The sequence below is a fragment of the Cyprinus carpio genome, chromosome B16, assembly GCF_018340385.1.
Source record: "Cyprinus carpio isolate SPL01 chromosome B16, ASM1834038v1, whole genome shotgun sequence".
NCBI classification, from domain to species: Eukaryota; Metazoa; Chordata; class Actinopteri; order Cypriniformes; family Cyprinidae; genus Cyprinus; species Cyprinus carpio.
In genome coordinates this window covers 26,677,454-26,887,729 of record NC_056612.1, presented here as the reverse complement: position 1 = coordinate 26,887,729, position 210,276 = coordinate 26,677,454, and the positions used below count along the sequence as shown (strand labels likewise).

Here is a 210,276-nt window from a genome sequence, read left to right as displayed (position 1 = left end):
ATTTTTTCATGTTAAAACCACAAACATTTCTCATAGCAGCCGTATACTGTACATATACTGTGCTCAGCTCTGTTTAAATGCTCGGTGTGTTATCTTCTCATCACCAGATGAAGGAAATAGTAACGATTTTGTCTTGATTATGCAAATGGAAAGAACCAAGGGAACATTTTGTGAAGTTGCTAAGAGTGGTGCTTCCCCAAGCAAAATGTGCCGTCGCTGGGGTAGTTTATTGATTGGCAGCTGTTAAGGTGCAGCGAGTGTTTATTATTAGACAAATAGTTGTAAGGAATTATAAGGTGGTTGCTGTTGTGTTGCTAGGATCGTTCTGAGTGGGTGCTAAGGTGTTGCTAAGGTTTTATGGGTGTTTGTTAACAGCTAGAGCGTTACTAGTGGTTGCTAGGGTGTTTTGAATGGTGCAGTATTGTAAATGCAAGTCTACTGTGCATTTATAATAAACAGAATGTTATTTTTCTTTAGTGTGGAGGCTAATGTAGCTATTCTTATAATTATCTTTATATCTATAGCTCTTTTTTTATTTTTAAAGACCAGTTTACTTCAAGTACAGTAACTGTTATAATTGAGTTAAAGGGATAGTTCACCCTAAAATGAAAATTCTGTCATTAATTACTCACCCTTATGTCGTCATCCGATCGGCTCCTCCGTTTTTCAGTCAGTTTCTCACCTTCCCCCTTCTTTTGAACAGCAAATGTTCGTACACGATAAAAGCTCCTTGTGGTTTCTCGGGTTGACCGATTTGAGCAACCATAAACAACTCAAAACATAGGCATTTCGTGCGTCATCAGAATCACGTGATTGCAAACAAGCTATTGTTATAGTTATCGTTCTTGATGTGAATGCACCTTTAGTCTGAGTTTTAGCAAAGTAATAGCAGATTTCTTCTGTCTTAAGTTGTGCAGTGTGCTTATTTACATCAGTAGGCTAATTCCGCTAATTTTAAACTTTAGCAAACATCACTAAAAATACCAGCATGCCTAATGACATGGTGGTCGCTCAGTATTGGTGATGTCCTGCTCTTGATGAGATGGTTTTGCTGATGCACAATCATCGGATCAATCAGTAGTCCACGCGGTGTTCAGGTAAATGGCATTCCGCCGTGTTTTGATAAACACTGTCCTGCCCATTCACAGACTCACACACACAGCAGATTTCTGGGTAATTACAGGGCGAGATGCAGAACAGGGCAGTCTAATTATCACATAGATTCATCTTTTAGCACGCGGGACAGACCGCATCCGCTGGAATGTCAGAGGAGGCGGTGCTGATTGTCACAGCCTCTGATTAAACGGCAGGCAGCGATTCATTGCGACGTGATGAATCTGTCACATTTAACTTCCTCTCACCTTCACCTTCGTTTCTGAAGAGGCTCTCAGTGGCTTTTGCTTGTCAGCGTGACATGAAGTGCTTCTGCCGTGCGTCTCGTCACAAATCCATACACCATTAGAGAAGTTCTGTGGGCTTTTGCAGGCATTAGTTCATCCTGTAATGAAAATTTTGACATTTCAAACCTCAAAGAAATTTTGTTTTTTTGAAGATTTTGAAGACATCCTCTTTCTCGTGCAATGACTGTGGCTGTCAAAATCAAGGTAGTTCAGTAGTTTTATTGGTTTGTAGTTGGAAATGAACCAAAATTGAATTAAATTTGTATTTATAAAGTATCACGATGAATGCACTTGCTTCCGCTTGTGTGTGTTAACGTAAGCAGCAGCGCCATGCGCATGCATCGTTCACATGAACCAGAAGCAAACGCATTCGTCGTGATACTCTTTACAACGGCAGCGCACCGCTGCAGACGGGATGAGGAGGAAAGGATTGTTGAATAAAGTCATTATTTTTGTTTTCTTTGAGCACAAAAGTATTCTTGTAGCTTTGTAAAATTACAGTTTAACCCTTAATGTCACATGGATTATTTCACAGATGTCCTTGCTACGTTTCTGGACCTTGTTCATGGTAGTTACCTTGCTGTCTATGGGAGAGTCAGAGAGCTTTCAGATTTGATCAAAATATGATACATTATGTTCACAAGATGAACAAAGGTCTTACGGGTTTGGAACGACATGAGTGTGCGTAATTAATGACAGAATTTTCATTTTTGGGTGAACTAACCCTTTAACCAACAACATTACCTACCAATGAGCATTACATTTCTTACAGAGTTTATTAATCTCTGTAAACCTCAGTTAATAAAATACAACAGTTCAGTGTTAGTTCATATTAGCTTCATTAAACAATATTAACAGATACAACGTTAATAATGTATGAATACATTATGAAATTAACAATATGATTAATAAATGCTTTAGAGGTATTTTCAGAGTTAGATTTATTGTAAAGTAGTAACAAAATTGCTAAAAATTAAATGAAAATGATCCTAGAAATATAAAAAATAAAAACAAATTAAAAGTATAAGAAATACTAAAATAGTAGTAGTAATACATTTATATAATAATACATTTATTTAATAAATGTACAATTTTGATGTTTATTGATATTTCGAATGTTGATATTTTTTAGCAATTACTGTAATCAAAAGTAGTAACAAAATAGCTAAAAATAAAATAAAGCCTGAATATATAAAAATAATTTTTTTTTCCAGTTATTGTTTTAATTAACAACAGCACCTTTTAATATGTGCACGCATAAATGAGATCAGACGGACGGAATGATTTTAATTGAATATTAACTTAAATGAAGCTCTGTTCCTCACATCAAGCTGTCGTATAAGTCGAATGTAGAGCAAAAGTCATATGAGCTACTTTTATGGTTCATTTATGGTGTTGATTCTCCACAGCTTCAGTCACGGCCTAACTTTGGTTTTACACAGATGAACAAACGTTATATGGGTCTGGAATAACATTAAGGTGAGTAAACGATGATCTGTCGAACTATTTCTTGAATTTGTGCTTGAATTTGAATTTGTGCTCGAGTCATTTCTCTCATCTGTCAGGCTAAACTCAATTAACCCATAATCTCTTGGAGGTCTGAAAAGAAAATCGCTTATTCTAAACATGAATGTAAACACATTTGTCTTAAACAACATCCAGTTAGAAGTGAAAGTACATGTCAGATATATTGAAATGTGTGTGAAATGTTTCATTGTACACTATTGCACAATCCTGAATTGCCCTCTATTGTACAATCTTGAGTTTAGCAAAAGAGGAAATGTGTGAAGCCACAGAGCGTCCATCACGTCTCACACACTTTCTCCTTACAGTGGAGAAAGGCATTTTGCCTATAATAATTGGCTTCAATAATACAGATTATCAAATAAATAACACTGTCTCTGTAATATTAAACTTTGATGTATCATATAGATACGTATTTATTTTGCCAGTAAACAACCACCTAAAGAACCTTAGCAACTGCACAACAACAATCAAAACAACAGAAAACAGAGTCTTGTGAAATAAATAAATTTAAGATGAATTGATTTTAGGCTGTCTAGAGCGAGTAAGTGAAATATATATCAGTTTAATATTTATATTTATATTAAAATTGTTATTGTTGTTATTGTGTGTGTGCATAAATAATGTTTGAAATGTCAGCTTCGTCTTGACTGAAATAATATTAATATTATTATTGTGTGTGTGTGTGTGTGTGTGTGTGTGTGTATATATATATATAAATAAATGCAGCTGAATTCATTTTCAGCTGTTTTGAGTGAAATATATTATTTTTATGTAGATAAATGTATGAAATAAAAGCACGTAAGCTGAATTAATTTTCAACTGTGAAATTTTTCTAAATAAAAATTTAGATATTGTACTATTATATTGTCAACATATATATTTTATGATTATTGATTATTAATTTGTGTGTACGTTACTATTGTACTATGTGTGTGTGTGTTTAATGATTAAACTTGTTCGGAGTAAAAAAGGAAGTAAGTATTGCTTCTTTCCTGTTGTGCCATTATAGGTATGCGTGTCACTGTGACCTCATTATAAGAAGCATTATGAGTGACAGAGAACGATATTGTGACTCCTGAGTCTGTGGTAGTGGACTGACTTTCTTAAGGTATGAAATCATTCTGCTTCTTTCCTTTCGTTCTGTTCATGATTGTAGTGTGTCATTCCTTCACTAACTTTAAAATGGTGCATGATACTTTGGGAGTTTATTTAACAGAGATCATTTTATAAGGCTAACACATGCATTTTTTTTAATGTTCAAAGGTATGTTAACTCATATCTAGAGTAAGTGTTTACAGAGGGAGCTGTAAACACCCCTTAAAAATGCCCCTAGTACCTGACAGATCATAAAAGCTACTATGAACTTCAGATTAAAGTGATCAGGTTAGATTTTGAGAAATCTAGAAATGAGCTTCCATGTTCAAAAACACAGCTACTAGCTCATGATCAGATGTTTGTATATATATATATATATATATATATATATATATATATATACACACACACACAAGAAGACTTGAATTGCTATATTTAGAAATAAGGAATCTTTCTAGAATGATTTTGTTGGGGAGTGAATCTTCAAGAATAATAATAATAATAATAAAAAAAGCTAAAACATAAATTTTTACTTAAGACTTTTTCTGAATGCGAACCATGCTTTACACAGAAAAACGTGGAAATTAACAATATATTCTATGGAATACATTGCATATTCACAGTATATATATTTTTTACTAATTCAGACCTCTTTCAGCAACCATAAATTAAACAGAATTTGAGCAAAATTGAGAAAAAAATAAGTATCTTTCAACCACCCGTTCTGGCTAGAATTTTTTTTAATTTATTTTTATCAGATTTTATTTATTGTGATTATTATTAGATTAAAATATAGAACTGTATGGTAATAATACTTATAGTAAAAAAATAAATGATAAAAAATATGAGTATTCAATAGCAAAATTATATTTGTTTAAAATAAAATAATTATTTGTATCATTTTTAGTACAACTGTAAAATGACAATATTAATATTTACATCTCAATTTAGACATTAAACCAAAATTTATTTAGGCATTTTTTCCCTTTTGTATTATGCAGCCCTAATGTAAATGATTTAGTTTGAATATGTACAGTATATCTAACAAATGACTGTTTGATATTTATCTGATATTTTTCTGGTTTGAAAAAAAGATATTCACCAAAAATGTACTCTAATGCTAATTTATAGACAGATGATAACCATAAGAACCTCATTACTCCCTTCACTTTTCAGAATCATTTATTAGAAATATCTCAAAAGCTTCCATGATGCATTTCCTGTGCTGCGTTATCTAGTTAGAATCCGACCCTCATCCAGATAACTGCATCCTGAATGTGTCACGTACAACTGTATGTGGTTTAGTCACACTCATACTGTATTGTGCTGCATTCTTTTGGCATTAATAAATGACCTAATTTTTTATCTGCCCTAAAGCTTCTCTTGGTCAAATTTACAGGACACAAAAAAAAATCTTGCTTCTTCAAAAACAACATTTCACCACAATTTAAGACTTGTCTTATAACATTTTCTGCAAATCAGTGCAAAATGACGGAAAGGTGTTTATGTTGTCAGTCAGCACTCAAGTTGCAACTGTGTATTAATTTGTGTCAAAATGCAATTTTGTGAATCTTAATAGGAAATATAATCCTTCACACACCAGAATCTATTATGGCTATATTTTGACCTTGGTCTTTCAAAAATAAAGGTTCTTTATGGCATCTATGGAACCAGAAAAAGGTTCTCTTGTAGTGTTCTTTTGACATTTGATGTTTATCTTGAATTACATCTTTGTTTTTCTTTTACAGGTTTGCATCATTGACATCTGCATCGACGATGGCGTGGACGGTGTCTCTGAGTAACCTGGTGTTAGCAGTCTACGGATTCACACTGATCACAGGCCTTCCCTCCAATGTCTTGGCTTTCTACACCTTCTTTAAGAAGATCCGCCAGCGCTCCACCCCGATGGACGTGCTGTTACTCAGTTTAACCATCTCTGACCTGATCTTCCTCTTCTTCCTGCCGTTTCGCATGGTGGAGGCAGCCAACATGAAATGGACGCTGCCTTACTTCCTCTGCCCGCTGTCGGGATTCATCTTCTACTCCACCATCTACAACAGCACCTTCCACCTGACGGCCATCAGCGTGGAGCGCTACCTGGGTGTGGCTTTCCCCATTAAATACAAGCTCAAACGTAACTCTCGAAACGCCGTGATAGCCAGCGTCATATTCTGGGTGATCTCCATGGCGCACTGCAGTATCGTCTACATCATGCAATACCACGATCATATGAACCCCAACTTCACCGATCCGTCAAAACGTAACACCTGCTATGAAGAATTCTCTGAGGAACAGCTCAAGATCCTCCTGCCTGTTCGCCTGGAGCTTTTCGCGGTGCTCTTCGTAACGCCATTCCTCATCTGCTGCTTCTGCTACATCAAATTCATCCACATCCTCTCCAATCTGCCCAACATCAACGCCAAGAAGCGGTATAGAGCCATCGGGATGGCGTTGGGCACGCTTCTGGTCTTCATTATCTGCTTCATGCCCTATAACGTCTCACACGTGGTTGGATATGTAGGCAATTACAGCCCCGACTGGCGAGTGTTTGCGCTGCTCACCAGCACGTTCAATGCGTGCCTCGATCCATTCATATTCTACTTCTCTTCTTCAGCGCTTAGAGGAACTTTTAAGAACGTCTTCCAGGAGCTGTCGAGGAGGCTTGCCCATATCATGCCCTGCTGTCGCTCGCCTCTCTATTGCCCTCTGTTGAGCTGTTCAAGTACAGAGGAGAAAACTCAGAGCACGACCGACAGCTCTCTGTAACATCACAAGCCGGGACTTGCCAAACGTGACTTAATCCGAGAAGTATCAGAAGAGCACCATATGGGCCAGTATTTTTCTGTGTTTTCTTCTGACTGCTCATGACGATCAGTCCAAAGCAAATGAACATAATTCTGATGCACAGCTTAATGGACCTGTATAATGGGCCACTATTACTATGAAGGTTCCAGTGTTTTTTCCATTCATTTTTCCCATAGGGATTTAAAAAAGTCTTTGTTAAAGCACTATAAGCTGTGAATCAAACCAACCAGCTATGAGGGGGATTCACAGCATTACAAACTTTGAAATGAAACAAAACAATTTAAAAAAATGAGACAAAAAGACAAAGGTACAAGATTTAACTTTACAAGATTTTATAGAGGGGGAACTACCATGAAGCATTGTGAACTACAGAAACAAATTTAAAATGATGGAGAAATATAAAACTATTAATTTAATGTTGAAACAATATATTTAAAATGTATTACAAAATATGCATATATATATATATATATATATATATATATATATATATATATATATATATATGCATATATATATACAGTATATGAGATTTGCTCACTGTGACTCGCTGATTGGTGGAATTTTCTGTACAGCATCATGGGTACTAGTTTTTTTTTTGCCACAAATTCAGCTGTTAAGCAGTTAACAACCTTGAATCTCACAGTAGTTCTGTCTTTAAAGGTTTATAAGTTATCATTCAAAATATTATTTTTTTTTCTGTGGAGAAAATGAAGGAGTTTTACTTCTTGAACCCAACTATTGCCTGCTATAACTTATATAATATTACTTTTGCATCTATTGGGGTTCAACATGCCCTCAACTTAGACTTTCTGGTAAAGCTAGTTGACCTTGGTTGTCTTCCTGGTGAAGCAGCCTAAAGCGGGCACGTTTTTTAATGCTGATATCGATCCTAATGGAAAATGCTCAAGCAGGTTTATTGAGTGTTTTCTGCCAGGATCAGTATCATTATCAGGTAAATGCACCTTCGGGGAGCTTATGCTGTCTATAGCTGGGCATTCAATGTATGCAGCTCTAGCACCACCAAATAAAATAATGACATTTCACACTTCCTCAATTTCACACCATTGGTTGATCCAATATTATATCCTGCCACTCAAACAATCAGATTGCAAACCACCTGAATGTTTTTGCGTTTCTCTTTATAATAATAATTTTTGTAAATCAGTTCTCCTGCTGCATAAACTTCACAGCATACATATAATAATTGTATGAACTTTTCTCCTGACACACTATATCATTTAAGTTCTTATATTTTGCTTTTTCTTTAAAATTGTATTGATTATTGATTATTTTCCATTTAAGTTTGTACTGTGAATATATGAATTGTTACCCCTTTCTTTGCATTCAAATGTTTTTTTCTTTTATTAAATACATTTCATATCTAAGTTTATTTTAAAGTTGTTGTGGATGTGAATATGTAATCATTAAATTGTTAATTTTATACAAGAGCAGATAAGATAACCTTATTTGGAGCTGCAGTCTATAGACTTTTTACTTTGTCATTTCTACTAAATAAAAATATGCAAAAAATAACATAAATGACTTTTTTTTTTAATTGAACAAATGTAATGCATGAGCATTGAGTGTTCTGTGTTCATGTAACTTATTTTATGTCATATTTGTGGGTATATTAAAGGTGCTATAAGCAGTCTTAGCCAGATTCTGACTTCCTACAGACTTAAACCATCCAAATCCTGCCCTCCAAACACATGTGAGCAAACCTGAACATGACTGACAGGCAGAAAGCTCCTCAAAGTCCTCTGATTTTACTATACAGTAATGTTACATCACTGACATCGAGTTGTTTTCTGCATGCTATTCCATAAGAAAATGCTTATAGCACCTTCAACCAAATCCTCAAGTTTAAAAACAGATTCTAACTCTTCTAACAGATGTACTAACTCTGGAATTATTTAAATAAAATCCATGCATGCAATGTTTACATCATTCCAGAGTGATTCACGGCATTGTTAGACACGCATATGCGTGACCTTAAATCATGCTAAACCTTCAGCAATATTTACGTCCCTCTTCCTTTCTAGAAAATAAATGATGGACTACAAAATCATACATCTTAATCTAGAGACTGTCACTCGGCCGCTCGCTGTATATGTCATTGTCAGTGGATGTATATTAGGCCTGTGCAGGGCCGTCGCTATAATTCACAAGAGTCAGTAGACTTTAGTGGGCCTCCTTCATTATGAAACATTCCTCGTCTCTCTCTGATGACGACAATTGTTTTCTTAATACGTGATTAACTTGATCAGTGCTGCATGGTGAATTTATCATCCATCTCTCTCTGTTTTTTGGCATGCATTTGATAGGCGAACCACTTTTTCTATGGCACAGAGAAGTAGGAACCGAAGTGAGAGGGGGCGACAGAGTAAAGCACAAGGAGCTGCTCGGAAAAAGTTGGTCACAATTCATTTTCAATGAGAGGGCCGAGCGGACGGAGAGCAGGCACAGTCCCACCAAACTGGCCAAGATGTGGAGTACATATGAGACGTGTGGAGGCAACGGCCCATGTCACCTCGAAGTTTACAAAGGTACGTATACAAAACAACAAATCCTTGTTTAGTAAGTCTTTTGACTTTTTTTCGATTACACAGACATTGATTTTTAGCAATGCATCTGTTTCAGGCTTTTGAGGTTTTAATATTTTAATACTGGATGTTTAGTGGGGAATTCACATAAGAGAAAGACAACATTTACAGTATGTGTTTACTCAAATGCTTTTGATTACTTTTTTAGGGATGGATGATAATGATGATGATGTTATGCTCATGGTCATCTCTTTTTTATCTATGATCTGACCAGCTGGGATGAGCTATTAGTGTACAAGTCTTCTGACTCAGTTTTGCTCATTTCTTCCCAGCATATCTTATAATAAATGAAGGAACTAATGAATTTTTGTCTGATACAACCCTAGATGGATCAGAAAGTTTGCACAATCAAACTTTTAGCTATGAAACACAGCATTGTCATGTTTAGTAAAGTGTATTGCACGTCATTGCGAAAGGGATGAATTTCCTAATTTCAGGGGGTTCTGTGCTGAACGTCAGGGATTTTCCGTGATTTAACTACTGAATGAAGAATATACCCGAAAGACTGTATTACATTCAACCTGGAAAGTCGAGATTTTCAAATTCTGACTTGCAAAAGTGCAACTTAACTTGCAGAAATTGCTAATTTGTCCAAGATGACAAAGCATGACATCATGCAAACAGAGACTGACATAGCCCATGCTAGATGTTCCCTTTCAAGCAAATAGAATGCACCAATCCATCAAAGCCGGTGATATTAAAAGCAGTTTAGCAAAAGTGTAAAAAGGCAGGAGTGTAAAAAAATGTAAATGATCCTCAGGTGATTATCGTACACCTGTAGAATAAATGCTTGCATTGAACAGCATCATTTATCCGCCACAGTTTGGTTGCTAGGAAATATCTTTGTTGACAATCGGACATCTGCAAAGTTAACACCCCCTTTATTGGTGATTTGAAGCAACATGGATTGTGAAACACGCTGTATGCATAAAAATTACGGTACACTCTTAGGCTCCAAAAGGGGGTTGAAGATCCATTTTTGGTTCCCCAAAGAACCTCAGTGAACAGTTCTTAAAATAACCTTATTTTGTAATCATGGAAACTTTCCACAGCAAAGAAGTTTCTTTAGATTATTTAAAAAATTGTTCTTTTAAGAACTGTTCACTGAAAGGTTCTTTGGGGAACCAAAAATGGTGCTTCTATGGCAACCTCCGTTTAGGACCTTTATTTTTAAGAATGTAAACAATCTTTTTTCCACTATAAGGAATGCAAAGATTCTAAAGGTTCTTTGTGGAACCAATAAGGAACCCTTATTTTTAAGAGTGTTGCCGTTCCAACTTTAAGGTCAGAGATTTCAAGCAGGACATCCAAAACATCAAACTATAGCATTATTCCCAATACTTATCCTCTTTTTAAATACACTTATGATTCAGGGGATGTTTCGGGATTGTAAATATAGTCACATGGTTCGCTTTGAGAGGTTGTAGTCTTGATGCAGAGTGTTAAAGTGAAGGAGAGACCAGACTGATTTATTGCCCTCCCAGTCACACTCACATATGCAAGCGCCCACCCATCATCTTTAAACACATCTCCCACACACCCTGAAGAAGTATAAATCCCGATAAGACGGCATAGACTTGCTCACATGTACACATACAGCACCAGAGACTGTGCGTGAGGAGCATGCCAGGTTGGATCCAGTCCATGTTTATTAATTTTCCCTTATCAGTGTTCAATATTGAAAATGGAATGCAAACAGTTGGTGCGTATGCTGTCAGCAGATAGACCTTAGTTTCTATTAAAAACAAGAGAGAGTCAATAGAGAAGCACAGCCGAGAGGTCCAGTGTGCTTTGCGGTGAGTTCGCCTTTTTGTCTCAACATTAGAGCAGGGATGGTTTTAATTGTACTAGAGTTGTAAAAGAGTTCCCTTATTGCGTTATTGACACTTTTTGATGCTTGCGTAACTCTTTTTTTCGTTCTTCATAAAGCGTTTAAATACTTCCTCTAGACGTATCTCTGTGAAAACTGCTAATTCTGGTCATGATGTGTCATCATCAGGCTGTTCTATGCTTAATTTGGAGGATAATCTTTAGGAATTCTGCACAATGCAATTCAATTTAAACAAAGTAAAACACGTTGAGCGGAGCCAAGAATTATACACTTTTAAATCATCATATTCGTCAAAATATTTATGCAAGGAGTTGGGGATGTGTTGATCGGGCGCGGATTCCAGGCCTGGTCATCATATACAATAGTTTTCTAGAGTCTAGTTATTGTTTTACAGTTTGTATACCATCACGGTGTGCTCTGTTAGATCTACATAAGGGTGTCCGATCTTGCTCCTATACTGTAGGTCCATTGTTCTGCAATCCTTATTAAACATTTACAATTTGTCAAGTCAAATTGATTTGTATTGTGCTTTTCACAGTATGCATCGTGTCAAAAAAATTTCTTAGCACTTTACCATAATGCAAGTTTTAGGGCTGCATGGGCGATATGACAGTATAAAATAATTATACAAGTGATCCTCCAGAGTTAAGATCTAGCTATATTGTATTTATAGCGTTGTCTAGCACACATATCTGTGCTGCTGTGCTCGCTTCTTCTGAGCTTCACTTCTGAGCATTCATAGGCAAATAAGTATTTTAAAGGTTGGATGGTTTTTGATATTTAAATATTATTTGGTTTTGTTCCATTAAGAGATTTAAATATTGGTTGTTTTGTTCTATTTAGAGATTTAAATATTGGACAGATTTATTTTTTTTTTTTCATAGAGAGATTTTAAATATTGGTCGTTTTTGTTCTATTGAGAGATTTAAATATTTTCTGGTTTTGTTCAATTATTTATTTATTGGCCGTTTTTGTTTCATCATTTAAATATTGGTTGGTTTTGCTCCATCAAGAGATGGAGCAAGTTTTGTTCTATGGAGAGCTTTAAATATAGGTATTTTTTGTTCTATTAATATATTAAAATATTGGTAAATTTTGTTGGTTTTGTTCTATTTTGAGATTTAATATTATTTGGTTTTGTTCCATTAAGAGATTTAAATATTGGTCGGTTTTGTTCTGTTAAGACACTTAAGGATTGGTCAGTTTCGTTCTATTTAGATATTTAAATATTGGTCAGTTTTGTTCAAAGCAAGAATAAGCGATTCTCGAAAAGTATTAATGAAAATAAGATCAGATTTCGCATTGATTGCAATAAGATTGATTTAATTGGTAATGACTAAGAATCTTTAGGATTGCTAGAAACGTCCAGGCATGTGTGTTGGGGAGTTTGGTCCTCTTGATCTACATGTGTATTGCTGACATTTTTCATGATTTTAACACAGCATCAAATTTCCAGGACTGAAACGTCCAGCTCTACAGAGGCCTCCTTCTTCTGTGGACTGTATGGAACACAACAACCATGCAACGCTGTGATTATTATCTGTGCCTCACCATCTACACCTTCACCTTCATCACCGGCTTCCCGGCCAACATCTTGGCCTTCTACACACTCATCCGCAAGGTCTGGAGAAAGCCGGCACCCATCGACATCCTCCTCCTCAACCTGACCATCTCAGACTTGCTCTTCCTCATCTTCCTCCCCTTTAAGATGCAAGAAGTGGCCAATAATATGGTGTGGAATATCCAATACTTTCTATGCCCGCTGTCTGGTTTTGTCTTCTATATGACCATCTACAACAGCACCTTCTTCTTGACCGCGGTGAGCGTGGAGCGCTACCTCGGCGTGGCGTTCCCAATCCAGCACTCCCTGTGGAGAAGACCCATCTATGCCGTGTTCGCCAGCATCTTCATTTGGGTGCTTTCCATCCTCCATCTCAGCATCGTCTACATCGTGCCCTACTATGACCCATCCGGGATGGTCCCGCCTTCCAGGAACATCTGCTACGAGGGATTCAGCGACGCTCAACTCGAGATCCTCTTGCCCGTACGCTTGGAGTTATGCATTGTCCTCTTCTGCGTTCCCTTACTTATTTGCAGCTTCTGCTATATAAACTTCATCCGCATTCTTTCAAAGCTGCCAAACATCAGCCGACGGAGAAGGCTGAGGGCGATTGGATTGGCTTTGGGGACATTGTTGGTGTTTGTGTTCTGTTTTGGACCCTACAACGTTTCCCATGTTGTCGGCTTCATAACCAAGTCAAGCCCTGCTTGGAGAGACAAAGCTCTTCTTCTCAGCACGTTCAATGCTTGTTTGGACCCGATTATTTTTTACTTCACCTCTGCGGCTGTTAGAAACACACTTGGGGCGATGATGAGGGGCATTTGGGGTAGATGTTGGTGTCCACAAACCCTATGGAGCTCCAGGAAGGAACCTCCTGAAACTGAGAAAAACAGTCTCCCGAAGCCACAGGAGATCACGAACGCACTTTGACCAATGGTTATTCATTTAGGCCAGGGAACGACCGTGCAGTTATGTTTTGTACACAAATGCAGCATGGTAAACATTACTCCACTTCCTTGTAAGACGGAGATGATAAGCAATGCCAAAACATCACAACTCACGTTTCTTAAGAAAAGGAAAACACTGTATCCAAACCTGTGCACATAGAGACTGAATTAAATGTGGGCAAACAGAGGATAAACTTCCTTTTGTATAGTGTGTTTATTCATCCATAGTGTGAGCTCATCTTTATAACAAAGTTGTCATCATTCACTTTATTGAATATGAACAGACAGCAGTATGAGGACATTGATCACCAGGATAAATGATCCACAGCCGTCGGCCGTATGAAGGTCAACAGAAGCGCCGCTCTCAAGCACGTCACGTAAATATTTGAAAGGTTTTCACATCTAAAGGCCGATGCTTATCTGAAAACTGACAAGTGTGGTTTTCTGATGGTTTGTGTACGTGTTTGATGGAGGGTGCTTGATAGAGACTTCTTTTGAAATGTCCAGGAAATGACAAAACTTGCACCACAGAAATTAATAGTGAAAGAAATGAAGAAAATTAGCTCTGTATAGTAATTCCTGATAGATTTAAAGATGAAGTGTGCTGTTATTTTGATGTTAAAACACTTGCTTTCATGTTAAAATAAGTAAGCCAATATATAGATTAATTCCCTGAAGTGTTAAGACCCATGTGGTCTAAATAATTAATTTTTTTATTATGTTAAAATTAAATTATGTTAATAATTGAAATACTTACTTTATATATATATATATATATATATATATATATATATATATATATATATATATATATATATATATATATATATATATATATATATATATATATATATATAAATAATATCTATATATATATATATATATATATATAAATAATATCTCAATAAATCCAGTTTTTCACATAAATAATAATATTACAATTATAATTAATTAATTTAGGATTTTTTATATAGTTATTGTAATAAAACTATATAAAAATCATAAACAAATTAATAATTGAATCATAAAAACTTAAAATATTTTTAAATATGTATATATATATATATATATATATATATATATATATATATATATATATATATATATATGTATATATAAGAAGTTTCTTCTGCTCATCAAGCCTGCATTTATTTGATCAAAAATACAGAAAAAAAATGTAATATTGTGATATATTATTACAATTTAAAATAATTGTTTTTAAATTTATCATACTTTAAATTATCATTTATTTCTGTGATGCAAAGCTGAATTTTTAGGATCATTATCACATGATCCTTTAGAAATCATTCTAATATGATGATTCATTATCAAAGTTGGAAACAGTTCTGCTGCTTAATATTTTTTCAGAACATGTGATATTTTTTTAGGATACTTTGATGAATAAAAAGTAAAAAAAAAAAAAAAAAAAAAAAAAAAAAAAAAGAAGCTATGTTTTTAAAATATAAATATTTTGTAATAACAATATACACTACTGCTCAGTAATTTGGGGTCAGTAATTTTTTTTTTTCTGTCTGTCTTTTTTTTTAAATAAAAATCAATACTTTTATTCAGCAAGGATGTGTTAAATTGATAAAAAGTGATAGTAAAGAAAATATATTATTAGAATATATAGTATTAGATTTTTTTTTTATTTTGAATAAATGCAGTTCTTTTTAACCTTTTATTCATCAAATATATTAGACAGCCGAACTGTTTCAAACACTAATATTATATTAGATTATTATATTGGTTTATAAATGATTGTGATAGACTGGATGTTACATGTGACACTGAAGGCTGGAGTAATGATGCTGAAAATTCAGTTTTGCATCACAGGAATAGATTTTTTTTTTTTTAAAGTATATTCAAATAGAAAACTATTATTTTAAGTTGTAGTAATATTTCACAATATTACTGTTTTTTCTGTATTTTTTGATCAAATAAATGCAGGCTTGATGAGCAGAAGAGACTTCTTTCAAAAACATTAAAAATAGTAATGTTTCCAAACTTTTGACTTGTACTGTATATATATATATGTATATATATATATATGTGTGTGTGTGTGTGTGTGTGTGTGTGTGTGTGTGTGTGGAATTTTTTTTCTCTAGCTTCATATATTTTTTGCATATTTTGGCCAGAAAAAAATTAATACTGAGTGGTGAAAACATTGCATTCTGAGTGTTTTGTGAAAGCTGTTTGAAAACAAATGATCTTAAAATCAAAACTGCAAAGATAAGGACTAAGTCAGTCAGTTAATAGATCAATTGACTTTCTGACACTTTCAGGATATTGTATCCCTGTGTGTTTGAAAACTTTAACCTTATTTTGGCAATTTTGTCACTAGTAGCACAAACTCCACCTTTAAATGCATTATTTATATATGTAAATAATGACAATGTGACTGTATCATTATTGTACATATTGTTCCAAAGAAACTGTACAAAGTGTCATTTAATAGAACGTTAACTGTATTATAATATTTCAGCAAGACTGTGCCAAATGTTTAAATCATCTGGTGTCTTTCTTCATCCTAGGTTATATCATAAAATGTTTATGGCATATTTCATCTCAGTTCATAATAACCATTAACCACTAATCTCGTGACTCTGTTATAAACGCGACAAATATTTGCAAAGGGTTATTGTCTTTGACTACCGAGCCGAGCAGGAGTGTACATACAGATCCAGGAGCACATGTGGAGACGGGAAAACACTTGAATGTTTGGTTTAGTTCCTTATAGAGCATCATTCAGGAAACACGTTGATATACACAGTTATTGCTCCAGGGGAATTCTGTAATAAGGAGCGAGTTGGAAGGATGTTTGACTCACCACATATACAGAAGTGATCTGGTGTATTTCCTCTCATTTCACTTCAGCTAGTTTCACAATAGCCAGACGTTTGACTGCCGGCATAAATTCTGGCCCATATTAGAGCTTATTTGGGCAAACACATTCAGAATATGTCAGTCTCCATGAACAGATGTACATACAAAGCAATGGAAATATGGGTGTACTTCTGTCTGTGGAATAATCAGTACTTTAAGTACATTAAGACAGACATAAATTCTGATTAAAGTGGAATATACTCATAGTCTGTGTCCTCCTAAATACCTCAGACTAATTTTGAGTATCTTTCTTGAGTATCTTTTTTTTTAAGAAATATATATATATATATATATATATATATATATATATATATATATATATATATATATATATATATATATATATATATATATATATATATATCTTTCTTGAGTATCTTTTTTTTTAAGAATTTGTTTGTTTGTTTGTTTGTTCATTATTTTATTTTATTTTTTAATTCAATTGAAATTCATTTAATTTCATTTTACTCCAGGAAGTGGATTCAGAACTTTCTCAATAGAATTCTTATTCAATCTTTATTATTTTTATTATTATTATTATTATACATCAGGAATTAAATTCACAAACATTCTTAATACAATTCTTATCACTTTTTATTTTTAAACATTTTCTTATCAAAAAAAAAGAGATCCTAAACATCATTATTAATAATGTAAACATGGTATAACATCCTATTATCTTAAATGCCCAAATGCATTTTTTGGGTTGCTTCAAATAATTTATATTAAATACTACTTAAATTACTAATACAAGATTTTATTTACTGTATAAAATCTGTCAAGTAAATTCTGATATTACAGTTAATTTTATTAAATGAGAATCTCACACACTTTACATTAAATAAATGATTGGCAGGTGGTTGCAAAAAAAAAAAAAAGGTTATAAAATGGACAAATACTTAAGATTTACCAATGTATTAGAAAAGGCAACCTCATGTGTAGGATAATAAATGATCTTCAGATATCAAATGTTGTTATTTCATTCTTATGAAAGAAATTATGATATTCTTAAGAAATGTATGGGAACTTTTCAAGAACGGCAAAATAACTTTCTTAACAGTTTTCGGTAATACTTTAGTTTGATGCATTCTGTTGACAATCAGTAACTTTGCACCTACTGTACGTCAACAAACTCTCGTTAGAGTGTTAGAAATCTGTCTTATCTGCTAACTCTTTATTGTGATGGTGTCCCAACAGACATTCTACAGACTACAAGTAACTTTTCAAGTAAATGTCAACTTATTCTAACCCTACCAGTCTACTAATGCTCTGCTAACAGTCTAATGAGAGTTAGTAGACATGTAGGTGCAAGGTTACTTATATTCAACAGAATGTGTTAATGGGACCATTGAAATAAAGTTAAAGCCATTTTTCTTACATTTTTCTTGTGGATCCAACTCCAGAACATTAATGCACGAGTGTGTAAAATGTGGAGTTATAACAAGTCTCATTTCACAGACACATCAAATGTTTTCTGTATATGAGCATCTGATTTAACCGAACTTATCTGGGATCTCATTTACACCCGTTCTGTTGAAGACATCTAATATTCTTTAACGTTTCTGCACCGCACAAGATTCATAATGCTGTCAACTTTATTTCAGGATCTAACCGCTATACGTCAAATAAACGATTTCCATTTTCTCACAGCTACCACCATTACCTGCCCACCTGCAGTAATAAATACACTCAGCCTGGAAATGTCTCTGATTTTGAGCATACTCAAGCATCCAGTCACCTCAGTGGGTTTTGTTTCTAAAAAAAACTCAAGGTCTGAGTGTGTGAACGACTTTCAGAAGCTGAAGAGATGAATTATTATAGTAAAAGGTGACTTAATATCCTTATGCCTATGGAACAATGAGTTTCAATGAATCATCTCAGGTTAGACCAGAAATAACTGCATTAAAATACTGTTACTGTGAATTTAATCTGAATTTTAATCTGTTACTGTGTAATCTGTTGCTCATCCACCCTAGAGCATGCACATTAAACTCCTTAAAGGAACAGTTCACCCAAAAACTAAAATTTGTCGAAAATGTACTCACCCTGAGGTCATCTGAGATGTAGGTGAGTTTGTTTCTTCATCAGATTTGAAATGTATTCGCTCACCAATGGATGCTCTGCAGTGAATGGGTGCCGTCAGAATGAGAGTCCAAACAGCTGATAAAAACATCATTTTAGATCTTAACTGATGGACCGGAGTGCTGTGGATTACTTGTGAATTATTGTGGGGTTTTTATCAGCTGTTTGGACTCTCATTCTGACGGCACCCATTCACTGCAGAGCATCCATTGCTGAGCAAAGGATGGAATGCTACATTTCTCCAAATTTGATGAAGAAACATCTCAGATGGCCTCAAGGTGAGTACATTTCAGCAGATTTTCTTTTTTGGGTGAACTGTTCCTTTAAACACATTTCCTGTGACAGTGGTGGCGACAAGCATTTGTGTTATTAGGGTCAAACTCTTTCTGCGTGGATCTGGGAATTGCTATCCTGTCCACTGACAGACCTCGGTAAGCATGAGATGTCCGGCGAAGTCTTTTGTCGGTGGATGACACACAGCAGGCTCCTCTCAGCTGTGTTTGGATTAGTGGGAACCTGGAGGAGAAAATGGGCTCTGGAGGGTGAGCTGGAACAAGCCAAAGATAAACACAAACGTGTTCACAGCAGGAAAAACTGCAGAAGTTGAGCATCCTCCGCCGCTTACGTAACTGCTGATTAAATATCATTGGCTAATTTGATGTTGCTTTTAGCTAGTGCAGTGCTTTTGGGTCCATTGTACCATATTTAAATTGATTTTGCAGATTTTCCCTCACAATCAAGTCTCCAGGGATGTTGGGAAATCATAATTACGGCGTGATGTGCGTTCAAGTGATTTTGTTTGGAATAAAATGGACATGTTCTTTCACTTCCCGACAAACGCGGGAAGCTTTTAGCACCAGCGCGATATAATGAAGAGCAAAGGGTGCGCATTAGGATTGTAATTGATGCTTCATCTGGGTATTTTATCATTCTCCTGCAGCCACAGAGAATGATGGGAAACGTACAAACCGTGCACAAAAGAAAATGTATTCAACCTTCACTGTCTGTAACAATTTGCTGTAATTTTCTAATTAACAGACAGCAAGTTTAAAGAAAAATCCCATAACTGCAACATTGTTTTAATGAGACAAGTTCACATGAAAATCATTCTGACATGAAATGAATGCAGAATCAGAATCAAACTTTTGTTCACATCATTCAAAAGTTTAGGATCACTTCGACTTTGCATGCATTAAATCTGAATACATTAAAGGGATCATATAAGGCAATTTCAGTTTTTACAAGCTCTTGGTGCGTAAAGAAGATCTGTAAAGTTGCAAAGACTAAAGTCTCAAAACCAAAGAGATATTCTTTATCAAAGTTAAGACTCTGCCACGGCCCCTAAAATGGCTCGTTCTAACACACCCCACATCTCTACGTCACTAGGTGGAAATATTTGTGTAATGCCGCCCAAATATTCACTCAAAGAGAGAGAAGGCATGGTTTCAGTAACTGCAGTTAGTGTTGAAGCAGTCATGTCAGGGAGATGCTGTGTGTATCTAGGTGAAAGCACTTTATTTGGCCTTCCGAAAGTAGATGCATTTAGGAAGCTTTAAGATTACTTACAACAGAACAGCAACACATTTTATGGACTTAGGAAAGGAGGTAATTCTGACTTTGCCAAGACACTGCCTCTGAATCAGCTACTGTAAGTATGTTTTGTTATTAGTTTAAGCATTTGCTATTGAATGTTCAAATGTGGAGTTTTGCCAATAGTATCTGCGCGTCGTGTGTGTGTGTGTGTGCGCGTGTGAGAGAGAGAGAGAGGGTCACACAGTGGAGTCAGTTGTCTTAACCGTCCGTGGCTTGTGTACTGCAAACACATACAAGCTTCATCACTGTTTCTGTGACCCCTTTAACATGACTGAAAATGGAAGTAAAGACATTTATAATGTTACAAAAGTTCTCTATTTCAAATAAACGCTTTTATCAAATGAATAGAAATAAATAGCAGCAATGATTTCTGAAGGATCATGTGACACTGATGACTGGAGTAATGATGCTGAAAATTCAGCTGCGCATCACAGAAATAAATTACATTTGAACATATATTCAAACAAAAAACAATTATTTAAAATTCTAATAATATTTCACATATTTTAACTGTTTTAACATGAAAATGCTGCTTTGGTGAGCTTAAGAATCTTCTTTCAAAAGCATAAAATCTTACTGAAAGCCAAACTTCTGAACATCAGTGCAAGCACAGACCTCGCAGCCTCGAAGAGAATAAACCTAACAGCTTTTGTTTGAAGCTGTAATATAATATGAATCAACCTGACTTTGAACAAAATGAATCAAAGAAATGGAAATGAATTCTTCTTAAAATGGATATTGCAAAACTCAAATGCTCACATGTAATTTTAATTGAGGTTCTTTGACAATAAAAGAATGGCTTTTGCCATTTTATGCACTAATGAAATCAGTGGAAAGAACAAATGCAGGATATGACACAGGACACACACCTACAGCTGGATCATGTCAAACACACACACACACACACACACACACACACACACACACACACACACACACACACACACACACACAAAGTCGCATCACTGACCTGACGGTAAATGAGTCTTGCGGAAGCGCTGGTGGTTTTGTTGAGTCGACTGAATGTAGAAATCAGATTAGCATCACATTCAGTATTTTAAAGCTGTCGTTTCACTTCCCTTCTTGAGTCAGTCCGGATTATTCCGAGCTGATCTTCAGTTTCTGTCAAAATAGAGAACTAAAAGCATATCAGTGGCTTTTATTTGTGATGTGGTGGTTTCTGTGAGGTTCAGCCTTCCTGTTTGTGCACAACATATTTACGGTATACTGTCAATATATTCATTTTGACTACTGGGGGAAAGTATAACAATGTCTGCTCCAGACATGTATACAATGTGTTTAATTCTTTATAACCAACAAAGCTGTCTTAAAAGAACTGGCGATGTGTTAGATCAGGGATTCACAAATATGGTTTTGTCAGCTGAACACCTTCGACCAACAGTATTTAACCCCTGAATTTTAAAGTAATTTAATAACACATTTGCATGTCCACAGTTGTCTGATATTGGTTAATTAGTAACCAATATCAAATTCATTTTTATTATTATTGTTGTTGTTTTTATTTTATTATTATTATTATTATTATGTATTTATTATATATATTTATTTATTTATTTTTTGTATGTTTATTTTATTTATAATTTAAATTATTTTTTTTTTATAATAATTTATTAATTATTATTAATTGTAATTACTATATGTATATATTTATCTAATTAAATACAAGTAATTATTATTATTAAGTAAGTATTATTATATGGATTATTAACAATCCAAATTGAGTGTTTTTTCAGTTGTTTTTATTTTAAAATGATTTATTATTAATATTAATATTATTTATTATTCATTGTAATTATATGTATTATAAGTATTGAATTAAATATGAATATTAAATGAATTATACATTATTATTATTATGGACTATTAACAATCCAAATCAAGTATTTTATTAGGATTGCTTTTATTTTAAAATTATATATTGATAAAATTATTTATTTAGTTTGTATATATAATTTAATTTTAGCTATTTATTGTGTGCATAATATATAACTTTTAAATTAAATATAGATATAAAATTAATTATTATATGGATTACTAAAAATTCAAATACAGTTTTTTTTATTTGTACTGTTTTCATTTTAAAAAGATTTATTATTAAATTATATTAAATTATGATTATTCATTATTGCAATTTCAAATACTTATTATGTGTATATAATTATTTAATTAAATATAAATAATACATTTATTATTATATGATTTTTACAATTATTTCATCAACTCATGAACCCATTTGGGAAACCCTGGATTTGCCGTATATACATTTTAACCTAAGTTCTTTCTCAGAAGCACATATTGTTTGATGGGAGTTTCTTAATTCTCCACTATAGTCACATGTTTGACCTTGACGCTTCCTACCTCAGAAAACCACAAACAGCACAACATGTCAAATGTCACATAATCAGGTCTGTTTTCTCTAATGAGCCAACTAAAAAATTACAGCATCGTTTTCTTCCAACAAATGAAGTGGGGATGTAAGTACCGCTCAATGCTGGAGATGAATGATAGCTTTTCATGAATTTACAATCATTTAAAACAAGATGAATTGTGTCACTGTTTAACCAACATGCTGGATGTGTCTCTGCAGAGAAAACTTCATGCGTGGGATCTAAAATATACATGATGTCATCATGTAGCTCAGGCCTAGAGACCTTGACACTGTTAACCAAAGTACAAAAACCTCATTTGATTTAATTCAAGTTAAGTGCAATAGAAAAGTTAAACTGGACTTTTAACCCATAAAGTCTGACTGAAAGCTGCATTTTTATTGGGCTATTTGATCCTGTTGACCCAAATCTAAATTACTCCTGCATTTGAATAAAGTTGATAAAATGCATTCCACCAAATATTCTGAATTAAATGTTGTGAACATTAAAAGGTGAAAGCTTTTGAACATAATTGGATAATTTTATGCCCATGCAGCATTATTCTCAATGGCGGCTTGCCAGATAAATAAAGATGATATCAAAGGATGTGAAAAATACAAATGAAGCCACAACCCTGCACTTAGAGGAAGAGATAAAAAAAAGAAAGGGGGAAAATAAAATGCCATGGTTTGTGAAATTCTCTTTCGAAGAATCACTTGCTAAAATAACATTCCAAAAACAGATATCATCAGATATCATTATTGGATGCCAAAATACTTTGCAAGATGCAAGCGTTGTGATGCTTTTAAAACACTGATAAACTTCTGACTTCAGTCTGTTTGTTTCTGCTAATTTAAAGCAATATAGAAGTAGTCTTCATTTGTTCCAACCCTGTATGACTTTCTCTCTTCTGCAGAAAGACTCAGAATGACAGGTTTAGCAGAATCTCTGACATTTGCACACAATGAAAGATGATGGGGCTCCAAACATGTCAAAAAAGCATCATAAAAGATGATTGATCTATGAATAATGCTTTAAAAATTTATCGTATGACTATCAAAAGACCTGAAATATAATGCACACCACTTTAAGGTGGTTTTAGGGCATTTTCTGGAGTGTGACAGACATGATTAAATTTTATCATAAAAAATTCTATCAACTTCCAACTTAAAAACTTAAGTTCAGTTGCTATCTTTAATGTTTAAGCATCACACAGGCCTGCATCTTGAGAAAGAGAGAGAGAGAGAGAACCTAATGCTTAGTTCAATAAAATATCAATAAAAATTATTTAATGCACTCTTCAAAATAAGTTGCAGTCAAATGTTAAAAGTTTACATTTAGCATTTAACTTACAATGTGCAAAGGAGTGGAAAAATACACCATTTAAAGTCAAAAACGTTAAATAAACACCCCCCCCCAAAAAAAAAAACAAAAAAAAAATATCAATAATATTTCAGTTTATAAATAGTTTTCCACAAATTCTGTTTGAATGTAGTAAAACACCCACAGATGTAGAAGAAAAATTGTAACGTTTGCATTTTCCTCTGTCACTGGCCAGAATTCAAACCATGTCTTTGTGGTGTTTTTCTGCTGATTAAACGACAACAAAAGATGTCTTCACCGCACAAATGGCTGTGTGTTGAAGGAAACTACAGCAGCGTCGCATGGAAGCCACAGACACATTAAAATAACTGCAACACACCAAAGAAAACACAGCGACTCACAGCAGCGTTATGTTAAAAACAAAATTCGCTTTATTTTTCTCCTTCCATTTAAATTCTTGACATTTTTCTCCTTTTCGTGGATTAAAAAATTTACACACACCTAAAAACAAAGGACAGGGAGAACTGTAAAACAAATGACGTTCAAAGAAACGTTACATCACAGCACAGAATGCGTCCTTGTGGAAGACAACGTTCTGTTATTTTCCGCTGTTCTTCAGTTGCGTCATTGATTTCTCAAAGACAGTTATAAGGGGAATCAAATCCATTTGTCTGAAACAGAATCACGACCCATCATGCCTGCCGTGAGAAGGCCGGAGAATGTACAGACATACACACACTCACACACACAAACAAACGGCTATATTACAGAGATACTGAGGTGGAGGTCTGAGGACGCTCGGATAGGGCCGATTTTGGCTGGAAAGGCCACAAAGTCCTTCAGAAAGCAGCCGAAAGTGACGTCACAATCTGTGCAGAAACAGCATGTGTTGCCTGTGTCGGAATAAAGCACTTGTTGAAATGCGCCACGGTGGCTCCATCACCCGCTGCTTTCCGAGGAACTGGCCCTCTTATGTCTTCTTAATGCCTGTGTGCTGTTCTGACAACTTAATTAGTCCTAATTATGCACATTAGTAATTAGTGAATTCTTATCCAAACACGTGCAAACGATTGACATAAAACCATCTGTTTCTTGCAAATCCCTCTGATGGAACGCAGGACAGCAACATACATCTATCTATCTATCTATCTATCTATCTATCTATCTATCTATCTATCTATCTATCTATCTATCTATCTATCTATCTATCTATCTATCTATCTATCTATCTATCTATCTATCTATCTATCTATCTATCTATCTATCTATCTATCTATCTATCTATCTATTCCGTCTGTCTGTCCATCTCCGTCCATCCATCCATCCATCCATCCATCTATCCATCCATCCATCCATCTATCTATCTATTTATCTATCTATCTATCTATCTATCTATCTATCTATCTATCTATCTATCTATCTATCTATCTATCTATCTATCTATCTATCTATCTATCTATCTATCTATCTATCTATCCTACACGCATCACATACTGTATTGTCATGCATCATATAACTGCACTCAAAAAATAGGCCTAAATTTAATATTTATGCATCTTAATTGCATATGAAACTTCCATACTTTTGAATTGCACAGTGTTAACATAAACAAACTAATTAACTTAATGTGATGCATATTTGTCAAGTATAAAAAAAAAAAAGATGGCATAATTCATTATAAACTATTCTCAGTGGTACTGTAGTATAATTTAAATACTTATTATAGTTTTTATTGTTATGTTTTTTTTTTTAAGTTGCCTTGGTAACTAGCTGAATTTTTTTTTAAAACTTACAATTTCAATTTTTTTTGTTGTTAATTATTTACTCAAGTTAACATTTATTTCAAATAAGAAAAAAAAATAATTATTGATTATTAATTATTTGCACAAATTTCATTTTATTCAAATAATTATTTTTCTAAATGAATTTGTTCCAATTGTTTAGAATTATGTTTATTTTGAAAATAAATACATTTAATGAGGCAAAAGTATGAACGTTTAAAATACAGCTACAGCTGCGGAACAAGCAATAGTCACTTTTTTTTCAATTAGTTCAAATGTATGAAATAAACAAATTAATTCAAATACATAAATCTTAAATTCAAGGCCTTCATATTTTATCTATATTGAGTGCATCTTTAGCCTGTTTTTGGCTACTTTTACTCAAACCCCTCTCTATAAGGGCTCTAAAGAGATTTTTTTTACTTTTTTTATAGCTAGAGTTCAAAATGCACAAAATTGCATAAAATGTTAAAAAACAGCAAGATATCACAACAGTCAAAGATATCATCCTGACACGTGCAAACAGACATATACGCAGTCTTTAAAAAGCAGTGTCTATGGTGCAAGACACACCACAATGTTCTCTGCGGTCATTTTTCTATTTCATGTTGAGGCAATACTGTTGAGAAAGTGAAGTAAACTGTTGACGTTTTTAGCTAAGTATCTCAATAACACCAAACATTCACATCTGCACGTCTTTGTGTATGTTTGTTTCTGGCCTGAAGCGGTTTTATATTTCTCCTGAATTTGTAATGAGAACAATCTTGTGACATAAGTGATACACAGTACCGATAACAAGCTTATATTCTCACAATTTATATTCTTTTCATACAATTTACAGTATCTGACTACTTATAGTTGGACTATCTGTCATTCTACATGCAAACTGCCTCGATATGTTGTCTCCAGATACACAGTATCAATAGACACTGACATTCAGTTTTTAAAAGCTCTGTACATATTTCAGTTATTAATGTAACTCGGGCTAATGCAACACAAACAAAAACACATGCAATACTGAAAGCAACTGCGTAAACTGGTTTAAAGTGGCTGTTTTCCACATATCAGGCTGAAGAGAGGTTATGAGAACTTGTCAACTGCTCAGGTTGGTAAACCACCGGGTCAACCAGCTTGGTCAGGTTTGTATACCAAATAAACCAGGTATAAAACCACTTATTTAACAGGGAAAATGCTAGTGGACAAATATCTCAACCTAGCCATCTTCTGTTCCTAAATATACAAATTCTGATTTTAATATAACAAATATATATATATATATATGAATATATATATATTATATGATAATATATATATATATATAATATATATATATATATATATATAGATTTGTTATATTAAAATATAATTTGTATTATAATATAATATATATACACACACACACACACACACACACACACACAAACACCACAAACTCACACACACATAAAAAAAAAAAAACACACACACACACAAACACCACAAACTCACACACACAAGCTACTTGTGCACTTTTTTGTGAATTAAATACATTTACAATGTACATAAAACTATAAAATAATCATGCAGAGTGATTTGGCACTGCCATCTAGTGGCCAACTGGATAAAGCAGCTTTATTGTCTCAACTTTTACTGTTAATTAACACTATGACAAATTATAATTAGTCAGCACTAGGCAGTACTGGCATCTAATCTGGAATAAATCCACTTTTATATTAGCAGACATGAGCAGCATTTGAAAAACGTTATGATTTTTACTGTTCCATCACTGAGTTTTGTATGAAAGTGCCTCCAAAGTCAAAGTAAATTGCAAACAAAAGCACCATAAAATCTTGTGCAATGATCTAGAACAAACCTGAAGGAGTTATAGAGATAATCAAGCAAATATTTGAAGGCGAACTGTTAAACTACTTCCTTCCATCTCCGTTTAATATGCACAGACAACTATAAGTAAGCCGTTAGTAAACACAGACAAGGGAAGTGTTTGGGAACTGGACAGAAAATGCATTTACAAGCAGGGTTTGTTGGGCAAAGTTTTATTTAAATTTGTGATTTAATTAAAATATTTTATTTATTTTTTACAGCTAGTTTCAGTGTTAGACAAACACTGAGTTTTTATGTGCCTTGATGCTTTCTACTTTGCTTGTGTAGAGCATTTTCTAGCTTCCATAGACAGCCAAGGTCATGTTTCCACCACAAAATATAAGAGAATATAAAAGATAAATGTGTCTTTTAACAGTTTATATATATATATATATATCTATAGATATATATATATATATATATATATATATAGATATATATATAATATATATAGATATATATATTAGTATATATATCTAGATAATATATATATATATATCTATATATATATATATAGATATAATATATATAGTATAGATATATAGATATATAGATATAAACTCACAATTTTAAGAAAAAAAAACACAATTACCTTTATTTTTGATGGCAGAGAAAAACCTTAAATGTAATTTTAATTGCATGATATAAACTCAGAATTACAAAATATAAACTTGCAATTGTGAGGAAAAAATCTGAATTATGAGATAAAAACTGGTAATTCTGAGAAGAAAAGCCTTGAAATGTGAGATATAAATTCAGAATTGTGAGATATAAACAGAAAAAAGTGAGAATCGCAAGATATATTTAGATTTTTGAGAAAAAAAAAGTAATTTCTCAATTTTGTCTTTTTTTTTTCTCAGAATTGCAAGATATAAACTCAGAATCATGAAATTCTGAGAAAAAAGTCAGAAATGTGAGCTATAACTGCAATTCTGAGAAGAGAAGTCCAAATTGTAGGATATAAACTCACAATTACCATTTATTTTTTAATATGTGGCAAAAAAAATTCAGACGTAAATTGAGAATTGCAAGGTATAAACTCAGAATTCTGATATGTATGTACTTGCAATTCATGAAAAAAACTGAAATGTTAGATAACTAGCAATATTGAGAAGTCTGAATGAACTTGCAATAACAAAATACAGAATTGCAAGATGAAAAAAATAAATATAGATGCAATATTTTGAGATGTAAACTGAATTCAAAAAAAAAAAAAAGAAAAAAAAAAAAAGAAAATCAGAGCTTACATTCACAATCTGAGTTTGACTAGACTCACAATTCTGAGTTTATAAAGATTTGGATTTTTTTTTTTTTTTTTTTTTTGTGGCAGAAACAGGCTTCCTTATTATCCGGCACTGAGATCACAGAAACCTTTCAGTCAGCCCCTGTCCGACCCGTCCTCCACGCCAGACCTCTATCTCAGTCCCCTCTGAATGTGAATCTCTGCAGTTCAGTGCGGGAATCACGAGGGGAAATGATCCCTACACCAGCAGCACTCCATCACGAATCAACAAATCATAGAAGAAACTCCACCCAAAACAGACATTTACATGCGTTATACCCACACCGAGAATTGCAACAACATTTCATACATTTTGTTCTTTTGTTTACTTATATTTGAGGAGAATACATGTACACAGAGATGATCGGTGGACCTCGAGGGCAATGTTAACGTGAGTATAAGAAAACCGTGAAGCAGACAACGAAAGCGGACTGACAGCAGGATAAAAAGCTTAAGAGACGAGAAAAAAATCAGAAAAATCACCTGCTTTTGTGCTTGAAATCAAACCTCATACAGGGATGGAAAAGGTGTTTCGACACTTAAAAGTCATTTAAATGCCTTCATGTCAAAGCATTAGATTTATCACTTTCCTAAGCCATTTTTGCAATTATTTATGTCAAAGCATTAGATTTATCACTTTTTTTTTTTTTTTTTTTTTTTTTACCGGGGATACTTGCGGCCTATATCTTGTGTGCGAACTAGCCCACCGGGAACCATAAAAAAAAAAAAAAAAAAAAAACTGAAATAAAATATAAAAAATATTATTTCTTATTTTCATTTATTTTAACTTGATGTACCAAAATAAAACATGAATAAAAATAAAATAAAAAATGAAATAAAAATAAATTTTAAATATTAATAAAAACTCTAATAATATCTCAATGATAACATTATTAACTAACGTTTTACAACCAGAGAGTGTTCAAATATTTTTTAATTTTAATTTCCAACACTACATCAATTGTTTTATCATTTCTAATGCAAAGTCAATCAGATATTTTTAAATGTCATTTAAGCATCCAAATACTTTTTGTGGCCACTGTGTAGCCCACTTATACTAAGCAGTATGCAATATCTTTCATCAGTGCACAGCGTACGAAATGCACGGTCTTCAGCATTCATTAATAACAGCATAGTGGCCCTCAGACTTTAAATTGGACTTTAAATAGGTTTGGGCTTTATTCCGGGGTTATTGCTGGCTGGAATGCAATAATGAAGCACATATTCAGGGAGAACATAGTTTCCCTCAGACTTTAAATTGGACTTTACTTAAACATTGAACACAAACTGAACGGTCAGTGCTTATGCAGGGTCATTGTGATCGGCTGCATAAAGCAGCGCAGCGGCCGCAGTGCGTTACAAGTCTCGGACACCAGCCACTGCTTGACGTCTTCAAGGCATCTTCGCGTGTTTGCGTGTGCTCTTAAGTGATGGTTAATTAGCCTGTAGGGGATCAGACTCCACATCGGGCTCGAGACTCAAAGGCACAGCTGTCCTTGAAGAGGATTCTGTCAGCGCCTGGACTGAGCTTGATTTATGAGCTCTGCCGCTCACCAGATGGGGGACGGAGAGAATATGGCGCTCTGCTTGCTTAGCGAGTCGCAGTTGCTGGCTAATTACATCTTTATCTCCCGCTAATCTGATTCTGAACTGGGCTGGCTAATTACATCTTCCGTGTCGCCTCTACGTACTGAAGTGTTCAATTCCCGCTCGGACCCGGTTGGAATTTCCCAACAACTGGAAAATGTGCCATTCAAAGAACGGGCAACACCTAGTAAGCCGTGGATTTTGGACATTTAGCTGCAGCCCATGAATGCACAGCGAGGTAGCCGGCGATCACTAACAATGCACTGAGTGCTGAACACATCCGTAGATATAGGGACAAAATTAAGAAGCCCTGCACATGTCGGACAATGAATTAAAAATGCGTTCCCTTGTTAAATAGTGGCCACAAATTAAGAATTGCCTCCCATGATTTAATGTTTAATTCGTTTTATCAAATCATGTTTCACAAATTTTTTTGTCTTGTTTTTATTTAATTAAACAATATAACGAATTAGTATGACATGGCCATGATTTGGTAAAATGAGGGAATGAAATAGTACGTTGTGGCCGTGATGTACTAAAAAGGGAACAAATTAATACAATGTGTCAACGATTTACTAAAAAAACAACGAATTGGTACAATGTGCCCATGATTAACTAAAACAAGGAAATGAATTAGTACGACATGGCCATGATTTACTAAAACGAGGGAACAAATTAGTACGAGCATGGGCCACGGTTACTAGGATAAACGATAGGGAACAAAAATTAGTACGACATGGCCGTGATATTACTAAAAGAGGGGACATGAATTAGACGAGCATGGCCATGATTTACTAAAACAAGGGAACAAATTAGTACGACATGGCCATGATTTACTAAAACGAGGGAACGAATTAGTACGACATGGCCATGATTTACTAAAATGAGGGAATGAATTAGACGACATGGCCATGATTTACTAAAACGAGGGAACAAATTAGTACGACGTAGCCAAGATTAACTAAAACGAGGGAACGAATTAGTACGACATGGCCACGATTTACTAAAAAAATGGAATGAATTAGTACGACATGGCCAAAAATTACTAAAACGAGGGAATGAATTGGTACGACATAGCCACAATTAACTAAAACGAGTGAAAATGAATTAGTACGACATGGGTATGTTTTACTTAAATGAGAGAATGGATTAGTACGACATGCCCACAATTTAAAAAAAGGAAACAAATTAGTACGATGTGGCCACGATTTACTAAAACGAAAAAACAAAATAGTATGACATGGCCACAATTTACTAAAATGAGAGAACGAAGGAGTATGATGTGGCCATGACTTAATGAGAGAACAAATTAATACAGCATGACCACGATTTACTATGACTAAAACGAGGGAATGAATAAGTACGGCATGGCCACAAATTACTAAAACGAGGGAATGAATTAGTACGACATAGACACGATTAACTAAATCAAGAGAAAATGAATTAGTACGACATGGGAATGTTTTACTAAAATGAGAGAACGGATTAGTTCTCTCATTAAGTCATGACCATGACTTAATGAGAGAACAGATTAATAAATTATTACAGCTTGTTTGATTTTATGTGTATAAAGAGGGAATGAATTAGTACAGTGCATCCACGAATTACAAAAAAGGGAACAAATTCTTAATTCATGTCCATGATATATGTATTATTTCGGCATGTAATGAGCAGGGCTCTGTACAAAATGTTTAGAAAATATGTAGAAAACACACTGAATGTTCTTGTCTGTTATCCGCACACCTACGGAACTAATGCTAGTATTGCATAGCATCACAATTTTGTTGTGAAAAAACTGTTGACAAAAAACCCCTGTAAATTGCCATTTTCTTTCTTTGTATGTCATTTTCCAAACATAGTACATGCAGTAAATGCATGCATTTTTTTGTTGCAACTTGATATCACAGGAATATCCAACAATCGTCTCTGAATGGAACGCAGATTCACACTAACACGACCGTAACCGCAGGATACTGAGGGTTTTGGTTATGTCATCGAGGCAGACATGAGCATTACATCATTACTGCAGAATATATCATACATTACAGTCATCACCAGCATGGAAAAAAATACAGTACACATTTGAAATGATATTAAGACGCCTACACGCTAGAGTTTACAATGCAAATGCACTGAGCTCAATGGGGATGGTGCATGACAAAGACGGTGGACAAATGCAACGGTTTGAAAAAGCAACACTGCACTTTGTACTGTATATTTGTTCAATTTGTGTTTCTACAGCCATTGTCACATGCTCAAAACAGATCCGTCTAGCGTGTAAGCGCCCTCACATTTCACTGATTGCTCTCTTTTACGGACGAGTCGAAATTACTTCCGTTTTAAAAAAGTTAATCATGGTAAAACAGAGCACGATACTTCAAAAAGTTTTTTTTTTTTTTTTTTTTTTTTTTGTTGGATTAATTGATTTTTTGTTTAGTAATATTTTTTTTCACATGGATTGCTTTCGGATCAGCTCTAACTTTTTTTTCTCACATGGAATTACTATCATATTTATTCAAATACTTATTAACATTGTCATCATCATTATAATCATTATTAACACCAAAAAAGTAATAGCAGTTAACCTTGCAGATTAAAATGTACACAGTGCAGGGGGTTAAAACGGGGTCGGTGCAGGAAGTGAGGTCACAAGAGGGACATTTCTAACCAGTACATGCTATCCACAAGCAACAAGAAGTCAATGAACCGTTTCAGGCCAGGAGATGCCAGAAACTTCTGCTGCCTTCAAGTCTTTGTGGAAAGTTCCTACTTACGAGTTGCAACGATGCTTTTGAATAATTCTGAAAAGTTGCACTTTTATGAGTTGCAGTGATGCATTTAAATAATTACGAAGAGATGCACTCTTATTTGTGAGCTGCAATGATGCATTGAAATAATACTGAAAATATGCACTCTTATGAGTGCAATGAAGCATTTTAATAATTATTAAAAGTTGCGCTTTTAAGAGTTGCAGTGATGCATTCAAATTATACTGAAAAGTTGCACTCTTACTAATGAGTTGCAACTATGCATTAAAATAATTTGGAAAAGTTGCACTCTTGAGAATTCCAATGGTGCATTCAAATAATTTGGAAAAGTTTCACTCAAGAGTTGCAATGATGCATTCAAAATATACTGAAAAGTTGCACTTTGTTTATGAGTTGCAATGATGCATTTAAATAATTATGAAAAGTTGTAGTCTTTCTTATGAGTTGCAATGATGCATTCAAATAGTTCTAAAAAGTTGCACTCATTCTGACTTTTCTAAACTATTTGCAAGTTAAAAATGAGTTTTAGCAGATGAGTGACATCTACAGCTGTAGTTTAGTTTATTAACCAACATTCGACAACCAAAAAGTGTCCAAATACTTTAATTTCCAACACTACATCTATTTTTTTTTTATACTTTACAACAAATTTGAAAAGTAATTTAAAGCACTTCTCTTTTTTAACTTTCCGTCGAACACAAGAAAACAACACTAAATGTGTACAAACTAAGCTTCTTACGATCAATACCAATGATTCTCTGCTAATAATGACATTTCGGTTGTGAATCTCGTAAATACGATCATTCCATCGTGACTTAAAGGCAGGAATATCATCCGAGCCGAAAGGCTGAAACAGAGAGGCTGATGGGAAATGTAGTTTTTGCCGCTGGAATGAGGGGCCTCTACTGCATATATATTTACACTGAGTGTGAAGGACTGACGATCTAAGTGATGGACAGACTGAGGACAATATGAGGGCTGGACACGGGTCAGACGTTTGCTTTGGGTCGAGAGCCCCAATGAATGCAAACGAGGGGCCGAGATGACACGGCCCTCCTCGCTAGAAAGAAAACATGTGGTTTGACATCATTCATAGTAGCTACGCACGTCAGAATGCACCACCGTTCAGCTCGGATCTCTGCATCAGGATCCGACGGGCCGCTGGTGAACAGCTTCGTCAGGGTCACCCGGACATCGCAACCATCATTGTCGACACGTCACTTTACAACCAGCATGTCCAGCACGCACATCAAGAGACACCCAGCTGGCATTACACTTGTCGTTCACATCATTTGCATCACATTTCAGGTTTGGGCGATTAAAGGTGACCATCGTTGGTGATGGGAGGGAGGAGTGAAGCGGTGATATGTGACTGGGCGTGAAAGGGAAGAGGAAGGCATGACCGAGTGATGTAGCGATGGCTCCTGGATTAATGCATAATTTATTTTTGTTCACAGTGATGGGTTCGTATTTAAAGACTCCTTCCGAAGTGGGAAAGTTTTAGACCTTCATCAGAACAGAGATGGAGAGGCAGAACCACAGGCCGACTCCTGATAAACGGCCGTTCAGAGATGCGGCTCCACCGTACACGGCCCCGGGCCCTAGAAGAACAGAGAGAAGCAGACGTGAATAAGGTGAAAGGTGAAATTTTTTTTATTATTATTTTCCAATTTGCCCCACTTCTAAAAGATGTGAATAAGGTGAAAGGATGCTTTATTTTTTTTCTTTTTCTTTTCTTTTTTTTTAATCAATGAATGAATTTTGTGTTTCACTAGAAAATGAGTCAGTTTGCTTTTTTTTTACTGAATATTGTTTTCATTTACTTTAACCTAATTAAAAGTATTTTGTAAATGCTTGATAAATTTGTGTATAGTGCATATAAAACATAATTCAAATGTATTAACATAAAAAATACATTCAAATAATTTTAAGAGAAAATAAATTTTTATGTGATTGTTTTTACAAAAATAAATTACAACAACAATTTTGAAATAAAGTTATAAATTTTGTAGAAGTGCGGACAATAAGTAAAATACAGTAAAATGATAAAAAAATTAATTTAAAATGTCTTTGATATTTTACTGTATCTCATGAACAGTAACTAGAATAAAAAGTATGGTTATTTATATGGTATAATGCATATAAAATTTATAAAATACATTATATGTATATACAATGACTAAAAAGTTTATTTTTTAAATGATTTATTTTTTATTAAAATTAAAAATAAAAATGAACTAAAATAAAAAAATTAACACAACAAGTAAAATACAGTAAAATAAAACAATGAATTTAAAACTTTGTTAATAATTAACTGTATCTTGCATGAAAGTAGCTAGAATAAACAGAATAGTTATTTATATGGTATAATGCATATAAAACTTAAAAAATACATGCATATGAAATAATCAAAAAAATATATTTAAAAAAAATAACTTTTTAAATGACAGATTTTTAAAATTCTAAATATTTACATAAAATCAAATAAAAATAATAAAAAAAATGCAAGAAGTAATACACAGCAAAAATGATAAAAAAATACATTTAAAATAATTTACTATATCTAACACAAAAAGTAGCTAGAATAAACATGGTATGGTTATTTATATGGTATATTTTAATAGCATTCCTGATGGATTGTTATAGTTTATTTGCATGATATTCATTCTAAAATGGTGATTCATGACAAATCAAATTTTCTTTTATCTTTCAAACAAAAATAACTTGAAGTATTTGTGAAAACATACACTACTATAGCCATAAAAAATGGAAAATTCACCCCAAGTGAAAAAAATTATTATATACACAATATGCAAACCATTCCTAAAAAGCAGAAGATAATGATCATGCAAAAAATAAAAAAATAAATGAAAGAAAGAAATTAGAGGAGAAAATAACAGCACAGGGGTTCGGAATGACATGAGAGTGAATTGCCAGGGTTAGAATTATCGTTGGGTTATCCGTGGTGGGAAAGATGTTGGTTAGTTGTTAGTTTTAGGTAGGGTTAGGATAATGTTTGATGGATGTGTGTTGGTAAAGGCTGGTTGAAGGTGAGTCGGTGGTTTGGGCAAGAGAAGATGCATAGAAGTGACAGCAGGTGACTCATCACGGGAATAACTCGAGACGGAATGAGATGGACGGACTCGCTCACAATGGTATATGTGAGGGGAGGAAACGGCAGGAATCACTCACTGCGGACTGAAATGTGAAGAATGGAGGGAGAGAAGCCACTGATGACTTCCTGGGGTAACAGGACACAACGGAGTGGGAACAAATGAGAGGAGAGAGGCTCCGACATAATGGGCCGGAGAAGAGAAAAGAAGGATGCAAGAGGAGAGAGGCTCCGACATAATGGGCCGGAGAAGAGAAAAGAAGGATGCAAGAAACTGCAGAATTCCAGACCAGCAGGACAAGAAACAGATGAGATGGATATGGAGCATCATGACGCAGCTGTATGCCAGTTTTACTAGAGCTGTTTGTGCATTATGTAATTGTTTTTGTTTATAATGAGGTATAAACAATCACACAACTCTCTGGAATATTTCATTCTGATTGGTCAATCACAGCATTCTGCGGACAAACATTTTTATATAATGACACCAAACTGTATAATTGTTCACCCGGCCAAACCTTTTCCTTCATATCTGTGCTAGTTTACTGTCTCTCATAGCAATCTGCATACTAGTTGTGCTTATATTATAAAATGATTTAAATTCAATTGATTTCAAATCTGATTCAGTGATTGATATCTTTCCCTGAGGCTGTGACCCTACTGAACTCCACACCAATCTAACTTGCACCTGCTCTAATTCTGCATTGCTTACAGTACTTTACAAACATGTACTTGACGTGACATACAGCCAAGTTTGGTGACCCATACTCAGAATTCGTGCTCTGCATTTAACCCATCCAAAGTGCACACACACACACCCGTGAAAACCACACACCGAGGAGCAGTGGGCAGCCATTTATACTGTGGGCGGCCCGGTGAGCAGTTGGGGGTGCGGTGCCTTGCTCAAAGGGCATCTCAGTCATGGTATTGCCGGCCCGAGACTCGAACCCAAAACCTTTAGGGTTAGGAGTCAAACCATCTCGGAAACATTAGGCCACGACTTTCCCTTCATATGTATTTGCACATGTACTTGAAACATGTACTTCATATTTTGCACAGACTGCAAATTGTTTAAGCTAATACACTGTACAAAGCACAGTAACTACATAGAATATAAATCTATGTAATACGCTATACATTGTTTAACAGTACTATTGCACACACAACCATTTGTTTTATCACCACTGTTCTTAACAGACTGCTGTTCAAACTATAAAATATATATAATATAAATATATATATAGATGTAAAATATAAGTATATAATATATATATAATATATAATATATATATGTATATATATATAGATATATATAAAACCTACATTTGTACCTCCATTTTTATATTCTGCACTATGTGCACTATTTATCACAAAGGTTTTGCAATCAATTACAAATATTTATATTTAAATATTTAAATGAATAAATACTTAATAAAACTATTTCTAAAGTAATAAAAAATAATTTAAATAATTAAATAAATAAACAATTATTAATAAAAATACTTATAAATATTTTTTTTAAATAATAATATTTTATAATTAATAATATAAATAAATAATAGTAATAATAAAACAATAAAATAAATTATTTTTGAATATTTATAAATATTCTATAGTCTATGCCATGTGAGCCATTTGTCACACATTAATACAGGAAAAATATCATGCAAGTAATGTATTATTCAAAATGAATTTTGCTATGCAATGTTATTTTTGTGCATTCAAATCTAACTCTTTTAATATTATTATTTTTCTTTATTATAAAATAAGAAAAATATATGCAGTTAAAATATAAAAGATTGAAAATAATGAAGAATAATTTAAAAATGTTTAAGTGTATTTTACTTGTTGCATTAAACAATTTTAGAGCATAATTTTGATAAATATGAGATTTATATTAAATATATAAATAATACTGAGCTTTAATTTTTTTTTCACTGTAGGTATTTATGACACAGCCCGAGTTTTGAAAGAACAGTGAAGGTTTGAGGGTTTTGTTTGTTGTTTTAGGTTTTATGTAAGAAGCATCTGTTCATGGTGTGAAGCAAAATGTGTGAATGGTAAGATGAAAGCCTTGCATAAGCACAAACTCTCTCTGTGTTGTGCAGCTCTATATGCTCAATCACTCATTGTTTGGCTCCTTCCCATAAACACAGCTTTTCCGTGACCTGTTCCTCCTCCTCTCTGGGTTTTGCTTGCTAAGATCTCTGCATTGAGCGCTCCAGCAGAAACTTTTCCATTTATTCATTGTTTGGTTCATTAGAATATTTTCCACCGAGAGCTCTCGCGGCCCCGAACACGACCACCCCCCAACTCTGAAGTTATGCTGTTACGTACAGTATTTGACTTTGTGCTGCTGCTCTTGTTTTTGTGCTTAACAGCACCTTCATAGGTTACGCTTAGGGTCAGGAAGAGCATGAACCTCAAATTGAGTAAATCTGCCTGTTCTCAAGAGGAACTGAAACATAATTTATCACCAGAGACTAGAAATTCAGAAGTTTAAAGGCTTAAAGGCAGATGTCAAAGGTTTTTTTCAGTACATAATGCATAAACAGAATAAAATTCTGCACTTAAATATTTTAATAAAGCAATTACGCAACTCACTGGCTGGTTGGTTGAATTATTTATTATATGATGATTTATTGTTTTTGTGGGATTTTTTTTTGTGTGGAAAAATATAAATAAATAAATATTTTTTTTTTTTTATTACCCTTATGAAAATGTAATATATAATGTCCTATATCAAGAGTGATATTTTCACTACCTATAAGGCAATATATAAATTTCACATATGTTCATTCTCTGGGTAGATGAAGATAAAAGGTTATAACATATAAAATCACCACAGTAAACTCTGTCCATATGTTAATAATGTTTATATGATCTTTTTGATAAATAAATGATATTTTATGAAGCAACCATATGTGTCAACAATATAAATCTTCTTTATATATGCAACATTATTATCATATCATATGTATACATAAAACTGTGTATTTATATGTATATGAATAAATTTAATATGTGAAATTGTTCCAATTTCTAATAGGTTTCACATGTTTTTACTTCATGTGAAAATATATTTCATATATTTAAGTCTATTTGTGCCATTTTTCATAAAAATTAGTTTGCTCTGAAAATCTTAAATATTTAATATATATATGTGTGTTAGTGTGTGTGTGTGTGTGTTTATAAAACAACATAAATAATTAAATATATTTAAATATAAATAATTGTTTATAAAGATTTTAATGTGCCATTTCTCACAAATCAATAAAGGAAAAACATAATATAAGTGAATAATAAAAAATAATTTTGCTATGTATTGTTATTTTTGTGCATACAAATCTAATTCTTTTTAAACTATAAAATAATATAAAAGTAAATATAATGTAATAAAATAAAATATAAAATGCAAGTAAAAATTAAAAATAAAAACAAATTATAGAGAAATTTAATATATGTACATATATTACACTTGCGTATGAATAGAGCAAAGTAAATATGGCTGAGCAAATTTAAGGACCTCGTAAAGCAGATTTAAGAAAGTAATGAGGCATAAGTACAACACAATATCTGAATGGAAATCAAACAGCACTATGTGAAATACTAATGCTGATCATTTCTACAATGATTGCAGCGGCAGAACTGACATACTCGCCACGCTAATTGGTTGTTTATGCTGTGTGTGGTTAATTTGGCTATAGATATACAGAGCAGTATGAAAACATTCATCGTTAAGTATGTAGGAGCAATCAGGATCTAACTGCTACACAAAACGAGTAAACGGCTGTGGTAAATTAGCCTCAGCTGAGAAAGAGGCTTAAATTAATGAAATATTCACAACCAGTTGTTTTGTACATAATTTGCTAACTAGCAGCAGTTTCCTGTTGCCTGCATAACCTTCCTCTTTCTCTACAACCAGTCACTTTCCCTGAAATCACCCAGAACAAGTCATTACAAACATCCTCTCCTGCTGCACAAAACTGCTGAAACCAGACTAATGTGGTCTGCTGGTCTCAGCCGGTCACCTTGGGTTGGTTTAAATAGTTTGATTTTCAACATTATGGAGACATTCATTTTTGGGTGAACAGCTATAAACTGAAGCTAAATAAATAAATAAATAAAATTTTAAATTAATATTTTACTTAAAATAAATATAAACTGAAATAAAATAAAATAGAAAAAAAATTCAGCATAAAAACTAACTTAGAAATAAAAATAATAAATAATAATAATAATAAAAAAATGCTTCAAAATATAAAATAATATGAATACAGTTTATTAATAATATAATATAATATAATATAATATAATATAATATAATATAATATAATATAATATAATTTTAATAAAAACTATAATAGTATCTCAATGATACTAAAAACACTGGGGTGAAATATATAAAAAAAGTCAAGAATATGATGAAGTCATGCTTATTTCACCCCCATTGAAATAAATTATTTTATTCATTATGACATACATCTTATTACAATAAGTGCACATTTACACACAATTGCCAATATAATAATGCTGCCATTACTGTAACATGAAGTTATAATAATAATGATATTTAGGCATCAGTACATCCTGGTACTGTCTAAAATGTATGCTCATTTAATCAGAAAAGTCTTTGTACTAGAGTAATGAGAATCACCATTGAGAATAATGGGAGTTATAAGAAAACTCCAAAGAAAAGCATTACAGTAATGAGAACTTTGGGGGAAAACATGCTTAACTGTCATGAACATAATGCATACGCAGGACAAAAATCTCATCAGGCTTCATTTTCTCTGCACAATATAGTTTCTTATTTCTTTCTTCAGATCTCAGGGTGAAATGTTTTCATGCTTTATCACTAAAGCAAGCTGCTCGATTAATGCCGCTAGCGCTAGTGCATTAAACAAATAGTCTCTCTGTCTAAAAAAAAGAAAAGAAATAATAATATAGTAATATATATTATTTAGAAAACAACAGTGAAAAAGCTCAAGTACAAGGAAATCTGTAATGCTGATGTGATTTGTTCTTGTGTCCTTGTAGTTTCATTCAGCCCTTGAATTTAAAAATCCCTGAGGTTTTTCTTCAATAAAGCAGAGCTATGAGAGATGAACTGTTTTCAGACTTTTTACAGTCAGACAATGGAAGCTTTCAGTAAACGCTCAAAGCGCATTTTCCACAACAGAACATGTTTTATAGGAATCCTCTTTTACTCAATACTGATGTTCTGCAGTGGACAAAAATCTGCTGTAGAAAAACTTTTATTCAGTTAATAAACACTTTGGGTGCAAACTCTCACGCAGCCTTCAAGCTGTGTAAGTCTGGTCGTTATTCATTTGAAATTGTAAATGTTCGCCTCAGTACACATTTTGTGTACTGAGGAATAGGCATTTCCCATCATTCTTCATCCCAGCTAACAGGGAACACTCCCAGAACTTTGGCAAATGTTTTCTCAAAGTTATGAAATGTTCTTCTTGAAACATTAATAGAACGTTCATTCAAAGTTGTCAGAGTTTTAATAACAAAAATGTAATTGTTACATTGTCACAACTGAACATTTACTTGCTACTTGTTTCAGAATGTTCAGAGAACATTTAAAAGTAACGTTCCCTTAATGTTTTCTTTAACATTCGCATAACCAAGAATGTGAACATTAGAGAAAACATTAAGGGTTTTACGTTTTATAATATTGCAAAGTTATGGGAACATTACTTCTGAATGTTGTCTAAGCATTCTGAAACACGCAGTAATAACATCAAAAATTATTTTCTATGAATGCTTTGCTAATGTTCCCATTAAAGGTAATTTAAAAAAAAATGTTTTCTAAACATTCAAAAGATCCAGTTTTTAAAAAGGTTATTTTTGAATTTTCACTGAATGGTTAAAAAAACATTTTCATAAATTAATGGGAACATTAGCCAAGCATTCTTAGATTTTTGTTTTTGTTTTTAATGTTATTACTTACTACAGTACGTTTCAGAAAATGTATTGCAAACTACAGAGAACATTCAAAAGTAAAGTTACCATAATGTTTGCAAAATGATAAAATGGAACATTCCTTTAATGTTTGCTCTAAGAAAGAATGTTTTTAAATTTGTTTAGAGAACATTCAAAAATAACCTTTTCATAACTTAATGGGAACATTAACAAAACATTCTAGGAACACATTTTTGTTAACAAAAGACTGTTAAAATACAAGATAAAGCATGAATTTCTCACTTTATGCACATCTTTGCTTTTTGTTTCTGATGCATTGGTAAACAAGCTTCCTGGCTTTATGAAGAAGTCAAAAAGAGAACAAGAAGCATGAAATCAGTCCACTCATTCACAGTTAAAATTAATTCAGAAACTTCCGAGCTTACGCATGTGCATTTTCCCAGCAAGGCCGCAGCAGTGCACATAGTCTGTGTGTGTCAAAAGTCACAAACACTTTCAAATGCTTCACGCTGCTAGCAGAGGTTTTTTTGTTCTTGTTATTTATTATTAAAGGTTTTGAAAGATGTGCTTTTTTGTGAGTATAGTGTTATAGAATTTTTTTTTTAGTGTAATATAAGGGGACACTGCTATTATCTGTGAAAGCTAGCCTCGGGGTGCTGGAATTGCACGTTCACTTATTTTGTACAGTGGAAAGTCACTTCCTGCAGGGTGTTTATTTATCCTTGACTTTATGCCTTTGTAGATTTACGAATGTTTCGAGAGCACAAAAGAGTTGGAGTGGAATAAGGTACTCACTGAAGAGTAACATGCTGGCATTGGAAGCCCCGAGGCGGTTGGAGGCGAAACAGGTGTAGTTGCCAAAGTGTTTTTCTGTGACGTTGGTGAAGAGCAGCAGGGAACGTGTTTTCTCGTTTTTAATCTTCAGCGTGTTATCGCTCTCTACCGGCCTGAGAAAGAAGTAATATGACAGATCACACGTTAAAGTAAACCCGGTGTGTGTTGCTTCCCATGGTTCACAGCGTCTGTTTCGCTCGCTGTGTTAATGCTAGCTTACCTTCGGTCATCCCGGTACCATTCGAAGGACGCGGTGGGCACCGCCATAGCTTCACAGCGTAAGATTGCAGTTTTTCCCACCTGGGCGGGCATGTTCTTTACTTCTGTGATTACTGGTGGATCTGAAGACCAAACAGACAGTGTACTGAAGTTAAAGTATTAGCACTTGTTGTTCAATTAAAGCAATAACAAAAAAAAAAAGTGATCTCAGCATCGTCATTTCAAACCTGGAAGATGTATTGTATTAAAAAGCTTTTCTTAATTGACTGCATGATAAAAAATAAATAAATAATAAAATAAAATAAAAAAAACGGAACGCAGAGGAGATTTTGTTATTAAACTGTGATGCAAAACGTTGTAATTTACGGGAGTCCTAAGAATTCATGCATTATTATCACTAATATTATTATTATTATTATTTGTCTGATTTTATCAACAGATGCTGATTTTGTAGTTGTTTGACACTAGGAAATAGTTAATAGTATAAATAGTTCAATTATTTTATTATATTGATCTTATTATGCTAGTATTATAATTGTTAAGCATAAGTCCTATAAAATAAGAAAACATTATTGGTCAGTGAAATCAAAGAAAGTAAAATCAATTCAAGACATTTTGTCTTAATATTTTGCTTCTTGAATTATCTTGTTTTAATGATGTTTAGATATTTACTGGAAAGCAAAAAAAAAAAAAACTACAGTTCAAAAGTTTGAGGTCAGTAAGTATACAAAAGCTCCATTAATTTGATAAAAATAATCTAGTAATATTGTGATATATATTAAGTGTTTTCTATTTCAGTGTATTTAAAAATGTAATTTATTCCTTTGATGAAAAACTGAATTTTCAGTCTTGAGTGTCCCATGATCATTCAGAAATTATTCTAATATACTTAATATTTTTGTGAAAAAATACTTTTGTTGAATAGAAAGTTCAAAAGAACAGTGTATTTATAATACAAATATTTTGAAACATTACTGTATGTCTTTAACATCATTTGATTAATTTAATGTGTCCCTGTAGAAAAAAAAAATAATTCTTATTGACCCCAAACTTTTGAATTGTAGTGTACTATATATAGTGTACTTATATATGTGAAGTTCTACATGAAACTGTAAAGAAATACAAGAATGATTTTTGTTGTGGAAATGTAATAAGGTTTCTACAGTATTCATGAACAGGTCAAATTCTCTGAAATAATACTTAAGCGTAATAATAAAGTACAATTACTCAAGTTCTTTAAACCCTGTGGAGTTGAGAGGACACAATGAAAAGATAAAGAGTTAATTCTATATGCAGCTGATCACAATCCAATTTATATTTGCATTAGTCAATCACAAAGTGTTCTGAAACGCTCCCAACGATCTCATTAGGATGTCACTGTGAGTTGCTGACAGGAGCAAAGCGGCTCGACTTACAGTTGACTGTGACCTTGACGCGGTGCGTGTCTGGCGGCGCCACGCCGTTGTTGGTGATGCATTCAAATTCCTCCGCTTGATGCCGCTTGATTTCTGTGATTTCCAGAAACTCGCCTTCGCTCATGAGACCGTCTGTGAAGACAAAAGACAAGAGGGTGATTGAATACCGGCACCATGGTGCACAATGTCATATGTGAGTGTAATTGGGTTGGTAGGTGTTCCAAAAGCAGCAGTATTGTTCCACACTGTCATGTTAAACAAAAAAAAGGCCAGAGGACACAGCAGCAGGAACTACCGGAATGACTCTCCTTATTCATCATGTAGCAGACACTCTTTATCCGAACCAACTTTCGGTCGGTGCACCACAAGGGACGGTCCTGCTGGAGTAACCGGCTGTTGAATGTCTTGCCCTGGAGCACAATGGTGGCACGGGAATTCAGTGATCTTTAACCACTACACCACCTCCTCTAACACGACAAAACCATTTAACCACTTTTAATTTTCACATAAGTTTATTTCAACAGTGTTCAAGGTTAAGTGTATGATTTCTGAACCACTAGTGGCACTGAATGGAACTCTATATATATATATACCAATTCCAAACCACATCAATCGTAATAACTACTATTCATTTTGTATTTAATTATTTATACTGTAAGTGATATATAATTGTCCATGCAGGCTGGAAGTGAAAAACTCCTCAGGTGTGCATAATTATTAGGCAGGTTTCCTTTTACAGATAAATTGAGCCAAAAAAGAGATTGAACTCAGACTGAAAATCAAAAGTTATTAAATGCTCATGACAAGGATGCAATACTAATGCATTACTAGAATTTGCAAAGTTAAGGGATGACCATTGGATGGAAAAATACTCACTGGGACTATCAACTCCCTAGCAACAAGTCAGAGCCTAGCAACCACTCAAAACATCGTAGCAACAGCCTTGCAACCACTTAGAACACTTTAGTAACTACTTAGCAACTCTCTAGCAACATTTTATAAACTATTTAAAACACCTTAGCAAGAGCTTACACACTAGTTAGAACTTCTTAGCAAGTGCAACTAGCAACTCCCTAGCAACAACTCAGAACCTAGCAACCACTCAATAGTGATCAGAATCCATATGAATTAGTCACAGTTATAGAGTGACTTATCAATGAGGTGCATAAATTAGTAACCACCTAGCAACATTCTAGCAACCAATCAAACATCTTAACAACCACCTAGCAACTACTTACAACACCTTAGCAACCACCTAGTGATGTCTTAATCGCATTGAACGGAAGATTGTCTTTTGGTCTATCTATATGCATTTTCTTTGCTACTGCTTAGTGGCCACTCAGAGCATCTTAGTAACAAGTCAGAAATCACACAGACTACATTAGGAAATGTGCACCCAAGCAACCCCTCAAAATAACCACTACCTGCACACAAAACTAAAGCAACCACATATCAATGCAGAGCCTATATAAAGGCTGCTGTCAACCTGCCTTATATAACCTTCACACTTCACATCTCTCCTCAAACTACACTTATGTAACCTTCAGACTTCAAACTCAAATTCATACGATGAACTTTCCTTTCTTAGTTAGTTGCAGTTCTGTTTGGTGCTTCCAGTGGAGCAGAAACCACATACTTCACCTTGATTAAAATTAATTTCAACAGAATAAAATTTATTTATTTAACAAGAGCGGAGGCGAGTGACAAACGGTCCACGGAATAAACTGAAAGGCTTTGATAAGAAACTCAAGTCTGCGTCGCTCTCAGATAAACATCACAGAACGTGTGTTGGGGAATGCGTCACTGAGCTTTATTTACCGGACATTGTGAACTACAAAAAGCCTGTCTTGCACCTCTAAGGCACTTGTTTCCCTTTAGCGAGACTAAACAGACAACAACACAAATCTGTTGTAACAAGGACAAGGGTGGATTTGCCTCAATGTGATGAAAGTGGCTGTTATTAGTACAACATTGACAATGCAAAAAGATACATATAAAAGCGTGTTTCTGCCACAGAATAAAAAATAAAATAGGAAACTGTGAATTTATTATCTCAAAAATCTTTTTTATTGCAATTGCGAGTTTATGTCTAGCAATTCTGACTTTTTTCTCACAAATTTGAGTTTAAATCTCACAATTCTGATACAAACATGCAGTTCAGAGAAGTTAGAACAGCAGTATTTACTTTTTCTTAGAACTGCATATTTGCATCTCACAATTTTGACTTTATAACATGCAATTGCAAAAGAAAATTGTAAGATGACTTTTTTCTTCAGAATTGGACTTTATAACTCACAATCGAGTTTATAAATTACATTAAACTCGCAATTGCAAGAAAAATTCAGAATTGCATGTTATAAACTTGCAATTGCAAGAAAAAGTTAATTGTGAGATATAAATTCACAGTTGTGTGAAAAGTCAGAATTGTGGGAAAAACTCACAACTGCATGAAAAAGCTCAGTATTGGGATAAAATTTTAATTATGGGATATTAACTCGCAATTGCGAGAAAAATGTCCGAATTATGAGACAAACTCGATTGTGAGAAAAGAAGTCAGAATTGCCAAACTTATATATACAATTGCTGGAAAAAGTCAGAACTGTGGGATATAAACTTACAATTACGAGAAAAGTCAAAATATCCCATAATTCTTTATAACAAAATTGTGAGAAAAAAAAAATCAGAATTGTGAGACTATCAATTGTGAAAGAAAGTCGGAATTATCTTTTGTACAGTATGTTCTCTTCCGTGTTGGAAATGGGCTTCTATAGATTCACGCTAGCTTTCTCATGCAACCATTTTCCTCCTAACAGTCAGAACTGTTAGGCACACAAAAATCTCAGTGTCAACAAGAATAATCCACTTCTTAGTAGTATCACTTTGGCTTCAGCCAATGGAGAGACAGAAAACCACAAAGGCAACCGCACACCTTTTAATTCACAACCGCCGGGACTTTATTCCACAAATTCGGCACCTTTTCTAATTGAAGATTATTCCGGAGGATTATTAGCACAGCTACTGAACTGGAGAGGATTATTTGCAGCTGCCGATGCCACCGACCGAGCACACGCTAGGGTTTACAGCAATGTTATTCACTCATTTCATTAGCGTAATAAATATCGTTCCCCCGTGACATCTTCGTCAGGCCGTGTGAGCACCCGTGTCAACCTGCTGCGGGGGAAAAATCATCTTATCCTGACAAAGAGGGTTTACGTAAAGAGACTGGTACGTCTCGCACGCTTCGAGCTGAGATGCTTACTAAGTAGACGCTATTTGTATTTACTTCTCACAGTTGTGACAAGCGCATTCCCAAGTGGCCAGACGCATTTGTGCTCCGCTGCAACTGGAAAATTTCAGTGACAAAATCAGCTTTAGAAACACTTAGAATGGCTGGATGGAATCAAATCAAACAGGTATCTATCTATCTATCTATCTATCTATCTATCTATCTATCTATCTATCTATCTATCTATCTGTCTATCTGTCTGTCTGTCTATCTATCTATCTATCTATCTATCTATCTATCTATCTATCTATCTATCTATCTATCTATCTATCTATCTGTCTGTCTGTCTGTCTGTCTGTCTGTCTGTCTGTCTGTCTGTCTGTCTGACTTTGCTTTTTTATTTAAAAATGACATTTATATGATACATTCCAATTCTTCATTCTGTTTACTACCTCAATTTAAATTCTGTAATTGAACTGGAATTAACCCTATAAAGCCTGACGTGTGACATATTAGTTAAAAAAGAAAAAGAAAAAAAGAAATCTGGTTATTGAACCTTTAGACAAATATAATATATTTATGGCTGTGATAAATATGGATGAAAATCTTTTATTTAGAGGAACAAACTTAAAAATTGTGCAATTTGGTGCAGATGCTGATATTTATATGGCCCAAAATAATAATAAATAAAATATATATATATATATAATCATACTAAAATTTTAATGTATGTATGTATAAGGCTTTATGGCTATGATATACTGGGAATATGGTAAGAAAAAAAATATATATATTTTATTCAGGGGCCCAAATGCAATTTAATGCAGATGCTGATATTTGTATGCAGAAAAAATAAATAAATAAATAAATCTCAATAGCAAAAAAACAATGAGATCTTTATAACAGTATAGCAGACTATTTACATAAAATAATATACAATTCAGCTGTCACTCATTATTGCCAGATAAGGTTTTCAGCAACGTTTTACCATGTTGATCATTTAGAGGCCTCAGAAATGTGTGCATCAAATCTACAGCAGGCTTTATAGGGTTAAAAGCATTCTCAATTTAAATGAGAGTCTCATAATGCAGCTATATTTCAGAAATCACATTAGAGAGGGTTTTTGTTGCACAAAGGTACTCAGTGTTCACAAGAATCAACCATCATCCTGTTAGGATTATATCTACATTCTATTCAGAAAAAAGCCTCACTAGTCGATAGATCTTCTGCTGTCACCTTGAATGACATTGTAACCAGCGATCTCTATCCACGTCTGTGGACCCTAACATGAGCATCTATGTGTCTTTGTGGGATTTATTTTATATTTTATACATCTAAATGCGTATGTCACAGCCTGGATCTGCTAGTTAACATGTACTGGACAGACTGTGTGTGGGTGGTCAGTCTAATGAATGAAACTGACCCATCGAATGCATGATTAATGCTGGTTTCAATCCACATGGACGTGCATGTGAACCCTAAGCCAGTCGCTCAGCAGTACCGACGGAGTGGGCGTGTCACCTGTCAACGGCGCATCAGGTGTGTGATTGTGATGTCATCGCACCCTGTCTGCTTCCCCACAGTGTGATGTACAGATCCAGATGGCTTTGTGTTTCTTTGGCCGAATCTATACGCCCAATTTCTCGCCCGGCTGCTGGCAACCAATAGCTCCACCGCAGTGACTCGTGCTGAATAACAATGTGGCTCGTTCTGTCTCGCTTTACGCCCCTCTCTTTATTTCTGCCATGCCGGTGGGTTATGAGGTGCAGAGGAAGTGCTGAGTGGGGAAAAGCACAGACCGAAAGATCTGCAGACAAGCTATGACTACAATTATATGCAGAGTAGGAGAAATTTTATATCATGATAATGGTATATGTCACAGTGTGGTTATTTTTGCTGAGATTTCAATGGAAAAAAATATTTGATATATGCAATATGATACATTATTTATTTACATTTTGCAGCTATACTTTTAGATTTTTAAAATCTGTTTTCATTTGTATTTAATGGACACAAACCAATAGATCGGATTATTTATATTTAAAACTAAAGACTCATTATTTATATTTAAAACTAAAGCAGAAAAATCCCTTCGGTTGACACATTCTACACATTTCACAGCAAAGAAATATAACTAGGTCACCTTGACCTTGTTTACACCTGGTACTAACATCCATTTCAAACGATCTGATCAGTGTCAACTAAAAAAAGTCCAATATGTTAAATTGCCAATACGTAATGCCAAGACTGTCTTAACGTTTCATTGTAAGTTTAAATGCTAACACATCTCAACATTGCATCCCCATACACTCATGTGACATATAATCACTGTGCCTACATTTTTTTTAAACTTTGCTTTTAAAGTTTAAAGTCTTTTAAAAAAAGAAAAGGCTGTACATATACAGGTGCATCTCAATAAATTAGAATGTCGTGGAGAAGTTCATTTATTTCAGTAATTCAACTCAAATTATGAAACTTGTGTATTAAATAAATTCAGTGCACACAGACTGAAGTAGTTTAAGTCTTTGGTTCTTTTAATTGTGATGATTTCGGCTCACATTTAACAAAAATCCACCAATTCTCAACAAATTAGAATACTTCATAAGACCAATAAAAAACAAAAACATAAAAAATTCATTGTTGGTATTATGGAAAGTATTTTTTTTTGATTTGTTTGTACTCAATACTTGGTAGGGGCTCCTTTTGCTTTAATTACTGCCTCAATTCAGCGTGGCATAGAGGTGATCAGTTTGTGCCACTGCTGAGGTGGTATGAAAGCCCAGGTTTCTTTGACAGTGGCCTTCAGCTCATCTGCATTTTTTGGTCTCTTGTTTCCTCTTGACAATACTCCGTAGATTCTCTATGGGGTTCAGGTCTGGTGAGTTTGCTGGCCAGTCAAGCACACCAATAACATGGTCATTTAACTTTTGGTGCTTTTGGCAGTGTGGGCAGGTGCCAAATCCTGCTGGAAAATGAAATCAGCATCTTCAAAAAGCTTTTCAGCAGAAGGAAGCATGAGGTCCTCCAAAATTTCTTGGTAAACGGGTGCAGTGACTTTCAAAAAACACAATGGACCGAACCAGCAGAAGACACTGCACCACAAATCATCACAGACTGTGGAAACTTAACACTGGACTTCAAGCAGCTTGGGCTATGAGCTTCTCCACCCTTCCTCCAGACTCTAGGACCTTGGTTTCCAAATGAAATACTAAACTTGCTCTCATCTGAAAAGAGGACTTTGGACCACTGGGCAACAGTACAGTTCTTCTTCTCCTTAGCCCAGGTAAGACGCCTCAGGAGTGGCTTAACAAGAGGAATACGACAACTGTAGCCAAAATCCTTGACACGTCTGTGTGTGGTGGCTCTTGATGCCTTGACCCCAGCCTCAGTCCATTCCTTGTAAAGTTCACTCAAATTCTTGAATTGATTTTGCTTGACAATCCTCATAAGGCTGCGGTTCTCTTGGTTGGTTTTGCATCTTTTTCTTCACACTTTTTCCTTCCACTCAACTTTCTGTTAACATGCTTGGATACAGCACTCTGTGAACAGTCAGCTTCTTTGGCAATGAATGTTTGTGGCTTACCCTCCTTGTGAAGGGTGTCAATGATTGCCTTCGGGACAACTGTCAGATCAGCAGTCTTCCCCATTTTGAAGGCTCAGGAAACCTTTGCAGGTGTTTTGAGTTGATTAGCTGATTGGCATGTCACCATATTCTAATTTGTTGAGATATTTTTTTATTTTTATGCAGCATGTCCAAACACAGTTATGTGGGAACATTTCACGAAAACCTGGTTACACCCCCCCCCCCCACAAAAAAATTAATTTCTATGAATATCTATGAATTATTTATGATTTTTGCATAAATACAATTTGTTAAAAAAACAAATATTAAAAACAAAAAAATACTTTTAAATCTTCTATTTGAATTTTTATAAATATTATGCATATTTACACACACGCACGCACACACACACACACACACACACACACATACACACACACCACACACACACACATATATATATATATATATATATATATAGATGTAACATGTAATAAATAATAAATGTAACAATATATAACTATGTAAAATACTGATACTTTTTATACATTTACATTTTATTTCACTAAATTTTTTTTTATATCTATTTTTATTTTGAACTTGATGGAAACAAACCAATCTATCGGATTATGCATCATAACTGCCTCAAAGCAGTCAAACAAATATTATATACATACACATACAAAAATATACACTACAATATAATATAAAAATATTTTTAAAAAAATCTGAATAAATTAACAGATACAACAATACTGTATATTTTTTAATAAGTTTAAACAATAAAGCACTTTTTTATTACGGTATATTTTTGGCATTACAGAGATTTGAATTTATAGGAAAAAATGTTCTTAATTGTGAATTATGCTTTTACTTTTGCATTCCTGTAGCTCATGATGTTAACAGTCCTAAGGTCATAAGTTTGATTCCCAAGAAATGCAGTGCCTGATAAAATGTTACAATTTATCTCATTTTTGGTATGGTAAATGGATTGCATGTTCAACATCAATCATACAGTATGCTTTCATAAATCAAAGACCTTTCCCTTGATAATAGTAAGTGGTCACTGGACGGATTTGAGATGCGTGTGAATACCAGGCGTAAAAGACGATATGCTTGGCTGACCATTTGTGACCAGATCACTTGAATGTGTACAATAAGCACATAGATATAGTGAGTGTAGAGTTTAGTATCTGAGCTCAGCTGCTCCATTCATGTGACGCTGGTCCGTTTCCAGGCAGAGGGACTCTTGAGTTGATTTCAAAGGACTAAGGATCAATTGAAAAATAAATGACAGTAAATGAAGATCCCCACCATCCTGTAATCATATCATGAAAAGATTAAATAAAAAATGCCCTCTCCTGTTATGCATTTCATCACAACCACTCGAAATGAATGCAGCTAATATCAACGGTAATGAAAGTTATAAATAGTATGTTAATGATAACTGTGATTATTAATATTGTGGCAGGAACAATAATGGTGACAAAGATGATGATGATAGCACATGTTGACAATTATCACCCTGGTTGTGGCTGTAATTATTTATAATGAAATCTGAGCAGTACATCGCCAAGACTATGTTCATAATTGCATGCTACTTTTACTGTTTCTCCAGTATACTGTGTACAGTATGAACATTTTATACATGAGACACCCATACAACATTGGTCAAAATGTGCAGTATGAAACCAGAATAAGCTGTTTTAAAAAAAAAAATTGTTTGATTAAATGCATTTGGAAAATGCCATACATGTGCATGCACAAAATTACATGTAACAATTTTGTTATGCAGCACATCCAAACACAATTAAGTGATGTAAGCGGAAAAATTGAATGAAAAGCTGTTCATGTAAAAAAAAAAAAAAAATAATAATTGCATAAAGAAAAAAAGCATATTAAGTGATGAAAAACCTTTTCACCATAAAATCAAAAGGAAAAAGTAAGAAATAAAATTTTAGCATAAATTAAATATAAATACAAATATTTAGCATAAAAATAGAAAATATCATGAAAACCTGGTCACATTTCATCCGAAAAATCTAAATAAAAAAATAAAATAAGACTTAACACATTAAAAATGTGGTGATAAAAATGATGCATTTTCCTTGTATTTCCACCAAAATAAAACTTCAGAACACACTAAACTGTGTAAACCTTCTCCCACAATGCAATGTGCATAACTTGTCCTTCATTTACAGTATAACAAACAAAAATGACAGAAGAGACTCACACTTGAAGTCCTTCCAGGTGACGGTCGGCTCTGGTCTGCCCACCGCCAGGCAAAAAAGATTCACGTCATCGCCTTCATTCACCGATTTATCCTGCGAGATGTTCACTATCCGGGCCGGCACTGCAAAAGAGATGTTTTAATTATGCTTAATAATAACAGAGTGAATATATTACATCTTAACTGATGTCAAAAATCAACCATAGTTTAGCCGAATAAATTTGCTGGAGACGGGTTGTTTGTTTCAGGGGTTATAAATGATTCCAATCAGCTGTTTTGGCTTAAATTCCCAAAGCAGAGGGCAATGCATAATGCCGGCCGGATAATGAGCCGGCCCTTGAATTTAAATGGCCTATGATCAGAGCTTTAATGAAGATGGCCACAAATTTGGCCTGCGAGGCATTCTCAAGCAGTCCATTTTTCAGGTTTGTAACAGGACAAAATACTTCTGACGATAAACTTAAAATTAGAACCAAAGCAGATCCATTGCTGTTGGAGGAGTGACTGGGGGGTGTAATTATTTTCGCTCATATCGCACTAAGACTAAAATTGAGGGCACAATGGTATCGAGCAAATACGGTCATCTGTCTGCAAAGCTCTGTGCGGCAGATAAAAGCCTGTGTTTGGCGAGATCGTTCTGGCCTGCCGGTTGGCCAGCAACGTACTCGAGATGCATTTTGAAAATGCTTCCCCTCCTTTTCATACTTCTTCACTTTGATATTTTCAATCTTGTGCTACAGGATGCACCACGCACGGCGCCATATACATAACAATTGACAACTTTCAGCCGGCGGGGTTGGAGTAAAGGGAGGGATGCAGGCAATCCATCAGCGGATCGCTCTGCTGCCAATAAATCACGTCAGGCTGGATCGCAGGACCTCTTACTCATGTTGCGTGTCCCGCTCCGCACCACTGGGCAACTAAAGGCCTTCTGGAAGATTACTGAGCATAGCCACCCCTCTGATCCTGATCACATCTTTGTCAGCCCCTCTTGTTTCTTTGGTACCAGCATTCATTTGTGCGATCGTTTCGTATGAGTTCCATGGCAGGAAGGAGAACATCATGGCACATGTTGACAATTATCACCCTGTTGTGAATATAATTATCAGAGCTGTAAATCACTAAGACTATATTCATAACTGCTTGCTACTCCTACTGTTTCTTTATTATGTATTAATTTGTGTGTGTATTATGTTTTTTTTCTTTATTAAAGAATGCTCTGCAATTTTATGCTTTGGTATCAAATCGGTCATTACATTGTGTAGAATACGACCAGAACACAGAATATTGTTCGATCAAATAAATTTGGAAAATGCTATATATAGATGCACAAATTTACATAATGCATCATGTCCAGATAAAATTAAGTGATGTATGGACAAATCTCATGAAAAACTGGTCACATCTCAACACAAATTCAAAATAAAAACTAGAAATTATATTTGCATAAAAATAAAAACAGTAATTGTGGCTTTATATATTATCTGAATTTGGACTTTATTTCTTGCAATTTTGTTTCTGATTTTTTTCCTCATAGTTTTTAAAATAAATTAATATTTTTATTCAGCAAGAATGCATTAAATTGAGCAAAAGTGACAGTAAAGACATTTAGAATGTTACAGATTTATATATATATATATATTTATCTTTCTGCTCTTTAAACAATCCTAAAAAAAAATCACGGTTTCCAGAAAAAAATTGAAATCAGCATTTTAGAATGATTTCTGAAGGATCATGTGACACTGAAGACTGGAGTAATGATGCTGAAAATTCAGCTGTGCATCACAGCAATAAATTTAATTTTACAATAAATTCAAATAGAAAATATTTATTTAAATATATTACTGATGGAAAACTTTTAAACATCAGTTCATATACAGTATATCTCACAATTCTGACTTTAATTGTCACAATTGTAAGATATAATGTCAGATTTAAATTCGCATTACATGATATAAAGTAGTTTTTGTGAGATATCAAGTCGCATTGTGTGATATGAAGTCAGAATTGCAAACTATATACAGTAGTGTGAACTAAATACATCAGATTTAAAACTGTGAGATTTAAAGTTGGCAACACTGGTTACTGGCAACTTTTTTTTTTTTTCCTACAGGCTTCTATTGAAATTCTGATCACAAAATGTACACACATTTCTGCCAATTACTTATTTTTCTGGACAACTGAAATGGGAGGAAACCTGTTTTAGAAACCATTCATATTTTTAGCCCCTATTGCATGTTTTCTTTATTATTGCAATTATTTTTGTGTTCATTAGTTATTTTTAGACGGCATGCAGATGAACATACCCTGAACGATGAGGTAGACGTGGGCCGTACGGGGCTGGTTTCTGGCCTGGAAGCTGCATGTGTAGGGTCCCTCGTCTGCCACCATCACTCGCTCAATCTTAATGGAGAAGTCGCTGTTGTTGTTGTTCACCAGAGAGACGCGGGAGTCCAGGGACCACTTATCTGTGCCCGTAAATAGGATGTTGGAGCGGTTCAGCCACGCGTTGTGTTTTGAGTGATCGTCTTTGTTTATTTTGAGTATGAGAGGGGGTTGAGATTGAAAAGAACAAGTCTGTGGCAGATACAATTGACTCGTTTGAGAGCATTTATTCAACTTGACGTGAATAAAAACAAGGTTGTGAGGGGCAGACGTGTGTTAACGTTCACAAATGACATTTTCCCCTCTATTTCTATCACTCAAAGCTTTGTTTTTTTATTTCTTTTTAATAAAATAACTTCCAGTGGCAATTATGTACTGTCATTGAATGAGGGCTAGTATTACATTTTACATTTAGCAGATTCACTTTTATGCTTTTATACTTAGAGTGTTTTAGTGTTATAATTTTTTATTTTTTTTTTTTTTTTTTTTTATTTTGTGTGTTTGCTTGGTCCCTGGGAGCCCACAACCTTTTACGCTGCTAACGCAATGCTCTACCACTGAGCCACAGGAACGTATGAAACAGCATGAAACTTTCTGTGTGAATCTTTCTTTCCTAATCGTTAAAAATTGCTCATCAGGTCAAAACATGCAGTATACAACTAGAACACACTGATTTAAAAAGAATTTTGTTTGATGCATTTTTTTTTTTTGCAAAATGCCAGACATAATTTACATGCAGCATGTCCAAATACAAAATAGTAATGTATGTTGGCAAATCTTATGAAAATCTGGTCACATTTCACCACAAAATCATAAAAAAAGAAGAAGAAATAAAGAAATTATATTTTGGATAAATATATATATAAATAAATGACGCCACAATGACACCAAAATGAAACGTTGATCACATTTCACCACAAAATCAAAAGAAATAAATAAGAAATTATATTTTGTTTTGATTATTTAATTTATATTATATATGTAATTTTGAATTTGTATAATTTTGATTTTTAATTATAATATATAAAGTTATTTTTGTTACATTTTTATGTTACATACAATAAAATGTTGGTCACATTTCACCATGAATTCAAAAGACAAAATAAGATTTTATATTTTGCATAAATATTTAGAATATACAAAATCAATAAATATTTAGCATAAATAAATAATTTACACAAACAAAATTGTTTTATTTTTAAGAGTTTTTTTATTTTAATGACAAAAAAGTTGGCCACATTTCACCACAAAATCAAAAGAACAAATTAGAAATTATATTTTTGCATACAGACAAAACAAAGCATATTTTGGATCCACTAACATTTTAAGAGAAGTACTTTAATCACAAATGAGCTTAAAGGTTAAGCGTGTAATTTTTTTTTTTTTTTCTTGTTGATGATAATAAAGGATTGTTGTGGGGTGGTAGTGTTGTTGTTGTTAAATTATTTTTTTTTTACTCAAAGCCTCGTTTTCATTTGTTTTAAATAAAATATTGCATCTATAGAATAACTTCCATAGGCAATTACTATGATGTCATTGAATGAGTGCATGAAACTTTCTGTGTCAATGTTTCTTTGGTAATCGTTACAACTCGCTCATAAGGTCCGGGTCATTAACTAGCTCATTAAGCTGACTAATCAGACCAGTAATGATTGCTTTCAAACTACAGAGTGCCACAAACACACAGTGACTCGACCAGAAAAGCCCAAATTGCCATCTAAAAACGTGGTGTGATGTTTATCAGTGCATAAGTAATCAATATACATACATGAATCCTCTACTATATGTTAAGGAAGAATATATTTAGGACTATTTTCAAAAGGAAGTGCAAATTGTATTTTCAATTCCGTTTTCCATTTGTGGATGCATAAACTGTGACATAATCCAAATGCAATTGCAAATCTTGCATTATCGCAAACGCAGTGAACACAGAACACAGTGACTGCCAAATTTCAAATGAAAAAGCAAAGTCCATTTGCAAATGTATTTTCTATGTCTTATGAGCTATGAGTTTATCATATTGCAATTCCTTTTGAAAATAGTCTGGAATATCCTTCCATAGTATGTCAACTCAAATGTTAATTCAGTTCGCAAGCACATAAGATGGTAATAAAATGGTTAATATTAGAGGGATGGCTTTGAATAAACCAATAAAAAGCTTTTTCTTTGTCACTATGTCTGGCAGGCATGTTCAAATCTTTTTCTGGCACTGTACAGTATGCCATGCGGAGGATGCAGTTTTGCTCTGGAGATCTGCCCTCACAGAAGCTTTTCTCCTTTATCCAAAATATGATTCACGTTTGCTGATGAGTAAACCCCATTTTAAAACATTTAGAGTCATATAAATTATTTGTCATGAAAAATTGCTGGAACATATTTGTTGCCTTGAAGCAACATTGTGTGGGAGTGGAACTATAGAGATATAGAGAATACTACAGTTATCATATGTTTTTATTTAATATTATTTTTTTTTATTTTTTTTTATTTTATTTAAAAAAAATCACCCATTTATTCATATTAATTTATTTTGGTATTTACTTTTTCTCCCAATTCTTAAATATAACTTTACTTATGTATGAAAACTGAATCAAGCATTTTTAAACTTTTTTTTTTCATAATGCATGCAAAAATATCATTCTAGGTTAATTTCAATAATTCAGTGAAAAAGTTAATTATTTTTATTAACATATAACACAGCACTATCACACTGCTTATCAAATGATCATTTATCCATATAAATTATTTAGGTAAATTATTTATAATTAAAAAAAATATATATAAATTATTCTGTATTTACTTAATTTTTCATAGCATGGAAACGGAATAAAACATTTTTAAAACTTGTTTTTCATAAAGCATGGAACAGATGGTTAATTTCAAGGCATATTTCAATATTTATGTCACAAAGTTTATAAAATATCACAGTACTTCTGCACTGCTCATTGCATTGTCCTTTTTTCATATGAATTATTTTTCTGTATTTACTTTACATTTAAAAGTCCTCCCAAATCCCATTTATAACTTTTCTTAAGAATGAAAACAGAATAATTAATTAATAATTAATAATTTAGTGCAAAATGCGTAAAATATCACACTGCTTATTCAAAATTATTCATTTATCCATATTATTTTTCGGTATTTACTTTAAATTAAAAATTACCCAATATAAAGTTTCTTACACATAAAAATGGAATCAAACATTTTTAACCCCTTAACTGTCACCGTCCCACCTGATTGTAATTTTGGCACTCTTTTTTTTGTTGTCCTTTTTCTCTATAAAATCTTTTAGTAATCACCATTATTATATATCATTTGAAAGCTTAGAAGCCCAAGATTCATCCTGTGAAAACCATTTTTTGAAATCGGACATTGCGTTACCATGGAAATGGTACTTTAAAGTCTTATGGCGGTCTCCTCCCCCTTAGTGGGGCAGTGTCTAGTGTCATATTACAAAATGCATTACGGTCTTTTTAGAATCAAAACTTTTTATAATCTTGGCAACAAACATATCATTGGAAGTGTCTGAGTCTCAGGATTCCATATTTGGTGGGTGGTGTTATTTTGAGTATTGAAGTAAAATTGTGACCGAAGAAATCTAGGTAAGAAAAATTCATTAAACAAAATTCAAGCAGAGTTCTGATGGCTCCCAGTGGCTATTTGTGGTATGGACGCCCTAAATAAAATCTCACAGAAACCTCAAATCCTTTTTTCATATCACTTCAAAATTTGGAACATAACTATTTAGACACAAGGCATTAATTTTATACCAATTTTAGAGTTAAAACCTGTTATGTAAAATATTTATAATAAATAAAATAAAAATAAAATTAACTATAGCGCATTTTTATTTACAGTACATTTAAACTTTCTATAACTCTTTGATACATTAATTTTTTGAAAAAATTCCACTTTTTGCCAAAATCTGCTAATTTCTTCTTTTAAAAGAGACCAACCTTAGGTCTATATTCCAAAGTGTTCATAAAATACAACAATTTAAGTTTGGATAGTGCACTTTAATGCCTATTTTAAAAAATGGGGGGTGACAGTTAACATTTTTTTTAATAATGCATGTAATAGAGGGTTAAATATCAGTGTAGGTACATTTCAATTATTTAAAAAGTTTAAATTATCACAGCACTTATTCACAACCCTTTAAACAAAATAATAATAACGAAAACTAAATGTCTGCCATTAGCCACTGGCTATTAAATGATTAAAAATGCATTTTTGTCACATTTTAGTTATAATTACTAAAGTTCTATCATAAAAAATGCTTGATTGCCTGATTATTTTTCCGAAAACTTTAGCTGTTAAGTTTTCAAATTATATTACACTAAAAAAAAAAAATAAATACTAACCAACAGTAGACTTATTGACAACTTGTGCACAGAGGGTTGATTCAGTAACGTAATCGGTTCTCTCTCAAATAAATATGTCTATTTGCTGACTTCAGTGGGGTCTATAAATACATTGATTTCAGTGGTGCAAAGATCAATGTTCACTGGAGAAGAGGCTCTAAACATGTCATTCTGGGTCTCGACTGGATGCTGCGCTTCACTGAGAGTCTATGAGAGCATCATGAGCACCATTAGCACCAAATCACCTGATTTGTTTATTGGACAGTGAGGCTTGCATTGAAGTATTTTCATCCTGAGAAGTCTGAAAGCTTCTCTACACAACCAATGATTGAGTTTCAAAAGGAACGTTGCAAAAACTAGCAGTGATGCGGATGACTGACAGCATTTGAAATTAAAAGCACTCCCGAGTCTGAAGTTAGTTGAAGTCTGTCTCAACACATTCGGGTTAGTGCTCTTGTCTTTTGCCTGCCGGCGTTTGTAAATAATGCAAAAATGCAATTCAGAGATTGGTTAATTTTTTGCATCAAGTATTGCCACTGTTTAGTTTAAGAATAAGCAACACTAAAGACAGCAAAATAAATACACAGATCGAAGAACTAACGTTGCCATATAACAACTGCGCTTCACATGCTTTTGAATCAGACCACATACTGTAACGCCATTGGTCGAGTGATATGCAGGAACCACAGTTGACCTCTAGATGTCACTGTTATGCTCTGCTCTGCTCTGCTCTTTAAATGGAGAAGTCGTGACACATTTAAGGCTTAAATATCACTCACATTCATGTCAGCTTTGACTTTCAGCGTATCAAACTGTGATATCACATCAATTCCCATTCCCGGTGCAGTTGTGTGGAATAATAATATGGTGCTTTTGAGAATATGAACCCCTGACGGCAGGTTCAGGAGTTCAATTGCTGGCTGATAGACTGAAACCAAGTCATTTCTGCCTGGAAACCGACTAACAACAAGACTAGAGAGAGTGAATTAAAATGTTAGAAATGCACCCTCCAGCGAGTGAGCATGAAAGGAGCAGTAGGGCTGGGCAATATGACCGTGTATACTGTGTGTGTGTGTGTGTATATATATATATATATATATATATATATATATATATATATATTGCTATCAGTAGCGGGTCTGCCTTACATTATTTAAACATGACAGCACTGGAAAAACACAGAATATTGTGAAAAAAAGGGGCATGTACCAAACGATTCAAGATGAGGAAGAAAACGGCCAAAAGCTTGGCAGTGTTATTTTAATATTATTTACATGCTCTTTTAGTATTATTATTTATATTTTTTCCAACTTTATTTCTCGTAATGTGTCTTAATGTCTTTATATTTAAAACTTTATTTCTCATAGTTGTGACTTAATTTGTCACAATATGGCACAATATGGTATCTCACAAACACCACTTTATCATAATGACTCTGTTTCTCATAATCGTGGTGTAATTTACCACAATGTATCTCTATATCTCATAATTGAAACTTTGTTTCTCATCGCTGTGACTTAATATCTCACTATGTGTATTTATATCTAACAATTGCCACTTTATGTCTCATAATTGTGACTTAAATTCTAAAGTCTTCATATCTCACAATTTATGCTTTATTTCTCATAACTGTGACCTTTTTTTTTTACAATTGGAACTTTATTTCTCATAATTGTGACCAAATTTCTCACAATTTGTCTTTATATCTTACAATTGCCACTTTATTTCTGACAGTTGTGTCTTATTATCTCACAATGCCTTTATTTCTCACAGCTGTCGGTTTATTTATCAAAGTTGACTTAATTTCTCTCAGTGTATCTTTATATCTCACAACTGTCACTTTATGTCTCTTTGTGTATCATAATTGTGATTTATTATCTCACAATGTGTCTTTAAACAGGTATGTCACAATTGTTGTAATCGAGAGTTTACCTTCCGTAATTGTGACTTTATACCACAACATTGTGACTTTTTAGTTCTTCTTTCACATTTTATCTCACAATTACATGTTTTATTAGGTAATTTGGTGAGTTTTGGGCCAAAACTGCCCCTCCCTACGGATCAACAGATCATTTCAAGAAAGTAAAAGAGTGTTTTTAAATCCATCGGGGAAAGAGCAGTGCAACTGAGACATCCCACTAGAACGACGCTTTCTCCTTCCAGCACGGTAATGTTGTCGGGCAAGTGTCCGAACTCGGCCGCCTGAGCACCAGTGGGTCCTGCCAAAGAAAACGAGAGAGAGACAGTGAGCATACAGCAGTTATTCAAGCAACAGAAGGTCCACTCTGTCCCCGAGTCCCCCGGGCGGCAGGACGCCGGGTACTGAGTACCTCATTGATCCTGGTCAGGCAGGATTTGTTTTTGTGGTTTTGCTTAGTTATTTGCAAGGAGAGAATAATAAGACCGCAAAGCGACAACATGGAGCCATGTCAGCGCTGGACCGGAGTGGTCTTTGATAATTAATTGGCTCGGTCCCCGTGCGCCGCGTGCCCACTTCATGCTCGTCGAACAGAACCCGATACTGAGAAAGACCCCCCAGGAAGAGGATTCGCACGGAGCGGCAGGAGCGTGAAATGAAGCGAAACCCCGCCACTGCAATGGGAACTAGAACCTACACACACACCCCACACACACACAACACACCCACACCCCACACACATGCAACACACAACACTCATAGCGCGTCGCATGATCAGTGTACAAACACATACACGTGCGTTCAATATGCACTAATCAAACTACACACGTGTCGTGATACAACAAACTCTGGGACTCAGAGGAAATTGGGAATTTGCTCGGGCTGTTTTGCATGTGGACCGACCACGTCACATTCCTTCTCAGTTTTCAACGCCATTCTTGTTCTTATCTATGCACTTCAAATACTCTCCAAACTTTCCTCTGCAAAATAGTGATTAGTGTGGCTTCCGCCACTAACTCTTCGTAATTGGGCTCCAGTCATCTAGCCACGTTTAACCGCTGCCAGATGCAGCGGGGGTAGGCACCGTCTTCCAGTCCTGCTCCATAATCCCCTGTCCTTAAATATCTGCTGGCCAATATTGGCTTCAGCCGGCCTTCGAGGTTTAATATATGCGACCACAAGTGCAGTCAAGGAGCACTAAGAAGCACACCCGGAAGGTCTTGTGGTGTATTACGCGAGTGAGCGTTCCGACATGAGTTTTTGTCCGCTGAGCTTAGCGATGTAACGCACAATGCATGCACAGGAACCCGACGGCTTTGCCAAGTGTGATTGGACAGTGGTTTATTGGACAGGGAGGAAGACAAAAGGAGACATGCGGCAATGCGATGGAGAATTTTTGGTGTTTTTTTGGTTTGAGGTGGGGGGAGGGCGGAATTGCACAGAGTAATGAAAAGAAGCGTGGGCTGCATTGTCATTCGTGTCATGGTATCGTACACAAATTGCATAAAGCTACTTTGCATTATCCGCTGAAGTGACCAGCAATGACATTGCTAAATTAAGTTTTCTCGACTTGGCGGTGCACAAGGGCACGGACTGATTTAAATCAGTAATTGCTTAATCATCTTTCATTATTTTTATTTTTTTTATTTTTTTTTTATTTTTAGTGCTTTAGTTCTTGGTTTTGTCTGTGCATTTGGTGTGGGAGTTATTATGGTTTGGTCTGTGCATTTGTGTGCAGCTAGTATGATATCTGCAGTATGCAGAAAATGTAGCTTATAGGCCGGGCACGCAATTTCACTACATGCAATCTATTTTGGTTTATAGGAACAGTTCACCTAAAAATGTAAATTAGCTGAAAATTTACTCACCCCCAGGACATCCAAGATGAAGATGAGTTTGTTTCTTCATCAGATTTGGGGAAATGTAGAATTCCATCACTTGCTCACCAATGGATGCTCTGCAGTGAATGGGTGCCGTCAGAATGAGAGTCCAAACAGCTGATAGTGGTGCAGATTGCTTGTGGATTATTGTGGTGTTTTTATCAGCTGTTTGGACTCTCATTCTGCGGGCACCCATTCACTTGCAGAGCATGCCATGGTGAACAGGGATGAACGCTACATTTCCTCAAATCTGTTCTAATAAAGAAACAAACTCATCTACATCTTGATTGGACTGAGGGTAAGAACATTTTCATGAAAGTCCCCCCCCCCCCAAAAAAAAATATTCCTAAATTGAGAACATTGCATTGTGGGATATATTGCATGCAATTTATATGCATACAGACATTCTGCATACTGCGCACAATATACATACTACAGTACTCAGAAATATATTAGTATGCACTGCAAACAGTCCATGAGTGGCACTTATAAATAAAATGAATGAATTAACTGAAAATATAAAAGTGTTTTTCTTGACTGACAGACATATAAGCCAGAAAAGAAGAACACTGATGGAGACTTTGGGCCTTAGACACACTTTGCATTACATTAAATTGAATAAAATGAATCACAGAAAATATCTCTGGCTCTTATAAATTGAAAAATTGCTCATTTATTCCATCAAGAACACTGCTGTATCTTACAGCGTGACAAATCCAGCATGACCTTCTGTTTGTGTTATGATTTCTTTTTTTTTTAAATCTTCTTCACAGCCCAAAATTAAGACATTTAAATGCAAAATAACCATATCTATTTCTAAGATGACCAAACTCACTAAAATTAAACTCGATGATTTTACTAGCAGCAAAGTACCATACCACATTTTCCATCATAAAAAAAATTAAATAAAAAAAACAGCATGCAATACATAGTTTTCACTGTGCAGGTTGCAGTTATTGGCACGCAAGTATTGCATTCTGAACATTTCTGAAATTCTCTGGCCTAAAAGCACATTTAGTTGCTATGCACTTCAGGATTCTAGGACACCCACATTTTCCTCCCACTCTCAGATGTTGGGAAAAAAAAAGCCAAGGTTCCTTTACTAACTGTTGCTCTTTGTTCCTTGATGTACGAAACAACCTTGTAGACGTCCTGACAAATAACAGCACGGTTCAATGAAACGAGCATTAAACTTAAAGCATTAAGGGTTATTTTTCTCATTTTACTTATTTTTAATTTCCGTTTCTTCTCTTCACACGCACACACACACTGGAATACTTTGCATCAAACAGATGATGCATGCACAAGGTAAAATCCCAATGCATTATGGGGAAGGTTATAAAACAGAGGGGGTTATTCCCTATTCCCTTTTCAATTCTTATCTTCATAGCTCAACTCGGCAGACTCAGAATTTTTAATACCTGGCAGGTTCCGCTCCCCAGCCTAGTCGTTTTTGTTATATCTCTAGCTGGGTCAAACACTCACATGCCGCGTGCGATGCCACAAATACGCTTGATTATGAAGTGCTCCATGCTATTTTTTTGCTGTCATGCTATTTTCGCTCTGTTGTGCAAACCACATTGGTCTTTTCCCAGGGTGTTCCCTGCAGAAATGAGATGACGGACCAGATTTGCTTACTGGGATAAAAGAATATTTGGGGGCAGTGAGGAATCCAACTTACATTAACATAATACAGGCAGAAAAATTAAGTTAAAATCACATTAGCTTGTGGTCTAAGATCTAAAATCACCATAAAAAACGAGGGTGAGCTTAAAAGGTCTGTGTAAATGTACCAGATATGTTCAATGCAGTGTAGCATAAAAAAACTCTATATTTTTAAATATTGTACATGTGAGAGGATATTGTGTGTTGTGTATATTGCATACATCATAGGTTTTTCAATATCTTAGCTGTCAAAACTCAATCTAGATCCCTGCGGACCAGAGGCAGCGCGTGAAAACAGCCGTGAAAGATTCAGTACAAAGTCACCATCTCTCAGAGAACGTCTGTCTGATTGACACACAAAGCAAATGGATCAAAGTTGATGCAGTTTTAGCGTTCATTTTAAGGGTCTATGTCGAAAAGGATTGTAGAATTTTTATTTTTTAAATATACATATAATTTACATAGATACTGTTATTTTAATTAATTAAAAAAAATGTAGTTAAATGTAACAAATACTAACATATTTTTAATGCAACTTTTATATTGCATTTAAAAAAAAGGCAGCTTAATCAATGAAAAAGATAATAATTTGACAGCTATTTATTTTCAAATAAATATATAAAATTATTAATGTAATTAATGTTTAGTTAAATGTAAAAGATAATAAAATATTTTAATGCATCTTTCATATTGCATTTTTTAATATTGCATTTTTTAATATATTATTTTTTTTTTTATTGTATTTTTTTTAATAGTAGTTTTAATCTATTAGATAATCAGTGAGAAAAAATGCTTGAGAGTTTATATTTTTTCCCAAATAATTATATAGTTATATACATATAAGTGTTAATTTAATTCATGTTTACAACATGTAGTTAAATGTAGCAAAAAACAAACTGGTAAATAAATAACATTTAACAATTAATTTAACATTAAAGTTTTTTTGTAACTTAATAATTATTGAAATGTGTGGTTAAATGAAACAATAAATTATTTTTTATGCAACTTTTTGATTTTGCATTTGCCAGTTGTTTTAAATTATTTTTGTGATTTTTGATTTTCCAGTTTTTTTATATCATTTCATTTTAAATGATTTTAGGTTTCCTTGGCATATGTTTGGATGATTTTTATTTTGTTAGCTGTTTGTGGATTTAAAAATTTATTTGGAAAGGTAATGATGTTTTATTTTTTCTTTTTTAAAACATTTTAAATTTTTTGTGAAGAAAATTATGATTGATTGTGCTTTTTTGTGCAACTTTTTAGACTTTGGTTTTTTGATTAGACTGACAGAGGATGATTTTTTTTTTTTTTTTTTTTATTTAGAACAAAATGCAAAATATTGTACTAACATGATAACTTGTGCATAATGCAAAGTGACAATAAAGTGATTAAGGCTATGCCCCGTAGCACTCACACCCATCATTATGAGAACCCCTACATTTGACTTTAGCGATTGGTCCCTAGCACCCTCAAACTGACTGCCTCCTCCCCCCCACACTGGACCCTCATCAATTTGCCTACCGCAGAAACAGGAGCACAGAGGATTGCAGTATGCACAGTGCTGCACTCTGCACTCACACACCTGGACAATAACAACACATATGTAAGGATGTTGTTTGTTGACTTCGGAGCTTTCAGCATTTAAACACCGTCATTCCCTCCAAGCTGACCACAAAACTTGGACACCTGGACATTAACACCTCCCCTCTGCAACTGGATTCATGGACTTTCTGACCAACAGGCCTCAGCATGTTCGGTCAGGCCACACCCACTCCCCACCATCACACCTTAACACCGGAGTACCACAGGGCTGTGTGCTGAGCCCATTCCTCTACTACTTTCTCTCTACACCCACGACTGCAAGCCTGTTGCATGGATCAAACTCCATCATTAGTCTTGCAGATGACACCACGGTGATTGGCCTCATCAGTGACAACGATGAGACTGCCTACAGGGATGAGGTTCAGCACCTGGCCACATGGTGCACTGACAATAAACCTGCTCCTTAACACCAGTAAAAAAAAAAGGAGCTCATTGTGGTGGACTTCAGGAAAGAAGAAAGGAAGCACGCTGGACCCCATCCACATTAACGGTTTTGGGTTGTTGAACGTGTCCCCCCTCCAGCTTCAAGTTCCTGGGAACCACCATCCGGAGGACCTGTCCTGGACCACAAAAAACACCTCCAGCCTGGTCAAGAAGGCCTCAACCACGCCTCTTTCTTCCTCAGAAACACTGAAGAAGAACCACTGTCTTCAGCCATAGTGGTGAACTTTTACCGGTGTGTGCGATTGAGAGCAATCTGAACCACGCTGCATCACAGTCCTGGTATGGGGAACTGCACGGTGGCTGACCGCAAAACACCTGCAGAGGTGGTGTGAAAACTGCCCAACGCATTCACAGGAACAACCCATTTCCCCTGCTATTGAGGACATCCAGAGAAAAACGCTGCTCTACAGTCGATCTCGCAGCATTCTTAAGGACTCCTCTCACCCTGACCTAGACTGTTTAACCTCCTGCCTTCCGGGAGGCGCTCCTTCAGGAGGCCTCCGGACAAGGACCATCAGATCCAGGAACAGCTTTTTTTCCCCTACAGCTGTCTCCTTGCTGAACTCTGCCCTCTGACACCCCCACACCATACACACAGACTCCTCCCCCACTTCATCACTACATCTGACTGATTTACTTTTATTTATTTATTTACAACAAAGCAAAACAGCAAACCTGCTATTACTTGCATACTGTCCTGTTTCATCCAGGAACACTGAATAGACCCATTTGCACACTGAAATATTTTTCTATGCACTTTACTTTCCATTGCAATAGTGTAAATTGTTTCATATGCTTCATAGGTTCTGCCTATAGTGTTTTTATACATTACACTTCACAATTTTCATCTGTATAATATGTTCATACCTAGTACACCTATCGTATATCATGCTGATAGTATTTAAAATCTGTAAATTTTGTCCATAATACTTATCTGTATAGTGTATTGTACATGATGTAGACCTTGTATATTCTGTACTTTACTGCTTATTGCACTTCTGGTTAGATGCTAACTGCGATTTTCCGTTTTTGCCTTGTACCTTACATGTGCAGTGACAATAAAGTTGAATCTAATCTAATCTAATCTAATTTGATTTGAATTTTATGGCAGTATAAAGAAAGAACTAAATAATTTATGAACAAAAGGACTAACTACACTGAAACTGAAAGCCACGATACAAAACTAGATTAAAAAACTAGCAAAGTGTCAACACTACAGCAAGCGTGGAGCCGCAGGAGCCGAAGCAGCATGAAAAGGCAGTTTTCACAGTAGCAGCTACTTTCTCCAGATCATTAACACCATGATGAAGCTCTGGCATTCATTCAGCAGCACTTACATTTCATCTCTTGGTCCAACAACTCAAAGCTCTCTTTAGCTCTGTCCTTCAAAGTTAAATGTCTTCCTAAAGCATCTAGAGACACTAGAGACACTCGCCATCCTTTAACTGTTCACTGGGCCTAAAACAGATGCATCATTTGCTGGGTTCGGAGCTTAGCCTCACGGAGGCTTCAGGGCTGGATTCCCTGAGACCTGTGGGACATTAATTCAAACATGATTTGTACCCCCTTGACTTTTACATGCTCTCATTTGTAATTGCACTTGCTTGTGGCGCAAAGTTATTAACAAAAGCGAGCTGGAGTTCGACGGCGGAGAGCCGCGGCGCCTTTGTACTGCACATCTATTGCTCGCTGCCCTTGATCATCAAATAAACACTGAAACTTTTGAAAGCCAAACCATCACGAATGCTGAGGACTGAGGGAAAATAATAAATGTGTGATCATAACCTGCTGAAAACAGTCTCAGGAGGAAAAGTAGGAAGACATTACTCTATTTCTATAAACCACATGTGAATATCTATTTAGTGAATCATGCAAAATAGAATATAAAAACGTATAAATTTATATAAAAATATGAAGAAATAATTTTACAAATAAAAGGTACTTTATCGCTAGTTTTTTTTATTTATACATCTCTATAAAAGATGTGGATATATCTACTCAGAGCATTGTAATACATAAAATTTACTTATAAAGTTATGATTTTTTTTTTTTTTTTGGTTTTATTTTTATACATAATAAACAGGAATTTTGTGAATTATCCGAAAGAGAATATGTATATTAAAATATATAAATAAATAAACTTTACAAATAAGAAATGACTTCATCTCATTTGAATTTTTTTTATTTTTGTTTAGATGTATACATAATCATAAATAAATATCTATTTAGTAAATCGTCCAATTAAAAAAAAAAAGATTGTATAAAGTATGAAAATGTATATTAAAATAAAGAATACTTTACAAATGAAAGTACATCATCTCATTGATGACATCTTCATTGTTTTTTCTTTTATTAATATAAGATTGGTAATCTAACAGTTTCAATGTTTTGTGAATTTCTGCAGCCACTGAGTTGCAATACTACAGTTGACCACTAGTCATTGATGGAGCATGACAGTCATATGGACAAAGACCACAAGAAAAAAAAAAAAAAATCTGTTAAAGGGAAGACAGTGGATGAAGAAGAGAAGTGGGCGGCACACCACAACCAGTTAAAAGTTTACAGAGGCGCTTCCTTCTGACACCTTGATGATGAAGAGAGGCAGCCCAGAATTATCAGATGGTTGAAGCCGGAGACTGGAGCGGATTAAACATTAACTGGCAGATAGATCCATTTTTTCCACGTCTGATCCCATTAACTCTGGCTGGGCCGCGTGAAGCCCCTGTACGCTCTCAGTCGAGTTCAGATCGCGGCTTCATACCTGCCCTTTGGCCACCTGTCACATCCACAGGATTCAACCACCTGGTCACCGCTTACTCAAGAACAAGACGGATCGCTCAGAATTTCACATGAGTAGAGATTTGAGCTTCCTTATTGAAAAGACCAGCATGTTAGCATCATTAGCCACTTAACTAGCTGAAAGGAACAGTCCAGCCCAAAATTCAGTCTTTATTTACAGCAGAGCGTAACAACTTTCAGTGAAAAATGACAAATAAAGTTCTCATAAGACTTCAGTACAGATGTCATTTTAATTTATTTTCTTGTTCAATGAGTGATAAATGGCAGATATTATAACATTTATACAGTATACAGTCCTTTTTAACTGCTTTCTATGTAAAGTAGTGCTAAATGTCTCTTAAAATATGCAGAAAAAATATGCATATAAATAATAATATAAAAACCAATATTGGCTTTTATGCTTACCAAACCTGCATTTATTTGATTAAAATACAGTAAAAATACAGTAATATTATGAAATATTATTATAATATAAATAAATGCTTTCTATGTAAATATACTGTAAAATGTAATTTACTCCTGTGATCAAAGCAGCATTTTCAGCATCATTACACTTTCAGTGTCACATGATCCTTCACAAATCATTCTAATATGCTGATTTGCTGATAAAATATCATTTATTATTATTATCAGTGTTGTGACAACAGCTGTGTTGTTTCAAGTTTTTGTGGAAATCATCATACATATTTAATTTTTCAAGTTCAAAAGTAAAGCATTTATTTCAGAAATATATATAAAAAATATTAAAATATATTATAAAGTCCTTACTGTAACTTTTGCTGAAAAAGAAAATCTCAAAAAAAAAACCCATCAAAATTACAAATAATGCTATACTGACCCCAAACTTTTGAACAGTTGCACAAACAATAATGTGTAATTATTTATTTATTTATTTTTACTATACATTTAAGCAGCAAAACTACCTTGGTTGACCAGCTAGTGACCACTTAGACCAGCACTGCACAGCATGAACCAGCAAAATTATTTGATACCTGCTGGATCTAAGGGAAACACCTTTGCGGGCTGGTTGTAAAGTATTGGGCAAAAGCGGGCGGAGTGGTGTCATGGACTGAAATTTGTTGTTTAAACGGATTCATTTGAATTCACATCTTAGTTTACATCGCCCTATTGATGGTAGCTGGTGTCATGAGATACAAGATTTGGCTTCGTTTGCATCACAGAATTAAGGGATTTTGTACCTCAGTTTAAACCCCAACACTGCTTTTGTATTGATTACACGTGTAGCCTACCAGCCTATATGGTGCGGAAACCCGCGGCGCAGTAAGCACTGATCTTTCCTACAAAACACGTCACGCAACGTAATGCATGGTCCTGTTACCTGACGCTGATGTCTTCAATCTGTTCATGTAATGTCTGTATACTGTTCAGTTCTCCAGATGCATATTATTTATTGCATAACACGTCACGGAACGTATCTGTTAATGTGATGTCTGTGAAATGTTATGTTCTCGATATGCTTATGCAGAGATCTTTACCATTGAACCTTTCAGCTCTGTCAGCGCAGAGGTCCGCATCCCCCAAGACCTGTCAGTTTTACCCCCATTTCTGTCTTGGATAAAAGCCCAAAACCCAAAGCAGTCCGAGATCAATACAGCAGTTAAACTGTTACCAGGCAGCCTCGCAGAAAACCTCACATGCTCCGGCCCAAAGACAAGACAAAAACCCATCCGCAGCTCAGTTTGACGGATTTGTTGAAAACGGGTTGTGTCAGTTTCAGTTTCAGAAGGGTTGGATTAATGTTAATATTGTAAAGTGTCGTTTAAAGTTTAAAATGGTGCGTACAGAACTGAGTTTCTTTTTGTCAAGGTGCTGAGTGTTGAAAATTGGTTTTTTTGAGGAAGGTTTAGCATTCAAGCTGGTGCTGGCATTTAGATCTTATTTGCCTTTTGTTTAATTTTCTATGCATAAGCGCTGCAGTGTATCACAATGGAACGAGCTTATTAATGACTCCTGAATTTAATGCGCTGAACGCTTCCCAATAATTTGATCTTTTACTGTTTTTTTTTTTTTTTTTTTTTTCTGCACCACTTGGGGGAAAAACTTGGTGGCTAATAGTGTAGGAAACATTAGAGAGAAGTGGCAACCACTTAGAATGAAAATGCATTGTTGTTTATTTTCACTTGGGTTGATTTATTGTCATGTTATGATCGATAGCATATACTGTTATCGGCAGATATTATAATTAGAACTCCTTTAAAAAAAAAAGGTAAGAAAACAAAACACATTAGAGTAAAGTAAATAACATGATAATAAACAGTATGAAAATCTGATTCCTTACATTTCTGTTGTTTGAATTAATAACAGGTAAGAAGTATGAAAATATTATTGTTTAGTTTTTTGTTTTTTGATATATTGCTATCTTATAATCTAAAATCTTAACATATGTCAAAATTACATCGAAAAACCCTGTCACTAAACGTATAGGAGATGCTAGAACGCCCGAATGCATTTGCATGCAGGCGGTTATAGTTATTGAACTGACAGAATGCATTTGCATTCATATTTATTTATTTTATTATTATTATTTTTTTATAACTGATAAAATATAATAAATAGTTTTGTTTATTATAACATTTCACTTTTTTAAACCAGATAAATAATATTTAGTTGCAGAATTTGGTAAGCTTTATTACTATTCCTCATCATCTTTCATTAATAAACCATATATGGTAGAAACTAATGTATGACTTTTGCAATGAATCACGCAGAATAAGATTTGAAAATAACTATTAATCGCGATTAATCGCATCCAAAATAAAAGTTTTTGTGTACATAATATATGTGTGTCCTGTGTATATTTATTATGTTTATATAACTACACACACATCCATGTATACATATGTTATGTTTATATATTAAATATATTTATATATAATATTAAAGTTATCTGATATAAATATAGACACTGGAACCATACACGTAATATATTTATAAACAATATATACTTATGTTGTGGGTCGTTTATATATACCTAAGAAGTAACACAGTTACACACATTTATATAACAGAAAACTTTAGTCTTGGATCAATTTCATTGCAATTATCATTGCTCCGCACTAAAAATCATACAAAATCAACCAACTAACAGTATGAAAGTCATACGTATAACTTGCTGAAATATATACATGTACAATAATAATGCTCTTTACACATTTCTACAATCATTACTGTCCATTTTGAGAAATGCTCTTACATTTCTAATATTACTGTCCTTTGAGTACAAGATGTTTTTCTTGTTGTATTAAACAGTGATGTGTTGTTTTTTATTTAATGTTGTTTGTTATTACGTTTTTAGTATTCCGCATCACTTCCTGTCTCATCTGAAGTAACCAAACACACAGGATATACAGTGTGCATGTCCCAGTGGGTCTTCAGCAACCATCTTCACTTTGACACTGATAAATGAAACTTTCTTTCAGAATTATCTACCTGACACTGACGCGGAGCGTGGCACGCTCATTCCTGAAACGCCATGCTGCAGCGATGCATGTCTGGGACCGGCGCACAGTGGCCATGATCACAGGGGGAGAGAACGTGGGACGGGAACGTGGGCGGAAGCGCCCTGCTCTGGGCATCTGGCACGGTCCTTAAGGAGGAGAGACAGGGAAATGCGAACGGGCCGGAGGTTACGACGTGGGCGCCTGCTCTGTCAGATTCATGAAGTGAGTAGCAGGTTACTGGCATACATTTAACGTCATTAATTGTATCAATTCTAGCGATTATTAATTTATTTCTCTTCGACGTCCGATACCAGATAGAGTCTCTAAAAAACCGGATCTTAAACATGTCCTGGGGGCTTATAATTCGGCACTGGCATGCTAAGAACAAAAACCCCCCGAGTTACTCAGAGAGAAATCAACGACACCTTGCTGTATAGATCGAGAACTCTAGAGTTACTAGCGCGGCAGGTCGGCAGCACTGCTGACATTAGGAGAGCGAGAGCTCTAGGGTTTCTGGGAGCAGCGGCAGTGGCAGCACGCTGACAGACCGTGGTAAGAGAGAGAGAGATATGAAGTAGTGAGAGATTTTGCTATTAATGTTGTGTGGACAAAAGGGACCAGGGGCATTGTTTTTTGAATATAAAAATTCCAAAATTGAATTTTCTCTTCAGTTGACTTCCTTTTTTTACATTTTTCCAACCACAGGACAGCATGCAATCATCTTATTATTTTTTAAGGAGGATAGATTGCTGTAGTGTGCATAGTGTGTCATATTTTGTATGTTCTTGTATGTTGCTTGGATGGTTGCTGTTTTTTGCCTGTTATTTGATTGTATGTATAGGTGAATAATAGTGCTAATATATTCGTAGCTATAAAGGATGCATAGTGTGCATACTATGGTGTTCATTTCTATGTGAATTTTAGCCAGGATGTGTATGTTTTGTAGCCAGGATGTGATGTTTTTTTAAAAAAATGTGCTGTGTGAATGAAAGATATTAGTTTATGTGTGTTATCAGACATGATTTCTAAAGGATATGAGAGATTATTTTAATTGTTAGGAGATACTTTTATGTTTTTTATGAAGTTTATTTTATTATTTCTGTAGTATAGTAAGATGAATTTTCTTTATTAATTAAATGTATATTTAAAAAAAAAATGCTTAGTGCATGCACTGTATCCCACAATGCAATGCTCTTCACTTGACCTTCCATTTCCAAAATGATGAATGAACACGTAGTGACATCAGACATGATTTTCACCCGCAGGACAGCATACTATCACACTACTCTACATATAGTGTATACTAAGCACATTTTCAGCATAAAGAGCCAAGATGTGCAGTTTTTGTCAAAATGTGAATTTAAAAAAAAAATTGCAGTTAAAATAAGAGAGCTCAATGTTTGCAATACTGCATCCCAGAATGCAATGCTCCTCACTTGCTTGTCATTTTTATTTGTATTATTTTTGGTTTTGAATAAAATTGTGGTTTGATTATGAGTTGTCATTGTTTGAGATATTGATATGTACAAAAAATAAAAAAAAAATTTTTTACAGCATTTGTGTGCCATATTAAGCAAGTAGAAAGTAAAGAATAGTATTTCATTAAAAAAGCAGGCCATGCAAAATAAAATGCTCATTCTATATATGGTAGAAGTAGTATGCTAGTATGCTGTTCATCAATGTGATTAATTTTCATTCTACAAGAGTGGCTTGTTTTTACTGCTGATCATGTCATAGAGAGCAGAATAAAGCTCTTGAAGCTAATATTTATTCGAACCCTGAATGTTCAACACTGATCTTCAACATAATTCTCTCCATAAAACTTCAGACACAAGCGCTGCCACTCCAGAAGCCTGTCTGTGCTGTGAGAGTTTCCTGGCTGCCTTCCACACGATGCACGGGGGGGGGGGGGGGGGGGGGGGGGGGGGGGGGGGGGGGGGGGGGTGGTGTTGTTGTTGTTTGCTTCTGCCTTCTGCCGGTTTTGTTTTGCATGGATGAGACGAAAACACTTGGCGTTTGCGACGGCGGCTCAGAGTTAACACAAGCGCCTTCCCTCGATGACTGCTTTTAGCTGAGCAGACTTTCTCAGATGAGCCACCCGCACACCCATTCCTTCCCAAGTGGCCTCATAAGACAGCCGTCAAGAGGCATATTTTTGGTTTTTTGCTTTCGAGGCGAAGGCGCATTAAAGGGCATCGATCACGACTGGGAGAGTGGAGAGCCATTTAATCTGCTTTCAGAGCCTGGCTTAGAGTGGCTGGGCAATTGGGAGATCACAATTTCTACTGCACCCATCTTTCGGACAAGAGACGTATCAATGTCTCGCAGCCTGGATTTACACGCGGGTTATGATGTCATTGCACAGCACGGATGTACATCAGGCTTATGGGCTGTTAATGAAACACAAAAATCTATTAAAATGGTCCTGAAATGGAGAATCAAAATATATAGAAGATTCTGTACAATAAAAAACATACTGCGAGTTACAAAATTCAAAACTCCCCATTTAAAATATACATTACTCGGGAGTATTGTGATGCATTTCATCATGACCTGTGATCAGTGTAATATGTAAAAGCTCAAGTACAGACATTCTTTGCCACAAAGTGGTTTAACGGGGTCCTATTATGCTTTTTTACTTTTTAAACTTTAGTTAATGTGAAATGTTACTGTTTGGGAATAAGAAAGATCTGCTACATCTGCAAGGTTACAAAGCTCAAAGTCCACTCCAAAGAGAGCTACAGAGCGCTTCTTCCAGATATTATGACATCACAATGTCACTCATTTAAATAATCCCCGCTCATGGAATACTCGTAAGGGTGTGTGGCTTGGTTGAGCTGTGCTAGAGAAGACTAAGAAGAATAGTTGCTTTAATAGTGTGTTGGCACCATGGCGAAGAGATGCTGTTTTTTCCACCTCAGTTCCAAAAACCCTTTGTTTGGCCTTAGAAAGGAAGACGAGCTTATTGTTAACACTGTTCCTGAACATGATAACCTTAGCGCTTATCTGTGTGTTGCACATTTTATGGAGGACACCATTGTTATTATTTACAGCTGAGCAGAAGAAACTGGTGGTTATGGTAAGGGGCGTGTCATTTCCAGAACATGCTCTTAGCGGTCCGGCAATCACAACGCAATGGGCCAGCTAACCAATCAGAGCACATTTCGTGTTTCAGAAGGAGAGGCTTCATCGAACCTGGAACTAAACAGGATGTTTGAAACAATCAAGCATGAAAACCTATTCTGGAACACCAAAAAATAAAACAAGACTTTCTTCAAAAAGGCATAATAGGACCCCTTAAATGCTGTTTATGCATTAATAATCCAAGCCAGTGACTGAATGCTAAACTACACACTGTGTGAAAACTGTGATTATTTTATATACAGAAAGCAAAGATCTCTTTATAATCGCTGGAGCATCAATTCAAGTTCAGTGTAAATCAATCAATGATTTCATTTCAGCATTTTTGTGAAAACTCCTGTTGTAATAAATGACAGTTCCCACTGCTCAACGAGTTTCTTATTTACACCGTGTTTTCATTGTGAAAGTTATGAGTTATGAGTTCATTTTTTGTAGCATTGCATCACATGCTCGGTAGACGTGACTGTGTTCACTCTTCACCATTAGTTCATCTTGGTTGGCTGTTACAGTAAAAACGGAGTAAAAGTCTAAGACAGTTCCATATACAATGCTCATTTCACATGCAATGATGTTAGCCAATCACAGCAGTGGGCGTTTCTATTGAGCCTCACAGCAGACACACCCCTTCCAACAGAGCGTTCAAATCAGATGATAAATTAGAAAGGTAGAAAATCACTATTTCTAGCTGAATTATGACTGTTTTTGAGAAAAAAGCAAATGTACTTGGATTGTAAGTGCACCTCAGGAAACCTCATATAATAATAAAGAAATGCTTTTCATGACTCCTTTAAAACACCTAAAAGACTAAACTCAACAAATAATGGATTGTGTTTAATTATGTGCATGGGATTTTGTCCTCACCACATTATACAATAGCTTGCGGCAGGATGGATCTAAAGCACAGGAACTGTGTCCAATTGTCAAGCAGGAGTTGCAATTTAGTTATTGTATTTCATGCACTTCAATTTGTCATTTTTCATGTTTTGCTGAATTGTCGTTGCGGTTATCAATGGAGAAAATCACATTAGTAAGCTCTCTAGTTTGTTATCCATTTGAGTGAAATCACAAAATAAAATGCAAACAAATCAGAAACCATAAAAAAACAAACGCTGATCAAAACTGTATTTCTGGATGGCAGATTTCATCGTTTTTATAGCACATATAATATGCTGCATCCTTTCAGAAATCAAAGAGATAAATTTGAATAAAAGCATAAATGCAAACTTTGTATGTTCAGTAAATCACCTTTACTGTTAATTTATATTTAATCAGTGGTTCAACCGATTAGTATTTTGCAGACCCATCTATTAAAAGTTTAACGAGGCAAACACATAAACCTCATGAGCTGTATTTACAAGTGTTAGATTTATGTGCACATAATATTTGAACTTTACATTTGCATAAAGACCTCAAACTCTTTTGATGACAACTTTCTCACAAAAGTGTGTTCCTGTGATTCATTTACTTTCATCTAGTTCTTTTGACTTTATTCTTGGTGTTGTGATCAATTCCTTTTTTTGCATTTTTATTAAATTTGGTGTTTTTTTAAATAGCACCCTTGGTGTTAAATAGACCTTTTTGGATTTAATAATTATTATTGAGTAAATCTGTAATTAATGAGGTTCATTTATCACACTTAAAACGGAAGGTCAAGTTGAGTGCATTGCATTGCAGGATATAGTATTTAATGCAGTTTGCTTTATTTTGGTATATCTAGTAAATGATTGTGTATCACACTTAAAACGGAAGGTCAAGTTATTACACATATGGACATATATATATATATATATAATATATTATTATATATATATATATATATAATATATATATATATATATATATATGATATATATAAGCAGATTTTGTTCTAAACACAAATATATAACATTCCAGTGCTACTATCAAACTGCATGATGGTAAATCACAAAACACTCACCCAAACTCGTTTTGCACATTTTTACTGATTGGCCAAATTATCCAGCCAATTATATAATAAATGCCATGAATGCAATGCATGCTGTGTAATGTGCAGAGCTGTGGTTTGTTATTATTATTGTGGTGATTTATTTGTTTTTTTTGTTTTGGATCTAAGCATCAGAAAATAAAGTTTTGAAGTAACTATAGAAGATTAAAAAACAAAACAAAAAAAAGAAAAAACAAGGAAGAAGTGCTAATAAATGATGAATTGCTTATTTAATTATGCATGGCTTATTTTGTTATATATGAGGATGATTTGTTTCTTATCAGACTAATTTATTTCATCAGTCTGAAATGTGCAATATTAGAGGATGTTTGATGAAGTCCTGCTCTAAAAATGTCAATTCATTTTCTATTGGAGTTGAGCAGGATTGTGGGAACAGCTTGCACCAAGAAATGGCCAACTTCATGCATAGATGCAAATGAAAAGTATGTTTACCAAAACTGTTTTAACTGACTGCTCAATCGGATGTCTGAAATGATAAAAAAATAAATGCATGGAAAATGAATTGTTATTATTATTTTTTTTTTTTTATTTTGCAATTTGGATTTATGATGTTTTGAGTTGTGATAATATTATTTTCTTGTTTTTTTTTTTTATTTTTTTTCTTGTGCATTTCAGCAATTCTAATCGTGCTCTGATGTCATGGCAGTCAGTGCATGTCTTGTTTTCTGTCTGCTGTGCAGGAGAATCAACACTCAGCATTTGATACCCCGTTTCCTATTATTGTGATTCTTGTAAATACATTTATGCATTACAACTGTGAAAAAACACGCTTTTTGACAAATAAAAATTTAAAGGTAGTTACTTGGAAACCAGGAATTTTTTTTTTAAAAATTAAATTAAAAATATTGTGATAATATTTTTGTCCATATTACCCAGCACTAGTGTAAATAAAAGCCTATGCAATCATGTAATCCATAAAAATGGATAAAAAAAACAAACGTGGACGAAAACATTTTAAATTTATGCTACAGTAAACATATGCTGCAAACAGTAAAGCTCAATGAGATATATTTTTAAAGACACATTCATACTGTATACCAAAATATATTTTAAAATGTATTTCAGTGGCAATAAAGAAAATATGTTTCTGATCTTACAGTAGATAATATTTAGGTTAAATGCAAAAGAGGATAATTTACTAGAGATCAAAACTAGATTGAGTTTTTTTTTCAAATGCTTTTAAAATATATATTTATATATTTTTAAATATATTAATAAATATATTGGAAGAAAATCTATTTTGTGTATATATATTTTGAAACATTTTAGCAAATGCATTTTGTACATTTTGAAATATATTTACAAATATATAAGGAAATATATTTTTGCTGTATGGGTATAAACAGTTTAAAATGTAATGTAATTACAAGTACTTTTGAAATGTGATTATGTAACTCAAATTACATATACTGTAACCAGTAACTCAGTTACATATAATCAGTACCCTGCACTGGCAGCCATTATCTTTGCAAGTGTTTGGCAAACAAATTCTGGAGGATAAATGATAAATCACATCTTGAGAAGACTGAAATCAGATCTGTTCTTTTGCACTGTTGCAAGTCAGAAGTTGGAAATTCTGACTTTCTGAAAGGAATAAACCAGCAGGATTCTCTTTTAGTCGAGAGCCTGTTTTATTTCTGGCCTCTTTACTTTTTAATTCTCCATTTTCATGTGTCTAAATGGCAATTCCTTGAGACTCGAGCATGCTTTTAGAAGTGTCAAGTGCCCAGAAGCTCCTCAAGCATGCGTCATGCGGTTAAAGTGGGTTTTAAAAATAAATGAACAACAGACGATGTTGTGATTTATTTCAGTGTTGGCTCGAGGCAGAGGAGCTAATGTGACCGTTCTGTCATACATCAGTTGGTACTTCATCGGAAATATCTCTAAAGATTTAAGGGAGGTCGGATTAACTTGCCATCTGACAGCTCCAATTAAACTCTGATATTACGAGCCCGAGGGCCGCCTGCGAGCGTTTAATCAATTCTTAAGTCCAACATGACTCTCTCACACCCAAATCTTCTCGACTTCTGCAAGGGCCATGTCCATATCGCCCTTGTGCTGTGCTGTAGTGTGAGTGTCTGATGTTAATAGCTGCTAGTGAGAGCTGTGGGCAAGAGAGACCATGTCTGCTCTTCCTTCTCTTCTGGTAATGACAAATCCGACTGCTTCTTTCACACACTATATTCATAATGCAATACAAAACTTAATACTTGTTAAATATTGCTGTGTTTACTCTGTAGTACTCACTCACAACACTCGCACTCTTTTTGCTACTGTTGAGAGACTGACAAACCCCCCAAGTCAGATTCCAAGTGAAATGCTCTCTGACAGCAAATGCAATGAGTTTGCTTCCTTCTTTTCTGAGAAGGTCAATAATATCAGAAAGGCGATTGGCACATTCTCAAGTTATGCAGAGGTCAGACAGACTCGACCGCAATTTCAAAAGTTACTATGTCTGTTTCTGAAGCAATTGATAGCAAAATTTTGGAAGAAATAGTACAGCACCTTAAATCGTCAACCTGCTATCTTGACACACTTCTCTCATCTTTTTTCAAAAGTGAAACACCTCACTTCTTTCTGGGACTTTTCCAAACTCCCTGAAAACTGCAGTTGTTAAGCCCCTTCTGAAAAAGAGCAATCTTGATAACAGGTAAAATATAGGAAATCATTAGTCTAAGTGGAGGCCATGACATGCGGAGTCCCACAAGGCTCAATTCTTGCACCGCTCTTGTTTAACTTGTAGGGTCGTGGCCTAGTGGTTAGAGAGTTTGACTCCTAACCCTAAGGTTGTGTTTAAATGCAGAGCATGAATTCTGAGTATGGGTCACCATACCGTGCTGTATGTCATGTCATGTCACGTCACTCACTCACTCACTTTGATATGCCCCCCCCCCCAGGTCAAATAATGAGAAAGAACCAAATTGCCTATCGCAGCTATGCTGATGACACCCAGATCTACCTAGCCTTATCACCAAATGACTACATCCTCATTGACTCTCTCTGCCAGTGCATTGATGAAATTAACAGTTGGATGTACCAGAAATTTCATCAGTTAAACAAGAAGAAAACTGAAGTCATTGCATTTGGAAACAAAGATGAAGTTCTCAAGGTGAATGCATACCTTGACTCTAGGGGTCTAACAAATAAAAATCAAGTCAGGAATCTTGGTGTGATTCTGGAGACAGACCTTTCAGTTTCAGTAGTCATGTCAAAGCAGTAACTAAATCAGCATACTATCATCTAAAAAACATTAAAATTAGATGTTTTGTTTCCAGTCAAGTCTTGGAGAAACTTGTTCATGCCTTTATCACCAGCAGGGTGGACTATTGTAATGGTCTCCTCACTGGCCTTCACAAGAAGACCATTAGACAGCTGCAGCTAATCCAGAACGCTGCTGCCAGGATTCTGACTAGAACCAGAAAATCTGAGCATATCACGCCAGTCCTCAGTTCCTTACACTAGCTTCCAGTTATATTTAGGATTGATTTTAAAGTAATTACAAATTTATAAATCACTCAATGGGCTAGGACCTCAAAAAACATTGCAGATATGCTCACTGAATATAAGCCTAACAGACAACTCAGATCATTAGGATCGAGTCAGTTAGAAATACCAAGGGGGGTTCACACAAAACAAGGGGAGTCTGCTTTTAATTATTATGCCGCCCGCAGTTGGAATCCGCTTGTGCTAAAACATTAGCCACATTTAAAACCAGATTCAAAACTCATCTGTTTAGCTGTGCATTTATTGAATGAGCACTGTGCAATGTCCAAACTGATTGCACTGAATTTGATATATAATAATTTTCTATTTTTAACTGTTTTAAATACATTTTTAAATCACTTTTAAAGTTTTTAAATTGCTTGTTTTATTGCTGTGATTATTTTTTTATGATTATTTTACTTCCTTTTATGTAAAGCACTTTAAATTACCATTGTGTATGGAATGTGCTATATAAATAAACTTGCCTTGCCTTGCCTTACTGGGGAAGAATGTGCTTCTAACTAAATTCTACCTACAGTACATACAATTTTTTTATGTTTTTGAAAGAAGACTACTCTGCTCACCAAGGTTGCATTTATTTGAGCAAAAATACAGTAAAAATAGTCAAGTTGTGAATATTATTACAATTTCAAAGAAGTGATTTGTATATTAATATGTTGTAAAATGTAATTTATTCCTGTATTTTTGATCAAATTAATGCAGCACTGGTGAGCAGAAGAGACTTCTATCAAAAACTTGAGAGAAGAAAAAAAACACAATTATTCCAAACTTTTCACCAGTACATATCTTTACATACATTTCACTGCAGTATCCAGCTGGAGAGAACAGTATTGGCAGTAACACAACAACCACCTTCATTCATTTTCACAAATATTATAATTACAGGGCAGATTATTGATTAATAACAACTTATTTCCTTGCACAATGCACAATCCTTATTTCACAATACTTATATTACAGTGCATGATTTGTAAACGAGCACATTTTGCATCACATAGCCAGCAACACATACAACATATACAGAAAACTTGTCATAACATAATTTTGTTAAAGCATGTTTTCTGGCATCCCGGCGTGTCACATTACACGCTCTAGCACGCTCTAATAAAGCCATATGCAGGCACAAACTGCTGTTTATTATAGGTTTTCGATTAAGTTACATTAATTATGGTGCTTATTGTAATTTCATATGTCCCAGTTGAGTTTGTTGCTCCCACCCTGATCAATGTTCAGGCCATGTAACAGTAATGTCCTCAGCACTTTGACTGAAAATACCACTGTGACAAATATTGATTTGGTCAGACATAATGCCTACATTACAGCTGTGCGCCTAAAGCACATACAGATGTGTCTCATGTGTCTTAACGTAAACAAGAATCAACTTCTACAGCAGAAATTATTCAGCTCATAACAATATAAAAGTAAATTGGATTATAAATTCAATCTGCATTCACAGCACTCAGCAAACAACACTAAGTCTTTTACATCTCTTTGCAGAAAACGGTTTTGCATTTAATAAAATGCTATTAAATTAAACTTGAATCCACTTCTGCACTGAAACATGGATATTGAATGGGAAAAAATATAGGATAAGGCTTGGTTTTATTCACTGCAAATGCATGGGATTGTGAAAGTGGTCTCAATATGACCATGTAACTAAAATGAGAAAAACTGATGACGTCAGCTAAAAAGAAAAATTTAGGAAAAAAAAGAGAAAATATATGAAGATAAACATTTGGATTTTCAAGAGCATGATCACGCATAATAAGACCAGGATTGTGTATTTTAGACTTAAAAGGATTTATTCTTATTTATTTTTCATTTTTTTGTATAGTTTCTAAGTTTTAGTTTTTAGTTTTAGTAAAGCAGACCGGTTTTGTGAACCAGTGTTATTTTAGTATTATAGTTTTAGTTAATTAGATTAGAAAATTAGATTTAATTTTTATATTTTCTGTTTTTATTTTAATTTGTTTATTTTAAATGTTATGTTTAATTTTATATTTTTAATTTTACGTTTTTTTTTTTTTTAAATAAATAAATATATAGTTTTTTATGAAATATGTCTACATAGTTTTTATTACTACATTTTTTTTTTTTTTTTTTTTTTACCAACTAAACTGGACCGGTTTTGTGAACCAGTGATATTTTAGTAGCACAGTTTTGTAATATATACAATTAGATTTAATTTTTATATTTTCTGATTTTATTTTAATTTTAAATATTCCAATTTCATGCTGTTAAAACTGTCAAGTCTACATTTATTTCTGTTGTTTATTTGTTTTAATTTATGCTATTCTGTGGGCAAAAATTGGTGAAATTCTGATAGCTTGTAATTTAATTATTTTTTAACAGTATAGCAGATACTTACATAAAATTAAATACATTTCAGTTGTCACACAATATCTCCCAATAATATGTTTTAGTAAGATGATATTTAAATGATCAAAACATATAATGCAATGCAACAATGACTGAGAGATGAACAAATAATCATTATCAACATGTTTTTTCTAAAAAATGATTCACAGATAATCATGTAAACCTACATTGCTTCAGCCAAGTAAGTGTTCATCTTGAAATATGAAAGTTATTCTTATGTTTACTTGATAAAAATCAGTAAAGAATTCACAGCAAAAAGACACGTGAAGCACGAGATGAAGGTAGACGTCTGTACAATTAAACTAAAAGGTCCTTTACTTGTTAAAAAAAGGATAAACTATCAATCAAACGACAGAAGGCATGATGTAATAGATTATGTGCAACAGGTTTTTAAGCAAAGTTTTGATCATATTTGGGAATCTGCACCATGATCTGAAGGTCTGAAATGATAAAACATGTATACCTTGAGTCATTTCCGATAAAAGCATCTGCGAGATGCATAAATGTCAGTGTAAAAGTGACACAGTGACTCTGCTCACATGATCAGAAGTGGGCGCTCCTCTCATCCGCTCGCTGAACTCTCGCCTGATCTTCTGCTGCTAATTCTCCAGCTTATCTGAGCACAGGAGTTCCCTCGGTGCTTCACAGTTCAGCCCCCCAGAGAGAGAGAGAGAGATAGAGAGACGGACCCCCTGGGCCAGACATAAAGACCGACAGGAACTGTGTGATGGAGATTTTGTAGCGATGTGTCACACAAAGCCAGATCTTTAGTCAGAGTCTGACAGGCTCAAAGACAGCGCTGAAGATCCGTCACACAGATCTCACGGCTCCTTTCTCACCGCCTCGTCTTCCTCCTCCATTCCTCCCATTTCTTTGTCTCTGTCCTTCTCGCCTTCGGGCCGTTAATGAAGTTCGCTAATGAAAAGTTGCACTTAAATGAATGGCTCGCTCGGAAATTTCAACCCTCGTCGGTAGGAGTTTCTTTCTTCCATGGAACACAAAAGGAAAAGTTTTGAATGTAATTACAAGGAAAAAGGGACAAAAGCTCTATAAAAGTGGTCCATATGACTCACAGACTGTATTAAACACAAAATAAAAGACATGCAATAGTTTAATTTGAGGAACAGACCCAAATTTAAGTCATAATCCACAACTTCTCTTAAGCTTATTCATTCAGACCGGTTCTGTGATCCAGTGTAATGATTGTATTATAAGTTTTGTTAATGTTTTTCATAAAATTTTAGTTTTATATTTCTGTTTTAATTTTTATTCATTTTTAATTGTAATTAAATGTAATTTTTAGAAATGTTTTTTTTTGTCTTTTTTAAATATGTCTATATATATTTTTTATTATGTTTTAGTTTTAATAACTTTAGTAAATCAACTTAATTTAGGTTTATTTTTTATTTTATGTTTAATTAAATTTTTTATATCTTGTTTTATTACGTTTTAATTTCTAGTTTTTGTTATTTTAGTAAATCAACTTGAACAAAGGAAGACCCGTTTTGTGAACCAGAGCTATTTTAGTAGTTTAGTAGTTTTTGTTAATATTTAAATTTTTATTTTATTTTTAAGTTCGTTTTATTTTCATTTATTTTTATGTTTACATTTTTTTTAATTGTACTGTTTTATTAAAAATGTATTTAATTATTAAATATGTCTATATCATTTTTACTATTTTTTTTAGTTTTGTTTTGTTTTTAGTTTTAGTAATTTAAACTGGACCAGTTTTGTGAACCAGTGCTAGTATTATAGTATTGCAATATTTGAAATTAAATTGTATTTTTTATATTTTCTTATTTTATTTTATTCAAATGTTCTTTTGTATTTTTTTTAAATATTATGTTAATAAATAGTATTATATTTCTAAAAAAAAAAAAAAAAAAAAAAAAAGTTTTTGATTTTAGTTTTAGTTTTTAACTAAACTAAAATGAGAAATGTTGTCCTGGCAGCTAGCTGAAATAAAATAAGTTTACATTATTTAAATATTTTATTTTATTTAATATTGATTTAATTTGAATTAACAATAATAACCCTGTAGTGAACTGGATCTATAAATCTAACATGTAGCATGTAGAAAATGATTTTACTTTAATCTAGTGTACTGTGTTAATATGATGGAATTTTCTGGATTGATATTTCATTGCATTGTTTTGTGTTTTAAGGTTAAGGAGAATATCCATAAACATAGACAGATACTGGACCAAACAGATTTTTTTCCACGGTTCGACCAGCTGACAAGTGCACAAAACTGCCCTAAAACCAACAAACCAGACGAGCAAAGCATCTCAGGCAGGTTTCAGCTTTATTTTTGAACTCTATGAGACTGGCACAAGCAGCCATCGAATCATCAAAGCAGTAAAGAGAAGCTCCAGCCATCGCTGCTCTTTCAAACCTTGAGCCAAGCTGCGCACCGAAATCAAATTGACCGTTCTGCAATTCCATTATCCCACACACACACCTCCATCTGCTTCTCCCTCCTGACCATTTCCTGGCCTTTGTCAGGCCCTTGTGCCCATTCTTAGCCCTTTATCCTGTTACTCTAGTTAATTGCAAAGTGCTGTTCGGCTCTCTGCTGTCTAAAAACAGGCCTCCCAGAGGATGTCCCACAGTTACAGGAACCATCAAGAGTTTCTTTTTACACCCTTGCTCTCCACCTCCATTTTTCATATTCATTTCAAAACACATTTCTAAAATTTCATGCCTCTTTGCATCCGCTCCTGGCATTCAGCGAGCAGAATGAGTCCAGGTGGGAGTCTCCTCCGTCGGCCCACCCATAAACCGCCCGCAGTCCATCTGCACACAAAACTCAAAGGCACTTGGGAAAATTGCAAGCCCTAATCAAATTACCCGACAGCAACGGCGCTTCCGGTGGACGTGGTGCACAGGTTATTTTAAAGAAAATTGTGCAATAAAATCATGCTTAAAGGATAAAATGATGAAGAACTAGTGAGGTTTTTAAGTTTCAAATCTGTATTACTTTTAGACTGACAGAAATTTTTAAGTCTACTCACATTTTACAGCTTTTTAATTTTTTTGCTATATTATTAAAAATAAAGTTTATTATTATTATTATTATTATTATTATTTAGTATTTTTCTATAGCTGTCTACAATCATAAATTATTATAATAAGAAAATTATGCACTTGAATTGCATAATAAATTATGCATGGATCATTTTAATTCAATATTTTTTAACATGAACTAAAAACCCTTTATGTGATGCATAATTTTCAGGCATACTTAAATGAAACAGCTAAGATTTCTGCATTCAAAAAGTCATGGCATGGTTTATTATCTATCTACTTCTTTTTGATTTTATTTACATAATCATATTTTCAAAATGCATTTCTTCAATTTGCTTAGAAGTTTTAGTTGTTATAGTATTTCAACTTAAACTAAACTGGACTGGTTTTGTAAACCAGTGTTATTTTGGTATTATAGTTTTTATTTATTTATTTATTTTACAGTATTTTGAATGACATTTTATTGTTTTCATTTTAATTTTAGTTTATTTTAATTTAGTTTTGTATAATTTATAATATTTATAAAAATGTATAATTGTTTAATTTAATTTTATTTTTTTTGTTTCATTTTTAATCTCTATATAACTTTTATTATTTTAGTTTGTTATTTTAGTAATTCAACTTAAACTACAGTAAACTAAAATGAGAACTGCTGAAATAAAATAATTGAAAAAATAATGAAAATATTTTATTTCATTAAATACTTTGCATATTTCAAGTAATTCGTTTTTTTCAATTGGTTTTAGTTGTAATTAATGCCTTAATGCTAAAAAACAATGGCATTAGGCATCACAGATGAACTCTGTGTAATGCATATGTTAAGACTGCTATATATAAAATACAACCACAAAAATATCACATGACAGACTTAAAATATAATGCATGCATTTTATAGGATACACATATGGCTTCTCTGAGCTGTTTTGAAGCTTGACAGCAAAAGCCACTATCCACTTTTATTGAACCACTTCAAATCTCCTTGAGTCTTCAACAAAAGAACCAAAGTCATGCAGACCTGGAATGACACGAGTTAGAGTGTAAATGATAAAACCATTTTTTTTTTTTTTTTTGGTGAACTATGCCTTTAAGGCATTGAGCAACCATCATTGCAGCGTTTGTGGGCTTCTTTGCCAATCTGCATGCTTTAAATTATTGATCAGGCCTTGAGAACTGCAGACTTTAGTCTCTTTACACTTCTGTTCTCCCCATATTCCACAAATCCTCTCTGTCTCCTCATGCTATATCTATTCTCCGTTCTCAAAAACACTTCCTTTTGTCTTGTTCCTTTTAATCCTGTTCTAGCTTTCATTTTCGAAAGTCCTCTTCATGTACCATTAGAAGCAGACAGGCTTTATTTTCCACTAGTATTGTCTCCTTCATGTACAGCTGCATATCACAGTGTTTTTCTTTAAATAACGCTGTACAATAGCTTGTCGATACCGCTCCACCTGTCTAAGACGCTTGCCGTTTTTTTCATGACAACATAATCCCACCACAGTGTTGTCTGTGATTTATGAAGCTCAGCAAAAAAGGATGCTGCAATGCCTCCCTCCTCTCTTTCCGGAGCGCTCGCGCACACACACACACACACACACACACACACACACACACACACACACACACACACACACACACACACACACACACACACACACACACACACATAGACATTGATGTGTTTCAGAGACTGGACAAAGCACTATATGGGGCAAAGGAAGGACCATGTCACCTGAGCCCTTTAGAGATTTCTCTGTGTTCACCCATTGCACCAGAGCACTGCAGTGTGCATTACTCATATATGCACATAAACACACACACATACTTTCATGCACAGGATTTTTCCTGACGTATGTGTGCATTCATGCACTGAGCTCCTGTAAAATCATTATGAAGCAGTCACCCGTACGCAAATGTCTGGTTTGGAGCATATCATATTAATGTCAAATCTTTAGTTTAAGCCCAGTGTGTTTCTGAACACCTAATTCTGGTTTATTTGGTTTGCATTAATTTAAATAACTTTTTTTTTTTTCGCTGCAGATTTTTACATTTACATCTTCAGGAGAGGTTTCTGCATCACTAGCATAGCCAAATACAATTGCAAAAATAATGAAGCAGGTATCCCGATCAATTCTGACCAAAATCACAACATTGGTTTAGCCAGTTCTGCATTTCAATCTAAAACTAAAAACATAAATAAACATTTTTTGATGAAAAAGTTAACTGAAATAAAATATTAAAAACCTTATGACTTAAAAACATTGATATGTTTCATTTGGATTTAGTTTAACCTGAGGTATAAACTAAAAATAAACTTAGAAATGAAAAAAATAAAACTATATAGACATATTTAAAAAATAAATAAAGATAAAAGCACACAAATTATAAAAATCATGCACTCAAAAAGTAATTTATATATATGATTGATTGATTGATTGATTGAACTGTAATGCTCTTTGCCAACATCAGGTATCGTGATCTGCAGTATCTCTAATACTAAAAGATACTGGCTATTTAAAAAAAAAAAAGAAAAATAAATAAAGACATGACCTTTGGTTTCAATAGGAAACAAGTCAACAAAAGGACAGAAAAGTCACATAAAATAAGCATAATCTTTTAAATAAGCATAAACTGACTTGAGAATGAATTACATCTCAATGGTAATCGTCACAGAGAATCATAACGCTAAAATGCTTTACAAACACACTAAAAATTTTATCTGTAAATAACTAAAGACTTTTTCGAGAAGGATAGAGTCAAATTGCCTGCAATTAAATTTTAATAAAGGCATAATTTCCCTTTCCGAATGCAGTTAAATGGGAGAAGAGAGATACTGATGGAGCGAGTTAATGAGAAGAAGAAAAAGAATAATGGAAATGATGGATTGGAGCTCTAAATCAGGCTGATCGCAAATCAGCAGCTTCTATTAAAACTTGATCAATCAATTCATGCTTGACGAACCCACAGAGTGTGAAGAGTTACAGCCCGAAAAGAGCGACCTGTACGAGCAAACCTGGAGATCTGGGATGGTGCGTTTCATTTCTCAGTAAATTCACTGACTGTCAGACAATCATCAGTTCCTCAGCCCTTCGCTTGAAGGTTAATTATTCATGAAATCACTGTACTTAAAGCAATAGTTTACCCAAAAATTAAAACTATGTCTACATATTCATATCCTTCCAAACCCTTTTAACTTCGTTCTAATTTCTTATTTTGTATTCTACAGAAAAATGAGTGAATAAAGTCAGAATGTTCATTTTTGAGTGAGCTACTCCTTTAAAGCAATTTTCCTGATTGTCTGTCTTAGATAAATCACTGTAATATTCATGAAAGGAGTTTCATCAGCGTTAAACCATGTAGACACGTCTTGATTCATCTCGGCTGAGCTGTGGGCCGCTTATCTGCGGGTATCAGCTGCTCTTGTAATCACTTCTGCGTTCTGGACCAAAACCTAGAGCTGCCTACAAAGACTGCACTTTAAGACAACATAAGCACACTACAGACACTTCATGACCAAATTTGAAGAAAGTACTGAGTTTATCTTTTGAAAAAGCAGGGATGTGCCAAAATTCAGAACTGACGAATTGGCCACACCAAAGGAATTTGAATTAAAGGGGTCATATGATGCTATTTCAATTTTTCCTTTCTCTTTGGAGTGGTACAAGCTCTTGGTGTATAAAGAAGATCTGTAAAGTTGCAAAGACTAAAGTCTCAAATCCAAAAAGATATTCTTTATAAAAGTTAAGAGTCAACCACACCCCCCTAAAACAGCTCGTTCTAACACGTAGCCTGCAATGAATCTGTGGCACAACATTTGTTTCTATAAAGTTGGGCAGTTCAGACTTTGCAAGGACAGTCTGGTGCTTCTGACTCACAGCCTGTAAGTACGTTTTTCATATTTAAATAATTTGCCAATGATGTAGAGTAGGCTTGTTGTTTGTTGTTTCTCAGATCACAAATGCAGACATGGTTTTATGTTTACGCAGTGCGATATGCAACGGAACGTCTAAAAAGACAGTATAAGTCATTATAATCAGTTATTATGTCCCCACTGGATGCAACAAATACCTCATTTGTAATGGGTTTTATCTCGTCTAGTGATGTACAGATCGAGAACAAATATTTCTATTTAACTGGATCTTCTTAGTGAACCGTTTGAAACAGTTCGCATCTCCAGTACGCACTAATCCACAAATTACTTAAATTATTCGGTTTATAAACGTGCCTGACACTCCCTCTGATGCGAAATAAGCCAATATCCCAAGTTATTCAGTTTCACCAGTACATTGACTGAACTGCTAAAAGAGAACCGATGATGGGATGTGCACAAGCAGAGCAGCTGGACTGAGTCTCGTGCTGCTTGCTGGGAGACGGCATAGTATGTTAAGAGGCGTAACATTTCCATCACACGCTTGAGGCATTCAGCCAATCGCAACACACTGGATAGCTGGCCAATCAGAGCATGCCTCGCTTTTTCAGAACAATGAGCTTTGTAAAAATCGACATGTTTCAGAAAGGCGGGGCATAGAGGAGAAACAATAATGTACATTATATGGAAAATAATGTGTTTTTTTAACCTTAAACCGCATAAACACATTGCATTACACCAAATACACAAAATAATGTTCTTTTTAGCACCATCATGTGACCCCTTTAAAACTGATCGTGCATTTTTGGAAATCATGGGCCCTATTTGAATGATCTAAGCGCATGGTCTAAAGCGTACAGCGCAGGTGCACTCAGGGCGTGTCCGAATCAACTTTTGCTAGTTTAAAGACAGGAAAACGGTCGGCGCGCCAAGCGCAAGGTCTAAATGGGTTGTTCCTATTCTCTTAATGAGTAATGGCTGTGTTTTGGGCATAACGTGTAATAAACCAATTAGAGTCTCATCTACCAACCCCTTTAAAAGCCAGATGCAATGTGATGTAGCCATTCTTATAATCATTGGAAGCAAAATTTGTAAATTAAAATTGCAAAATGAAAATGTTTAATCTCCCAACCCTACAGTATATAAAGAAATATATCAACTCTGTGCAATAAACTAGAAGCATCTAATAAACCCTTTAAACTTCAAAGCTTTTTGTTGACAAATTTAGTTTAAATTACTTTATTTAAAAGTTCAGTTAAAAATTAGTTAAATTCAATTCAAATTGCAGTTCTACATCCTGTTTGCAACCTCAATTTGAATTAAGGAACTGAATTGGAATTCAAAATTCAAATTTGAATGCCATAATGCATTGCAAATACCCATCTAAGGTGGCATGCAAAGCAAGAGAAATGCATTCAGCACTGAAAAGTAGTTTATGCATTAAATGTTGTTTGTTTATCATAGTATTGCATCATTAGCTTAGCAACACTCCCAACTGTAAATCTGAATGAGTTGAGTCTCCTTAAGAGCAGTGCTGTTTGCATGAGGTGTAGAGTTGCTGTCTGTGCAGAAAGCAGTCAGTCAGTGGCTCATGAGGTTCAATATGTGCCTGTGTAGTCAGTGAGCAGCAGCGCAGCACAGTCAGGGATGCCATGTCAATGCGGACAGCTGCGCATACAGTACGTGCATCCTGGGAGAAAGCAGCAACGGAGCTGGATTTTCCCGTCTTGCTTGGCAATTACTATTATTACTCTGGGCCCCGGCAGAACGGGAGCACGGCGGCGCGTAAAGCAGAAATGTCATGGAGGACAGCCGTGGGAGTCTCGCTCAGGTCCGAGCTTGTCCTTTCATATAGAGTGTGACACGAGAGGCCGGCGCTCATGAATAAGACATGGGCTGTCTGGGCCGCGGGGACTTGCGCTGTCCATTTGCCATTTGCACGCTTGGCCAAAGCCAAGGAAGAGGTGAAAGGGGGAAGAGAAGTCAATACAATCCGCCTACAGTGCAGAATTTAGGAGCCGCTGCCGCAGGGAGTCGCAGATTCCAAACGGAGGGTTTGATCAAATAGCGCTGAGCATTAACTGGCTTTACAATCGACGGTTAGTATGGAGATTTAAAGTTCACTGTGAAGACTGTTGATCCTTGAGGAATGAGAGTTTATGCATGAATTTTTTTCCTCATCAGCGTCTCCAGGTCTTTCTAGAAAGACACGCAAACTTTTCTAACAAAACAAGCAACAAAAGAGGTCAAAACAAGCAACTCATAATCCCAAAAAATGCAATCCATGACAAACAAGAACAATTATAGTTGATTATAATAACACTATTCCTCACCTGTCACTCGATATGTCAACCCTGTCAGATACAAAAATAATGTGCATTGTCATGTCAGATATTTTTTAAATGAATCTAGCATTCAACTTCGATTAGGATTTACAAATTGAAACTAGACTAAGGTTTCAAAATGACAGTCTTCTATTCAAGAATTCATCTATTGAACAACACCTGATGTGGCTGAGAGCTGATGGTGATGAAATAATCATAAAATTGATCAAATTAAATATTTGAATAAAATAATAATACAATTCTAATTAAATTATAATACAATTTATTTAATATTTTGATGAAATAAAATAATACAATTATATGAGAAATCATATTTTGAATATTAAAATTTTGTTTTCTAAAGTTGCTAGATTTTATATAACAGCTTTTATATTATATTTAAATAATATTACATATAAAAAATATTAGATTTTAATCAAATGAAATATAAAATCATTAAAAAAAATAGATCTAACAACCATTACCTTTTACAATTTGGTGACGGTACTGACTTATCAAAATCTAAACAGAATATATACTCAAAATGACAAATGAATGAATTCAAACCTATAACCTCAACATAGCTTGGGTAACCTAGTTCAGCAGCTAAAATGTGGAAAGACTGGCTATGATATTGCATAATTTTATAAAGATTTTCATAAAGACACTTTAGAGCCTTATAAAAGAGATCACTAGCACGTTCTCAACACAAATGAACCGTTTTATTCGATTTTACTCTTTATTTTATCAAAGAGAAATGAAATAATCACTCACTTCCTCTAAAACAACCTCTCCTCAGACAATAACGCAATACTTCCAGTAAATTGAAACACTTATGTAACACAGAAATCTTAACATGTATTTTTCAAAAAAGTACTGTTTCCTTAAGTGAAATATTACATGAACTATTGCGTTATGGTCTGAGGAAAGGTTGTTCAAATGTCTGATTTGTGTTAAAGTCATTCTGTGATTAACTTCAAAGTGGGAAAGCTGCTCAGAACTGACGGCAGTAAAGTTGAAGATGTCTAATTGTTTCTAATTTAGCTCATCAATAGATTTGGGCTTATATGCCAACAGCAGATGAGGAACAGGAAGAGGCGTTTTTTACTCAGCTTGAGTCGTGTGGCTGCGCCGTCTAGACATTTTCTTGTCTTTGTGTCGCTCTGCGCTCAGATATTGATGTCCCACAATGATTCGAAATAATGGGCGATATCTTACAGTCAGAGCGTTTATGAATTCAATAGGCGAGTGAGGGGAAAAAAAAAACAAAGCAAAAGCAGAGAAATTAGCCTGTTGGGCGATCGCTGGGGAATATGCAAGGGAAAATGATGAGAAGTGATTTGACTATTTCTGCAGGAACTGACAGTGTGGAATTGGTTAATGATCGCTGTGAAGAGCGAGTCCGATACCCCTGCGGGGGGTCACGCCGCCATCGATCCGTCTTTCTGTGCTCTTCTGACTTTCTTCTTCTTTTCTGTCAGAAGATGACACGGGAAATCAATGGGAAACAGATAGCGAATAAGTTGTTCTTAAAACGCTGCTGAGTGAACTTTTACTTCAAAGCAACTTCTGAAATGAGTTGGAAGGAAGGGCCGTTTGCTGACGACTTTGATGCTCGGGCTGCGGGACGTGTAGTGTTAGATTGGGGTTACGAGTCAGAGGAGGATTAGAGGTCAAAAAACACTTTTGATACAATGTCACAAATGAAGGCTGCTCTGTTTTCTAAAGGCCTTTGTGTTGCAAGAGCCCACAGATCGCCCACTAGAGCAGAACACCCAAAGAAACTAAACCATTCTGGATATGATTCCGCTTGATTCTCGAATGGTTGCATTAAATTATTCTTTTGGTATTTTTTGAAAGAGTGGTATTTAAAAAGAGAAATTCAGTTCCATTCATTTGGAGATTATTCATTAATTAATCATACATAAATCATAAATTAATAATAATAATGATATTAATAATTATAAATAATTATTAATACTAATGATTATTATTATTAAAATTAATGTTTAACTATTAAAAAATTTAACTATTTTAAAATAATTAAAACAAATAAATGAGATATTATTGGTGATATATTTAATTTACTTTTATAAAATATGACTTATAAAACTAATTATAATAAATATGTGTGTCTATTATAATGACATAAATTGTATAATTAAATTTAGCGTTGCCCAGCACTAACTATATTATATTATATTTAGTGCTGTCAAACGATTAATCGCGATTAATCACATCCAAAATAAAAGTTTTGTTTACATAATATATTTGTGTGTAGTGTGTATATTTATTATGTATATATAAATACAAACACATGCATGTATATATTTAAGAAAAATATGTTATGTTTATATATTAAATGTATTTATATATAATATAAGAATATGAGTATATAAATATATAAACGTAAATATTTTCAAAATATATACTGTATATATGTGTATTTACATATACATGATAAATATACTCAGTACACGTACATATATTATGTAAACAAAAACTTTTATTTTGGATGTGATTAATCACGATAAATCATTTGACAGCATTACATTATATTATACTATATTAGATAAATGAAATATAAAACAGATAAGCAAGATAAATGTTACTACATAAAACATAAAACTACATAAATCCTAACTCCAAATCCACAAGCAACATTATTGTAAATATTATTGTGGTATCATCTATTTCAGACAAGCATGTCTTTGCCTACACAAAACAAGCTGTGATATATCAGTCAGTTGGTCTCTTCTCGTCTAAGTGCTCTTGGTCAGAACAAATTATGATGTGGATCAGACTCAGCCTGTAGTCAAAAGTCTGGCTACACAAGTCATTCAGTCTGAACAGTAAGTTAAACTTCACCGCACAATAACTGGGTGAAGCAGACTTCACTCATATCTGCTACATCTCCATGATTGACGTCTCCCGTGCCTACAAACCCACAGGCCATGAAGCACTTCCAGGGAAGCTTTCAATTAGGAAAGTGGCATAGCAGAGGAAAGAGTAAACGCAATTCTGACCTGCAGGCAACACGCCGCATTTAGCCAGGCAAGAGACCTCAAATTATCCAGCAGCACAAAGCCAAACAAACAGGTACAAAGATACAAATACACTCACTCGCCCTGGAAGGCAACCGGGGGAAACGAGTCTACATACTGTAAACTCCTGTCTGACAAAAAAACAAGTTTTAGTGCAAATTATAATGTCAGTATAACAATTTGAGTGAAATGTTGCATTTTAAAGAAGTTGTAAATTTTTTTTAAAAGTGAATAACTTATCTAATATAATAAATAAAGAATAATAAAAATTATAATTGCAAAAATAATATGAATAATAATTGTAAAAATAATACAATTAAAAAATAATAATAGCAAAAATAATTTTTAAAACTTCATTCAGTTTTTTAAAACTATTTTTATAATAATCACAAGTTCTTAAGCATTCAGGTACTAAGAAATGTGTCATCATAGTTACTGCCAAATAAAATTACATGATAAAGTGCAAAAACATGTTGACACTTGTACATTTCCTCCCGGGCTACGTGTCAACATTAAACAGCCCCTGTCTGGTGTGCATCAGTCGGCCAGCTGAGATTTCACTCTCCTCGTTAGTTCAAGAAGGAAAATGAATCCCGATCGCTGACAGGATCACTCACAACGGAAACAATGGACGAGAAATAGCTTGAGCACAAATATCCAGCTCAGCTTGCGTTTATTAGCCCCTCTAAAACAGACACAATCATTAGTGTGTCAGTGTATGTGACGCGCGTCGTATGAAACAAGAGAAGAGTGACAGCGGCCCCAATAAGGGCTAAAAGAGCAGAGAATCTTTCTGAGATATAAGAAAATACCTCCGATCAGATCAGTGTATGAATTATACAATGACTTTTACAAACTTTTTAAATTTTTCGGTTGGCCTCTTTTTATGTAAGTATGTTTTTATATAAAATAAACATGTAAATAATATTTTTTTTGCAAAATAAATTAGAAGGGATAGATAGATAGATAGATAGATAGATAGATAGATAGATAGATAGATAGATAGATAGATAAGATGACATAGAAAAGGATAGAATGACAGAATGATAGAACAATAGATGGAAGGATGGATAGATAGTTCCTGTGTGTTGTGACCAGTTCAATTCAAGACTGATGAAAGGAGAGCGAGGCCGTTCTTCAGTTCAATCCCTGCCTCTCTCGCCCGCCACAGCGCTGGAGAGTGCCTGCAAAGGTTGAGCGGAGATGACACAGCTGGGAAGCATCGATGAACGTCATACACCCTCTCGCTCGCTGATCTTAAGTACTTCTTAAGACTCCATTAATTGGGAGGGGGATCCTAGAAATGGCTGACTCCCTGTGTAGTACCGAACTAGAAGAAACCGGTGGAGAGCCGCCTTAATTAAAGCAGAGAACAACGGCTCAGAAACCCCGGAGAGGATACCGGAGGGAATTGAGCATGAGGGAGGGGATGAGGAGACGGCTCCAGGAACACCGGGATAAAAAGAGGCTAGTGTGATAATTGTAATTGTGTTGGGGGGACAAAATGAGAAGGGCATGAAGTGTGAGACAGACGCAGGAGTGAGACAATCAGCCGGGGCTCGACGGGGGGCCGGACCGCGGCGGGTTGGGTAATTGGAGGTGATGGCAGTAGGGCTGCTTCGATTCGAGGGTGTCGGAAAGCGAGAGGGAGGTGGTCGCTGCAGGGTTTGCGGGGGAGGCACCTCAGCGAAGACACCCAGCGGCTGGTAATTGGGTGGCAGGCGCTTGGCATCAGGAGGAGAGACAAAATAAGCATCGGATTTGTTCAATTCTGCAGAAAACTTAAGAGAAGCAGAAGTCATTTCTCAGAGGATGCTCTTTTGATTGCTCAGGTGTTCTTATGGTAAAGAGTTCCTAAAAATAGTGTTCTTACGGTAAGTGCTTAAAGCTATACAATTAATGTGGATAACATAGCTAAGATAATGATAAGACACGTTTGATTTCATTTTGAGATCATATTGTAGACTTTAGTGTCTTGGCAAATGTGAGACACTAAGATCTGTTGTGAAACTCAAGAGACACTGGGGTCGTTTCTTCAGACTTCATCCATTCCTTACATGTGCTGTATGTAATTTTTAGACTGTACTAAAGCATAAAATACCATAATATGTTTGCAGACATTTAAGAATCAAGCTAAGTCACTTGTTTCTCCGATTAACAATGCTACAGCCAGTTATTCTACTTTGAAATTCGTTCTGTGTCGGAATGTCTGTTTTTGTTTGGTTTGTGTGACTCCGCCCACTGCCAATTTACCCAATAGGATTTCAACATCCTGTGTTGCCAGTTGGTAGAAAACAATATGCATTGCACCCATGGAAGCCAGCAAATAACCTGGGTCAGAGATCACAGATTCTACCCGCCCCAAAAACCCTCAGCATCCATCTGAAAAGCTTTTCGACCAAAGGAATATTAACGGATAAATCAACTTATCAGCTTACAGCGTAAGGATTGTCACCCTTCATTGTTAATTGTGCTTGTTCCTGTTGCATGTCTTCAATCTGGCAACCCACGTAAGCATCAAGTCTGAGGAGGCGGCAGTGGTAGAAACAACTCTCTCCAATATTTTGACCCATTTCAACCGTAATTCGTAATTCATAATTCATATTTCATAATCATAATTACTTAGGTCACCATTAAGATCTCCATTTAAAACAACTGAGATGTTAGAGAGATATTGCTCTGCTGTTCAATAGGAAAAATAAAAATGGACACAAACAAGACAAATTTTGACAAACCGTGAGAGTATAGAGATGTAAAATAAGCATATAGCCAACATGATGAGAAATATTTGAGTTCATATTGAGATTTATGGGTTTTAATTGAAAATTAAGTAATAATAGTATAATAGTTAATTGTCATGTAGAAAAAGAATAGAAATATAAAGCTAATGTGATAGCATTTTGAGTTCTTATTGAGATCTTTGACTTCTCTGTGTAAATTTCAGAAGAGATGGATGGGATCTCTTCTTCTGTAACTCTAAGATTACTGTGGTCTGAGAAGCAGGAGATTTTGGCAAAAGTCTCAATTTAATCTCACTGCTATCTAGGAGAAGCAATTGAAAAATTAAAGAGATATCACACACACAATTCTTCTCCTGGAGAAAGAGGCAAAATCAGCTTTTGGATTTGCTCAGTGCCGCAGAATCTCCAGGAAGCAGGACGAGAGATGGAGAAGCTACGGGATTGAAGCTTTCAAGAGGAGCGAGAGACGAATAGATTGAATACAGGGCGGACGGGGGGCACAGTGCTCGAGAGCGAGAAGAATGATATTGGACTTTGTGAAAGGAGAAGTGGAGAGGATTGGAGGAGGCCAGTAATGAGGCAGAGGAGGAAGAGTGGCAGAGGAGGACAGCAGCAAATAGGAAAACACACACGGAGATGGAGAAACACTGACTCATGAGGGATTAGAGAGATGCAGCTGAGGGAAAAAAGGAAAGCTCAATTAAAAGAACTGGGTCAGAGGAAACATGAGGAGGCTTTTTGAAGTGTTGTGTGCTGCATTTCAAAGCGCCATGCAAAGGTCCTTATGCAAGACTAAAGATCTGTGACCTTCTGGAGGCCATGTGTCATTGTGGACTTCATCTGAGAAGACTGTCACAAAGAGACTGGAGAGCACTTGACATGACAGTGAATTAGAGAGAATATCTCAGTGTCTCAATACAAAATAACTCTTCACTAACCTCACTTCTCATTGCTCTGTGTCTTTGAATCAGCTGGTGTTTTGGTGAATTTTAGTGACTTTATAAAGTCAGTTCCCTTCATGACAGTACTTATATTGTTATAATATATAAAGCTAAAATTAGATGAAAGTTGAACTTTAAAAACCTTAATTTGAAGTACAAAAATAGCTAAAACTGAAATAAAAATAAATCAATGTTGAATAGAAATATATTTAAAAAAAATTTATAAAAGCACATAACAAAAATGACTAAAATTTAAATGAAAATTAAAATAAAAAACTGAACATGTAAAAATAAAAACTAATTTAAAAAGCCAAAATAAAATATTAGTGTTGGAGTAGTAAAATTACTAAAACTCAAATAAAAATAAATGAAAGCTAAATAATAATCTATTACTATAATCTATCTATCTATCTATCTATCTATCTATCTATCTATCTATCTATCTATCTATCTATCTATCTATCTATCTATCTATCTATCTATCTATCTATCTATCTATCTATCTATCTATCTATATATAAACATGAATGTGAAAACTGAAAAAATAAAAATTCTTAATTCAAATCCTATTCAAAATATTATTAAATACTATAATAGTATAACATTGGCTTTTTTCAATCAAAACATTACACAAAATAAAGTTTACTATTAAAATACAAAGTAACAAACAAACAAATAAATGTAAAACTAAAATAGGCTGTCAAACTTTTTCACGTTTAATGATGAATTTCACATGTGTAAACTTGAGGGGAACTGACTTCATACACCCACTAAAAATGACACCCAGACAAATTGGGAAATTAAAAATATTGAAAAAGTTGCTCAGAAAAGTGACATTTGTTTATTAGTTTGTTTGAAGATGCTACATGGTTTGACATTTAGCACCTAATGCAATAAAATTCAGACTTTTAAAGTGTGACTTAAGTTTCTAAAAGTATCCAAATACATTTAGGGGCCACATTTTCAACATTCATTGCATCATTTCAAGTTTATTCTAAAATCCTTTTCATGAAAAACACGTGTTTTGGTACTCAAAGGGTTAAAGTCTGTCTGTCCAAAGCTAAATATTCCGAAACAAATTGTCAAAAGCTCACAGAGACCAAAGTATTTGCAGGCAGGAAGATGTTTCCTAATCTCTCAACATTTCCTTCAGCTGCTGCACCATTGTTGGAATCTCAGAAGCCATCTTGCTCACGCTCATGTCGCCTCCTGAACCGTCTGATGAAGTATGTAAACATGCAAATCCATCGGGAGGAGGGAGCAGGAGATGCACTGACACAATAAAGAGTGGCACATTAAAGTCCTGTGTACGTTTTGCTTAAATTCAAAAAGTGTTTTTCACTCAAGTGTTTGGGGACTACCCTTGATATGTCAATCAAGTTGATTTTGAAGTGCGCTGGGGTGTTGGGAACGGGGCGGATGGGGAAAAGGTGGAAGACCAAAAAGGAGCGTGAGGTCTGTGATGTCTCTAGCTCATTCGCTGCCTCCTCCTGAGACACGGGAATCGAGAATTAATGGGTCGGAAAAGAAGAAAGGATGGAAATTTAGACAAGAATTGCAGGCATTAAAGAGAGAGGAGAAACTCAGAACTTAATTAATTCTTCCAAGACTTTGGACTGAGATAAAGACGAGACAATGTTCAGGGGAGAAGTTTCATCAACATTTAAAGGAATAATTCAGCCAAAAACTCGCTCGCAAAGTCCTTCCTAAATCTGACTTACTTTCTTCCACGCAACACACACAAAAAAGTGCATTTCTGAAGAACTCTTTTCCACACAACAGTTTTAGTTTAGTATTACTGATTTACTATTATAGTTTTTGTGAATACTTTGAATAAGATTTAATTTTCATATTTTGTCTTCACTTACATTTCAGTTAAAGTTTGGGTAATTTGTTTATGTGTTTTTGTAAGATTTATTAGTTTTATTTTTATTATTATTTTATTTAAACATGTCTAAAGTTTTTCTATACTGTACATGTCTGTATAGTGTATAGTACTTATATATTATGTATTATGTTATTTGTTATATTTGTTATATTTTAAACATGTCTATATATAATTTTATAACTTACATAATTATTATTTATTTAATTATTATTATTTAGGACATTTTTATTGATTCTTTTTTTAATTAGTTTATATATATATATATATATATATATATATATATATAGCATTTTGTTGTATTTATTATTTTTAGTTTTATTTAGCTTTAATTATTTTAGTATTTCAACAAAAATGAAAAATGTCTAGTATTGTCCAGATAGTATTGTCCATACAATGGACCATGGTTATGTTTCGCAAATGCCAAAATGTATTAGTTTACAAATCATGTGCTTTGGTAAAAGTGTTTTGAGTACATAGTGTAGTTTTCTGCAAAGAACGGCATGAAAATAAGTCTTTATTAATCAATAATCTGCCCTTGAAATTATAATTTGTGTGAAAAGTAATAAAAGTTATTGGTGTTTTACTGCTATTAGTGTTCATTTTTAGCTGGAATCTGCAGTGAATTGCATGACTTTGTATTTCAGTGTTTCAGTAAGAAAGTAAGTCCTCATCTGAACCTGTTTTAAAAGATCAGATCTGGGGTCTGATTCACAATTGGAAATAGAAGCAATCCAGCCTAACTTAAAGGGATAGTCCACCCCGAAATGAAAATTTTGTCATTAATCACTTACCCCCATGTCGTTCCAAACCCGTAAAAGCTCATTTCGTCTTTGGAACACAATTTAATATATTTTGGATGAAAACCGGGAGGCTTGAGACTGTCCATAGACTGGCAAATAAATAACAGTTTCAAGGTCAAGGAAAGTATGAAAAGCATCGTCAGAAATCTGCCTTCAGACTTGAAATCTGGGTTATATGAAGCGACAGGAACACTTTTTGTAAGCAAAGAAAACAAAAATTATGACTACGCTCTTCTGTGTCATCTGCGCCACAAGGGTGTGCTGTTTTCTTTCAAATCAAAGCTAAATACACATATAAACAGCGCATCCTTGTGGCGTGGATGATACAGAAGAGCATACGCAGCATACAGTGATATGGAGGGACACAGAGGAGACCGTTGACAAAGGAATTGTTAAATTAAGTCATTATTTTTGTTTTCTTCGCTTACAAAAAGTGTTCCTGTCGCTTCATATAACCCAGATTGCACGTCTGATGGCAGATTTCTGACAATGACTTTCACAACTTTCCTTGACCTTGAAACTGTTATTTACTTGGCAGTCTATGGGACAGTCTCAAGCCTCCCGGTTTTCATCCAAAATATCTTAAATTGTGTTCCGAAGACGAACAGAGCTTTTACGGGTTTGGAACGACATGGGGGTAAGTGATTAATGACAAAATTTTCATTTTGGGGTGGAGTATCCCTTTAAGTACGTGAACCATTATTGAGTATAATTTGCATGTTTGAAATGCTCACCAACACTTAATATATATGCATGTCTCATTGCTGCCTGTCCTGAATAAATTGCCATTTAGGAGCAATCTTGCATTCTCTGCAGCAGACAAACACAAGTGTCACTCTGTACATGTTAAGTTCTGGTGTTAAATCCAAAGGGACGAATACTTCAATGACATGTCTTCTCGTTAACTAAATACATTGTTAAACAGATACTCGCACTGATGATGCACAAGTACTACAAGTGTGTTTTTGGACACATTGTGTTTTTTAGATGCCATTAATACACCTCTCATTGGCCTGTTTTCATCACATGGATGTTTTCTCTGCACTGGACTCTCTTCTGGAATAAGATTTCTGTTTTCTCTCTGTGAAGTGACCTTGAGCTTTGGGAACTTAATAAATAAAACTTCATAAAGCTTCACAGCACAGGATTGCATTTCTGTTCACTTAAATGCTTCTAACATTCCTAAGCATGAAAAAACTCAAATAAGACTATAGATCACATACAGTGAGAGTATAGAGATGGAAAAAGAACGTAGCAGATCAGAGTATGATAACTGATTGCATCAGATCAAAATCTTTTGATTTCTTTGCTTACATTGTATGGAACTGCTCAGATTTAACAAGATATCAGCGCTGAGATCTTTAAAAAAAAAAAAAAAACTAGGGGAGAAATGTGGGAAAGAGGAACTTTGCCTTTCATTTAATCTCACTGAATTTTGGTCTTCTGAAATTGAATTTGCTAAAAAAAAAAAAAAAGAGTCAAAAGTTTTCATATAGTAAAAACATAGGGTAAAGCCATAAAAAAGACAATGAGAAATGTTTGTAAAAGTTAATACAAAATGACTTTTGAAAATTAAAATTAATAAAAATATTTTTAGCAAATATTAAAATTACAGGGGAAAAATGAAAACATGGAAAAATGTTTAAATTTAAGATATTTTAGGATATAAAAGACAGAAATATTTAATATGACAATGTAAAATAAAATTCTAAATAAATTAATTTTACTTTAAAATTTTTAAAATAAAAATAAAAAAATATTATTTCTAGCAAATCTAAAAATGCATTGCTAAAAAAAATAAAAAATGTATAAATGTAAAAGACACAAAATGGTTTACGTAAGTAAATATAAAACACAAAAAAAGAATTATTTGTATAAAAATACAAAATAAATTACTTTAAAATTAAGACTTAAAATAAAATATTTCTAGTAAATATAAAAATGCTAAAAATAAAAAAAAACATGAAAAACATTTACATTTAAAATATAAAAAACAAAATATTTATATAAAAATGTAAAATATTAAAATTAATAGTTATAAACAAAAAAACATAACTTTAAGAAATAAATCTGTAGAAAAACAAATAATGACCTGTCTTAAAATTTTGCATTACATTTATGGACTTTTCCTTCAACCCTAAAACGCTACACAGTCCAATGCATAATTCACAATAAAGGTGGAACACCTATAAAAAAAAAAAAAAATCAATATGGGAAATTCCTTCATTTTAACAGCAAATACAAAATGAAACTCTTTAAGAAACACATAATATTATTGGGATCTTACTCTCAAGAGAAACATCTGAAAACGAAAAGACTCCAGCTAAAGCTGTCTGAGATATTAAAGTGATTTCATGTTTGATTTTTCTCTCTGTAGAAGTTGTAGAGCTGTAGGATAAAGTCAACAGGAGCCGGGTCTGTGTTTGTGAACCCTTGACCCGTGCGGAGCCCGGAGGCCAGCAGATATTTACATAAGGAGTCAATGTTTTTGGAGCAATCAGCACCCCGCGGTGGACCTGTACAAACACACGGAGGAGGAGTCCACACCTGCTCTGGTCCACACCCCTCTTATTATCCCCACCGCCCCCCGGAGACGCTCACACTTCCTGTCAGATTCAACTTTTCAAATCCAGAAATCCGGAGCTTGTTGCCATGGCAACAGCCACAGTGGGGAGGAGGGAAAAAATCTGCCGCATTGCTGGACTTGGCATGAGCGCAATGTGTGTGTTCGTATGTAAGCGTGTGTGTGTATGCATCACACATGAGCTCTCAATACACATTAGCCGTGATTGGAGCGCTCTCAGACAGGAAACACACACGCCACCGGCTCATTCGTAGGCGCTCCACTGGAGGTGTTTAGATACACGTCACATCTTCAAGCATACTGCACTTGTAAGAGTACGTGAGCGAGCGCGCAAAGCTCCCGTGGGCCACTGCATGTCATTGTGAATGACGCTCACAAGCCATTTGCTTCCGTCATCTGACGTATTTATGAGTAAAATAGTCTTCATTTACTCATTCTCATGCTGGTCCAAAGCCTTATGAAGAACACAAAAGAAGATATTCTGAAGAACTGACAGTCAGTGGAGTGCAAAACAACATTTTGAGACATTTTTCAAAATTTTTCAAAAAAATGTTCTTTAATGATCCACTTGAGAACTGAAAGTTTAAGTATGTGTTGAAATCTATGTTCTGCATTGCATGCAAAAGTTTGAGAGTTACATTTAAGGTGTAATTTTTTTTCAGTTTGTTTACAATTTTGTTTTGAAAAGAAAAAAAAATGTAAAGACATAAATATATAAAAAAAATTATAAACATATACAGTAAGTATAAAGTATAATACAAAAATATTTTATAGAAAAACTGTTATTGTATAAAAAAGTTTATTCAAAAAACATTTTAAAATTTTATATATTTTTTTATTTATATAATTTCTATCATTTTATTTACATTTCTATATATATTTTTTATATATATTTATATTATGTTTCTATAAATTATATAAATTTTACTATATTAAATTACAATTTATATAATTGTCTTTATATTATTTTATAATTATTCAATTTTAAAGCAAATATAAAAATGCACTATTAAAATAAAAATGAAAATATAAAATGCAAAAAAAATAAGATGAATATAAGATAATGTATTTTTTAAACTTTAGATTAAAATAAATACAAACATTATTTTATATTACATGAATAATATTTCATATAATATTAAAATATTATTTCTATCAAATATAAAAACATACACTGTTAGGAATAAAAAATAAAAATATTTGTAAAAATATTTTGTATAATAAATAAGATTAGTACAAAATAAATAAAATTAAAATATTTTGTATGAAAACAAATAAAAATAAATTCATGAAAAAAATGAAAACTTAATATTTGACCACAATTGAAATAAAAAATTAATCTTGAATTAAACCACCCAAATATTTAATAAAAATAAATAAAAATGTTATTCTAGCAAATATAAAAATGCACTGTAAAAAAGAGGGGAAAAGATAAATATAAATAACAAATATAAAAAATATAATAGTGATATAGTAGTGTTTTTGTAGAGTATTTATAGTAAATGTTAAAAATAAAATGAGTAAAAATATTTTAAATATAATATAAAATAAATGCAAAATGAATAAATTTTAAGATTACAAATTTACTGCAAAATATATATATGTGTGTGTGTGTATATATATATATATATATATATATATATATATATATATATATATATATATATATATATTATTATAATATTATTATTATTATTATTTTTTTTTTTTTGGTTGTACATTCAACATGTGTCAGGGAACAAAAATCAAAAGTACTGGCCTATCTGTACTTGACTTTGGAACAATGTGCACTGATGGATTGTTCATAACAGGACCAGGAACATGTACATATATCAAGTGAATTTGGATTCAGATTTACTTTAAATGTGCTGTATATTAGAGGATCACAGCGCTCTACTCTCATCATATCACCTGCAGATCGTGTCATTCACTTCACTTCTGAATGGTCAATTTACCATCTGCCGGTGAGGGCATACGGACGCTTCCAGATGGACAAAGTTTGGCCTCTGGGTTCCCGGTAGGCCTGCGCAGGCTTCGCTGTATAAGAACATCAGTTAGCCGAGTGCTGGGATATTGTCATTCAGCCGATCCCATTCTCTATTGATCCCCCTCTCTCATCAAGCACGTTTCCTTGAAGATGCAATTTCCAGCACATCAAGACCAGGCTGGAGCACTTTGTTCCAGACACACGACGGAGCGATTGATCTCAGCCTTTCACCACGGCTGCAAACGCACACCTCACACGCTCATCTGATGCCGGAGTGAACCAGCGGGCCACAAGTAGACTACACTAACATTACACAAGTACACTCACAGTATGCCCTCTGCAGAAATCACAGCAGAAAGGGTGCAATGATGTAACAGCTGGTGAAATCTGCATAAACACGCATACAAACAAAATCACAGCTTAACGGATGAAATGCTTGTCATAAAAAACAACAGTTTGCTGCCCATGAAGTATCTATTTTATTAGCTGCCAATCTGTCATATTGAGTTTTGGCAGTGACCAAACTGTTCATATCTGCTCTCTGAATATTTCAAAGAAATACTGACGTTAAACATTCACAAAACGTTCATTTTAATAGGAATTACCTGGGAATTTTCAGGGTGCAACAATACATTGTATGGGTCAAAGTTATCAATTTTTCCTTTTATGCCAAAAATCATTAGGATATACCAATTAAGTCAAGATCATGTTCCATGATTATTAGATATTTTGTAAATTTCTATTCCTACCATAAATATTATCAAAACTTAATTTTTGATTAGTAATATGCATTGCTGGCGTAAGATACTTCATTTTGGACAACTGTTTTTAAAGGTGATTTTCTCAATATGACTTTAGTTTGATTGCGGCTTGCTGCGCAAACTGCTGTCTTAAGGGTTTTTTTTTGAATATTTTGAATTTTTTTTTATTAATATTTAGGTTTTTTTTTATTTATATTTCTGCATTTCGAAAATTTGTAAAACTTTATTTCTAGAAATTTTTGTGGTCTTGGGTCTAGTTATAATATAATATAATATAATATAATATAATATAATATAATATAATATAATATAATCAGAACCCCTTCTTCTTCAGTAATCCGTCTGTTTTTCTCTTTGTAATCTGGTGGCAAACACATTACAGATAGGACTAACACCTTCCTCCAGTCATTTCAGCTGGGCTTTCTTCTCGCTCCCCCTCGTCTTCTCTTCTTAATTACCGAGGCAATCATATTTACTGATGCCCCTCTGCCATATCCTCCCCACTGATGTCTGAACGCTCAAATTCTGATGATTTATTTGTCTTCTTTTTTCTCCTTAAATAAAAAGAATAAAGCGGCGGACAGAATTGGTCCAGAATTTAATTGAGTAGGTCGGTGGCTTTGGGAGACGTTATTAAGCATGAAACAAACAGCAGAAATCTGTGGCGCGAATAAAGCGATTGCATGCTTGTTACGCCTGTCCTTTACTCATTTCCACTCGCCGTTCTTTCTTCTCCTCGCTGGACATCAGAACTGTCCATCACAAGCCTTTATAATCGAGCACTGTGTGTCTGTCTACAGTAAATCACGAGTAGGCTTTTAAATACAGCATATATGTCTTGCAATTGCTTTAATTGAATATACAGGCCCATATGTTTATAGCAATTGAGATAAGTAAGTGCTCACACATCTTATATATACTTTTACATTGGCCACCTGTCTCTCATTTAACTATTGAGAAACTCATATCAGTCAATCACTATTTATGACAAATCCAAACTAAATCATTTCCATTATAACCAATATACTGATACAGCTGTGTTTAATGCAGTGGTTACCACAATTACAATTTACTCATCTTTTCATGTTATTTTGTCCTGTGAGGGGTCGAAATAATAAGAACTGTTATGAGTAATTGAGCAACAATAATAACTTATAATAATTAAGCAGCAAATCAGCATATTAGAATGATTTCTGAAGGAAGACTGGAGTAATGATGCTGAAAATTCAGCTGCGCATCACAGAAATAAATTACATTTTAAATTAGAATCAAATAGAAAACAGTTCTTTGGAATGGTAGTAATATTTCACATTTTTCACATTTTTACTGTACTTTTGATCAAATAAATGCAGACTTGGTGAGCAGAAAAGTTTTCAAACTTTTTATGGGAGTTTAATATTATGCTCTTATAATATTATTACTCTCAGGCTAACCAAGACTGAACTTAAAAAAAAAAAAATACAGTAAAAATTCAAATGTAAAATAACTGTGTTCTATTTCTATTTGAATATATTTTAATGTAACGCTGAGCCTCACAGGACAAAATAACATGATAAAACAATGAGTAAATTATAATTTTCATATTTCCAGCACATTAGGAGTTAAGCGGTTTTGCTTTCATTCAAACTTACGGCTGACTGACTGATCTGAAGTAGACGAGCAGCTTGGTTTCTTCAGTGTCACAGCATGACTCGCGTTAATGTCAGTGTTTATTTTTATACACGTACAACACTTGACGAGTGATTTGCCATGAACGAGAGCAAGGAAAAAACAGACAGTGAACACACAACACTCACAGCCTCTGATGTTCGACTGCCGTTACCTGACGCAGTCGCCGCTAACATTAAATGAGACGTTCTAGGATTTAAATAGAACGTCTGCTGAGGGAATTTATGATGGATTTCTGCAGCGACTCACCACCAATCTTACTATGAAGACATTCAATTAAAACGGCCTTTAAAGTGCAGGAGTTTTCAGCGATGAAAGGCGAGCAAGCGCTACCCAATAGAGACGGTACTGGCTGTACAAATAAGTAGATGATCCATCTTGATGATAAATAATATAACTGTCAATATGATGAACGAGCGCGGTGATGCAGACAGTGTCGGCCCTTTTACGCCGAAAATTAAGCATGACGCAGACATAACAAATTCCATCATCTACAAATATCATCAGTGACAAATTCTATCAGGAAGGTAGAAGAAATAAATGTGCCAGGACTCTGAAAGCAGTTTGACTGGTTAGTTATAATGTCATTGTGTTTTGCTGTGTTAGTTGCAGCGCGACCTTTAAATCTGTGCTGTACATGAACCCAAAGACTCTCTGAATGCATACGTTACAGAACGACTCGAGTGCATGATGAGACACCAAGGACTGTAGACTAAAAACCGCGGCCTATGAGACAAAAGCGCTCTTCCTCGAGGGCCGCCTGATGCCTCAAACCTCATGTGCTTTCTGAGGAGACTAAAAGATCAAGAGTAGATCCATTCATTCCAAGATTTGTACAAATGAAACTCCGGTAATCTCTCTAAAATGAAAAGCTCTTTCTGGTAATCACAAACTATACTGCTGTCTAGATGCTTATTCACCAGCAGAATAATCACACCGAGATATGTTAACAGCCACTGAGTTGGAAAAGTATGGTGAAAAGATCTCTCATCAAAACATTTACTGGTCGCTGCCCCCTCAAAAAATAAATACAAAATATTTTACATGATGACAATTAAATCAATTATTTATTTATTTTTTTTACTGTACTGCATTTTTGTTTTGTAATTCTCAAAATTCCCAAAAGATGAATATCATTGGTTAAAAAAAACAGCATAAACTATACAACCTTGATATTTAATTTTTTACAGTTTTTAAATCTATACATTTTAAATATAATATAATATAATATAATATAATATAATATAATATAATATAATATAATATAATATTTTTCTTTTTGCATTACAGTAATGACAGTTGGGCAAAGGGCTTAAAGTCAACATGAATTACTATTTGCAACCAATTTTAATTTGTATTTTGATGTATTTCTTGGTGTTATGCATGAATTGGATTGTAAAAGAAGTGAAAGCTAAAATATACAAAAAAATTAAAAAAAAAACCTTAAACTTTTCAACTGGTTGGCAAGAAAATGTTTCTCATTTTTAATTTAACTGATGTACTAAAAGAACTACAACTAAAATAAACATTTATAAAAACTACATAGACATATTTAAAAAAAATTAATCATTCAAAAACTAATAAAAATTACAAAAACACAACATTACTAAAACTTTCAAATTAAAATGAAATATAATTAAATAAAAAAACTCTTCAAAATGTAATATGTGTGTGTGTGTGTGTGTGTGTGTGTGTGTGTGTGTGTGTGTGTGTGTGTGTGTGTGTGTGTGTTTGTGTTTATCTATTTATTACATTATGAATGGGTTTTTAATTTTTTTTATTTAATTATTTTTCATTTTAAACCAATTTTATATACAAAATGCAAAAAGTCTGTTTTTTCTTTTCTTTAAGCAAGATATATATTTTTTTCTGTTTCTCCTTCTGATTTTGGGTTGAAATATGTCCGGGTCACAGTCTTTTAAGACATTCACCCAATTACCCTTCTGCACACTTGTACTCTCTCACACTCTGTACCTGTTCGGACCATAAGGAGGATTGTAACACTTCCCGCTCTGTTCGTTCTGTCCTCTACCGCCCTTCTTTTATTTTAATCAGTGAGAGACCGGGATCGGCCGCCTGTCTTAGGTAATCAACATCAGAGGCCGTGAACTGCTGCTAATTGAATGCTACCCTCATTGTCATGCATGGATGTGTTCTCTCCTCCTCTCTGCTCTTGTCTTTCCACCTTTTCCAGCTCTCTTCCCCTAATACCAGTCCTCTTGTGGCCCTCAATTGCCTGTTCTCCCACAGATGTAGGAAGAAAACAGGCCTTGTTTGAAGTACAGAGAAGGGGAAGGCTGGGAAATACAGGCCGCTGTTGTAGTGCTGGGCATTTGAATTCTTTTCTCACACTTCTTCTGAATCACTCCCACTGAATCGTTTGAAGTTCACCAAAATGATTTGTTCAGATCTGTTCACTGATTCGCTCAGTAACTCTTTCAGTCAGATACATGTTTTTTAAGTCATTCAGTTGTTCAGTCCACAGATTTGTCTAAAAGCAAAATACTTCACAAATGAAACAAATCTCTGGCAAATGTCTTTATATGAATATTTATTTTGCTACAGTATGAAAAAACCAAATAACATATCTAACATTATTTAATATATTGTATATATTTGTATATAACTGTTATTGTTTGAAAAAAATGTATAAATGTTAATTTTTTATATGATTTTTTATTTTGTTTTGAATTTTTATATTAATTAATTTAATTAAATTTGTGAATATTTTTAAAATCAACTTTGGGAAAAAAATGACAAAAATTTAATTACATTAATTTTAATCAATTTACAGCTGGTTTTGAATTCTGAAGGTCATATTCAGCCACTGAAAAGCTCCTTATATATTTTATAAATTTTATTAACATTATTTTATTTTTTAAATAAAATATATTTTCAATTCAATTTCTTTCTTTCTTTTTTTTTGATCTGTAATCTTGTAATTTGTTATATTGGATACCTTTTTATATTGGATAAATGTGTTATGTTTGTTTTATGTCATTCCATTTATTTATATATTTTTTGTATTTCTATTGACAGTCTAGACTCAGTCTATGAATATACTCAGCTCCTTCACAGCTCACGCTTAAATGCTATTTATTTATGCAGTGTTGTTCCTTTCCATGCACTGATGAGTCGTTCACTCAAAAGATTCATTCAAAACCGATTCATTCACAAACAAACAAAACACAGCACTGAAGGTAAGGAGAATGCCACTACACAGGCTGAGGAGGAGTCTATTACTCTTCTAATTCCTTAACAAGTTTGCCTCATCTTTCCCCCGAGGTCACAGATAAAGCGCTCTGAACTGCGACTACACTTATTTGCCCTTTCACAAACAGATGTTAGAAATGATCAGCTGTGCTTTGGGATCACAAGAAAGGTCAGCGGAGATAAACCGGGCACGGGGACGAGAAGAGGAAGGTTAACGTGACACGAGACGTCAGAAAGAGAAATAATTGAGGATGCATGACAATCGCTGCCCTTCTTGCATTGAAAAACCCAGAACGCCATCAGTATGAATAATGCAATGCACAAGAGAGCGACATACATAGCCTCCACTTGCATCCACTTACTGCAGACCATTTATCATTTATAGAGTTGCACATGCTTTTAATTAATTCCCGCACCGTGCCCAACTAATGGGAACACTGAACTCGTCCCACTGAAAATTACACCTCTGACCTGCCGCTACAAGGTCAGACTCTCAGCATTGCATCTTAGGGACCTTCAAAACAGGCGTCACTTTGTATTAGAAAGTGCTGGGGACAGTGGCGGAGGACGCTGAGCTCATGAATATTAATTAGGCTTCGCTGAAGTATTTTAATGATCTTTTGCTGTTTTAAAAAATAAATGTGAAGTATAAAATGGATTGACCAAGAGATAAGGTTTGCACTAGAGTATTGGGTCATTTCTAATAATAATGATAATAATAATAATAATAATAATAATAATTTATATATATAAATAAATATTTAATAAAAAAAATTCACATTTCCAATTATTTACAAATCAGGTTTGCATTATATTATTATATTATTTATAATTTAAATAATAATAATAATAATAATATATAATAATAATAATATAGTGTAACATTATATTTATATATAATATATTATATATCTTTGCAAAAGGGGAATTAACACATTAATGGTATTGTTCACCCAAAAATCAAAATTATGTCATTAATGACTCACCCTCATGTCGTTCCAAACCCGTGAGTCCTCCGTTCATCTTCGGAACACAGTATAAGATATTTTAGATTTAGTCCGAGAGCTTTCTGTTCCTCTTGTCCCTCCATTGAGAAAGTATGTACGGTATATTGTCCACGTCCAGAAGGGTAATATAAACATCTTCAAAGTAGTCCATGTGACATCAGAGGGTCCGTTAGAAAATACATTTTGGTCCAAAAATATCAAAAACTACGACTTTATTCAGCATTGACTTCTCTCCCGGTGTCTGTTATGAGCGCGCCGTTCACAGCACATCCGGTTTCGCGAACGAATCACTCGATGTAACCGGATCTTTCTTGAACCAGTTCACCAAATCGAACTGAATCATTTAAAACGGTTCGCGTCAACAATAAGCATTAATCCACAAATGACTTAAGCTTTTAACTTTTTTAATTTGGCTGACACTCCCTCTGAGTTCAAATAAACCAATATCCCGGAGTAATTCATTTACTCAAACAGTACACTGACTGAACCGAGCCGATAACGAACGAACATTGACTCGTTCTCGAGTCAAGAACCGTTTTTCTGGCGGACGCGTGCGATTCGAACCGAGGAACCGAGGATGACCTGATGATACTGCGCATGCGTGATTCAGACTGACACACAGCGCGTCTGAACTGAACTGGTTCTTTTGGTGATTGATTCTGAAACTGATTCTGTGCTAATGTTATGAGCGCGGTGTAAACCGAAGGCTTGAATCAAGGGCAATCATCGCCAATGAAGTCATTACGTCGAGCGCAAAAGAACTGGTGAAACCGTTTTTCGGCAACCGGTTTATTGAATCAAACTGTCCGAAAGAACCGGGTTCGCGGAGAAGAACAGAACTTCCCATCACTACCGGTGATCCGAAAACCGATTCAACCGGTTCTTGACTCGAGAACGAGTCAATGTTTCGTTCGTTATCTGGCTCGGTTCAGTCAGTGTACTGTTTGAGTATATGAATTACTCCGGTTATTGGGTTTATTTGAACTCAGAGGGAGTGTCAGCCATGTTAAAAAAGTTAACAGCTTAAGTCATTTGTGGATTAATGCTTATTGTTGACGCGAACCGTTTCAAACGATTCAGTTCGATTTGGTGAACTGGTTCAAGAAGATCCGGTTACATCGAGTGATTCGTTCGCGAACCGGATGTGCTGTGAACGGCGCGCTCATAACAGACCCGGGAGAGAAGTCAATGTGCTGAATAAAGTCGTAGTTTTTGATATTTTTGGACCAAAATGTATTTTTGATGCTTCAAAAAATTCTAACGGACCCCTCTGATGTCACATGGACTACTTTGAAGATGTTTTTATTACCTTTCTGGACGTGGACAGTATACCGTACATACATTCTCAATGGAGGGACAGAAAGCTCTCGGACTAAATCTAAAATATCTTATACTGTGTTCCGAAGATGAACGGAGGTCTCACAGGTTTGGAACGACATGAGGGTGAGTCATTAATGACATAATTTTGATTTTTGGGTGAACTATCCCTTTAACTGTAATAATATTTAATTTTAATAAAATTTTTCTAGTTTTACTTTATATTTATATTTTAATAAAAATGTAAATTTTGCACATCTTCATTTTACATCATACAGTTTCTTTGTTTTACATTTTTTAAAACACTATAAAATCTTATAATTCTATCGTTAAATATAATTATATTCATTAAATACAATATATCATTAGTCTTTTTATAAGTAGCCTTTTTTGACTCATCATACAGTTAAAAATCATTAAAAAGACTTAAGAAGCAACACTGCATAAGACTTGTTTTCACAGGCAAGTATATTTGATTTATATTACATTTTTATTTTAATAAAAATTTGACATTTTTAAATGTGATTCAGGTCTGCACTACATGATTAATATCTAAGTGTAAATAATTTATTAATGACATTACAAATAAAATATATTACAAATAGAACATACAAAAATATTTACATAATTTTAATCCCACATTTGGCCTCTTTCACCCTACAAACATCTGCATACATCATGAAATGATTCTTATGTAAATTGCTACACTTTGCACTGAAGAATGGCTCAGTAAACAACTGACACTGAAATCTGCGTTTGCAACTATTTATGCAAGAATAGTTTTAGAACAATTTACACAGAAATCCATTCTGCTCATTTTTCAGAAATGAGGTCCACGAGCGGCTATTTTTCGACGTTAGACAAAGTTCACAATGATAAATCGTTCTTTTTGACCGATTCAAATGCTGCATGAACTTCCAAAAAATATCATTTGATAACTTCATCTCTACATCTGCCGTAGTGTCAGAAATGACCTTTTGCTGTAGTGCTAACATTTTCTTTTTCAATACGAGAGATTCTGGGGCTGACAAGCGCAACGATGACTCAGGAAAACATTAAAAAGAACTAATTTGGTGGCAGATCGTGTCTCATCAGCACATGCTAATGAAACGACTCAAGCTTACACACTTCTGCTCCAGAATTACAGATGCATTAGCAGGTGCGGATCACAGGAGTTTGAGGGGTTCGGACCACCTATTTAAAGCTTGAAGTCCAAAAAGGATGTATGTAATGTATGTTTATTGAATGCATAAAAATGATGATGATGTATTTTTGATGTGTTTTTATTTTTTTTTTAACCCAAAATGGCAGCAGCACTAAAGAGCATCTTGTCCTTCTATCTTCATTTTTCATCATATTGTTTCTTTGTTTAGCGGTTCTCAAAATGCTAAAACTTTCAGTAGAAATCACAATCTGTCAAAAAAAGAGGAAAAACTAAAAAAAACTTTTCATGTTTCTTTCATTCAAAAATGCTGTATTGTTTATATTTGATCTCATATTATTAAATGTTTTATATTTCATTATCTAAAAAGGATTATATTTCTAAAATTATATTTATTTGGAGGAAAAGTTCCTTATGTGATTTGATTTGAACATCATTTTTTAAATTATATTATGAATTAGTATCGTTGTCTTTTTTTTTATTTTTCTATATTTATATTTATTTTTTGTATAGTTGTTTTTTTTTAAGTAATTAAAAATAAATAAAATAAAACGAGTAAAAATAAAAAAAACAAGTCTCAGTATCTGCAGTATCGCTTCTTGATTTTTTCTAAAAAAAAAAAAAAAAAATTGTTTCATTCAAGAAAGTTAATAATAATAATAAAAAAAATTGCATTTAAAATAAAGTTTTAGTGTATATTATAATTTTTTTACAGCCAACATATATTATTATATTACAAGACTTTAGAATATTATATATAATATAAATTAAAAACAAAGAATATTGTAATGTTTTACATGCATATAGCCATTTCTTTGTACAATTTACTAGCAATTTCTGAATTAAACTTGTTTCTACACCAAATTGTTGGTCAGCGTACTTAAAATAAAATAAAAAAATAAAAAATAAAAAACACTGAAGGACATCATATAATTTGCACTCTGCGCATTAGAAACATCCCACTGTAAATAACACCAATTCTTGAATCACAACAACCATGGACACGACATCCTGCCCACTGCGTCTAACAGCACCACTGCTGCAGAAATTGATTATTTTCTTCTCTTCTTTTGGCCATTTTCACCTGGGTGCTTCACAAAACTGTAATCATTGTCCGGACCCCCTCGGCCCGTCTCAAACGCTCAGTGAACCATCTGGAGAAGCCCGGTGAGTCTCATCACCTCCTGCTCCAGCACACAGCTGCTCAAGACAGCCAGAGTGGATGAGAAAGCCTTGTCCTTTATGGCTCATAAAGTGTCTTTCAGAGCGTCAGCGTTGAGCTATTGATCTGAGAAAGACAAACACACCCCTCTGAGCCGAGCGTGGCTCCATTCGCTCCCATCCATAATGTGTCCCATTCACTGGAGTGCTGAAATGTGGAGGAAAATCTCTTCTGTCATTCCAGTAGTTACATGCACATTTTTCATGAATTTTCAACTTCAGTACATACAGTGTTTCTACAGCCAGTGCTGAAGTCATGGGTTTGATTCCCAGGAAAGTCCCGGGAAACCGGGAATAGGATAAGCAGCACTTTGGATGCAGGCATCTTCCAGATGCATGAAGAAGTGTCCAGGATAAATGCATTCACTATTTACCTCACGTTTGAGAAAATCAGAAGGCAAAAAAATCATGAAATATTCATATTAATTAAATGTGATTTTCCCAATCATAATTCTACAAATAAATAACTAAAATCATGTTCTTTTTCAGTTAAAAGATCTAAAAAGGCTATTATTAAATATAATTATAATTAATTAAAATATACATTTAATTATAGTTAAAAAATAATATACATTTAATTAGCCCTTTTGGGGCTCATTTCACAGTTAATATAAAAAATACTTAAAATAATTTAAATTGAAAATAGATTAAAAATCTTTCAGTTAGTACAAAAAAAAAAAAACAAATCTTAATATCCATAGTGTTGCTTCTCAAGCAAACTGATCTTTTTTTTAAGGATTTTTTTTAATTTTATTTTTTACAGTTTTGTATACTATTTGATCTCATTACGTAAAACGTATAATCTACTGTATATATAGACCAAATTATTAATTATAACTATTTTATTTATTTATATTTTACATACATTGTAAAAATTCATTTTAAACACAAAGATTTAGAACATTTTACAAGAAAATACAATTCCAGTCTTTTTTAAAGTTCATGTTTAATTCAGCATTTCTTTGTAATTATTTGTGATATACTTGTTTATAATATATCACCCTGGTAAGAAAATAAATGTCTTGTTTTAAGATCTTGTTTTAAGAATTTTTGCAGCTGTAAAACAAGCAAAAAAGACTAATAATAAATACTTTATATTTAATCATATTCGATTCTCAATTTTTTAAAGTATGAAAGACAGTTGAAGTATGAATTGTCAGCTCTGTTCAGATCTTTTCTCTGCATGCTTGCGAGTGCTTCACGGTCAAGTGTTCAGGCAGTGAGAGGCTTCTCTGTCTGTGTGTGTAACGAGATGTCGGTGTGTCAGTCATTGGGCTGAAGGAGCCAGGCATCAGTCAGAGTCAGTCGGAGCGAATCAGCCGAGGTGTCAGGCAGGTTAAGAGCAACAAAGTCCAGTGTACATCTCCCATCAAGTGTCGCAAATCTCCACACATTGACTGAGATTAAATCAAAGTCTAAGCAAGCAGAGCTGTTTATGACTCGCAGATCTGTCTGTTCTGTCGGGCTGGGGATGATTTGCCCTTTAACTTCCCACAGGAACAGCGCAATTAATTCCCCAGCAGAGATAAGTCCGTCTGAACCGTCTCCAGTCTGTAGGAAACATTTATTAAGTTTTACCAGTCATTATTTGCACTAGCACTGAAGTCTCACGTTTATATGTAGTCACTATGATATTGTGAACTGTAAACACGCCTTCTTTCTAAGTTCTTTTGTACATTGCACTAATTAACAAAACTCGTTCACAAAACTAACATCAAAACAACCACTAATTTATTACAAATAGATGAATAATATGCACATTTTCTACAGAGATCACAGCAGCAATAAGACTAACAGATGATAGAGTGTGCAACCAGGAATATATCTAGACAAGTGAATGCAAGCATACTTTATGCATTTTAAAAAGCTTTTAAAGATCATTTTTATAGATTCATTCAATAATCCATCCAAAAGTTCTGGGTCTGCTCACTGAGGCTGCATTTATTAAATAAAAAAATGCAAAAACAGTAAAATTGTTTAACATTACTATTTAAAATAACAGTTTTCTATTTGAATATATTGTCAAATGTAATTTATTTCTGTGATGCGCAGCTGTATTTTCAGCATCATTACTCCAGTCTTCAGTGTCACATGATCTTCAGAAATCATTCTAATATACTGATTTGCTGCTCAAGAAACATTTCTGATTATTATCAGTGTTGAAAACAGTTGCACTGCAAAATATTTTTGTGGAAATTGATTTTTTTATTTTTATTTTTTAAAAATCTTTAATGAATAGAAAGTTCAAAACAACAGAATTTAGTTGAAATGGAAATCTTTTCTAGCATAATAAATGCATTTACTGTTTCTTTTGATCAATTTTAATTCACCCCTTGCTGAATAAAAATATTAGTTTCTTTAAAAAAACTTTTTTAAAATACATTTCTCAAAACTTTTAAACAAGGCTTTGTCAAGATTGTATTGACAAATTTTGCATTTCTAGTTAAAAAAAAATACATTGTGAATTTCAGTTCATTTTAATTGTACTTTATTAAAATTCCATTTGCAATTCTGCATGTTTGCAAACTTAATTGAAATTCAGGAACTAAATTTCAAATTGAAATGCATTTTCAGTTCAGTTCTGAATTTCTATTTTGGTTTAATTTATTCATTTTGCATCACAATAATAAGAATAATTTACATTACAGTAATGAGTGTTGGTACTGTGAAATCAATCAATCAATCATTCAATCAATCAAAGAACTCTTTCTCTAAAATGTTTAAAACATTTCTATAAATGTGTATATATGACAATAATTCATCATTTAAAATGTAAATCAGCGGGTGCGTTTCATTGCTAGTGAACTCCCCGCTTCATTTCCTAGTGTGTGTGTGTGTGTGTTTGTTTGCTCTCTGCACGTGGTTGGTGTAAGTGGTTCCCGGGGAGAAGTCTTGATTAGATTATGCTGTTAGCTTTAGAAGAAATCTCTAAGAGCGGCTACTCTGTTATTTGGGAGTGTGTTCATAACCGTACTTAACCTGTGTGTAAATTGCTATCCCGATGATTGTTGTGCTTTATTTAGTGAGGGGGGGTATCTGAGAGTTTTTCATAAATACTTTATTTAATTCAATGTGTGACCGGCTCCTCCGAGACCCACATCACTCGTCCCGCCGGACACTTCCATGCGTCTTAATTACTAAGTTCAACTTCTTATTCATATAATCATTCAGAGCAGATGTTTTTTCTCCATCTAGTTGTAATGAGTTGCTAATTAAACGGCACCCAGAGGATCGCTCGCATGGATGGAGGGAATGATGAGATGGTGGCTCTGTGTGGGGGTCGTTAGTTTTTTAATCTGATGCATTCTATGTCAGGTATGTGTTGTTTTTTGTTCATCGTTTCTTTTTTAGTGTGTTACTGACAGGAAAGTGAGAAAGAGCAACTGCAGCAACATGTTTGCTTTCTCAGAACAGAGATAAAGTGCTTGCTGTTTTTCATCTGTAACATGGATACGATTCAAACTGGGCGGCTGATTAATGTTATAATTCACCCTAAAAACAACTAGATAAAATGAGATATATTTTAATTCAAGAATATTTTAGGAACATTAAAGTGTTTTGCATTGTGACATTTTCATGATGGTTCTCATGACAGTAATTGTTTAATTAATTGTTGATATTTTACGTTTTTTATTTTTTGTTGTAATTTTCATTATTCTAAATGGTGAATGTATAATCTTGATGACATTTTGGTTTATTTATTTATTTTGCATCACAATGATGAGAATGATTTACATTAAAGTAAAGAGAATTGGGATTGGAAAAGAGCTTAAATGTCACAAAGAAAAAAAAGGTGTGTTTCTGCAAAATGTGAAATAACGATAATGATTAATCATAATATATCATAACATTCATATATGATATCATTATATAGGAAATACTGTAATACAATTATATAATTGCAAAAAAATAATAAAAATATAAAAATAAATCAATTTAATAATAATTCATAATAAATTAATTATTTACAATTATATAATAGATCAGTGTTATTTTAGTATCATTGAGATACAATTACAGTTTTTGTTAATATTTTGAATTAGAGTGTATTTTATATTTTCTGCTTTTTTGCTCATTTTAAAGTTTTAGAAATTTTGTAAAATGTCTTAAATATGTCTGAATTAAGGTTCTTTATATTTTATATTTCAGTAAACATAAGTCAAAAAAAAAATTCAGTGGTTTTTATTTTAGTTTTTGCTTAACTCTCTCTCTCTCTCTCTCATCTCTCTCTCTATCTCTCTCGCTCTCTATATATATTATATATATTATATATAGTATATATATATATTATATATTCATATATATATATATATATATATATATATATATTATTATATTATTATTATTTTTATTAATTAGTGGCACTTTTTTATTTTAAGCTTTTATTACCATGTGTTGTCACTACTTGTTTTGTGTACAGTGCTTTGGTGATATTGTATGTTAACTAGGGGTGGGTGATATGGCAAAAATATCATATCATGATTTTTTTTTTTTTTTTTTTTAATATCACGATTCGTGGTTTTATCATGATTCTTTTGTCATGTTGTTTTTTTGCAAGTTGTCTGACACTATATAGATTGATTCATATTAAAGCAACTGTATTTAAGTTCTTCAGTCAAGAACAGTGAGTGATTTTTCTCTTTGTGTTTTGTTGTTTTATTAACATTAAAGAAATATTTCACCCAAAAATAAAAATTCTGTCAGCTCTCTGTCAATTCTGTCACAGTGTTTTATTTTTACACCATCATTTACTCACTCAAAAGTTGTTTTAAACCTGAATGAGTTTCTTTCTTCTGCTGAACATAAATGCTATGTTGAAGAAAGTGGAAAACCAAACAGTTGCCAGTCCACAGTGACTTCCAGTTTTTTTTTTTCTACTATCAAAATCAATGTGGACCAGCTACTGTTTGGTTACCCACATTCTTCAAAACATCTATTTTGTGTTCAGCACAAGAAAGAAATCACTACAGGTTTGGGACAACAAGTAAGTGAGTAAATAATTACCTAAATTAAATTTTTAGGGTGAAATATCCTTTTAATGACAGTCGGCTGCATGTTTAATGCTGTCCCTTTAAGACCTACGCGCATCCATTTTTCTCCTTAACTGTTTACTTTAATTTTAGAAATTACCAACTGAGTCTATATGTAAACCTTGTGTGTTTTGACAGTATTAGTGCGAAGGTAATTTAGTTTAGTAATCAGGCGCTGTTTAACAGGCTTTTTAGTGCACTCTTTGGGTATGCGCTCAGAAATTAAACTGATAGAATATGTTCTGTGGCACGATACTACGATATTTCTTCAAAAGCATATCGTGGAGACATTTCCTCTGGCCTTGGATGCTGCTCTCAGCTATCAACTAGAGCGTAATACTCTCATCTCCATTTAACACATTTTAACTCACAATCAGCTGGAAAATGCCAAAAAAGGTCCAGTGATTGTGTCTGGGCCTAGAGAAATGTGACAGGACACGTTCTGGACAGCTTTGGTGGCGTGAGCAGAGCAGATTACTGACCCAGAAAGGCCAGAGTCCAGCAGACCGCAGAGACGTCCTGCTTTAACGAGCCCACTGTAGTTTATTAGCGGCCCTGCATGAAGATAAAGAGCCACCCGGCCAATTAAGACATTTGTTAACCAGCTTAATTTTAGAGAGAGCGCTTGTGTTTTTCCTGACCCTGTTCTCCGTGGTTCCAATCCAACATTATTTAAAATAAACAAAGATTATTGGAGTAAGTTTTACATGAAAATCATATTTCAGTACTTCTAACTCAAAATCTCATGTTTAACTGAAATTTACTAGGAATTAATAAATAATATTAATATATGATGGAATTATATAAGAAGTACTGTTAATATAATCAGATAAATAAATAAATAAAGTGTGTTAAAGAAAAGGGAATAATAAATTAGTAGTAAAAAATAAGTAAATTTACTGTAGCTAGTAAATTGCAATAAAATGTGAGATTATATGTATGTATTATACAATAAAGGAAAATGTAAAATACAGAATAATGTAATAAATATATATATATATATATATATATATATACACACACACCCCCACACACACAATATATATATATATATATATATATATATATATGTAATGAATTACAATTTAATTACACATTTTTATTATTTATTTATTTACATTGTGATAAATTGCAAATTATAATAATTTATAATATTTTTTACAGATTTATAGACAATCCAAATGACAGAAGAAGGTGTTGTCTCATATATAGAGAAATGTGACAGGACACATTCTCGACAGCTTTGCGTACTATATTTGCGTACTATATGCTATTTTCATCTTGAAGTGGGTATTATGGGATTGAGGCTGGAAAACTGTAAGTAAAAGGTCCTAGAAAAATATAAGCTGTAAAAACAAATGACATGTCAAACTGTGAGCTGTTCTGTCATTGAGTCACCCTGTGATGCTAAAAACAGCTTCTCTTGAGCACTGATTCTGCAGCGAGACGCTTTACGCTCCTGTTAGTGGCACCACTTCATTTTCTAATTACAGCAAGTCTTTAGCCACCAATACGTCCTGTAGAAACACCAGCTCGTCTCCTAATGAGGGCATGTACCTCATCCGCACCTCATCCGCTGCGTGTCTGTCAGCATTAAATAAACTTTATTATGGCTTTAGATTCAGATTGATCTGGACTCGCAGCCTCCCCAGGGGACAGACAGGCATTCTGGGAAACTGATAGAAGTGTCAACATGAGCTACAATTAGGATGAAACAGCACTCAGACGGACGTATAAATATAGCAGATTTGTCAGTGTTATGTAAGACCGGCCGATATGGCTAAAACATCTAAAATAGATTTTTTTTATCCTTTTGATATAGTCAAAAAAATATAGATAGATAGATAGATAGATAGATAGATAGATAGATAGATAGATAGATAGATAGATAGATAGATAGATAGATAGATAGATAGATAGATAGATAGATAGATAGATGTTTAGCCATATCACCCATCACATCCAAATCTAGGATAAATTATAGAATTATCTATGATAAATTTATAAATATAAACAGGTCAAGATTTTTTTTTACCTTGTGTGCCAAATGTTTTTTAAATAATTTATTATTAATTTTAATTAGCTTAATATAATTTTAAAATACAATTTTGAAAATGAATAATTTATATAAATGTATAAATGTTATATAATAACATTACTATCAATTACTTCTAAATTTAAATTTATACATATATATTTCTGTACTAAGTTAATGCATGAAAATTGTTTTTTTTAAATATAGATATATTATAATGTATATATATATATTATAATATATATATCTATATATATATTATATATATATTATATATATAAGAATTTAATATAAGTAAAACGCAAGCAAATCTTAGAATTAGAGATTTGAATTGATTCAATGAAATAGTCAGTATGAACTGGTTCACTGAAAGGAATAAAACTTACCAACTGTAATGTAGCAAAATCACAAATATCTTCTTAATATTCGATAAATATCATCTAGTCCTCATTCTGACCGTAGACACAGCAACAACAACACAACATCACGCTAAGCAGGAATCAGCGAAGAGCTGTGTGTGAGGAGCTGTATACAGCTGCTGGTCAGCCGAATGGACAGAGCATGATACCGGAGATGGACAATCCCACAGAGACTGTTCATCCCTTTCTCTCAAACACTCTCTCGCTCTCTCTGTCTGACTGATTGGATGTGAGAGGAGTCCAGGCCGCTCTCAGAGCCACACATCAGACCTAATTAAAGCCGCTGATCTGTGAAGCAGACCCCGGCGCACACCAGCAGGGAGGTAAGTCATGCATTAAATTAGAATAGAGAAAAGTTATTTTGTTCTGGAAAGATGTTTTTCAAAATTTTTTTGATGGTCGAGCAAAAAAAAATGTAATAAATAAATAAAAACTGTGGACCACCCACATCACAAACCTGGAGGCAACTACAGGCTACTGTACCTCAAAACAAACCTACAGCACAAGTAGTAAAAATGACTCCTAGAAACATTTTACACTTTGAAAAGATAATATTAATACAATCAGATGCAGCATTATACTGTTAGAAATAATATTAAAAAGTAATAAAAATGCTTAAAAAAAATAAAAAACTACCAAAAATAAAAACATGAATACTTAAAGCATATTTTATTATATAAAAATATATATTTTTTTCATATATTATATATGTATGTGTATGTGTATATATATATATATATATAATATATGAAAAAAATATATATTTTTATATAATAAAATATGCTTTAAGTATTCATGTTTTTATTTTTGGTAGTTTTTTATTTTTTTTAAGCATTTTTATTACTTTTTAATATTATTTAATTTTACATGTACTGTATTATGCAGTTTATTATTAAAATTAAATATTAAATAAATATTTTATGTTTTATATTTTTTATTAGATATTTTAATAATTATTATATTTATAATATATATTTTTTAAATAATATATTTTTATATTTTAATATAATACAATTTTTTACTTAATTTATTTTAATATAAGGCCGTATGAAATTACCTGCTGACAGCGACACAAGGAAAGTCTAACAACAAAATGGCAAGAAATATCATCCAGCTAATTGGTCCAGCCAATGTATCGGTCTATCACTAATTTGTTCTGTCACTTTTAAATTTATAACAACACAAGAGGCCTTCGGGATTATTTACCTCAAGTAATTTGTGACCCTCATCACATTTGGCCATTATATTTCCATTCTCATGCCTTCATTATTTTCCCGTACTGATTCAGAGTTAGCCAGTTTGTTGCTACTCTTATTTCCCCACAGACTCTTTTGGTTTCTCAGAACCCGTTATACGCCAACAGAATCACAGTCAATTAGACGCAACACGGTGCACGGTGCTGAAGCCAAAGCTAGCGTTTTACAGATCATTTGCAACCGTGCCGCTGTTTGTAGAAGTTTGTCTCTCAAGATGGCTTATTATTAAGTTATCATTAAAAACAGAACTCCCAGTGCAAGCCAGCCATCTGAATTCAGCTTATATAACAGCCTGCTACTTGTGAAAAACCCAAGCATGTGTGGGTGGGCTTACAGTCAAGTGCAAACATTTTGGCCTTGAGAGGGGCATCTGCCAGTGATGAGGCATTACTGACGCCTCCGCCGTTACCCGCGCTGGAACGCGTTTCTCCATCTGTCCACCCTGAGCATCTCCCACATCCCTCATGCAAACCGTCCCGGCACAGCCACCGTTCACCACTGAGCACTCAAAAGAGCAATCGCTCCGGGCACGCTGAGAGACGTCCTGGCCAGCGATGATCGCTTAGTCAACCGCTCAGTCAGACCAGTTTTTGTTAATGAAGCAATCACACTGATTTGCGTATCAGATTTGTGTATACAAATGTTCTGTATGCATGGATTGCCTGGATGAGCTACAACTTGGCAATCTATACATTTTTAACTCAATATTGATCATATGCCTAATGCCAAGACGTTTTACACAAAATGCATTCATTTCCAAAATGACAACTGTAAGGCTCTCACGTGCAATGCAGTGTTGTTTTCCAAAAGTCAAAACAATTACAAAGTAAGTGTAATAAAGCTGAAAAAAAAAAAATAGATGAGAAACATAGAAATGTTGCTTTGGCAAGTTCAAGTTCAAGTACTAAAGTGATTAAAACTAAAATAAAGTAAAAAAGAAAAAATAAATAAATTAAAACTGAATATCCAAAAATAAAAAAAGCTAATACAAAATATTAATAAACACTATAATAGTAGATAAATAATACTAAAATAATACTGGTGCAACGCTGTGTAATAAATATCATTTAAAAAAATTGTAATACTAATCACGTAATACTAATAAAAATGTAATGCTAATTAAAATTAAATAAGAATAATTAAAAGTAATTTTAATTTGTTTTTCAATTAATTTAATAATTACTGTTTTAATACATTTTAAATACATTTTTAATTTTTTTTATTCTTTGCTTTTATTGTTAATTTTGTGGGGGGTTTTATACTCTTTATCATTATTTTTATTAATGGATGTTGTGATTATGATTATTTTAAATCCTATTCATGTAAGGCACTTTTATGATTGAAAAGTGCTATATAAATAAACTTGCCTTGCCTAATTTAAATAAACAAATAAACAAATAATAGGCTGTATACAGTGAATAGATTAAAATAGAGTATATTTAATAGCAGAAATTGTGCATGAATCATATGTAAAGCTTATGACAGTTTGATCACAACAAAAAAATGTTTATTTTTAATATGTACAGAACATTATCAGGTTTGCTCATTATCAGGCCCTTGCTGTTTCTCATAAAGTTGCTTATAACACAGTTCATTATCAACATCTGTTCAACACAGTAAAGTTGAAGAATATCTGCTTTGGAATATGCCATTAATCCCAATTACTGAGCAACAAACTGAACCGAAGCAACAGAAGCATACTTCATTAAAATAAAAATCAATATGCACATACATAGAAATGACTTGTAAAAATGTCATGGGACAATTAATTGTTGTTATAGGACTTCTACTAAAACGGCTACTAAACATTCTTGCATTCCCTTTATAAACCACCATCTAGTGCCTTCGGTTCAGTAGCAACGTGTCCAGTGTGAACGGACACTTCGTCTGGCTGTAAACGCAAATTTTTCAGCTATTGCATCGTTTCTGCATGCGTCTTGGCAGGTGAGTTAATGCAATCTGAGCTAAGCAAAAGTGGGTTTAGTCTTTAACCTGATCATGAAGCGTCTTAACACTTCATCAGAAAGATTAAGTAATTGGCGCGTCCCTTAAAGGATCGGGATACGCTCCCACCCTCCTTCAATTTACCTTTTCAAGCCTTTCCAAGTCGGAGCTCTAAAAGCCTGTCAATCCCGATAAATCTTCTCCTATCATCTTTGTCCCCAGCTACGAGGGGAAGATGTAGGAAGACGGATGAAGGAAGGGGGGGAAATATAGAGAAAAAAGAGCTATGTGTTATAAGAGATGTTATTGTGCAGTGTTGTGGATGTCGGGGGGAACAGTTTACTGTTTTCATTATGCTGCTCCTCGTAATTGATTAATTACTGTAGTTGAGCTAATTGAAAGTCACCTCTCTGTCTCCCGGCGCGGCGGCTGTAAATTGCGGACCGGTTGAGGGCTGCCGTTGATATGCAAACTCATGCATCGATGTCTTTATCTGTGGTTTCGTTCTCAACCTTTCCGATCCTGAACATCAGACAAACCGCAGTCGCTGTCAGGACCATGCCACTAATAAACCAATTAACTTATTAGGAGCTCATTTAGGGCTGTAAATGGCAACAAGGCCACTTGTTTGTATGAATAAAGGCAGGTTTTAGCGTCCTCTCAAGCACGGATGGCTAATGGAAGCTTGCATTCTCTTTTCACGCAGATCTGTGTAACCCTTGATTGCAACATTATGCGGGAGAAAAGCCCATTTCTCCATTGACACTAAAAAGAAGCCATTAAATATTAGCCGTGTATTTTTGCAAGCAACATATAAATCACAAACATGAAAATAAATTAAAAAAATTCTATAAAATAAAACAATAGCAACTGTTGTTACTGTAAACTAAAATGATGAAAGACCATTTTCTGTAACTGAAATAATGCTGAAAAAATTTGAAAAAACTTTACTGTAAAACTGTAAAATCAGAAAAGTTGTCTTGGCAAGTAATTCAAATTAATTAGTTTAAGCTAATGTACTAAAACTACTAAAGTTAAATAAAAATAAATCTAAATAGACATATAAAAATAAAAAAAATTAAAATGACAATATATTTTTGGAAGCAACATGCACAAAAAATGTTTTTGTTTTAATTTAAATATAAAAAGAGATTAGGTGCAACAGAGTTTTTAGTAACAATGCTATTATTATTGTTAACTAAAACTAAATAATTTTTGGTAACTGAAATATAGCTATAAAATATTAGATGAAAAACATAAGCTAAATTAAATAGAAATGGTTTTATATGTGTATATATATATATATATATATATATATATATATATATATATATATATAAATATAAATGACAAGTGTTTTAAAAAAACAAACAAATAAAAAAATAATTAAACAAAAAAACAAACAAATAAAAATAAACCATATTTTAAATCAAATAAAACAATAATAAAATAAATTAATTTAGTAATATAATAACAGAATTTTAGAATTTTTTAAATGCAATTAATATAATAAATAATATAATACAATTATAAAACATAATAAAATATAAAAAGATGATTAAATAACACTACTAATACTACTACTACTAAAAATAACAATAGTAAAAAAAAAAAAAAAAAAAAAATCCAGTCAATTCATAACTGAACATTGCCATCTTGGAAATGACCTCAAATGACTTTTCTCATTAAAGTGTGATTGATCAATCAGTCCTGACTTTACAGGTCAGATATTCAACCTCAACTATCATTTCTGTAGTCACTTTCAAGTAGGAGTGAACATGAAGCAGGGACGGCAGGCCATACCACAGAACTTCTTTGCTGAAACACAGAAAGATTTATTCATCCTAATGATAGAGCCAACCAGAAAGGAAGATCTGTGCTGATCCGATCGGGTGCTGTTGAAATGGACATTCAGTTCTGTGAAATCATACGAATCCCATACATAAAAAAAGACCCTTACATCCTAACGCTCTCCAACAGCAATTCATCCCACCGGTGGGTGCTATCAGCCACCTCCAAAACACAGTAAAGAAAATGTTCCATACATTAAAGATGATCCATTACTGGCAGATTCTGTGAACTGATATACAGTAGTCTGAAATAAACGAACAGGATTCTCTGTCACCTCATACCTGCAGCAGAAGTCCTAGTCCTGTCAGGAAAACACCAATGCTAATTAACTGCCTTAAATTCTTTCTTCTTTAAGCTGCATATGTCTGTCTGTTTGATGATTCATTTATGTTGATAATGGAGAAATACTGAACGCTGGTACGAAAAGTGCTCTGAATACAGACTCGGCCTCAGATGGAGGCTGATCTGACCTGAATACACAATCTGCTGAGAGCAAACAGAAAACCCCACATATCAGACTCATTTAAAGGGTTTGTTCTTTTTACTCAAAAATGACAATCTGCTCACCTGCAAACAAAAACTGCACATATCAGACACATTTAAAGGGTTTGTTCACTCAAAAATTAATATTCACTTAAATGCAAACATAAAACTGCATGTATCAGACCTATTTAAAGGGGTTTTTTAAAACTCAAAAATGACAATTTGCTCACCTGCAAACATAAACCTGCACATATCAGACTCATTTGATGGATTTGTTTGTGCAAATATGAAAATGTGGTCAAATGCAAACATAAGACTGCACATATCAGATGTACTGTATTTAAAGAGTTAAGTTGCTCAAAAATGAAAATCTGGTAAAAGTGGCTCATATCAGACCCATTCAAAGGGTTCGTTCACTCAAAATGACAATTTGCTCACCTGCAAACACAAAACCGTGCATATCAGAGCAATTTAAATGGTTTGCTCACTCAAAAAACGTACATATCAGACTCATTTGAAGGGTTTGTCTACTCAAAAATTTTAATTTGTTCAAAAATTGCACAAAAATGAAATTGTACTTAAACGCAAACACAAAACTGAACATATCAAACCCATTTTAAGGGTTTGTTCACTCAAAAATGAAAATTCACTCACTTGCAAACATAAAACTGCACATACACACTGTAAAAAATTCAAAAGTTGAGAAAACTTAAAAGTTCAAGGCAACCAGCTTCAGGAGATTTTTGAGTTTTCTCAAATTTTTGTTGTATAAACTGAAAACAACAAGTTGAGAAAACTCAAAATGTCCTGAAGCTGGTTGCCTTAAACTTTTAAGTTTTCTCAACTTTAGATTTTTTACAGTACAGTATCAGACTCCTTTAAAGGGTTCATTTGTGCAAAAAAAAAAAAAAAAGAAACATTGCACATATCACTCATTTAAATGTTTTTTTTTCCTCAAAATTAAATTTTTTTTTTCACATATCAGTCTAATTTAAACGGTTTGTTTACTTAAAAATAAATATTTGCTAATTTGCAACCATAACACTGCACACATCGGAATCATTTAAAACATTTTTTAGCTTATATCAGACTCATTCAAAGGGTTCGTTCACTCAAAATGAAAATTTGTTAACCTGCAAATATAAAACCGTGCATATCAGAGTCATTTAAATGGTTTGCTCACTCAAACATGAGTATTTGTAAACATTTGAAGGGTTCGTACAAAATTAAAATTTGCTCACTTGCAAACCTAAAACTGCACATCTCAGACTCATTTAAAGGGTTTGTTTGCTCAAAAATTACAATTTATTTAAAAATGGCACATATCAGACTCATTTAAAAGGTTTGTCCATTAAAAAATGCAAAATTCACTCAAATGCTTATCTGTGGAAAATTTGCTAAAATGCAAACATGAAACTGTGTATATCAGATTTCTTAAAAAGATTTGCTCACTTAAAAATGAAAATTTGCTCACCCAAATTTGTCATTTGTTAACCCTCATGTCACTCTAAACCTGTATTTCATCACTGTATGTTTACAGGCCACTGTGTTTCATACAATAAATGTTCGTTTGTGCTTTTAAGATGTGCATGTTGAGGCCTGACAATAAAATCCATTCACTTTCATTGAACATCCCCTCGAAACATCCGCTTGTGTGTTCAAAGACAGAAAGAAGGTCATGAAGGTCGAGTGGGTTTTGAACGACATGCGCGTGAGTAAAGCATGACACAGTTTTCATGCATCCCTTTAAGCACCCCTACATATATCTGATGAAATGTCTGAAGTAAATCCTGCAGCTTTAGACGGCTCTGTTCTGGGACCAGCGGAAAACCCAGATGAACTTGAGCTTTAATCCGCCTGCTGTTCAGACGCTGACGACGACGAGGCTGAGGAGGAACAGAACATGGGCAGAAAGAGGATGAAAGAGAATTGAAGGCAGATGAAAAAGCTGAAGATGGAGTGTGATGGGAGGACACAGGAAGTGGTTAAAATGGACGGCTACAAGCAAGCGATGCAAAGCAACGGCTGGCTGTTTGGAACAAGAAATGGGAGAAGTCTAAAAAAATATATATATATATTTAAAAAAATCACATACCTATATATTATCAATATAATATACGTTTTAATATATCTAATGAATATATATATGCATATTCCATAAATATTTTATTTTATACTTTAGCTATTTATCTTATGAATTTTTATTTTATATACATATACAGATTTATACATTTATATTGTCATATTTACTAAATGAACATTTCTTATTTGCCTCAAAGCCAATTAAAAAAAAAAAAATTAATTACAAATAACTTGCATACTTAAACCCTATATTTACCGGACACTTAAAAAGTAAATAAATAAATAATCTAAAAAAAAAAACACTAGCCAGTCTCTATTACTTAGATTCTTGATAGAATGATAGAAATATTTAGTTTTGTCTCCAAAACGAAATTCCTCTTCCTGTTATTTCAACTCAAACTCCACTTCAACACCCTGTAGGTCGAGGCCAATTCAATTCACATTCACACTCATGAATTGTATGGGAGCCGGTGTTTCAAGTCTGAATTTTGCCCAGCCCTGGTGGATGAGAAGGGCCTGAAGGCAAAGCAGGAGGGTGAAACACAGCAAACTGCATAATTCTGGCCTCATGTTTTTTTTCCAAACAGAGAAATATTGCGAGGTACAGAGAAAGAGAGGGATGAAAGCTGTGTTTTCTTTGCTCCCTTCATTTATTTGCACACAGTCAGCAGGTTTGGCTTGGGTCTGCAGGGAGCGGATCGATGCCACTTTCTATAGCCCCAATGCTCTCATCCATCTCTGACATCAAGACAGTGTGATGATGGACCAGAGAGAGACTCATACAGCATCACTGATGCATCCCAGTGCTACAGTCTCAGAGAAATCGCAATAATAACAATCATTTTCATTTATTTACATCACATAAATAATTAAACAAGGAAAAAGCTTTGCGAGAATAATCCGTGGCTTTAAATAATGAAGACAAATATAAAGAGTGATAGTTTCAAACACTTTTAAACTATACTTCTCAACATGATGAATTAGTATTCATATGTAAGCGCATAAATATTTCTGTATGTTTGGACAGACAGTGATATGTACAATACTAACTTATAAAATGAAAAGATTTTTATGCATGAAGTGCAAATCTTTACAAACCTTTATAATGAATGTGATTATTTGAATATGTTTAACTGCATCACATTTATTGAACACAGTTAATGTATCTACATAACACGCATTGAAACGGTTTCATTACGTCTGTGTGATTTCTAAAATCTGATACACCGTGTTGAACCCTAAAATTTAACAGAGTTTCACATGTATTTCTCACTTGTTGAGATCTGATGATAATTAAATTCATCCATAAAAGAGTGCAAATGTATTTACTTTTAGTAGGCCCATCTGGATTTCATTTATAAATAAATCTGCTATTAAAAACATATTTCTCTGATGTTCCCCATTATTTGCTGGTAAATGAGAGTCCCACTATGGGTATTAAACTCACCTGCTTTTGCACGTCAAGATTCATACAATGTTGTGAAAAATAAACCCAATTAAAGTCTATTTTCAGCATAAGTGTGCAAGTTTGAGATTTCTATCAGGTTTAGCTTCCTCTGTAATAGTTTGAATTTGATTGTTATTTTAGGCATTTGATGCACTAATAAATGTACAAGGTGTATTACATTTTCTCACACAAGAAATGGGCATTTCTGCTTATTTAAGCAGTACAAACCATTACAAAATGCACATTACATGTCATTTGTTAAATTATAATGCCCTTTACCTATTAAAATTGGTGAAATGACAATATCTATAAAACATGGGGTGCACTTATATTTATATATATATAAGTATATATATTTTATACACTTATATATATACAGTGCCTTCCATAAGTATTGGAACAGTAAAAACTAAATTTCTTTCTCTGCTGTGGAGTCAAGACATTTGCAAATATGATCAAAAGATGAATATGCGACAAAACTACAGAATGTCACATTTTATTATTAGGTCTTTCAACACATAGATGTTTTACCAAATAAAAAGGACAGTGCTATTAGGGTTCATCCCACTATTTGATGTGAGCATAAGTATTGGATCAGTTGAATTTAAGGCAGATGTAAAAGATTAAAAGCTAATATTTAGTTGCAGATCCCTTGCGTGCAATCAGAGCAGTGAGTCTGTGACCCCATAGACATCACCAGACTCTTGGTCTTATGCTTTGAAATGCTTTTCCCAGCATTTAATGCAGCCAATTCCAACTGTAGCTTGTTTTGAGGAGTTTCTGTCTTTAGTCTCCTCTTCAGCTGGTGAAATTAATGTTCAATCGGATTTAAATCTGGAGATTGATTTTGGCAATCTAAGACTTTACATTTCTTTGCCCTGATAAAGACCTTGACTGGACTGGCAGGGTGTTTTGGGTCATTGTCCTGATCCAATATGAAGTGCTTTCTAATGAGTTTGGTGGCATTTTCTTGAATATTGGTAGCCAAGATGATTTTGTACCCTTCCAAATTCATTCTGCTACTGCCATCATACGTTAAGTCATCATTAAAATGAAGAGGTCCTGTTCTAGAGACAGCCGTGCATGCCCATGCCATGACACCACCTCCACCAAGCTTCACAGATGAGGTTTTATGCTTAGGATCATTTGCAGTTCCCTTTTTTCTCCACACTTAGATAAAGGTTAATCTTTGTCTCATCTGTCCATCAACTCAGTTCCAAAACTCTACTGGCTCACATTTGTGAAGAATCTTGCCTTTCTATTTTTGGTGCTGATCAGAGGTTTGCATCTTTCTGTGTAGCTTCTGTAATTCTGTGTCAAATTCTCCTGCGGACTGTAGATTGACAGAGCATCACCCCAGTTTTCTGGAGGTTGTTGGTGAATTTTACAGACATGTATTTTAGGGTTCATTTTCAGCTTTTATGATTTGTCCGTCATCAACTGCTGTTGTTTTTCTCAGCCGATCAGGTCGTCGTTTGTTGCTGATGTCACCGGTAGTTTCCAAACTCCTGATTTCTCCATGCCATTTGTTTTTCCTATAGATCTAATTGACTTCCTCTTTTCTTTTAGCATCCAAATTGCTTGCTTTTCTTTCAGAGTTGGCTTCCTCGTCTTCATCCTGGTTTGTGTGTGTCATCATCTAATGCAAGACTTAGAATGCAGAAGCAATGGATATAACTGATAAGACACATTCTCTGTTTTTAATATCTGAATAATTAATGCAACAGGACACAGCTCAACACTAAGACCTGTGAGGCAACTGTTCCAATACTTATGCTCACATCAGATAGGGAGATGAAGCTCTAAAAGTGCTGATCTTCTTAGCAGGTAACACATCTTTGTGTTGAATCACCCAATAATAAAATGTGACATTCTGTAGTTTTGTCATATTCATCTTTTAATCATATTTACAGATTTCTTGAATCCACAGAACAATTTTGTCTTTACTGTTCCAATACTCATGGAGGGCAATGTATATATATATATATATATATATATATATATATATCAATTAATAATATATGATAAAAATAATATAAAATATAGTATAATAAAGGTGCTATTCAATATATATATATATATATATATATATATATATATATATATATATATATATATATATATATATATATATATATATATATGCTATTTAATATATCTACGTATTAGATGCTGTCAATACTTAATATGATCAATACTAACATGAAAAAAAAACAAGTTTCTGTATGAATACCAAAGACTTCACACTGAAAAGCTTAACAAGTTTCTAGAGGAGCATTTATGCTGATTACCCTAACATGCAGGTGAAGATCTTTGGCTCTCAAGAGGAATGATATAAAACTCTCTTGTACCTGTGACTTAATAGATCTCATTTAATAATGCATGTGCAATTTTTAAGAATGCTGAACATTCAACGTACATCTTATGTTAAATTGCTCAAAAGCCTTTTTGGACTGGCCTCGTCTCAGGCAAGCTGAAAGGTTACACATGGAGCGCGGGAGAAAAAAAGCAGTGAAGGAAATGCCAAAAACTGTGACAGGAACCTGTAAAATGAGAGTGTCATAGTTGCCCTTGAGCAAGGTCCACATCTCGCTCCGCTCAGGCGGGACTAAAGCGCTAATGTGCACTGTATGAAAAATGTAAGTGGCGTAAATCGTATTAGATTAGGCGACCCGCTGAGTGAATAAATGACAGAATAAAACAATGGCTCTCGATGGAGGAGGGCAGTGGGGAATGTGGCATTGCTTGGGGTTGAAATAGGCCTCCAGCTGTTCCCATCATCCTCCATCCACAGCCTCGACCAGGTGTGTACATGTCATGCTTCTTACTAACTTTCCTAAGTTAAATTAACACCCCTTATTAGCCTCTTAAAGGGGTAGTTAAGACCATTAAGATGTAGGGGACTTTTTTCTTGAGTAGAACAGTAAAAAAGGTTTTTAGCTGAATCCGGAGTCCTTAGTGATTCATAAAATCTAATTCAGTGGCTGTACATTTTTGAGAATAAAAAAAAGCATATCAAAGAACACAAAATTAATCCCTGTGGCTCCTGATGATACATTAAGGTCTTACGAAACAAATGATCAGACTGTGCAAGAAACTGAACATTATTTACAACATTATTACCAGTAATCCATAGTCTCAGGCAAACAGTCCAGAGTGATGTTCGGTTCACAAACGAATCATCCGTTTGAATCGGTTCTTTTTTGTGAACTAGATGAACCAGTTGACCAAATTGGACTGAAGCGTCTGAAACAGTTTGTGACTTGAGCAGCACAGATCAACAAGTTAATCAATCAAAACTCACTTTTAGATGCCTGACAGTCACTCCGACTCAAAACGTGCCAAAATACCAGCGTATCTGATCCTATGACAAATGAATCATTCAGAGCTCTATCCAACAGACACTGAACTGAGTCACTTTCTCATCGTTTATGTAAAAAGGCAAGCTGATGAAGATGAGTCTATTCACTTTATACACTAGACATGTTTTCACAACCACGTTTCACATTATTACCGGGTGCTTTAATAATGTAATTGTGTATACTGTATGTTACGTCATTGCGTAATTACATAAACAACTAGCAAATTGAACCAGTTCATTGAAACAAGCTGGCCAGAAGAACCAGTTAGCGAAAAATAATCATATTTCCTCATTTGTATGAGGATTTGCCTCTGGATTACACATAATTATGTTGTAAATAATGTTCAGTTTCTTGCACAAACTGATCGTTTCACTTCATTAGACAAATAAATCATCAGGAGCCACGGGTATTAATTTTGTATATGAATCACAGTTTCTGCTAAAAATCTTCTTTGCTGTATTCCTGAAGAAAAAATGTCATACATCTTGGATGGCAAATGTTCATTTTTGGGTGAATTAGCCTATCCCTTTAACATCTTTATCTGGCCAGCAATTTTCCAGAGGGCCACAAGAAACTGCGGATCACTATTCCTGCTCAGCCAGGTGCTGCAACCATGGCCTATATATCACGCAATGACATGTCATCTAACAATGTGTGTCGTGCCCTCGCTATCCCTCTGAGGCTCGTGATCGCCAGCAGAAGCTCATCTGTAAAGGGCCAGCAGAAAGTCATGGGGTAGAAGGAGACTGTAATCAAGACCCGGAGTGAAAACACACGTGTGTCTGGGAATGTCATGTGGAATTGTGCTTGTGTTGAAAGTGAGGCGAGTTGAGAAGCTCGTGTACACCTTGAAGCACTTGAAGTTTGCAAAAATTCACGGCAGACCCCCTAACGGGAGCCTCGGGCTGTTCGGGAACTCAGGGAAGCTGGGAAGTTCAATGATATATTATTCAGTATTCAGTATGAAATTAGTATTCTTGCAAACAGGATTTAAAACTGAGAACCAGCTTTTATCATTACAACCACTAATAAAAAATGATTATGTTTAAAATATACCTACCAGGGTTATTATAGTTAACTAAAACTGAAACTAAACCATAAAAAAAAAAAAAAAATCAACAATTAAAGAATGAAACCATAAAAAAAAAACACTGAAATAAACTTAAAATAAATAACGATAACTCATTAAATAATATTAACAGATACAATGTTTGATTTTAATAATGTGTAAGTAAATATTGAAATGAACATTTAATAAGATTTTTAAAATGCTTTGGAACTATTTTCTTTGTTAATTAATGTTAACTAATGTAGTTACCTAACGTTTAAAAATTGTAAAGTGTTACCACAAAAAGTATAATATTTTCCTACCTCACTACTCAATCTACAAGGCCGCAAGAAGAGAAATGATGTTTCAGTTTGAGAAAGTGAAGTAACACAACACAACACAGACAATACATCTTTCATGCCTTGCTGGCAAGAAAACAAATATACATAGTCCGGTTCGTAAACAAAGGACTCATATGAGGCAGCCACTGGTCACGACTCATGAATCATTCTAAAGTATGAATCAGTCTAATGTGCCACTGACAATCAGTCAGAGTGATTCTTAAATTAAACCAAAAGTCCGAAAGTCACTGCTTTAAAGGGTTAGTTCACCCCAAAATGAAAATTCTGTCATTAATTGCTCACCCTCATGTCGTTCCAAACCTGTAAGACCTTCGTTCATCTTCGGAACACAAATTAAGATATTTTTGATGCATTCCGAGAGCTCTCTGGCCCTCCCATAGACAGCAAGGATCCTTACAGGATCAAGACTCAGAAATGTAGCAAGGAGATTGTTCAAATAATGTTATAAAGCTATGAGAATACTTTTTGTGCACAAAGAAAACAAAAATAATTACTTTATTTAACAATTTGTCTCCTCTGCATCACCCCATAGCACCATTTTGAAGAGTATCACGTACACAGTGATGGGCAGTAGCGTCGCTACAAGTAGTGACGCTAGTAGTTTAACTACATTTCTTAGTAGCGTGGTGGTAGCGTCGCTGCTTTCTTAATCAAATAGCTTTTTTAGTAGCTAAGCTCTTTTTTTGATCAAGTAGCGTGGTAGCGTCAACAAAAGCTGACGTTACATTATCCAAAGCATTTCTGAAACTCAAGCTCAAATCGGAAATATAACTGCTAAGGATCACTGATCCTGGACCAGTAAAAGTGACGCCACCGCCACTAAACCTCGTAACGTCATTGGCTCCTCAAACTGTCAGTCAAACCTCATTATTCCTCCCGCCTCTCTCGTGAATGAAGTGCGGCGCGCAGTTTGGAGGATCTTAGTTTGTTTGCAGTATGAAGGTAAATAAAATAACTGTTGAATGAATAAGTACAGCGTTCAATAAGTACAGCGTTCTCTTTACTCAAAGAAACACTATATTTATAAAGGCTAATGTTTTTTTTGTATTTGAGGAGCGGAGAAGAGTGTCTTAGCATTTGTTGTGAAGTCACAGTCAGATAGCTTGTGAGAAGCGCTGAATCTTTTATAATATGATACTTTGGCCAAATAACAGAAAAAAAAAAACTGAGCGCCCACATAGCGACAGAAAACTGTACAACCTGCAAGTTCATGATGCCCTTAGATGCCCGTACTGCCTTCGAATGTGGCGTTAATGACGGGGGAAAACATTCGAAACATTCAAAAACGTAGTATTTGGACTTGATTTTGGTGAAACGTTAATAATATAATGAATGACCATGCAACGATGCAAATAACGTAGCCTAAGTTATTTGTAGGCCTATACATCTGTACAGTAAGATTTCATTAATGTTAGCTAATGTAAACTAACATGAACGTACGATGAACAATACATTTATTACAGTTTTTATTCATCTTTGTTAATGAAAATAGAGTCGTTCATTTGTAGTTCATGTTAGTTCACAGTGCATTAATTAATGACAACAAACACAGCTTTATTTTAATAATGCATTAGTAAATGTTGAAAGTATTGTTCATTTTTAGTTCGTGTTACCTACACTAGTTAACTAATGTTAACTAATGAACCTTATTGTGAAGGGTTACCATTTACATTTAGTTATTTAGCAGACACTTTTATCCAAAGCAACTTACAAATGAGCACAATGGAAGAAATCAAAATCAAAAAAGAGCAATGATATATAAGTGCTAAAAAAAAGTCTCAGTTAGCTTAACGCAGTACATGTAGCAAGGATTTTTTTTATTTTTATTTTTTTTTATTTATTTTATTGTTTTATATATTAAAAAGAAAACAAAGATAGAATACAAAAAGATTAGAGAAGCAAGTGTTAGTTTTTTTTTTTTTTTAAGAAAACAAGCAGTTAGTAAATAAATATTTTTTTTTAGAGTGCAAGTCTTTTATTTCTTGATTCTTGAAGATGGTTAAGACTGATTTTTGTTGCCAAATTGATTTGGAACAGCTGTTGAATAAACAACTAAACTGAACTATTATGCCTGTCTATCTGCTTGACTGACGGTTGTATTGATCACTGAGAGAGCATTGACTTGGTATGATGTTGGTTCAATATAAAAATGATTTTTTTTTTAAAAATAGCTTAGATGTGGTAAACTACTTTTGCCGTGTTGTTGTAGCTTAGCTTGCTACATTTCACAGGGCTGTAGCTTTAGTGTAGTGAAGCTTCATTTAATGAAGAGTAACTCTTAGCTTAGCTTACTACATTTTCCAAGTAGCTTGCCCAACACTGGAAATAAGAACCAAAACCGCTGACAGTGAGGACTATGGTGCGGTTGTAAGGCATTATGGGACCTCAGGGTGTCCCTCAGCAGTTTCCTCATATGAATTTGACCAAAGCTTTATGAATGACCATCACTCCTCTTTCATTCGCCAGTCATTTGCAGTCCACTCACTGTCTGCCTCCTAATGACGAGTCTCCTATTTGTAGTCATTTCAGGAAATTCAACGACCTACTTGCCAGGGTCACGCGCAAAATGAACTAGACAAGCATCTTTGAAGATTATGATAATAGATTCGAGGGGAGAAATCTGGATTGCCTTGAAATTCACTAGCACGGATCCTCATCTCATTACCCTCTTGCGTCGCAGCCTGTATCAAAAGCGTGATAAAAATACACAGCAGATAACATTAGCATTGTATATTTCCACGCATAATATCCTTTGTCCTTTTTTTTCCTGCTAAAAGATAGCATATTGGCCGCGTCTTTGAAGTGCAGGCTGAATAACACTGAGGGAACGTCCTGTTCCAAAGCACAGAGAATAACGCCGCCATGCACACGCTGATGCCTTTGGGTGGAAAATGATAGCTTTTTTGCTGCACGCAGGCGATCTGAAAGGCCTGACGGCGACTCAACGTACTGCGGAGCAGCATCGCTTGGGAAAAGCAAATTCATGCAAATGAGTTTATCTAGGAGCCGTCGAGTCGTGCATTCAAAGGTGTGTTTACCGCTAACAAATTGAAATGTGGAGTTAATAGTAGAGTTCTAGCTCGCTCCCAGACAGAGGCTCGCTTTTCCCAAAGAAAATATGGACAGAGACAGCGGCTTATCTGCGAGAAAAAAAAAACAAAACAAAAACAAAACCAGCTGTGAATGTTTTATGAGCGGATCTTTGAGCGCCGCTGCTGTATGTAGAAGGAAATAAACACATTCATTATGAAACACACGTTATGGCCTATAAACCGGTGGAAATTATGGCTAAGTGGGAGTTTAGTGGGATACTGGGGCAGGTTTGACTCCATGATAACCTTAACAACACATTTAACCCTATAAAGCCTATTTTTAAGGTATTTAAATAACAAAATGATCAAAACTTTGCTGTTAAAACCTGTACACACAATCTGCAACATGCCGTCATTTAATGGACTGAAGCAACCTACTTGCTTATCCAAAAAAATCTGTCTAAAATATGATCATCAGGCTTTTGAGGAGCATTTATTTGTTCAGCTCTCAATTATCATTGTATTGCATTACATTATATGTTTTGATCGTCAAACTAAGCATTTAAATATCATCTCAAGATTTTGGGTGGCACTCAGTGGCTTTTATGGTATAACGCCTAAACAAAATTGCATATGAACCTCAATTTTTTTTTATTTTTTCTATTGGAGATAGATTGATGATTGATATTTCTATCATTTTATGTATGCAGTCTATTATATCCCCTTAATCAGAATTGCTTACTTTTGTCTATATAAATAAAAATATCTGCATCATATTGCATATTTTTGCAAACACTGAGAGTTTTTTCCTTCATGTTCTCAAAGTATCATACTACATGAGCCATAAAAGCATCATGTATGAAATATGATACTCAAAAAAAACATATGCAAATTTCTTTTAATTATTGTCTAAAAGTTTACCTCTCAACACAGTGATTTTTTTTTTTTTTTGCGACTTATTTTCCAGAAGATACCATAATACAATTTTATAGTATATTTTAATATTTTAAAAGACCATTTATTAGAAAAATGAGTCAGTTGTTTATTTAGTACCCACTATATGCCAATGATAGATGAAAAATGAATTGGATTGATTTAAACCACTATCGTTAAATTCAGGAGTCATTTTGACTGATTCATTTAAAGAACCAGCTCAAAAAAATCATTTGTGTGTGAATCAGTTATCACTATTGGTCACTATTAAAATCAGTATTCTCGACTTGAACAATCAAGCCCATTTTATGTGCAATGTGCTTTTCACAAAGCATATTATTTGTACAAAATAGTGCATTAATGCACCCAAGAAAACACCCACTGTATAGCAAGTGCAACAAACACGGTTTGGCCTGAAATATGAAGCATAAGTCAAACACTGCATATGTAGTTCTGCAGCAGATCCAAATGTTCATTTAGGCTTTTTATAATCTGGACTGAGCTATAGACGAGCCTCTGGTGAATAAGGATGTTGACAGAAGCCAGTGTGGGTCCAGCAGGAGTCTGGGTCGCTCACTGCTGAGGGGGCGTAAAGTGCCCAGGTGCTGTGAAGCGCGAGGCTCAAGATTAAAGGAGGGCGTAAGAGCCATCGAGCCTCGACCGGACTCCAGCTCGTGTCCAGGAGCAGCATGCAAGTCGAGCTGTCAGAAAAGATGAGCCGCCTTTGAACACATAACGCCAGCTCAGTGTGTCAGTCCTGCAGAAGCAGCTATGGCAGATCAACATGATCTCATTAGTAGTGTTGTTATTTGTACATAAACTGTGGTTCAGGCAGGCACAAATACATTTTGAAATCGGACATTGTGTTACCATAGAAATGGTACTTCAAAATCTTTTAGCAGTCTACGCCCCCTTAGCGGGGGTGTCATATTACAAAATGTATTACGGTCTTTTAGAATCAAAACTTTTTATAATCTTGACAAAATACATATCAACATATCACTGGAAAGGTCTGAGTCTCAAGATTACATATTTATATATATTTTGAAATACATGTAATATTGAGAGAAAAATGTATAGATTTGTAACATCAACAACAACAACAAAAAAATCCAATGGATTTTGGGTGGCACTCAGTGGCAACTCCTAAACAAAAATTGCATATGAACCTCAATTTTTTTTATATCAACTTCAAATTTGGAACACAACTTATGTAGACATATGGCTTTAATTTTATTTTGTATTTTACACTTTTTTTAAAATATTTATTTTATATATAATAAAAGAAAATGCATAATACATTTTCTTTACAGTAAATTTAAACTTCTATTTTTTATACTTTCAATTTATTAAATGATTCACTTCTGTAACACTCTGCTAATTGTCTTCTTTAAAAAGAGACCAACCTTAGATCTGTATTCAAAAGTGTTAATGAATTATGATAATTTAAGTTTGTATAGTGCAAATTTCTCATGATAAATAAACAAATAAACAACTTCAGAAAACAATATACATCCTTTGAGGATCAACATTCTTATTTAATTTTTTCTATATAATAATTTTATAGAATTGCAATATTTTACAAATTTTTTAACTTAAATATATTTATTAAATATATATTTTTTTTAAATCAAACAGTCATTTAAGTAGTGCCAATGAGTTTTTATCAAAACTATATTTTATTTATAAATACATATGCTATTAAAATATACTTATTTATAACTTATAAAATATAATTTATAGATTTAATATTAAATGGTTTAACACCATAACAGTTACTGCATTTGCTAAAATAAAATAAATTCTAATGTTCTTTTCCACATCTGTAATTAATTTATGAATAAATCTGCCATTTAAGTCAATATTTTCTATATATTTTTATTAAATATTATATATATTATTTAAATTTAATATTAAATTATTATTAAAACAAAAATATCATATAAAATTGTTATAAAATAAAATAAAATAAATTAGAATTAATACATCTGCCAGAGATAAATGAGAGTCTAACTATATGTTTCACTGTCTATCCAAACATGAAAATGCATGTGTGCACTTACATATGAATACGAATGAGCCTGAAAAACCCTCAACTCCTCCAGCAAACTTCAACAGAGAGACTCAAGTGAGAAGGATTTAAATAAGAAACGCTGAGCTTCTCCTTCCAGGATACACGGCCCAGATAATGCTAATGATGTCCTCTGGGATACGGCATTACCAGGACATGCATCTCCATCCTTGGGGAACCCCTCTTACAGTCTTTTCTTCTCTGGCCCGAGATAACATAAGGCAATCGTGTTCTCATAATGGCATTAATTTTTAGATAAGATGACTAACATAAGATGACTATCTCAGTGAACAGTTTCATTTTGCCATGATCCAAAAAACCCTCGTTCTTTGTACAGAACGAGTGCATTAATTTCGCAAATTAACCCTAATAAACTGTAAAATTACCCCATAGTGAGTGAGAATACAAAAAATTAAAACATTGCACATGACAGCTGCATCCTGCAAACAAAGCACTGGAGAAAACGGCAAAATCCAATCCATATTACATGAATTAATACACAACATCCAGAAGTCAAAGTGCACATTGTCCCATTAGGTAACAAAATCAAGTGATATTATATGAACACTTCTGGGTATTTCTTCTGCCCATTGCTAAATTTAGGCCATGTTCCTGCAAGAACTGTAAATTAAATCTCACCACAGCAATGAGCTGCTTCTCATGTTTACATTAACTGCATTAACATCTTTGTGGTTTAAAATTAAGGATGAAAAGTTGTGAGCTGAAATGAAAAGGGAACTATATTTCAATTGAATTAAACTTTTTAACCTCTGTAAGAAGTTTTAACCCCGACCGTCTGCTTTAGACACAAAAGAGAGCATTTTTTTATGGCATAAAATTATAGTTTTTGAACAGGTTCATTGAACAAGAAAGGAAACTAGACTTCATATGCACTATTACAAAAATGCACAATTACACTATTCATCCATCTGTAAAAAGTTTGAACACTGACTGCCTACTCTAAGCACAAGAGAGAAGATACCTGTGAACAATTTATGCTGTAAAATAATAGTTTTCCAACAGGTTCATTGAACAGGATTAGAAAATGTGCAAATGTGTCAGACTTCAACACTACAGGAAACCAGATTTCATATGCATTAAGAAAAAAAAGAAAAAAAAAAACCCCAGCAAAATACCCATTTTTAACTTCTCAAACTGGTGAATTATTCATGGGCTTCTCTCTGACTGTCCGTTCCCGGCAACAACTGTTCGGAAAACCGCCCACTCCCACCTACAGCTGGGAAAATGAGTCCCGCGCCGCAGCTAATCTAACCGGGTTCCGGCGGGTTACGCAAACCTCTAATTTGAGCGGCCCAGAGCACATGAAGTACATGAAATTAGCTGCAGGTAAAACAGCTTACATGACACATCAAGCACTGTGAAAATAAAAAAATAAAAATAAAAAAAAATGACGCAACAAAGAGGAAAGTTTCTAAGATACTTTGTGCAGTCAGTATTTAATACAGGGCTTCGAATTAGAGTGCAAATGACTTTGATCACATCTGTATTTAATTTATAAACATATCTACCATTAGAAAGACTTTATTTATCAATTTTTAAATGTTATATAATATTATATGTTGAAATGTTTTCTAAGCTTTTTTGTGTGGTAAACATTTAAAAACATTAAAAAATAATACTTTTCTTCAGCAAGGATGCATTGTGTTGCTCAAAAGTGACTGTAAAGACATCTATAATGTTGCAAAATAGTTCTGTTTCAAATATATGTTGTACTTTGGAATTTTCCATTCATTAACAAATCATCAGAAATGGTTTCCACAACAATATGACGCAGCACAACTGTTTTCAATATCGATAATAATCAGAAATTTGAGCAGCGAATCAGCATATCAGAATGATTTCCGAAGGATCATGTGACACTAAAGACTGAAGTAATGATGCTGAGAATTCAGCTGCGCATCACAGGAATAAATTATATTTTAAAATATATTCAAATTGAAAAGAGCTGAAATTGTGATATTACAGTATATCACAATTTTGCTGGTTTTTCTGTATTTCTGTTTAAATAAATGCAGCCTTCTTCAAAAAAAGAGACTTCTTTCAAAAACATAAAAAATCACACCAATGATGCAAAAGTGTAGAAATATCTGAGAATGCAGTAAATTACACTCTCCTGTTGTTTTGACCTTCACTGAATACCGTAACTAAACCTACATTTCTCCGTGTGCAACCTGCTGAACCTTCATTATGGACTTCAGCGTTTTTGCCAAGTTTCTGAGCAAAATAACAGTCGGGGGTTCGAGTGCTGCTGGCATCACATCTAACATAAAAGCAAAATTAAATCAATAAGGAGAGACTGATCTCACAAACGGCTTGGAATCACAATGTGCTTCGTGATGCGAGCATCCAGAACACACAGCCTTCTGTAACACACACTCGCACCTTATCGATCCCAATCAGGACATGAAGCATTTAGAGCACTAATCCCATCCTAACAGCGCTCTATACTACAATTAACCCAGAAAAGCCTGCTGTCTTATATCTGATGTGCAAATTTCAAAGGCCTCTAAATGATCAACATGAACAAAACTTTGCTGAAAAACCTGTTGCACACAATCTACTGCATGCATTCTCTCTGATTTTTACAAAGTAAAAAAATCTTTTAGTAATATACAAACATGCACCTTCAGCTCTTTTCGCTGTGAAATCTTTACTGATTATATAAAGTAAATGTAAAAATTACTTTTATAAGCTATTTTAAAATGAACACTTACAGAACTAAAGCAACTTTCAATTCAGCAAAGATGCATTAAATTAATCAAAAGTAGGGCTAAAGATTACATTTTTCTGGCTGTTAGTATAGTGCTCTTGTACTATCACTACTTTAAATTCTAAGGAAGGAAGGAAGGAATTAAATAAATTAATACTGGAAATCATCTGATGTTTTTTGGACTCCTCCATATAAACGACCAGTCATTTTTAAAAATAAATTAATACTTTTATTCAGCAATGATGCATTTAATTGATCATAAGTGATGGGAAAGACATTTATTGTGTGAGAAAAGATATGATTTTTCACATTTTTTCATATGTTAGGCTTTACAGGGTTAATAGTGTTCTACAAGCACTGTGTAAACCATGTATTTTCTTGTTTTGAATGATAAATTCTTAAGAACACCAGACATAAAATCCGGTACGCCGCCATTCCTTATTCCCCCAGAAACCTGCGAAACAAATAACAACAGATTCGGTAAAGATCTGCGTATCGACTGGTGATTTGGAGTGCATCCTGGAGTATTACTCCACAGCTGTGCTGAGATCCTCCCTCGCAACACAAAGCTCCCCAGAGACGGGAAACCCTTTTGCTCCACTGCCTTGTCCAGCTTCGGCGTGCCGCACAAACCAGCGGCTTCTCTTTGATGGTAATTGACTGCGGGGTCTGGGTGTTTGTCGGCGCTGTGCACCTTTAGCATCTCATTTGGAGGATGGCAGCACTGTGTGCTCTGAATGTCACACTCTCCTTGGGATAATCAATGGGGGCGATCAGATAGCGGACACCTGAGGGACGGCTCCAGCCGTGTGGCTCTGGCAAGGACTGAACCCGCGTTGATTAGTCATCAGTCGAGGTGCGATCGATAGCTTGCTTTCCATTGCTAAACATCGCCACCTATGTGTTTAAAATCCCTTTATTGCAGAAAGATGTATGGTAAAGATAAGGCAGGTAACGCTTGGCTTGTCTAGGAAACCAAACGCCTGTTTTCTTACTTGTTTAAATCAGCAGTTTGTTTACTTTGAGTTTTTGTAAAGCCCACACCAAATCTGCGCCCACTGAAAGCTCTGCTGATGTCCACGAGGCATTTGCAAAGTTACACACATCCCACACTTCTTGTGTGTTTGTTTATAAAATACTTTGGCTAATTTGATTATGATTTCTGCCTGGGCAGGGCGGAATATGAATATGTGAGGTAGTAGAAATGTGTTGCTATATCATTACCGCGGTAAACAAGTGTAGAAGGTGTTAATGTGAAAATGTTTTTACACTGATGGATAATCGGTGCAAAAACATTAAGAATTTAGGTAAGCTATGAACTGTTTGATCATTTAGTTTGTGTCCATCAAGTTCCAAATAAAAAGTAATCATAAAAATAATCTTCTTTTTTGTTTAATTTCCAACAAAACTGATATACTCCACTTGTTAAAAGTTTTAAATGGGCATGTTCTTCTGCTCACCAAAGCTGCATTTATTTCATTAAAAAATACAGAACAAAAAATGAAATATTATTATAATTTCAATTAACTTTTTTAATTTAAATATAGTATTAAAGAATATTTTATTACTATGATCAAAGCTGATATTTCAGCATCATTACTCCAGTCTTCAGTGTCACATGATCCTTCAGTAATCATTCTAATATAGAGATTTTCTGCTCAAGAAACATTTCTTATTACTATTACAAGTTTAAATCAGTTGTTGCTGCTTCATATTTTTGTCTTTAGCCTAATTTTTGACCAATTTAATGCGTCCTTGCTAAATAAAGCACTAATTCCTTAAAAAAGCAAGGATGCATGAGAATAAAAAAGAATAAAGTGTTGCACATTTAGCTCAAATTCTATATTTTTGTTTTTACTGTCACTTTTACCCAAATTACTGCATCCTTGCTAAAAAAAATTCCTTGATAAATCAAGAGTTGCATGCTTAAATTCTGCATAATTCTGTAGATTTCCCCTCAAATCATGTCAAAAACTATACAGCAAAAGACTGTGGATCTCATCTGAGATGGTCTTTTCTTCAAAGCATGGCAACAATGCATCTCTTTGCCATGCTTTTATATGCATCTAAAGTACATTGGTGTGTGTCAGCGAGGCGTGAACACATTAAGCACGGCGTGATTATTGATAATGAACTGAGAGGAACATTTAATTGGAATTCTTGTATGCATTAATAATCAGATCATATTAAAGATTAGTCAAGTCTGTGGTCATTACCTAACACTTTCTATCTGCTATGAATCAGCATATTTCACGCCACAACCCGAAAGAAATCGCAGGAAGCACAGACTCATTTTGGACGTTATCCGTCCGTTTCACATAAACAGAAGATCTAATGACCAGAGCTCGCGAGCCAGAGCTGCGAGACGCGCTAGTAATTTCTCAAGCCAGATTCATTTGACAAGGGTGTTGGCTCTGATTTATTTCGCAGCCCTGCCAAGAGGCGACGTGCCGCACCTGCATGTCCTGCGCCGGACGGTGGCTCATCATGCAACAGAAAGGGTCAGAGAGCAGAAAGTCCAGCGCATCATCTTTCTGAGCCGCAGCGTGCTGAATTATGAAATGAGTTTCTTCAGAGACATAATCATGTGTTGATCGATGACTAAGCCCAAACAGGGAGGAAATTATATTTTACTGTCCTTTTAAATCATGAACGGAATATTTCATGCTTTTTTCACGTTCTCAGTCTCTTTGTAAAGTGAACATATCTGCAGGCAGCAATTACGATGCCGAGCACACGCTGCAATGCCCATTGTAAGGTCACAATGTGCAAATGCGTTGCCGAGATATGCCTCTATTTAAAGTCTTCATTAAGTTTTCATTAAGATGAATTGCAAAAGAATCTATTTAGTTTAGAGTTTGAGGGGTTTTTTTTATATAATTTGAGGCAATTCAAATGAATAGTTCACCCAAAAATGAATATTTGCTGAAAATGGCCATTTAGGATGTAGATGAGTTTGTTTCTTCATCAGATTTGGAGAAATGTAGCATTGCATCACACCAATGGATCCTTTGCAGTGAATGGGTGCCGTCAGAATGAGAGGCTAAACAGCTGTGGCCATTTATGATAACTTAAAAAATTAATATAATCCACTCCAGTCCATTAGTTAAGTTATGGTGTGGTGAAGTGATGTGTGTTTGTGTTTGTAAGTATCGTTTCCTTCATTAAGGTGTTTTTAACTTCAAACCGTCAAGGCCTGTATCCATAATACTGTTTTCTCCATTGAAAAAGTCATCTGATCTAAATCAGGAGAAAATCTACACATATCAAGCACCGTTTACAAGAGAAAACGGTCCAAAATAGCACTAAACAAATATGTGGCTGGATTTTGATGTGAGAGACAACAGGAGATGGACTTTTTCACTGGAGGAAGTGTTATTATAGACTTGATTTGTTTATTACAGATGCTGTTTGGACTCTCATTCTGACGGCACCCATTCACAAGTGATGGAATGCTACATTTCTCCAAATCTGATGAAGAAACAAACTCATCTACATCTTAAATGGTCTGATGGTGAGTTAATAATAAGCAAATTTTCATGTTTGGGTTCAGTAATGGGGAATCTAATAAAATGGTGTAAAATGGTTAAAATCACATTACCGTAAGCCAAAAAAATATATAATAATAATAATAATAATAGTCTGGATAAGGGGGCGGGGAGCAGCACCTCATTTGCATTTAAAGAAATTTCCACTCAAAATAGGCATTTTCAAAATGATATAATAAATGATCTGTGGAGTATTTTGAGCTGAAACTTTACAAACACATTCTGGGGACACCAGAGACTTATATTACATATTGCAAAAAGGGGCATAATATGTCTCCATTTAATTATAATAATATATCAAAATATTGCATTTTTGATCATATAAATGCAGCCTTTGCTGAGCATAAAAGACTTCTTATGAAAACAATAAAAAATCCTGCCAACCTTACACTTTTGAATGCTAGTGTATCTCGAATCAAGTTTATTTTTCTCCCTCCACTGGCGAATTGTTGTTTTTCTTGTTCGAAGCATAAATCTTTAACAATTTGCCAACGGGGTCAGAAAAATAAACTTAACTCAAGATAAATCCTCTGAAAACATGTCATAACACACTATATTAGGCAATTTTGCTCCTCAAGTAAATGCATCTTATTTTAAAGATATTTAGATCATTTTTCTTTGAAAACAAAACAAAAGCACAGATTAAGATACAGAAGCTCACTTTCTCAGCTCAGTCCCTAAAACACACGGTGCGTTCATCTGTTCAGGGAGCGCACAAGTGTTTTCTGTCAGTCTAAGTGACCCATTTATTTCGGCGGAGGGCTGTGTCTCGTTCCTGGTGTTCATGCTAATGACTGAGGGGGGAAGGTTGGTGACTCATATGTTTAACAGCACTGTCAACATCCTCTCATTTTCAAGCCCCCGCATTCTCCCTCTATATTCTCTAACACTCGTCTATCTCTCGCCGTCATTTCTGCCCCCGCTCAATCAATACAGGTCAGCAATAATGCATGAGTCAAGCCAGGCTTCTCCGCTCAACCAATCCTGCCGTTCTCTGTATGCTGCTGCTGTCGAACATCATGCTTCCGTTTTGTACCTTCATGCATTTCCCCGAAACCACCTGAATGTATTTCTAGACATCATATTTATTTCTGCAGCCCGAAGTGCCGCGAGGGAAAATCGGGAAATTATTTTCCATCTGTGTTTAACTCGACTCTCCCTTGCTTTCTTCTCAGCTAACAAATGTATTTTCTGAAGACATTTTGCTCCATTTGGGTTGTAGGATTGTTAAAATGTCAAGTTTTACTGAATGCTATTCATGCATGTACGATGGAGGGGAAAAGTTCATGGAAAACAGCATGAATTTAAGACTTTTTTTTTTTTTACATGCTGCACTACTTATGGTGTTCTTGTCATTTTCTGGAGCTCAACAGCTACTGTATTTATTCACATCCACTGGACTGGATGGACAAAGAATGCTGTGTTCCACCAAATAAATAAATAAATAAAAGAAATTAAAGAAAAGAAATTAAAAGAAAAAAATCTTATGGTTTTGTAACGACATGAGAGTTAGTAAATGGCACAGACAGGATTGATACTGTTAACTAAAACTAAAACTGAAAGTAAAAGTAAAACCAATACTTTAAATTGAACAAACGTTAACTGAAATGAGAAAAATTTTTATTAGATTAAAAATTAAATTAAATAAAATTAAAAATTAAATTAAATTAAAAATTAAATTAAATTAAATTAAATTAAATTAAATTAAATTAAATTAAATTAAATTAAATTAAATTAAATTACACTTTATTTCAGCTAATGATCAAGGCAACATTTCTCATTTTAATTTAATTTAACTAAAATTACTAAAAATGTACTAAAATGACTACAATGGAAATAAATAATTAACATTTAACTATATAACTAAATAGACATAAATAAAAAAAATACTAAAAAATAACAAAACACAACAAAATTTCTAACAATACAACTGAATTAAAATTGAAAGAAAAAAAATTAAATTAAAAACTGGTTTAAAATATTAATAAAAACAACAATGGTATCACTGATACTAAAATATCACTGGAAGAATCAAAGCTGAACGCAAAATTAATTTGCATTGAAACGCAAATGAAGGAAGTGGTTCTCACCCAATTTTAAGTTCTAAACCTGGAAAAGCCATTTAAAAAAATGTGCTATATGTGGTTTTAATGAATATACTTTTTATGCAAATCTCTAAAATATTTTGGAAATTGAGTACACTGGATTTTTCGAATTGTTAAAGTTCTAAATTGTAGTACGTTTTATAAGAAAATACTATTTTAGTGTTTCTACTTCAAAATTTCAGTTTTAATTCAATGTTACACTGTAAAAATATGATCAGTAAGTCATGGCAACTTATGTTTTTACATTACTTAAAATAAGTTGAGCAGTTTCACCTTTTTTATATGTTTTAAGTCAGTTAAATGTAATTTAATTTGAAATAACTTAGCTGAACTTTAGTTTTTTTAGTTGAAATAGGTGGAAAGTTTACAGTTTCTTTGTAATTGTTTGTGAAATTTGCTAGCCATTTTTGAGTGAAAAACAACTTCTACACCATATTTCCCCAGTAAAAAACATTGTTGAAGATCCTGATCATCAAATATTGCTGTTATCAAATATTGTTTTGGACAATGAGTTTGAGAACCACTGCTTTTAGGAAACACTTACTGCAGCCAACTTGGCAACGCTCCCGAGCAGCTATTTTCTGTCTCAGTAATAGTCGTGCTCGTACAGCTCCTATCAAGTTAACTGGGGAAAAAACAAGAGGTTTTCGGTTCAATAACACATCAGCAATCAAATCTGACAGCAATAATGACAACAGCGGTCTCCTCCTCCCAATACGGTCTCTGGTGTTTTGCTTCTACACAGTACTTGAACATTAGAAGCCATTAATGCAGCACTCAGGACAAACCAGAATGTCACTAGCAGCTTAAAGGGACAGTCTACCCAAAACTGCATATTCATCCTTCATGCACCCTCATGTCTTTCTAAACCTGTATGCATTTCTTTCTTATGCAGAATACAAAAACACAAAAAAGTAAAACCCAACAAAGCTGGAGTTCATTGACTTCCATTGCATGGACCAAAAAAAAAAAAAAAAAAAAAAAAAAAAAAAACAGACATTTCTCAAAATAAAGTCTAAGTTGTAATTTATTTCTGTGATGCAAAGCTGAATTTTCAGCATCATTACTCCAGTCTTCAGTGTCACATGATCCTTCAGAAATCAATCTAATATGTTGATTTGCTGCTCAAAAAACATTTCTGATTATTAGCAACAGTTGTGCTGCATAATATTTTAGTGGAAACTGTGATGCATTTAAGGTTTTAGGATGCTTTGATAAATAGAAAGTTCAAAAGAACATCATTTATTTGAAACAGAATATTTTGTAACATTATGAATGTCTTTACTTTCAATTTTATATATATATATATATATATATATATATATATATATATATATATATTTAATTTAATTTATAAATATAATTTATAAAATATAAAATAAAATAAAATAAATCCATCTGTATTTCTCAACTCTCCTGCCCTCCCACTTACCCTATTACACTAATAATATGGCACACACTTTTTTTCTAAAACAGCAGTCATTCCACATCTTTCTCTGTCTCCGCATGCAGTCTGGGATGGGCACACATAACGTGCGGCATCCCACAGGGACAGCTAACACGTCCTTAGAGGGATTACGGCCCTGCTGATGTGCCACACATGTCTCTTAATTAAAAACAGAGCTGAACACGGCGAGCGCGGTCCGGAGAGCGGCAGCCCCTTGCTCTCGACCGCAGAAGCCGCATCTATTAGCCCATGCCCCGCTGCTTTAAAATGTTGTTGGGTATGAGTATGAATGAGATGCTGTATTACTGGCGAAACAGATTTAATTAAGCGTGACGAATGAAGTGATGTAGCACTTCACGCTAAGACAGAGCAAGACGGATTAGGAAGTCATGCTAGAGGGATCACAGGACCCAGACTTCAGACCTTACCCGGTCTCTACAGGCACATTTTTAGCTAAAATTATGCATGAACCTTGTGTGATGCCTATGTAGGGAGAATTTTAAGGCACTATAGGATGCAAATACAGTTATGATCATGCTTTCTTGTAAGATAAACTTCTTTGGCCAAATTTTAAGGAAACAGAGCATGCGTCTTTCACAATGCAATTCCAGAATGCACTGCAAAGTTCAATAAAAACATCCAACAGCATTCAAAATGGCAAATAAAGCAAGAGACTTGCAGAATTTCCGAAAAGTACAATTGCATACTATAGCAGAAATAGTAAGCATTAAGTTTTAATAGAAAGTAGTATGCAATTCATCAAGTACGTTTCGAATAAAATAGTTTTATTTATTTATTTTTAGATTATTTATGTATTTTTAATACCGTTTATCAGCAAGGATGCATTAAATAAATCAAAAGTAGCAATAAAGATATTTATAATGTTAATAAATAAACATTTATTTGGATTAGAAATCATTTGTGACATTATAAATGCTTGTTTTGAGAGTGTTAGAATGTCATAACTTTCTATTTTAAAAACAAACCACAAAAATATTAAGTAGCACAACTGTTTTTTATGGAAACTTGTTTCTGTCAAAGGATAAAATAAAATGAAAATGAATGAACGAATGGTAATTGTGCCTTTTTATTAATTCTCATTTTATACCTTTCAGTGTTGACTTTCATCTCATAATTGCGAGAAAAAGTCAGAATTGTGAGATAAAAAGTCATATAGTCATAGTTTTCAAAATTTATAAGATTTTTTTTTTCTTGAACACCATCAACACAGGAATACAGGTAGGCTACAGGAATAAATAACATTTAAAAACATATTCAATTAGAAAACAGTCATTTGAAATTGTAATATTTCACAATTTTGCTGTTTTTACTGTATTTTTTTTAACAAATAAATGCAGCCTTGGTGAGCCTGAAAATACTTTTTTCAGAAACATTAAAAAAAATCTTACCAACCCCAAACCTTTGAACTGTTTGAATGGTTTTATTAAGTATACTACTTAGTAAAAAAAAGGGAATAAAGTATGTGAATATGTAATGCAATAAAAGAAGAATGTTACATTGTTGTCATTGTTATTTCATGGAGTTTATGAAAATACTATTAAATACTAAAGTCGACAGATTTGCTTCATGTTCCAAAACTGGTCACTACTGAGGGTTTGTGACAGTCAGGATGTGTCTATGTAGGCGATATAGAGCAATACAGCTTACTATGATTTGGAACACAGCCAGTGTTTTCCCATTACACATTAGATTTCATTGTGCACCGTAACAGCTGACTGCTTCAGTAGTAACGTGATCAAGACGTGTGGCAAAACACAGTCATGAGCGTTTCATTTAAAGAGAAAATCTGAATCAATAGCACACCTCCCATCTTCAGCAACAAACACAGTTACCATTTGATTTACAAAACTAATTTGGTTTGTTGTTTCCCGGGCCTTACTAGACACAAGGTGCACTTCTTGTAACACCAGCGCTCGTAAAATGGTCACGCCATAAGCGTCGCACATTATAGAGGATCTCATCACATTAATATTGCATTAGAAATTAGGCACGGAGCAGGAGAATGGATGTACTTTCAGTGATTGGCTGAAATGCATGTTTTTGCTCAAGCTCACTGTCTGGAAACAAGCAACAGAATTCAATCAGCTTCTGAGACCGTCGCAGATATTCAGAGCTCTGTTGGAGCATCATCCTATAACTAAAGCCAAAATATAAAAAAGAATGAAGGACAGGGGAAAATACAAGAATACTCGAGCAACAGAGCGTAAACAACAACAGTTTCAATAGCCAAGGCCTGGCCGCCTCCACCACACAATGATTTTACACTAGTAACACAAACAAATATGAGCATTTCTTCAACTTTATGCATTTTTTTTTTATTAAAACGAAATAAAAATATTCTTGCCTTTCATTATGTTTCACAAAAAATATTTATTTTATTTGAAATAAATAAATAAATGCATAAATAAATAGACATCCTTTGAATTGAAACTAAATATATATATACACAACATTGTTATTTTGTATTAACAGTATTTACCTACATATATTTGATGACCTTCATAAAAATTTTTTTTTTTTTGAAAAGGGAGTCATTTCTGAGTTGTTCGAGTTTTGAATCTGTTCATTGAAATGAACAATTATACAGAATTTGACAATTATAATATTATACATAAAAGTTGATTTATACATATACACTCACATAATATTGTGTGTGTGTGTTGTGTGTATATATATATATATATATATATATATATATATATGTGTGTGTGTGTGTGCATGTATAAATCAATTTATATATAAAGAAATATCAAAGGCTCTAAAAAGAATCACAAGAATATTCATATTTTGCATCATTTATAATCAAGCTGTAACTTTGCAGAAAAAAGAAAAATTATGCAAAAAGTGTAAAAATATTTATTGTATTTAAAATACATAAAATACTAGTTTTAAATTTTATTTTTACAAAATCTTTAAAATGTTAGTCCCACCACAAAATGCTATTGATCATAACTGATATGTCATGGAAAAGACACTGTGGTGAAAATTTACATGACATTTCAGTTCTACCTCAGACATTGTTAATGACTAAATGACATAAACTAGTGGGAGTGTCGAGGGAGTTTATTTCCTAAGAGTCAACAGTGCCAAAAGCACCGTTGGCTGAAGAAACAGCCATATATAAATCTGTGGACGCACCTGTACTCAGTATTCAGCTCAAGCTGTGCCGCGTTTAGCCTCCTTCCACAGGCCTGCGAAAAAGCATCTTCTTACTGATCCGAGCCATGTTCGTTCTCTATTATCCGTCATCCAATCGGATGGCAGCAGCTCTCTTACGATAGCGTCAGTCATAGCACTGCATACACTCTTAGGCGTGCCTGTGGCAGAGCTGGATAAATGGATGTGAAATAATACCATGAAAGAGCCAACATGGCATGGCAGGGAATTTCACTGGGAGCTCATTAGGAAACAGTTTGCTGGAATGGAGACACATGCGAGCTGATTGCATTTCTCCGTCTGATGCTATGGATGACATTTAATCTGAAGCATTTGGGTTTTACTGCTCTTCACTTTCTCACTCTTTCTCTCTGTTTTGGTTGAAAAGGGCTGGGTGAAAAAGCTACAATAATATCTCTCAACATATTTCATCCTTTTAACAAAACTCATTATTTCAATCAGGGGAAACATCATTTCAGCCAGTCAGCCAATTAGAATCAAAATGATTAATGCAAAAAGTAATAAAACAATGAAAATCGGATTGAAAAATAATCAGGTTTTTCAGTAAATAAAAATAAGGAAGAATGATATTTCATTACATCTATTTATATTTGGTAATAAATAACATCAATATTTATTTGATGCATGAGTTGTTCATGTTTTGAATCAGTTGACTGAAATGGACAATTTGATCCAATTCAAGTAAATAAATCACTTAAGCTCTGAATTTTGAATCAATTAATTCTTCAAATTTTAAAGTCATTCAATTAAACTGATGATTTGAGGCCAGACTTACTAAACAGGGCAAATTAGCATTAGAGCGCAATTTCATAAAAGCGCTGATGGGAGGGGAAAGATAAATTGAACTGATTCATGTTAATGAATCATTCATGTTCCAAGTCTAAAATACATTTTATTGTCAGGGTTTCAATGAATTAATTGAAATGGACAGTTTGAACTGATTCACATACATGAATCATTCAAGTCAAGTTTTGAATCAATTCGTTGTTCAAGTTTTGAATCAATTTGATAGTCAGCCATTGAATTCACTGATTGAAATGGACAGTTTGAACTGATTCACATACATGAATCATTCAAGTCAAGGTTTGAATCAGTTCGTTGTTCAAGTTTTGAATCAATTTGAAAGTCAGCTTTTGAATTCACTGATTGAAATGGACAGTTTGAACTGATTCACATACATGAATCATTCAAGTCAAGGTTTGAATCAGTTCGTTGTTCAAGTTTTGAATCAATTTGAATCAATTTCAGCCATTGAATTCACTGATTGAAATGGACAGTTTGAACTGATTCACATAAATAAATATTCTAACTTTCAGTTTTGAATCGGTTCACTGACCAAGTTTTGAATGAATTCATTGAAATTGACAGTTTAAAAATGAACTAATTTGACTCATTTCAAATGAACTGGAAATGCCAAAATGCAAACACAATGCCAGTAAAATCACAGATACAGTATAGTGTGAACAGTCAATATATCATGCAGCTGTACAGTAGACAAGAAATATATTTCCCACAGCCAAGAGCCATGACTCTAGCCGTCTTCACTCAAAGCAATACGTGCATCATGTTGGAGTGAGTCTGTGGTCTCTGGGTGATGTTTGGCGGCCGATGCGGGATGTGATGAAAGTCGGCGGATGGTGAACAGTGGGTCTCCGGGCGCAGGTGTGACTGCTGGTGCTGCTGGGCTAATGCACATCCGCAGGGATGCCAGCGCAGATCTAAGACCTCAGGGGGAGACGAGAGCACTCCTTCTGCAGGACAACATCAGATACACGTGTGTGTGTGTGTGCTGGAGTGATTCGCTATCTCTCAGAGTCTCAGATATAAAAAAACAAACCTGCAGCTGCCTGCGGGTTATGTAAATGAACCATGATCCAGACAGGGGTTTCTGTTTTCCCTCATGTGTTTGTGACCTTGAGGAGGCTACATATACATTTACACTACTAATGGCAAAAGGCCTGGTACTTCAATCCGTACTAAAATAACAGTAACAGCATGGCAGTCATATACGAAAACAGACTCCTGTTGACTGACTGAGGTTTTATCTGTTTGGTTTGATTGTTTAGTCAGATACAGAATTTGCTCTCTAAGGTCAATTTATTTGAAGGCAAGCAACAATATGGTACTATAATAATCACTAACCAAATCTCTGGCCACCTTTTAAAAAAAAAAAAAAAAACATTGTATACCAGCCAATAATGCAACCAGGTATAGACGATGGCAGAAACAAAACAAAACAAAATGTGTACCTTTGCATAAAATATATCATTAATATAAAATTATATAAAATCTAAATATATAAAAAATAAATAAAATTTATATAAAATACACAAAAATACGCTAAATATACAATTTATAATAATTACTTAATTTGACTATATATATATATATATATATATATATATATATATATATATATATATATATATATATACGTAATGCTAACAAATTGTTATAAATCTTTAAATATCTTTAAATTGCTGGCATAACCCTCAGTGCATGTAACGTGGTTGATCTGTAAGTGTTTATATTTTAAATAAATGTATATTTTTATCATATATTTTGTTTAATATATTAATGTATTTATTTAATGTATTTCTGTATCTAATTTATTAAAATTTTTAATTTAGCTAAATATTTTTCTATAGTTTGTGTTGTCCTTTATCGAATCTCAAAAATGTATTTATTGTTCTACGATGATTTCAACCAATCAGTAAATCTATAAAAGTGAAAATATGTGTGACATGAATATACATCGCAATTATTATGCAATCAAAAAAAAAAAAAATTTTTTTGCTGGACTTTTTTTGACGTACATTTATGCCAACAAATTATAAGGATTTATGCTGTTCAAACTTATTTATTTATTTTAATTAAACAATGTTTTCTATATCAGAATGTTTTTTCTGTAGCATTGAAATGTAGATTGAGAATCTGACTTAAAATTGTCAAGACAATCCTAATTTACATATGTGCTTCCTGCTCTCGTGACCCGCGCCTCAAGCTGCCGCCAATTAGCGGCTCATGGAGCATCAACGCGCTGTAAACTCTGAGCTTACCTATCACAAGCGCCGCTGATCCACAATTAACTTATCCAGAACATCTTATCAGAGCTCTCGGCGGACAGCAGATGCTCGGCCAGCATCTGATGTGCTTCCAAATGGCACAGAGAAGCGGGCACCCGCAGCGTGTCTCAATCAGGTACTATACACAGATGCAAATTAGTAGTGAGGATTTTGATTTGCCCAAATCAGTGCTGGGTAGTAACTGATTAGATGTAATCTGGATTATGTAATAAGATTTCAAAAATTAAGTACTTTTAATTAGATTCTGTTTGAAAATACTTGTAATCAGACTTACAGTTTTAAAATTTGATTACATGATTACATATTCACACATTAGCAACAAATTATAATTCACTAAAAATCACAAACCCCGTTTTGGAAATCCAATGAATAGAACATATTTTCTTTCTCTTCGTATTTTTATATCAATATGTGACCCTGAACCACAAAACCAGTCATAAGGGTCGATTTTTTCGAAATTGAGATTTATACATCATCTGAAAGCTGAATAAATAAGCTTTCCATTGATGTATGGTTTGTTAGGAGGACAATATTTGACTGAGATACAACTACTATATAAATCTGGAATCTGAGGATGCAAAAAAATCAAAATATTGAGAAAATCATCTTTAAAGTTGTCCAAATATACAAATAAAGTTCTTATATTTGTATTTTAATATTAAGTTTTTATGTTTTTATATTTTTAAAGTTTGAAATTTATATTATATGTACATGATCTTTACTAATGTTCCTAATGATTTTTGGCATAAAAGAAAAATCAATAATTTTGACCCATACAATGTATTTTTGGCTATTGCTACAAATATACCCCAGAGACTTAAGACAGGTTTTGTGCTCCAGGGTCACACATGGTACAAAATCATCTTGTTTAAATCAATGTGATAAACAGGTTAGGTCAAAAGTAATCTAAAAATAATCAAAGAGTAGTCCGATTATATTACCAAAAATGTATAATGGATTACATGACAAACTACAATTTTTATCATGTAATTTGGAATTAGTAACAGATTACATTTTGTTAGTAATCTACCCAGCACTGATCCTAATGAATGATTCATCCATTCATATAAATCTACGTGACTTGAGAAAGTGAGTGTTATGCACCAGGTTTTTGCCCAGTAAGGCAGATTGAATATTCTGTCCTCTATTTTGTACGTAACAAATGAATTGAGAGTTTCAAAAAAAGCCCACAAACAGGACAGACTCAAACAACTTTGATCAATCATGTTCGTTTGTTCAGATTTCTCATGTGCAATCAGTTCATTTATGAACACGTCTCATTCAGTGATACTCCGAGGGCAAATATGTTCAGTAAACTCATCTAATCAATGAAATGTTCCTTTCAAGTCTGCATCGCTCATGCTGAACTCAGTTTCTCAGTCTTTGAAGACGGGGGAAAAAAATACAAAATCCACCAAACCGACTTTACATGCACTTCACATACTGTCCGAGTCCCTTGAAAGCAAAGACGAACGGTTCTTTCACTTAAAAGATTTGTCCAAAAACACTGAGAGAGAAAGATTAGCATCATTTGCATGCTATTACTTTAGCACGACACACTAAAGGAATTATGCAAATCAGATAATGGCAGAAACACAGCCAGAAAATTGTGCTTAATATCGCAGACCGGTTGTGAGTGGACGAAAATGCAGATCTGGGTCCTCATTTATAACCGTTGCGTACTGTGCGCACAAAACCTGCCCTGAAAGAGGCGTACACCACTTCCTATGCAAAAGCTTTATAAAAAATACCTGCACCTGCAAGCAAACTCTGACCCATACGTACAGACTTATTTTTTCCTGGAGAGAGAAAAGTAATGAAGCAAACAACGATTTTAAACTGTTTTAATTTCGATATAAATATTTAAATTAAATATTCCATTCTCATTAATGGAGATAAGCACTGAAATTACATAAAATCATTACGCAGCAGTAAAACCAAAATTAGGCTATATGAATTTAGACATAGCGTATTTGTAGTGGATGCGCTTGAAAAATGTTCCTGTGGTATGCTATGTTTTAATGACAGTGAGGAGTGCTATAGGTGCACACTAATTTATCTTTGAACTAAACTGCACTAAATATTGTTAGCGAGAACAATGTTCTATGATGCGCACTTACTTCGATAATAGCTTACTGTACATCCGCAGCTGCACGGAGGTGTTAATGTCATGTGAAGGCATCTCCACAACATTATGAAAAATACAACTGTATTTGAAGGATAGAATCTGAAAAAAAAAAAAAAAAAAAAAAAAAACGGTAAGATTTGCACGTTTCCAGAGTCAGATAATTGTATTTACACTGCAATAAATATAGGCCTATATTTTCCACTAAAAATAGCTAAAAGATGTTCACCTTATCAGCAAAACTGCATTTATTTAATTTAATTAGAATTAAAAACAATCAAAATATTATTTGACCAGTGGAAATGAACGAGATCAACTTTATTCTAAATTAACTATTTTAAACATTTTTTTATGGATATTTTGATATATTAGTTCTAAAATATAATAAGGATACTCGATGATTTTTAGCAATAAAATTTAATGTGTATGGCATAAATGGCATTTATAGTCCGTATCTCATATTTCCTTAATGTCTTGTACCTTTGAAGGTGTTAAATATGATGTCATGTGGATGGGAATATGCATGGAAATGATATTCAGATGGGGTTATGCATCATAAAACTAGGTGTTGTAAGCTCCATATATGGTGATTTCGGGGAGGAGACGGGGTGGAGATGCATGTTCACACAATCTTCCCCTGACTGGGATTTATAAAGGGATTTTTGCACAGGTTCTGGTTTAAAATCTGAAAACCATTGTGCGTAAGCAAAATCTGGCTTTTGTGCCTACGTGCTCTTTTAGGATGAAATCTACGGAGAGTTTTATAAATGAGACCCCTGGTGATTTTAATATACTGTAGGTGTAGAGCTTCAATGTTAAATGTGAAATAATAGGTAAAAATAGAATAAAATGCAGACATGTTAATTGAAGCACTGAATATGGTGCATTCATGTCCAATTTGTCTTGAGGCATATGTTTACTTAATTTTAATCGCATGGCTCTGGTCTCCTGCTTCTCAGATGTTTCTCCTAAAAAGACTTAAATAGTCTCACAAGTTCGTATGACTTCTAACATCAAAAATTACTTTAAACAATGAATGACTATGAAACTCTATAGTGCTAGATTAATATTTGACTCAGTGTTTTAAGATACAAATACAATTACATTTTTTTTTTAATAATTCATATTTTTTTTTACATTTTTTTATTTTTTATATTTATATTTTCATATTTTAATATTTACTTCTTAAGTTATTTATATTTAATTTATTTATTCATTGTTATTTTTACATTTTTATAATTTATATTACATAAACTTATGACTTAACATATCATTATAAATCATCATGTATATTGGCTGATTAAGTTTGTATGACTTCAAACATCAACAATTATTTGAAACAATGAACGACTCTGAAACTCTATAGTGCTAGATTGATATTTGGCCAAGTGCTCTGAGATTATTGGCAAAATAAAATACAATTACATTTTAAAAAATAATAAAAATAATAATTTACATTTTTTGTATTTATATTTATTATTTATATTATTTTATATTTATATTTTTATATATTTATATTTACTTAAGTATTTTAATGTTTAATTTATATATTAATTTTTATTTTCATATTTTATATTAAATAAACTTATGACATATAATGAATTAACATATAATTATAAATCAGCATGTATATTGGCTGATGAAAGTTTGTGGCAAGAAAGTGAATAAGAGGAATTTTTTTGTGCTAAATACTGATTAAAAAAAGGTTAATGAAATTACCTCACAGCCTTTCATGACTAAAACTACTCGCAAAAAATAATAAAATATAAAGAAAACAATAAAAAAATGAATAAATAAAAATAATTAATTAAAAATAATATTAAATAATGCACTAAATACTGCACAACTGGTTAGTGAATTTATCTCACAGCCTTTCATAAACTACACATAAACTCTTTTAAATAAAATAATTAAGTAAAAGTAATAAAAAGTATAATAAATAAAAATAAATAAATAAATAAAAGTGAATGAAAATGAAAATAAAAAGTTAAATTTAAATTACAAAATAAAATAAAATAAAATAAAATAAAATAAAATAAAATAAAATAAAATAAAATAAAATAAAATAAAATAAAATAAAATAAAAATGAATGTACAACTCAGCATGCTAAATAGCCTGGTCAAGTTTGCCTGCGAGCAGTTGCTGAATAAGACACATGCTTTTCCATTAAAATACTGTACAACTGTTCAGTGAATTTCCCTCATTGTCTCTCTGTAAACACAGACAGCTTTGTGATCCTCACATCTCTCTTTCTCTCTCTCTTTCCTTCAGTCTCTCGCTCTCGCGTGAAGACGGCGAGGGAGGCGGTGGTCTTTGAAGAATGAAGTAGGTCACTTTTTAAAACCACAGTCCTTGAATTAGGAAGGTTGCCAGAGTGTTTGCTCCCCGGCGGCGCCTTAAAGAGCCCAGAAATAACCCAAACACCCTCCACATTTATCAGGATGACACGACGCTGTTGGCTTGTGATTTTGGACGGTGGACTCAATAAATCTCAGCGGATTGGGCTGTTGGTCCTCAGGGCTCTCGTACGCTTCCTCCCGGGCTCCTTCCATCCCCGCTCCCAAATCATGCCCATTGCACCTGCAACCCTTGAGCAAGGAGTGATTACACCTTACAACCTGGAAATTGAACTCTAGCGATGAGCACCTGTGCTGGATGAAAGCCCCGCACACACACCGGCAGCAAATCTTGAAAGCAGAGAAGTTAAAATCCTGAATTAGGGCCATGACCCCACAATTACACCACAAACAGAGTTAAAGGTGAAGTGTGAAATTTCTGCGCCACTACAGGCAGAAAACAGAACTGCAGCCTGTTTGTTTGAGGGACTCCACCAATGGCGTGGGTTTGACAGTAGATTTACACGTTTTCCACAAAATGAGTGTTCAGAATTGACACACTTCACCTTTAAGGATAAAACCAGATTTAGGTTTCGAGTGAAGTGGGAGAGGACAGAAAAACCACAGCTGAGATCTTTATATGGCTTCTCATAGAGAAATGAGGTTAAAAGGAGAGCAAATAAAGATCTTGCTTCAGTCTCCTATGTATATATTAGTAAATGATCAACTGATTGCATCTTAATGGCAGACATCTATATTTTTTGTATGCATTTATTTTTTATACAACATTTTAAATGTATCATATATATATATATATATATATATATATATGTGTATATATGCACAATAATATAATATATAATTTATTAGTTTATAGAAATATTGTAGAATAATACATTTTACAGAATAGATGTAAAAAATATGGAAAATTATTATTGTAAATTATTGTAAGAATACAAATGAATAATAAATATGTATTGTATATTTGTATATACAATATAATTTAAAGAAATACAGAAATAGTGCAGAATTACACACACACACACACATATATATAAAATGTATAATAAAAAATAAAATTATTATTATAAAAATATATTGAGATATTATCAAAATATATTGATAATATAAATTGAAATAAATGTATTATATATGTAATACATTGATAAAAAATATATGAAAAATAACTATTTATTTTATTATCAAAAATTTTATTCATATCCCAGTATCCAGTATCAGTTGATACTGCCTTTTTGTATTTTTATTTTATTTTATTTCCTCTACTGAATTTAAGGAAAATCATGTTAATTCTTCAAAGTTCCTGCGATATAAAAGAGCACTAAAACGATCATCTTGGGCTTTTGCTCATTAAACATGATCACAAAACACATGTCCACATATGACCGGATCCACATACGCTTTCTATCTGCCTGGAAAAATGTGGGAAATGCAGACTAGCAGCCGTAATTTCAGATTCATTCGGCTAAATAACAGGCTGTCAGCGGCCCGTTTCCAGAGCAGGGCTATATGTGTGTTCGCTTTCACAGGATGATGTAAATATGACAGAGACTGACATCTTCGTCTCAGGACAAAGAGAAGGATGGCCGGAGAGAAACGCCGCGATGTGAGGCGGCGAGAGGGATGGAGGACGACGGGAGAGAGAAAGAGACACAAAGCGACACACTTCCCTGCCTTATTTACACGTAGCTGCAGCTATGACAGGTAATTTGGCCAAATTCTCCACAGAGCTCGCAGCAGACGGTGAGGGGATAGAAAGAGAGAGAGAGAGGGAAGAGTAAAGGCACAATGGAGGTGAAGGAGGAAATGTGCGGAAGAGGACGTGTGCCGACTGCTTGACGCCGCCTGGCTGGAGAAGAGAAGGAAGAAAGCAAATGGGTTTCCAGATTTCAATCTAGAACCATGCTACGTGTGTGTGTGTGTGTGTGTGTGTGTGTGTGTGTGTGTGTGTGTGTGTGTGTGTGTGTGTGTGTGTCTGTGTGAGGGACTCTTGCTGCTCACAGATTCTGACAATTTTATTTATCACTCGCACTGAAGATATAAAACACATTTTTTAATTCAATTTCTCTGTTCGAGTTTATTACAGAAAGATCAGTTGGGTCACGACCGAAAACTGGGTCACAGATGCTGGGAATAAACAATACTAATGCAAATAACTTGACTTTGCACTTAAGTTGTGCAAAATAAAGACTTATCAACAAATGAAGGAGAAAAATCTTCCAGTGTCTGGTGTTGATGTCAAAGGCAATGTGTGCAATTATACAACGGTATTTTGGCTCAAATTATTATTATTATTATTCATTAAGAGACTTCTAAAAAGTCATGATGCTGCAGGACCATTTCAAATTTAAATTAAATGGTGGGAAAATTAAAAGACCTAAAATATTTATCAAAAGTTTAAGCTTTTAACATCATGACACCATTTCCAAAATGTTTCATTTTCTAATCCTGCCTCTGACATGTTAAATCATTTTTCATAATTGTTTTGTTAATAAAGTAACTTAATAGTTTATGCAACAAAATGTCCACAAAAACAAACTTAAAACCTAAAATGAAATGTATTAGTATTACCATGACCCAACTATATGACAAATTCAGTTAAAATTAAAAGGACACTGAAGACGAATAGATGCTGAATACAAAGAATAAAAAAACGTAGAGCATGTCCACAGCTGCATGAATGAATAATAATAATGATAATAAATTTTAAGTAAAATGGTAAAAAATAATAAAAAAAATAAAGTAGATAAATTATAATAATATACAAAATCAACAAAAACGTCCTTAAAATCACACAATAAAATAGATTTACCTAATGCAGTGGGGGAAAAAATACATTTTTAAATGCAATTTGATTTCATAAAATGCAGAAATCAATATCTCAGGGCTGTAAAATTGCTTTAGTGCCTCTTACCATGAGACTAGGTGTTTTTGTTGAAACTTATTTCAAGAGGGCCTATTTTAAGCTTGTTTTATGCACAATTATATTGTTAGTTGCCTTTTATTATTGTATTAAATTAATTAAATATTATAATAACAAATTATATCAAAACGCATTATTTAAAGTCCCCCTGTAGTGAAAATGAAGTTCTTTATGTTGTTTATTTCTCTATGTGTTGTTTTTAATATGCTTTTAGACAAATCATGTGCCAATCCATTAATCGACACCATTGATGAGTATTTTCTCTTTAAAACTGTAGTTTCCCAAAGGCCCAGAAACATGGTTTAAAACAGCCCTTGGTTTGCTACGTCACAATTCGGTAACCAATCATGTCAAGCGATAGATTCCTATCACTAACATGCAAAATAATTACAGCAAAAAACCCATGAAGCTGTGGTTTAATGTGAATTTAGAACAGCTAGTTTTAATAATAACCCCGGCAACAGTGTAAATGTATCCCATCTCTCCTGCATCGGTGTCAATTGCTATTGGAATCACAAACGGCTGCATTCCAGTCTACATGGCATTTTAGGACACAATATTTTCTTTAATATTTTTAACGAATCTTACAGTATTCACTGTAGTTGTCCGCTAGTAAAAACATAGGTTTATCAGTTATTATCCATGTATGCCATTGTTTCGCGTTTACTACAGTTCTGTGGATCAAGAGGCTGTGGCTGGTCTGAAAGAGTGGAGGCGGGGCTAATTTGTATATTCATAGATCCGCGTATAGTAAATGAGGCAAGGGTGTAGGGTTACATTCAAGCTATTTTAAGGCATGAAAAAATTATTTTCACAAGAAAAAAACATTTAATTATGTCATTTTAAAGATCAAATATGAGTTTTAAGGGATAAAATATTTGACTGCAGGGGGACTTTAGAATGGCAAAATTCTATTTCAAAGATGACTTTTAAGGGATAAAATATTTGACTACAGGGTGACTTTAAAATGGCAAAATTCTGTTTAGAATAGTTCCACCCATAAAGCATGTAACACCACAGGACATCCAGAAACCCAGCTTGAGCACTTGGCTGTGTTTTGGAAAATGATAAGTGGTTTCTAGTAGGTCCAAGCTATCTAATGACCAGCTTGAACCAGTAAATGACCATCTTAGACCAGCTAGAAACCATGCATCTCCAATGATACAAAACACAGCTGCCAGTTTACCAGCCACTTGATGTCCAATGTAAAAACTGGGTCATGAAACTCAGCTGAGCACCACTGAGATTCAGCATGACAATTTATAATAAAATACACACACGCACACACACACTGCTGGATGTTGTGGCGTCTGATTTATGCAGCTTTTGGTCCCTTCAGTTGTTTGTATCAGTCTGGCATCCGTCTGCTTTCGGGGGCCAGCGGTCTCCTGCTGGAATGTATTTTTAGCATATTCCTCATCTCATAGAGCCGTCGACTGCCTGTCAGCCCTCACAGCCAATTAGAATGTACTTGTTAATAGGGCGTGGGCTGGTTTTCCGTGGAGGCGTGATGGCTTTATTCTCCTGTCTCTGTGGCAGACCACAGACAGAGAGACATGGGAGATGAAGAGACTGGCCTGAGGCGGCTGCCCGTTATTGTGTGTAACTTCTGACTCACGGCTCGCCTGAACAGGTGGCAGTCCTAAAACGACCTCTGCATCGTCTTCCTCCAACATGACCAGCGGCAGCCCAGATTCACAATGAAAGTGACACTTTCCTGGCTGTTTTTCACATTATTCTGTCAGAAAGACTTGGTTATCATCTACTGAGCCTGACATGTGGACAAAAATAGATGTATCGTGGCCAAAAATGTGTTTGTTTGTTTGTTTTATTCATTCGTTCCCTCATTTTAGTTCAATCATTGCCATGTTTTCATTTAATTTGTTACAATGTGATTTACTAAAATGATTTAACCAATTGACGTAGTCACGATTAACTAAACCGAGGGAATTAATTAGCATGACGTGACCACAATTTGATAAAATGAGGGAATGAATTAATAAGATACAATTTACTATTTACTAAAATGAAGGAACGAATTAATAAGATACAGTTTACTAAAACGAAGGAAAGAATTGGTACGATGTGTCCATGATTTACTAAAACGAGGGAATGAATTGGTACGACGTGGCCACGATTTACTAAAATGAGGGAATGAATTAGCATGATTTGACCATGATTTACTAAAACTAGGGAACAAATTAGTATGATGTGTCCACAATTTACTAAACCGAAGGAACAAATTAATAAGACGTAGATACAATTTACTAAAATGAAGGAACGAATTGGTATGACATGGCCACGATTTACTAACACGAGGAAATGAATTAGTATGATTTGGCCATGATTTACTAAAACAATGGAACAAATGGGTAAAATGTGGCTATGATTTACTAAAACGAGGGAAATAATAAGTACAATGTGCCCTCGATTTACTAAACCAAGGGAATGAATTAGTACAGCATGCCCCCAATTTAAAATCAAACTCCAGATATGCACAGGAAAACTGTGTATTACAGCATCAGTTTGTGTAAGCATTTGTCTAAAGCCTTTTTTTACACCACATAAAAATTTTAGTGCATGGTATTGTTTTAATAAAGATTCTTGCATAGCTCTGATTTATCTAACACAATGTAAAATTCATTGTTAAATGCAAACTGATTTCATAAAATGCACAAGTCAACAACTTGAGGTAAAAAGTGCTTGAGCGCAGCTTACAAAAAGAGACACACAGCTAGTCTAGGTATTTTTGTTGAACCCTGTTCAAAGAGGGCCTATTTTAAGCTTGTTTTGTTATCCTAGCAATGCACGATTATATGGTTAGTTACATTTTATTATTGCATTAAGCATTGTGTTGTTCCCAACAGTACGTGAACCCATCAGAAAAGACCCGCGACCCATTTTTGGGAGGCAACCCATCAGTTGAGGGCCACGCTGATACTTGTGTGCGTGGCTACACTCTTCATTTCATGCATAATACACAAACACAGACAAACAATTTCTGAGCTCTTTCGTCTACCTCTGCATTTGCACTCCAAAAACACCATGCTGTGCAGCGCTGCATGGCCTTCTCTTGGCCTCACCATGGCCAATGTGGCCTGGGAGAAACAGAATGCGAGGAAAAAGATATGTGGGCATAGAATATCTACAGGGTGCAAAAACAGACAAAAAAGAGCATAGAAAACAGAGTGATGCAGAGAAGGTGTGGACCGCTTCTCAGAGGGTCTCTCCGGTCCATTCAGCGACGGGGAAATGCGATACAGTCGAGGACGACGACAAATGAAAAACGACTGTAATAAAACATAATCAAACTCACTGAGAGAAGATCACCTCCCCTGCTTCACCGAAGTATGTAATTGTGCTATAGCATATAAAGCTACAAAACACAAAGCAGCCATAAGCCAGCGCAAGCTGCGGCAGAAACTAACAATATGGATTTGTACTTCAACAGTGCAATTATCAGCAGTAAATGAAGTAGACAAGAAAGAAAAAAAGATGTTTAATAGCAGACAGGGGAGCTGTGATTATCAGCACGGCTTTAAGAAAACGGCTGCTATGGAATTCAAACTCTTTAGTCAATATTCTCGCGCAGTTGGATGTCATTGTTTATTGCTATCATGTGTATTTGGAATCCTTCATACAATGGAGCCGTTACAAAGAGTTTTGCTTTTGACCGTCTTCATTCTGTAAGGTTCACAAGAACATTGCATCACCGATCCCATGATATTTGGGTAAAACAGCAGTTTTAGGTCTTATTTTGTGGCAGAAGCTTATTTTAGTCAAGAAAAGACTATCTGGTTGACACAGAAATTTAATTTTTGTGCACAATTTAGGGCTGGGTTCGCACAAAATAGACTGGTCTGGAAAAATCTTCAAATTACGGCATAAAACGCAGACCATTTCACAAGTGCATTGAAAACAAATTGCATGTACCGGTTTTGGACTTCTTGGCAGTTTTGTGTGCATTATCATTTCAACAAAAAAATACGAAGCAGCAACTATTTCCAACATTGATGATAATCAGAAATGTTTCTTGAGCAGCAAATCAGCGTATTATGTATGATTTCTGAAGGATCATGTGACACCGAAGACTGGAGTAATGATGCTGAAAATCACAATGATGCTTTGTGTCACAAATAAATTATATTTTAACATATATTCAAATAGATAACATGTATTTTGATTTGTAATAATAATGTTATTGTTTTTACTGTATTTTGGCCTTGGTGAGCAGAAGACACTCATTTTAAAAACATTAAAAAGTATTGCCAACCCCAAACTTTTGAAGGGTAGTGTATGCTTTAGAGTTACTTTCTTTGCATCAGACGGTCAGCAAACGGACTGTGGGCGGTCGAAAGACGTGCAGCCTAAGGCTGAGAATAACTACTCCAACTAATTAACTAATAAAGTAAGTAGCTACCAAAGCTCACCTTAACACTCTCACGCAAACCCTGCTGATTTTTATTCAAGAGGAATGATGCTTCCAGGAATAAGTACAGTAGAAATGCCTTGCCGCTGGATACAACGTCTTAAACTGTAGGCGGTGAACTCTAGGCTTCATGGATCAGGTGATTAGCCGTTTTTGCCGCCAACCCGTGCAATAATTGGCCCCACAGTATGAGATAACATTAGCCTATGCTATTCTTAACCATACCCAACAAATGCATGCAAACACAGCCCAAGGACGACAAGAAGAGAAAAAAAAAAACAGACCAAGAAAAATCCATTTTCATGAATATTGAATTTCATAAAAGAAACCCAAGTGATTGCTCTTTAATGACCCAAAATCCACACACATGAATTTTTAAGCAGCGGCTGACACAGTGATACAACTGGAGGCGTGTGGAGAGAAAGAGGAAAGGAATCGCAGCCGAGGTCCCACAGGGGTTTGCGATGAGCTTCTGAAGGGGCGGTACTTAACCCAGTCCAAACGATACGAGACCCGACGCGGCTAGTGCTGGAGTCATGTCTGCGGTGGTAAGTTTGATGGAAGAAACTGCCAAGAATGTGAGTAAAAGAAGTAGTTCATTTCAAAATGAAAATTCAGTCATTATTTGTTCACCCTTAATTTTTTTTATTTATTTATTTTTTTTGGGGGGGGGGGGGGTTCAAACAACAACATCAAAAAAAAAATCAGAATCTTAAATGTTAAAAAAAATTGTATACACCAATAAAAATATTTGAAAAATTAAAAAAAACAAACAAAAAAAAACAAACCATTAAAGTAGTTCATTCGAATCATTTGATGGGAAAAACAGCCAAAAATGTAGTGCTGAAACGATTCCTTGAGTAACTCGAATACAAAAAATTTACTGTAACCACACATGAACACTGTGTTTCCCCACTGACCATTATTACTGACCCAAAACCCGATGAACACTGTACATATTTAAGAACATAAATCAATATGGTGGCTAGTTATGATGTCCCTAAGCTAGCTATGTTTTGTGAAAGACTAAATGCCATTCATGTTGATTGTCTCATTCTCTCTCTGTGTCACACACACACACACACACACACACACACACACACCCTGTACAGTTATGCATAAAAATACCACAGAAATAAAGTTAGTCAATATCACATGAAGAGTGCCAGTTTTCACCTCAAAAAATATGCATGGTTACAAATGTGATACTGATTTTATGCAATAGTTCAATAAACAAGAGGTTAATATTAAGAGACTAACGTTTTAGACACTATATTGCCTGTTTTTGTTTCACCAACAAAAAAAATTCTAAGCACAGCCAAAGCACTGCTTTGCATTTCTGAGCAACATGACGGTGTCAAAAAAAAAAAACAGTGAAGTAGTCTTTGTGACTCGTGCAAGTCTTCTAAAGTCATAATATTTGCACTACTGTTCAAAAACAGTCTTGATAGATATTAATACTTTTATTCAGCAAAGATACATTAAATTGATCAAAAGTGACCATAAAGACATTTATAATATTGCAAAAGATTTTGATTTAAAAAATGCTTTTCTTTTTAACTTTCTCTTCGTCAAATAATCCTGAAAAGAAAACTGTATCATGATTTCCACAGAAATATGAAGCAGAACAACAGTTTTCAACATGAATAATAATAAGAAATGTTTATTGAGCAGCAATTCAGCATATAAGAATGAGGATCATGTGACAGACATGTGAAGACTGAAGGAATGATGCTAAAAATTCAGCTTTAAATTACAGGAATAAATTGTATTTTACAATATATTACAATATAAAACATTTATTTTTAATTGCAATAATATTTCACAATATTTACTGTATTTTAGATCAAATAAATGCAGCCTTGGTGAGCATAAGAGACTTCACATGTGAGGAACATAATGAAAATCAGTTGTTATTTACCTCCATTGATTCAAAAAGTCTTATCATTGCCACCAAAAAGTTTTTATGTTTGGTTATACACCAAATTAAACAAATACAAAATGGAGAATGAGAAGGGATGATTTTCAGCTAATAATGAATAAAATTTTAGTCTGATCACAGTGCTTTTGTCCTACAAGGAGCCTATTAATTCTGTAAAAAGGCATTCGGGATTAAAACAATATGAGGGTGAGCAAATGATGAATGAACTGTCATTTATTAAGTGAACTAGTCCTTTTAAACATGGATAGTATTCTAGTATTGTGACTGATTAGCCAGCAGGTTGAAGTTTCCTTGATTAATTCCCTTCCATGTAAGAACTTTACAGCTTTGATGGTGCTGACTTTGTCAGGAGCAATTTGCAGAAGGTGTTATGACTCTGAGTGAATCTTAAGTTGGAGAAGAATGAATGTTCATCACGTCTAAGAGGCGACAGTGATGTCAGCGACCTGACCCGGAGCGTGACCCCGCTGCCTGCCTTCACAAGAGCAGCTCTCGTGTCAAACTCAAACACATCTCACAGGCTTAGCAATAATGGTGGTATTAATATTCGTGTCATTCCCATTAACCTCCATGAGAAAGGTGCGTCGCACAGAGACAGACGGGCTCGTATTACACGGAGAGATGGAGGATGAGCCGGGTCTCGCCTCCTCCAGAACGCCCCAGGTTTTGTAACCCTCCCAAAAGACGACCAGAAACCGGCAGATGGTTTTTATTGTGGTGTATTTAAGCTCTAGCTGGATGGGACTGGTTTTCCCTGAGGTTTCAGGTAAATAAGTGTTGCACAGACATACTTTGCTATTTTAATCCTGTCCGAATTGAGCATGTCTGTGTTTTCTCACACAACCCTGGTACAGAAATTATGGTGCAAATTACCTACTGTTTAGTGGGTCCACAGAGAAATCGAATCGCATCCGTCCTTCCGCTATATTATACGTCTAGATTTCTCGCTGCGCTGCCTGGTGCTTCTTTATTACGGATTCAGTCCTTTTTGCCAACTTTCTGGGTAAAATAACAGTTGGTGGTTCAAGTACTGCTGGCATCACATCCAGCATAAAAAGAAGCACTTTTTCAAACATAGATCTCTGCGTGGGCTGAAAAAAAAATCTTGTTGCACTCTGTTTGTCACTGTGAGCATGACACACACTCTCTAAAACAGCGGTTCCCATCTGGGAGTACTTGGAAAGAAAAAAGAAATTACGAATTAAATTTTTATTAGGGCTGTCAACATTTTAAAATGATTATTCATGTTTAATGTCATGATTTCATCGTAGTTTATGCATTTTTTAGAGCAAGATATATATGTGTGTGTGTGTGTGTGTGTGTGTGTGTGTGTGTGTGTGTGTGTGTGTGTGTAAAACTTTGAAATTATGTATTTATTTATTTATTTATTACATTTATTTTTTTATTATTTAAATATTCTATTATTCTAATTAAAATATTTTAATAATTTTGTATTTATTAATATTTGTATTATTTTTTTATTTATGTAGACAAAATAGTCTAAAAATAATAATATCATATTTAAATATTTTACATATATTGGATTTTAATATTGGAATGGTTTTTTTAATTAACTCCCTTGACATTAAAATAATTATCGGCTTACCATACAAAAGTTTTTTTTTTTTTTTGTATGCATTTATTTAGTAAGGACTCATTAATTTGTTCAAATAATAATAATAATAATAATAATAATAATATATTTTTATTTAAGAGATCAAAAATAAAATTTTACAGGTAACATATGTTACTCACTCTTGTAAAGAGTGTTTACATAATGGACAAATTCAGGCAATAATCACTGCAACTTTAGTAAAAAAAAAAAATATACAGAGTTCACAATTACAGTCAATTCAGAACATGAAATGACAGACTATGATGTAGTTTAAAAAAACAATCACGTCTGAGAAGTCTACATGGACAAAATGTTTCTTCAACATCGAGCGTGTTAGAATGCACAGTGAGTGCGGTAAATGCGTTTGATTGCATTTGTGCGCTGTTGGAAGCCGTGTGGGTAAGCAGGTGGGAGACAGTCTGCGAAAGCAACCAGAGGCGCCATGTTTACCCAACCAACCACACAAACACACACACATTACCCAACAGAGGACCATCAAAACAGCTCAGGCCAACGGGTGCAACCTCGCAATTTAATAAACACGTGGCATACCCGCAACGAGGCATAACATTAGTGCTCCTTGAGTGCATTACACAACACCGGCACCGCTGGAATATGACACTAACTGGGGTGTGAAAGTGCTTTGACTCCGGTGTAATGAGAGCGTCCAGGATTAAACCTCCGATGCTGTCGTGATTAAAGCCATCGGTGCAACAAACAGCCGTGCATTAAGAACGGGAGGGGTTTGACACTAACTCGACTGAGTAACCACCATCATCACTCCTGTGATCTACTTAGAGAGCCCATCGGTGCTTATCTCACTGCTACTGCCACGGCAATAAAACTAAAGCCGCTTTACTGGACATACGGTGCTAAAGAACCACATGTTCCATTTCAGATACGACTAATACAACACAATTGATCAAATGTAGAACATGATGCATATAAATAGCCTTTAGGCTCCATTAAACAAATAGCTTCAGCCTATTCCTCACAAAAAGCTATAGTGTGGCTTTAGAAGACTTGCAAAATGTCAAGTATGGATTGCATTTATGATGTATTTGCATCCTTTTTTGAGGCTTTAGAGCTCTGGTGTCCATTCACTGTAATTGCATGGGGGGAAATTGGTTCCTATTCTATAGAAGAAAAAAAAAGGGTTCTATAGAAGAAAGTAAGTCATGCAGTAATGAGATTCAGTGGAGAACAAATAAACACTTGCTGAAGTCGGCTTCTTTTCAGATGTTTCTTCTTGACAAAACATCTTGTAAGTTACTTATATAGCTAGAGTTTCAGTAGAGATCTCAACAATATCTCAAACTGAGTCAAAGATCTCAATCTAATAAAATGCATTGATCAAGTTTTAAAATGGTGCATATAAACAGTGTTATTAGGAAAGCATCAGTGTGGCTTCAGAAGACTTGCAATATGGAAAGTATGGACTGCATTTATGGTGATTTGCATCCTTGAAAGCTCTGGTCTCCATTTATTTTTAATTGCATGGGAAAACGACCATGATGGATCTACAGAAGAAAGAAAGTCATGCACAATAGTCCACAGGACACAAATGAGACAGTAATGAGAATGAATGAAAAGCTAATTAAGACTTCCTGAAGTCACCTAGAGCTTCACCTGGACAAAACACCGTAGTAATCTCATATGTGTCTCATCCAGAGTTTCACAGGATAAATCAACAATATCTCAAACTGTGCTCAGAGTCAAAGATCTCAAACTTATACAATGCAATTTGTCAAATGTTTAACACGGTGCATATAAATAGCTTTAGGTGCTATTAAAGTAATGGTGTCAGTCTGTTCCTCACAAAAAGCTGTAGTGTGGCTTCAGGTGACTGGCAGTATGTCAAGTATGGACTGCATTTGTGACCCTGGAGCACAAAAGCAGTCTTAAGTCTCTTGGGTATATTTGTAGCAATAGCCAAAAATACATTGTATGGGTCAGAATTATAGATTTTTCTTTTATGCCAAAATTAACATTAGGATATTAGGTAAAGATAATTTTCCATAAAGATATCTTGTGAATTTCCTACTGTAAACATATTAAAACTTAATTTTTGATTAGTAATATGCATTGCTAGGAACTTCATATGGACAACTTTAAAGCGACCTTCTCAATATTTTTTTTTTTTTCAAATAGTTGTATCTCAGCCAAATATTGTCTTATCCTAACTAACAAACATCAATGGAAAGCTTATTTATTCAGCTTTCAGATGATGTATAAATCTCAATTTTGAAGAATTGACCCTCTTGACTGGTTTTGTGGTCCAGGGTGACATTTATGGTGCTTCTGCATCCTTTCTTAGACTTGAAAGCTCTGGTCTACATTTATTGTAATTGCATGGGGAAAAATTACCATTTTGGGTTTTACAGAAGAAAGAAGGTCATGCACGAGAGTTCAGGGAACACAAAATATAACCGTAATGATATTCAATTAATAGCAAATGAACACTTGCTGTAGTCACGTTCTCAAAAGCTTCATCTGGACAACAACCCTAGTAATCTCATACTGTATGTCTCTAAGAGATCTCAATAATGTCTCAATCTGTGCTGAGAGTCAAAGATAGCTTCTGCTCAGGACCAGCTTAGGACCAGCACATGACCAGCTTAAACCAGCTCATGACCAGCTAAGGACCAGCTTAAACCATCTCAAACCAGCAGCCATGCTTCAAAACATACCTAACCAGCATATGCTGGATTTTTAAACAGCGTTGTGCTATTAAAGGAATAGCGTCAATCTGTTCCTCACAAAATGCTTTAGTATGGCTTCAAAAGATATACGCTATCACACTCAGACTGCATTTGGTGCTTTTATGGTACTTTTGCATCCTTTTTTAAAGCTTGAAAGCTCTGGTCTCCATTCATTGAAATTGCATGGGGGAAATGACCATTCTATAGGGGAAAAAATCATTTCACCTTCTATAGAAGAAAGAAAGTCACGCACAAGAGTTCACAGGACACAAATGAGATGATGAGTAATGAGTAATGAGTAATGAGAACAAATGGAGAGTAAATCAACACTTGTTGAAGACACCTTCCTCTCTGAAGCTTCTGCTCGACAAAACACCCAAGCAATCTCGTGTGTCTCAACAATATCTCAAACTGTGCAAAGAACTTCAACTATACAACACAATTTATCTAATGTATAACACCATGCATACAAATAGCCTTTAAGGTGCTATTGAAAGGAATAGCGTTGGCCTGTTCCTCACAAAAAACTATAGTATGGCTTCAGAAGACTTGCAAGTAAGGACTGCATTTATGGTGCTTTTGCATCCTTTTTTACAGCTTGAAAGCTCTGGTCTCCATTCATTGTAATTGCATGGGAAAAAAGCCAATTTTGAGTTCTACAGAAGAAAGAAAATCATGCACAAAAGACCTAAGGATACAAATGAGACAGTAATGAGAATGAATGGAGAGCAAATGAAGACTTTAAGTCGCATCTGAAGCTTCACCTGGACAAAAAAATAAAAAAATAAATAAAAAAATAAAATAAATCTAATCCACAGTAAATTTAACTAATTGAATATTGCTTGTTCCAAAGTGAGCCATATTTTTATGTTCATAGTTTTTAACTGATAAAATGCAATTGTTAACAGTTTTATGTTCTTAGTTTTTGATTCTAAGCTATTTGAATGGTGCATTTTTAAAACATGATCATGAAAAAATATATGCATGTGCTTAATAATAAGCTATTCCATGATTCATTTATCATCAAATTCTTGGCAAATAAAATTATAAATGATCTGAATTGCTTTCCACATTCATTTCATAGCTCTGTACTCTTATAGTATGACAACAACAGTCATCTTAATTGTTTCTATTCTTATTTCTCCTAATGGAAAGACAAAGCTGATACTCAAATATAAATGAGAACTCACAAGCTATGAAAGAACAACCTAATTTTCCTCTAGGAGAAGCAATTTTATTATCACTGCAAAAACAAAAAACAAAAAAAAAAAAAAAAAAAAAACACTACAAAAATGTAAGACTTGTTGCATTAAAAAGCAACCATGCCACCAACAGTTGGCAGTACAAAGTCCAAGATCAAGGTCTTACTGCTTTGTAGAGCTGCTTTTCAGCACAATTTGTCATATTTGAAGTTTGCATCATTTATTTAAACAATCTGTATGGTATACAGGGCCATATAAATAAAGGTGACTGGATTTGACAAATACAAGCCAGTGAAACATGAACAAGAAATAATTTACCATTGCTAGCAATGGTTCATGCTAGTAATAATTCAAGCAAATGCATATGAACATCCCTATTCCCAAAATGTGAAAAAATAATAAATAAATAAATAAATAAATAAATAAATAAATAAAAAATTATGAAAAATTATCGACCATTCCAGGCAGTGCAGGTAGTCATAAACCAGCGTTCCAAGGAATCGATCCGATCTAGAGTGCATGTGTACAGATTTAAATCAAACTGAGAGCAAGTCAATGACAGGAACTGTCTGCTTCAACTTTATACATCATGACGACACAATTAATCATCTCTTACAAACACACAGTAACGATGCACAACCTGTTGGGATGCGTTTGTTTTGAAGCCGCATCTGAAATCTCAGCCTTGAAGCAAGATTTCCTGGCATTTGTGTGCATGGTCTAAATAAAGCCAGTAAATGCCACAAATCCATTTTTCTTGACATGTCTGGGTATTAAAGCTAGACACATCCAAAGCTAGTTGTTGGCGCAGTGGTAGTTTTGTTTTTTTGGTTGGCAGTTTTGACCAGGCAGACAAATATTTGCTGCAATTGAGAGAGGTAAGGCTGCAGCACGCATTAGTGCACACTTATTAGGGTAGTTGGCATGAAATAGTTGACACAAGTCCTGCATAGTGGCATCCCAAACTCGTTCTGAAAAGACTTTATTACATGCCTTAATAACTACTGTGCATGCAGTTTACAATTACAAATCAGCTAGAGAAAAGAAGGGTGATTAAAATGATTTATAAAAATTGCAACCTTACTGATGTTAACTGCATAAACAAAAAGTTAAAATATCTTTTTTGTGCTTTACAGAAGAAAATATGAATGTGAGCTATGTCACAATGAATGTGAGAATGTGAGAAAACAATGACAACCATTTTAAAACCCCAAAATATAAAATTTGCATGTTATGAACAACCATTTTAAAACCCCAAAATATAAAATTTCCCAAATGTATCCACGTAATTTTAACCTTAAATTTAGATGTTGATTAAAAAGCATGTTATGCACGAACTACCCATTTAGTTAGTCTTTTATACGGCAACATAAAATTAGAGCGCAATCTATTCACCCTTCTGTCAAATCTGACACATGTTAAACACTCATTCGTTGACATAAACAGCATTTGTTATTCATTATCTGACTGAATCCAAATTATTTTTGCACTTTTAAAAATGCATTTGTCACACTGCAGGACCATTAAAAATCAGCTAATGAAGATAAAGAAAATGGCAAAGCTTTTCTTATTTTTCTTTCCTTATTTGAAACATAAAAGAAGATTTTCAATGTTTTTGTCCATACAATGAAAGTCAAAGGAATCCAGTGATGTTTTGGACCCCATTGACTGTAAATGCATAATCAAAAACAGTTCAAACATTCTCCAAAATATCCTTTTTTTGTGCATTTCACAGAATAAAACAAGTTATGGAATGATATGAGGATGAGAAAACAATGAAATTATTGATTTATGGCTGAACCCCCACAATGTAGAGTTTCTCCTATGTATTCACATAAAAAATCTTAAATTTGGTTTTTATAAAGAAAAAAAGTTAAAACAAAAGCAACCTATTCACCCTTCTGTCAGGCTTGACACAGGTTAAACACTCACTGACGGGTACAAATGGCACTTTTTATTCAGTATATCTGACTGAATCCAGATGATTTCAACAGTTTATGAGCTACACAACTCACTAAAGTGAATTATCCCTAAGAAATCACTCTATTTTCTGTCTAAAAAGCTTAACATTTATGCGTGGCAATATGTAGGCTGTGTGAAACAGGCCGTGTTTGTTCAGTCCGAGACGGTATGGATCGAATCTCTATTTTTACTGCACAGAGAGTATCATAATGTCATTTAGTCAATGTTGGCTAAGCGAGATGGATCTTAGCCTCTATCTTTCAGGTCTACTTGATAGAATCGACACATATATATCGGTTTCACATCGCCCACGTCTGTATTAAGAGATCTGGGGTAAACAGATCGATATCCATTGAGAGTTCAGATGGACACTGGACAGATGAAATAGAAATGGAAAAAAATAAATCTCATGAAAAATAGAATTATCTCTGTGTGGATACAGAAAAAACGGTTCGTATCTGCTGAATCATTGACTTGTCAGCAAAATCTCAACTGCATCATGACAGTTTTTCCCAACATTAGGCAGCTAATTGGCCTTTGTGAAGTTCTCATTATTGGCTAATGGATTTGAATGCGTGTTGCCCATGCAAAGGTCATGCGAGAGCGAATGTCACTGCTGGTTATTGTGGCTTTTATACTCTCTATGTTAGTGTAAAAGCCTGTCAAACATCAGGATAGTTTACTCAGTGTGGGGTAATGAAATATTTCTTCTAGTGGCAGACCCACACAATAGCCAGGCCAATAAATCACCAATTTTTGATCGATAACAAAGTCCGCTTGGATGATTAGCAGTTTCTGTGTCAGTTCTGAAATCTATCAACAGCCTTGTCAGTTGAAAATGTGATGCACGCCTCAAAAAGTTGAGGAAAGTTGCTGAACTTTGTGCAAACGAGAGGTGAGAAACACTGGCGGCATGCAGGCAATCTGTGTCAATCACGTGCAAAGGTTTCTGCCGGATTCAGACTTAAATCATTTTATTTAATATTATATATTTAAATTAGAAACTTAGGAATAGTACATTTCGGAATTCAAATGCAGTTTGCACAGCTTTATAGCGTGGCTGTGTCAGGATACACAATGAAAGTATCTGGAAACTTTTGGACAGTTAAGTAAAAAAAAAGTCATTGCATTAAATGGAAAAATCAGAGCAAGGGGCATCTGCAAAGCAATGATTCTTGAGTGTTTCTCAACTTTCTGAGCCACAAATGATTTTTAATCAGGTCAAGGTATTTATTTCCTCAGAGAAACCACAGATGGAGGTCATTATGAAGACATATGAACGTTACACAAAGTCTGACAACCAGAAAGTCTGAGGCTTTTTGTCTGAATTTGAATATGAAAAATAATATATGAAATACTAGATACATCACCATTCAAAAGTTTGGGGCAGCAAAAATGTCTTTTATTCATTAAGGGTGCATTAAACCGATCAAAAGTGACAGTAAAGTAATTTATAATGTTGCAAAATATTTTGATTTCAAATAAATTTTGTTCTTTTGAACTTCATATTCTTCAAAGCATCCTGAAAAATAAAATGTATCACATTTTTCACAAAAATATGAAGCTGTACAACTGTTTACAACAATAAATAATAATCAGAAATGTTTCTTGAGCAGCAAATCAGCATATTAGAATGATTTCTGAAGGATCATGTGACACTGAAGACTGGAGTAATGATGCTGAAAACTCACTTTTGATCACAGGAAAAAAATTACACTTTACAATTTATTTAAACAGAAAATGGTTATTCTAAATTATAAAAAATATTTCAAAATATTACTATTTTTACTATATTTTTTACAGCCTCTGTGAGCATAAGAGACTTCTTTCAAAATCATTACAAAATCTTACCGACCACAAAGTTGTGAACAGTGATATTGTTCAAAATGCATTGGTTTATTTAAAAATGCAACTTGGATTGATGTTTTGCATTAAATATAATGCAATTAAATTTTTGCAGCTTCTTACATGCATATACAATCAAAGAGCAAACTATCCACACCGCTATATGTTAAACACACATTCACACAAATCATGTGTTTTAAGCAGTATTAAATATCAGTGAAACTCCTTTTATCACCTCATAAATAAGCTTGAGGAATAATCACAAAAATGATGCTTTACTTCTAATAAATACAGGATTAATACGACTACAATCATTAAATGACCTTATTTGATTATGCAAATGGCAGAAAAATAGCGCAAAATGACTAACTAATTGGATGGTTCTATTTAAACAATAAATTGAAGTTTTCTTTGCAGGCAGCTCTCCAAATGCTGTGCAGTAAAAGCAAAGGCGGAACTGCATGAGAGGCTTCATTCAGAAATGAAAGTCAATTTCATTAACCATGAATATCTCGCTCACCCAAACAGGACGTAATGCGACGGAATTCATTAAGATATTAATTAAAACGCTAAAAAAATTGACTTTTTGGTTAATGATATTCAAATTGAAAATAGAGGAAAATTGGTGGAAGGCGGGTGATATGCATTTGCACGGTCGTGCCGCGCACACAGAGACGGTGGGGAAAACCGGACTGACGCCGCTGCTAAAGACTGCTTCACATATCCTCGGTATTCAACCTGTCATGTTTAGAAGGAACTTCATCGGCGCCTGTTGATAAAGAACACAAGGCACTGACAGAGAAATATCCCCCAACACCAAATTAGTGGCACATCCTTGGGTGATAACACACTGCCATCTGACTGCGAACCAAATTAGAGTAATACAAGCGCTCAATCACGTCGTGAGATCGCTTCCTTTCTCTCAATTAAAGAAATGTCACACTGCCGCCCCCAAACTAATGCCTCTACGTCTCTTCGCTTCCTCAATGGAATATCACACCGGTGCACACGCTGAAATTTAATCCAGATTAGCAAGATTTCCTAATTCACAATAACAAGAGCTGTGGTGTTAAGTGTGACACAGGCCGCATGCCTTTTCACAGGTTTTTCATCTGCAAATCCTCCAAATCTGATCTTTTAGCGTCTGAATGAAACACTACAGGCGAATAGGGTAAAAACTAATAGATATTACCCTACTTCAACAGCCGATTAATCACAGTACACTGAGACAATTGATTTGCTTTACAAGTTTTCTGAAATGTTATGTTTGAACTGATGCATCATTTAAATAAATATGCACTGATTTGCATACATTTACACAATATTGTACACTTACATATTTACACATTTACCAAAGGGATTTTATGTCCATAGAAAGCACATTAAATGTAAGTAAAATGTCTACTTTTAAGGTTTCAAATAAGTTTTTGGAGGATAAAATGTCAAAATTTGGTTGAAATAATGTCACATCGTCATTCAGTGTAACACAATATTAATGTCAAAATTCAAACAACATGCTTATTCTGACATCTACATATTAAAGTATATAAAAGAATAAGAAAGCATATTAAATTTTATTGTGTTTTAAATGAGTATAAAATTGCTCAGAAAAACAAAAACAAAATTGCAGTTAAATTAAACACACACCTTTTTACATTTTGGGGGGAAAAAAACAACAATTTAAAGCAGTATTAAACAATGTTTTATGCTTAAACCCTTTTTCATCTTTGACCCAGATATATCTATCTATCTATCTATCTATCTATCTATACTGTATATATATATATATATATATATATATATATACATATATATAAATAAAATAATATATATATATATATATATATATTTACAATCCCCTCTGTAAACACCTTTAAAATATTCAAAATATAAATATACATTAGTACATCAATATCTAAATAAATTTGCACCAATACGCATAAATGTCCAAAATATATTCTGAACACTGAATAAAGCCAAGTTTATTTATTAAAATTTTATTACATTTCTTTTGTTGACATATCATGTTGAGTTAAACAATATACGGTCAAAAGAAAGGAAATAAATAAATAAACAAACAAATAAATAAATAAATACCAATACTATATTAACAAATCCCTCTGTAAAACCCCTCAAATCATATCAAATATAAATATAAATATATAAAGTCTACAATATAAAACTGGAAAATAGATTGCCTTAAAGGAAAAAAACATTATCCAAAAATCCTAATTCTTTCTTGATTTTCTCTAACATATTCTGCTATTTCTTCTTTACAATAGTTATAGAAATATTAAATAAAAAATATAAAACTGAAAAATACAAAAAGAATTATTTTGCATTACAATATGCATTAATAACACTGAATACATTTTACAGTTCTCATTTCATTTTGTTGACATGTTGAGTTAAAGAAAATACTGCCAACAAACAAATAAATGAAATAAAAGCAAATGATATATTAACAAACCTCTTGGTAAAAATCATTACTAAAAAACAATTCTGTCATGATTTAGCCTACTCCACCATACGCTGCTATTTGTCTACTTTACAACAGTTAAATGTGTAAAAAAAAGAATATACAATAGGAAAAAAAAACATATTCTGCTATGATGTACTCAACCAAATGCTGCTATATTTTTCTTTACAACAGATATAGAAATAAACAATATATGACATGACAAAAACATTACCCAAAAAACATGATTCTTTCATCATTTATTCAGATATACTCTGCTATTTTTTCCTTTACAACAGTTAACAGTGACCACATCAATCAGGATCCAAGCAGAATGAAACAATCCCCTTTATGTCCTCAACATGAGGGGCGAAATGACAGCATTTCCATTTTTGGCTGAGCTATTTCTTTAATATCAGCTTCTGATTGCTATAAAATCCCATCTGCACCTTCACAGCTGGAACATCTAATAAGTGCCTGACCAAGAAAAAAAAAAGGATGGTAAAAACTGTGGCGATTAGCTCCGTTGGCGAATTATCACACTAGGCACAGCTGCCTTGTTGGAATTTAACAATACTTGTAGCGGATGCCGTATATCTGGCTGCAGCCATTTACATGTTTGTTGTCCTCACATTTAATGCTGTGGGGCTGATAAGATTCAGATCTCTCAGTAACCTCAAATTGAGACTTTTTCCACAGAACAAGCCGTGGAGATAAGGGCTGTGTTTTCATTAGCAAGGCATAGCCGAGCTAACAACCACTCATTACCAAGGTAATACGCAGAAGCACCTGCTTATTAGCGGCACATCTTGCTGGAATGACATTTTAACGAGAGAAGCACAGCATTAGGGCCGTACCAATCCTGACAGCACTCAATGCACAGCTATTCACGCCTATATATATATATACACATACACACACAAACTATGGAAAAACACAGTTGAAATGCAGTTACTCTACAAAATACGTCAAAATCAGGTCTGTCAGATTGTGATCTGTCCTGTCAATCAAGCTGTTTTTCTCAGATACAACATAGGCACGATTACTGTATTTTGCTTTTGTAAGTCAGTATGGTTGCATGGAGGTAAACAGTATGTCCAAAATCTTATATTGCATTTGTAATTTTATATTTCAGTTTTGAATTAGTCTTTTTTGCTTATTTTACAATAAAAATATTCTTAAAACAAGCACAAGAAGCACCACTGCAAAAGACTTAAAACATACTTTTGCGATGATTTACTCAATCGTACGCATTAAAAAAAAATAATAATAATAATCACAACAGTAATAGATATATATTGAATAAAGAAAATAAAACTGGAAAGTATAAATAAATAAATAATAATTCTGTCATGATTTGGTGTTAAAGTAACTGGTATATATTTTATATTTGTATGTATTTTATATTTCAGTTTTCAGTTGTAAAAATATCCTTAAAACAAGCTGGATTTATGTGAAAAGCAACATTTAGAAAACATAATTCTGACATGATTCACTCACCCATACATTTTCTTTTTATTATTTACAAAAGTAATAGATACACTGAAAAAATATATATACTAAAATGATACTGAATTTTTTTTTAAGGTAAGCGGTTGCAAATAATTTATTTTAGCTACATTTAAATAATAAAAAAATGTTTGAAAGTTTAAATGTAGATAAAATACATTGATTGCAACCTCTTACCTTAAAAATAATTTAGTAAATTCAATCAATCTTTTTTTTTTTCAGTGTATACAGTATATTAAATAAAAAAAATAAAACTGGAAAGTATCTTGTTTTAAAGAAATATTTTAACCAAAATGAATAAATAAATGAATAATACTGTCAAGATTTGGTCTAAAGTATATATTTGTATGTATTTTACATTTCAGTTTTGAATTAGTCTTTTTTACCTATTGTGCAGTACAAAATATCCTTAAAACAATCTACATTTACTTGAAGTAATAAACAAAAAAAAAAGACTTATTTTCATACATGTACAGTTCTTGAATATAAGTGTATTTTGTCTTACTGTATTTTTAACTTGTTTATATTTAACCCAAGGGACAAAAACTGCCAGTGCATTGAGACAAAATACACTTATATTAAACGTACATTACCTAAAAACTATGCAAGTTTATATAAATCCAAGTTTAGGAATTTTAAATATTTTTAACTGGAAAACAAGTCAAAAACAACTCCTTTTTTTTTTCTTTTTTTTAATTAATTGTGAAATTACTCATATTGCCATGAAAGATTTTGGTCATGCTGCAACTGAGAAAAAATAATGAATCAACCCTTATATTCTCATTTTAGGCTTATCAATCTCGGACAGAATTTTTCGGACAGAAGTCCAAATTTACATCAACAAACATTTACTTTGTGCAATATCTATGAAGACTTGAGAAAAGCTTAGCTAAAGATATGTTTTCTCAAAACAAACTTAATTCTAAATATTTAAACTTGATCTTGTTTTAGGGATGTTTAACTGAAAAAATACACTTACATTAAACATACATTCCCTGAAAACTAGCTTTAATATCTTATGTTTCTTTTCAAGTACAGTAAGTTTCAAGGATTTTTAAATAGGCTATTTCTAACTGGAAAACCACTAAAAAGGAAGCCTTTTTTGCAGTTTATCATCATACTGCCATGCAAGATTTCAGTCATAGAGTAATCAATGCTGCAACTGAGGAAAAACAATGAACAAATCCTCATATTCTCATATTGGCCTTCAACTTGTCATGTTGAATCTTATCAATCTTGTTAAAAAAACAACAGAGAAATAGCCAGGGGAAATACCTATAAAATTAGACAAAATACTTTTTATTTGATAGTGCAGTGGTACCCTTACCAAAAAGTAGTATACTTCAAGTTAATTTTTATTAAGTATACTCAAGTTCAAGTATATTTTTAAGTATACTTTATGTAGCAAGTATACAAATATCAGTGTTCTAGTAGTATACTTGTAACTGTATTGTTTCAATACTCCCTGGGACTAAATTGGCCCACTTTCTAGTATATAAAAGTATACTTTTAAGTATACCTTAAGTATAACAGTAGCAAACTTTGAGTACACAACTAGTTTATCTCTATGTTTGTAGTTTGTACTGCAATTATACTAAAAGTGAACTTGTAGGTATACTGAGTTTACTAATTAAATACTTTGTACACTTTGAAATATAGTCTCAGTAAACTACTAGTTTAGTAGTTTTATACTGCAAGTATACTCATAAGTTTTTTTTAAGTGAACTTTACATCATATTTTAAGTATACTGCTATGTCCATATTTAGGTTTTAATTTGTATATATTTTGTTATATGAATATCTGAACATACAAAACGTCCAAAGAAAGAACAGGGTATCTGCTTGTAAACGAAAACATTTTAATCTAGCTTCATGCATTATTTTTTTAAACACTTTAATGTGGGTAAGTTTCATAAAATTTGAACAATGAAAACATTTTGAACAAAAAGCTTAAAAAAGACTGAAGAATGATAATCAAAACATAGATGGAGTCGATCAACACCCCAAAGCTTGACTGTAATTATTACCTCTTCATCTGTCGACAATCTATTCCATAACGTTACAGTTTTGATGCTGTTTCATGTCAGATGATACTGTTACATGTGTGCATTTTATAAAACCAATAGTTCTGACTGGATGAACTGCATTAAAATGACTATAAAATGCATCTGTATAACTCTATGTGGCAAGTTAACCTATTAACAACTAGTTCTTCCTTCTCTTAACTTGTATAGGACAGGTTCTGCTTGTTTATGGGTTTAACAAAATCTCCATGCATTCTCACTCACTGTATACAGCCACATCTCCCAGCTCTAATTGTGTGTAATTACAGGCTTCCAGATCAATCTATCTTGCGCTTGTTTATTGCTGGTCTTTGCCACTTTTCTGCCCCCCCACTCGCCATCTGTCAGTTCTCTAAATCAGTTTTTGTTTACAATGCCGCTCTCCGCTCCGTCCATCCCGTGCGATACGTGTCGAGGAATGGTTTCTATCTGCCCCCGTGTTGTTCATCCCTTTCATTCTCTTTCAGTATCTTTGCACCTTTCCATTTCTTCACAGACACTCGCGGGGAGCAGCTGTTGAAATATTTATTGATCTGTGTTTCTTTTCTCTCTCTCTGCTTTATTTATTTTCTTCTGTCTCTCTTGCCCTCCTCCAAAGCAAAGCAACAAGGTTCAGTGCTGCCAGCTGTCAGAAATGGAGAATCCTCGACAAGAATTCCTTATTTATCATGTTTAACTCTCTGGTTTCACGGCATAGGGCGAAAGTCGGATGATGATGCAACGATACGAGCGTCTCTGACAGTGGCCCACGGGTGGAGGATCCTGCGCTGCGAAACAATCACTTTCCTAATCAGTTTTTGAACTGTTCTACAGTATAAATATCAAAATACCCTTAAAACAAGAAGCATTTACTGTGCAACACATTAATATTTGTTTTCAGAGAATATGCCTTACTGTAACCCAGGTATTTTAAGCTGTATGTTTAAAACAAGACGGAAAAATCTAAATAAACTTTACCCATGATATACTGTATTTAAACAAGACTGCACTTGCATTTGATATCGAAAAATCACTAGGGATGCGCTTTATGTTTGGACCATGTCTGTTATGTGATGATGTTAATGATTTTTTACATTTATCGTTACCGATAAATTTACCGATAAATTTATAGCTGCTCAATATGCATTAATGGCCAAATAAAAATGCATTAGTTGGATATTTAATATTTAACTGAAAACTTATTTAAGATGAATTTTGCCATTATCCCTGATCATTAACCAACCGATAATCAGTTATCAGCCATACTATATTAATAGGCTTGTCAATTTTGGATAGAAATTTAATGTCATTGCATTACTAAGACCTATTCACACCAGGTTTTACCAAAAAAAATCACCAAAATATGTTTTCCAGAAAAACATCTAAGACAACCTTTACTTAATATATATTATACTCAATATAATATATAAAAGAACTAGAAAGAGTATCTAAATGTGACCAAAATATTTTTATATTTTATAAAATATTGTAATTTTTCAATATATTTTCTCAAAACAATAACGCATTTGCATTTGATCTTGTTATAGGGATGTTTAGAAATGTTTATCTAGAAACCAGAACATAAATACTGATTAGTTTTGAAGAAATTTTGACGTGAATGACACATAATGCGTGACATGTTTGCCGCCAATGCACAATATTCGCTTTAATCGCGTCTTCCACGCAAGTTGCATGCCGCGTTCTCGTGCAAGCCAATCAGCAAAGAGCTTTTTGACACATCCAGTTGAATCAGACAATAGAAGAGAGTATTATTGTAGCTGTCTGTTATTATATAAGTCTGGAGCATAGAAAACAATTCAAATCAGTTGTAGTGGTAGTTGTATTTTATTAGCATGGCTACAGAGATGCTGCTATCAATAATAAAAATAATAGTAATGTTGGTGTATATATACAGTAGTAAAATGTAACACACACATTAATACAGGATCCTAACGTTATTCATCCTCTGGATGGTGCTGCTGCTGCAAACGTCGGCGTTTGGCTCTCCATTGTATTTGGGACTTTTTGACAACAGGTACAAAACAGCGATTGTAGTTATCTCCACCATGGTTGATTGTGCCGTTTTTTTTTTGTGCGAGTGACATGAAAAACATCCCACGAGTAATCTAGATTGAGTGACGCGATGCGCATATTTGCTTTGCGTCTGGTGTGAATACACCATTAGTGTGCTTTAATTTTTATAGAGAGTTACTGTAAATGACCTTTAATTAGTTGTGAGTCTTAAAATAACAAATAATTTAATACATTTCAGACGGAATTTGAACTATTGCATCTCCATGTTTTCTCATAAAAACATTCTTAAAACAAGATTTACTTAATGCAGTACTGTTTTCAGAGAATATCTCTCCAAGATTCCCACTACGCACCAAAGCAAGAGGTGGAAAAGGCCCATTAAAAATGTTAATTGGGTTCTCCAGCAACATTTGCATCAGATGACATGCGAACAGCAGTATAAACCACAGAATCAGCAGCCAGAGCAAACACGGTTCAGTCTTCATACCCCGCTGCTCTGAAATCACCATCATTTCACTTTCATTATAGGTCTGCAATGGCGCAATAACTCAACATTAAAAATTACCACCATTAACTCGAGCACTGAGGGACTGTATAGTCTGCAAATGTGCAAAGAGTCTAACGGCGGTTTTTCCAGGACAAAAACCAACTCGGAGACACGCACGCATGAACCTATTACCACATGCGCCCGGTGTTAGTGTCTAAGCCGTCGCTATTGATTCGCTGCCGAGCACCTTGTCTGCCATAATGAGGACAGGGAGAGTGCAAGGACCCTCCACGTCCCTCAGGACAAAGAGCCCACTCCAATCTGGACTCTGTATCCAAACGCGCTCTCTCTGACAGCGCCGACTGCATCTCAAGGACCCCAACCTTATTAGATTCTCTCAGTATGCCAATAGCATTTTCGAAAAAGATCACAGAAAGGCAGGAATATGCACATGTTTTCTGTTCTCGTCTTTTATTTTTATGTTTGACCAGTAAGCTTTGCTGCAAACATCTGACTTCACTTCGCCGGTGGTGCAAATAAGAGCAAAAGAGTCGGCATGCATGCACGGAAACATTCACGCCACGCATGGCCGAGCGTGTGCCAAAAATATTTGCGAGTACTTCTCTCACCCCACTTATTTCTGCCCCTACATCCACTCCGCTGCCACTTGAATGATCCTCTCTTCTGCTGTGTTAAATAAAACATGGGGCTTTTTTCTTTATTATTAAAGTGAGGCCCTTTCTTCATGGACATGGGGGTTGAGCTGGGGATTGCAGAAGGGCTAGGGAGGAGTGAGAGATGATAATTAAACATGCTCGTGAAACCTACCCAACGCCGCCGCCGACCAGTTTCATTTACATGTCTCTTAGGTTCACTGTAATGAAGACTTTAGGCAATCATCATTATTTATTGCAGTACATCTGACTGCCTGCAAAGGATAATATTCTGTGGCTTCTACAGTGACTTAACCCTTTATCCTCACCCCAAGCTCTGAACCGCCGTGTGTGGTCACAGATCTGTCACATTTCATTTGTCAACTCAGTGAACGCAGTGTTCAAATGTCTTTCTGCTACTGCAGCACTGCAAAAATCATTTTCTTACTCTGAATTTTTGTCTTGTTTTATGGTAGAAATATGTTAGTGTTCTTAAAGGGGTCATATGATGCTTTTTTAAAGATCATTATTTTGTGTATTTGGTGTAACAGAATATGTTGACATGCTTTAATGTTCAAAAAACACTTTATTTTTCAAATACTGTACATTATTGTAGGTTCTCTATGCCCCGCCTCTCTCAAACGCGTCGTTTTCTACAAAGTCCCTCCTTCTGACAAGCGCAGTCTGCTCTGATTGGCAAACTGACCCAGTGCATTGTGATTGGCCGAGCACCGCAAGCACTCGTAAGAAATTTTTCCATAATGTTTCATTTCCATAATCACAAGCTTCATCTTTCAAAATAAATGTAAAGACAGTTAATAATGTCCTTAGTTTTACCATCAGTTCAAGCCTGAAAGGGGAACAGAGTCATGTGACAGACACAGTGATGAAGCTCCTATGTGTTTGTGGTAAAAATGCCTCAGTGAAGAATGAAGACAGCTGACTCCACTGTGTGACCCTGTCTCTCTCTCTCTCTCTCTCTCTCACACACACACACACACACGACCGCAAAACTCTGCATTTGAACAGTCAATAGCAAATACTTTAATAACAAATCATACTTACAGTAGCTGATTCAGAAGCGCCAGATTGTTGTAGCAAAGTCAGAATGACCTCCTCTCCTAGATTCACGAAACGGTCGTCCATAAAATGTGTTGCTGTTCTGTTGTAAGTAATCTTGAAGCTTCCTAAATGCATCTACTTTTGGAAGGCCAAATAAAGTGCTTTTGCTTTCTCCTAGATACACACAGCGTCTCCCTGACATGACTGCTTCAACACTAACTGCACTTACTGAAACCACGCCTTCTCTCTTTGTGTGAACATTTGGGCGGCATTACACAAATATTCCCACATAGTGACGTAGAGATGTGGGGGTGTGTTAGAACGAGCTGTTTTAGGGGGCGTGGCAGAGTCTTAACTTTGATAAAGAATGTATCTTTGGATTTGAGGCTTTAGTCTTTCCAACGTTACAGATATTCTTAATGCACCAAGAGCCTGTAACAGTCCAAAGAGAAAGGAAAAATTTAAATCATATGACCACTTTAAACCAATAAATATTTGCTTTAGAAGCAAAATGACATTGGATATGAAGTCTTAAATTTATCAAAATGTAGTTTTTTGCCTTAAACAACACAAAATATCTGCCAAAAGGTTAAGAAACCTAATCTTGTTTTCCATTTGAATTACCACCAGTGGCAGGAATTTCTTGTTGTTTTGGCAATAATCTCTGTTAATTTGATACCAATTTCATTTTGCTTCTTAAGTACTGTAAATACTTGACTTAACCCTTATTCTGTGCTGAAAATCCTTTACTTAATTTGGTGTTCCTGGTCAAAAATTGCTTGTAAAACTCTCATTATTTGATATTATGACCAAATCTTGGATTCAATCTTTTTGTCAACTAGTTTGCTTTCAGTTGGCACAGGTTTTGTGTTTCTTTTGGAACTGATTTATAGCAGGCCTCATTGATTTTAGCTCATGCACCTCAGTTTTTAAGTGGAAAACACATTATTTGTGGATAATTTTGGTAATGTTCACCCAAAAACTGAGAAAATTTAGAAGGAACTTTCTGTAGGCCTTTTAATCTTTTTTGTCAACTTGTTTTCTTTCAAATAGCGCAGGTTTTATATTTCTTTTTGGAACTGATCGATCATAAGCTATTATCAAAACTGAGTTTTTGCTTGAAGCAATAAAACATATCTGCCAATAGGTTAAGAAAAATAATCGTGTTTACTATTTGAATTACATTTATTAAAGAACGAGTCATTTTGCTTCTTGAGTAAATGCATCTTAATTTAACCCTTTTTCTGTGCTGTAAAGACTTTATCTAATTTGCTGTTTCCTGTTAAATTACTTGTAAATTTCTCATTATGTGATATTATCACTAAATCCTTGATTCAGTTTTTTTTTTTATCAGCTCGTTTTCTTTCAATTAGCACAGGTTTTGTGTTTCTTTTTGGAACCGATTGATCATAAGTCTCATTGATCTGAGCTTATGCACCTCAGTTATTTAGGGGAAAAAAGCATTATTTGTGGATAATTTTGGCAATGTTCACTTAAAAACTTGTAGGCCAATTTTGACCAGGAAAACCATAAGTGTAACAAGGCAGGGAAAAAATCTTTAAAAGAGTATAAAAATTATATATATATATAAAAAAGCCAGTATGAGCAAAGTCAGTATGTTTTAGTCCAATCTGACAACATTAACTAGCACTTTTGGGGAAAAGAAAACCCTCTCAAGCTGAACTGAACGAAACACAACATGAGGGTTAATAATGTTTAGACATTTGTACTGGAAAAAATGACAAAAATACAGAGTAAGAAAATATTTTTTGCAGCGAGGCACCTGAAGCAGCTCTTTAAAATGCTAAAAGTGTGCTCGTCAGCGACAGGCGTCTGGATATACGCCACTCTTCTCCATCATTTGATGAATTAGCGCTGTCACAATCACTAGAAAATGTACACAAACATCTCTTTTTAATGAAATTCAACTGCACTAGGCAAATAGTGCTCCAAATAGTGTTTTGTGAATTTATAACAAGTCTCATGTGCAATTTAAACACTCATGGCTCAATGCTAATCCAGCACGCTTAGCATTTGTTTCTGCTGGATTGCATTCAGTTCTTTAATACGACGCAGGGTTTTGCAATGAAATAACACAATGCAATCAAATTGTGTTTCTTTGGAGAAAAAGTTTACATGACCACAACATTTTTTTTACACAAATATAGTTTGACGTTTATAGTGTTGTTTAACATTAAATGAGTAAAGTAAATGGATTTTAATAGCCGCATTTGCATAGAAAGGAGGCATATTCACTGAAATAAGTAATGATCATACAATAATGATTAAACACTCATGACACAACTATTCATGAATAATAAGAGCTTAGCACTGAATTAACATGCTCAGTTGATGCAAACGTTTGCCTCGTGTTTATTTTATACGAATTTTGCACAATCACTAGAAAATGTACACAAATAATCTGTTTTTGATATAATTCAATTGCACTAAGCAATAGTGAAATTATAACAAGCTTCATGTGCAATGTAAATACTAGAAAGTAAAATGCTTTTTCAGTGCATTTAGTAGATGGATTATGGCTGGTTCTTGGAGTTTTGCACTGAATTAGCTAAATGCTAAAATGGTGCAAATGTATTTCTTTATAGTAAATTAACAAATCATAAAAAAAAGGTACACAAATATAGTTTTTCATCTTTTGTCCCCAAGCAATCACAATGTTACGTGAGTAAAGTAGATTTTGCATTCTATAAGCCACATTTGCATAGAAAGCAGGCATGTTTTTGCTGAAAAGAATAATGACTCTATTTAACAGCTCAATGCTATTCATGAAAAAGAAGATCATAACACTGAAATGCAAATGCTCACCTTATTGCGTTTTTACTTTTTTACATGATCACTATAAAATGCATAAACAAAGTACAATTTGCAAATAAAGTGCATTCTATGAGATTCCTTTGCATGGAGTTATAAATTAGAATTTTGCTTATTCATGAATAAGAGCTTAATGCTGAATTAGCATGCTGAATCGGCACATCATTACACTTATTTTTTACATGATCACTAGAAAATGCATCTTTCAAATAAAAGCACACCATTAAATGTGGCAGGTAAATAGCACAGATTTTTGTGAATTAAGGTGCAATCTAAAATCCATTGCTTTAAAAAATCTTGCTTTCCAAAGTGATCACAACATTAAATGAGTAAAGTATTTATTTTTTTTGTGAACAAAGTGCAATCTATAAGCGGCCAGTCTTTGCTTATATACTTTAGACAAAAAAATTCACATGATTTTTATGATGTTTTTTGTGCAAATTCAAGCATCTAACTGCATTGATTGACAGGTCCACTAGGTGGCGCTCACAGTTTCATTGTAGCTTTAAAGAACTACTTAAATACAATAAAGACAAGAAGAGAAATGTTGAAACAACAAAAATGGATAAATGCAAGAAGATCTCAGGTTTGAACGTGGTCAGAATGTGTGTAAATAGCGCTTTTGTAAATAAAACATTCTATACGCCTCATTTGCATATAAAGGAGTGCTGAAAAGTATAATGGCTTAAATCAAATGCTATTCCAGCACATTTAGCATCTGGTTGAGCTGGACTGCGGGCAGTTTGTAAAAAAAAAAAAAAAGGGTTTTGCTAAATGGTTTTGTATCTGTGAGGAAAATGTTTACAAATCCTCTATGGCTTGATTGCCTTAGCGACACATTTTAAAAAGTCCAGATCGCCAAAAAAAGCACCATCTGTCAGCGCTGTTTCCAACAGGTGTAATAAGCAATCTCAGGCTCGAAGCCCACTGCAATCAAATCAGCCCACCCCGGCAATGCGATTAAGTCAACGGCTCCTTTCCACTAGATGCGCAGGCCAGGTCTGATGGACTTCAAGCCGGCAACAACAAAGACAAACAGATCCAGAAACGACACAGAGCCACAGAATCTGAGCAGGGCCAAGTTTGGAGAGCTGCACATGGAAAAAGATAGGAGCCAGTTTTGAAAGACGGGGCATCTGTTTCGGCTGGCAGAGGATTGATTTCATTGCGCTTTCCCTGCCAGCCAACCATCTTGGTCCTGCAATGGGGGAGACAAACGAACACAAACCATCGCATTGACCCTCTTGCACCACCGTGTACCGCATTAACGTGCAGAATTGGTTATGATCTACTGAACAAGCCGTTCACCTGCTCCCAGCTGCCTGCCAACACATGATCTCCGCTTTTCTGATGAAGTTTGTTTTCAACAGGTGATTTTGGAAAGTTGCATGCTTTGGTGATGCTTGGGAGCTAAAATAATTTATATTTCAAGATCATATCTGCATTTTAAGGTTGCAAATGTGGATTAGCAATGAAGTAGTAGGGAATTTTTTTATGCTTTTTATTTTATAATGTTCCCATAAAAGTAAAGAGAAGCCAATTCATTATGGGTGGTCTAAAAATACATGGAGTTAAAAAAAAAAAAAAAAAAACATTTATGCATTTGGCAGATGTTTTAATCCAAAAGCAATTTGGAGTTTATTCAAAGACACGCATACTTTAAGGACAAATTGCATGCTTTAATGATGCTTGGGAGCGTAAATAAGTTTTATTCCAAGAAAATATATGTAATTTAAGGTTGCAAATGTGGATTGGGAATGAAAGTAGCAGTGAAATTTACTATCCAAAAAAGTTAATATTTTTAAAGAGAAGCAAACTGATTATAGGTGATCTACAAATATTTTATAAGGTTAGTGGTAAATACATACATACATACATACATACATATACGTATACACATACATAAAACATGTTTGCATTTGCCAGATGCTTTTATCTAAAGCTATTTGGAGTTTTTCAAAGACAATCTGTGTGCCTTGTGATGCTTGGGAGCTTAAATAACTGATATTTAAAGAAAACATCTGAAAGTTAAGGAGGAAAATGTGGACTGGTGATAAAAGTAGTAGCAAAACTTTATGTGTGATGTGTTAATATATATATATATATATATATATATAATATATATATATATATATATATATATATATATACATATATATATATATTAAAAAAAAAATTAACAGAAGCCAATTCATCATGGGAGATCTAAAAATATTTATATGTTCAGCGGTCAAAAAAAATCCATTTATGCATTTGGCAGATGCTTTTATATAAAGCAATTTGAAGTTGCTTCAAAGACAAACTGCATGCTTTAATGATGCTTGGGAACGTAAACAACTTTTAGTCCAAGAAAAGTCTGTACCTTACGGTTGCAAATGTGGATTAGGAATACAAGTCGCAGTGAAATTTTAAGTGTGATGTTAAAAATATATTTTTTATATAAAGATTTAGAAATAAACATACACACACACAGATATTTATGCATTTGGCAGATATTTTATCTAAAGCAATTTGGAGTTTTTTTAAAGAGTTGAATGCTTTGTTGATGCTGTAACTTAAGGTTGCAAATGTGGATTAGCAATAAAAGTAAAAGCCTTTAATGATGTGAAATACGTTATAGCAAATGCACTCAGGCTGTTGTCAAACTAGTTGATTTTTGCATCCAAAACTTGTTCCAATTTGTGAATACATCAGTATCAATACTATCAGCAGCTGTTTACATTTCTAACCAGTTAACGATTCAACAGAGATGTGTCATTAATATTTGTCCCTGGTTTTCTGCACTAAACTTAACATGCACACAGTGACATTTCTACAGTACTGTATCTGCATCCCCCAAAAAAAATGCAAAGGCAACAAGAAATGTTTCATACCACAACAGGCAAATTACACATCATTAATACTTGCTTCAGTTAGTCCAAAACAACTATACAAACCGGGCTCTGATGTCAAACAGACTTGAGTCTGGAGCAAAAGTTCTCGTGTGAAAATGCCCTTAGATACCCTGCAGGGACTTATTGTGTTGCAGTGTGATTAGTATTCACAGTGAAAACAAAATGTTGAATCAAAATATGCCCTGCAAGACAAACAGAACAAATGCAACCCCCCCCCCCCCATTTAAAGCAATTAGTCTTAAAAAGACAATTAAAGAGATACCGATTCATGGCTCGTTTTGGAATAATAACAGATGCAGAAGAACTCTCATTTTTTATATTTTGTTAACTTTCTGACTCTTCTAGGTCAGTCAAGGCCATATCATTTTAATTCGATTACATAAAGGACGTTAAGCAGCCTCTGTAGTTTCAGGGCATCTGTGTTGGGTCAAGGGGAAACGGTGATGCAAGTTGCACTAAAGTGTAGGTCACGTGACCTGCTCACGTGTACAAAACCAGGGCAGAGAACCAGAAATCTTCCAGCTACTGGTGTGCTGCCCACAATCCCACTGCGGCATTGTCAAATAAGTCCCAGTAATGTTGAGGAAAGAATGAGCTAAACACGTTTTGAGAACAGGAACCCCTCTGCCTTTGATGTAGAGACTAATGAGTCTTTTGCATTCTTGAGTTATTTGCATAAAAATACCATGTTTTGCACCGAGGTACAGGGATGGTATCAGACATAGTACTTCAGCATAATTGATAAACTCCATAAAAGAACCAATTTAAGTTACTCAAATAAGCTTTCAATTGAGCAGTTCTTAAAGGGACCATCTAAAGAACCCTTTTCAATGGAAAGATTTCATGAATGATAAAAGTTCTTTATGAAACCATCAATGGCTATAAAGAACTTTTATTTTTAAGAAAGTACACTCAAGATTCTATTTTGGAATCTGTGGTTCCATGAAGAACTTTAAACATCCATGGAATCTTTCCATTCCAAAAAAAGGTTCTTTATAGAAGAAAAGGGTTCTTTAGATTATTAAAATGTTCTTCACATTAAGAAAAAAAATTATCTTTTTGGGTACCAAAAATGATTTTTATATGGCATCGCTGTAAAATAAATAAATAAATAAATAAAAATAAAAAAAACATTTGGGACCTTTATTTAAGAGCATACCAGAATATTTATTTAAAAAATCGTAGTATTAGTACCATTTCCAAAAAACTATAAGTCATAGTAATTTTTATATATATTATTGACAGGTAAATGGAAATACTTGAAGATTATTGAGGAAAACTTATATAAGAATTACTTTCAAACAGTTTCCACTCAAATTTTGCTAGTAAATTTTAAAAAACAGCAAGTAACACATTGAATTAAACATAAATTTCAGATGTTTCCTGAAATAGTATTTTCTTGTTAGACGTACTCCAATAACCTTAATTTAAAAATTTAAAACCTCAAGAAAAAAATACTGTGTTGGCTATCTTTTTAATTATATAAAAATTGCAAACCTGCAGAGTCTAATTCTGTCACAGTGATATCTGTCAGGTAACAGGATGTGTGATATTAAAAAACAAAGTGTTTCAGTATTTTTTAAAGAGAAGCCAATTCTTATGGGTGCTCTAAAAATAAGTTATGAGGTTGGAGGTATAAAAATATATATTCATGCATTTGGCAGATGCTTTTTTTGGCAGACCCTTTGGATTTTATTCAAAAGACAAGTACGTTTTTTACGAGTGACCAGCTGAAGAAGTTACTCAAGTAAAAATATATTTTAGTTAGTCAGATTCTGCACTTCGAACTTGGATGGATGGATGGATGGATGGAAAAAGAAAAAAATAATCAATGCTGAAAAGGCCAGCAACTGTGAGCGAGTGTAAATTATGTGGTCAGTACATATCAAATTATCAGACGCCTGAATCAATTTCCCTTGTGCAGAACTGCTGAATTGTGAGAAAAAAACATAATGAGTTTCAGACAGATTTTCCCCTGAGCAAACATCATCAGCACTGTTGAGTCTGAGGGAGAACAAACTCTCAGGGTGTCTATTTTACCCCTCCCACCATCCAAAACACACGCTGACATGAAAATTAAAACATGCTCTTCACTCACACAATGTCACATGTCCTTCCACATACCTATTTTGCGAGCTTTGCGATGTTAAAGGATCAAATCGACCAAAAGGGAAAATTCTGTCATTATATACTCACCTGTAGTCTGAGAGTTTTTCTAAGGAACACAGAAGGAGAACTCTGCATGCACAAAACAGCTGAATGAAGATTCTTCCAAATAAATAACAACAGAATTTTCATGTTTGCATGGGCTGTTCCTTTAATCTCACATTGATCTGTGCATAAATAGCATTGTCGTCAAATAATGAAAATCTATTCTGATTAACAGATGATTTATGCAAGCTCTAATAGGTGGCTTGCATGCACTGAAGTGCATTTTTGTACACGCAAGGGGCACAAGAGACATTTTACACATGGAGTTCTCTATCAGAAATTTTGGCACCTGCATGGAGAAAAAACTCCCCCCACAGGGCAAGAATGATTAAATTTGTGTTCATCGTGGTAAAGGGCTCAAAAAGTGGAATCAAACATCATTTCAAAGCAAGTATTCATCCATTCACAGCACACCGAGAGCTATTATTCCCTCCCTGTGATGCCCCATGCATTCTCTGACAGATCAATAATGCAACAATAGAACTCCAAACCCATACAAATCACCCAGCGGTGTCTGGTTTTCTTCATCTTTCTGATATTAACCATTTCACCAAGTATGACTGTCTCAGAACGATCAAAAAGATGAGAGCTCGGAGTAGATGTCAAACGCAAATCACACAGCACTTTTTCAACAGTTAGTGTCAAAACCGCAGCAACGCAACACTTGTTTCTGCTATGAGATAATCATCAGGTTCATATACCACCATTTACTGAGAAAAATCACAAGCCAAGTAATTGCATGTAGATAATCAGCATGAATGATATTCACAAAGAATCAGGTGGAAATGAATATCGGGCCATCTGCTGGACCTATAAAGAATAGCCACAAACAACAACAATACATGTTTTTTTTTTTGTTTTTTTTTACATTAAAATTACAAAATTATATGTCTAAATATCATTATCAATTACAATGAATCTTCAAATAATATCTACTAATATAATAACTATTAATTTGGCTATATCAATATAACCACAACAGCATTAATAAATAATCAGAATAAATCATTATTAATATTTAGTTATTATTATTGTTTGCATATTGCACATCAGCCACTTAAAAGCAAAAATAACCATTATCGGTTTCTGAATATCGGTTGTGCTAATAATGCTACCTGTTGGTTCTAAAGAATATCCACCAATTACACCACTGTCTGTTCAACATTAATTAATTAATTAGAAAACTATAAATATATACTTTAAATGTCAATTAATATTTGCTAACATAATTACCATGACTGTGTCAATATAATATACAGCAACAACAACAGCAAGAACCAAAACAGCAATACTAAAATATTTGTGATGAGTCACTAGTCTCATGGCTATTTAGTTATTATTCTATGCATATTAGATATCAGACATTTAAAAATAAAACTAACATTATCGGTTTCTGAATACCGAGTCAACCGATAAATGCCACCTGCTGGTTCTCTAAAGAAACGCCACCAACAACACCGTCTTTTCAACAATAAAATTATAAAACTATAAATATACATTTAAAATGACAATTAATATTAATGTATGCTAATAAAAAGACCATGACTATGACAATATAATATAACAAAAACAGCAATAACTCCACAATGAGTCACCAGTCTAATGGTTATTTAATAAGAATATATGCATGCTGCATATCAGAAATGAAAAAATTAAAAATAACCATTATCCGATTATGCATATTGGGGTCTACTGATAAATGCCACCTGCTGGATCTCTAAAATATAGCACGCACCCAACAATGGCATTAAACCCTTACCATATAATATTATAATTAGATACATCAAAATATAATAATATAGAAACAAACAAAAACAAAAAAACATTTTATAATTATATATGCACATGTGTATGATACATTCTATGTAGCTACTTTTGTAAAAAAATAAAATAAAAAAAAATCAAGTAATTTAATGCATATTACTAGTGTAAAATAATTAGTATTTGATAATATATATAATTATGTTAATCAGCTGTTTTGCATATTGGTTATTATCGAACACCTAAAAAAAAAAAAAAAAAAAAACATCGATGTCGGTCATAAAAACAAAAACAAAAAAACAATATTTGGTGTCAAAATCTGTAAAGGCATCCACTGACTTTTTACACACAGAGATAGAGTCGAGGAAAGCCGTCTTTTTCCCCCAAGTGTTGATATCATAGACTGTATAAAAACAGGTTGATATGCAGAACTCGTGTGTTGTGGAGCGCACTTGTCTCTATGATTTGATAACACACGCATACACACACACACATGATTCATTGGCAGGTAGACCCCCGGAGCCGCATTAGTATTCCACTCCAGGTCCCAGCAAAGAATGAGGCAAGGAACGAGTGAAGAACATGTTCTCTACTGAAGAATTCTTGAAGAATTGCAACTTACCTTTCCACAGCAACGCCAAGAGCAAAGCGAGCGCGTGTCGCAACATTGCGCAGCTCATGTTTTGAGTTGATTGTTTGTTATTTCTCTGTCAGTTCTTGCAGCAACAGTCCGTTTCTATCTTCTATGAACGGGAACACGCATAAACCGCAGTTGTCCGTCCGTGTGTCCTATTTCACGAAACGTCCGCAGTCTACAAATCTTCCAAGTGTGTCAGGAGTGCCACAAGACGGGTCGATTTTCCCAAGTGACCCTTCGCAAGGAGACCAAACACAATCTGTTGGCGTTTGGAGTGCCAGAGAATGTATAAATAAATCCTTGCGCGGGAAAAAAAATAAATATATATATTGTGTATACCTCCTCAGTTTTTTTCCTTCAATTCAAGGGCATCCACAGAAAAAGAGAAAAGCGACAGCTGAGGTGGTTTAGTGGGATGTTGTGTGCTCAGTGAATCAGAATCACTGTGCATCGCATCAGAGCGGAGCACGAAAGAAGCGTCTGATTGACAGCTCAAGGAGAACCTCCTCCACCAATCAGCGAGCGTCGAGGAAGTGGGCCAGGCACCAAGAAGGAGATTCGACCAATCGTGAGCACGGAGGGGCGGAGACTCCAAGAGCGCTATGATAATATAAGGTGATTTATAGCACGCTCAGTGCACTGCAGTACTGGAGGAAAGGTGTTTGCGTGGACATGCACATTAGTGCTTTATGTTCTCTACTGGGAGAGGTGATTTGCGTGGGGAAACTTAGCAGAGAAGTGTTTAGAAATAACACACTTGATTTATTGGGTCATTTCTAAAGTGAGGAGCATTTTTGTGCACCCATCTGACTTAATAGCCTAAATAAAATATTAAACTCGCAAATTTTGAAGATGAAAACCATATTAGTTACACATGCATTTCACTGCTTTTGCCATGTCCCCAACTTCTAAAATAAAAAGTAGGCTAATTTATTCAGAAATATTCCTAGTAATGCTTCAAATAAAATACTGTTCCGATTAAAAATAAAATGAAATGGGTCATCAAAATCACTCTCCATTCCATTAATTAACAAAAGCCAGTTGCTTCATGACATCATTCATCCTCCAGGAAGTGACATCATATTGGAAGGAAAACACCACTAATTGGATTTGAATAATTCTGTGATGGTTTGTTGTATCTGTTCATTTGTTGATCCAGTCAGTCCGTCAAAGAACATTGACAAAACATTTATTTATACTTATTCAAAAAGCATAACAGACCCACATTTAACTAACAAAAACAGTTACCTCATGACATCATCCTCCAGGAACAAGTGACATCATTTTGGAGGGAAAACACCACCAGCAACACTAAAGATTTAAATAATTCTTTGATGTTTTGCTGTATTAGTTTGTTTGTTAGTCCAGTCAGTCTGTCACAATGCAATCACTATTTTTTATGCATATTCATTTTTAAAAATTACAGAGTAGCAGCCTATATAATCACCCACCTGATTACAGGTGCTGAACTTGATAATGTTATGTTTTTATAATATTATATGGAAACCATGGTGACTTTGGTTGTGGTTTTGACACTGACTCGTGCCGTTGATGGTAATTTGGTGGGAATATTCACACCGTTCTCTCACAAGGTCAGTGGCTCTGGAGAATTGTGCTCTAACAGGGTGTTGACTGTCATCTGTAGATTGATGGCTGCCCTGACTGAAGGGATGTCGCAACAGCATTTGAATATCAATATATGAACTCCGTATGATACTGAGCTGGAACTGAGCCTTTAAAAACGATAGTTCACTCAAAAAATGTTTTCAAAAAGTCATTATTTACTCAATCAACCTCTAATAGGAGTATTGCGGGCGACTTGGCCAACTCACTCAAGAGTTATGTCTGTGTGGGCTCTAATTTGACCTCTAATGCAGATGTAACTGGTTTATGAGTGTAAAGTGCTTTGAGGTTTACTAAGCATAAAAATGTTTTGAAGTACACTCATTTGGCATCTGTCTGTGAAATCAATTGTGAAACCGTTAAGAGATCTTACGAACCTTGCCTTGACTTTGAATAATTTTTGTCCTGATTTGTTGCATTTATCAACACATTAATGGCTCAGAGTTTCATTTAATATGCATGCTAGTGTTAAATGACAGCCAGGCTAACAGAGAACATTCTCTCTGATGTTATGAACAAACATTCTTCCAGTAACATTATTAGAATGTTCGTTCAAAGTTATCCAGTCTTTAATAAACGTTAGTTTAGATTTTTCTGAAACATTTTAGTTGGATATTTCGTCTAACATTTTTTAAATGTAACTACTTGTTTTAGAACATTCAGAGAACATTCAAAAGTAGCATTCCCCTAATGCAAAATAATAAAATGGAATGTTTCATTACCATTAACACACGCATCAACATAAAACAAAAACAAAAAACAACAACAAAAAAAAAACATTTAGAACTTTCAGAGAACATTCTGAAATAACATTTTCATAACATTCTCCAAATTTTTGCTAGTTGTGAGATTGAAAATTATACTGAGTTTCACATTGTGTTCATGCAGCAGATCAAGTTCTCATTCATTTCTAATTGATTTGAATCAACTTGTCTTCTGTTTTACTGTGTATTTGAACGAGTTTGTGCTTTCTGTTTGTTTTTGACGCTCAGAGAAAGATTTCACCAGGGCAGACTTGGTATAATTTCCATTTCAAGATTGCCATCTGAACGCCGTTGTCCCTCATCCATTCAGAATTCTTTGTGACAGCCCGAGACCTTTTCAAACGCAATCACGTTTTTCGATAAGTCTCAAGATTTTTCAGCAGCCCTACTCTTATAGTCTCTGCAACCTGCTTTGGTTTATCATTGTCATTTTTCTGTTCAAATTCGCTCACACCCACACGACTCCTTCAAGAGCAGCAGCATCACAACAGCAGCTGCACACACTTGTGATATTGCTCCGGCTCAGACTGCTCATATATCTGGAGAAAGCTGTCCACTAGCAGTGGCAGCTGCTTGGCTGGCACATTCAGATCTGGGATAATGCAACCTGGATGCTGTTTGGTTTCTGATTTTGTATTTGTATTTTTTGCTGTGACATTAAAGACTTAATAAAGACCTCCAAAAACAAGAGAATTTTAGTTTTTGCAATGTGTTGCTTACAAAAAAAAAAAAAAAAAGTCACCTCCTTTTTTTGAATAATGAAGTTTGACACTTCAGCGAAACCATGTACCTGCAATGCTTAGCATCTACTGAAGTAGTTTTCTGGCCTATTTGAAAACAATGACTGCTTACAAAAATAATTTCCCAGTAATTTCATACAGTGACAAAAATGTAGTGCATAAACAATTTTCACAAAACAATTACAGTTAAAAATGGCAAGTCTTACCTGAAATTACAACAATGTTAAACTTTGAAAAATCTTTTTTTTTTTTTCCTCACTGTAAATTAAAAATTAATCAAACCGATTTGAACAAATACATTGAAGAACACACAGGCCATGCATGATTTTTATTTATTTATTTATTTTATTTTTATTTTTTCAAAATAACCTCACAAAACAATCTTTTTGAAAAAAAAAAAATAATAATTATCTTTGAGGTTTTTATAATATATAACTCTAATTCATGGCATATAGTGTATATCATATTAACAATAAATAACTGATATCTTGTCACATTTTTCCTAAGTATTTGCAATACACAGAAGAAAATGGCATAAGATTTACAATTTTCACTCAGGAATGAGTAAATTAGAAATAACACACCGAGTTAAACCTGAAAGTCTCAAACAGTATTTTCTTCTAAAACACTCCAATAATCTTTGTTTTATTTACAACATCAAAAAATCATTGTTTACCGTGTATAGCGTATGTGTTTTATTGCCTGTCTCTCTGGATTTCTTGATCCATCACCGGCCAAGTGATTTTCTAGTTGTGCTTCTTTCTTATCACACCATGTCTCTTTCTTCTAACATAATGAAATCATTTCGAACTCAAATCAATTTTTCATGTCCATATGTTTATGCATTTGGTAAGCAGTTGTGTAATATGTAGGATAATTTACAGGTGGCCAGTCATTATCATAAACTAAACCTTCAGGGTCCTGATCATGCTGTCAGGCTCTATTTTGCAATAATGACATCAAACAAAACAAATCCTTCAAAACGTTTTAAATTTAAACCATCGCTTCTGGACAAAATATGAGTCCGTAATAACTCTTCCTCCAGTGAAAAAGTCCATCTCCTGTTGTCTCTCACA

The 210,276-nt window shown here is 34.0% G+C and overlaps 3 protein-coding genes across 6 annotated transcripts; 2 read left to right on the top strand and 1 right to left on the bottom strand.

Moving 5' to 3' along the window:
* Positions 1–3,931: 3,931 nt before the first annotated feature.
* On the top strand, positions 3,932–8,363 carry LOC109077996 (free fatty acid receptor 3-like). The gene is made up of 2 exons (XM_019093298.2): positions 3,932–4,035; positions 5,771–8,363. Exon 2 carries the CDS (start codon positions 5,799–5,801, stop codon positions 6,786–6,788), a length of 990 nt encoding a protein of 329 aa, XP_018948843.1. The 5' UTR covers positions 3,932–4,035; positions 5,771–5,798; the 3' UTR covers positions 6,789–8,363.
* Positions 8,364–8,490: 127 nt separating this feature from the next.
* On the top strand, positions 8,491–14,441 carry LOC109078016 (free fatty acid receptor 2-like). Of its 4 annotated transcripts, none has more exons than XM_019093334.2 (2): positions 8,491–9,376; positions 12,721–14,441. In XM_019093334.2, exon 2 carries the CDS (start codon positions 12,784–12,786, stop codon positions 13,753–13,755), a length of 972 nt encoding a protein of 323 aa, XP_018948879.2. In that variant the 5' UTR covers positions 8,491–9,376; positions 12,721–12,783; the 3' UTR covers positions 13,756–14,441. The 4 variants fall into 4 exon arrangements, with proteins under 4 accessions (XP_018948879.2, XP_018948881.2, XP_018948880.2 ...); XM_019093336.2 differs by having other exon boundaries at positions 12,707–14,441; XM_019093335.2 differs by lacking the exon at positions 8,491–9,376 and adding an exon at positions 10,554–11,229.
* Positions 14,442–33,033: 18,592 nt separating this feature from the next.
* On the bottom strand, positions 33,034–206,532 carry LOC109078012 (igLON family member 5-like). Its single transcript, XM_042741753.1, has 8 exons — positions 206,059–206,532; positions 62,723–62,815; positions 56,160–56,381; positions 53,857–53,976; positions 44,836–44,967; positions 43,422–43,542; positions 43,163–43,314; positions 33,034–34,922 (listed from the first exon to the last, which is right to left on the bottom strand). Exons 1-8 carry the CDS (start codon positions 206,114–206,116, stop codon positions 34,822–34,824), a joined length of 999 nt encoding a protein of 332 aa, XP_042597687.1. The 5' UTR covers positions 206,117–206,532; the 3' UTR covers positions 33,034–34,821.
* Between the last annotated feature and the right edge of the window lie 3,744 nt (positions 206,533–210,276).

Excerpts from the sequence above, each read along its gene's own strand:
- LOC109077996 (XM_019093298.2), top strand. The coding sequence starts at position 5,799 with ATGGCGTGGACGGTGTCTCTGAGTAACCTGGTGTTAGCAGTCTACGGA.
- LOC109078016 (XM_019093334.2), top strand. The coding sequence starts at position 12,784 with ATGCAACGCTGTGATTATTATCTGTGCCTCACCATCTACACCTTCACC.
- LOC109078012 (XM_042741753.1), bottom strand. The coding sequence starts at position 206,116 with ATGAGCTGCGCAATGTTGCGACACGCGCTCGCTTTGCTCTTGGCGTTG. Across the intron at positions 62,816-206,058 it reads CTTGGCGTTGCTGTGGAAAG|GACCCACTGGTGCTCAGGCG; the intron begins GTAAGTTGCAAT and ends TTTCTTTGGCAG. Across the intron at positions 53,977-56,159 it reads CGTCTACCTCATCGTTCAGG|TGCCGGCCCGGATAGTGAAC; the intron begins GTATGTTCATCT and ends TCTCTTTTGCAG.